Here is a 288358-nt window from a genome sequence, read left to right as displayed (position 1 = left end):
ACAGATTCACTCTGTGCTGGATCAAGAACTGGCTGGATGGCAGAGCTCAGAGAGTGGTGGTGAATGGAGCCACATCCAGTTGGCAGCCAGTCATTAGTGGTGTTCCCCAGGGATCAATGCTGGGCCCAGTCCTGTTCAATATCTTTATTGATGATCTGGACGAGGGGATTGAGTCCAGCATCAGTAAGTTTGCAGATGACACCAAGCTAGGAGCAGGTGTTGATCTGTTGGAAGGTAGGAGAGCCCTGTAGAGGGACCTGGACAGGCTGGATGGGTGGGCAGAGGCCAATGGGATGAGACTGAACAAGGCCAAGTGCAGGGTTCTGCACTTTGGCCACAACAACCCCAAGCAGCGCTATAGGCTGGGGACTGAGTGGCTGGAGAGCAGCCAGGAGGAAAGGGACCTGGGGGCACTGGTAGATAGTAAGCTGAAGATGAGCCAGCAGTGTGCCCAGGTGGCCAAGAGAGCCAATGGCATCCTGGCCTGCATCAGGAACAGTGTGGCCAGTAGGACAAGGGAAGTTATGCTTCCCCTGTACTCAGCACTGGTCAGACCACACCTTGAGTACTGTGTCCAGTTCTGGGCCCCTCAATTCAAGAAAGATGTTGAGGTGCTGGAAGGTGTCCAGAGAAGGGCAACAAAGCTGGTGAGGGGCCTGGAACACAAAGCCTATGAGGAGAGGTTGAGTGAGCTGGGCCTGTTTAGCCTGGAGAAGAGGAGGCTCAGGGGTGATCTTATTACTGTCTACAACCACCTGAAGGGGCATTGTAGCCAGGTGGGGGTGGCCTCTTCTCCCAGGTAACCAGCAATAGAACAAGGGGACACAGTCTCAAGTTGTGCCAGGGTAGGAATAGGCTGGATATTAGGAAGAAGTTCTTCACAGAGAGAGTGATTTCCCATTGGAATGGGCTGCCCAGGGAGGTGGTGGAGGCACCGTCCCTGGGGGTCTTCAAGAAAAGACTGGATGAGGCACTTAGTGCCATGGTCTAGTTGATTGGTTATGGCTGGGTGCTAGGTTGGACTGGATGATCTTGGAGGTCTCTTCCAACCTGGTTGATTCTATGATTCTAAGACTGTACAAGGGAACAAAATATAAATAATGTGCCATGTAGGAGACCAATACTATAAGAGAAAATATATCATGAAATTAAGTCAGATAGGGAAAACCAAGTTAGCCGTTGTCTAGATTTGGTGTCCAGTAAGGTGATTAAGAATTGGATTTCAGATTTGTTGTCAGTAACCTAAATATTATGTTAATTAATTCTGTTAGGTTTTTTTTCCTAGCATTGATTATATGCATGCTGTGAATTAAAACTAGAGTATTAAAAACACGTGAACACTGGCTATATATCACAGAATGTTAGAGATTGGAAGGGACCTTGAAAGATCCATCTAGATCAAACCCCTGCCATAGCAGGATCACCTATACCAGATCACACAGGAACGCATCCAGGCAGGTCTTGAATATCTCCAAAGAGGGAGACTTCACAACCCTCCTGGTCAGTCTGTTCCTGTGCTCTGTCACCCTCAGAGCAAAAATGTTTTTTTCTCATGTTTCCACAGAACTTCCTATGCCTCAGCTTCCACCCATTGCCCCTTGTCCTGTCACTGAAAAGAGCCTGGCTCCATCCTCCTAGCATTCATCCTTTACATATTTATCAACATTAATGAGGTCACTCCTCAGTCTCCTCTTCTCCAAACTGAAGAGCCCCAGCTCCCTCAGTCTATCCTTGTAAGGAAGATGTTCCACTCCCTTAATGATCTTTGTGGCTCTGCACTGGACTCTCTCAAGCAGTTCCCAGTCCTTCTTGAACTGAGTGGCCCAGAACTGGACACAGTATTCCAGATGTGGCCTCACCACAGCAGAGTGGAGGGGCAGGAGAACTGCTCTCAACCTACTAACCACAGCCCTTCCAATACACCCCAGAATGACACTGGCCTTCATCACTGCTCTCCAGTGGGTCATTCCCTAAACTACACTGATCCATGGGGCTGTTCTTTCCCAGGTGCCAGACTCTACACTTGCCCTTGTTGAATTTCATCCAATTTCTCCCTGCTCAGCTCTCCAGCCTAAGTCTCACTGAAAGGCAGCACAACCCTCCAGTGTGGCAGCCACTCCGCCCAGCTTTGTGTCATCAGCAGACTTGCTGACAGTGCACTCTGTGCCCTCATCCAGGTCCTTGAAGAATATAGTGAATGGTAATGGTCCCAGCAATGACCCCCTCAGGGACTCCACTAGATGCAGGCCTCTGACTAAACTCCATCCCAATGTCTACAACTCTCTGATTTCTTTCCTTCAACCAGTTCTCAATCCACCTCACTACCTGATCATCCAGACCACACTGCCTCAGATTAGCTGCAAGGATGATATGGAAGACAGTGTAAAATGCTTTACTGAAATCAAGATAAACCATATCCACTGCTCTACCATCATCTATCCACCTGGTTATGTCCTCATAAAAGACTCTCAGGTTGGTCAAACATGACTTCCCCTTGGTAAAACCATGTTGACTGCTCCTAATGACCGTCTTGTCCTTCATATGCCTAAGGCCAGCACTGAGGATAAATTGCTCCATCACTTTCCCAGGGATGTAGCTTTCTCAGGGATAAGGCTGACTCATTTTTAAAGAGTGGAGTGATGTTTGCCTTCCTTGAGTCCTCAGGCACCAATCTTGTCTACCATGACTTACCAAAGACTGTGGAGAGTGGTCTGGCAATGACCTGTGCCAGCTCCCTCAGCATTTGCAGGTCCATCTCATCAGGACCCATGGATTTACAGACGTCCAGACTATTTAACTATTTGTGATGGTTTGGGTGTTACCTCCCCCAACCCCACTTTGGAAATCACTCAGACTAGACTCAGTGGCTCTGTAAATTGAATGAAGCTTTCTATTTACAGCTTAGCACAATATACAAGCAGATATTTACAATATAATACAGAAACATACAAGTTAAAAGGTAATACAGAAACACAACTCCCCTCCCAGAAACCTGAGTCCCCAGGAGGGGCTCACAACTATCCTTCCACCTTCCTTACCCTCTCCCTTACCCCACATCTTGCCTTATATTCAAGGAAAGTTTGGAGGGTCAGCCAGGGGGCTTAGAAAGCAGATGGATTAGTCACACAGATGGCAGGTTAGATAAGAGAGAAGTTTATGCAGCCCCAGACAGAGAGCGACTCCCTTATCTATATTTTTGTGCTTATTCTTATACATCTCAGCAAGCCTATGAGTAAAGTAGACATCACCATTGTTTCCTTTTCACAGCCTGTGATCTAATTCTTCTCACCAGAACGTTCTAGCTAGCTTCAAACTAGCACACTGTTCCCTCACCCAGTTCTCATCAACCTCTGTCATGTCTTTCTCTGGGGCCTCAGGGCTCTGAGGCTCCTGAGAGTAGTCTCCAGCAGTATAGATGGAGACAAAGAAGACATTTAGTAACAGACCCTGTCACCAAGGCATCCATCTTATTCAGCACTGGGCCTGTATTGCCTCTAGTGTTAGTTATCCCTGCAATATATTTGAGGAAGATCTTTCTGTTGTCCTTGACCTCCCATGCAAGGTTGAACTCCAAGGAGGCCTGAGCCTTCCCAGTTTCCCCCCCTACATCCTCTGACAACAGTTTTATACTCCTCCCAAGTGGCCAGCCTCTCCTTCTGTGATCTGTAGACTCTCCTCTTCCACTTGAGTTTGCTCAGTAGTTCTCTACTTAACCAACAGGTCTCCTGACTCCCTTTCTTGATTTCCTGCTTGTTGGAATGCTCTGCTCTTGAGCTTGGAAGAAGTGGTCCTTGAATATTAACCAATTATCATGGGTCCCTTTACACTTGAGTACCCTGATGAGGTAGTGTCTTTCTTGTAATGGACAGTTCATAATAGAGCAGTGTTAAGAGGTAAGAAAGTCACTAGCCATAATTCTTAAAGTGGTAATTAGATTTTTACTTACAGATTCATAAATAAATAGAATGGTTTGGGTTGGAAGGGACCTCAGAGATCACTTAGTTCCAAACCCCCCCTGCCATGAGCAAGGACATCTATTCCACTAGATCAGGTTGCTTAAGGCCCCGTTCAACCTAGCTTTGAACACCTCCAGGGAGTGAGCATCCATGACCTCCCTGGGAAACCTGTTCCAGTTTCTCACCACCCTTACTGTAAATAATTTCTTTCTAATAGCCAATCTAAATCTGCTCTCATCAAGCTTCAATCCATTCCCTCTCATCCTGTCAAAACAAGCCTCTGTAAAAAGTTTCTTCCCATCTTTCCTGCGGGCTGCCTTCAGGTACTGGAAGGCTGCTATAAAGTCTCCTCAGAGCTTTCTTTTCCCAGGCTAAATAGCTTCAAATCTCACAGCCTATTCCTATAGGAGAGGTGCTCCAGACCTCTGGTTGTCTTCATGGCCCTCCTCTGGACCTGGTCCAGATGTCCCTCTTATGCTGGGGGCACCATAACTGGGCACAGCATTCCAAGTAGGCTCTCACGAGAGGAGAGCAGAGCAGACAGGGAGAATCACCTCCTTCATCCTGCTGGTCCCACTTCTTTTAATGCAGCCCAGAGGCACAAAGCTGTCTGTCTGGAAGAGCCTCAAATGCTAAATCTCATCCCCTACAAATGTGTGCTTATGCTAATAGATGGTGGTAATTCACTGAGAGGAGTTAGTAGTATTGTGTTTCAGGGTGATGATGTCTTTCCTGAAAAGCCTATGTCCTGGAATTAGCCATGCCCAAGGCCAGAGCCTTGCAAACATGAATGCTGACCTACATGCTGAGGAGCAGCAACTCTGGAGGAGCCAGAAACTCTGTGGGGGGGAGCACCACCAGTCTCTGCCCTGCTCACTCTGACTGACCAGCACTCCCCTGTATCTGCCTTGAACAAATGTACTCACAGGGCAGAGATGCCTGTGCTGAGGCATACCTGGAGAGATGAAGACTGATTGTTCAAAGTTAGGCTGACCTTGCTTATCTTAGGATAAGATGGTCTCAGAAAGAGGACCTGATAAACTTATGCTAATACTGTCTGCATTAAGATAAGAGTATATTGAGATAACTGGTTGCAGGGGACCTTTATCAAGGATGAAAGGTCAGAGAGTCCCAAAACACCAGACATACATCCCTGAGGATTAGAATTGTTTGGTGAAGTCAGCAAAGTCCTCCAAAGTGGTGGGACAGGGGTGAGAAAGAGGAGCAGACATGCCAGGATGGGATGAGAGAAGGGAAGAAAATGGCTGCACCCAGCAAAGACTTACAGAGGTGATGAAGTCTCAAGGGCCATTACTGACAGTCTCCAGTGGATAGGTTATCTTTGAGGTGTGCTGTACATTGATGGCTGATAATCATATTGCTGTGAGCAACTGGATTAACACCATGCTCTTAAACCTTTGGAAAAGCTATCAGTATCCTAGGGAAGCATCTGGCTGAAAACAGAGAGGAAAAGCAATGAATGCAAGAGTGTGATGGAGCCCACTGTGCTCCTGTGCACCTGGAAGCAGAGGTGGGACTGCATCTGAGGGCCATGCTTGTGCTAGAAACAAATGTCATGTTGAGAAGCAGGCAGAAAGAGGAAGAAAGCTACCCAGTGGGAAACATCTGGTATTCTGCATTAGAATCAAGGCTTAGATGAAACCTTTATTTTTGGCCAGCAGCTCTGCAGCCTCTCTGCAGCCTCCACTGCCTAACTGGGAGGGACAATCAGAGATGTAACTCAGCAATCAGATTCTGAAGAAGAAGCCCCTTCACACAGCAGTGACCAAGGGTGGTAGGCAGGAAGCTCAGCTCAGACTTTTTTTGAGACCAAGCTGTCTTTTCTAGGAAGCTGCTAAGCCCTGTGTGAGACCTCAGGTGTCAGGTACCAGCCCAGTGCCATGGCCTTGTACAAAACCAGTGGCCCGAGGGAAGGCATCCTGGGGCTTACCACCACCACTACAGGATGCAAGAGAAACAGCACTGATGGTTTCTGTTACAGAGCTGTGTAGAGCTGATGGATGGTCTCCACAGGTCAGTGGCAAACTGCGAAGGGAGAAGAGAGTAGCTGAGGTTGCTAGGTGATGTCAAGACTCTCCGGGAAGGGATGAAGACCCAAGGCAAGGCCTTGCTGTGTGTACAACAAATGACGACCTGGCTGACTGCTTTCATTCCCCAGAGAAGCTCTGTAGCATGGGAGAAGGGAGAAATGTTGCCAGGTGTTTGGCCAGGGCTCCACTGAGGGTCCCAAAAGTAAGACTGGAGTGAGCCACAGATATAGTCTTGGGATCTGTGATTTCATGTCACCTGCCTACACTTTAGAGAATGGAGTTTACAGTGCAGCCTTCCTTTGGGAGTGCCAAGCATAAGCCCAGCATCAGAAGCCTTGCCTGTCTGTGTCCATCTGACCCTTTGTCTTTCAAAGTTCAGACAGATGCCCGCACAATTGCAGACACTGCATTTCTCACTTGCAGCACCTCCTGGGAAAGCTGAAATTGAATATGGGAAATGACTATATCTGTCCTGTACAGGAGGAGTGGCTTTATAGTGGAGAAGATCAGTCATCAGCCCTTGGCAAGGGATAGGTGTGTAAGCTGAGCAGGAGAGGCTCACCAAACGGTTCAGGAAGAGACTTATGTGGAGCCCCGGCCATGCCAGCCTTCTTTCCCAAAGTGTAGGATCACCTAAATAGTGCCAATCTCTGCAGCCAGCTGCACCACCTCATCCCTCAGCTGTTGCATCTAATGGAGCTATTCCCCTAACACAATGAACATGTTCCTGCAGATACTGGGAAAGCACATCTGCCTATCCCAGAGACTACGGGATCAGGAGAGGCAGACAAAAGTGGTCACTATCCCTTCTCTTCACCCAGTTAGGAAGTCCTTCCTTTCCAAGTTTAGCAAAAGGCCCATTCAGGAGCGAAAGGTATGGGCTCTGGGCATGGTGCAAGTGAGTGCAAACAGCATTGGCTTTTCTGCCAATACCCCTCCAAACATGCTGCAGCTCAGGAGAGACAAAAAGGCTTTTACTGCAGGGATCTCAGGCAGGTTACAGGCTAGCCCAGCAGCACCCAAAAGGCAAAGTCTCTCCCTTACAATTCCAGAGGTGCTGGGGCTTTTCGGAGCCTGTATCCTTAGGATGACAATGTAGAAGCTGCTGCTGAGTTTCTGAGTCACAGCCTGGAATTGGAGGACAGGGTGATTCTTGTGGTTTTAGGCCTAGCTGGCCACAAAGCACCACCTGTCTGCTTGATCACTCCATCCTTCCACCATGGAATGGGGAGGAAAATCAGAGGAAAAAAATCAAACATCATGGACTTAAAAAAGAAGTGTTTAACAGGAGAACACCAAGAGAGAAGAATCATCAGTAATAGCAATACTACTAATGAATTAATACATGAAGCGAGTGATGTACAATGCAACTGCTCCCCACCAGGAACTCACAGCCTGCCTGCCCAAAGCTCCATGGTTTCCTCTGACCAGCTTCCCCCTTAGATATTGAACCTAATGTCAGTATGTTATCAAATATCCCACTGATGGGTTTGGTTGGGCTATCCTGGTTGTGTCACCTTCCAGCATCTGTTGAAAAATTAACCTTGTCCCAGTCAAACCCAGAACAGCAATTTAACCATCCACCACCCTGGTCCCTGGCTCTTGGCTCATACAAGGCTTTATCACTTATCTAACCATGAAGTTAAGTATTTGAATCATCTTTTATTGCCAGTCATGTACTGCAAGATCTTCGGTTATATATGAAGATTGCTAGTACCTCAGGCTCCTGAGTTTTTTGAGATACTATATTTCCAGTTCTTACTTCAGTAAATCTTCTCTGGCTTCTGACCTTGATCATCTTCTTTAAGTACTTCACACTGCTCTCAAATTAGAACAAATATCTCCATCCTTAACCATTACATTTGAGGATCAACATAGTCATATGATAACAATTGTTCATAACTGAGCATGTCACTGAAACAGGGGACAGGGACATCTTCTTTTGGTGGCAGCAATGTATATGGCTGAACCTCTGTGCTGCAATGTTCAAGTGCCTTGTAAAAACACTCTTCATAGCAAGAGGTGCACAACCTCATCAGAAGCTGCTTTCCAAGAGGGATGATATCAGTCTAAAGCCTCCCAAGGCAGAGGTTTGCAAAGACTGCAGCTTACTGAGATGAATGTGACTGCATATCATTGAAGTATGAATATTTGAATTCCTGGCATTCTAACTTTGTTCTGTATGCCTATTGTAGTTGCTTTAAATTTGGTGAATCAGTGCTGGAGACAGGGTTCTGTTAATAACTGTCTAGGATCTATTTTCTCTGTTTTTGCATGAGAACAAAGACAAATGGAGATGTCAGCCACTATAATGACTGTGATGATGACTCTTCATATCCAGCAGCTCTGTAGGTGAAAAAAATGGGTAGTTATAAGGTAAGGGCTGTTATTTAAACTTAGTAGATTCATTTCATGAAATTCACTCCCATTTGAGAGAAAGATGAGGAAGAATGAAATTGTAAAGGGATTGACTGCTACTCTACAACCTTGTATTTTCATTATCTCTTCATTTTACTAACACAATACAAATGTAAAAAACTGCCAGATTAGAGAAATAATGTGTTAAACACAATGTAAATTACTTAAAGGGCAAGATGCCAAGCAGTGCCTCCAAACACAGCACAGGCTGCTTTAAGAAAACAATCAACCAAAACTCAATCTACCAACAAAAAAACCAAACCCAAAACTACCAAAACTGCAAACAAACCCAGACAAAACTGTAAAGAAAAGGAAGTCTTTCCCACTATGAAATGACTTAGGAAATCGTAACTGATCTTAGAATCTTGCACATAACCAATGGTTAAGAAATTCATTCACTGAGAAAGTGCACCATTTTCAGGAAGAATACTGCCTACTCAAAGAATTGCTACATCAATATTTAATCTTAAAGCCTCCCCCCCTTTTTTTTTATTAATTATAAAAGGTTAAAAATGAAACCAAAAAGTAGGTTTAGATGTAAGCAACAGCTGTAAACTAAATTCTCATTTGAACCAAGCAAAGAAAATATCATGCATGTAAAGTGGAGATACCAAATGTTACTGACTCACATAAATCTTACGTAACAATGAACAAGAGGGCTGCTTAGAATGCATTACATAATGTTTCTCCACTCCTCAGCCTGCTTTCTGTACACAAATCTGTGTTTCTCTCACAAAACAAAAATCAAAAACCCCAAACAAACCCCTAAAATGTAGGGAGGTGAACATAATAGACTAACTCAAGGTTGAGAGAAACAGCTCAACTCGAATTTGAAGAACCCAAAAGAAAAGAAGCTGGTATATGCATCCTGGCCTGCATCAGGAACAGTGTGGCCAGTAGGACGAGGGAGGTTATTCTTCCCCTGTACTCGGCACTGGTCAGGCCACAGCTTGAGTCCTGTGTCCAGTTCTGGGCCCCTCAATTCAAGAGAGATGTTGAGGTGCTGGAATGTGCCCAGAGAAGGGCAACAAAGCTGGTGAGGGGCCTGGAACAAAAACCCTATGAGGAGAGGCTGAGGGAGCTGGGGTTATTTAGCCTGGAGAAGAGGAGCCTCAGGGGTGACCTCATTGCTGTCTACAACTACTTGAAAGGAGATTGTAGCCAGGTGGGGGGTGGCCTCTTCTCCCAGACAACCAGCAATAGAACAAGGGGACACAGTCTCAAGTTGTGATGGAGGAGGTCTAGGCTGGATGTTAGGAGGAAGTTGTTGCCAGAGAGAGTGATTGGCGTTGGAATGGGCTGCCCAGGGAGGTGGTGGAGTCACCATCCCTTGAGATCTTCAAGAAAAGACTGGATGAGGCACTTAGTGCCATGGTCTAGTTGACTGGCTAGAGCTGGGTGCTAGGTTGGACTGGATGATCTTGGAGGTCTCTTCCAACCTGGTTGATTCTATGATTCTATTATTCAGAGATTCTCTTACATCAGAGGGGAAGTCAACTTCGTAACAGTCATGCTATATCACTTTGTCTGTAACACAGCAATGCTTAATGTCAGTCTGGTACCAACACAACATCTTTTGTCTTGGCAGTAGAGTTGTTGAGAAAATAGCTATGCATATCCCCAAACCTTTTAACTTTCAATGAATAAATTAATGGTGCTCAGCAAACGTGCTCACAAAGATCTCTTTGTAGGCATTCTCCCATCAAAGTAGTAGTGCTGAGCAAGTATTCTCACAGTTTTGCTAGCTGAGATCAGGCTACCTATCTAGAAGTGCTGAGGCAGTGAATTTACAAGACTTCCTGATTTGACCATGCTCTAGCTACCCATAATGCTAAGAAAAGAACTCCACTACAATGACATGGATGAGGCATGTTAGATAAATCCATCATCTTTAAAATCCAACAAATCAGCAATGGTGTGCTCTTAGAAATTTCAAAATTAATACTCAGTGATTCTTGGCATTGATTCGAAACAATTGAATGGCTTCTTTCTCTCTAAGAAGCAGCAAAATTTCTCACTCTGTCCTTTATACATTCTCAACTTTTGAGTAACTGGATTTCACATCTTCTTCCTTCAGAAATATCAGAGACACCACTGCAAAACTTGTGCTTTCAACAAATAATGGCTGGTAGCTTTCTTTTAGTTATAGCTGATAAGAAATGCCACAGTATCTGCAACTCCTACTTTCTTCTTTTAGATTTGCTCTACAAAGTATGGATGGAATTTTCTTTCTTTTTTTTCCTTTTTTTTTCCCTTTTCATGAGTCAGTGTTGTACTCAGGTATTGAATTTCTTGGTATCTTGGCCTTGTATTTCAGTTATTTACTTCTGTGTCCTTGTCTCACTGCAGATGACACTGCATTAGTATTTTACCTTCTGAGGTCAGAAGCTAGAAGAAAGATCTGGCATGGAAGGAGACTAAGTCTATGCTATTGAGAACGTGTTTTCATTATCAAGTCTCTATTTGGCAGCTCCACCATGTGAATGAACATGTAGGAACAAGTCTCTGAATCCTCACATTTAGCTTCATCCTAAACAAGCAGCACAGAACTTTGAATATTGCTGTTTAATACCTTAGTAAACACTGGTGACAGAATAAATGCAGAAACCAGTACACAAATAAAAAGGAAGAGACCTCGCTTGTGTCAATACTGTTCGATTATATAACAATTTTATCTGCAGAAAAGGGAGAATATTTCTGCCTATGTGTGTTTATCTAAGCAGTATGTAGTTTGTTCTAAGAAGATGAGTTTGTAAGAAGACTCCCTCTTTCTTTTAAGTAAACAGAAAAGACACACAGAGAGATTGGTGAGTGCTTAAGCCAAGAATTGCTTTAGGTAATAGAATGAAGACTGGATCTGAGTTTTGCATTCTTCTCTGCATCTGTCACTAATGTCAGCAAAAGCTCTCTTTACACTGTTATTTCACATTTTCCAAACTGGAGATTTTTATCAGTATTATCAGTATTATCAGGGTTGGAAGAGACCTCACAGATCATCAAGTCCAACCCTTTACCACAGAGCTCAAGGCTAGACCATGGCACCAAGTGCCACGTTCAATCCTGCCTTGAACAGCCCCAGGGACGGCGACTCCACCACCTCCCCAGGCAGCCCATTCCAGTGTCCAATGACTCTCTCAGTGAAGAACTTTCTCCTCACCTCCAGCCTAAATTTCCCCTGGTGCAGCCTGAGGCTGTGTCCTCTCGTTCTGGTGCTGGCCACCTGAGAGAAGAGAGCAACCTCCTCCTGGCCACAACCACCCCTCAGGTAGTTGTAGACAGCAATAAGGTCACCCCTGAGCCTCCTCTTCTCCAGGCTAAACAATCCCAGCTCCCTCAGCCTCTCCTCCTAGGGCTGTGCTCAAGGCCTCTCACCAGCCTCGTCGCCCTTCTCTGGACACGCTCAAGCATCTCAATGTCCCTCCTAAACTGGGGGGCCCAGAACTGAACACAGTCCTCAAGGTGTGGTCTAACCAGTGCAGAGTACAGAGGCAGAATGACCTCCCTGCTCCTGCTGACCACACCATTGCTGATGCAGGCCAGGATGCCACTGGCTCTCTTGGCCACCTGGGCACACTGCTGGCTCATGTTCAGGTGGGTATCAATCAGCACCCCCAGATCCCTCTCTGTCTGGCTGCTCTCCAGCCACTCCGACCCCAGCCTGTATCTCTGCATGGGGTTGTTGTGGCCAAAGTGCAGCACCCTGCTGCTTCATAATGTATGTGGTAGCACTGGTGAGCAGCTTGTGCTTTGTGTTATCATATGCACAACAAGAGGATGAAGTAAATAAAAAACTGAGGCAGATTAATTACAACAGAACATATACTGCTCCATTGTGCATCCATTCTACACTACCCAGGTATTTTGTCATTACTGCCTAGTTAAGCAGTGCAGAGATGAATGCTTAAGATTAGACATTACAAATGTTGCTCATACTTTCACTCCACTAATTATCCAAATGCAATAATTTCAGTATTGCTAATATTTATAGTGCATTACAGCCCTCTATGACAACTGCAGTTACTAAACATGATTTCTGAATAGCTCCTTAGTAGATAACAAGGGAAGAAACAGATCTAATCCCAGATCCTTTGGAAAGAATGATGTTGCAGTAATTAGGACATTAACAGAAGGGCAAGAGAACCAGACTTTCATTGAACTGGTACAGAGAAGTAGCAACAGTAGAGTGCACTCTGAGCAATTTAGCTGTAACTTGAGCATCTGGAAAAGACATTTTAGAGAAAACTCCAAACCAGTTCATAGGACAAAGAAAGACAAATGTCAGATAAAAGAGACATCTCTGCAGTTCTCCACACAAGTTCATGACACTTGCATGTTCAGCCCTGCTGGTTTGCAAAAAAATAGAGAGACTGGTTGTCTGAGAGGCAATACTTGATTACTGATGCCTCGCTGTAAGATGCAGGCTTGCAACATAGTGACCATGTTGAACATCTCAGAATTAGGACAGATGTGCCACTGCTGTGCAACACTGTGATTTCCAAATAAACATGAGCAATACTGAAAGCAGTGTTTACCAGCAAACACACCAAGAGAACAGCAGTTGCTTTGTTTTGAATGAGTACTGCGGATAGTCAGTGGTTACCATAATTAGATGTGCAAAAATGCACTGCTGAAAAAATGTCTAAAAATTGCTCAGAGAGCACACACTGCCCTCTTGAAAATTAATGAATTTCACACCACTGTTGAGGTAAGTTTTCAAAGGCATAAACTGCAGTTACGAGAAAAATTCTACTTAAAATCAGAGGCAGATGGCAATCTGTTCCTTATCTTAGTTTACAAAGACCTCTCACATGCCTGAAATCTTTAAACTTCTATTTTCAGAGGTTTTCTCATTATTCTGGTGTTATGCTCAGTAGCATTATTGAGACAATGTGCATATACCCAGCAAGAGGTATAATTAGCAAACACCATATTTATAATAACTTTGGCCTAGCAAATAAGTAACAGTGGGAGATGAGGTTTTAGGAAAGTCGTTCTGTGATGTACTACCAGACAATTGCATGCATTATAAAAGTTATTTCTTTAAGAGGCTCAGTTTTCACATCAGTGATACTTTTTTATAAGGGACTTTTATCAGGGAATTAACTGGATTCTTTATCAGATAATACGCTAATGAGAGGTAACAGTTTCAAACTCAAAGGAAGTCGATTGAGGTAGATATTAGAAAGAAATTATTTACTTGAGGGTGGTGAGGCAATGGAACAGGTTGCGCAGAGAAGCTGACCCCTCAGTGAGAGTGTGCAAAGCCAGGATGGATAGGGCTTTGAGCAACCTGATCTACCGCATCATGTCAGGGGGGTTGAAAGTAGGTGATCCCCACTCTATGATTCTATGATTTTGACAGGATATGTATTTTGTAAGGCAGCTTTCCAAATAGTTCTTGAAAAAAATACGCCCATGTGCTTGTAGAGCTATCTAATACTTGACACTGGTGACATCTTGTGGTAGTTTGACTCATGGCACCTGTTGCTTTAACTGACCCTGCGCTCGCAGGGACACGCTTACTGCTGTGCGAGGGAGTTCTTCAGCTGGTAAAAGTGCAGCTTTGTAACTTGATGCTGATGTAATACTTAGTATGTTAACAAACTTGTATTATAGTAAAATTGGCTTATGTCACTGGCAAGAAAAAAAGGTCCAGCTAAGTATCTCAGTATGCCTTTATAGTTGTTGCATATGTCATGTGTCAGCTCTTTTTATTGTCTGTGAACTCTCACAGCCAATTTCTAACATCTATATTAGCAGGCACCCTATAGTGCTTTCCAATTAAAAAAAAAAAAAAAGTTTATTATCATTCCAAAATAAGTATCAAGATAATGCCTGCGTTTAGTGGAAAGTAAACACAAGTGGGAGCACAGATTTGTCCACAATTTGGGGTTTATTCAGCTGGATTGTCTAGATGTAACACATAAAGCTGCTTCAAGGGAGAAGTACTTGTAATGTGAACACTGGTCAGAAAGGCTGTTGTCATTTAGTATAACTATATTAACATAGTAATGTGGGCCAGGTGATTGCTGTCAGCCTTGTGTAGATCTCTACATTTTGGTTAGAAGATAACTAAAATGTTATCTTTGGTTACCAGCTGAGCACTGATGGCATCACCTCATTACTACCTTTGTTCAGCTCCTGTTTAAGTCAACAGGAAGTGCATCTGGTTTGAAAGGCAGCTGACTCAGCAATCTGGCATTTCAAATGCTACATTCCCATTTTTTTTTCAGATTGCTAGGAAATTCTAACAAAATAACTTCAAGGGACAGGTAATTTGATGACAGGGATAATTAAATGAGTTCTATATCTTTGTGTCATCAGTATATGCAGATCTTCTCATCCTTCTTGCAGATAGTTAATTACTAAATAGAGAGCTGTTACTGGTGTCAAGGGTTAGGGCTGGGCTGGCCACTAGATGAATGATAGATGCTCTCTATTAACATCTCTCCCCAAAGCAGTAGAGAAAGAGAGAGAGAGGGTAAAAGAGTGAAAAGCAAGGCTAAAACAGCTTTAATGAAAATAACCACAATAAATGAAACATATACAAATATATATGCATATAAACAATATCAAACCAAATCCCTCTGATGGTAATTGAGTCACCACCACCACTGATGCTGTGGGCAGGCGCTGAAGAAGTCTCAGACTGAGCAGCAGATAGGAACCAGATTCAGGAACACACAGAACTGGGACCAAGAGCAGAATGAACAGAATTCTCCTCAGGTGCTGGCCATTGAAGAAGAGAGCTTGACCCTCATCATTCCTCAGCTTTATACTGAATATGATATATGTGGAATGGAATACTTTTGTGGGTCAGTTTAGGGCCACCTGTCTAGCCCACTCCTCCTTGCTTGTACTTTCTGTTCACCCAACATGGTACACAAGATTTGGCTGTGACCTTTATTTCTGTAGAAGTGTTTATAAGCCAGAACCTTTCTGCATACCAGTTCTTAGTAGTAACTACAAACATCGAGCATTATCAGTTCTAGAAGCAGGCAGTGTCTGTGGAAACATGCTGTTAACTTCAGAGAGTGAAGTTACTTAGGAGAGACTGAGCTGAAATACAATTCTTCTTTAACTCAAACCAGGACAACTAAGATTTTTTTTTTTCTTCCTGCTATGCTACTAAATTTCATTTGTCTTGTTACAGCTTTGTCTAATTTGTATGTCAAAAGAAATCTCATACTCTAGCCACAGAAGACAAAGAGAAAAGTCAAAAAGGTTAGGTTGATCAGTCTTCAGGACCCTGAGTCCTTATTTCTGCCCTTCTTGAATGAAGGAGTGACATTTGCTTTCCTCCAGTCTTTGGATGAGTTTCTCAATCCCTCTAGTCTATCAAAGATTATTGACAATGGCCTCACAATGACATCTGCCAGCTACACCAGAACTCAGTAGTGCATCCCATCGTCTCATGAACTTATGTCCAGGCCGCTTAAGTATTCCCTGACCTGATCCTCTCGCACCAAGGGTGCATGTTCTCTGCTCCATATTTCCCACCCTGGTCTCTGAAATTCCTGAAGGATGGTCTTGCTCGTAAAGACTGAGGTAAAGAAGGTGTTCAGTACCTCAGCCTCTTTCATGCCCTGTGTAATCAGGTCCACCACCTCATTCAGAACTGAGGTCACATTTTCCCTTGCCCTCTTTGTCTCCCTTTTATATGCTTACACCCTTTTTGTCTCTTTCACATCCAGACAGATTAAATTTCACTGGGCTTTAGCCTTCAAAACTTCATCCCCACGTGTTCAGAAAATGTACCTGTCCTTTTTACCCCCTGTGTATGCTTACTTTTTTTTTTTTGGTGCTTCTGTTTTATCAGGAGCTTTTTCTTCAACCACAGAGGCCTCCTGGCGTTTTTAACTGAATGCCTATTCACTGGGCAAACCGATTTTGAGCTTGGAGGAAATGATACTCAAATATTATCCAGCTTTCCTGGACAACTCCTCCCTACAGGATTTTATCACATGGTGTCCTGGTGTCCCAGTGTCATGGAGGGTGGCAAAAGCCTCTGAAAGGTCCTCATGTCATGTAAGTTACAGTGTCTCACATTGTAAGCCAAAAGCACCGTAAAACCAAAACAATCTTCTGGTCCCATGAGAAGTTTCCTCCCTAGGGAAGATAAAAGGTAAACATTGGCCTTGTTTTCCAGCTTTCGACCTTGGTTCTCATGCACACTGACCACCTGCTGATGGGCCGAGCTTTGGGTGGAGCTACAGGTTGTTTTGGTAAGAATTACCCAATTATACAGGTTGATTATAACTTTGTACCAATCTGTAAAAATCTCGTAAAAGTTGTCAGAACTGGCGAGCACTCCTCTTTGGAACACTATAAAATGGTGTGTCTGCCTGGATCGGCGTACGCTGCCGCTACTGTACCCTGCTGCTGCCAACCTACCAGCTACCCAGCCAGCTACCTGCCTCCCTGGTGCCCAGGTAAGGGACACTGTAGGTAAAATTCCCAACCTCCTGAGTCCTTCAGACCACTACCCACTTCTGGTCTTTCAAGTGAGTAGTGTCAATGCAACAATGAGAGGCTCACCATCAATGAAAAGATACTTCAGGACCTTAGGACAACTGCTGAAGGGATCAGGAGTTCAAGTTGTGTTCTCGTCTATCCCTCTAACATCAGTGAAGGATGAGGGCACATTTAGGAAGAGCCAACAGCTCAATTCATGGCTCCAGGGATGCTGTCATCAACAGGGGTTTGGATTCTACAATCATGGCTCAGTTTACAAGGCACCAGAGCTGCAAACAACTAATGGGATGCACTTGTCCCAGAAGGGTAAAAGGATCCTGTTGTGGAGGCAGGAAATTAATGTGGCCGAGTCAGGAATTTTATAGAAAAATAGTTATTTTATTTTTCTGAAAACCTGCCCAAAACTATATGCAGAAATTAATTTAGTTTTAGTTACCAGATTCAGTTTGTTTGAGAAAATCTACAGGATACCATAGATAATTTGGCTATTTTGGAAGTCAGAAGTTGGAAAAGGCTTTAGCTATTAATGAATAGCGTTTCTCACTTAATAATAAAGCTGAGCCAGAATAACTCACGGTCAGGCTGACTTGGTCCAGCGGCCTGTGCTCTCCCTCTCTCTTCTGATGCCGTCCTTAAGAGGGTTGTTAAGAGATATTCAGGTGCACAAAGGACGTTAATGGGTGAAGCAGTCCTTTGGAGCACTGGGGTCTTTCTGTAGAATCGATCCAGTTCAGGTGAGTGGGGGGGAGAACTCTCAGGCAGGCACGAACGCTCAGGCAGGCACAATCTCTAAGGCAGGAACCCCAAGAGCGGGAAGTCTCCCAATATTTATACCCTCCCTAGACAAAGAGCAGAGTTTCCACTTCCTAGGCGTGAAGACCGCAGCCAATCCCAGCCCTATCCCAGCCTGGGCACTGCATGGGGCACCCCGCGTGCTGGAAGGGCCCCTTGCTCTACCCCCTTCACTCCTGCAGGGTAGGGGGGGGAAAAAAGGTCTTTTTGTGCCTTTTTCCTCTCCCATTCAAACCACAGAGGGAGAGGATTTTAGGGGTACACAGGACTCCAGGACAGATCCCAGGACAGGATTTGGCAAGCCTCTTTGATAGGGCTTTAAACCAGATTTGAAGGGGGAAGGGATTAATAGTCTCCTGCTGGCTGGTGACAAACAGTGCGGCAGCTCACCAGAGGTAGAGGGATGGAGAGCTAATGAGGGCCCTCAACTTGCTGCCCTGAAGAAAGCCAGGACAATCTGAGGAAATCAAGGGGAATTGGCACAAGAGGAGGACAGGGCCAGCCCAGCTGAAGTGCCTCTACGCAAATGCATGGAACTTGGGCAACAAACAGGATGAATTAAGGGCCACTGTGCTGCTGGGATGCCATGACATAGTGGCTATTGCTGAAACTTGGTGGGATGATTCCCATGACGGACATGCAAGCTCCATGACAGATGGGCACAAGCTCTTTAGGAAGGTGTATAGGGTTAACCCTCCTGGGGGAGTGGTCTTGACCCTGACCCCAGGTGGTCTTGACCCCTCCCCAGGGGTGAGTCTAAATACTACCAGGTGTGGCGGTTAGCCCACTCCCACTTCCTATCTAAGAGCCATATAAGCAGGGGGACTTCCTGTTGCTCTTATCTCTCCTTGCCTCCCTGCTCCCCAGCAACCACTGTCCTGTTCCTGGTTCTCTTTGTTTTACCATGTGGCCATCACACATGAGGTGGACAAACCATTGCCATCAAATCTGGTTGTATTTACATATTTTGTATCTTGTTTTCCCTTCCCTATACCTTTGTAACTTCCCTGCCTCATATACCTTTTATTTATTGTTAAACTTTTCTTCAAAGTTCCAAATTGCAGTGAGATTATTTATTTGGGTGTGCTTAACTTTCCTCTCTCTACATCTAATTCCTTTTCTTCAGAAAAGTAGGAGGAGGAGGGAAGGGCATCCTATAAATTGTTATTGGTTCCATCAACTATATTTGCGTCTCTGAGACAATTAAATTGGAACCGAGACACACGGGTAGGCAGGGAAGGAGAGGAGGAGGAGAAGGAGAAGGCATTGCCCTCTATATCAGTGATCAGCCAGAATCAGTGCAGCTCCACCTAGGGAAGGATGATGAGCTGGTTGAGAGTGTATGGATTAAAATCAAAGGGAAGACAGGGGAGGGTTACCATAGGGGTCTGCTACACACCACCTGATCAGCAGAACTAAGCAGATGAGGCCCTTCAGGAGTCAAATTTACTCAGAGTCAATGGCCAGTACAGAGAATCACTCATAATTTGACATATGGTAGCACAATTCTTATTGACAGAATTTAGTCTCTTCTCCCAGGCAACCAGCAGCAGAACAAGGGGACATAGTCTCAGGTTGTGCCGGGGGAGGCATAGGCTTGATATTAGGAGAAAGTTCTTCCCAGAGAGAGTGATTTGCCATTGGAATGGGCTGCCCAGGGAGGTGGTGGAGTCACTGTCCCTGGAGGTGTTCAAGAAAAGCCTGGATGAGGCACTTAGTGCCATGATCTAGTTGATTGGCTAGGGCTGGGTGCTAGGTTGGACCGGATGATCTTGGAGGTCTCTTCCAACCTGGTTGATTCTATGATTCATAGGCAAATAGAAGCAGCTTCCAGGTCACAAGCCCTGGTCCTCACGGGGCATCTCAGCCACCGTGACATCTGCTGGAGGGACAACACAGCAAGGCATCTGCAATCCAGGATGTTCCTGGATTGCATAGAGGGCAATTGCGTAGAGGAACCAACAAGAAAGGGTGCTATGCTGGACCTCATTCTCGCCAACAGGGGAAGGCTGGTGACCAGTGTGAGGCTCAGGGACAGCCTTGGCTGCAATGACCATGAAGCAGTTGAATTTAAGATCCTCAGGGCAACCAGGAAGACATATTCTAAGCTTACAACCCTAGACTTTAGGTGTGCAGACTTTGATCACTTCAGGGATCTGCAGGCGGAAGTATCATGGGATGAAGCCCTAGAGGGAAGAGGGTCCCAAGACAGCTGGTTAGTATTCATGGATTGCCTCTTCTGTGTCCAGGAGCAATGTATACCAACAAAGAGGAAAGCAGGGAAGAATGCTAAGAGACCTGCCTGGCTGAGCAAGGAGCTCCTGGACACGCTGTCACACAAAAAGAAACTCTGCAAGGAGTGGAAGAGAGAAGAGCTAGAAAGGGGAGTATACAAGGAAGCTGCCTCAGCAGCCAGAGATCTGGTTAGGAAAGCCAAGGCAGAGTTTGAATTGAATCTAGCCAGGGATGTCAATGGGAACACCAAGATTTTCTACAGGTATATTAATGATAAAAAGAAGCCTAGGGAAGGTGTGGGGCCCCTCAGAAAGGAATCAGGTGAAATGGTCACAGGTAACGTGGACAAAGATGAGGTTCTCAATGACTTATTTACCTCAGTCTTCATTGAAAAGGCCTCCAGCCACTCTCCTGGAGTCATGGAAGATGACTGTCCATCATAAGTGAAGATCAGGTTGATGATCACCTGAAGAACCTGAAAGTGTTCAAGTCCATGGGACCCAATGGGATACAGCTGAGAGAGCTGGCATATGAGGTTGCTAAACCCTATTCTAAAATATTATCTTTTCTCTTCTCTTTTCTCTTCTCTTCTCTTCTCTTCTCTTCTCTTCTCTTCTCTTCTCTTCTCTTCTCTTCTCTTCTCTTCTCTTCTCTTCTCTTCTCTTCTCTTCTCTTCTCTCTTCTCTTCTCTTCTCTTCTCTTCTCTTCTCTTCTCTTCTCTTCTCTTCTCTTCTCTTCTCTTCTCTTCTCTTCTCTTCTCTTCTCTTCTCTTCTCTTCTCTTCTCTTCTCTTCTCTTCTCTTCCAAAAGTCATGGCAGTCTAGTGAGGTCCCCACTGACTGGAAAAGGGGAAACATAACTCTCATTCCTTCACAAAGGAAGGAGGATCTGGGAAATTACAGGCCAGTCAGTTTCACCTCTCTGCCGGGTAAGATCATGGAGCAGATCCTCCTGGAGGCACTATTGAGACAGGAGAATAGTGAAGAGGTAATTTGGTATGGTCATCGTGGCTTCACTAAGGGCAAATCCTGCCTGACAAACCTGGTGGCCAAAACCACAGAATCATAGGAGCAAAATCACACAATCATAGAATGTTAGGGGTTGGAAGAGACCTCCAGAGATCATTGAGTCCATCCCCCTTGCAAAACAGACCACCTAGGGCAGGCTGCACAGGAATGCATCCAGTCAGGTTTTGGAAGTCTTCAGAGGACTTGGGCAGCCCGTTACAGTGCTCCATCAACCTCACCATAAAGAAGTGTATCTTTGTGTTGAGGTGGAACCTCCTGTGTTCTAGCCTGTACACACTGTTCCTTGTCCTATCACTTGGCACCACCAAAAAGAGACCCACGCATCAGATATTTCATAGTATCACAGTATCACACAGTATCACAGTATCACAGTATTATCAGAGTTGGAAGAGACCTTGCAGATCATCAAGTCCAACCCTTCACCACAGAGCTCAAGGCTAGACCATGGCACCAAGTGCCACGTCCAATCTTGCCTTGAACTGCCCCAGGGACGGTGACTCCACCACCTCCCCAGGCAGCCCATTCCAGTGTCCAATGACTCTCTCAGTGAAGAACTTTCTCCTCACCTCCAGCCTAAATCTCCCCTGGCGCAGCCTGAGGCTGTGTCCTCTCGTTCTGGCGCTGGCCACCTGAGAGAAGAGAGCAACCTCCTTCTGGTCACAACCACCCCTCAGGTAGTTGTAGACAGCAATAAGGTCACCCCTGAGCCTCCTCTTCTCCAGCTATTTATAGCTATTGGCAAGATTCCTTCTCAATCTTCAATTCTCAAGACTAAGCAGCCCCAGATCTCTCAGTCTTTCTTTGTAAGAGAAATGTTCAAGTCTCACAATCATCTTTGTAGCTCTCAGTTGGACTCTCCCCAGCAGATCTCTGTTTCTCTTGAACTGGGGAGCCCCAAACTGGACACAGTATTCCAGGTCTGGTCTCACCAGGGTGGAGTAGAAGGAGAGGAGAACTTCCCTAGACCTGCCAGACACATTTTTCTTAATGCATCTTAGGATGCCTTTGGCCCTGTTGGCCACAAGGGTAGTTGCTGTTCCATGGATAACTTGCTGTCCACTAGGACTCCAAGGTCTTTCTCCATGGAGCTGCTTTCCAGCAGCATGATCCCTAGTCTGTATTCACGCCTGGTGTCATTCTTTTCCAGATGCAGGACTCTGCATTTGTCCTTATTGAACCTCACGAGGTTTGCCTTTGTCCAGTTCTCCATCCTGCCCAGATCTCATTAGATGGCAGCATAGCCTTCTGTGTGTTCACATAACTGTCCCCACCCTGCCCCCTTCTCTCATTAAGTTTCATATCATCAGTGAACTTGATGAGGGTACACTCGTAAGCAACTCTAATTATGTAGAAGAAGACATGCAAGCAGACTGTGCTCAGTGGATGTCATTCTAGGCTTCCTCCTTCCTGGCTGATGAGGAGATTAGAGATATTTGATGACATAAGTCTTTGGGCTATGTTGGTAATGCTCAACTGGGACTCTGGGCAGAAGGGGAAACATGGTAGGCTGTGAAATCCAGTTTCTTGTGTGGATAACACTGGTGTCGGTGTGGTTGTTTATGGAGATGGTGGAACATGGTTTCATGCAAGAATAGGTCCTCTCTAATAAGATTCAGGCACTAGTTTCCTGTGTGGTCCAGGAGGCTCTTCCTGACATGCTCCCTGTTCCTGTTTTGGCAAAGTCATCACCCACTTTCCTGTGGGAATGACAATGTATTTTGTGAAGCCTGATGATACAAACTTGTGAGATAAGGACTGATGCCAGAAAACTTTTTTTTTTTTTTTTTTTTTTTTTTTTTTCTGTTCCTGCTAACCTTCCAGGTGGTGTTTAAGCCCTGGCCATTGGTAGCTCTCAATGAAAAGACTACAGTATTGAATTTAGGGTTGGGGAGAGGCTGTAAATGCAGCCAGGCTCAGCCAGCCTCTTCATTTGTAGGTAGAGATTATTCTTTCACCACCTGTAGCGCCACTAACTCGTGATCTCGACATAAAAACCACTTAAACATACCTGATAACTGTGGGCTTTTGTCAGCACCAACTTGACTTATCTTTTCAAGATAAACACTGTTTGAATGAGACTAGAGCATGAAGGAGCCCTGCCTCGGGTCTGTCCTACAGAGGTCACTGCAAACCCACTTCTGAGACGACTGGGATGCTGTTTCGAAATAACCACCATGCCAACGCCGAGTGCAGGTTGAAGGCTAAAAACAGAACTCGTGTCTCGTGCCTCTTTGCACAACGACAAAAGAAAATGTCATGTATTTTTTCCTAGGCAGATGCCATGTTACTACGAGAGCAAGTCACTAGTAAATACTGTGTTTTGGCCTAACTTCTCTGAGACAGGGTTAAAAAAGGACCCCAGATCATTCTGCTTTTTAAAGGTGGACCCAGAACTCCAACTGGAATAAAACTTACACAGTCTTAGCTTCTGGTTTTATGTTACCTTAAGCTGATCTGCAGTTTCAAAAGTGTCTGTGACTGACATTGTCTCTTTGAGTTATAGTGAAAGATATTGTGTGGTAATACTTTAGAGGAACGAAATAATTTTCTTCAGATTAGAAGTAGTGCCTTTGAAAACCCAGGTCTAACATTTGGATTAACCCCGAGGTTGCACTTTAGCAAAAATTTCTGTGGAATGTTAGCCCTCACTTAACAGTAATGTGACTATATTTGATGATACCAAGCTGGGAGGCTTGGCTGACACAGCTGAAGGCTGTGCAGCCATCCAGCGGGACTTGGACAGATTAGAGAGCTGGGCACAGAGGAACCAGATGAGGTTCCACAAGGACAAGTGCAGAGTCCTGCACCTGGGGAGGAATAATGAACTGCAGCAGTACAGGCTGGGAGGTGATCTGCTGGAGAACAGCCCTGTGGAGAAGGACCTGGGAGTCCTGGTGGACAACAAGCTATCCATGGGATAGCAATGTGCCCTTGTGGCCAAGAGGGCAAATTGGATCTTGGGGTGCATTAAGAGGAGCATGGCCAGCAGATTGAAGGAGTTTCTCCTCCTCCTCTCTGCCCTGGTGAGACCTCACCTGGAGTACTGCATTCAGTTATGGGGTCCTCAGTTCAAGAGGGGCAGAGATCGACTTGAAAGGGTCCAACAGATGGCTACAAAGATGATTAAGGGCTGCAGCACCCGCCCTGTGAGGAGAAGCTGAGGGACCTGAGGCTTTTGGTGTGGTGAAGAGAAGACTAGAGGGAATCATATGTTTGTGAGTATCTGAGGGCTGGGTGTCAAGGGGGAGAGGACAAACACTTCTCAATTGTGCCCTGTGATAGGACAAGGGGCAGTAGATGTAAACTACAGCACAGGAAGTTTCACCTCAACATGAGGAAGAACTTCTTTACTGTAAGGGTCATGGAGCACTGGAACAGGCTCCCGGAGAGGTTGTGGAGTCTCCTTCTCTGGAGACTTTCAAGACCTGTCTGGACACAATCCTGTGTGACCTGCAGTAGATTATGGTCCTGCTCTGACAGGAGGGCTGGACTCGATGATCTCCAGAAGTCCCTTCCAACAGCTAACACCCTGTGATATATTTAATAATGAGTTTAATTTTTGGGTTAGTGTTTAAGTGTTTATCTGCAGTGTAGTAATGCAGGAAGTGAAGGGACATACGGTGCTTCTTTGCCCACGATACTGTTTTAGGAGCAGTGTTTCTAAACCACTTTGGAAATACCTTAAAGATACATTTCAATAACTGAAGGGGACCTACTGAAAGGCCAGGGGAGGACTGTTTAGAAAGGTTTGCAGTGACAGGGTGAGGGGCAATGGTTTGAAAGTGGAGCAGAGCAGATCTAGGCTAGACATAAGGAGGAAGTTCTTCACAACGAGAGTGGTAAAACACTGGAACAGGTTGCCCAGGGATGTGATTGAGGTCCTGTCCCTGGAGACATTCAAGATCAGAACTGATTTGGCCCTGGGCTGCCTGATCTATTTGGAGGTGTCCCAGCTCACTGCAGGGTGGTTGGACAAGATGGCTTTTGATGGTCCCTCCCAACCCAGTGCACTTTGCAAATCTGTCAGATAAGCTTTAGGGACAAAGGCCAAATTAATGTTTCTGTCTACATCCTACATTATTCTTCTAAAGGTCTAAACATTAAGGCCTCATAGTGTCTGGTTTAACATATTTTTGATTCTTGAGCTGATGAAGCCCCAGCTTTAGCTCTGGCAGGTCTCTGCAGCTAGTGTTTGGAGACATCATAGAATTCAGTTTTCCCATGCACAGGTCCTGTGATTAAAGCTTCACCATCTCTCTAAGTGATCCTGGTCAAACTCTAGCCATGTGATAAGATGTATTCCTGCCTTAAGGAGCCTATAGTCTAGATAGACAAATTGAGTCATAGCAATTTCCTTGTGGGGATGTGAAGCACATACATTTCAGAGGTCTGCTCAGGAACAGCTGGCAACATTTGTGCTTCCTTCTAGATGTGGGTGGGGTTTGTGTGGTTAGTTTACTTGCTTTTAGTTTACTGTTCATTTGTTTGTTTTATTCTGTCTCTTTAGAACTGCTGCAGACCTCAGTTTGGGATGAAATTCGTACTTTCTGTGATGCAAGGTAAAATAAAGTCAAGGAGCTGTTGTGGGAGGCCTGAACATGTACTGGCTTGCCCAGACATGTTTTTCTGCTCTCCCTCTTTCTGTTTTGGGGAGAAGCAGCTGTGAGAAAGAGGACAAAGAAGCTGGAGCCACTGAGTCTAAGGATTCTGGCTTGCCCAGATGTGTTTTTCTCCTGTTTACACCCTGTGGTAAACAAGGTACATACACCTGGCTTGTGCCTGCCTTGCCCAAGGCCTGTGTTTCCCCCAGATTTAGGTAAAGTAAGACTATGGTTTCACCTAATATGGTTAAGTTTGGCTAACTGCCATTCTGATTGGCTATTCTCTGTCCAAAGGCCCATTAGTCTCAGGCTGTATTGATAAAAAGAGATAAGCAATTAGCACAATGTGCTCTGCCATTGTGTTCGTGCTTGCTTGCTTGCTGTAGATGCTGCATGCTGCCATTGCTCTCTGCTTTTGGCAGTGATTCTGCCATTGCCTTTTACAGCATTATTCTATGATAAACTGTAAGCTATCCCTGACACAAAGTAACAAACCCTGATATTCGGGGTTTATCTTCTTCAAAACTTCTTCCAGTTTACCAGGAGCAGGCACAAAATACCTCCATGTGATAGGCCTGCATAGCCAGTGTGACATCCATGCCAAGAGTGCACTGTTCAAGACATCCTGCCTACACCTGCCAAGATGAGGAGCCCTGGAAGGGACATGCAGATCGTCCAGAGAAATCAGGATAAGGCCAGAGATTGTTTGCCTCCTTTCCCCAACATCCTGTGAAGTTTAGGAAGAATCAGAAGCCTCAGCAGCTAGCAAGACATGGACAGAATTCCCTGAAAGCATTTGGATACTGTCTGTAGCTGTAGCTAGCCCTGCAAGTTGGGAAATAATATTTGTGAGTAAGTACTCAAAGCCTCTTTAGCAAAACTCTGTAACTGAATCTAATTGAATCCTAACCTCCTGCCTTAAAGCAGAAAGAAGCTCCTTGAGTGCATCTAGTGGACAAGTGGCATAATTAACTGCAAGAACCTTCTCTTCCAGTTCAATTGAGCTACCGTGTCCAGCTCTGGAATCCTCAGCGCAATAAAGATATGGACATGATCAGAAGGATAGAACATCAGTCCAACGTGGAAAAGCTGGGTGAGTTGGATTTGTTCCAGCTGTCCAGACTTTATTGTGGCCATTCAATACATAAAGGAGAAAACTGTAAATAGACATTTTACCTAGGACAACAGGCAATGCTTTTAAACTGAAAGAGAAAACATTTAAACTGTATATGAAGAAGATATTTATTACAGTGAGGGTGGTGAGACTCTGCAACTGGTCGTCTGGGGAAGCTGTGGATGCCATGCCATTGTCTAAGGTCAAGCTTTACAATATGATCTGGTTAAAGATGTCTGCCCATGTCACAGGCATAGGACCTTTCTAATCCTAACTGTAACCCAAACCATCCTATGAGTCTAATAAACCTCACTCCATTGCTGATTTGCGTTGGAGGCTTTGAAGTATAGGAAAAACATGCATGTATAGTGAAATGCAGATTTTTGGATAAAAGATACTCGAGTACAGACACTTTGTAATAGCAAAAAAGTGACCCCTGAGTCTGTTATGCTTGAATATCAAGGAAAAAAAAATAAATCCATTGTTTTTTCACCTTTCAGCTATCGACATCTTCTGTTGTCCTTACAGTAAAGGGTGTAAAATAAGAAACAGGCTGATCTCAGAGTGAAGCAGTTACAACAGTTGTTCTGTCTGGACCTGAGTAATCAGAAGTAACCTAAGAAACCACCTAATGATTTTATTATGCCAAGTAATAGAAATGATCTTAGGAACTGTGACTACACTATGGCAACTGAAGATGGAGGTTGCTGGGTGGTTTTTTTTTTACTCTGTGTTGTTTATATTACTAATTTATTAGTTTACTCATAATATTAAAAAGATTCACCATTGAACTGTAATATTGATTGATTTCCAAAACACTTCAACTGAAGCAGGAAGAGAGTAAAATTTCATTCCATTAAGCTCAAATGAGACCTGAGTTAAAAAATGTGACATAAAACTCTCAGCAAAAAGAGACCCAGTGTCTCATTCTTATGTTTGGATGCCTTTTTTAAACTTACTTTCCTTCCCAATGAGATCATGGCCTGTAGGACAGTTCTGACTGGACAAGTGTATTCCATGGAGTTAGGAACCCAAAAACAGCACAAATATGCTTGACAAAGGAGAGAGGCTTACTGAAGAAACAAACATCAATTTTGCTTCTCCCAGCCACTGAAACATCAAAATGAGAAGCACCTATGAATATATTTATGGCACATCTATGAAAGTTAATGAGCATCTGCTTGAAAGGTCAGATTTTGATTTTTGCCAGTACAAAAATTGTGTGGTCTGAGAAATCATTAGCTTCAGGAAAGCCCTTCAGATCATGCTTTGTAGATTTACTGCATTTCTTCTTGCATTTTCTTCTTTTCTATCATCTATACCTTGTGAGGCACAAGAAATCATGGCTGCAATCCAGCTGAACATTTAAAACTTCCTTATTTCCAAATATGTTTCGAATTTTCTATTGAAATTTGAACCCATTACATTACTTCTTCAGGTCTTGGAAACATTTCCCTGTAAGAGTAGCAAGCAGCTGAAGAAATTCCAGAAAAAAAGAGAGCATGTCAGCAATGCAATGCAACAAAAATGGTTGTAATTATTGCTAGTTGTTACTGGTATGGAATGTTGCTTTATTTAAAGGCATTAGATGTTAATATGACTACTTTTAATTTGATTCTTGAGAGCATAAGTGTGTGTACATGTGGTCTCTCTCTAGAACCTTTTTGGTGCTGTCAGATTTGTCAGAAAGTAGCACTTTGCATCTGACCCAGCTACAGCAGGCAGTCCAAATTCATCAGCGTGGAGAAGCTGTGGAGTCCCTTTCTCTGGATGCTTTCCATGCCCATGTGGATGTGTGCCTCTGTGATCTGTGCTAGTGTTGGGAAATTATTTGATGTGAGATGATATTTTCCAAAATTAATATTGTTTATTAGTTTTGCTATTCAGAACTCTCGCCACCCCTGACCACTGATTTTAATATTTCAGTTCTTACACGGTTATGGAAACGTTCTATGGATAATATCTAGATCTAGTAATAGCCAGCAAAATACATAAACATTAATTGAACTGGAAGAGATGGTTCCCACAGTCAATTGCCACTTGTGGCCAATATGCCACTTGCCCAGCAGATGGGCTCCAGCTCTTTCTTCTCTGTGGCAGAAGGCAACAGAGAATTACAAAGAGGCATTTAAGCATTTACTCACAAATTATTATTACCCACTTGTGGGGGCTAGCCACAGTCCAGACAGTGCCCACTTTCAGGGGACTCTGTCTTGTTGGATGTTGAGGCTTGAATCTTCCTGGCTTCTGGAGACAGGACACAGACAATCTCTGACCTTGTTCTCCTGGCTTCCTCTGGATGATCTCTGTATATGTCCAGGGATTCCAGGCAGGACCTTCAGGTGCAGAGGCAGATGTTGTGCAGTCTCAGCACGATGTCATGCTGGCCACACAGGCCGATCATGTGCAGGCATCCAGGGTCTGCTCCTGGTAACTCAGGGCAGTGGAGTTCACCAGGCAGGCAGCAAGGCAGTGTGCAATAGCAGCAGGGCTGGGCACAGCAGAGAGAACACAGCAAAGAGCAGGGAATCAAAAGCAGGTTGTTCACCTGTGTATCTCCTTTTATCAATGTGGGCTGAGATTAACTGCCCCTTGGACACAGAATAGCCAATCAGGATGGCAGTTAGCCAAACCTTACCATATTAGGCACAGCCACAGGCTTGCTATTCCCTAATTTGGGAACAGCACAGGCCTTGCACTGGGCAGGCACAAGCTAAGTGTGTGTACCTTACAGCACAGGACCCTTGGCAGGCCAGACTCAGTGACTCCAGGTTCTTTTGTGTCTGTTTCTTGTGCTTGCCTCTCTGGTGGAGCAGAAGAACATGCCTAGGCAAGGCAGGACATGTATAAGCCTATTTAGGGCCTACCACAACAGCTAGATTGTGTGGTCCTGCTCTGGCAGGAGGGTTGGCCTCAATGATCTCCTTGGTCCCTTCCATCCCTTAACATCCTGTGATCCTGTGAAATTATTAGAAACATATCTAAATCAGGCTTATTGGTTTGTCAGAAGTTAGTGAAGTGCACAGGGATATCATAGAGTGGAATTTTGTGTAATCTAAGTAGTGATAAGTAGAAATGCAGCGAGAGAGAATTCAGAAGATGGAGTGATTAGGGTATATTTTCTGCTTCATTCCCTGAGCACGTGGTTTCATGCTGTTGCATAGAATTCTCGGGAAGTATTTTTCACCGTGGCCTCGCAGGACTATAGCCTGAACATAGGTGTAGAAAACTTGGAAAGAAAAACTAGAATAGTGGGATCTAACCTGAAGTATTTGCTGCAATGCAAATGGATTTCTAAACACTTCTCATACTTTTCAAAATTATCATGAAAGAAGATGGTTGTCAACATTTTCACAGAACCTGTGTTTCTGCAGTTCTGCAGTGCAGAATGCTACAGTATTAATTACAAATTCACTGAATGTATGAAGCCACACTTGGTAACCCATGGTTTATTAATACACTTAGGTGCATCTGTGGGTAATTTGATCACTTCTGAGACACATCATGTCCTCAGCAGTAGTGGGGCTCATGACCCACAAAATCACAGAATTGTGAGGATGACCTCAAAGATCACCCCTGTCCAACCCTCTGCCATTGGCAGGGACACCTCACACTAGATCAGGTTGTTCAGGGCTACATCCAGCCTAATCTTAAAAACTTCCAGGAATGGGGCTTCCACCACCTACCTGGGCCACCACTTCCAGTGTCTCACCACCCTTATGGTGAAGAACTTTTTTCTAACATCCAATCTGAATCTACTCACTTCTGGTTTTGCTCCATTTGCCCTAATCCTATCACTACTCAACACTCTAAAAAGTCCCTCACCATTTTTTTTTTTTTTTTTTGTAGGCCACTTTAAGGTACTGGAAGGCCACAATAAGGTCTTCTTGGAGCCTTATCTTCTCCAGACTGAACAACCCCATCTCTATCAATCTGTCTCCATAGGAGAGCTGCTCCAGCTCTCTGATCATCCTTGTAGCCCTTCTCTGGACACAGTCCAGCAGGTCCATATTTTTCCTGTAATGGGGGCTCCAGAATGGATGCAGTACTACAGGTGGGGCCTCACTAGGGTGGAGCAGAGGGGGAAAATCACCTCCCTTGACCTGCTGGCCACACTTCTCTTGGTGCAGCCCAGGCTTTCTGGGCTGCAAGTGCACACTGATGGCTCACACTGAGCTTCTTGTCCGCCAGTACCCTTAATTCCTTTTCTTCAGGGCTGCTCTCACTTTTATTATTTTCTGTTTAGAGTTCTTTTAACAAGAACAAAGTAGTATAATAGGGAATTAGCAATAACTGCACGTTATTTCTGCAGTGTACACTACTGCAACTTGAAATACAAACCCGAAATCTAACTAAGATGGTAATATTAGATCATCAAGGCTGATTTTATACCCATTAAAAAAAAAATAGATAAAAAGAGAGTCATTAATGTTACTTTACACAAAATCAAGGCAAGACTTGGGATCTGAAATCTAATCCTCTATATACCTTAAGATCTGGAGAGAATTAAATGTGAATATATGTGTATGCAGTTACATGAACAGGGCTGGGAATGTGAATGTGTAGTACTGCAAAAACAGAGTCAGGAAAGCCTGCCCTTTGACACTTGACTAGCATACAGACATCTTATTTCCAGCACAGTCTAGACACAAGCTTCAGACAAAGTGCTATGTGACCAGCCTTATATCTGGGCTTTAACTTCAGTAAAGACTAGTTTCTCTGTCTGACCCTAAGTAGAGAAATACTCTTTTGGGAGGTGTATTCAACCGCACAAATGCCAAAGACACAAGAGAAATTCTGATAGTGAAATACATGATTCTAGTAAAAAAGTTAAGCTGCATGTACAGTGGAACCAAAAGAGGGTACAACCAAATTATTCACATGGCTTTTAAAAATTGCATGTCTCCCTCTGATGAATACATCCTGAACAACAACAACAAAAAATGGAGCCTGTGTGATTTTCCTAAAGACAAGCTAGAAAGTACAAAGTCAAGACAACTTTTACTTGGCTTTTAGCACTAATTGGACAAAACTGTGACAGAATATTCAATTACAATGAAGATAATCTCTCCTTGCCCATAAACCAACAACAACAAAAAAGCACAACTTGAAAATTTTTCATCTAACAGGACGATGACAGCATTAGTTATTGGAGTGACCTACATGGTGCACACATCTTCCTCTTTATTAAATGCCAGTGGAGCACCTGGGTAAAATGACTCTTTGTTCACCAATGTGGTTAGATGATCATAATCCGCTTTATTTCCGTGATGCAGAAACTTATATGCATTTCTGCAAGAGGCGTGCTCCAGCAAGATTGGTTACATATAGAGGGTACAGGGTTACATGTAAGGCATGGATAGGGTAATATACCATAACAATCTGAGGGTCAGCCTCTGGGGCTGGCTAACTCTGCCCACCTGCATCTGGCACTCCACCCCCTGCATGTGGGGGGAACTGCCCAGCACCTGGTATCTTAACTCCCAAGATGGATTCAAGGACGCTCCCAGCACGGGTTGCTCATGTTTATCATTTTGTGTCCTCTGCTAGCAAGAATTTCTCCAACACCTCTTCTGCTGTATTTAAACACAGGAAAGGTGACCATTCATCTCCAATCAGTTTACCAAAGTGATAGTCCACTCTTGTTCACCCATCTATAGCTTGGGACAAAACTTAGGCTAAATGGGCACAGCCAGACTGAACATAATGTAAAATGAGCAAGCAAAATTCTGAGATCTGAGGCTATCCCCAGCAAACAGCGTGCCTCTTTCCAAAGACGAACATGGAATTTATTAAAGGGTTTGGAGGAGTCACATTCATGAAGCTTCTACTGCTGCATGCGTAGTACTGTCATGGAACACACATTACATGTAAAGAAGCACCATTCCCTCCATGAGTAGCCATCTGTGTGGGCGCTGGAGGTTTGGGATAAAGCATTCAACATCTGATTAAGGATTTGATTCTTAATGTACTTTGCACCAGTATTTTCTGAAGTACATTAACAGCTCCTTGGGTGGAAAACCTAAGGTACTATAGTGATGACAGCTAACTACATACATGTAGGTATCTGTTACAGGGGATGAAATATAATTCAACATTAAAAATCAGTGTTGAAGCGAGTAGGTAGGGAAACAAGATTAAGATAAAAATTGCAGTGGAATGTGCAAACAAGAAAAGTGAGTTTCAACATTGCAGTTATCAGCTTTGCAATCTTAAACTGCTGAGGCCTATAAATGATACCATTATTAATATCAGTAGATCTTGCTGCAGCACAAACAGTAGTTCCACTTTATTGCAGCATTTTCTTCTAAGGTTTCTGGATGTACTGTGGGAAATGTCCTTCTTTGCTTCTTACTTCACCCTCAATTAGTGTCCTACTTGTATGGCTATTTCTAGCAGTGTCAGTCATCACCAGGTACTAGGGAATGGAATGGATGTCATGACGGCTCTTGGTACCGAAATACCTTACGCTCTCTGAATGGAAATTAGGCGTGTCTGGTTTCCTATGGTTTGGTCCACATCAGACTCAATCTGCCTTACAAAACCTGTTCAGGCATGAAGACTGAATTTCCCAGGCATCTGTGGTCCCTCTGTTCTCTTCATCTCTTTGTTGATACTCATACTGGAACCCCAGGGTATGACATACCTAGTGAAAAGAGTCAGTTAACTATAGATATCTGACTATGCTAACTGAACTGGATTGCTGCTATTTGTTCTTCCTGATGAAATTTTTAGGGGTTGGAAAATTTATTCTACTCATCAGTTTCAGCAGTGTGGTTTACTGGTGAACTTTAGATAGAGTAGGGTTGATGGATGGGCCTGATGATCTCAAGGGTCTTTTCCAACCTGATTCCATGATTCTGTGTTTCCTCATTGTAGGAACCCAGAACTTCCCTGCAATTAGAATCCTTCTAGTAACTTTAGTTTCTGATTTTAAGCAGTTACATGGTATCATCACATAGTGTTACATAAAGTCACAGGATCACAGGATGTTAGGGGTTGGCAGGGACCCAAGCAGACCATCTTGTCCTCCCCGCCTGCCAGAGCAGGACAATACTATCTAACGCAGATCACAGAGGAACACATCCAGACAGGCCTTGAAAGTCTCCAGAGGAGACTCCACAACCTCTCTGGGGACCCTGTTCCAGTGCTCTATGACCCTTAGAATAAAGAAGTTTCCCCTTGTGTTGAGGCAGAACTTCTTTTGCTGCAACTTACACCCATTGCTCCTTGTCCTATCACAGGGAGTAAGTAAGCAGAGCCTGTCCCCCGTCCTCCCGCCCCCCCCCCCCCCCCCCCCCCCCGCCTTCAGATAAACATTTATCAAATCCCCTCTCAGTCTTCTCCAGACTAAACAGCCCCAGGTCCCTCAGCCTCTCCTCATAAGCCATGCCCTCCAGTCCCCTAATCATCCTCCTAGCCCTCTGCTGGACCCTCTCCAGCAGATCCCTGTTCCTCTTAAACTGGGGAGCCCGAAACTAAACACACTCTTCAAGATGAGGTCTCACCAGGGCAGAGTAGAGGGAGAGGAGAACCTCCACTGATCTACTTGACACACTCTTCCTCTTAATGCACCTCAGGATCCCATTGGCCTTCTTGGCCACAGGGGCACATTGCTGTGCCATGGTTAATTTGTTATCCACCAGGACCCGCAGGTCCCTCTCCACAGGGCTGCTTTCCAGCAGATCTCCTCCCAGCCTGTACTGGTGGAGTTTGTTATTCTTCCTCAAGTGCAGGACTCTGCACTTGTCCCTCATGAGGTTCCTCTGTGCCCAGCTCTCTAATCTGTCCAGGTCTCTCTGGATGGCTGCAGAGCCTTCAGCTGTATCAGCCAAGCCTCCCAGCTTGGTGTCATCAGCAAACTTGCTGAGCAGACACTCTGTGCCCTCATCAATGTCATTGATGAAGATGCTGAACAGGATTGGACCCAGCACTAATCCCTGGGGGACACCAGTAGTCACAGCTCTCCAGCTGGACCTGGCACCATTGATCACCACCCTCCGAACTCTGTCTTGCAACCAGTTCCACTCTGTGCTCTTCCATCCCACACCTCCTCAGCTTGCTCACTAAAATGTCATGGGAGACGGTGTCAAAGGCCTTGCTAAGGTCAAGGCAGGCTACATTCACAGGTTTATCTGAATCTGCCCATTCAGTTATGGCATCATAGAACGTTATCAGGTTAGTTAAGCATGACTTCCCCTTGGTAAATCCATGTTGACTACTGCTGATAACCTTCTCTTCCAAGTGCCTTGAGATGCCCTCCAGAAGGAGCCACTCCATCATTTTTCCAGGGATGGAGGTGAGGCTGACTGATCTATAGTTTCCTAGAGACTCTTTCTTGCCCTTTCTGAAGACTGGAGTGGCATTCCCTCCCCCAGGCTTCCTCTCCTTCATCCAGGGTCTGGAGTACACAGGGGAGTTCTGCCTTAGGTGTAAAGATTGAAGCAAAGAAGGCATTCAGCAGCTCTGCCTTCTCTGCATCCTCAGTTATCAGGGCTGCCTCCTCGTTCAGCAGTGGCCCCACACCTGCCCTGTTCTTCCTTTTTCTACTGATGTATTTAAAGAAGCCCTTCATGTTCTCTTTTACTTCCTTTGCCAGCTTCAGATCCAAGAGGGCTTTGACCTTCCTTATTGCTTTCCTACAAGCCCTGACTACTTCTCTATAGTTCTCCCAAGTGACCAATCCCTTCTTCCATGAATTGTAAGTTTCTTTCTTCCCCGAGATTTCCTTCAGGAGCTCCTTATTCAACCATGCAGGTCTCCTAACATGTCTACCCAATTTTTTACTCAAGGGAACACACCTAGCTTGGGCTTGTCACTGCATTCTTTCAAAAGTTAGCACCATATATAATTTAGTCTACCTTTTAGTTAAATGAGTCCAGTTCAGTGGCACCAGTTTGTTCTGTATAAGAACACTAGAGAAATGAAACTCTGTTTTTTTGAGAAGTTACGTAGAATGCATATATTCTAAAGTATTTATTTCATGGACAGCTTTCTCTTCACTTGCTAGCTTACATTTAAAAATTGAATGGAACAGTCTTTGTGCATTCCTTCAGATCACAGCGCTGGAGCTGTGAGAAACCAATTTGTTGCACTGATCTCTAAATAGTGGTAAAAGCTTTGGAAATCTTAGAACTGCAGTCTTCATAGTGTTAGTATGTTGTAAAGCAGGGGAGAAGTGTGTTGCCTTGTGTCTGGTGCAGCAAGTAAAACCCACTACTAAAGCATTATTTAGGAAAACCAAATATAGAAATAGGAAATAGAATACAGAAAACAAATCTCTGTGACTCTGCTGCATCAGAGAACCCTCTTTTGTCTCAGTAGCAGGTAAATCCATCCTCTGACTTGTGAAGAAAAAGGACCTGACCCTAGAACTCACACCCACAACATCTAATTTGTTTCTCCAGACCTCTGATCTCCAGATCCCACCTACTTTGCTGCACCTTCATAATGAACAAAACCAGTTATAAGCCCTGAGAGACTGAACCGTGGATGATGTGAAACAGAGCACACTGTCAGAGCTTCTTCTCACCAGAGAGTCGGTCTCAGCTGAGACGGTGGAGGAGCAAGACTTGCTTTTGCAGCTAAACCAGGAAAGCCCATTCTATGATATTCTAAAATATTAGTATTGGTACCAGATGCCTAATTGATGTGGTATTATTCAAGATGAAATTCAGTGATTGCTATTTTTCATCATGTCATCTTAACTGCTGAAAATGTTGTTCTCAGTTACAAAGTAACTGAACATAGAATAAATATGACATGGAAGAACTGAGGGGAAGATAAATAATGAAATAAAAACACTTAGCAAGGTTTTTCTAGTGGTTGTCACAAAAACATCTTGACAAAGCTTCTGCATATCTGTGTCTGAGAAGGGAATGTTCAGAGTTTGGCTTATTACAATCAGTGTGTATGAGCCATCAAGAGGCACACTTTTCTAGTCAGCTTTCTCTAACCAAGTACCATTGTATTCTAGCTACTCTCTTGGATTTGCTTTTATTTTTCAAGGTGGCCCTGTCCTCCAGTTAATCTGACTGCCACTGTTTCCAAGATATTTGGGTAAAACACTTTTTTTTTTTTTCAGTCATATAGAGCACTCAGTGCTTCTGGTACTCATTGACAGGGCTTTAAACTAGAATGGAAGGGGGAAAGAGGAAGGACCAAACTTTCTGGAGACAAATCTGGGGGCTACATGTGGGATGGTGTGATGGCTCCACTACTTCTTCAGGTAGGGGATAATGGGCAATGAGATAAGGAAGATGCAAGGTCTGTTGATGATGTAGGGTTCACATCAGCGCCTGGAAGGAATCAAGCAGGAATCAGCACCCTATCCCACTCCATCTATGCCAATGCATGGAGCATGAGAAACAAGGAAGAAGAGCTTGAAGCTATCATGCAGCAGGAAAGTTACTATATTATTGTGCTGACAGAAACATGGTGGGATGAATCCCATAGCTGGAGCGTTGTGTTGGATGGCTGTAGATTATTCAAAAGGGATAGGCCCAAAAGGAGACGTGGTGGGGTGACACTGTATGTCAGGGAAGGCCTTGACTGTCTTGAGCATGGTGATGAAAGTGATGATAGGGTTGAATGCTTGTGGGTAAGAATCAGGGAAAAGGCCAGCAAGGCAGATGTCATGATGGGAAGTCTGCTAGAGATCACCCAACCAGGATGAAAAGGTTGACAGAGTGTTTTATAGGTGCCTGGGGAAGGTCTCAGAATTGCCAGGAGACTTCAACTTAACAGATATCTGCTGGAAATACAATACAGCAGACAAGAAACAGTCCTGGAGATTCTTGGAGTGGATAACTTCTTAACACAGCTGGTGAATGAGCCAACAAGGGTTGGCTCACTACTAGATCTCCTGTAAACTACTACTACACTGCTTGTAAACAGGGAAGGACTAATAGGAGATGTAAGGGCTGGTGGACATCTTGGATAAAGTTCCCACGAGATGGTGGAGTTTACAATTCATAGTGAAGTTAAGAGAGGAGACAGTAGAACTACCTCTCTGGACTTCCAAAGGGCAGACTTCGACTTGCTTAGGAGACTGGTTGATGACATCCCTGGGGAGGCAGTCCTGAAGGACAAAGCAGTCCAGGAATGCTGGACATTCCTCAAGAGAGAAATCATTAAGGCACAAGAACAAGTTGTCCCTGTGCTTTGGAAGATGAGTCAACAGGGCAGGCAACCAGCTTGGCTAAGCAGAAAGCTTTGGCTAGAACTCAGAAAGAAAAGGGAAGTCTACTGGCTATAGAAAGAGGGGCAGGCAACTCAAGGCCCTTGCAAGGATACGTAGGGAGAAAATTAGAAAAGCCAAAGTTCAACAGGAACTCAATCTGGCCAGTGCCGTTAAAGATAATAAAAGGAGCTTTTTTATGTATGTTAACAATAAAAGAAGAGTTAGAGAGAACCTCCACCCACTCCTAGATGAAGGAGGGAACCCGGCAACCAAAGACATGGAAAATGCTGAGCTGCTGAACCTGTACTTTGCCTCAGTATTTGTCAATGACACCAGGTCCTCCACGAGGGTTCAGACCCTGGAAAACAGGGATGCAGAGTAGCAAGGAGCCCCCACAATCCAAGAAGAAATGATCAATGACCTATTGTGCCACTTAGATGTGCACAAGTACATGGGACCAGATGGCATCCACTCAAGGATGCTTAAGGAGCTGGCAAATGTGCTCACCAAGCCACACACCATTATTTGTCAGCAGAGCTGGCTAACTGGGAAGGTCCCAACTGATTCGAGGGTGGAAAATGTGACATCTAACTACAAGAAGGGCCAAAAGGATGATCCAGGGAGCTAAAGGCCTGTCAGTCTGACCTTGGTGCCAGGAAAGGTTGTGAAGTAGGTCATGCTGAGTGCCATCACATGGCATATGCAAGATACCAGGTGATCAGGCCCAGTAAGCATGGGTTTATGAAAGGCAGGTCCTGTCTTGGTTAATCTGATCTGCTTCTACAACAAGGTGACCTGCCCAGTGGATGAATGAAGTGCCATGGGCTTTGTCTACCTGGACTTTAATAAAGCCTCCAACACTTTTTCCCACAGCAGTCTGTCTGGCACCCAGTTACTAGGTTCAGTACTGGGGCCTGTCTTCTTCAATGTCTTTATCAGTGATCTGTATGAGAGGCCTGAATGCACTATTAGCAAATTTGCAGATGACATCAAACTGTGTGGCTGTGTTGGCCTGCTAGAGGGAGGTTTTGCAGTGGCACCTGCATCAAGACTAACTGTATGAAGTCTTCCAAGGCCAAGTGTCAGGTCCTGCAGTTGGTCACAACAACCCCATGATAAATTATAGACTTGAGGATGTGTGGTTGCAAAGCTGTGACTTGGAGAGGCACCTGGGGGTATTGGTTGACAGTTAATTAAATGTGAGTCAGCAGTGTGCCCAGGCAGTGAAGAAAGCCAATGACATCCTGGCTTGTATTAGAAACACAGTGGCTAGCAGGAGCAGGGAGATGATCACTCCCTGTGCTCACACTGGTGAGGCCATACCTTGAGTATTGTGTTCAGTTCTGGGTCACTCACTACAAGAAGGACATTGAAGTGCTGAAGAGTGTCCAGAGAAGGGCAGCAAGGCTGCTGAAGGGCCTGGAGCATGTGGCCTACAAGGACCATCTCAAAGAGCTGGGGTTGTTCAGTCTAGAGAAAAGGAGGCTGAAGGAAGACCTTAACTCTCTCTACAACTACCTGAAGGGAGTTTGGAGCAAGGAGGGGGCCAACCTCTTCTCCTTGGTGTTAAATGACAGGACTAGAGAAAATGTTTTCAAGCTGCATCAGAGGAGGTTCAGGCTGGATACTAGGAAATATTTCTTCACAGAGAAGGTTATCAAACACTGGAATGGTCTGTCCAGGGCAGTGGTGAAGTCGCCATCCCTGGAGGTGTTTAAGAAGCATGTGGACCTGGCGCTTACAGACATGGCTTAGGATTGACCCTAAACTGGGTTGAAGGTTGGACTGGATGATCTTTGAGGTCTCTTCCAAACAGATGTTCTCTGTTTCCTCTGCTACAATGAGTCCTTTCCTCTGGCCCCGGAAGGAAATAACTTGATTTTCCACAGATTATGCCTCACTGCCCAGAGAGTCATTCCCTTATTTAAAAAGCCCTCCAAAACCATCAGTAAATGAAATAACCTCTTTATGCATTTTTTCTGTTCCCATTATATGATCTCTTTTATTTAGTCACTGACTATCTACTTTCAAGGCTCACTCAGAAAGATGGTCATTCTCTAGGACAAGAGACAAGGGTTTATAGAAGCAGGTGTCTTTTCCCATATGCCTAGTAGTGACACTCTTCTAGACAAAACACCCAAATGGCATAAATGCAGTCAAAGTCAGGCTAGAAGGAGACAGGAGTGGAAGTGATGGAGACTGTTATTTCAATGCCCCATGATGCGTAGTGGTGGAAACACAGAAAAAGAAGAGTAAATTTTTTCTCAAAGAAAAAAAGTTTGGAAAAATGCTTCTGTGTTTGAGAGTTTGTAAACTGAAGGTTTAATTTGAAGGCTTAAGGACCACATAAATATACATTTCCTCAAGAAGTAACTAAAATATTTTACTGACCTAAGAAAAATTTAACTGGCACTGAAGTGTGTGGTGGAGGGGCAGCAGCCCCAAAACTGAGGCTTCTCTATGCCCCTACATGCCTGGACATGTTTTCCTGCCAGGACCCATGGCAGTAAACAGGTTGTGTATCACACACACCCCCCGTCCGTGTACCCCTGGGATCCGCCCAGGTGATCCCCTATTGGGAGGGTCCAGGCAAACATCTACTGGCTATTGGGGTAAGGTTTGGCTTACTGCCAGCCTGATTGGTCAATTTAGGTGTCCAAATGAGCCACGAATCTCGGCCCAGAGTCTATAAAGGGGGGTGCATAGCAGACCATTCAAACTGTTCAGAAGTTCAGAGCATTTAGAGCATTTAGACTCAGCTCTGATCCACAGCAGCACCCTGCTGCCCTGACCTGCTTGCATGGCCTAGACACAGGATCAGGCCTTACTCACTTGCAAGCATTACTGAGGCTCAGCCCTCTTGCACTGATCTCAAGGCGCAGTTAAGCTGTCTGTGAACCCTTTGAGAAGCAGAGCACATGCACGCCTGCACACCATACATATATGGGGAGCCGAGAGCCCCCTGCCTGAGCCTAGAGCAGCCGTACATACTGGCTTGCTATCCTGCATTTATCTATGGAGCTCAAGTCTCCCTGCAGCTCGGCATAGACCCTGCTTGCCAACTGTCTTGTAAGCCTGGAAAGATCCAGGCTCAGTAGACCTTCAGTCTGCAAACCTGCAAACACAGCCTGCTATCTGTGAGACCATGTTAGAAGCTGCATGGACAGATCCTTCTCCTGCACCTGAAAATCCTGCCAGCTGATCATCCCTGGACACACACAGCATCCAGAAGCCGCAGCGCCAAGGCAGAGACCACATCAGGAGAGAAAGTCAGAGAAATCCAATTTACCCCAGAGACTGGGAACACTAATTCCCCTGCAAGCCTGGACAGACTTCAGCTTTACCAAGACCCCAAATACTGGGCACACAGCGTGGTGATCCCGGGAGGGTGATTAATAATTAATACTTGAGAGCAACACATCTAGGCAAGCTTTAATTCCTTTGTAATATAAGTTACCTCTACCTTAAGAGCACACACAGTTTCAGCCCTTGCTGGGCAAACAGTAGAGTTATTAAGAGGCATTAAGCCTAAGGGAATCTTTCTTTCTGTCTGTAGTTGTTGATAATTTGATATTTCCATTTAATAATCAATCCCTGTAAATTTATCCCAAGCTGTTTTCATAAACTTGCAAACGAACCTAAATTTCATAGAGGTTGGGGGTGGTACAAATTTGTAAATATTAATTTTAATAAATAATTTTATAAAAAATTAATACTACCTCAAATTAATTTCTCACCTCCCCCTAACAGAGGAGGAACAGAGAAATCCCCTCCACGACAAAGTGGCAGAACCCAATTCTTACCCTCGGGTCTTGGCTAGGTGACAGAATAAAGGTGTTGCTGTGGATTCTGACACCACGAACTTCAATGTACTATTTTCTGGAATCACTACATCTGTTAGATACAGGCAAAAGGGAGAAAATTTCCAGTAGAGAAAAACAAGTTTAATGTAACAAAGAGTAGTATTTTTCTGAAGGACTAAGGCATACCTTTTCCATCATCAAGATGGACACTTTATACATGGAATGAGTGCAGGCTCATACTGATGGTTACAAATGTGCATGAGAGGTATGTAATCTGTATGACAGGTATGAACAATGTTACTCATTAAGAAAACTTTCAGTGTGCTTGCTTTTAACATACATACTAGTCTTATCTGGTTTATTTTGCATAAATACCAATTCTTCAGCACATCAAGGATTAGGGATGTTCTTTAGATATTAGCTGCAGTCTCTAATGTTACCTTAAGTAACGCGAGGTCTTTATTCATTGTCCTCTCCCTTCTCAAGATACTTCTGTAGTCTTCAACCCACTTCAGTTTTAAATAAGTTATATATAGTATTTTTATTTAGAAGTTACTTAACTGCCTCAGAAACACTTAGAAACAGAAAGACTGGACAGCAGTATAACCTTACATAGGAATCCTGAAGACTCAACATCTCCACAATGGTATCTACTTAACAACTGCACAGCAGCATTAGCCTGATGTAGCATGAGCGAATGACAAAGAAGTTTTAGCTCAGAAGAGCTTATTCAGATAAGGAGCAAGGAGTTCAAGGCTGGCTTTGAGGAGCCTGGTGATCTGGGCACACTATGACATATCCCCCATCTCCTTCTCATGTCCACTTAATGGCCCTTAACAGAGCAGCAGGGATATGGGCTCCCCATTTTCTTGGAAGAAGCGAACAGGATAGTCACAGTGCCGCTCTCTCTCCTGTGGAACTGAGATTAACGTATCTCCTAAGCACTGCATTGATCTTGCTTTGCATGGAGGGCCTGAGCCTGCTGCACTCTTTCAGTACCCGTGCATGCAGACAGGCTTCCCTGCTCAGACACCTCTCTGCTGACAGGAAGTCCTGCCATGAGGTCTGTGTGTTCCTGCCCTTTAGAGTAACAGGGCAATTTGCTGCTAAGCATGGCTTTTCAGCTGCTTACCTTCGTTATCGTTCACACTCTCAAGTCTTCATCTGACCCAAACTGAAACAACCAACCTCTTTCAGCTCCTGAGCCATGCTCTCCACGGGTAAGAGACTCCTCCAGAGCAGTGGGTATTCTACATGGCACATACCTCTGGCCTACAACTGTCTGCAAAATGCTGGTCGTGAGCCTTGGGGGTTAAATATTGCCCAGTCTTTCTGGGTGAAGGGATGGAGGTTGCAGATTTGCTTGAATACTTTCCTTCCAACTTTTATATATCCTATTTTTAGTCCTCTGATGCTTGCAAGCGAGATTGCCACCTTATAACAGAGAAGCTCCTGCTTTCACACATTTCTGTGATGCGCACAGCAAAGTGCCACCAGGCATCAAACCCCTTCACTCTCTTCCATGCCTAAGGTACTGTCCTCTTTGTTTACTTCTCTGCCTTAGGTCTAGTTTCCACACACGCCACAGACAGATCATCTGATGGCCCACTTACAAGTCCCCAAGCAGTCAGTCCTTCTCAAGCCCATATGAAGCCCCCAGGCTGTCCTGAAGATAATCTGCAGCCCCCAGCTACCGTCCAAACACGCCCTCCCTTGCATTTGTGCAGCCTTGCAGTTCCTCTTCCTCCATCGTCCGGACAAGGTCCCCCACACAGCCACCTCCATCCTGTGGGCAGTGTCCTCATCCCCTGCAGTGCCACACCCTTCAGCCCTTCTGCAGCACACACATGCACATGCACATACACATGCACACACACATGTGTGCGCGCACACACACACATGCACACATGCACACATATGCACACACACATGAATGCACACACACACACGCACACACACATGCGCGCACACATGCACACACACGCACACACACATGCACACACATATGCACATACACATACGTGCACACATATGCACACACACACACATGCACACACATGTGTGCGCGTGCAGACATATGCATGCACACACATGCACACACACACACGCATGCACACATACACACACACATATATGCACACACACATATGCACATACACATACATGCACACACATGCACACACACATGCACACACATGCACGCACACAAATGCACACACACATGCACACACACACACACGCACACACACACGCGCACACACACGCACACACACACGCACACACACACGCGCACACACATACGCACACACATGCACACACACATGCACACACACATGCACACACACACGTGCACACACACACATGCACACACACATGTACACACACGCACATACACATACATGCACACACATGCACGCACATGCACACACACATGCACACACACGTGTGTGTGCGCACATATGCACACACACACATGCACACACACATGCACACACGCACGCACACACACGGACACGTACGCACACACACATGCACACACACGCGCACACACACATACGCATACACACATGCACACACACATACGCACACACATATGCACACACATACGCACACACATACGCACACACGCACGCACACACACATGCACACACGCACGCACACACACGCACACGTACGCACACACACATGCACACACACACACGCACACACACATACGCATACACACGCGTGCACACACACATACGCACACACATACGCACACACACATGCACACACACATACGCACACACATGCGCACACACACATACGCACACACATGCGCACACACACATACGCGCACACACATACGCACACACACATGCACACACGCACACACACACGCACACGTACGCACACACACATGCGCACACACACATACGCGCACACACATACGCATACACACGCGTGCACACACACATACGCACACACATACGCACACACACATGCACACACACATACGCGCACACACATACGCGCACACACATACGCACACACATACGCACACACACATGCACACACGCACACACACACGCACACGTACGCACACACACATGCACACACACACACACACGCACACACACATACGCATACACACGCGTGCACACACACATACGCACACACATACGCACACACACATGCACACACACATACGCACACACATGCGCACACACACATACGCACACACATGCGCACACACACATACGCGCACACACATACGCACACACATACGCACACACACATGCACACACACACATACGCACATACACATACGCACATACACATGCACACACACGCACACACACATGCACACACACACACATACGCACACACACATACTCTTTTCCGTAACCCATCAATCGACCTCCCCTTCGCCGCTGCGCATCCCCACGGCCCCCAGTCTCCACAGCGCCGCAGGGCGGCGGGGCTTCCCACTTCCCCGGCGTGGCTAAGTGAGCGCCTCTCGGTGGGGAAGGGGCGGCCCGGCTGCAGCAAGAGCCCAGCGCAGCCGCGGAGGCGCCCCCGCTGGCAGCGAGAAGGGTTAACGGCGGGGCCAGCGGGCACATGACAGCCGCGGGGCACAGGCCGGCCCGGCGAAGAGCTGCACGCTGCCGGCGGCTGGGGACGCCGCAGGTGAGAGAAGGGACGTGAAGTGTTTGCGGCGGCTCCGCGCCCGGCCCCGGCTGCCCGCGTGTGTTTGTCGGTGGGGATGACTCGGTCTCTTCGCTCAGTGCCCTCTCCCGCCGGCCCGGGCGGGGAGAGGGTGAGTCGGCCGGTACCGGCCTCTGTGTCAGAGCTGGGAGGCGGGGAGGGAGAATTAAAAGCAAAACAAACCCTCTTGTGGTGAAGTTACTTCGTTGTTACTCACCTCGGCGACGAGCCTGCCATGGGGATGTGGACGGAGCGCTGTCTGGGAGGAAGGGACAGATACCCGCCCGGGAGATTTGTCATCCCGCCGATGAATAAGCGGAGATAGGTACTCGCAGGAGGAGGCTGCGGAGCGAAGAGTCTGCTCGCCGGCCACCCCTCCGGCCGCGGGAGCACGGCGCAGCAGCTCGGAGGGCAGCGGGCAGCGCGGGCGGTGTGAGCAGCACGCAGGGCAGCGAGGGCCGTGTGGGCAGCGCGGAGGGGAGCGCGGGCGGTGTGGGCAGCGCGGGAAGCGCGGAGGACAGCATGGGGGGCAGCGCGGGCAGGAAACGCGGTTTCGGCGTGTCCCGCTGGCCAGCACGTTACGCGGCCCACGGGGCTGCGCAGCGGCCGCCCCTCGCTCCGATGTCGAGTAGTGCCGTGCCCGGGGCTTGCCGTCATCCAGACACTTGTCCCCGTGGGCAAAACCCAGAACTGCTGTGCCCAGTGAGGTGACAGCTCTGCCTCGTCTGCAGATTTGTGTGTTACTAGTAACGCCAGCCTCTTAAACGTAATAGGCTTGAAATTCACGGATTTCAGCAGTCTCCTCTCCTGAGACCTTGGTTGACGTTTGGCACTGGTTGAAGGTGCTAATAATTTAGCTGAGAGGCCTGTGGGATGAACCATAGGTGTAGTACGGGTGGCGGTAGCTGTCTCCTGGGCTGTCCGCCCGGCAGCTTACGGTGATAGCCTGTGCTGTCCCACAAGTGGCAGTCAGAGTGACGGCACCAGGGCAGGGCAGGTCCTGTACCTCTGCCCTGCATTTCCACCAGCTTGCATGGGGACATTGTTGGTAGTTTCCCATGTTGTGCGTGCACTAAAGCTCTCACCACTGCTGACACTGCAATGTTAGCAATTGTACTTGCAGTTCTGAAAAGTCCAAAGTCATTACGGGCAAAGCTGCCAGGGCAGTGATGTGTCGAAGAGGCATACAAGTCAGTTTGCAAGAGCCTGTGGTTACTGGATAAGGATGCGGTGGCTTCTGACGGTGCATCAGAAAGCATGCTTCTGACCTGGTAGTCAGCGCTGCCAGATTTGCGTTGGGTTTCTCATGGATCTGAAGTTTGTTGCTAGCCCTTAGGAGAATAATATTGCTCCTGGAAAGCTCATGCATAGTTCCAGGAACCACTTGCACACTGTAATACTTGCGATACTAGTAAAAAAGCTTTGGAGATCACAATTACCATAATAAAAAACTGAGATTTTTTTTTTTCCGGCGAAAGTGGTAAAAATGCCTTCTCCCAACTACACTAGGATATACATCATCCTGTTCGCTGATAACAGCTACCCTTTTGATGGCAGTTGCAGCACTATCAGTGATTGTGCTCTGCTCTTTGTTTGTACAGCCGCTCACACAAAGACATTCCTTTCTGTGACTAATCTTCCTAGGAATTATAGTGATGCAAGTAATAAGTAATTAGTATATTTCATTACGCTAGCTCTGAGAAACCCAGTCGTGTTTGGGGGCTGGTTGTCTCATAGTGCAGTAGCGGACCTTCTTTAGCTTTTGTTTTCCTTGAAGATTGACACTGTATCAAAAAAGCATTCTGTTCATGTTGAGAACTAGAAACTCTCAGATTGTGTGAACCGTTTTTGCCGTTCTCCTTAGCTGATCACCTTACCCTGAGAAAAATGTAGTATTTGCAGAGTAATACAGTTTGTAACGAATTCCCCTGTGGTAGTCCTAGAGTCCAACAGTCAAGAAATGGATGCAAATGACCAAGAGTGGATGCTAATGCAAGGTATTTATTCATTAGTACCTGATTTCTGAGATGCTGGCTGGCATGAATGCTGGGGAAGAGATTCTCAGTAATTTAAGTGGAAAGCTTATTTTGTGGTTTCAGTTCTGAAGCCACATCATCTTCCTTTATTGCAGCTGTGATTCTTAGCATGTGTATCATTCCACACCTAATTTCAATCTCTCAGCTACTTTTTCTTCTCTCTCTCCCTCTTTTTTTTTTTTTTTTTTTTTTTTTTTTTAAAGGCAAATCTCTGTTTGGTTTTCCTTTCCAAGAATTTACTACCCTGCTTTGGTCTGTGAGCTGTAGGCAGGTAACTGTACATAAGCTGCGTTACCAGCACTTCCATTGTGTATGTGTTTGTGTGCTTTTTAGAAAATGGGTTACGTTGGTGGTTTACGTCTCTTTTAGGGTGTGTCCTTGTCACAAGCAGTTATAAGACACAAAGGACACAAGGAGTGGCTAAGCATTCATTTCTGTAGACGCTGAGTAGTCAGGGAGGATGAGGGTAGGCATCCTTTTAGCTTCTGTTAGCTGTCCTTTCCCTGTCTCCATCTCAATCCTTGAGTCCATTCCGATTGACTCATCAGGAGCGTGATGTCAGGGGAGGCAGTGACTTCTGAGTATTTCACCGTGATGCTCCAAATACCATGGCCACAGAAGCAGGGAAAGGTTGGGAAAGGAGAGAAGAGCTTAAAGTGGAGGTAGTCTGCTTGTGGTAGCTCAGCCCTGTCAGGAAGCAAATATTTTCCTGGACTTATGCCAAGGAGATCATGGAGAGAAATGTGGAGAGAGGGCACTCACACTCTTGGAGTGCAGTCCCAAGGAAAGGGCTTACAGTTAATATTTGCTTTCAGCAGTGCATGGTAGCTGTTGTCGAGGTGAGGTGTCTCCATTGGAAGAATAAAAAGCAGGGGACTCTCTGATGCATTGTCTTTCAGTATTCTTTTTTTGGTCTGGGATAGTGCTTGCTACCCTCTGTGTGAAGTGCTACTGCCTGGTAATAATTTTTGTGATAGTGTGTGAATTCAATTAATTACTCTTGTGACAGTGTGTGTGGAGCCAGTGTGAGATGGATTTATTACAGGTCCTTGAACTGATCTCTGCAGTGGAGTAATTAATCTTTTATTGAAGTTGAAAAGTATCTCACTTCTCACTTCAGCGGATGAAGCAGTAAGCCCATTCTGATTATTTTTCAGAACCACACTGTAAAAGCAGACTATGTGGCATTCTGTGCTGCAGGCACAGATCTGTGAATTCTTCTTTTGTTTTCCTTTCTGAAGGATTAGTGTTTGTATTTTCCAGGGCTTCAGCTTGAATTTAAATGTTACTACATGGCTTTTTGAAAGTGAATTTGTGTATCATAGCTATGGATTTATAGTAATTATATCGTTATGCTGTTATTGATAGATGCAGAGTCATAAAGATATCAACTGAAAAAAAAAAGATTTAAGAAGCAGTGGACATAATTGTATTTCCTTTAATATCTGTGGAAACATGAAAGGTACTACTTGCTGATGGACAGAAATGTTTCATTAAAAGGAGACATGTACTTATTTTTCTTTAGCAGAGTAAAAGAGTTTGTCATCATAGCCATTCAGTTTCAGGGTAGTGTTCTTTTCTGTGTTTTGTGTGGGCTTTAACCTAGCACATTAATTTTCAATCCTATTGAGGATTTCTAAGCTTATTTCTGAATCAGTTGTTGTATTTGGTGCTGCATTCCTACAACTTCCAAGGTTGCTTCAATTAGGAATTTATCATGTCTTTTTACTGTTACAGGTAACTATGACTGGGAACCATTCACTAGATCTGATGTAAAAAAATCAGTCAGTCATTTAGAATATAATTCATGTGCAGTAGGTGTTTGGTTCGTTAATATGTGTGTTACCACACCTCTAGGTAATGAGGTTTGGATCAGTTTGGCCACTCCGATATGAGAATGTCTTGACATTATGATGAAAGTTGATGCTAAACAAATGTAATTAGTGAATAGCCACTATTTAGCAAGTAAATGATATTGAAAATAGCACAAGATAAAAACGTTTTTAAAAAATGGGAAGGGTTGCGCTCTCCAAGGTGCTTTAACATTTTTAAGAAAGAAAGCACTGATTTACATGTTAATGTTACACATGTTCACAGTAGAATCAGGAAGAAGACCACAGGAACAAACTGTAAAGGAATTGCTTATGTATACTTTCAGTAAAGACGTTGGTTTGTTTGTTAATTTCAGGTCATTTGGTTCAAAATACAGCTTTCTAGCACAAAAAGAAATGATGGGCTCAGAGGCCTTTCTTTAAATGTAAGAAAACCTCAGTAGCCTATGATAAAATTGAGATGACTATAGCATAGAACACTGTTACTCACTGTATGTAATAGTAATGGAGAAGAAAGCAACAGAAACCAACCTAGTAACAACACAAATTGTACGTTGACCTGGATTTTTATAGGCCTGTATAAACTGTGCAGAAACACTCTTCTGTTGGTTAAACTGAAGGTGCTTTTGTTGAGTAAAGCTAATGCATTTGCCGTGTATAATCTTTTCATGATTGTTTTAGAACTTTTCTAACGTAGGGGGTTTTATTTATTTATTTGTAGTAACATGTTATATGCTTTGCCAGCAGAGCAACTGCCTTTGTTTCTATGTCCTTTTCTAAGGATCTAGTCATCTGTGTGAAGGCAAGGTACATTCTGCTTTTAAAACAAACTCTGAGAATTTAAGAACATTCAGCTCTCCATGTCTTCAGCTGCACCGGAGAGAGTGATTTATGCTGCAGTCAGGCATGAAAATAAATAATATTGCTTTTAATTGGTGTACTTTAAAAGTTTTATTCCCCTAATATAAAAACACAACAATGAAAAATAGCATGTAGAATAAATCTTTCATGGCCATTTAAGCATGGTTAGGGCATATCTCTTTTAAAATGTCATCAATTTTGCCCTTGCCTTTGAAGGTAGTGAAGGTAGAGTGATTAAGGTTTTCTTTGTTAGTGGTCAGTGGTTTGTGGGGTGGTTTTTTTTTGTTTGTTTGTTTGGTTTGTTTTGTTTTTGGTTTCTACAGTTCACAGAGAAAAAATGAGGCATTGCAGAATTATAGTAAGTGAAGGGTTAACTATGAAGGTTTTACATTAAATTCAGCCATGAATATACTGGTTATAAACTTGCTGGCTTCAATGTTAAAAATCTCATGTAATGAAGGTAGGAGTTACAGTTCAGTGTTTTGCTTCAGCAAGATCAGTGTTAAAACCTCAGTGTGTACATGACTATAATTGAAGCCATACTTTGGCTTTTTTCCTCTCAACTTAATTTGTTTGTCTGAACAGGTTGATTAGGTACTGAGTCTGTGACTGAACAAACTAATTAAACATATGCTTAATGATAAACATATGAACTTAGTGATGAAAGCTGATTATGAACTGTTCAGCTGAGTTAGGGATCTTACCAGTCATTTACACTGACAAGTACAGGTTTTACTTACAAATCTTATTTATTTTTTTTATGTCAGTAAATTTATAGATCTAGTTAGTTCTGCCTTGGAGTAGGTTGTGGCTGAGATGATCTCTCAAACCACTTACCAATCTTGTCTTCTAAGCTGTACATAGCAGGAAAACATAAGTGACAAAAAGTTGGAGTTAAAAAAAAAATTAGTATAATTTGGAAGATGCCCCTGAAAATTTGCTACTGTAGCATTACATTTAGCTATGACATATCTACAGGCTTACAATAAACATCCACTTTTGAAATTATCACACTTATGTTTATGAATACTTCTGTGCTGTGCTTTCTTGCTATGTTTTCCTACTGTGAAGTGCTACAGAGTTTGATGGACCACAGGAGTATTTCTGTGTAGTTGCTGTTCCCTCTTAATTTTGTTGTATTCACATCCTTTTAAACATGAACTGATATCTCTTTCCTGTTTTGTCTGTATCTGCGTAGTGTGTGCTTTTCAGCATCATTTTAATTAACTGACTGAGGAGATGACAGAAAAAGGGGTGGTAGATATTTTCATCCTTGTGACAATTCCCTGTCAGAGTCTTTTCACTCCTGGCTGCTGCCTTGTACTTGATCAGTATTCACTTAATTTCATGGCTGGTTTAGCTAATGTGAAGGCAATTGACCTTACTGCAGACCTCAGCTTCAGAAGAGACAGATTTTTCTTCTGTGTTAGAGCTCCAAAGTTATTGTTTGGCTTTGTTCTTTCTCCCTGACAGACCATATAATGTTTCTTCTTTTTTTTTTCCCTTGTAACAAGGAATCTCACAAAGTTATCAGTCATATGCATTCTTCTTTCAAGTATTATTTACTACAATACCAATTGTTTTTATTATGTGTTTTTTTTTTTTAATCAGGTGTATGATACAGAATGGATTACTATGCCTTTGGATTGATATCAGATACAGCTGTGGGTCTTTAAAAACACACTTTCGTACATTAACTTCTTGAAAATGAATGAGAGATCATGCAGCATGAGCCATTGGACATCAGGTATTCCTCATGGACCTGGAAGGATCAGTGAACAGCAGAACTCACCTATCAAGGTTCATACAGGAGCACTCTGCCCATCTGCAAGTAGCAGCACTCTGAGTCCAGATATTGGAAACTTGTCTGCCATCCTGCACTTAAAGATGCCCCTTGGAGGAGTAGCGCCTGAGAGGAACATCATTCATCTTCCTGCTTTAAGTCCTAAGAAACAATTGTTTACAAATGGGAAGTCTTTATTACAAGTCTCACAGCCCCCTGGACTGTCAGCCCCACAGACTTTAAAGCCAAAACAGCAGGGTTTTGGAAATACTTTCTCCCCATGCACAGATGAAGGTAAGACTCCTCTTTATATTGCTATTAGTAGACCAGCTTAATCTCTGCTATCACATGGCCAAATAGTAGTTGTTTTAGGAGATTGAATCCAGTCTTTTTTGTACCACTCTTTTACTGCTAGATTATTCTCATGGGCTTTGTATTACACAGCACTTGGAATTTGTGAGTTGTCCTAAGTTTCTTTAAAAACAGTGTAGTTTGGCTTTGCCTTTCTAACCTCACATCTTGACTCAATAAATCCAGATAGTCATTTTATGTTCTGTGGCACCAGAATTTTATGAGTACTAGCAGAAGTACTCCTTGGATGCATGAACACAGCTTTCCACTGGTGACTAAAAGCAGCAGCACTGGAGTAATGTTTTTCAGAGTGTTGAGGCTGGATAACCTGTAAAACACTTTGGATCATGTCTTGAGCATAGATTTGCAATCTGAATTTTGGAACAATGATGCAAAGCCCTCACAAAATTTGGAGGCTGGTCTTTTGTGAATAAGTGCTTGTGTATCAGAGATTTACCAGTTTATGAGAAAGTACTTTACTCTTGGGTCTTTGAAGTTAAAAGAGAGCTTCTGAATTTTCAGTAATTCTTCACTGTGGTGTGATGGTTTGGGTGTTCCTTGTTCCCCCCATCCCTCCCCCTCCCTTTGGTAAATTACCCAGACTAGACTTGAATGAAGCTTTGTATTTATAGATTAGCACAATATACAAGCAGATATTTACAATATGTACAGAACTATGCAAGTTAAAAAGTAATACAGAAACACAACAGCCCTCCCAGAAACCTGAGTCCCCAGGAGGGGCTTTCAACCACCCTTCCACCTTCCTCCCACCCCTCTACCTTACCCAAGACTTTGCCTTACGTTCAAGGTAGTTTGGAGGGTCAGCCAGGGGAGTTAGGAAGCAGATGGATTAGTCACACAGATTGGGTTAGTAATACAAGTTAGGTTAGAGAGAGAAGTTCAGCCCCAGAGAGACAGAGAGTAACTCTGTTATTTATGTTTGTGTTCTTGTTCTTATATATCTCAGCAAGCCTATGAGTGGAGTAGACATCACCACTGTTTTCTTTTCACAACCTATAATCTAATTCTTCACACAAAAACATTCTAGCTAGCTTCAAACTAGCACGTCTGGTCATACTGGAGATGGGAATACCTTCTTGATAGAGTTTTGATATCATACTTTCAAAATGGAATGTAAATAGATATGAGAATTTAATGTAGAGGAAAGTATTAAAAGTTCTAAAATACAAAGGAAAGCTTGGGTTGATATATGGGTCAAAGTGCAGAAAGAGGGAAAGGGCTTTCCCATTTTATCCTAAGTGTGTTGCTTCCCTTAATTTTGCTGTTTGTTTCTTCTTTGCTTCCCCTTGAGACTTTAGAAAGTCCATCTCCATCCAGGCTTGCAGGCCTGAAGGCAGTGCCATTTTACAACAAGTTGAAAGTTAATTGCATGCTTAGCTGCTGTGCTGAGTCAGAACAGTGGTAATGCATATGCATTGGGTGACCTCTCAGATCACCCCTCTGGTGCTCACTTTGAAGATGGTGGTAGGTGCAATTGACCGCATACAGCTTCAAGCTTCTGCTATGGCAGAGAGAGGTGAACTTCTAAAATGACGAGCTTGGGAAGATCTCTTTCTTTAACTACAAGTGGTGACTGATTTTCCTGTCTTCAGAATTACATGCCTAAAACCAGACAATACATGCTGAGATCTCTAAAATAGCTCCACATAATAGCTAACTCACCTGCAGTATGAGTTGCTGAGCAGCCTCACAGGGTGAAGACAGCATCACCTAATTTAATGTCCATAGTTTGGAGATTGTGGTCTGCTGTTCTTGCCTACTCCATTCCTAGCCACTGTCATTCCCATATTTCTTTTTTGTCTTGTTTAGTGTAATGGAGGGGTAATTAATTAATGAGAGATATGTGGCACTGTCCCTGGAGGTGTTCAAGAAAAGACTGGATGAGGCACTTACTGCCATGGTTGACTGGCTAGGGCTGGGTGCTAGGTTGGCCTGGATGATCTTGGAGGTCTCTTCCAACCTGGTTGATTCTATGATTCATTCTATGATTTTTAAAAAAATTAATATTGTTTATTAATTTTGATATTCAGGAGTCTTGCTCCCCCTCCACCTTAATTTTAATAATAATTGGTTCTTTGCATAGTCATGGAAAAATTCTACAGAGGAGTAACCAGAGCTAGAAATAACTAGCAAAAACATATAAGCATTAATTGAACTGGAGGAGAAGGTTCCTGAGGTCAATACACCACTTGCGATCAATGTACTGCTTGTCCACTAGATGGACTCACGGAGCGCCTTCTTGCTTATGGCAGAAGGCAGTGGAGAATTACAAGAGGCTTTAAGTATTTACTCCCAAAATATTTCCTGACTCATGGGGCTAGCCACAGCTGCATGCAGCACCCAAGCACATTCAGGGAATTCTGTTGGTCTTATCAGCTGCTGAGGCTTCTAATTCTTCCCAGGCTTCGCAGAGCACTGAGGAAAGGAGAAAGACAGCCTCTGACTTGATCCTCATTTCTTCGGGTGGTCTGCCTGTCTCCAAGTCCTCCCATCTTGGCAGGAGACTTCCAGGTGTAGGCAGGATGCCTTGCAATGTTCAGTCTTAGCAGGATGTCATGCTGGCTGTGTGGGCCAATCACGTGGAGGCATTTAGAACCTGCTCGTGGTAAACTTGAGGCAGGCAATTTCCAGGCAGACAAATCCCATATATCTGGGTTTATTACTTTGTGGCAGAGCTAGCTTATAGCCCAGCATAGCATGGCAGCAGGCAGCAGCAGGCAAGCAAGCACAAAAAAAGCAGCAGAGCACATTGTGTTGCCTGCTCATCTCTTTTTATTGATACAGCCTGAGACCAATGGGCCTTTGGACACAGAATAGCCAATCAGAATGGCAGCCAAGCTTGGCTGTATTAGGTGAAACTGTAGGCTTGCTTTACCCAAATTTGGGAAAAATAGATGTCTTTCACAAGGCAGGCACAAGCTAATTGTGTGTGTACCTTGTTTACCACTGGATGCAAATAAATCTGGGCAAGCCAGAGTCCTTAGACTCAGTGGCTCCATGTTCTTTGTCCTCTTTCCCATAGTTGCTTCTCCCCAGAACAGAAGGAGAGAGAGCAGAAAAACATGTCTGGGCAAGCCAGTACATTTATAAACCTATATTGGCCTATTCAGGCCTACCACAACAGTCTGACTCTCATACATAAAGTAGTCCACTGTTTTGTGTGATGGTAAATAGAGAACTCTGCTGAAGGGTGTGCATTAGGGGAGCTTTATGTATGAACAGTGCCAGGTAGACAAGATAGTGTAGATTTCAGGTGTGATGGACTTCAGATTCTGTGTTTTTTGTGGATATGGAATGGTAACTTCTTGTGCTTTCAATCTATTACTATGAGCAGCACCATTTAGGGAGGTGATGATTATGTGTGCTGGGGACATACCCACTATGGAAGTCTTACTCACTTGAGCACATGCAGATAATTTTGTAAGACTTTGATGTGCTGTATAAATAAGACTGTAAACATTCTGAAATTACTCATGTAGTTTATGCTTGTGCAGCTCTTTCATATGTTGTGCTTTTCTAGTGGTACGTGGAAGGAAATGTCTTTTGGTAGGTACTTGTTTTAGCTAAGCCTTCTGCAGTTTTCCTTTTACAGTTACCTCAGTATCAGTTACAGAGATTTGCATTATACAAAGGATTTTGTTAGGGTGTTTTGTTTGTTTGTTTGTTTGTTTTTTAACAGTAAAACACATGGGATAGTAAAAGGAACAAAACAAACAAAATTACTTGTTCACTGATTTACAAACTGCATCAGTTTGGAAGGGACCCTTGAATGTCATCTTGTCCAACCACTCTGCAGTGAGCTGGGTCATCCAACTAGATCAGGCAGCCCAGGGCCGTGTCAAGTCAGGTCTTGAATTTCCCCAGGCATGAGGCCTCGACCACGTCCCTGGTCAACTTGTTCCAGTATTTTACCAGTCTCATTATAAAGATCTTCCTTTTCATGTCCAACATCAATCTACCCTGCTCCAGTTTAGAACCATTGCTCCTCATCTTATTGCTACAAGTCCTTCCCCAGCCTTCCTGCATATCCATTTCAGGTATTGAAATGTAGCTTTAAAGTGTCCCCTTCTCCTCTCCAGGCTGAACATCTGAAATTAATCAGTCTGTCTTCATAGCTGAGGTCCTGATCAGCTTTGTGGCCCTTCTCTGAATCCACCCCAGCAGGTCAATGTCTCTTTTGCGTTGGGGGCCATAGAGCTGGACACAGTACTCTAGGTGAGATTTCACCAGAGCAAAGCAGCAGAATCACCTCTCTCAACCTGCTGGCCACACTTCTTTTTATATTGCCCAGGATGCAATTGGCCTTCTGGGCTGCAAGTGTGCATTGCTCACTCATGTCCAGCTTCTCAAACACCAGTACTCCCTGTCCTTTTCTGTAGGGCTGCTCTCAATTTCATCATCTCCCAGTCTGTATTGACACCAAGGATTGCCCTGACCTAGGTGTAGGACCTTGCACTTTGCCTTAGCAAGCCTCATGAGATTCTCCTCAGCCCATCTCTTTCCAGCCTGTCCAGGTCTCTCTGGATGGCATCCCATCCTTCAGAATTAGCAACCACTCAGCTTGGTATCACCTGCAAATTTTCTGAGGTTGCACTTGGTCTCAATGTCTATATCACAGTATCACAGTATCATCAAGGTTGGAAGAGACCTCACAGATCATCAAGTCCAACCCTTTACCACAGAGCTCAAGGCTAGACCATGGCACCAAATGCCACATCCAATCTTGCCTTGAACAGCCCCAGGGACGGCGACTCCACCACCTCCCTGGGCAGCCCATTCCAGTGTCCAATGACTCTCTCAGTGAAGAACTTTCTCCTCACCTCCAGCCTAAATTTCCCCTGGAACAGCCTGAGGCTGTGTCCTCTCGTTCTGGTGCTGGCCACCTGAGAGAAGAGAGCAACCTCCTCCTGGCCACAACCACCCCTCAGATAGTTGTAGACAGCAATGAGGTTCCCCCTGAGCCTCCTCTTCTCCAGGCTAACCAATCCCAGCTCCCTCAGCCTCTCCTCGTAGGGCTGTGCTCAAGGCCTCTCACCAGCCTCGTTGCCCTTCTCTGGACACGCTCAAGCATCTCAGCGTCCCTTTTAAACTGGGGGGCCCAGAACTGAACACAGGACTCAAGGTGTGGTCTAACCAGTGCAGAGTACAGGGGCAGAATGACCTCCCTGCTCCTGCTGACCACACCATTCCTGATGCAGGCCAGGATGCCACTGGCTCTCTTGGCCACCTGGGCACACTGCTGGCTCATGTTCAGGCAGGTATCAATCAGCACCCCCAGATCCCTCTCTGTCTGGCTGCTCTCCAGCCACTCCGACCCCAGCCTGTATCTCTGCATGGGGTTGTTGTGGCCAAAGTGGAGCACCTGGCACCTTATCCGCTGGACAGTCAACCCATCAAATCTTTATCTTTCCAGCTTAGAGAGAAGGATGCCTTGAAGGGACTACGTCAAAGGCTTTACAAAAGTCCAGTCAGATGACATCTGTTGATCTTCCTTTCTCCTCTGATGTAGTTACACCATTGTGGAAGGCCATTAGGTTGGTCAGGTAGAACTTGCCCTTGGTGAATCCATGTCTTCAATCAGCTCTCTGTCCTCCGTGCATTCCAGTATAGCTTCCAGGAGGATCTGTTCTGTGGTTTTCCCAAGCACAGAACTGAGCTGACAGGTTGTAATTTTCCCAGTTCCTTTTTTCACCCTTTTTAAAAATGAGTGCAACGTTTCCCTTCTTGCTATTTCCAGAGACTTTACCTGACTGCCAGGACTGCTGCAGATATTATGGAGAGTGGCTTTGCAAGTATATCAGCCAATTTCTTCAGAACTCTGGGATGTATCTCATCAGGTCCCATGGATTTATGTATGTTGATCTTCCTTAAGTGGCTCTGAACCTGATCTTCCTTTATAGTGTGAGGGATTTTACCTTAGTGGTCCACTGACTCAGAAGGGGACCAGAGCAAGATTGGCAGAGAAGGCTGAGGCAAAAATGTTGAGAGAGTACCTCAGCCTTCTCCTTGTCTGCTGACACCAGCTCTCCATTTGCACTCATCAGAGGGGGAATGCCTTCTTTAATCTTTATTTGATGGTTGATATACCTATAGAAACCTTTCTTGTAATTCTTTGTGTCCCTTCCCAAGTTCAGTGCTACTCATTCTTGGGCCTTCCTGACCTCCTCTCTGCACAATGAGGCAGTGTTCCTATACTCCTCCCAGGTTACTTGTCTCTGCTTCCATTGTCTATGCAGTTCCCTCTTGCTTTTTAGTTTGACCTGCAGGTCTCTATTCAGCCATGCTGGTCTCTTCCCTTCCTTGCTTGATTTTTTGCACACAAGGATTGAGTGGTATTGTGCCTAAAAATAATATCCTTAAAGATCCCCTAACTCTGCTCTGCTGAAGATCCTTTCTCATGTTATCTTACTGACTAAGTCTCTAAGGAGCTGGGAGTTTGCCTTCCTAAAATTCAGAGTTCTTACTCTTCCTTCCTGTGCCATATCCCTGCAAACTCCACCAGCGCATTATCACTGCAGCTCAGGCTGCACCCAGTGTTAACATTAGCAATAAGTTCACTGTTATTTGTGAACATCAGGTCCAAGACTGCATTCCTTTCAGTAGAGCTGTCTGTTACCTGGCTCAGGAAGTTATCATCAGGGTGCTGCAGGAGTCTTTTCCATTGCCTACGGCTTGCTGTGCTATTTTTCCAGCAGATGTCAGGGTAGTTGAAGTCTCCCTGCAGGATAAGGGCCTGTGAGTGACTGGAGTAGCAAGCCTTCATCAGTGGGCTCCCTTTGATTGGGTGGTCTGTGATAGATGCCAACCACAAGGTTCCCTTTTTTTTTTTTTTTTTTTTTTTTTGTCTTTTTCTCTGAGTCTTATCCATAAGCTTTAGACCTGTTTGTGGCAGTCTTTCACACCCCATCCATTTCCTGAGGGTGACACCTCCACTCCTTCTTCCTTGCTTGTCTCTTCTGAACAGTTTTTAGCCATTTATAGCCACACTTGAGTCACAGGATTCATTCCACCAAGTCTCAGAGATGGCTATCAGGTCAGAGTTTTGTAACCACGCAGTAGCTTTGAACTCCTCCTGTTTGTTGTCCATGCTGCATGCATTTATGCAGAGGCATTTCAGCTGTGCAGTTGGCTGCATCACTTTCTTAGCAGAGCTGCCCTGATTCCCTTGAGGTATTGCATGGGAGTTTCCTTGATGGTTTCTACAACAAGAACTCTCTGTGAGTTGACCCTCTATTTGTCACAGGCAAGCCTGATTTCTTCTTCTTCCTTCTTCGAATCCCCATCTACCTTCGAATGTAGTTTAAAGATTTCTCTATCTGCCTTGCTAATTCTTGTTCAAGGATCCTTTTCCCACTTTGAGACAAGTTGACCTGATCTGTTGCTATCAGGCCTGGTGTCGTATAGCCTAATACATGGTCAAAGAACCCCAAATTCTGCTTATGACACCAGGCTTCTGGCCAAGAATCAATCTGATGGTTATTCTTGTCAAAGGCCTTGTCACTATCTGCAGCTGGTGGGACAGAGGGGAAGACTGCTTGCATTCCTGATGCCATAACTAGCTGTCTCAGACCCTGAAGACTTTCTTCATTGCCTGCAGACTTCTTGTTTTCAGTTCACTGCTACTTGAAAAATTATTAAGGGGCAGCAATCTGTGGGCTGAATGAGGGTGAGACATTTTCTTTTTATATCCTTGACCTTTTTCTTGGGGAGGCATCAGACTCCAGAGAAGGGCAACAAGGCTGGTGAGAGTCCTTGAGCACAAGCCCTAGGAGGAGAGGCTGAGAGAGCTGGGATTGTTTAGCCTGGAGAAGAGGAGGCTCAGGGGGAACCTCATTGCTGTCTACAACTACCTGAGGGGTGGTTGTGGCCAGGAGGAGGTTGCTCTCTTCTCTCAGGTGGCCAGCGCCAGAACAAGAGGACACAGCCTCAGGCTGCGCCAGGGGAAATTTAGGCTGGAGGTGAGGAGAAAGTTCTTCACTGAGAGAGTCATTGGACACTGGAATGGGCTGCCCGGGGAGGTGGTGGAGTCGCCGTCCCTGGGGCTGTTCAAGGCAGGATTGGACGTGGCACTTGGTGCCATGGTCTAGCCTTGAGCTCTGTGATAAAGGGTTGGACTTGATTATCTATGAGGTCTCTTCCAACCTTGATGATACTGTGATACTGTGATACTGTGATACTTCCATAAGAAGTGGATCTGGTCTGCAAATAAGGCCATCCATCCCCTTCCAAAGCGAGTGCCCTATGACAAGGGTGTGTCTCTTTTTCTTTGCTGAGGCAGTTTTGATACAAGGCTGAGTCCCACTTAGCACTGGCAACTCCACTAAGTTAAGTGAATCTTCATTGTCCTTGTTATTTGATTCTCCCTGCAGAGCAGTGTATCTATTTTGCAAGGGCAACTGTGGAGGTATGGGAGGTACCAAGGTGACATTTATTCCACTTGGCAGGATCTTGTTGCTGATGTTCCTCCAAGTTCTTAGTTGTCTATGTTCATTGAGGCTGTTTCAAGGAAGGTACAGTCTAGCTTCACCAGTCTATCTCCCTCTCACACTCCCTTACATTCCTCAGCCTTTTGACCTCCTCTTTCAGCTCAGCCACCAGGCTGAGCAGATCATTCACCTGTTCACAGTGAACACAGATGTTGTCTCTGCAGTCCACCACTGCAAGTAAAAGGCTGTAGCACTCCCTGCAGTAAGAGCCCTGGACACACACCTGTCTATGTGGGATCACTGTCTGGGTTGCCAACAATTTTTGTCTGATTTGCAACCACATCTGCCCGTGCCCTTGTGAATAGCTGTGCAAACTGCCGTGACGTGCGGTAGTTGATAGGTGTGGAACAGTTTCTCTGCATTCTCCAAATAATGGATGGAACAGTTAAGAAAAAAAAATCAAACAAGCAAATATAGCAGGAGCTTCTGTTCAGGATGGAGGAAAGTGCAGACTGTTTTGGGGTTGAATGACTGGACTGTGAGATGGATTGAGTACTGGCTAACCAATAAAGCTCAGAGAGTTATGATCAGCAACACAGAGTCCAGTTGGAGGCCTGTGGCTACTGGTGTTCTGCAGAGGTCAGTACTGCGTCCAATCTTTTTCAACACATTCATCAATGACCTGGATAAAGGGACAGAGTGTACCCTCAATAGGTTTGACGATGATACAAAACTGGGAGCAATAGCTGACACACCAGAAGGCTGCGCAGCCATCCAGCGAGGCCCAGACAGGCTGGCGAGTTGGGCAGAGAATCACAGAATCATAGAATAACCAGGTTGGAAGAGATCTCCAAGGTCATCCAGTCCAACCTAGCACCCAGCCCTATCCAGTCAACTAGACCATGGTACTAAGTGCCTCATCCAGGCTTTTCTTGAATGCCTCCAGGGACAGCAGCTCCACCACCTCCCTGGGCAGCCCATTCCAATGCCAATCACTCTTTCTGCCAACAACTTCCTCCTAACATCCAGCCTATACTTTCCCCAGCACAACTTGAGACTGTGTCCCCTTGTTCTGTTGCTGGTTGTCTGGGAAAAGAGACCAACCCCCACCTGTCTACAATGTCCCTTCAGGCAGTTGTAGACAGCAATGAGGTCACCCCTGAGCCTCCTAGAATCAACCAGGTTGGAAGGGACCTCCAAGATCATCCAGTCCAACCTAGCACCCAGCCCTGTGTAGTCATCTAGACCATGGCACAAAATGCCTCATCCAGTCTTTTCTTGAACACCTCCAGCGACAGCGACTCCACCACCTCCCTGGGCAGCAAAACCTAATAAAATGAAAATTCATCAAGTGCAAGTGTGGAGTCCTATAACACCATGCACCAGTACAGGGTAGAGGTTGACCTGCTATAAGGTGGCTTCTTGGAGGGGAACTGTGGAATCCTGGTGGATTGTAAATTGACCATGAGCTAGCAGTGTGCCCTTGTGGCTAAGAGAGCTAATAATGGTATCCTGGTGTTCATTAAGAAGAGTGTGACCAGCAGGTTGAGGGAGGTTCTTCCTCTGCTCTACTCTGCCTAGTGAGGCTGTGCTTGGAATATTTAGTCCATTCCTGGGCTTTCCAGTTCTAGAGGGAATGGGAACTGCTGGAGGGAGTTTAACAGAGGGCTACAAGGAGGACTGGAACATCTCTCTTACAAGGGGAGGCTGGGAGACCTGGGGCTGTTTAACCCAAAAAAGAAAAGATTGAAAGGGGATCTTATCAGTGCTTACAAATATCTGAAGGGTGAGTGTCAAGAAGATGAGGCCAGTCTCTTTGTAAAAGATACAAACTGGAATACAAGAAATTCCACTTCAACATGAGGGAAAACTTCTTTACCGTGAGGGTGACAGTGCATTGGAACAGGCTGCCCAGAGAGATTGTGGAGTCTCCTTCTCTGGAGACTTTCAGACCCATATTGCATGTGTTCCTGTGTGGCCTGTCCTAGGTGATTTCACTTTGGCAGGGGGATTGGACTAGATGATCTCCAGAGGTCCTTTCCAACCCCTACCATTCTGTGATTGTGAATTTCTGATTTCAGCTACATCACCTCCTGTGTGCTATTGATGGTATAATATGTTTTCCACTACTGTGTTATGAATATCAAAAAAGAAAATAGCATAGTGGTGTATTTTTTTTCAGTAAAAGAAAATATGCTCATGAAGGGATTTTTTTTTTCCCTAGGAATGTACATTTTGTGTACCCACATTAAGTATTTTCATATAGAAATTAGGTGCAAAATGCAGGCATAACAGTATATGTGTTTGGCACTGGAAATCTACAGTCTCTCATTTTGTTTGATATGTGTATTTGGCCACTTCTTGTGAGTAATTGGTTTTGCATCATTTAGATTTACTCTGGCTTAGAAACAGATTTTTGTTGACATTATCTACATGAGGTGAAGTTGAGCTGGGGAGACAGATTTCTGCTGAATGTTCTATATTAAGAAGTTTTTTTGGTAAATTTCAAGTAACTCAAATGAGAACTAGGATATAAATAGTAATTATGTCCCAAAGATTCAAGAATGTAATACCAGTGTCTTGAACTTTATGTACATCTGAATAATATTTTGTTTTCTAGAAAACCTACTAGCTGTTCTTACTGTTTCTCTTAGTCCTCTGTGCAATGGGCTTGTGAGTGTAAGTCAACCTATGTTCAGGCATATCCAGCATTTTCAGTCTCATATAATAATAAAAATCTCAACTCTTTCTGAAAACAACACATATTTTGTGAAAGGACAGATATGTTAAACACTTATATTGGTTTCTCATATTCAGTGATTGAAAATATGTATTGCAACTCCATCAACAGAGGTTAAAGTCCTGCTGGTGTAGGCAACCATGGAAAGCAGCATTGGGAGTAGTTTGAGAGGATACCTCGTATTTTTCCCTCACCATTGTTCATAAGCATCAGTCTTGCTGGAGGAGTAGTATCATCTGTCTGAATCATTGTGGTTATACTTAATGTACTTAGAGCAGTTCACTCAAAATTATAGGAGTGTATTTTCTTGTCCTGTAAGACAATATATTATAGCTTTAGAGCAGCTTGAATTTGGCTGATGGAGAATTCTCACTGTGACTGAAATTTTGTGCTGAGGTACTGTTGGTGGAGGTGGTGGTACTGCTGCTGCACCTCCACCCACCGTGGTCATAACCCAGTGGGGATCTCCAATATGGGCATGGTGAAAGGAGAGCAGACCCTCAGCCTTATTCCTTGTTGTGATTGTAGTTCAATCTGGTAAGCAATTGTAATCAGTTCTCAGTCATGAGAGCCAAAGCTATCTATTTGTGTCCCACATTCTCCTTGGCAGCAGGTGACACTGCACACGTGGGAAGTTCAAGCCTGGGAAACCAGTCTGGCCTTTTTTCCACCTGACTGCTCCACTGAAAACAGTGCAGTTGACATGTGGGTGTGTGACTAAGAGTACCTTACAGTAGCAAAGAGTAGACATGAAAATGCTTGAGATAGGACTTGAGGAAGCAAATCTGAGCATTTGTTAGTAATAAATGCAGACACCTGTGTAGATAGGCATGATTCTTTTTGCTCTTCTTTCCAGGGCTAGTGAAAAGACAGCTGTCATCTTCCATTTGTGTGGTTCCTACAGTCTTAAGTTTGTTTATTCACATAAAAAAATCCTTGTGTATTTTGTTTCCTATTTTCTTACAAATGTGCCTTTAAATTTTTTATAGCAGAATGAGTCAATTAGCTAATATTCTTGTGCAAGATGACATTTTTTCTGTTAGAAATCATCGAGGCTCTTCCTTATGCTGCAAACCGTTGACAGGTGTTAAATCTCGGGACTAGGATTTTATGTTTCTTTGGGTTTTTTGTTTGTTTGTTTGTTTATTTTTATTTATTTATTTATTTAGTCTTTTAACCAAAGGCTGTGGAAGAAGCAGCACCTCCAATACTGCTAAGCTGTGTGAGAACTGTGAACTTGGTCAGGGAAGATCATTTGTCTCCAGTTGCCAAGAAAGCCTTGTTTCACTTCTGAACAATAACCCCACTGGTCTGTAAGGGGTGTTATAGGCAGAAGTGTTAATCAGTAACCAGCTTGAGCTACACTTGAAATCTCTTTAACATACTTATTGTACTCTCTAGTGCTGTTGTTTTCTGTGTGTCAGTTGGCACAGTTTGAAAAGAGATGTTCATCAGTATTCTGTTCAGTTTCCTACACAGAGAGTCTGACTCGGGGCTTACTTTCTTTTCTAGTTGTTTTCTTTAATCAATTGTCAAGAGTTTTAAAGCCTCATTATTGACAATATTTAGGTACAGCAAAGTGATTAAGTGCTACTGATCTTAGTTTTGTTCAGCAAGACTTATTTTCCAGCTTTATGTATGCTTCAGTGGCCATTATATGCTTGAAAAACCCACAGGATCCATCAAGGCAAGGAAGTAATTCCTTGTAGCTCTGAAAATTGTTGAGAAAATCCATTTTGAAGACAGTAGAGATGTGTCTTGGTGGATTCTTCTGTCTGGTCCAGGATTTCCCATAATGGCATAACTAGGAACATGAGACTCTCTGGAGCTGGATGTTCAACAATCCTGGTCAGGTCTGAGATGAATCACTGTGGTTGTTGGTACATCTCCCATAGACTGTACAACAAGTTTACTTCATTTTGATATAGAAAGTAGAGCACAGATTCCTGTCGCAAAGCAGTCCTTTGGAAAGCTTATTACGTATTAAACATTTCCACCACCCCACACACCCCTCACACACACAACCCCCCCCACCTCAGTGTGTCATGTGTCAGGGAACTGTGTCTGCATGGTTCAATTCCTGAACACAAATTATGTTCAGATGACAAATGATGTAAGGCAGCAATTTACGTGTACTTTGATTGTGCTTCTAGAGTCTTTATCTTAGGCATTCAGCTTAAGCATTTTGCTTAAGAACAAAATGTTAAGGAAAATAGAAATAGCTGGTGATACCAAAATGTGTGTTGGACTATGTGTTATAAAGGCTCAAGGCAACTTAAAAAAAATTCCCTGAAGAGTATTAGGCTTAATGCCAAAAAGGATCTACTTTACACAGGCACTGCAAAATCCCTGAAGAGTATTAGGCATATTGCCAACACATACCCATTCTGTGTTAAGAATGTAATTTAACTTCTCTTACCCAGCCTTATACCTTTTATCCTCTGCTTTGTGGGCCTGGACAGTGAGCTTGAAAATGAATTGCAACTACCCAAAATACATTACAGCAAAATGGTCATTTAATTAAATCTCATATTCTATGATTTTCTTAGACCAAGTATTACTCTTTCAGCCTTAAGCAAACTGCTTGAAGGTGATGGGGTCTATTTGTTGATAGAGTTATGACACCTGTTTTCACCATGATGATGGCTTGCTGTTGTCAGTAGTATCCAAAGAATATTGCCAGCTGGAAGCCTGCGAAGAAAGCTTGGGCAAGCTGGAAGAGGAGGGGGAGGCTACACCAAGCTCACAATTCTGCAGACAATCTCTGTTGCACCTCTTTGTATGCCTTTTAATGTCTTCCCTTGCAAAATTCCCAAAGGATAAAGTCAAGGCATATGTACTTTTTAAGAGGAATGTAACATTTCCCTTTTACTCTGCTGTCATTGATTAATGGATGTTTAAGGCTCTGCACTTATGTTGTCCTAAAAACAGCTAATGAATTTTGTCCTGTCCTTCAGGCGTGTGGAAAGGAAAATCTGATGCATCAGGTCAAGCCATCATAAACAAGCAAACTGAAACAGGGCACACTGTTGTATTGTAATTTTACTTGGAGAATCTTAAGGCATGGCTTTTCAGTTTTGTTTTATCACCAGGAGGTGGCACCAATAAAATCTATTTCCATACAGAAAGATACAGAATCACAGAATATTAGAAGTTGGAAGGGACATCCAGAGATCACTGAGTCCCATTCCCCCTGCCAAATGCAGGATCTGCCTAGGGTAGTTCACCCAAGAATGCATCCAGGCAGGTTTTGAAAGTCTCCAGAGAAGGAGACTCCACAACTTCTCTGGGGAGTCTGTTCCTGTGCTCTGTCACCCTTACTGTAAAGAAGTTTCTCCTCATGTTGAGGTGAAACCTTCTATGTTCAAGTTTGTATTCATTGTTCCTTGTCTTATTACTGTGCACCAAGAAAAAGAAATTTGCCTCCTCCACTTGACACCCACCCCTCAGATATTTGTATACAATGATAAGATCTCCTCTCAGTCTTCTCTTCTCCAGACTAAACAGCCCCAGATCTCTCAGTCTCCCTTCATAGGGGAGATGCTTAAATCCCCCAGTCATCCTTGTGGCTCTCCACTAGGCTCTTCCCAGCAGGTCCCTGTCTCTCTTGAATTGGGGAGCCCAAAACTGGACACAATATTCCAGATGTGGTCTCACCAGGGCAGAGTGGAGGGGGAGAAGAACCTCCCTGAACCTGCTGGCCACACTCTTCCTGATGTACTCCAGGATGCCATTGGCTCTCTTGATCAGAAGAGTACATTGCTGGCCCATGCAGAACTTGCTGTTCACCAGGACTCCAAGGTCTTTCTCCATGGAGCTGCTTTCCAGCAGGGTAGCCCCTAACCTGTACTGGTGCCTGGTGTTATTCCTCCCCAGATGCAGGACCCTGCACTTGTCCTCATTGAACTTCATGAAGTTTGCCTTCACCCAGCTCTCCAGCCTGTCTGGATCTCACTGGATGGCAGCACAGCCTCATGGGCTGTTTGCCACTCCCCCCCCAGTTTTGTATCATCAGTGAACTTGCTGAGGGTACACTCAATGCCCTCATCCAGATCGTTGATAAAGATATTGAACAAAACTGGACCTAGTACTGATTCCTGGGGAACAACACTTGATACAGGCCTCTAACTTGACTCTGTGCCACTGATCACAACTCTCTGAACTCTGTTGTCAAGCCAGTTTTCAATCCACCCCACAGACCAACTGTCTATGCCACATCTCCTGAGCTTTTCTATGAGGATGTTATGGGAGACAGTATCAAAAGCCTTGCTGAGGTCAAAGTGTATGGCATCCACAGCTCTCTCTTCATCTACCCACTTGGTCATGGTATCATAGAAGGCTACCAGGAAAATCCATGTTGGTTACTCATAGGAACCCTCTTTTCTGCTATGTAATTAGAGATGGCCTGCAGAGTGAGTTGCTCCATCACCTTTCCAGGGATGAAGGTGAGGCTGACTCATCTGTAGTTGTCTGGGTCTTCCTTTTTTGTCCTTTTTGAAGACTGGAGTGATATTGGCTTTCTTCCAGTCATCTGCCACCTTACTGTTCTCCATGACTTTTCAGCAATGATGGAGGGAGGCTCAGCAACATCAGCCAGCTCTCTCAGCACTCATGGATGCAACCCACCAGGGCCTATGGATTTGTGTATTTTAAGTTGGCACAAGTCCTGACTGACTAGTGGAGTGTCCTCATCTCTCCAGTTCAGCTCCCTTACCTCCAGAAACTGAGGTTCCTGAGGGCTGGTCTTAGGAGTAAAGGCTGGGGCAAAGAAGGCATTTAGCAACTTCTTTGTGGGGGAAATTTGCAATACAGATCCAGTTCTGGATGAACGTTCTGGACATATTTATCTGATCCTGAAAGCAGCATTGAGGCCACATCTTTTGCTGAGTGGAGTAAGAGTATTTTGGTGTGAAGATGGTTAAGAACCTTAACATTGCTGTGCTTCTGTTTTCATGGGCAAATTTTGGATAAAGTACTTTTACATTTGTGCAGTGCTTATAGAAATCCACCTGAAGTGCAGCTTTTTGATGTCAAACACAAAATTATTTTCAGGTCTGCATGTGCACACAGCAGGAATGTGTTCTTTGTGCCTTTATGTTAGGAAAGGGCTGAAAAGTAATCTGGTGCACATGTAGAACATAGCAGATGGATTTGCCTTTTACAGATATTACCACTGTGTTCTTCTTGAACTATATTGCCTTTCCCAGCAGTGCTGTAACATTATCTTCACTGCAGTAATGCATTCCTTCATTTGGTCCCCACTACTGCAGAGCTGTTTGATGGTAGTGAACAGGAAGCATACCAACTGCTTCTTTTCTTTTAGCTGCTCTCTCCTACCCCTCACTTCAAGAAGACAAGCTATTTTTATGACCTTTATTATTTTTTGTACATAAAGTGAAAAAATGGTGTTTCATTTACTTTCAGGATTCTCACACAGTTGTAAAAACCTGGAATAACAACATCTTTCTCTCTAAGCTGGAGAGATAGGGATTTGATGGGTTGACTGTCCAGCAGATAAGGAATTGGTTGGATGATTGTATCCAAAGGGTCAATGGCTCAATGTCCAAATGGAGACATGTGACAAGTGGTGCCCTTCATGATCTGTATTGGAACCACTGCTGTTCAGTGTCTTCAACAATGATACAGACATTGAGACCAAGTGCAACCTCAGAAAATTTGCAGGTGATACCAAGCTGAGTGGTTGCTAATTCTGAAGGATGGGATGCCATCCAGAGAGACCTGGACAGGCTGGAAAGAGATGGGCTGAGGAGAATCTCATGAGGCTTGCTAAGGCAAAGTGCAAGGTCCTACACCTAGGTCAGGGCAATCCTTGGTGTCAATACAGACTGGGAGATGATGAAATTGAGAGCAGCCCTACAGAAAAGGACAGGGAGTACTGGTGTTTGAGAAGCTGGACATGAGTGAGCAATGCACACTTGCGGCCCAGAGGCCAATTGCATCCTGGGCAGTATCAAAAGAAGTGTGGCCAGCAGGTTGAGAGAGGTGATTCTGCTGCTTTACTCTGCTCTGGTAAGACCTGGAGTTCATCAGTGGAAGGGCATGGACCTGCTTGATCATGTCCATAGGAGGGCTACAAAATGGTCGGAGGGTTGGAACACCCTTCCTACAAGGACAGACTGTGGGTGCTGGGGTTCTCCATCATTAAGGCCTTGGGAAACACGAACCTGTACCTGAAGGAGGCCTACAAAGAAAGGTGGAGAGGAACTTTTTACGATGACCTTTAGTGATAGGATGTGTCATAATAGTTTTAAATTAGAGAAGAGTAGATTTGGATTGGGTGTTAGGAACAAGTTCTTTACCCATGAAGGTGGTGGAACAGGTTGCCCAGGGAGGTAGTGGAACCCTGGAGATATTCAAGGTCAGTCTCAACAAGGCTCTGGGCAACCTGATCTAGTGGAGAATGTCCCTGCTAACTGCAGAGAGGTTGGGCTAGATGACCTCTGGAGGTCCCTTGTGTCCCAAACCATTCCATGATTCTAAGAGTAGTCCTGCAAGGAGCAGTGAGTTGCACTTAGGGATCTTTATGGGTCCCTTCTAACTTGAGGTATACATTGATTCTGTGATTCTGCAATTCATCTGTAAATAAAAATGGGAATCATCTAAGCCAAAGAAGTTTTTTTGCATTTCTGTTTACTTATGGCTGGTCTTTTTGAAGCTGAATTTGATATTTAGTGTTGTTTCAGAGTTCAAGGAAGCTATGGGAGTGAGCACAGCTTTTTTAAAAGGTCCATGCTTGCATGTTTGAACTGTAACTTAGCTTGGACAATAAACTGTCTTGAAATGCATCTGACATGTTTCTGATTGGTTTGTAAACATCCTTAATGTCTTTGTCTGTGTTTCTGTACTCTTCCAGAGTAAATTACATCATAGACCAGTGAGGTATTTCTAAGGTATTGTGTGTTAACATTATACTTGAATTAGTGGAATATGCCCTTCATTGCTGGTTGTTGGAGTGAAGTACCTTGGGGGTTGGCCTCTTCTCCCAGGCAACCAGCAACAGAACAAGGGGACACAGTCTCAAGTTGTGCTGGGGGAAGTATAGGCTGGATGTTAAGAGGAAGTTCTTCACTGAGAGAGTGATTGGCATTGGAATGGGCTGCCCAGGGAGGTGGTGGAGTTGCTATCCCTGGAGGTGTTCAAGAAAAGCCTGGATGAGGCACTTAGTGCCATGGTCTAGTTGACTCGGTAGGGCTGGGTGCTAGGTTAGAGTGGATGACCTTGGAGGTCTCTTCCAACCTGGTTGATTCTATGATTCTAAGATAATCTTCTCAGGAGATTTTGGATATCAGCTCAATATATGTTGGCAGATGGGGCATTGTGCAGGGAATGCAGAGATGCAGATGTGAAAATGTGGCTCAGTTCATGTTGTTGTCAAAACTCAGTATTCACATCAGTATGACAGAAATTTATGCTGTTCTCTGCTGTAGTACTTGCTGCTGCAGCTTGTTGCACTATTGTGTCCCATTTCAGCTCTGTGTCTTTCTGTTCTCACTCTGACCATTTGTCTCTCTTCTCTGTTTGGATTTGTGGTGAAGAGTCTTATTTTATGTTTGCCCAGTGATGGGCACAACTGCTACTACAGCCTCTGTGCCTTGCTGCCATGCAAGGCACAATGACAGTAATGGAAACATAATACATAGTAATGGGTGGAGTATAAGTGTGTATATCAAATAAATAAGTGGGGATATTATTCTTTCTAGAACAAAGAAACAAAAAATTAAATATAATATTGACTCTTAAGGTACCATAACAAATATACTGCTGTGAAATGCTTAGTGTAGCCTTTTAAACTGTATTAATATGAACTGAAAAGGCAAGTATGTTTCTTAATCTTTTCTCTCTCAGGGTAAACTTGTTGGGTAAACATAATTATTGATTGTTATGACTTTGCCAGTGAAACCTATTCAGTGGCAAAGTGCTACTACTTCTGCATTTCAGCAAAGAAACATTTTTAGTTCTGGTGGCCCCAGGTGTGATTTTGATCTCCTGATTTATCTTTGATACTTGATCTTGTGAAACAATGAAGTATTTTCTGTTCATTGTCTTTAAAAAAGAAAAAAAAAATCTACATTATTCAGAAAGGAGGAGAAATTCTGAGATCATGTAAACAGCTATAGAAGTTTGTTATCTGCATTTCACAATTATATTTGAAGGGCCAAATCAAATAGTGACATGTTTTAACAGTGTGAAATTCAGCTGTTTTGTAGACAGTGATTTTAGAGAGGCTGGGGAGGTAGGAAGTGTAGCAGTGTTTGGATGTCACAGGACTGCGTTTGCTGTTGATGCTGATTATCTGCTGCATTCTTTCTAGAGGTTTGAAGTCAGCTTCATAGATCCTCTCAGAATAAGGGACATATCTTACATAATGAAAGTCAGGGGAGCCTGGAGCAGGATCAGGGAATGAGCTTTTTTCTTCTCTGAGCCCTTTCCCTCAGTCTTGTGATAGAACTGATACGTAAGCCCTTGTGATAAAACTAAACAACCCCAAACCCCAAAAAACACCGCCACAAAAAAGAACAAAAACAACCAACCAGCCAAACACCACCACCACCACCAAAAAAAACCCAAACAACAAAAACCCTCCCTCCCAATCTCCTCTCCCAAGCTACAACACAACAACAACAAAAAAATCCCAAACGTCAACCTGCCCCTAAACCAAACCAAACCAAGCAAAAACCAAACCACATGTCCAGGTAATATTCTCCAGTTGTAGCTCTAAGCAGATGAAATGGTGCTTCTTGTGATAAAAATCTCAGTTCCTTGAGGTTTTCTGTGGTCATTGTTTCAGAGGGGGATTCTCAGTACCTACCCCTATTTGGTGGAGGAGAGAAATTAATTGGGGTGATATAATTTTATATAAAAATATAACTTATTAAATTCAATATTCTGAACTCTCACCACCCCCAACCACTGTATATTAATGTTCAGTACACGGTTATGAAAACAATTTAGGATAAAATATGTACAGGAATTTGTTATTTAACTAGCAAACATTCAAACTATAAACAGAGAGAGTTTTCCCCACGGCTTAATGCCGTTTGGGATCTTATGCTATTTGCCCAGCAGAGCGGGCTGAAACTCTTTCTGCTCTACGGCAGAGGTAACTTATATTACAGAGGTATTGAAGCGTTTACTCACAAGTGTTATTAATTATTAATCACCCTCTGGGGCTGCATCACAGCCTATGCCTAATGTTCAGTTCTCCAGGGTCTCTGCCTGCAGACTCTGAGGCTGGAATCTTCCCGTCTTGAGGGGAGAGGATAAATCTTCCCAGTTTCTGGGGAAATAGGTTTTCTCTAACCTTTGTTCTCCTGGAGAGGAATGTGATCTCTGCCTTGGTGCTGCTGGCTTCTTCTGGATTCTGTGTCCAGGGCTCATCAGCTGGCAGGACTTGAGGAGCAGGAGAAGAATATCGTGCTGTCTCTGGCACGATCTTCATGGCTTCAGGCCATGTGTGCAGACAATCCAGAGTCTGCTTCCTGGTTATCTCAGCGGCAGTGGCTGTTACCAGGCAGTGGTAGGCAGCAGGCATGCAAAGTGTGCGTGGCTGCTGGGAGTCTGAGATCCGTAGGTAAAGGCAGTGCAGGATCTGGTCCTGATAGCACAATGGCATGTAGATGTGCACAGCTGGCTTAGGAGGCTATAGGCTCATTATATATGTATATATGTGCAGGCTTAAATGAGCTCTGCAAGAAAGGTATGCAGGCAGGCGAGCTGCTAATGAGTCAGAGCATGAGGGTCTGAGGCTCTGAGCTATCTGAGTGGCTGAGCTATGCAGGGTCTGTGCCTGTGGGCCTGAGCTGATCTGCGAGTAGGGTCAGAGCAGTGTCTGAGCCGTGCAGGTGAGTCAGAGCTGAGCTGAGTGCTGCAATAGGGTCTGAGCTGAGCTGCGGGTAGGGTCAGAGCATGTGTTTACCTGTGCACCCCTATTTATTGACTGTGGGCCGAGATTAATGGCCTCTTTGGCCACTAGAATGACCAATCAGGCTGGCAGTCAGCCAAACCTTACCATAATAGGCAGAAGCTCTTGCCTGGACTTTCCTAAATACGGGGATCACATGGACTTAGCCTAGGGAGACACGAGCTGGGTGTGTGTGGGCTTATACAACCTATTTACAACCAGGGGTCCTGGCAGAAAAACATGTCCAGGCAAGGCAAGGCAAGGCATAAACAAGCCTGCTTTTGGGCCTACAGGCCCTCCACGACAGTCACTTCTACAGATACCATGCTGTTGATAAAATCATTGGAGTTCTACAGATACCATGCTGTTGATATAATCATTGGTTTAAGTGGTTTTCCCTGGGCTGCGTAGAGAAATTTGTCCCTATTTAGTCTAACCATTTGTCACATTAATAGGCTGAAACAAAATATGGTTCATTTTTACTACTGCTGTCTTCTCCACAAAACATAAAAAGGAAACCAAAACAAAACAGATGATCAGACAGAGGAATTCTTTTCTGAATCAGCTGAACTGTTCAGTGACAGAAGTTGTGCTGTTACAATCCTATAATAATTTTATTGTCTGTCAGCTCACACAAACCCAGTATTTGGTTTGCTAATTAAGTATTTTGAGAGTTGTTTTTTGTTCTGTTGTGGATACATGTCATTCAGATTTCAGTGAATAAATCAATGTGAGCACTGTGGCGCATTTCTTATGACAAGATATTTTAAATGGCATGACTCTGCAACTGATCCTGTTCAGCCTGCTTTAGTGAACCTCCTTTAGTGAGAGGGTTGGTCTAGATGATTTCTGGAGATCTCTTCCAACCTGTACCATTCTGTGATCTGTTGTAACAGGAAATACTGTGTGAACATTCTCTGACTTCAACATGACTTTTTTTCTTTAATCTGGATATTTTTAAGAGCAATCTCTTCTCTTGAGAGAGATAACACAATCCGTGCACCTGGAGAGGCATTTATTTTAGATGGCAGCAGTTTCTCCTTGCGAAAGGGTAAAGTTGAAAGTCAGGATGAAATTGGTGGAACAATTTATTTTCTAGCCTTTGTCAACAGAAGTCATAGAAATTTTATTAGAAAACTCTGTTCTTTTGTGCAATCTAATGGAAAATGTTTGCTGTCGTGGATACTTCTGTAGAACTGTTAGAAAGTGTAGAAAAAAAACCCCTTTCATTGCAATTAAATGCCATAATATGGTATTCTTCTTAGGACATGTTTTATTGAATTAATATGGCAAAATGGTGTTGAAAGAAAGTTAATTGAGTTTGGATTACAAAGTGCCACAGAGAAGTTACTTGCTAGGGAATAATAGCAGCTTTGAAAGAAAAAGAAAATTACTATGTAGGATTTTGTCTAAGTGTCCTCTCTGAACTTCTTAAAAGCCATGGATTGTTGTAGAACAGGAAAATAAACTGTTAAAGAAATAATAAGGTATAGAGGACTGGCAAAGCACCTGATTTTCCAACTGCAAATGTTTTTAGAATATTGTTTTGAATTGTTGAAACAAAAAGCTCATCATCACTTGTTTTAGTCGTTCATACCTAATATTTGCTTGCAAGGGATGCAGACTGAAGCTTAGGTGATAAAATAAGTGAATTGCTGCTCCTAATGCACTATGATAAGTTTTAGTGTTTGTCTCTATGAGTAGACAAGGGAAGGGCAATAGACTTCTGCAAGGCCTTGACATGGTCTCCAGTGACATCCTCCTCACTAAGTTAGAGAGAGGGGGATTTGGTAGGTGGATTGTTCAGTGGGTAAGGAATTGGCTGAATAGTTGCATCCAGAGGATAGTGGTCAATGGCTCAAAGTCCAGATGGAGATGGGTAACACATGGTGCCTCTCTGGTCTCTACAGGGACCAGTGCTGTTCAATCTTTATCAATGATGTAGACAGTGGGATCAAGTGCATCCTTGGCAAGTTTGAAGGTGACACCTAGTTAAATGGTGCTCTTGTTGTACTGGAGGGATGGGATGTCATCCAGAGGGACATGGACAAATTAGGAAAGTTGGCCTGGGTGAACCTCACATGGAGTTCAGTAAGGCCAAGTGCAAGGTCCTGCACCCAGGCCAGGACAATCCTCATTGTCAGTACAGGCTGGGGAGCAGAATGTGATAGAAAGCAGTACTGCAGAAAAGGATTGGAGGTGCTGGTGAACAAAAAGCTCGACATGAGCGAGCAGTGCGCGCTTGCAGCCCAGAAGGCAAATCACATCATGGGCCGCATCAAAGGAGGTGATGCTGCTGCTCTGCTCTGGTAAGACTGTGTCCAGATCTGGGACTCTCAACACAAGAGGGACATGAACCTGCTGGAGAAGGTCTGGAGGAAGACCTCACAGTTGATCAGAGGACAGGAGTACCTCTCCTATGAATTCAGACTGAGAGAGCTAGGGTTGTTCATCCTGGAGAAGAGAAGGCTCCAGGAAGAACTTACAGCAACCTTCCAGAACCTGAAGCTGACCTACAAGAAAGGTGGTGAGGGACCATTTAGAAGGGCATGCAGTAATAGGACAACGGACAATGGTTTTAAACTAGAGAAGGGAAGGATTTATTTACTACAAGGTTGGTGGAACACTGGGACAGGTTGTCCAGGGAGGTGGTGAAGGTTCCATGCCTGGACACATTCAAGCTCAGGTGTGATGGTGCTCTGAGCAACCTGACTTTGGCAAGCCTCTCCTTACTGCAGGAAGATTGGACTGGATGATGTTTAAATGCTCCTTCCAACCCAGCACATTCTGTGATTCTGTGATCCTTAGCAACTATTTTAATCCATTTTTCAGGTGAATAATTATTTACTGTGTTTCTGCTTACTATACTTACATTGCAATATGTGCACTCATACTAGATTTTTATTCTCAGAGCTAATGCAACACAAATTCAGAACACAAGATGCAAACCTTCTTTGTTCATACATACACATGAATTAAATGTTGTAGCTAATTTGTGACCAGAGAATGGCAGCCACTGGTTAGTGCTATGTATTTGTGATAATAGTCTCATCATCAAAGTGCAAAGAAGAAAATGAACACCAAAACCCAAACCCACCAAACAAAAAACAACTGCTTTTTTTGTATTGCAGGAGGACATTATGACAGATTTTCCCCCTTATATTGAAAAAATCCAGCCAAGCAACACCCCTCAACATGGGGTGTATTTATGATTCTATGATTAGTTTTTGTGGGAAATTACAATTTCTTTCCCTGATTTCCAGTTTTGCTGCTTTGTCACTGGCAATTCCTCTTCTAGATACTCTGAGTCATTGCTAATCTTGGATCTGCAGATTATCTGCACATCTCACCGTACAAAAAATGCACAACTGCAAATAATGGAAGTTTCTTAATATTTGCACAGTGCCAGTGGCAATACCTCTCAATTACCTGTCATATGCCTTCAGTATGTCTCTCTTTTTCTTTTTTTGTCTGAAATGAACGGTAAGAAACATTTTCCATATGTTGTTGAGTTTTATTCAAAGTTTTGCAGTGTGATTGTTTGCATTAGGCCTGCACTTGTATGTGGAAGGTGAATTCCTGACAAGTATTGGCACCTCTAAATCTGTGCCCATGGCAGGTGTAACTCAACACAGACACAGGTTGTTGTTTCCCCTAATTGGTAGTACATGTCAGAAGCTTCCTTGGGGAAACAGTCCTTTAAGAAATGCAATGAAATCAAATGAGGTAGAGGGCAATGGCAAGTGTAACCCTTGATTTTCATCCCTTGGTGGTTGTCTTCTTGCTTCTAGTCTGTGCTCTTTTTATTTCCTCATCATTGCTACCTTTTAGTATTTTCAGACTTTTCAAAGCAGTGTTCAAATCCCTCCTTGGTCTCCAGTTTCTTTACAGAGTGATGATGAGCTGCTATGACAGCAGTCACAATAGGGAACAATGTTCTATTAAAAACACATTTTACATACCACCACAGAAAGACAGACACAGAGCAGATATGGTTACACTGTGGAACGCCTGCTGTATGAATAACTGAAGTTGTCTCCTTGCACAAGAAGGTAGTCTGTTTGGCTTTTTTTTTAAGTGAACTTTTTTTTTCTGGGTGTCAGAGCTGAAAGTGTGTGAAGGGATACTTGTGGGAGGAAGAAGGAGAACAAAGTGTACATGCCTGAAATTTGTTTGGGTGTCAGAGCTGAAAGTGTGTGAAGGGATACCTGTGGGAGGAAGAGGGAGAACAAAGTGTACATGCCCCATGTTTACTTAACCACAATGTAATTTGGTCAGTTGGACAAAGGGAATATGCTGCTAATTGTCCTGCTAAAAGCCCAAGGGAACGCCAGGCTTCAAATCTGTGAAAAGGACGTTCAGGTTACTTGAGAGGGTTTGCAGAACTTTACTTCCTGAGGGAGAGACCTGGGAAGCACTGTGTCTCAGAGTTCACAGGTTTCACTAGGAAAATGCAGTTTTGCTTTACTTTCTTTACTTTCTTTTCTCTACTTTCAGTTCCCTGTTGTCTGCCTTCGTGTAGACCAAACACTGCAGTCAGTGTTGTTCACCTGTTTGTTCTCCTGTTGTTGGACACTGAAAAGAGCATACCTGTGTTAGTCTGGTACTGCTTGTCTCATCTTATCTTTGCTTCTCTGAAATAGAATGATTTCCTAATGGCCTCTCACCTGGGAAGAGGGAAACAGACCACTAAACTCAAAATTTCCAGACCCAGATTGCTTTGCTCTGATCTTCCAGAAACAAACAAACAGACAGACAAATAAACAGACACTTTATATGTGGAAAGACAATTTTCTAAAGGAAAAACAATTAAATAGACTGGAATCACTGTGTTCTAAGGGGGAAAATAAACCAACAAGGCAACGCCCAAGCATGCACTTGATTTATTCCCTTTAAACAGCGTAAAATGCAATGCACCCAGCAGAAAGAGATTAATCATACTGCTACCACACATTGTACAATTGTTGCTCTTGGAGTCTGCAGGTTATAAGAGCACATAGAAATTATGTGAATTTTTCTTGTTTCTTTCATTTTCAGACAGGAAAATGAAGTTGTAAGACTGAAAACGTGCAATGATGAACTTGACTTTGCTCTGTCTGCTTGCAGATGTCATTGATAATCTTTTTAAAAACCTTCAGCAGTGGTCTTCCTTTGACTGATCCTGAGGTCTGACTGTAGTGGAGGTGAATTAAAACTTACTGGCACTTTTTGTCAGTCTCAGTTTACAAGCACAGAAGTAGAGGTGGGTGCTGAGTGCAGCGCAGGTGTGAGACAAGTTCACGTTCAGGTTCTGCTGAGAGTGGCTGTATGTAGGGAGCTAGACTAAGCAAACTCCCTGCTGTTGTGGACAACGTGCATCACTGGTGGTCACATTTGGTTGGGTTCTTGGTCTGCAGAGTGCAGCCAGGACACTGTGATCTTGCTTTTCTTACATTACCAGCTGATGAGTGAGCAGCTCTTGGAAAAAAAGGACAAAACAAAATGGTTTGTTTTGCTATTTCTCACACTATGCAAAACTATTCAACAGTGCTGCACAGCCTTCAGGTTTTAAATATGTAATGAACAGTTGATTATGAGTTACCATGGAAAGAAAGTTTTGTGAAAACCAGCTTTTGAGTTTCTGGGTAAAGAAATTAGGAGTAAACTCATCAAAACAAGGTTTGCAGCTGTAGCAGTGTTTTTAGTGGGTTTCAGATTTTTCCAGTGCCTGCAGATGGTTTGACGTATATGTTTTCTCAGTCTAGACAACCAAGGAAAAAGCTCTTTCTTTGTTTAACTCAAGGAGCTTATTTTGTCTACCACTAGCTTGTCTGTGCTGGACACCTGCAGATGTGCAATGTCCTTCAGGGCTGTGTGTCCCTGGTGAGTCCAGACACTGTTCACAGAAGTGCCTCACTGTTCCAAGAATCCTCTTGGTTCTCCTTATATTTTGCCTTCTGATGGCAAGTAGGGAAAGAGGATGAGTAAGCTGGCAATTACCAAGTGGTAATTCAAACTGCATGGGACAGCACGCCTGGTGTTGAGGGCAAGCAGGGTCTTCTCAGTAATCATATCAGTCTCTCTTAGCTTGACTGTGAAGAGAGAATGTACATGAGTACATTTACAGATATCTCTGTGGTTGAAAAATGTTGATAAGTGTCAAGTCAAATGCCATTCGAGGCATGTAATGTCTTCTATCACAACTTCTGTGTAATAAGTGACTCAGCATGGTCATAAAGAAAAAGACATGCAAAGCTGTGTGGGGTTTTAGGCAAAAAATAGGATTTTGACCTGGTATTTTACTATGGTGAACAATGCTTTGAGCCTGATCTTTAATTAAGGAAAAAAGTTTATAAAAATAAATTAATTTGTAAAAAATGACTTTTATTGAAAGGCATTGATTTTTAAATGTAGAATTGGGAGGCTGTAAGAATGCAAGAAAAAATACATTCCCATTCTTGACTAAAAAAAGTGCTCTCTTAGGTGCTACAGCACCTAAACCTAGTTTTGTGCATTAGGACACACATTCCATGTAAACTCCCTAACAAACATCACTGTTAATCTTTATTCTGTGGGTTCTTTTTTTCTTATATTCACTTTTCTGGATTCTGGTTCAAGAAATAAGAAAGCTTACTCAGTTTCTAGAAAGACTTAAGAGACTTCATAGTATATTAAACCAGGAAAACAAACAAACAAACAAACAAACCAAACAATCCATACTGACTGTGTTGGAAAAAAAAAAGAAAAAGGTTCTGTGAAACAACAACAAATAGTCATGAGCAGATTCTTTCCACATGATTGCTCTTGTAATGAATTCCATCACTGTGCACTAACCTATAAGTTCATTAGTAGTCAAACTGAATTACTTGAATAGTTCTTTGCCCACAGATCACTAAAATGGATCTTTTACATTAGATATTGGAATCTTTCACAGTGAGGGGTTTTTTTTTTTTAAACCACACTTGAACATAACGATAATAATCTATTTTTTTTCCTTTGTGACTACCTAATATGTTATAATAAGGTTGATTTTTTTTTTTCAAATCATAGAAAATGAAATAATTTTCTAAGAGTTGCAAACAAGAAAGGGTATGGCCATTGAGATTTTTATGACTTGTATGATACAGTCTTTCAGGTGAACACAGTGTATGGGTTTTCTCTGATTACAGCTATGATCCAGTCCCACAAATACTTAAGAATTAACTGATCTTTACTTACCTGAGATACCCTGTTCTGGAGGATTTACTTTGTTGCCCTGTTGCTCCTCTTCAAGCTGTTCACCCATGTGGCCAATTTTTCAAACTAGTATTACAAACATTGCATAATGGGTTCAGTGAAGTATATTGTTTTAGCCCACTTAATAGCTTTAGAAGTACTTAGATTTTCTTCCTGCCCCTCAGCTGCAACCTTTCAAAAGACATGGTAATGATCTCCTTAAAAATTAGAAAGATTGGGAAAACAGAAAACATGGAGAAAACCAAAATACAACCATGGAAACTTTGGACTTAGATTTAATATCTGTCAAGTTAAAGACATATGGGTAGCTCTACTTTTGCCCTTGGATATGCATAGATTAGGTGGGAGAGCATGTCTTGCATGTTAGGCAGAAGGAATGGGGCAGTCTCAGTTGCTAAGTTTCTTTTCTGATCCTGAGTACAGTTAGTAAGAGCTATAAAAAGGAAGGACACCTAGTTGGCCTCTGCACCTCGTGCTTTCCTGCATTTATGTGGAAGTAAAGCTGGGCCTAATGAGAGGACCTTTGAGGAACTGTTGGAAGTTTTAAGTGAAATTGCTTGCTCGCTTACATTTCCCTGTGAACATTCGTATGATATCGATAGTTGTTATTCTGGGCTGCTTGCCTCATCCCCTAGATTTTACTCCTCTCTGTAAATTGTGTGAGATAGGTTGTCACCTTGCAGCCTGTACCTGTATTTGTGGTACAGAGCTGAATTCCTCCTGGGACAACCAAGAGGATAGACTGTGGCTGGGCTTCTCCTCTAGGTCCTAGAGGAGGAGTAATTTCTTTCGCAGCATTTATCTCACCACTGCTTTTGGTCCATTGACCAGAAGCTCTGCAGAGCTACAGTCCCTCTGCCTCTCTGTTTCAAGACATCTTTGGTAAGTAACTCCTAACTATAATTCCTCCTCCTATACACCCAAGTCATGTCTGCCTGAGAAGAGCAGGAGAAGGAGATGTGGTGCCTTAGGCAAAGTGATTTCTGGAAAGGATGTGCATGAAGAAATGTATGCCTGCAACACTTATCTCAGTTTGCAATTTTGGCTGAGCCTTTAGTATTTCTGGCTGATCCTTCAGCATTTCTCTTTGGGTTTCTCAGGCAGGAACATCTTTTTTTTTTTTTTTTTTTTTTTTTTTTTTTTAAATAAGGCTGCTGGTTAAAAAAGCAATAACCTGAGTGTTCTATGTAATGATAATTTAAAAGCAGAAATTGACTTTCAAAGAATTATTCAGAGTGAATAGAGTGAAAGCAACTCATGTTCAAAGTCTTGCAGTTTGAAACTGGTAAGACATTTCTGGTTAAGAAAGTAATGACTTTCTTTCCTGGGAGTGCAAGCTTTTGAAATCCTACAACTGCATGATTTGAACAAAACCCTGAACATTTCATACCTAGATGATGTTTAATGTTCCTTTTTCTCACGTATTTTTACATCACAATGTGAAAGCATACCTCTTCTCAAAGTGGACTCATGTTTTTAGGAGCAAATTGGAAGCCTGAAATGATTCCTGAGAAGCATTTCACTGGGAAGTGCTTTTCTTTATACCACTGAGCTGGTACCGCAGACATTTGTCTCTCCCAGTGCAGTTTTCCATGACATTTCTTTGCATTTCTTCTGTACCTAGTATACTGCCTCTGGCTGACTGGAGCTGACTTTCATAGCAGCCCGTGTAGTGCTGTGGTTTGCCTTTTTGACTAGACAGTTTTGATAGTGCACCAATAACACAGTGATGATAACACACCAGTGTTTTAGCTCTTGGTGAGCAGTGCTTGCAAAGTTTTAAGGCTTTTCCTCTACTGCCCCACAAAAATGCCAGGACACAAGGTTAGGGGTGGAAAAAGAGATTGATAAGGTACACAGCTCAGACATCTGACACTAAGGACCAAGCAGATACTCCGTAGTATGGTGGTGTGCACAGCAGTTGAAGCTGAGGGAGAGGAGGAGGATGCAGGGGTTAGACACCTGCCTGCTAATGAGAATTAGTGCGTACACTCCTTGTTTTGCTTTACCTCTGCATGGAACTTTTGGTTTTCTTGTTAAACTGGCCTTATATTGACTCAGGAGCATTCCCATCTTACTTTCATCCCTCTGCTGTTGAGGAGGGGAGATTGAGAGACTGGCTGGGTGAGCAGCTCTCAGCTAGCCAAGGTCATTTTAAAACATCGAAGACCCTCCCAAACCCACACAGAAAATCCATACTTTTTCTTCATTCATCTTTCCTGTGCAGACTTGATTTTTGAATCAAAGAATCAACCAGGTTGGAAGAGACCTCCAAGATCATCCAGTCCAACCTAGCACCCAGCCCTATCCAGTCAACTAGACCATGGCACCGAGTGCCTCATCCAGTCTTTTCTTGAACACCCCCGGGGATGGCAACTCCACCACCTCCCTGGGCAGCCCATTCCAATGCCAATCACTCTCTCTGGCAAGAACTTCCTCCTAACATCCAGCCTAGACCTCCGCTGGCACAACTTGAGACTGTGTCTCCTTGTTCTGTTGCTGGTTGCCTGGGAGAAGAGGTCAACCCCCACCTGGCTACAATGCCCCTTCAGGTAGTTGTAGACAGCAATGAGGTCACCCCTGAGCCTCCTCTTCTCCAGGCTAAACAACTCCAGCTCCCTCAGCCTCTCCTCATAGGGTTTGTGTTCCAGGCCCCTCACCAGCTTTGTTGCCCTTCTCTGGACATGTTCCAGCACCTCAACATCTCTCTTGAATTGAGGGGCCCAGAACTGGACACAGTACTTAAGGTGTGGCCTGACCAGTGTTGAGTACAGGGGAAGAATAACCTCCCTTGTCCTACTGGCCACACTGTTCCTGATGCAGGCCAGGATGCCATTGGCTCTCTTGGCCACCTGGGCACACTGGACCCCCAGGCCCCTTTCTTGTCTGCTTTCCAGCCACTCTGTCCTCAGCCTATAGCACTGCTTGGGGTTGTTGTGGCCAAAGTCCAGAATCCCATTGGCCTCTGCCCACCCACCTGTCTAGGTCCCTCTGCAGGGCTCTCCTACCCACCCTCCAACAGATCAACACCTGCTCCTAGCTTGGTGTCATCTGCAAACTTACTGATGCTGGACTCAATCCTCTGGTCCAGATCATCAGTAAAGATGTTGAACAGGACTGGGCCCAGGACTGATCCTTGGGGAACACCAATGTTCCATGAATGTTGCCTGAAGAAGAGGAGCTGGTCATGCAAAAAGAAAATTACTGTAACCATTATTTTGGTTATTGTCTTTTTTTTTTTTAGTTGTAAGCACTTTAAGACTTATCCTTTGGCTTAGCTTAGTCTTTTGGATGTGGAATGGGCTTTGGTTTCTATCTTCAGTGTGCATCAGAAGTACTTCAAAGGAAAACTTGTTTGCTTGTTTTAACATACAGTTCTACAAACTTTAGAACAGAGTGTAGGCTTCAGTAACAGTGAAATACAACCACAGCTGACTGTAAGAGATGTTGCTTTGTATCCTGTTCACATTAACTTAAGGGAACTGTAGCCTCTGAATGTCAAGGAATCAAGTTCCTGCAATGTAATGAAAATCACACCAGAATACTAAAGAAATGCCCAATAAATTATATGAGGAATAGGTAAACAGCTGTGCATGACTGAAATTTCAAAAATCAGCTGAGCAGCTTATAAGACCAAGTTCTGCTTGTAAAAATTACTCATTTTACTTTGGAATTTAACATCACCAAAAGTCCAGAGGATGAAGTCCTCAAAAATCACATAATTAGTTTTAGGCATTTTACTCTTACCTATATAGCATATTCTCCCTGTCAAACTAATGTAAAGATGGATATCACTTGTTTTTTGAGGTATAGAGGAGAGACACCCAGTTAGGATGACCAGATTCTTAAAAATATTTCAGTCTCCATCAGGACATTTGTGGCAGTATCCACCCTTTAAAAGGTGCTTCAGCTCAGCCTTTACCTTTTTTATGCCTTTGTCCATGAACACTTCTTTCCGCCCTTCAGAGAGCCCTTGCAGACACCCCACCTCCTCCCTATTGCGTTGGTATGCCACTGTGGTTTCCTGTGTCTTCACATCAGGTCTTACTCAGTAGCCAGCTTTGGATGTCAAACACTGCCAGCACAGCAGCCTCCTCTTCACCATGTAATAGCTGTGGTTAAGATGTCATTCTCTGTAAATCAATTTTGGCAAGGATGACAACTATGGCAGGAGCTGGAGTTGTCTTTGTGCTTAAGCCATTCAAGTGGCCATAATCCTCTTTCTTATAACGATAGCTTTGTGGAGTAGCTGAACTCACTTTAACAGTATGGAATAAAGTTGTGGCTTTTGGTTTTTTTTTTTTTGTCTTTTCTCTTTGGTTACAACAGCAAAAGACTTGGTAAATTCCTATTAGTTAGTATGCTTTGGGCTACTGAAAGAATAAAATTGGAATAAAAATGTCTAGAGCTTTGAGAGGAGCAGAAACACGTAGTTTCATGGTCTCCTTCTCACTGACTTGAAGAGCTAATGATGTAATAACATTTCATCTTTTAAGGAATCTAAATAGGCTGTAACGTGAAAGCAGCTCACAGTAGCTTCCTCTAAAAGTCACTTTAAGTAACAAGAACCACTCTAATTTTGTTATTGCAGTGCATCTTACTGACCATATATTTCTTTGAACACAATTGTGTATCACAGAATCAAGGAATCACAGACTGTTAGGGGCTGGGACCTTGAAGATCATCTGGTCCAACCCCCCTGCCAGAAAAGAGTCACCTAGTGTTGGTCACGCAGAAACACATCCAGGTGGGTTTTGAATGTCTCCAGAGAAAGAGACTCATTCCATAACCTGTTTTCACAGCCTGTTCTAGTGTTTTGCCACTCTCATAGTGAAAAAGTTTTCCTTATGTTTATGTGGAACCTCCAGTGCTTGTATCTCTTACCCCTCATCCTATCACTGGCCGCTGAAAAGAGACTGGCCTCCTCTTCTTGGTACCCACCCCTCAGAACTCAATACATTCCAGTTGCTCTCTCATGTAAAGAGCAACTCCACCACCTCGCCTTGTTGACCTGCCTTTCCTAAAAAGGACACAGCCATCCATGACCACATTCCAGTCATGTAAGTAGTCCCACAGGGTGTCTGCGTTTGCCACCAAATCATAACCCCTTCCCCTCACACAGATTTCTAACTCCTCCTGTTTATTCCCCATGCTGCTTGTGTTGGTGTTACAGGCGTTTCAGGGACCACGCTTAGCACACTGATCCTACCTGTAAGTGGGGTGGGAGACCTTCTGGTCTTCATTAGTAATAGAGCACTGCTCCAGTGGTGCAAAGGAAGAGAGTAGAAATTTCCAAAGAAGCTGTGGTAATCGTGCAGGTGGACTTTTAAGCAGTAATTTCTCAGTCTGGAAAATGTCCTTCTAAAAATGTTCTGGAAATACTCCTCTAAACGGCTTTGAGGTAATCTTACATCCTGCATTGAGAAAACACATAGTTTGCATAAGTAAGCAAGCATTTACAGTAAAAAAACTGCTCTCTTAACCACAGAAGTTTCTCTTTGAATTTCACTTGGCTTTTGGTCTCTATATCCTTACAGCTATTAGTTCCATTAGTCTTTATGCTTCCTGAAGGAGACGATTGTTTAACTTTATGAACTTAGGGGCTTTTGACAAAACAGTCACAGCTACACCTGTGGCCAGTGCTGTTCCCCAGGGATCAGTACTAGGTCCAGTTTTGTTCAATATCAGTGATCTGGATGAGAGCATTGAGTGTACCCTCAGCAAGTTCACTGATGATACAAAACTGGGGAGGTGGCTGACAGCCTGTCAGGCTATGCTGCCATCCAACAAGGTCTGGAGAAGGTCGAGAGCTGGGTGAAGGCAAATCTCATGAAGCTCTAGAAGTACAAGTGCAGGGTCCTGCCTGTGGAGAGGAGTAGCAATAGGCACCAGTACAGGTTAGGGACTGCCCTGCTGGAAAACAGCTCTGTGGACAAAGGCCTTGGAGTCCTGGTGAACAGCAAGTTCTGCATGGGCCAGCAATGTACTCTTCTGATCAAGAGAGACAATGGCATCCTGGGGTGCATCAGGAAGAGTATGGCCAGCAGGTCCAGGGAAGTTCTTCTCTCCTTCTACTCTGCCCTGGTGAGACCACACCTGGAACACTTTGTCCAGTTTTGGGCTCCCCAGTTCAAGAGAGACAGGGACCTGCTGGAAAAAGTCCAGTGGAGAGCCATGAGGATATCTTGGGCACTTGAGCATCTCCCCTAAGAAGAGAGACTGAGAGATCTGGGGCTGTTTAGTCTGGAGAAGAGAAGACTGAGAAGAGATCTTATCAATGTGTACAGATATCTGGATATTTGTGGTTGGGGCAAATCCCTTTTTGCTGGTCAGCAGCAATAAGACAAGGAACAATGAATACAAACTTGAACATAGAAGACTTAACCTCAACATGAGGAGAAACTTCTTTACAGTGAGGGTGACAGAACACAGGAACAGGCTGCCCAGAGTGGTTGTGGAGTATCCTTCTCTGGAGACTTTCAAAACCTGCCTGGATGCATTCCTGTGCGAACTACCCTAGGGAGATCCTGCCTTGGCAGGGGTAGGTTGGACTTGATGATCTCTAGACATCCCTTTCAACCTCTAAAGTTCTATGATTCTGTGAATTTGAAGTGTATTTGAGGTGGTCGTTGAGAGGGTGGAATAACTGGAGAGCCACATGGGAAGTTTTTAAAGGTGAAAAATAACATGTCAAAAACATTTTCTGGTCTTTGACAAAGTAATTTTTTGTTTCAGGAAGAAAAGAAGTTTCCTTTGTGTGTGGAATGAGATTTACATACTGTTCTGAGATACTGCTTCTGTAGCAATTCAGACTTTGATAGTGCCTGGTAGACATGCCTGAAATGTATATAATAGTTAACAAGATTATTGCTTGAAAAGACAATTGTATTTTTACTGAAAAGTTTTTTTTTTTTTGAGGTGATAAAACATACTGATATTTAATGAAGTGTGGAACTTTCAGCTGAACCATGAAAGCAATAGTTAAACTAATTAACTGAGTATAAAGCTGCTTAGAATACATATGTCATGTGGTCTATATGCTTGTTCTTTCTGCCTGGTTACACTGACAACTGGGATAATGTTATCTTATTATCTTTTAAAAGAACACTAAACAGTATCTTGGTTTTGATGCAAGGAAAAAGAGAAAGTTGTTTGTACTGCTCAGAAATTCTGAGACAAAGCAGTTTTAGAAGTTATCCTTGAACAAGAGACTTTATTTGGGAAACAAAAATGTGCTGAATATGATTACAAGTTACTTATGTTCCTGCTTGCATGCTGCAAGAGCCATTTTCTGCACTTCTTTCCATGTTAAAATTGCCACCTGATATTAATTAATATCATTACTGCCCATTGGTTGCTATTTATTCTTCTTTTCTCCTGCTCTTGATCTCTTAAAGGAGGGAAGCCTCTTTTCTGAGAAGTAGTGGTGGAATATTCTGGGTTATCTGTGAAGATTTAGGCAGTGTTACATGGGATTACAGTGAACAAAGCCTTTATTGCATGGTGTTGGTTTTTTTTATTTAAACAGATGTCTTCTGCAATGCAGTTTGGCATCAGTGTGTTATGGTGCAAAGACTTATATCTGGCCCAGGCTGGAGACAGAATGCAACCTGCTTGCTCCTTGGCCCTCTGATCTGTACTCCTGCACGACTTGGTGGCAGTTTTGCTAGGGGAAAGTTGTCATAGACCATTGGAGTTACAGCATCAAAAACCTGCTAAGAGTCTGTCCACTTGGTTCTTTGTTGGATGGAGCTAGCATCCCTGTGTCTAAATCAGTAAATGACACAGAAAGATCTTCCTTTTTTTTCTGAGATATAGAGGGAGGAAGAGATCTGCTTCTTTTTCCTCAGCATTCCTGTCCACCCATACAACCAGGCTGACAGGAGAAATTAGTGGAAGGTATGCATAAGGCAGGCTGCCTTTGTGTTAGACAGCAGTCCAATGAACACAGCAAGAAATCAGAAGTTACCATGTGCACAGAAGATGGTACATTGCTTTGTTGCCTTGCTTCAGCACATCAAATGATAAAGTCTTTTCAGTGATGGATCTGCACATGCCAGTGGTTACAGGTAGCAAAGCTCCTCTGTGGTATTTTCCAAACCACTAAGAATACAGGAGTAACAGAGATTGTCTGATCTGAATATCTCTTAATTAAATCTGAGGAAAAAGACTTCAGGAATTACTGGAAAATATGCTAAGTATGTATTTCTAACTTGAAGAAAAGCAAAACTGTGTAGTGAAATTTGAACAGTGATAGAAGGTGTCGTGGGAGAAACATTACAGTGTCCAGAAAATTATTTTTCTCAAGTGTTTCCTTATTTCCCCTCCACAGTTGGCTGTTCTGCATTGCAATCCACAAAGAAGTATTCCAACAACACTACTGGAACTGATCCATTCATTTTGCAGTTGAGTGCAACACAGTTTAGCGGGCAGAATGTTTCCCTCTAGATTTCATTTGAGCCCTAACATTTGTAATACGTGAGGAAGTTTTAACAACACTGGGTTTGTTTTTTTTTTGTTTGTTTGTTTTTTTTGTTTGTTTTTTTTTTTTTTGTTAACCCCTCAAGTAAAACAACTTGCAGTGCAATAGAAATAACAGTCTATGCTCTCTTGTGTATACAGGCTCTGTATTCATTTAGGTGAGATGCAGACAGTAATTTCCCAATGGCACTGAAAGTGGAAGGTATTACCTCTAATTCAGATGCAATTCTCTTTGGTTTGTTCTAGTATCTGTAAATTTCCATTTTGATGATAGTAACGATCCCCTCTCTGCCTATAATTGTAGTGGTATTTTAAGGAGCTGGCAAATAGTGAAATTTAGAACAGGAAACTTGTTTTATTTTTCATCTGGAAATTATTCACCATTAGATTAATATATGAGTAATATATTACATCAATAGGTGAGTTTCTGTTGATTCATGCCAGTTGTTTGAGAAGAACATGAGGCTTGAACAAAGTAATAGTTTTTCAAAAATACAGTCTAAATGGTCAGACTATGTTTTGTACACAGGAATTTACCAGGCATACTGTAGAGGAATCATAGAATCATAAAATCAACCAAGTTGGAAGAGACCTCCAAGATCATCCACTCCAACCTAGCACCCAGCCCTAGCCAGTCAACTAGACCATGGCACCGACTGCCTCATCCAGTCTTTTCTTGAAGACCTCAAGGGACGGTGCCTCCACCACCTCCCTGGGCAGCCCATTCCAATGCCAATCACTCTCTCTGTCAAGATCTTCCTCCTAACATCCAGCCTAGACTTCCCCCGGCACAACTTGAGACTGTGTCCCCTTGTTCTGTTGCTGGTTGTCTGGGAGAAGAGGCCACCCCCCACCTGGCTACAATCTCTCTTCAAGTAGTTGTAGACAGCAATGAGGTCCCCCCTGAGCCTCCTCTTCTCCAGGCTAAACAACCCCAGCTCCCTCAGCCTCTCCTCATAGGGTTTGTGTTCCAGGCCTCTCACCAGCTTTGTTGCCCTTCTCTGGACATGTTCCAGCACCTCAACATCTCTCTTGAATTGAGGGGCCCAGAACTGGAGACAATAATCTTAGGCCAAAGATATAAAGCTATATGTTTTCTGCAATAAAAGAGCACATTCTGTGTATGTTCCTTACAAGGAGAAAAGCAGAAGTCATCTCATGATAACAAGTAAGGAGTTACTCATCACAACTGAAGCATTTGTATTCTAGTTCAGTTAAAAATTTACAGATCTGTGCAGTAGTTAATGGATAACATCTTACTTTATATGCAGAATAAGAAAACAAAGTAGCTTTTGAAATAGATCTTTAATAAACATGAGTCCTTCCTGATACAAATAAAACAGATTCAGGATTAACATCAGATACTAGAGGAGTCTGCAGATCTAAGTGAAAATCTTTGGTTTATACTGTGCTTTTTTCCCCTGGAAGTTTCTTGAATCCGATTGCTTCATAATATATTCTTAGTTTAGTCATTACAAGACCACTGTTTTCATTTGTTTAAATTTAGAGGTTAAAGTGTTCTGTGGAAGTAGGTGATCTCATTGCTGTCTGCCTTAAACCAGCTAAGTTAATCACCTGTGAGGTATTGTTTTCACTGGTCAGTTCTGGATAATTTTTAACCTTGGTTCCACTTGAAGAGAGACATTGTTTTTCATTGTGCTCCGTCAGGCTCTTCTGTCTCAAAGTAGAGCTGCTGAAAGTACATGCTTGATTACTTCATACAATGAGTGGCAAATATCACTGAAAATTAGTGCAAGGTAATTTACCAGCTGCGCTCTTGATAGCGACGAAACTGCCTTTCCAAGGCTCAAAGCACGCAGGGCATTTAAAGGGCATAGATAATATTTTCTCATAATACAATGTGGTCCTATAATTCTGTTTTGTCTATTTCCTCCAGATTATTTTTCTTGATTGTAAAGATTAAGCCTCTGCAAACAGTTGAGAGCATGGGAATTACCAATCCTCCATGGATTAATGGTCTGCCTAACTCACTGTTGAGAGTGGACACTGCCAGAGGCCTTGGAGAAAATTTCTTAGGCATTGCTAATGTCAAGTGTTAAAAAAATAATAATCGAATGGTTTACTTCAATCAAGCTACTTAAATGATCTATTTGTCAGTGCAAGTAAGGGTTTTTAAAGACCCCTGCAGACTAAACACATCAGCAGGTATATACATTTTCCCTTGTATTGATGTTTTCATTACAACGTTGTTGGAGGGAGGTATAAAGAAGTCATTGCTGGAAGCTATAACATTAAGATTATGCATTCATATGAAAAAGAGAGGGAACACTGAGAAAAAAAATCAACAGTTCAGAGCATTCTCAGGACAAACCAGACCCATTCTACATAAGTGTATACAGAATATGTGAGTTCTCCACCTTGTCTGCTTTAAACCTTTCAAGTTACATGTCAAGGTACTCCAGTACCTGAAAAGAACCTACATGAAAGCTGGAGAGGGACCTTTTACAAGGGGTTGTTGTAATAGGATATTGGGAAGTGGGTTTAAGATGGAAGAGCATAAGTTTAGCCTGGATATTAGGAAGAAGTTCTTGACAGTGAGGGTGGAACAGGTTGCCCAGGGAGATGCTCAAGGCCAGACTGGATGAGGCTTTGGGCAAGCTGGTTTAGTGGAAAGTGCCCCTGCCCATGGCAGAGTGTTGAAACTAGCTGATTTTTAAGGTCTGCCTTGCAAGCCAAACCCTTGTATGATTCTACAGAAAAATCTTACACTTGATCATTTCCATGTGTTCAAAACCAAGTGGTTTCAGGATCTTTATTTCAGTGTTTCATTTACAGGTAGTGTCTTCATGTTGTAGTGTAGTTGAGAAAATACTCTCTTTCATAGGACTTGACATAAAAGTTGTAATTTGGGAACTTTTGGAGACATAGTTTAGTAATTTACTTGTGCCCTGAGAAAATCCACACTCAATGACAGACAAAAAAATGCTAATATCTAATGTAATTTTGACTCAATTTTTGTGTAGTTTACCTTAAAAGCCTCAGGGTCCCCCCACTCCAAAAGATTTGAGTTTAGAGGGTGATACCAGTGTGAAGAATCCCAGATTCACAAACAGGCAATGATTTTGTCTGATCCTGTGCTAATAGAGGTAAGTGTCAATCTCTCTGCTATTCTATCTTTTCCCTCCCCCCCCCTCCCCCCCAGCTTTTATGATTCTGGTTTAACACACTTAAGGAGAGTTTTCAATCAGTGTCTGACAATAATATCTGACAAAATGTGGTTTTAACAGAAGGAGGCTTCTGCCTCCAAAAATCATGAGAATGATACGAACTGAGAGAGTTTCATCTAAAGTTAATTGTACTTAGAGTAGTGATATTTTTCTCTATTTTTTGAATGTTCTTCAGAAAATTGCAATGAAATGGGTTTTTTTTTGCATGTCAAGGATGAGTGAAGCTTAGCTATTAACAAGCTGTAGAGGATAAACAGGGAAAAAATAGACAAGCTAATGAACGAGGAAGTGAATTAATTAAAATGTTTTCATAAAATATTTTTACTGCTCATACTTAATAATTTTACTGTTAGTTATTGATAAAGACCAGTTTTGATTTGTGTGTAATATACGTTGGGAGGAAGTGCTTCAGAGAGAGTGATTTGCCATTGGAATGGGCTGCCCAGGGAGGTGGTGGAGTCACCATCCCTGGAGATGTTCAAGAAAAGACTGGATGAGACACTTAGTGCCATGGTCTAGTTGATTGGACAGGGCTGGGTGATAGGTTGGACTGGATGATCTTGGAGGTCTCTTCCAACTTGGTTGATTCCATGATTCTAAGTAACTGTATCTCATGAGGCAACTCAGGACTCATTCCACCTCCTTAATTATTATTGCCTTTATTGGACTGTAACTCAATTTGTATCCTTGTGTCTTTATGTATGTGTGTGTATATATATATATATATATATATATATATATATATACACAATTTACTTTCTTTGCTCCTTTAAAGTGTTAGGGCCCTATGTTTTTCTTAGAACCTACAACCTCATTCGAAGTCCACTGATGTCCTCAAAAGTGGTTTCTGGTTGTCTCAGCTGATGTGGATCCAGGGAATTCTCTCCTGAAATTTTCAGGCTTTGAGTTAATGCTACAGCAAACCTGTACTGAGAGCTCCACTTGTGCTGTGTGTATGATTTCACATGCTGATGTGGCACACAATCATTCTTCCAGTCCAGATTCATTCAGCATTTATGAAAATGTTCTCCAAAAGTCTGACTTCTAGCAGCAATTCCATGCCAGGTCAACTATTCATGAGGCACCTGTTTAACTTTACACAATGTCAGATGTGGTCTGTACTCTTGCAGTTGGCTCAAAGTCAGTGTAAAATTGCTATCTTTTGCTCTAGCTTAGCTCAATTGACCTCTGATTGTGTACTTAAGCCATATTCAAATCGAATTAATACTGCTCAGTGACCTGCAGGGCACAGATGAGGTATTGATGATGGTTTCTAGGCACATTTGTACCTGTATGAAACAGGCAAATGCTGTGACTTTGCTTTTCTTACTGTGCAGTCTCTTTTAACAGTGAAAGCTGATAATGAATTATTTCTCGATGATCAGTCTCCTTTGCCTCAGTTTTTTAAATGGAAGAATTGCCATTTTCCCCCATAACAATAAATGTTTATCAGTGATAAAAAGAACAAAACCTTTCCCTTCCACTTCTGCATCAGAAAAAGGCCCAGGGCTGGAGCTCTGCAGCACTTTTGTTTGTCATCTTAGTAATGTAGTATCTCCAAATTACTCCTTTTCTGATTTCTTTCCTTTCACTGATCAGTAAGTTGACCATCTTTGACCCTCATCCTTAACCTTACACAACAAATTTTCTTAGCTGTTCTTGGCATCACCTAGGTGCTCTTTATGCACAGGTAATGAAAGCAGACCCTACAATTGAAAGGGAAACAGGAATGTATTGAGAGTACAACATTCTGTTTTCAGCAGTACTGATTTGACAGTATTCCCTTTTCTGGTTTGGCTTTGTTTGGTTTTGTTATTTTATTTTGTTTGTTGGTTTTTTGGTTTGGTGGGTTTTTTTTGTTTGGTTGGTTGGTTGGTTTGGTTTTGATTGTTTGTGACAAACAAGTTCCAAGCAGCTCAAATTTAGTAACATATAAATAACAATTTCATTATATGGCTGCAGGTTGTTACTTGCAGTGACATATGGTCTGTCCCTAAATGAGAATCTTACAAATGCACAGCCTTTGTTTTCCTGCTTGTGATCCAACAGATGCTGTTGTCACCATTGAAATTTGTTGGATGTGGCATGTGAGTGAAGGATATTTTGGTGTCATCCAGGGAAAAATCAGTATATACTTGGCACACTTTCACACTTTTGGCAGAGCTTTTCTCAGTGCAAAGTAATAGATTTATATTTATGAAAGAGTCTATATGTGTGTGCATATATATATTTATAGGCTCTACAAGCATTACAGCTGTGTTGAGGGTTAAAACTAGTTGAATTTCTGATTACAAAGTGCTTCCCTGTCTTTTATACCTTTTCATGCAGAATGCCTTTGTTTCTACATGCTAAAGACACTTGACTAAAAAAATAACTGACTGAGCATCTGTAATGTACACACACATATAAGCACATTATGTAGTGCTGTGTGTTTTATATGGTCTGACAGTGTCGTGTAATTTCAGGGTAGGTTATTAAATGTTTGCTTATTTCCTCACTCTTAGAGTTATTAGCCAGATGTTATGTTTTGAAGTAGTAGCAATTATAAGTTGGTTTTTTTTTCCTTAAAGAGCTGCCATATATCATCTCAAGGGGCACATTTTCATGACAGATTATGCAGTCAGATTGCAACATCTGTAAAAGAATTTAGTAAGCACTTAGGATTCTAGTGGACTGAGAATCATGTATGTATGATCCCAGTGGATAGATAATTATGTCTGTGCTCCTCACATACAATTGAGATATTACTAAGCAAAGAGAAAAAGAGGAATTTGAAAAAAAAAAAAGTTGCAGAATGCTGAAACAGAAATAAATTTATGTATTTGTTCTCTTAAAAGAAAAAAAAAAGGAAAAAATAGCTATAATTTGAAATTCCTAGGGTGAACTGAAAATCTTTAAGGTTATCCAATTATATCTGGAGGATGTTGAACAACATGAATTTTCTTCCAAATGAGTGCCGTAAATGCTTTAACGTACTTCTTTATGAAGTTCATAACCCATTTATGGTTATAAATGGTTATTTATTAGGGCATGGAGTCAGTCATCAGCAAGTTTGCAGATGACACCAAGCTGGGGGCAGATGTGGCTGGGTTGGAGGGCAGAAGGGCTCTGCAGTGGGACCTTGACCACCTGGACAGATGGGCAGAGTCCAATGGGATGGGGTTCAATAGCTCCAAGTGCAGGGTGCTGCACTTTGGCCACAGCAACCCCATGCAGAGATACAGGCTGGGGTCGGAGTGGCTGGAGAGCAGCCAGACAGAGAGGGATCTGAGGGTACTGATTGATACCTGCCTGAACATGAGCCAGCAGTGTGCCCAGGTGGCCAAGAGAGCCAGTGGCATCCTGGCCTGCATCAGGAATGGTGTGGTCAGCAGGAGCAGGGAGGTCATTCTTCCCCTGTACTCTGCACTGGTTAGACCACACCTTGAGTATTGTGTTCAGTTCTGGGCTCCCCAGTTTAAAAGGGACGCTGAGGTGCTTGAGCGTGTCCAGAGAAGGGCAACGAGGCTGGTGAGAGGCCTTGAGCACAGGCCCTATGAGGAGAGGCTGAGGGAGCTGGGATTGGTTAGCCTGGAGAAGAGGAGGCTCAGGGGTGACTTTATTGCTGTCTACAACTACCTGAGGGGTGGTTGTGGCCAGGAGGAGGTTGCTCTCTTCTCTCAGGTGGCCAGCACCAGAACGAGAGGACACAGCCTCAGGCTGCACCAGGGGAGATTTAGGCTGGAGGTGAGGAGAAAGTTCTTCACTGAGAGAGTCATTGGACACTGGAATGGGTTGCCCGAGGAGGTGGTGGAGTCGCCGTCCCTGGGGCTGTTCAAGGCAAGGTTGGATGTGGCACTTGGTGCCATGGTCTAGCCTTGAGCTCTGTGGTAAAGGGTTGGACTTGATCTGTGAGGTCTCTTCCAACCCTAATGATACTGTGATGCTGTGATACTGTGACAAGGCTGGTGAGAGGCCTTGAGCACAGCCCTACGAGGAGAGGCTGAGGGAGCTGGGATTGTTTAGCCTGGAGAAGAGGAGGCTCAGGGGTGACCTTATTGCTGTCTACAACTACCTGAGGGGTGGTTGTGGCCAGGAGGAGGTTGCTCTCTTCTCTCAGGTGGCCAGCGCCAGAACAAGAGGACACAGCCTCAGGCTACGCCAGGGGAGATTTAGGCTGGAGGTGAGGAGAAAGTTCTTCACTGAGAGAGTCATTGGACACTGGAATGGGCTGCCCGGGGAGGTGGTGGAGTCGCTGTCCCTGGAGCTGTTCAAGGCAGGATTGGACGTGGCACTTGGTGCCATGGTCTAGCCTTGAGCTCTGTGGTAAAGGGTTGGACTTGATGATCTGTGAGGTCTCTTCCAATCCTAATAATACTATGATACTGTGATACGTTTGAGCATCTTTGAGAAACAGTAGTACATGAGTTGTGTAACAAAGTAATCATTTAGAAAGTGATTGAAATTGATGAACATTACACCGTTTGTCTCGATGGTACTGTCCTGCTGTGGGCAGTAGTCAGAACATGGACAAGCAGCTAGAAGGATGACTCATTTAATTACTCATTTCCAACTGTGATGAGATTTTGCTAAGTATCTGGCCACTTCCATATGATAATCTACATTTTGTGTTCTTCATCTCGATGTGTTTTGTTGCTGGGGATCTTGTAAATCACCATCCATGACCTGAAGCAGAGCACACATACACAGAGTATTCTGCAGATAATGTCCCACTCGTCATCTACCTCTGTAATCTTCTCTTGCTACTGTGTAAATGCCATCAGTTTGAGTCACGATATTAGTGATTAAGAGCAGATTACAACCTTTTAAAGGAAGTCCAGAATGCATCTCTGCTTGGTCCAGCCCTGATTTCTCCACCCCAGACCTCGGAGGAACGCTGGCTTCTAGCTGAAACTGCTAGGGAAATTACAAGGCCTTTGCTGTCCACCACACCAGACTTACTGCAGTGGTTGCAGTTTGCATGCAGTTATGCAATCCCTTTACTTTTTGGGCGGATAGTGGTAGGAGCAATGGAAGGGCTCACAGTGACTTGGAGCTGTGGGATTTGGCACGATTCATGCATGGTGGTGTTCCTGCAGCCTCCTTGGATTCTCTCTTTCCACCTTCTTCAGAGAAGTGTGCCCTTTAGGCTTGGCTGTCCCCCAGGAGAGGGCTGCCCCTTTACCCAGACTCTTCTGGTGGTACGTTTTTAACATGTGCCTGTGACAGCTAGTCCTTAAGGTGTGTACTTCATCATATGTTTTAAATGGGCATAATTTAATTGTTCCACTTTAGAATATTGTGGTTTGTGTTTGGAGAATTATTCAGAATCCGTGTTTGGTTCCCCATTTCTTCTACATCTGAGGTCTTCAAGAAAAGCCTGGATGAGGCTCTTAGTGCCATGGTCTGGTTGACTGGATAGGGCTGGGTGATAGGCTGGCCTGGATGACCTTGGAAGTCTCTTCCAACCTGGTTGATTCTATGATTCTATGAAGACATTTTGCCTACTTTGCAGAGTGATGGGAATTTTGTGGCCTTGTTGTGGGTTTGTGTGAGATGATTACTAACCTGCTTTGTTTATTTTTAGGAGGTCTCGGTTATGGACCCCAGTGCAGGTCTGTTGGAAAGGGCAGCTGTGGCAATGTGATAGTCACCAGCAGTCCCATGAGAGTTCAGCAGCTGGAACCTGTACCATCTTCTGCCAATCAGGTTTCAACATCGTTCAACCAGATCAGCCCTAGTTTACAGAGGTGTATGGATGCTTCCAGACTGAGTACTTCTTCTGATACAAGGTTCTGAGTTCACTTTTTATATATATGATAAAAATGGCCTAAATTCTGCTCTATTGTGCCACAGGAAATTTAATTCAATGCTGTTTAGTTCACATCAACTGTAATCATACTGTTTGACTCATGCAAACCACAGGTGAAGTTTTGTCAGACATTTTCTGTGGTTGATAGAGCTTTTTGGTTTATAAAGATGTTTATAAGCACTTAAATATATTTTTCTATTAAGGACAGGACAAAATAGCCTATGTTTTTGTCTTCAGGGGAAGTGACCTGTTCTAGGCTTACTGTACTGCTAGGTGTTAATACTGTCAACCAACAGTGATGTCAGACAAAGTAAACTTAAGTGCTCTGCTAACATTCCACTCTCCTCGTCAAATACCTTTTCTTTCAAGTTGTTTTAATTGTTTACACAAATAAGTTAATCTGAACACTTGCCTGCTGTCTGCACTCAGCTGGCAGTTAACTTAATCTATGTTAGATTTCTGTCTGTGAAAACCTGTCCATTTTCCTAGCTCTGGTGTGTATTTTACTGAGAGGGGCCATAGTTTTAATTAAATGTTGCCTTTTCCTATCACTGAACTAGAGGTAAATACTTGATAATTAATTTGTAAAGGCTTAAATAACTTTTAAGATTGTGGCTATGAGTATTGCTCACAAATATCACAGTATCATTAGGGTTGGAAGAGACCTCACAGATCATCAAGTCCAACCCTTTACCACAGAGCTCAAGGCTAGACCATGGCACCAAGTGCCACGTCCAATCTTGCCTTGAACAGCCCCAGGGACGGCGACTCCACCACCTCCCCGGGCAGCCCATTCCAGTGTCCAATGACTCTCTCAGTGAAGAACTTTCTCCTCACCTCAAGCCTAAATCTCCCCTGGTGCAGCCTGAGGCTGTGTCCTCTCGTTCTGGCTCTGGCCACCTGAGAGAAGAGAGCAACCTCCTCCTGGCCACAACCACCCCTCAGGTAGTTGTAGACAGCAATAAGGTCACCCCTGAGCCTCCTCTTCTCCAGGCTAAACAATCCCAGCTCCCTCAGCCTCTCCTCGTAGGGCTGTGCTCAAGGCCTCTCCCCAGCCTCGTCGCCCTTCTCTGGACACGCTCAAGCATCTCAGTGTCCTTCCTAAACTGGGGGGCCCAGAACTGAACACAATACTCAAGGTGTGGTCTAACCAGTGCAGAGTACAGGGGCAGAATGACCTCCCTGCTCCTGCTGACCACACCATTCCTGATGCAGGCCAGGATGCCACTGGCTCTCTTGGCCACCTGGGCACACTGCTGGCTCATGTTCAGGCGGGTATCAATCAGTACCCTCAGATCCCTCTCTGTCTGGCTGCTCTCCAGCCACTCCGACCCCAGCCTGTATCTCTGCATGGGGTTGTTGTGGCCAAAGTGCAGCACCCTGCACTTGGAGCTATTGAACCCCATCCCATTGGACTCTGCCCATCTGTCCAGGCGGTCAAGGTCCCGCTGCAGAGCCCTTCTGCCCTCCAACCCAGCCACATCTGCCCCCAGCTTGGTGTCATCTGCAAACTTGCTGATGACTGACTCCATGCCCTCATCCAGATCATCTATGAAGATGTTAAAGAGGATGGGGCCCAGCACTGATCCCTGAGGGACACCACTAGTGACTGGCCGCCAGCTGGATGTGGCACCATTCACCACCACTCTCTGGGTCCGGCCCTCCAGCCAGTTCCTAACCTAGCACAGAGTGTTGCCATCCAAGCCATGGGCTGACAGCTTAGCCAGCAGTTTGCTGTGGGGGACAGTGTCAAAGGCCTTGCTGAAGTCCAGATAGACCACATCCACAGGCCTCCCCACATCCACCAAGCGGGTCACCTGATCATAGAAGGAGATCAGGTAATATGGATGAAGGGAAAATAGTTATTTGACATAAAACTTCCATACAAATACATTAATCATGCCCTCAGATAATGTGGTGAGAAAGCATTCTGGAGTGCTATTTAAGAAGCTGCTTCTTCACTTTTTTTACATGTGACTCATGCAAGGCTTGCTTGATGAGTTGAAACTTAGCTGTTCTTATTTACAGTAGGCCAGAAGAGCCTTTATTCTCAAAGCAGTTTACATTTTACTACCTTACATTATTACAAGCCAAGGAATATTCTCAAAATAATTAAAATTGATGCTTTGTAACTGGAAGAAATCCTTGCTTTACTTTGAGAGACTTTGTAATATTTCTGTCATTCCTTTTGTGAAGGCAGAGTCCTTTGAGAGGGTTTACAAAATTAATTATGCTTCCTATGTAAACGTGTCAGGAAAATCCATTTGCTGCTAAGATGATGAGAAGTAAGAAGTTCAGAGACATGCCTCTGAGACAAAAGAAAACTGATGGGATAAAAATTAAGTCATTAAGTAATTATGCTGAAAAAGGTGGGCACAAGCCAAATTCTTGAGGTTCAGCAAGACCAAATGCAAGGTCCTGAAGCTGCGTCGAGATAATCCCAAGCACAAATCCAGGCTGGGCAGTGAGTGGCTGGAGAGCAGCCCTGAGGAGAGGGACTTGGGGGTGCTGGTGGACGAGAATCTCAGCATGAGCCAGCAGTGTGCACTTGCAGCCCAGAGGGCCAACCAGATTTGGGCTGCATCAGGAGAAGTGTGGCCAGCAGGTCGAGGGAGGTGATTCTCATCCTCCACTCTGCTGAGACCCCACCTGGAGTACTGCATCCAGTTCTGGAGCTCCTATTACAAGAGGGATGTGGAGAAGCTGGAGCATGTCCAGAGAAGGGCCATGAGGGTGATCAGAGGGCTGGAGCAACTCTCCTATGAGGACAGACTGAAAGAGTTGGGGCTGTTCAAGTATGGAGAAGAGGAGGCTTTAAGGTGACCTTATTGTGGCCTTCCAGTATCTGAAGGAGGCCTACAAAAAAGCAGGAGGGGGACTTTTTAGGCTATCAGGACTAGGGGGTATGGAGCACAGCTGGAGGTGGGGAGATTCAGACTGGACATGAGGAGAAAGTTCTTTACCATGAGAGTGGTGAGAGCCTGCAATGGGTTGCCCAGGGAGGTTGTTGAGGCTCCATCCTTGGAGGCATTTAAGGCCAGTCTGGATGAGGCTCTGGCCATCCTGATCTAGGGTAGGGTGTCGCTGACCATGGCAGGGGGATTTGAACTAGATGATCCTTCTGGTCCCTTCCAACCCTGACTGATTCTATGATTACTTGCACTGGGCTCTAAGTGTGCCTGTATGGTTCCAAACACTGTCAGTTGTCTCTGAAGGTGTGGATGGATGAACTGTGCCAATGCTGAGTTACACGGTTTTGGTTTTGCTTTAAAGAAATGTTTACCAGGCTAATTTTGAAACTCTGGCAGAATCAAGACTCTGGTATCCCAAGGGTCTCTTTTAATCATTTGCCAAGGAAAATGATATAAAGATTTTTCCTCTAAATCTGACTATTTTATAGGTCAAAACAAATTTGAAGTCAGAAGTGCTTTACTGTTTATCTATTTATTTTTAAATTGCTTCAGCAATGAACTGCATTGCCTGAGCTGTTCGCCTAAGATGTCTCCATAATCCTTTATAGGCTGAGTGCTTTCTTTGGAAGCACTTTGGATTGTATCTCTCGGGCATCATGAATTGTTCTCTGGTAGCTCCATCCGAACTAGATTGTTTGCTGAATTGACTGAAGCAGAAATGACTTGTCTAGATTTTTACTGATGGAAAAAGAAAAAAAAGTTGGCAAAATTGTAAATTTCCCACAGATGTCATCAGACTGTGCGTGATAAAATCTTTCCCATCTTTGTCAAGTGTTCTACACCCCCCCAGGTTTTCAGATTACTCACTTGTTCTGCTTGAAACCAGGTATAATACTGCCAGTTACTTTGATGCAGGTCAGAAACCTACTTAGGAAAGAGCTGGTAAAACAGAAAGGTATGCAAAAAGGTCAGAAAACCTAATTTTCACTCCTCCATGTTTATGTTTAAGATTTTAGTTTCTAACTCACACCATGGCCTCTGTACACAGATGAAGAATTGACAGTAATTGCAGGAATGTCTTGTAAATGTTCCTGAAAGATCTGGTCCAAGCTCAAAGTGGTTTAGATTACAGTGTGCAGTCATGGCAATTAATACCATTTGAGAATCTGGCACAGTAGTGTAGCTGGCCCTTCATTTTCTTATTAAGTATATGTGTTTACCCCCAGGAAACTGCTTAGCCATGGTGTGAGTTCTGTTTTTATGGGCATTTTTTGTGAGGAGAGAGCTGAAATTGTTTTGAATTTAGAAGCTTAAGAAAGAACTGAACTTTTTCAGATGAGCTGGCTAATTATTGTATACTTCTGGGCTAACTTTTTCTTTTCAGTCTTTCATGGAGGCTTTTTAAATGCAGTTTCACTAATGCATAGATCTCTTTGTGTTAGACAGTGGGAGCTTTTTGAGTGACAGTAGTGCTACTATGCATCTGGTTAAAATTCTTGACATAACCTTAATAAATAAAAATAAACTTGTTATGTTGATGCATGATTTTCCCCCCCTTACTTAAAAAAGAGAAAGCAAACATTTAAATAATGAAATTGGCAAAAAAAAAAAAAAATTCCACCAATTACTTGTACTGTGCAGATGGATGGCAGAGCTCAGAGAGTGGTGGTGAATGGTGCCACATCCAGTTGGCAGCTGTCACCAGTGGTGTGCCCCAGGAATCAGTGCTGGGCACAGTCCTGTTCAATATCTTTATTGATGACCTGGATGAGGGGATTGAGTCCAGCATCAGTAAGTTTGCAGATGACACCAAGCTAGGAGCAGGTGTTGATCTGTTGGAAGGTAGGAGAGCCCTGCAGAGGGACCTGGACAGGCTGGATGGGTGGGCAGAGGCCAATGGGATGAGATTGAACAAGGCCAAGTGCAGGGCTCTGCACTTTGGCCACAATAACCCCAAGCAGCGCTACAGGCTGGGGACTGAGTGGCTGAGAGCAGCCAGGAGGAAAGGGACCTGGGCGTACTGGTAGATAGTAGGCTGAAGATGAGCCAGCAGTGTGGCCAGGTGGCCAAGAGAGCCAATGGCATCCTGGCCTGTATCAGGAACAGTGTGGCCAGTAGGATGAGGGAGGTTATTCTTCCCCTGTACTCAGCACTGGTCAGGCCACAGCTTAAGTACTGTGTCCAGTTCTGGGCCCCTCAATTCAAGAGAGATGTTGAGGTGCTGGAACGTGCCCAGAGAAGGGCAACAAAGCTGGTGAAGGTCCTGGAACACAAACCCTATGAGGAGAGGTTGAGGGAGCTGGGGTTGTTTAGCCTGGAGAAGACGCTCAGGGGTGACCTCATTGCTCTCTACAACTACCTGAAGGGGCATTGTAGCCAGGTGGGGTTGGTTCTCTTTTCCCAGGCAACCAGCAACAGAACAAGGAGACACAGTCTCACATTGTGCCAGGGTAGGTCTAGGCTGGATGTTAGGAGGAAGTTGTTGCCAGAGAGAGTGATTGGCATTGGAATGGGCTGCCCAGGGAGGTGGTGGAGGCACCGTCCCTGGAGGTGTTCAAGCAAAGACTGGATGAGGCACTTAGTGCCATGGTCTAGTTGACTGGCTAGGGCTGGGTGCTAGGTTGGACTGGATGATCTTGGAGGTCTCTTCCAACCTGGTTGATTGTATGATAGAAAAATATATATAGTCTAGCATGGAAAAACCAAGTTTGACTTATGTTTCTTGCTCTGTTGAAGACTGAGTTTGGGGTTGCAGCATACTAAACAGTATCTAACTACCCTGTAATGAACTGTGCTTTAACAAAGGCCATTGATAACAGATGGAGCAAACATCTTGAATAATTTTTTTTTCACAAATCATTATCCCTCTAGATCTTAACATTGCACAAGATCGGCCTAATATAGCAATCCCATTTTTCTCATCTCTCTCAATGCAAGCTGTAGTCGGCATGTTAATTGTGCTTTTTTTTCCCCCCAGTGTAGTGTTTTGAAAGTGCCATTTAAACCCTGTTAAGCAGGAACATAACATCCATAACAGTACCTTACGCTGACAGTCTGAATAGAGGTGATTTCTTATTCTGACACAGCAACTATTAAACAATCATTACAAACAAAATATCACAGGCAAGGAAACATTTACCTATCCCATGCTTCACCACAGCAAAGACTGATGGTCTTTAAAGCGACGTTTTCACTGATCAGCAGCTATTTCAGCATGGAGACATTGCATCTGCAAATTGCTTCCTTTCTACCTCAGCTAGTGCCAGTCTTTCTCTCTAGATAAAAAGGGCCTGGAAAAAAAACCATGGTTCCCTGAGCACCAGTTCTCCTCCTCCAGCTCTTATGCAGTGACTGGGCTGTGTTTCTGCTCTTCAGACATAGTCACTGCAAACCAACTCCTCTTCCCTCACATAGGGTGACTCTCAAGTGCTGTAAAATGCTGTAATACTAAGTAGTAGGAAAACCACCTCATCACTCAGAGAATATTAGCACACTGGGGTTTTTTTAGCTTTAGCCTCTGTGGTTGGAACTGAACATGGAAAGCCATATATGTTTTGCTTGCGTGAATGACTTAATTAGTGCTTTCATGTTTTCTTTCAACCTTGCTGACCTAACTGAAAAATAATCCACAGATTGCAGAGGTGAAAAGTTGATTTACCAAGTAAACTCATGGAAATACTCCCATACGCAGAGAGAATATCTAGAGAGCCATCATTTAGGGTCTTGTTTGATTCTCTTGGATTGACTGACATTGTTTTAGATGGGATTCAGGTCCCTAGTTTTAGCCTAGGAACCATCAGTTCCTGAACTGAGTGGTTTCACATATCTCCACTGAAGTTGCTTACACTGGAGGAGGGCTGTGGCCCAGACATATGATGCAACTATGAACCTTAACATATCTGTCCCATGCATACTTGTTTCCTGAAGCATTGTCTATAAGAGAATCTTACTCAGAGCAACTGCAATATTGTTTACTGTGCATAGACATCAAACTTAATTCCTTATTAAAAAGGGAAAAAACTCCACATAATCCAGATAAAAGTGACACCTCAAAGGTGCTTGCTCTAACTGTGTCTGTATCAAGAAAGAGATTTGTACTCAGGGGTGACCTCACTGCTGTCTACAACTACCTGAAGGGAGGCTGTAGCCAGGTGGGGGGTGGCCTCTTCTCCCAGGCAACCAGCAACAGAACAAGGGGACACAGTCTCAAGTTGTGCTGGGGTAGGTATAGGCTGGATGTTAGGAGGAAGTTCTTCCCAGGGAGAGTGATTGGCATTGGAATGGGCTGCCCAGGGAGGTGGTGGAGTCACCATCCCTGGAGGTGTTCAAGAAAAGCCTGGATGAGGCACTCGGTGCCATGGTCTGGTTGACTGGATAGGGCTGGGTGCTAGGTTGGACTGGACAATCTTGGAGGTCTCTTCCAACCTGGTTAATTCTATGATTCTTCCTACTGTTAGAGCCCCTTTGAAATAGAACTAAGAGTACCACCAGCTGGCAGGAAATCCAAGTCTGCTAGGATGTGAACTGGAAACAGAGAGACATAAATACACTTGGCCTCCATTCAGCATTTGCAGTCATGAAACGTGGACTCTAATGTCACTGCATTTCTTTTTCATACCTTTCTGTAGAAAACAATATTGGTGAGAGCTTTTGAGTTCTTTTAAAAAGATACCTGTAGTACATTTTCAGCACAAACAGGTTTTGTAACACTTCTGTGAAAAAAAAACACAAGATCACATTTTAGTGAAAATTTTTGGTTGTTGACTTAAAGGCAGATACATCATCAAATCAAAACTAAATAAGCCTCTTCAGCCAGTTCTACATTATTCATTAATTTTGTTTATTTTTTTAGTAGGGTTAGATGTTATCTGTGTTTACAAACCAGCTGTTTCTGTAGAGAATGCTACTGGTGTGCATTACAGTTGGCAAGGCCGTTCAGGTTAAATATTTATTCTTCATTAGTTGTCTTTCCCCATTAATTGTCTTTCCTCACGTTTTTGCCAGCAAAAATAATGGTTAACTCAAATCAGTTTTAAGTTTCATACAAGGCAGGAGTGTAATGGCTTCAGGTGTCCAAATGGCTTGAGAAGTCCAAATCTATTTATTCTACAGTCAATGGAATGTAGTGATGTATCAAGAATAATTATAGCAACTTTTCTTCAAAATCTGAAAGTTTTAAAGCCGGTTTCTTATATTGCCTATGTCCATCTTACACACGTGATGTCTGTGTATGCCTCTTGATACCTTATCTAGGATTGATACAGATGAGTACCTAAAATTACAGAGAACTTTTCTCACTTGTAACCCATCAAGATAGAAGAACCACTCTTGAATTACCTAGCTGCTTACTTACTGTGTTGTGCTTTTATTCCAGGTTGGTCTCGCCAGATGAGTCTTTGGCCTCTACAACATTAAGCTTGTCAGAAAGTCAGTCTTTGCGTGTTAAACAAGAGTGGTCTCACGGACACAGGACATTTCCTTCTGTTCCTCATAACCAGGGTTTACAAACTGGCAGTGAGCCAGAGGATTTACTGAAGCTTTCACCTGGAAGATCTATATCCAGTATCTGTGTCTCTAACTCATTACCGTCCTATTTATGTGACATGGAAAATAAGCATTCCCCTTACTCTAGTCCTTGCTGGTCTCAATCAGCCCGCTCCAAAAAGAGAGCACTCTCTCTGTCTCCTCTGTCTGATGGCATTGGGATTGACTTCAATACAATCATCCGTACATCCCCAACCTCTCTTGTGGCCTACATCAACAGCTCCAGGACATCACCAACAAATATGTCCCCACAGCCTGAGGTCTATGGACATTTTCTGGGCGTGAGAGGAAGCTGTATACCCCAAAACTGCTCTACTCCAACTACCCAGAAAGGCATTCTCATGGCTAATGGCAACATCACCCTCCCAGGCTATGTTGAGAATGAAGTTACTGAGAGCCAGCAGATTCAGGAGCTGGAGCAAGTCAGCTTGCAGATGACTGCCACAAGTAACATGGTGATCCAGCAAGGTGTGCCACTTGCAGACAATCAGGTGGCAGGCATCCTGAAAAATGAACAGATGGATGACTTCCTAGGGCACACACTTGATATACCTTCTCCACCCTTGTTGCCGCTGACTCCTCCACAAGGGCCACCCCCACCGTATCACGGTCACCAGCACTGTCATCCACACAGCCTCTCAAGTAATTTCCACTCACAGCATGTACCTCCTTCTGCCCCAGGCTCCCTGCTTGATGAAGATGGTGAGCTAGACGATTTCAACGGCAAGCATAGCTGTTACTGGATTGACTGTGGTGCACTGTATGACCAACGAGAGGAACTTGTGCGCCACATAGAGAAGATCCATATAGACCAGAGGAAGGGAGAGGACTTCACTTGCTTCTGGGCAGGGTGCCCACGAAGGTGCAAGCCATTTAACGCCCGTTATAAACTGCTAATTCACATGAGAGTCCACTCAGGAGAGAAGCCAAACAAATGCACAGTAAGTCTGAATTCTGTCTGTCTTATCGATAAACGCCTCTCTATTACTCATGAAAATACAGAGAAATTGTAGTTCTGCCTTTGTTTTTCCCTAGGCAATGGTGTGCTTTTTAACTAGTCTCTCATGAATGAATGACTGCTCCATTTTTCCACCTAGACAGGAAGTAGAGGTGTTCTTCAATTTTATATGTGCTAACAAAGAGAGTTAGACACAATTTTGTTTTCTAGATTTCTGAACTTCCACTGTAGACTGCAGAAGTAACACGGTAGATCCTCATAATGCAAAACTTAAGTACCACCTGTACTTGAGTACCTGCATGAAGGATACATGTGGAAAAGTGAAGATGAGAAGAATTCGGTATTTTTAAAGGCATTTGTTTGCTTCATTACTAACAAAAAGCAAACTCACAGCCTTGCTTCCATGGATACATTAGGGATAAAACATGGAACAATTTATCTATTCACAGATTTTTAGCAGTGACCATTCAATGCCCAAAGTAGTGTTTTTCTTGTTCTTTGTTTTAGGGTCACCACAAGCCAGCCTAACACATGTGTTATCACATGGTGTAATGATCCAGTAAACCTTAGAATCAGTTTATGTTTAGACTCCAGTGAACCACCTACAATCTCTGGGATTAAAATTCTTGGTTAGCCTTACATGCAACCTATATTTTGCATAACAATTGGCTTACTCTTACTAAGTGCTCATGTAGCATCAGCAGAAAGCAGTCTCACCAGTGCTGTTTCCATCCCTGTGCATAACCTGATGAAATAATGAATATATAATTTCTAGGAAAAACTGCTTCTTATTATTCACTTGGAAAAAAAAAAGTTCTGTATATGTTGTGAAATACAAATTGATGCTAGGAGTCATTTCACTGTGTGCCTAGCTGAATAACTTTCTTATATAGATATTTTCTTCTATGGTAGATAGAGGAAAGTTGCTTATTTCACTTTTGTTACTTCGAAGAGCCACTGTCTTTTAGGGAGAGTAGACATTTTCTCAGCTTTCTCATGTGAATTTAAAGCTGCTGGCAGAGATTTTTGTCATGATGCTGGGAACCTTTGTATCCTTCCCTTCTGTCACACCAGAACCTGAACTCAGGCCTCTGTGGTCTATGAACATTTTTCTTCTGTTCTGTAATAATCTCTTTTCTGCCCTCCAGATATATTGGATCAAAGATTACCGTTAACTGCTGTTCCTCCTCAGGGATTTCTTGTCAGCTTTGTGGTGAGACAGGGAAGGAGAAAATTAATTATTAGGAGTCAGGAAAGTACTTTTTCAAGGGAATAGCACATGGGATAAAAGCGACAGAAACAAACATCAGATAAGGACAACATTATGAAGAAAGAGGGCAGGAGCAGTAAAAGAACACTGAAAAAAAGAGTGGTGTAGGTAACCAGAATCTTTCTAGTAGGAGAATTATGATGAGTAATCCGGTAAGACTGAGGAGGACAATGCGTTAGTAGCACTCTGCATTCCCTACCCTGCCTGATTGGAAATTATGTTATTACAGTAACATTCTCATGAGTATGAGGCCTCCTTGAGTAGTCCATAGCTTTGAAATAATCACTATTCACTGATGATGTGTGACAACATTCACTTATGTTCGTGTGATAACATTTCTGAGATTACTGATTTGGTTGGAGATAAATTGGCTGAGGCAGAAATTATAAAAACAGAATTATTTTTGTTTTCCCAAAAAGCCCTGTCCCCCAAACTATATGCAGAACTAGTTAAGGTTTATTTACATGCTCTAATTCAGTCAGGAAATCTTCACAAGGACGCATATGGGCAAGTTCAGTAATCTGGGAAAGTCAGGAAATAGCAAGGCTAAGCTACAAAGCAGCTTTGCCCCACTTATAAATCTCTGCTCCCCTGAGCAGAGACTCTAGGGAGCAGCAGATTTTACTCATGGAGGTGAAGTAGGATTTTAGCAATGATCCCCACTGAATTTCTCTGCAGCAGCCTCTGAGTCTGCAAGCTATATCCAATCGTGGATCCACGCAGCATTAAGTACAATGCAAATAAAACCCACCAAAGTCCAAAGCATCTGTGAATACAGCTTCCACGAGGAGCAGCACTGTCTTAGCAGTGCAGGGAAAAAAGCCAAACTGCTGCCGCCTTCACCAGCTCAGGCTAGTGAGAAGGAAGTCAAGACACAGTGGTCTGAGAGAAGTGTGATGGTTTGGGCATTAACCCGCCCCCTCACACCTTTGAATTTGCCCCAGCTAACTCAAACAGCCTCTGGGAATATAAATGAAGCTATTTACTTTACAGCAGCAAATATACAAGCAGCTATTTACTGTATATACAGAAATATACAAAGGATAAACAATACAGAAGCACAACTCCCCTCCCAGAAACCTGAGTCCCCAGGAGGGGCTCTCAAACCACCCCAACACCTTCCCCAGCCCCTCTCAACCTTACCCCAGTTCCCAGGAAGAAGAGAGGTGCAGCCAAGAGGTTAAGAAGGAAGGTTAGTGGCAGTGGGGTTAAGCAGATGTGGCTAGGTCTGAAGGCAAAGGCAGAATGAAAAAAACAAAATGGAGAATATTATCAAATGTTTTCCTTCTTCTTCCCAGAACTCTCAGTGAGACTGATGAGGGAGGGAGACACAATTGTTTTCCTTTTCACTGCCTATTTTCTAGTTCTTTTCACCAAAACATTCTAGCTTGCTTCAAACTAGCACAGAGAAGCCAGGTCTGGGTGCTGCTGGAAAGTCTCTCTCAAGTGGATCTAAGGACTTGATGAACTTGTAGACTTGTGGGGGAGCACATGAGCTGTGCAAGAGCAGTACTAGAGTGCAACTGCACAGAGTGGTGCAAAAGCAGGAACCACACTCTGTAATCTTCCTAGACGTTGTGTCTGTTGCCATGTATCTGCTGGGCGTGAAGAATCCAGCCAAGCACCATCTGATTCCAGCACAGGCTTTCCCATGAGCCAGTGCACATGTGGAAAACAGCGCCTTTTGCTGTTCCACCTTCAAGCCTGCAAGGTGCAGGGGAGGGAAACAGTTTCACGCAGCCTTCCTCCCCCATTCAAACTCCCAGAGACAGAGTGGGGGGAAGAAGGGATTTGGAGTGCCTTGTGCCAATTACTAAACATAAACTTATGTCTGTGCCAAGTCACGCTGTGTCAACGAACAAAATGAGAGGTGTCTATATGTTAGCTTCTCAAAGAGTGGTTGTTTTCATAAGCATTAGTGTGATTAATTTTGCTGAATTCCAGCAAGTATTGCTGGATAGTGCCAAGAAGTTTGCATATCAGAAGTGGCAGCCACATGCTTATCTTGCTTTCATGTGTAGAGGTGTAATGAAATGTGGAAGTGTTCTGGGTGACATGATGACGCTCACAGAGTGGGTGTCAATCTGGAACATAGGCTCCCTTTCTTAAGTATGCAGAAATGGCATTCTTTAGCAGGGCTTGAGTGAAATCCATTTCAGAAGTTGTGTGAATTGGAAAAAAAAAACCAAAACAAAACATGTTTGGCTTTCTAATGCCAAAGGGTTTGGAAGTCTCTCAGTATGTTTAGGAAATGACATTTCAGACAGACTTCATACCCATCACCAAGCAATGACATTTGCAGTTATGTCAATAAAATTAGAGATTTTAGACTCTTATTTTGAGTAAGGTATTAGGAAGAACACTTTGAGCAAGATGATCATGAAGTATGATTTTTTTTGTAATTAACAAAAAATTATGCAAAAGAAATCTGAAACTTCTTTGGAAACTTGTGTGAATTTATGTATTTAAGTGATAAATCAAAGCAATCCATTCATAATCTTTATTTGCCCACTAAGGGTCTTTCTATAATTTATTTTCTGATTCTAGATGTGAAATGCTTCTTCCTGTAAAATTAGTGTAACTGAAGTTTGCAGACCAGCAAGAAGTACTTTAGTAGACCAAGAAGGGAAGGAAAAATGCCAAATACACATTGTTATATGACATTTACTACCAAGAATATAGAAAAAAAGGGGAGGGGGGGTTGGCAGGTACTGTCTTAATGTATAAGTATCCTATAAACACAGATGGCTAGTTAAACATTCACCTTTGTGACATCACACAGTAACCATTATGTGAGCACGGTATGTGTTGATGGTTCCTGGTGTTTTGCAAGAGACAGTCTTCTAATTGAACATATATTACCATGAGTCTTGAGTGGTGTATTTGTCATGATGTACTTGCTTTAGTGTAGCAAGTGTGGAAAAGTGCATTGTTATATGCTGTGTTGTGTATGGACTGATGTGACAGTCTAGCAAGCTTTGCAAGGTTTTGGTAATACGAAGTCAGGGTTACTTCTAAGTTATATTATTGTAACATATGTAGAGATAGTGTGGAATTAAGTGTGTAACTAATAAGAAGCTGATCTTCAATCAAATATTCTTCTCTATTGTTGCTCTGTGGTGCTGAAATACCTATCTCAGAAGAGATCTGAAGGCATCTAGGACTTAAGTATTTGCTAAAATAAGAGCCAAGCAGAATAGTCCTTTGACCTCACAATCTGTTTTGCCACTTCCAAACTAACTTCCATTTTATCTATACAACAAAAATCTGAAGTGATAAACTGTAGCTACAAGCACTACTCTAGTCACAAGTTCCTTCTTGTTCTGGATGAGCAGTCTTCTTTGATTCTGGAAGATAAGTGTTGTAGGGTGAATATTAATCAGATAGCAGCACATAAAAACATGTCACAATCATGATAATCAGATCCAGGCTTAAAAGTCAAGCATTCTTAAGGTCAAAAACGCAGAACATACTTGTCTCTCTGTACAAAGGTAACTAGGGTGGACTGGAAAATAATTGCATAGTTGTCCTGATAAATTTGTTTTGCATTGTTGTTCTTCTGTGAATATGGCTCCTTTTTTTTCCAGCTTAAACTGAATTTATTTCTGAAGCTGCGTGTTCTGATTAGACCTTGGCAATTCGATCTAATATGCTTTCTCTGTGAACTGAACAATCGTGGTGTGGTTTTCATTCCTGCCTATTTTCATTAGACTGGTGCTTGATATAAAAAAAAATACATTTTAATAATTAAAAAAAAAAAAAGCCTGAATTTCATGGATTTCTGTGTTTTCACAGAATCACAGAAACAACCAGGTTGGAAAAGACCCTCAGGGTCACCAACTCCAACCTATAACCCTACTCAATAAGATTCACCTTAAACCATATCTCTAAGCACCACATCCAAACCACTCTTAAACACCTCTAGGGTTGGTGACCCATCCACCTCCCTGAGCAGCTCATTCCAGTGCCTGACCACTCTCTGTGAAAAACTTTTTCCTAATGTCCAATGTAAACTTACCCAGTCTCAGCTTGAGGCCATTCCCCCTTGTTTTGTCTCCAATTACCTGTGAGAAGCCCAGCACCAGCCTCTCCACAACATCCCTTCAGGTAGTTGTAGATAGCAACGAGGTTTTCTCATTGGGAAAAGAGGCAGATGGTCTCTAACTTGATTCTGGTTCTTCTTGGAGTCCAGATTCGGCACGGAGGTTTGCAGCAGTGCAGGCAGGATGTCTTGCAGATGTGCAGAGAGCATAATGTCAGTGGCACTTCTCGCCATGTCATGAGGCACATAATGCCTTCTCCTGATAAACTTGGACACAGCAAGTTTCCAAATAGCCAAAGCTTGTACATCAAAGCTAGGCTGGTCTGAAGCATGTTGTCAGGGCACAGCATTCTGAGACAGGGCAGAGCATGTTGTCAGAGCAGAGCAGAGTGAACTGCTTGCAATTTAGCTCCATTTATATTATTTGCCCAAGTGCAGTGGCTCCTTTGGCCACGGAGATTCACCAACCAGAACGGCACTTTGCCAAACTGACAACATTAGGTGAAACCAGGGCTTGCTTACCCTTATTTGGGCAACACACTAACAAATGCATGAACACCTGTGGGTATCTGTTTATCACTTTGGGAGGGGACATAATGGCCCAAGCCTTTGTTTTCCTCCCACCCTTGCTTCCCCCATCAGCAGAAGGGTGGGGCAAGCCAGGACATGGTTTGGGCCTATTGGCCTTCCGCAACAGCAAGTAATAAGCTTTATTTATTCTGGTGTAAATAGCAACAGTGTGTTGCTGGAGATACATTTCAAGATGTCTTTGCAGATTCATTCATGTACACTAGGAATACTTCCCCATTTGGAATAGATTTCAGTCTTTTTGCTTTCTGTAAGTTCTGAGGTGTGTTTCAGGATGTTGCCTTTAGTATTTGAAACTATGGGATAATAATAATTAAAATGATACTGTAATAATACACTGTACTTTTTGTCACAGCTGATTGACGTGATATAAACCAATAAAATTTCTACCACTCCTGTCAGATTTGAAACAACATCCGTTTAACATCTGCTAAATATCTGAAAGTATTCCACAACACATCAGTCTACTAAGCATGCAAAATAGAAGGTGCATGGTTTAAAAAAAAAAAAAGAACAGAAAACTTAAAAACCATTATGTACTGCTTTTTTGAATCACAAGTAAACATCTTGTGTGAGTGTATTTAGATACACGTGTGTGTCTGTTCTTTGAAGAACATATACTTGGAAGATGATGTTCAGGAAATTTTGAGTAAAACCAGAAATGCATTATGTCAAGAGATAGAGGATTTCTTTCCATCTTCAAGCTTTTGCAGTGGGCCTTTATATGGTGTCTTGTATATGGCCTGTTCTATGCATTTTGTGTACAGTCCAGATGGAGACTGGTGACAAGTGGTGTCCCTCAGGAGTCTGTACTGGGACCAATATTGTATAGTATTTCTATCAGTGGTGTAGGCAGTAGGATCACACTTGGAGTACTGCATCCAGGTCTGGATCTCTCAACACAAGAAGGACATGGACCTGAGGGAGCAGGTCCAGAGCAGGGCCATGAAAAGGGTCAGAAGGCTGGAACACCTCTGCTACAAAGACAGGCTGAGGGATCTGGAGTCATTCTGCCTGAAGAAGAGGAGGCTCTGAGGACGCCTAATGGTAGCCTTACAGTACTTGAAAGGGTCTACAAGAAGGCTGGAGAAATACTGTTTGCAAAGGCCTGTGGTGATAGCATAAATGGCAATGGCTTCAAAGTAGAGAAGAGCAGGTTTAGGCTGGATGTTAGGAGCAGGTTCTTCACCATGAGGGTAGTGGAACACTGGAACAGATTGCCTAGGTAGGTGGGTGGGGCCCCATCCCTGGAGTTAATCAACGTGAGGCTTGACAGGGCTGTGTGGAACCTGATCTAGTTGAGGATGAACTTCAGAGGTCACTTCCAAACCACTTCATGATTCTATTCCCAGAAGCTAGAGTTCTATTTTAAAAAAGAGGTATAGAGAAGTAGAGGAAACTAGTTAATAGATTATAGTACACATTGCAATGTTGTTTCAGAAAGGAAAATAAATTTAAAGCAGAGATAAACACATTGTTAACTTTTAAGTGATTGACATGGATTTCCTAAGGGTTTAGATATTTAATTAGTGCTTCTGGAGCTCGGTGGAGGACTTTCAAGACATCTAAGGCTGATGGCTTACGTGTGAACATAGTTTTTAAAAATAAATAGTGAGAATTAAGCATCATGGAAGAGCCATTAGATTATTTGTACAGAGCAATTAGGAAATGTTAAAGTCCTGTGTACCTTGTTGTGCACATATGGTTGCACTACTTAAATGTGTTTCAAATCAAAACCCACTGTGTCCTGAAGCCTTTACACATGCTAAGGTGTTTCTTGACATTTTTTCAGCATTCATATTTAGTTTACTAATGTGACACACAACTCAGTGATTCCATTGGTTTCCATGGCGTGTCTTGAGCATAGGTTTGTACACACACTTGCGTAGGCTCTCGGAATTCTTCATGCTGGAAAAGACCTTTAAGATCATCAAGCCAACCCTTTGTTATTGCCAAATTCCACTGCTCAAGCATGTCTACACATCTTTTAAATGCCTCCAGAAATGATGACACAACCATTTCCCGGGGTCCAATGTTTGTTCTGGCCCAATGTTTGATAGTCCTCTTGGTGACTATTTCCCTAATGTCCACTCGAAACTTCCTTTTGGTACAACTTCAGTTGTTCTGTCAGTGGGGGGTTGTTCTCTTCTCCCAGACAACCAGCAACAGAACAAGGGGACACAGTCTCAAGTTGTGCTGGGGGAAGTATAGGCTGGATGTTAGGAGGAAGTTCTTCACAGAGAGAGTGATTGGCATTGGAATGGGCTGCCCAGGGAGGTGGTGGAGTCACCATCCCTGGAGGTGTTGAAGAAAAGCCTGGATGAGGCACTTAGTGCCATGGTCTAGTTGACTGGCTAGGGCTGGGTGCTAGGTTTGACTGGATGATCTTGGAGGTCTCTTCCAACCTGGTTGATTCTATGATTCTATGATTTGTTACTTGGGAAAAAAAAGTATGACACCCTCCTCCCTGCAAACTCCTTTCAAGTAGTTGTAGAAAGAAATAAGGTCTGTGCTGTAGCTCAGGTACAGTAGCCCAAACAAGACAAGAATCATCTTGATTCACAGTGATCCCTAAAATAATTCTGTTCTACAGTGGCAATCAGCAGATGCTAAAGACTTGCATACTTTTGTAGAGAGATACTTGCAGTGTTGGTTTCCAAAATACTTGGACATTATGAAGATTACACACTGTTCAGAACATAGTTATAGTAAGCTTTCCCTATAAATACTTGAAATAGGCTTCTTGGACAAGGATTATTATCAGTACAACCAGTCCAGTGTTGTCCTCTGTTACAGAAATGCAATTGCTGTTGATCTGTGTTAGCAGGAGGACTTGAGAACTAACTCCTGAACAAACTTTTTTGAGCAAGGGTTCATGGAAACAGAGAAGTATTTTTAGAGGTACTCACTGTGAAGGTGCAGTCTTTGTTTGTGTAGAGTGCTGAACTAATTGACAAAAAGGAAATTCAGAAAGAAGAGCCAGTGAGGATGCTGCGACTGATTTGTCTGAAACTGCCCTGAGATTCAGCTCTGTTAATGTATGTGTTTGCTGAATGTTGGCATAGCCACATGGTGATAGTTTTCTGATATCTTTATGTGCTAAGGCTGCTTATTTTTCCTGTATATTAAAGATTGTTTTAAGTTTGATGCTTTCTTACTATTATTTTGAAGGCTATATAGCAACTTTATTCCATGAGCGTTCAGCTCTTGAGAAGTAACACACGCCATTACAAAGTTCCAGATCACAAGTGAATCATTCTAAAGGTGTCACTGTGGTAAGAAATTCTTTCTTTAAGAGCTGTTTCTCCACGAAATGTAATGTTCCTCATCTGTCCATGAAGCAGGGTGCTTTCATACACAAAGAGTTGTTATAAATAATTCCGCTCTCTCTCTTTTCTCCCTCTTTGAAAGCTTTCTATTGATCATCAGCTGGCATAAACTCAAGGAAAAGATTACAGTGTGCCTTTGTGGGTATACTTGGTACATTTCTATAAATGCATTCAAACAAAATTAAATTGCTTTGGCTCTCTACTATGTTATTTACTGCTTAACATTTGCAGAATTACCTGCCTCCAAGGTTAATCAGATATAAACATCAAGTAGTGCCACTGTTCTTCCAGGGCTGTTGTACTGTCAATGGATGTATTTTCCTAGTAACATTCAAATTTCTTTTTAGAAGAAGTTACAGTTATGCAAACAGGCTTATCTGGGCCGCCAACAAAAAATTACTGATCCTAATTAGGAGTCATCACATAACAGAGAAAGACAAGGCTTCCTTTGTTCCACAAAAAGCCTTCTTTGCCTGCTTGCAGAAAATTCATAGATTTCTTTCCAGTGGCTTTATATAATTGGTTTGAGAAAGTTTCAGTCCTGTGATCTTACAGATTCCAAGTGATTCAGACACGCTTGTCGAACCTTGTTGAAGGTAATCTCTTACAGAACTTGGTAGATGACAAGAACATGAGGTCTGCTTTGTTTGTTTAAAGGAGTGGGCTATGCATAAACTGAATCAAGGAATATTTGTGTTGAGGCCACTGAGATTATTGAGAGTCCTTTTTTCAAAATGAGCCACTTGTTGAGAAACAGCCCTGCTCCACTCCGGCTGACTCACAAGCACTGCTGATTTTTAATGCCAGAACAGATGTGGTCTGGATCCATTATGAAAATTAACAATGTGAGCTGCTACGTTGTGACACAGATTTTACGTCTGCACCAGTGAAGCAGGTCTATTATCTCATAACTTGTCAAGGCAAGAGACATGCAGATTGAGCAAATACTGTAAAAATCATTATAATTGATAGCTCTGCAGGCAGAGTGACAGAAAATATGCAATTTATCACCAGTTAAACTCAAGACTGTTAAACTCACTTAGACGAATCTCTGTGAAGCCTGGGTCGGGAACATGGCATTTCAATGAGTCAGTTAAGAGTTTTGTTCCAAGTGAAAAGAAAGCCATCTGCTTTAATTGTGATAAGGTCCTAGAAAGTCTGTCAGGCTGACATTTCCTCTGAAGGCAGAGGCTTGCTGCTTCTGCTTCTGGTTGTCAAGAGTTGCTGAAGGGCCACTGAGTGCAATACTGAATACTAAATCTGAATCATCATGCATCTTGGAAAATGATGATGGCCCCTTTGGAAAGTTATCTTCTCCCCTTATCTTTCCTCCACCCACAGTGGATAGCTTTGGAGTTATTTTTTGCGTAGGAGGCTGAAGATGAGCCAGCAGTGTGCCCAGGTGGCCAAGAGAGCCAATGGCATCCTGGCCTGTATCAGGAACAGTGTGGCCAGTAGGACAAGGGAGATTATTCTTCCCCTGTACTCAGCACTGGTCAGGCCACACCTTGAGTGCTGTGTCCAGTTCTGGGTCCCTCAATTCAAGAAAGATGTTGAGGTGCTGGAACGTGTCTAGAGAAGGGCAACAAGGCTGGTGAGGGGCCTGGAACACAAACCCTATGAGGAGAGGCTGAGGGAGCTGGGGTTGTTTAGCCTGGAGAAGAGGAGGCTCAGGGCTGACCTCATTGCTGTCTACAACTACCTGAAGGGAGGTTGTAGCCAGGTGGGGGGTGGCCTCTTCTCCCAGGCAACCAGCAACAGAACAAGGGGACACAGTCACAAGTTGTGCTGGGGGAGGTATAGGCTGGATGTTAGGAGGAAGTTCTTCACAGAGAGAGTGATTGGCATTGGAATGGGCTGCCCAGAGAGGTGGCGGAGTCACCATCCCTGGGGGTGTTCAAGAAAAACCTGGATGAGGCACTTAGTGCCATGGTCTAGTTGACTGGCTAGGGCTGGGTGATAGGTTTGACTGGATGATCTTGGAGGTCTCCTCCAACCTGGTTGATTCTGTGGTTTATTTTATGCTTAGTGCAAGATGCCCAGTGGTTACATGTTGCAGGTAGTCTTTGCAAGGCTTAGAAGCCAGGAAGAATTAATTAATCATGTTCTATTTACTTATTTGAGTTCTTCCTTCATCATACTAGTATCAGGGTACTTCATTTACTTTTCCATCGAATAAGAGGAGAGGTGGTTGACAGAATTAATTACCATGCATTACCTATGGCAGGGGGGTGGAACTGGATGATCCTTCAGGTCCTTTTCAGCCTAAACCATGCTAGATTCTATGGGCCTTTGTGGATGAATTAAAGGTGAAATGTTAGTGTCTTTGTAATTTGTGTCATATATAACTAGTGTGGTAGATTCTCTGTCATCAAGCAAAAATGGTATCTGGTCAGTGAGGAAACTATGCCTGGCCATCCTCTGAACCTGAGGGCATCAGAGAAAATTGGAGTGAGCTTTCAGGAGAATTCTTGGTAGCTTTATCCAGCAGTTAGAGATTTCTGTGGCTGTAAGATTCTGATACAATTTTAGTTTAAAGACATTAGAAGTTTCTGAAGAGTAACAGAAAATGGGAATGAACTGTGTTAATGGAGTAATAACAGAGGAGTTGTGGTGGTGAAAAGGCAGTCTATATAAATGACAGTGAAGCAAAACTGCTCTTATGTTCCCAGAAATTGAGGCAGACTGGTAGATTACCTGTCTCTGGACTTATCTTGAGATACTGTTTTTTCCTTCAATGAATGAGGCCTTTAGAGCCTCAAAGCACATATGACAGGGTTGCAGCAGGTGCGTGTTCCCTTTCAGATGTAATGGGGAAAACATGTCTCAGGTGTGGATATAAAGAGCATGGCTGGGGGTGGTGAGATGTAGGACATTTTTGTAATAGACTGCTGGTGGCAGAGTCTGGAAACATTCTTTGCTGTAACTTCTTAGCCTGCATGGCATGTTTCTTACTGCTGATACTTGTTTTAGTGAGGGATGGGTAGGAAGGATATGGGTGTGTGGTATGATTCTGGCCTGATGTCACAGGGAAGATAAGAAAATTATGCTAGCAGGCTTTACATCATATGTGATGAAGACAACAGCACCAGTTTTGATTATTCTTTGTTTATGCATACCTACAGTTTTCAGCTGCATTTTTTTCCCATTTCCCAACCTTTGTAGACAGGATTAAGTCAATTTTGTATTAGATGGAAAGATTTCTCTTCAGTCTTTGTGAAATTCAGTCCACAACACTGATGTTGTATATGGTGTATTTGGATCTATTGTGGAACGTCTCCAGAAAACTCAGCATTTAGGGAGAATCAGCTCACTCTGTCTAAGACCCTACAGGTAGTGATCCTGAGAGCCTCCTTTGGTGAACTAGCGACATATGAACAACAAAGTCATCTTTAGAATGTGGCTTACTACTACTGCTTTGGTATGTATAGCCTTTAGTACTACATTTCCCAAAATTTTTCCTTCCCCTCCCCCCCCCCCCCCCTTTTTTTTTTTAGAGACTATTTTAAAATAAATACTTGAAATAATCCCTTTTTATAGTAAGAGCAAATGGAATTAAATAACTTGTACTCTTCCAATTTTTGAATGGTACTTGGGGTTCTTTGCATTAATCCATTTAGTGTTTTGGCTTGGCTGATCTATAGACTTTCCAGGAATTGCATGGTTTTCCTTCTGAAGGTGAAAGTTCAGATAAAATCCAGTTTGTCTTAATGAGCTCTGGACAGAGTGTCTTGGACTGAGTTGAACCTGCTGCTGTTATTCATACCATGCTGCAGTCCTGACAGCTTCAAAAAGTGAAAGTAGTGGCTGGAGCGAAGTATTATGCCATCCATCCACAGTGCAGGAGGTTCCTCTAGTGCATTAATGATAACTTCTTGGTGCAAATGGTGGATGGGCCAACTAGAAGAGGAGCACTACTGGACCTGATACTAACAAGGAGAGTGTGGTTGAAATGGTGAAGGTTGAGGGCGTGCTTTGCTGTAGAGATAGTGGTGAAGTTCATGGTCTTTGGTTCAGAGAAGTCATTCTGCCCCTGTACTTGACACTGGTTAGGCCACACCTTGAGTACCATGTCCACTTCTGGGCCACTTCAGTTTAAGAAGCATGTTGAGGTACATGTCCAGAAAAGAGCAACAAGGCTGGTGAGGGGGCTGGAGCACAGACCTACGAGGAGAGGATGAGGGAGCTGTTCATCCTGGAGAAGAGGAGGCTCAGAGGAAACCTTATTGCTCTCTACTTGTACCTGAAAGGAGATTGTAGCCAGGTGTGGGTTAGTCTCTTCTGCCAGGCACTCAGTGACAAGTACTCTGAACCATAGGTTGAGGAGGGTCCCAAAGTTTTCTCTCACCTGTTGGAGGAATTATACCATCTTGCATATTGATGGCAGAACATTCGGAGAGGTCCCAGGAGACTGGAAAATGGCCAACGTGGTCCCCATCCACAAGAAGGGTCGGATGGAGGAACCTGGGAACTACAGACCTGTCAGCCTGACCTCAGTGCCAGGGAAACTGATGGAGCAGGTTATCTTGGGGGTGATAAGAGCGCACCTGAGGGATGGCAAAGGGCTCAGGTCCAGCCAGCATGGGTTTAGGAAGGGCAGATCCTGCCTCTCCAACCTGATCTCCTTCTATGATCAGGTGACCCGCTTGGTGGCTGTGGGGAGGCCTGTGGACGTGGTCTGTCTGGACTTCAGCAAGGCCTTTGACACTGTCCCCCACAGCAAACTGCTGGCTAAGCTGTCAGCCCATGGCTTGGATGGCAACACTCTGTGCTGGGTTAGGAACTGGCTGGAGGGCCGGACCCAGAGAGCGGTGGTGAATGGTGCCACATCCAGCTGGCGGCCAGTCACTAGTGGTGTCCCTCAGGGATCAGTGCTGGGCCCCATCCTCTTTAACATCTTCATAGATGATCTGGATGAGGGCATGGAGTCAGTCATCAGCAAGTTTGCAGATGACACCAAGCTGGGGGCAGATGTGGCTGGGTTGGAGGGCAGAAGGGCTCTGCAGTAGGACCTTGACCGCCTGGACACATGGGCAGAGTCCAATGGGATGGCATTCAATAGCTCCAAGTGCAGGGTGCTGCACTTTGGCCACAACAACCCCATGCAGAGATACAGGCTGGGGTCAGAGTGGCTGGAGAGCAGCCAAACAGAGAGGGATCTGGGGATACTGATTGATACCCACCTGAACATGAGCCAGCAGTGTGCCCAGGTGGCCAAGAGAGCCAGTGGCATCCTGGCCTGCATCAGGAATGGTGTGGTCAGCAGGAGCAGAGAGGTCATTCTGCCCCTGGACTCTGCACTGGTTAGACCACACCTTGAGTCCTGTGTTCAGTTCTGGGCCCCCCAGTTTAGGAGGGACATTGAGATGCTTGAGCGTGTCCAGAGAAGGGCGACAAGGCTGGTGAGAAGCCTTGAGCACAGCCCTAGGAGGAGAGGCTGAGGGAGCTGGGATTGTTTAGCCTGGAGAAGAGGAGGCTCAGGGGTGACCTTATTGCTGTCTACAACTACCTGAAGGGTGGTTGTGGCCAGGAGGAGGTTGCTGTCTTCTCTCAGGTGGCCAGCACCAGAACAAGAGGACACAGCCTCAGGCTGCACCAGGGGAAATTTAGGCTGGAGGTGAGGAGAAAGTTCTTCACTGAGAGAGTCATTGGACACTGGAATGGGCTGCCCGGGGAGGTGGTGGAGTCGCCATCCCTGGAGCTGTTCAAGGCAAGATTGGACGTGGCACTTGGTGCCATGGTCTAGCCTTGAGCTCTGTGGTAAAGGGTTGGACTTGATGATCTGTGAAGTCTCTTCCAACCCTGATGATACTGTGATACTGTGATATTGAAAGGTGAGACTGGTTTAGACCACTACAAACAGCTAAGATACTGTTTTCTCTTTCACAGAAATGAGAGATCTCTTTTGAGAAACTTGGATGATTCAGGAATATTTGACAGAAATCAGGTCCCAGGTATCACTGTGCCTTCTAAGAATAACTGAATCTGACTGTGTCAGAGCAGAAATCCAGACTCTTACATTGCTAAACTCACACTGAAATTCCAGCTGGCAACTGGATTTGTACATTTTACATAAGCCTAAAGTAAGAGAATGGCATATGCTGTCCTGCCATTTGACTTTTTCTGATAAAAATAGCTGTTATTACTTAACAGTGGCTCTATCTCATTACACTAATTTTGGAATATTTGCCTTTATAACTGCTTGTTTAATTGAGATTTTAAACATGCATTTTCCTTTTGTAGTATATAAACCCATTCTTAATCACAGAGGCTTTTTTCAGTGTCACTGTACAAACTCAACAAATGGCATTTTAAAATGCATTTTTCACATAATTCTAAGTACAAGAAACAACCTCTACTTTTCAAGGGTTGATTATTTCTCCAATACAGGATGAAATTCACTTCTTGCTTTGAACAGGAGGCCAGCAATGGCAACGAGAGCAGCATGGATTAGTGTCTTTTCCTCAGCTTCTAGCGTACAATGCTAGCTGCAACACTCGTCTGACTATGGAGTAGTGAGTGCTGACTTTTTAAATAGGCATGCCTGTGCCTACATTGTGTTTTGTCTGTTGAAAGAAATGCTGTACAGGCATTACTTTGCAGTCAATTAATCTCCTAGAGTAATGTGCTTGCTTGATTCTGTTGCCAGGTGTGCTGTTCAGGTACAAGCCACTTTTTGTGGTGGTAAAGAGACTTAGCTGATAAAGGAGTTTATTATGTTTTGTTGCTTTAAAGTATATTGATGTAGCTCATGGAAAATGTTAGTACTTTCTCCTTTGTTTGAACCGTACCTCTATTTTTCCAGTAACTGTTGTCTGCGACTTAGATCTCATTAGGATTTTGCCAAGGTCACTGAATGGCATGTCAGCTTAATTACAGCAGCTTTCAAGCTGAGCAGTTCTGACTCACAAGTAGGAATTCACAGTTAGGTAAATGAACAATCTAAAGTCTCTGAGCTGCATACTGTATGATGCTTAGCTATTTGTAGTAAGATGCTGAGTGAAGACAGAGTTCCTCAGCTCCAGTGAACTGCAGCTGAAGTTCAAAAGCCCTTGACTTGCAAGAGGACAGAGCCACCACAAGGGTTGCCTGTAAGTTGCAGGTTTTAGCTGTCTAATTTCTAGCAGTTTAGAAACGGGCAGGCCTCTGTTACCCTGCTTGAAACATTGTGTAAAAATGATGGGAAGCGCAGGTGTCTACTACCCTAAGGGCAAGGCACCTGTTAACAGCAGACTGACTTGTTCATTGCAAACAGTGAAGTATTAAATAGTTCTAAACACTGCCCAGCCATCAGGTTAAAAGTCCAGTTCTTAAGGAGATACATAAGCAGCATGCACTCCTTTGCCTCAGGAATTTGTGTTGAAAACAACCTTAATGTAATTATGTCAGGGCATATGTCATTGCATGTGTGGTTGCTTCAAAATCTTAGATCGTTCTGCAGCGGGATGATGTGACCCACATCAGAATTCTGTTTGCAGTGAAAGGCAGCTCCTGTTTTTAGTTGGTATCTCTTTCTTTCTAACCTCTGTGTTTTACCAAACTGACATTCACATACAGAATCACAGAATCAACCAGGTTGGAAGGGACCTCCAAGATCATCCAGTCCAACCTAGCACCCAGCCCTAGCCAGTCATCTAGACCATGGCACTAAATGCCTCATCCAGTGTTTTCTTGAACACCTCCAGGGACAGTGACTCCACCACCTCCCTAGGCAAATCACTCTATTGTGATTCCAATGGCAAATCACTCTCTCTGTGAAGAACTTCCTCCTAACATCCAGCCTATACTCCCCCAGCACAACTTGAGACTGTGTCCCCTTGTTCTATTGCTGCTTGTCTGGGAGAAGAGACCAATGTCCACCTGGCTACAACCTCCCTTGAGGTAACTGTAGACAGCAATGAGGTCCCCCCTGAGCCTCCTCTTCTCCAGGCTAAACAACCCCAGCTCCCTCAGTCTCTCAAACTGCTACGTGCTTCTACAGTACAATTTGCTGTGTTTTGCACTTCAAAGGCCTTTTGCAGCAGTGCTTACCTACACAAACATCATGTGGATTTAATAGAAAATGTCAGAATGAAGAGAAAAGCAGAACACAACAAGAAACAGAATCTTTTTTCATGCATTCCCAAGTAGATACATCAACAACATTAATTGTTTATGCTTAAGTCTCTGTGTTTATTTAAATTTCAGCAGAATTAGCTCAGGTGGTTTTGAGTACAAATAAGACAAGAAAAAATGCAATTTTTTTTCCAGTTAAAATAAAATAAGGCATAATACTGATATTGTCTCTAAAGTTAAAATATAACTGAAGTATCTTGGCAGTCTCTGCTGGCAATAAACATAGTCAGTTCTAGTGGTCAGACCTAGGCAGTGGTGAAAAGCAGAGATGGGTATCATGATCAGGTTAGATCATGGTCCAGAAGCCAATAAATGCACTGTTATTTGATTGGTGCTTTGAGACATGTTTTAGTGACTATGGTGGTGTTAGGTCAATGATTGGACTTGGTGATCATAGAAGTCTTTTCCAACTGAAATAATTCTGTGATTCTATGATTCAAAAACCTTGTCAATCCAGTGGCTGAAACCCGCTGAGGAGACAAAGGCAACAAAGGGAACCTTGTGATCAGCACCTACTACAGGCCATCTGATCAAGGGTTCACAAGCCTGTGATGCAAATTTGGATTTGGGCTAGAATGGAAACATAAGCAGACCATGAACAAATGGTTGCAAATCAATAACTAGAAATAGCAATAAGGAACAGTGATATCTATCCAATATAGATGCAGGTCAAGCAGGGATTTGAACTGAGCTGTGATTGGGAATCTCTGCAGCATCCTAGTGGCTGTATCTTATGAGCCGAGTCCTGATTGTTCCAGGCTAGTCTGTCAGCTTCACAGGCTTGCTCCTCTTCTCCTGGAATATTGATTTATGGGAGCACAGCTGTGGCCATCTGTGTCGTGGTTATTTTATTTAGGTTGGACTGTTCCTAATTAAAAAAGATATGTTGCCCTGTGGCATTGTGTAATTGATTGCCTGACTGGGACAGATAAAGCACTGACAGAGAAAAGAACTTCTTGAAAGGCTCTGTAAGTTTTCTGACAAAACATAGTTGGCCTCAGTTTCTCAGAATGTCTTACACTCGTGCTTTTCTGCAGTGATTTGCAATCTCTTAAGTACCTATTTCCAGGGAGAGAGAAGGAACTCTGTAGACATGTGCTTTACTCATTTCTCAGGATTGTTTGCACAGGCTTGTGTATTCTCACTGTGATGTATACAGTAACAAATTGTTGGTACACGACCAAATGTAATAAAAATGCTGGACCATTTTAGTGGAAGGAGAAAATGGGTGGATTTGTTTGTTTTTTTTCCCCAATACTTCATCTGTTTAATTCATTCTTGGTAATTAAACTCATAGCTGACTATGAGATGGAAAAAAAAGACAATAAAACAGAATTATTGTGTCCTGTAATTTCAAATGCACATGGCTGTTGACTCAGATTTTAAAAATACAGATTTTTTTTTTCCCATCTAGTTTCAGGTGCACGTTCTGAGCTTCTCATATAAACCAGCAGCCACATGAATTACTAACGTGGAAGTCATTACAGTCTCTTTTTCAAGACATTATGGCTTGATTTTGCTTTTTGTGGAATTAGATTGATAGGCAGAAGTTCTCTGCAGTTATTTCAGAGCAAATTAAGTAGCTAACTCCTAGTTAGTGCATCAGATATGAATGGTATTTCTGAGTGTATTTTTCTATGGCTGACTGGACAATTGGCAAAAACAGTGCTTACACATAGCCTGATGATGGTAGACTCTAATCAGCTTCTACAGTTCATAGTGACCTGATGCAGCCTGGGAGGCTGATCAAAGTCCTGTGAATCTTTCTAATGCAAAGAGTTATTCATTATACTCCTCAGCACATTCTTTGAGAGGATTGTCAGAATATTTGAGACTTCTATAGTAAATCTGAAGCCTTTAGTGTAACTCTCAGTCATGATGGTTTTCAGTCTTCCAAAGAGATATGGAACATTGTCTTTACTGTATATAGCAAACTGGGTTTAAAAAAGTCTTTTCAAAACTTGGTATTTCAGGAGTAACTTTCAGAGGAGTTCACTGTGCAAAAGCTTTTAAGAGGCAATAAGAAGATGCCAGCTGTACTTGCATGATAGTAGTTTTTACTTTCCTCTTCAGTATTTCTGATTCAGAGCTATGAAATATTAAAACAGGCATGAATGATGCGTAAGACAAAAATCAGAGTTCTTTGAAATTATCACTACACCATCCAATTGAACATATTTAGCTCTATAATTTTCCATCTGTTTAAAGAAGTTAATAGTTTAGGTTTCATTATGCAAGTGATGTAAAGAACAAGATACATAATTTTAAGAATCTCTTCCAAATTTTTAAAGTACATGGATTTGCTGTACACTGAATGCCAGCAGCAGGCTATGACACCTTAAGATAAAGTTTGCTGTGCACTTCACAGCAGCAGTCAAAAAGTTGGGTTAAAATTGGATGAGTTTCTAACATTTATCTTCTTCTCTGTCACTGCCAGAATTTTATATTCAGAGCGAAAAGAATACAGTCTCTCCTGGGAGGCAGGGGGAAGGAAAATCTCTGTGTATGTTAAGGTTTTGTTCATTTAGGCAAAAGCAATGACATTACAGCTGCATTAACATACATGATAGTTCCTTGCTGTCACAGCTACTCCTTGACAACAGACCATGCCTCTGAAGATTGCAATCTTTATGTGAAAAAGCTCAGAAAAGAACTCCGTGGTCTTCAGTATGCTTGGGAAAGTTTTGCGAGCACAACTGCCTTGAATGAACTATAATCAGCATAAAATTTGCACTTAGCAGTCATAGTGTATCTGTTCCCTGCTGCCTAATTCCCTGGGATGGACTTTGTACCCCAGGCTGTAACAAGAATCTGCTGTCTGTAATTATTTCTTCAATGTACCTCATCACCAAAACAACAAAAAAGGTATGCTTTCTGTAATGCTGAAAACTTGCTCACATGCTTGAAAGAACTTGAAGACTATGTTAATAGTGCCACCTGGTGACATTTCATGTAACCCTATGCGATTTCTCAGGCAATGCTCTCTCTGAGCACAGTATTTTTACATACATACATATATATATATGAGTGCTATCTGTGATATTAGTGGCAGTCTCAGACATCTTTTGTTCTTTAGTCTTATGAAGTGCTTGTGAGGGTGTTTTCTCAACTCGAAGGCAATTCTTTAGACACAGCAATAGGATAAAAGTTCTCCAATGTTGACTTGGCTCAGACTCCACATTCTAGAATGGATCTTGTATGTATGGAGCAAAGCTGGAGATGGGTAGGTTCAGGCTGGACATGAGAAGGAAGTTTTTCACCATGAAAGTGGTGGGACCCTGGAATGGGTTGCCCAGGGAGGTGGTTGAAGCCCCATCCCTGGAAGTGTTTGAGGCCAGGCTGGATGGGGCTCTGGCCATCCTGATCTAGGGTAGGATGTCCCTGCCCATGGCAGGGGGGTTGGAACTAGATGATCCTTGTGGTCCCTTCCAACCCTGACTGATTCTGTGATTCTATGGAAAGCACTGAGAGCTGACAGCCACTTCAGTTTTTTAATTTTTTTTAAATAGAAATTTCTTGTAACTATTTGCTATAGTTTTCTTCACTTCTTGTCAAGTGTTTATAAGTTATGTGAGGAGGAAGCCAAAATACACTTTGCTCTAATGAGATATAACTGTAGGCATGTATATATAATCACATGCTCTCAGCATGGATGCCCTCTCCCTGGAAGTGTTCAGGACCAGGCTGGATGAGGCCTTGAGCAACCTCCCTGCCCATGGTGGGGGATCCCTTCCAATCCAAACTGTTCCATCAGTCTGTGAGTCCATGAGAGAAGACCATACACTGGAGAATCTGCAATGCAAATGAAGTAGCAGCATCAAATTAGAACACATAAACTGGGAATCCAAATGCATTTTGCACATTTTTGCTGATGTGGCTGGTCTGTGTACTTACCTGCTTCTAAAGGTCCCATTTATGGAAGCAGCATTAAAATTCCTGTCTGCAGTTGTGCCTTGGAGAGAAACCAGAAATGCATAAACTCATCAAAAGAGAATATGATTGTTGAATGGCATTCCTTAGTGCCTTTTTTTTCCCCAAAGGAGAACAGACTGAATTACATTTCCAGAATGCTTTGTGTTTAGTATACTCCAATGCCCTAAAAAAAACCTGCTTCAGTATCTGAAGGCATAAGAGCATATCTGAAAGTGTGGAGAGTGGTAGAAACTAAGCTCTGTGTTTACATGTCCCTAGTATTAAAATTCCAATTCTACTTGAGTACATAAGGAAGAGAATAAATCTTTACCATGTCCTGAACTGACCCATTCCTGTTAACATTCAGTGAAACCTGGAAATGGTCCACAAATGACAATTTTTATGGAGATAAAGAGTTCATCTGATGTGCAGTTGATATGTTGAGTAAGTTCTGAGTAAGTACTGTTTCTGTGATATAGTTGTGATTCACGAGAGTGAAGCAATGTAGTGACTCCCAAATGAATGAGTATAAATATTTCAAGACCATGGGACAAAAAGATTGCATCTCTCTTTTAAGTTAGTGGGACAGGATGCTGTAGAAACAGTTTATTACATAGTCTAGCCCAGCCATCTGCTGAGGGCTTCTATATAGTTACACTCTGAACCAATAACTTTTGGATAATTGAAATATCCCTTTAAAGACAGACATTTAGTCTTGAAAGCCTCAGGAAAAAGGAATCATTAGGTGTGCTGGTAAATCATTTCCATGGTTAAACTTACTGTTAAAAATGTGCCCTTTTCCTAGTGTTTCTTTGTGTAGTTTCAGCTTTAGTATATTAGGTTGATGGTTTTCTACAAAATCAATCAAGTTAAGTACTAAATTAAGTGTTCTTTAAATGGGAAGTAAGTACTTCCAAGAACTTGAGAACAAATTGTAAGAACTGTATTTTCTTACTAGTCTCACATGATGTAGCTGGAGAAAATATTCCTCAATCTTGTGCAAATAGATACATAAAACAGGTTTTCCTGAAGAAATTAACCTTTAAAGCTCTTTAAAAGTTTCAGTAAAATAAAATGTGGTTTACAGTCTGTTATTTGAAAGCCTGCTTCAATCTTTCAGGAGCGATGAATTCCTGTCGCTGCAAATACTCTTGTCTGATGAGTAGTATTATTCTGAAAGTATCATAACATCTCTCTAAATGCCTTCTTTTGAAGCATGGTTTAATGGTATTTTATTATTACCTAAGCAGTAAAGCTGCCATCTCATCATTTTTAAATGCTTTGACTTCTGAAACAATGTTTAAAAGACATTTTAAATGTTCAAGAAAAAGCTAACTGATCCCAAGGTGTATTTGTAAAGTGTGTCAAAGGTACCACAGGCTGTGTTACTAAGGGCTACTAGGGGCTTCTTTCTTTCCTTCAGTCATATCACTAACTTTATAGCTTTTTGACTGTTTGATCCAGATGTGCCTTGACTTCAACTACAGTTAGACAAATACAAGTAATGCATGGCTCTAAGGTGACTTTCTTAGTTTGAGTGGTCAAATTTTCATTAAGACTACACAAAAATGTTAGTGAGGCAGCATGTCCAAGGCAAGAATTTGGCCGTGTTTACCATCCAAACAGATTAAAACTGTCTTCTGCTACATTAGGATTTTTTTTACTTACTGTTTATCTTGTAGATTGCATTCAGTTGATCTGATCATGTGGTTTCTGTTAAGGATGCACAATGAAACGTATGCAAATCATCAAATTTTGTCACTTGATAGAATTTTATATAGACACAGTGACTTTACTTACTGACATATTGGACAGAAGATTTGCAGTCTGAGACTGTAGGTGTGAGCACTAGAGTAGATCTCTGTCTAAAACTCTAATACATAATTATACATTATTATTTTGTGCAATTTGACTGCTTCTGTTGTTGCAAAGTTCAGGCATACTGAGTAAATATAATTCATTGAAGGATGTGTTGCCTATTTGTTCTGCTTGTTGGCAGTAAATAAAAAAACTTGTATTGTTGCTGGAAAGGAGTCTTCTCTTAAGAGAGTTATGTGGACTATGTAGTTTACTGAGATTTGTTACTAACTTGGGAATGATAGATTACAAACTCCTGACTTCAGAGGCTAAATATGTTGATTCTTATGGTCCAAATTCTAATATGGTTAGAATAATACCATTATTTTCATAGTACAGTGATGTTTACAATGAGAGGAGATGGTATTTATCTGGAAGAGTCTGAAGAGTCCTATTCTTTCATTTAGCATCCTGGAAGTGATGTTAGTTCAGTTTACATGGAGGTCTTGCTGGAGCAGGGTGCATATGGAATGGCTGGATCTGCACAGGCCTTAATTGTCCAAACTTAGCTTTATGGTTCCTTAGTAGTGCTTCCTTTCAGCAGCTTCTCTGAAACATGCTGTAGTGTTTAATTGTGTTCTCCTCCACTGCCATTTCTCTTCCAACTAATTTATCTACAGCATCTATGACACGCATCTGTAAGCACCACAAAAGTATTTGGCCCAGAAACATGACTGATTGAGTCAGTGTAGATGTAAAGCACTGGCCACTGTTCTTGCTCTGCAATGTCCAGGGCTAGCTGGATGGCTTTTACCTCAGTGAATTGGCTGGATTTGCCTTCTCTGTCTCTTGCCTCTGCAACTCTGCGTGTAGGGTTTCAGACGGCAGCCTTCCATCTCTGCTTGCAGCCTACAAGATGGCAGGATACATCTGTGAACAGAGCATATGCCTTTTCCTTTTCAGGCAGGTCATCGTTTGAGGGGGGCTTCCTCAGCACGGGTCACTGCCTTCTCTTCTGCTGGCTTTCTGAAGCCAGTGCCCTCTGGCCAGTTGGTGATGACTTCCACAATGCATGGGCATTCCAGACTCTCCATCCTAGCCCTCTGAGTTATTAGAGCCATCCACTTACTCCACGTGGCATCTGTGGCATGGTGTGGAGTTGAACCCTTCCCTTTAAACATCCAAGTCAGGACTGGAAGCCTTGGAGCTAAAAGGAGTGGTGACTTCGTCCCAGTCACCTCAGAAGCAGCTCTAACTCCCTCATAGGCAGCTAGGATTTCCTTCTCTGTGGGGGTATAGTTGCTCTCTGAGCCTTTGTATGCCTTGCTCCAGAACCCGAGTGGGCGGCCTTGTGTTTCATCAGGAGCTTTCTGCCATAGGCTCCAGCTAGGATCATTCTCACCGGCTGCTGGGTAGAGAATGTTCTTAATCTCTGGGCCGGTTCGAACTGATCCCAAGGCCATGGCATGGACCACCTCTTGTTTTATTTGGTCAAATGCCACTTGTTGTTCTGGTCCCCATTCAGAGTTATTCCTGTTTCTTGTAATGTCAAAGAGGGGTTTCACAATTTGACTGTACCCAGGAATGTGCATCTTCCAAAAGGCCACAAATCCCAAGAGAAGAATGATTGTGTCTCCTTCTGGTTAGTGGGTTCCACCATAGTGGCTCCCTTATTCACCACATCCATAGGAATACAGCAGTGGCCATCTTGCCATCAAATGGCAGGCCTTTTCACTTTGCTTCTCTTTATGGCACAACCAGCATGCAAAAGGATACTGATGATTTTCTCACCCTTCTCGAAGACCTCCTCTGCTGTCTCACCCATACAATGATGTTAGCGATGAACTGCAGGTGTTCAGGAGCTCCACCCTTCTCCAGTGCTGTCTGGATCTTGCTGTGGCAGATTGTAGGGCTGTGCTTCTACACTTGAGGCAATCTATTCCAATGATACTGGACACCTCTCCAGGTGAAAGCAAACTGAGGCCTACACTCCCCTGCAGTGGGGATGGAGAAGAAAGCATTAGCAATGTCAATTGTGGCAAACCATTTGACGTCCTTTGATTCCAGCTCATACTGGAGCCCCAACATGTCAGGCACAGCTGTGCTGACTGGAGGAGCCACTTCATTCATGCCTCTAAAGTTCACAGTCATTCTCCAGCCTCCATTCTCCTTTTACACTGACCATATTGGGCTGTTGAAGGGTGAGTGGCCCTTGCTGATGACAAGCTGCTGCTCCAGGCGGCGATTTAGCTGCTGTATGGGCAGCAGGGAGTCTCTGTTGGTGCGGTATTGCCTGCGATGTACTATGCGAGAAGCAATGGGTAACTTAACATCCTCCACTTTGTGAGTGCCAACCACAGAATGGTCATCTGACAGACCAGGCATGACAGACAGCTGCTCCTTGGCTGCAGTCTCTACAGCCAGTATCCCAAAAGCCCACCTGTTCCCTTTTGGGTCCTTAAAATACTCTTCCTGCAGAAAGTCAATCCCCAGGATGCAAGGTGCATCAGGACCAGTCACTATGGTGTGCTTCTCCCACACATTCCCAGTGAGGCTCATCTCAGCCTGCAGCACAGTCAACTCTGGTGACCCCCCTGTGACTCCTGAGATTGTAATGGTTTCTGTCCCTCTATGGCTTGAGGGTATCAGACTGCATTGGGCACCAGTGTCTACCAAAACTTGGTACTTCTCAGCTTCAGAAGTGCCAGGCCATCTCACAAACACATCCCAGGATACTCTGTTATCCCTGTCCTCCGCCTGGCTGGAGACAGGGCACCTCCAGTGCTGAACCTGGTTACCACATGAGGCATATGGACCCGAGCTGCTGGCAGGACCACCCCTTGGGCGAGAGGGTTGCCTGTGGGACACTGGAGCAACCCCTCTTCTGGAGGAGTTATTGCCAGTGTTGGCTTCCTGCGGTTGCCTTGCTCTGGCTCATAGAGCCAAGGTGGGCTGGCCATGCTGTCTGTCCTTGTTTTCCCCGTGGTCACATAGGGTTCTCCACAGCGAGCTCCTAGATGTGCCCTGTCTGGTTTGGGCTGGTCTTCTACAAGGAGGAGGAGGAGCACAGTGGCATGTGTTTCTGACAGCTGAAGCATGTACCCGTTGAGGTGAAGGGTAAGCATCCTCTACCTTCTGCAGTTCAGAGACAGAGGCCTTAAGCTCATTCAGGGCCTTTCTGGAGACACTGTCTTCAAACTGCCTCAGATCATTAACAAATTCATGGACAGCTGGAAGATTGTTTAGGTCTCTGCCCAAAAGCAGACCTCCCAGTGTGTGTGTGTGTGTATGTGGAAGGGGTCCAGAGGCAGTTGGCCATTTCCATAGATTATTTCCTGTGCAGCCATTTGCCTCAAGTACATGATCCCCTGTTCCATATTGGCCCACCCAAGAGGGTGGAAGATCATGTCATCCTTGGAGGGGTATCTGTGTCTCACAGCTGTGAGGAGTCTGGCCCAAAGTGTGTGTGTTCCATCCGGCCTCCCCAGCTCTTTATCCACACCTCCATCCCTCGACAAGGACCCCAACTGCTTAGCTTCCCTCTGCTCTAGTTCCGCAGTTTCTGCCCCTCCACGCCAGCAGCTCAAGAGCCAGGCCAATAGTGACTGGCCATTTGCTCTTGCATAATCCTGCCAGCTTTGCCTGGTTTCCTTTCGAAGCGCAGATGCCATTGTTACCACTTTGCTGCCAGATTCATTCCCATCTGGTGCACGTTGCTGGGGGGTGCTGGCTCCAGCAGAGCTGCTTTCCATCGGATCCGTGTCTGGGAGAGGTCTGTCTGCCTTTTGTAACTCTTTCCTGTGGGTGGTGACAGGAGAGAGAGTGATTTGAGGTGGTCATCTGTGGGGGTGCAGCCTGGGGTGCAGCCGCGCTCAGGACCGCGGTCCACCGGGCTGCTCCCACTAGCCGCCATGCCGGCGCCGCCCGCCGGGTCGCTCACCATGGGTGAGGTGTGCGGGGCTGCCGCTGTGCTGCAAAGGCCGGTCTGAGTGCCGCCGGTCTCAGAGCCACCGCAGCGACAGCCACCGCAGCGGCAGGTACGGGGCGGGCCACCCCTCCCCTCCCCTCCCCTCCCCTCCCCTCCCCTCCCCTCCCCTCCCCTCCCCTCCCCTCCCCTCCCCTCCCCTCCCCTCCCCTCCCCTCCCCTCCCCTCCCCTCCCCTCCCCTCCCCTCCCCTCCCCTCCCCTCCCCTCCCCTCCCCCTGCTTAGCTGTTTTCCGAATGCCCCAATCGTGGCAGCTACACTTGGCTGCCGCATGGCCCAGGCTGGGACAGCAGTTTCACCTCCCTGAATCACATTTAAGCACAATGCAAATGCTGCAGGGAAGTACCATTTGCCCCCAGCATACCTGGGCCTTGTATGTCCCAGCACACATTCTCAGAGTGGTTCCATGCACCAGAGGCATTCCCCAAACCCAGTTGTTTCCAATGGAATCCAGTAAATACCCATACACCTGCAGGGGTAAACCCTTAAAATAGTCCCATACCATATCAGTCATTATCCAGACAACATGATGTGTTATGAACTTATAAATACAACTCCAAAACAACCATCCAAATGCTTGAATTATTAACATTCTCAGAACATCCATTTTTTTTACTTCCAAATTTTGTCTAAAATAATTATTTTCTACCTAGTCCCATGTTACCACATCAGATTAATTGTCTTGGTTCTAATTTAAATTCCTCAGAGACTCAAATGTAGTTGATAGAACTAATAACAACTTATAGGATGCCTTTCCCTCTCTTTTATTAAGAAAGGGAATTAGATGTAGAGAGGGAAAGGTAAAGCAAATACCAAATAAATAGTCTCACTTTGATTTGGAAATTAAAAGAGGAAAGTTTTAACAATAAATAAAAGGTATATGAGGTAGGGAAGCTGCAAAGGTATAAGGAAGGGAAAACAAGATAGGAAATGTGTAAATACAACTAGATTTGGTGGCAATGGTTTGTCCACCCCGTGGGTGATGGCCACCTGATAAAACAAAGAGCAGCAGGAAATAAGATGGTAATGCTGACAAGCAGGAGGCAAGGAGAGAGAGTGAGAAAGAGGAAGTCCCTTGCTTTTATGGATCTTAGGCAGGAAGTGGGAGTGGGCTAACCACCACACTCGGTAGTGTGGTAGTGTTCAGACTCACCCCTGGGGAGGGGTCAAGACCACCTGGGGTCAGGGTCAAGACTCCCCCAGGTAAGTTAACCCTTTGCACTGGTATTTGTGTGTTGCAAACACCTTCCATACAGCCGGTATCCTGAAGCAGAGTGTAGATGCATAGCGTAGTTTTGTTCCTTTTTATGTCATTTTGGATTGTGAGAGCTGAACTCAAACGCCACCTTATTTGTGTACCATCTGCAAGGCCAGCAATCATTTTTCATTGTCTACCCACAATGATGGCAAAAGTAACATGAGCAAACCCTCCTGTGGGACACCTAGCTCTGACGCTTTCACACCTTTGCTGTGGCAGGTATCCATGCTATATGTCAGTGTTAGCTAGTGAGTGAATAGTAACAACTATGCCAGGAGGAATTCTACCTTTCCTTAAAGCATACTTTGTGCTTCCACTCCTAAGATGAATGAAAATGGAAATCAAAGGGAGAAATTATTTATTTGTATGATTATTTAGATATGATTTCCAACATCAATACTGACATTGGATGTCTTTCAAAAACTTTTCTTACTTTAACTGTAAGTCAATGGACTATGTAAAACTTACTTATAAAAGTGAGAATTAATAGTTTTGTGTACTGAAGAAATTGCTGGTTCTGTGTTATGGTATCCAAGATGCCAGCCTAGATGTAGGTGGTGGTATCATCATGTTTTAAAAGGCAGAAAGTGTTCAACTTGTATTCAAGTGGTGCTGTTAATTTCTGCAATGTTAGTCTTTGCATGTGTCTCTTCACACATGCATGAAATAAGTTGGCTGTGTTGGGAAGTTAACATTCAGAATACTAATACTTGAAAAGTTCACCCCCATATGTGTTATGCAAATACCCATATAAACCAGATTAAACCTTGACCATGTTTTGGATACTCTAAAATATTACACTGAACACCAAAGTATTTACCAGTTGGACAGTTTCAGTTTGCCTCCTCATATGTGATGGAAAGCACTGGCAGCACAAGAGACAGACAGTTTTAATACTGCATATTAAAGTCTATGGTAAGAACAAGCAGAAAGAGCACTGCTTGGCAATGTATCAACAAACTGGAAAGCAGCATTACAAGAGAATGGACACTCAGTTTTGTGGAGCAGCTCAAACTCCCAAATCAGTTATTTAGCCATTGGCTCCACATAGCTGAGATTTTAGCTTGGACCACTGCTTTGTGTTTCTGCCCTGTGTGATAACAAGCAATAAACTGCCACACACTTAAGCAGTTTTGCTGCCTTAGTTCAGAAATAAGATCATGCTAATAAACCACAGTTCTCAAATTTGAGGATTTCTTCAGCTTTGTACTTCCAAAACCATCCCAGCATTGCTGTCGAGCTTGCTCTGCTGTTGTTTGAACTCTGCCCATCTCTGTACCATCCATGCTGTCCCATCTAAACTGCTTCAGGAAGGTGTGCTGTGTGGCTGCGGACTTCTTTATTGATGTAGATTACTTCTGGTCCCCAGAAGAGAGACCCAAATTCTCAGAGAAAACCAGTTAATTTGGCTCCACGTAGCACCGTCTAACACTGGTAGCTACCTTAACTCCCAGGCATGCTGCTAAAATAGAGAGACTGGGAAACAGAGCCCCAGACTGCTGTCCTATTAGCTTTTTTCCGTTTAGAGAACTTCCCAGTCTCTCCTCAAAAGAAGTTACTATTTAGCTTGTGTGAAACAGCATGCTTCTAACAGTGTTACCTCATTGAATAGGAAAGAATGTTAATAGAACTAATCAATACATGTCAGAGACCTGCTACTATTGCACACACCTCTCAAAAAAACTTAAATTCCAACTCCCCTCCTCCCCCATTATTTATGCTACCCTTCAAGAAAATGCTAACAAGTTTCCAAGCCAGTTTGTCCCTGACTTCCTGAGTGGTGCTTGCTTTTGTATGAGAAGAGCATGGCTACCATGCTCCTTTTCATGTCTCCTCTTTAAGAGGTCAGCACAGCTGTTATCATAGAACAGCAAAGGCCTAGTGAATGCAAAAAAAGAGAACATCTGAAAGGATGGAGCAAAATATCTACTCAATTTCTGCATAAAAATGTGTTGAGAGAACAGGATAGTTTAAGAAACACTTCTCCCTTTGAAGTTTACTAGGTCACATCTGTGTGTTCTTCCTATCCACAGCTGAATCCTATGTGTGTAACACTTCCCAATTTTGGCTGATACAGATGAGTTTTTTCCCAGATATTGTAGGGAAGCAGAATTCACCTGCATATTTGTTGGGTTTCATTTAGGGTTGAGGACATTAAGTCTCATTTGTAGAGTTTCTGAATTATAAGTGGGTATTTGAAAGTGTATCCTGTCATTATACTCTCAGTTATCTGTTTCTGCTAGGACAAGGAAGTGATAATGGCTCAGGCTTAAAAATTACTTTTCATTTAGAAAAGTCATAGAGAAGTTTACCAGTATTACATACAGAAACAGTTACCTTCTTACAATACAGATCATATCTTAACTGTGTGCAATCATAGATAAAAACTGTTTCTCTACTGATTAATTTCCAGACATTCCTGATAACACATTAAGCATTAATCACACACTTACTTTTACTTCTGTTGTGGGACTCGCTTCTTGGCCAGGTCGATGGTATTGCATAAGTCATTGATGCTGTATTTATGCTGAAGACATAATTTATAACCTATGATCTTATTTTCCATGAGGAACATTCTCTTTGAGAAAACACTCATAAAGCTTTCAGGTTTGGTTGCTTGCTTATGTACACATCTGCTGATACACATTTGGGCACTGCCTGTTCTTGTGTTTTACTCTCCTGACAACAGTGTAGGAAGAGCAAGTAATGTGTACTAGTTTGGGCTGCTTTGGCTTTTCAGTATGTAACTAGAACCCCATTTAAGAAGCCTTTTTTCATCATAGGATTGTTCTCTTGCCTCCTGCAAATGAGGGTAATTTGAGATTACTCAAGCAGGACACCAGAAATCAATAATGACTTTAGGCAACATTGCATGATTTTATGCACAGAAATGCCTCTGTTCTGGTAGTGTTAAGGACAATCACTGTGTTAATGTGGCATCTAGCATGTTCTGTAGCCTGTCTGTTTTGTAGGCACTTATTTTATAGTGAGGAATATCTCAGATAACATGAATTTGGTTTTTTACTTCCCACCTCATTCTCGGCTAGCTGAGGCTCAGGAGGCTACACCCTCCTGAGTAGTACATTGCTTTTGCTCCCCAGCAGCAAAAAAAAAAAAGAAAAAGTACAGCTGCAGGTCAGACTAGTCTGTTTTGCACAGCTGATAATAATAAATACCAAGAACGTTCAGCCCTTTAATATGTGTGGGGTGTTTTGTTGGTTTTTTTTTTTTGTTTTTGTTTTTGTTTTTGTTTCTTTGTTTTGTTTAATTAAGAATGGTGTAAATCTTTACTGTTTCAACATTTTCTGCATGAAAGTAGAAGCAGGAGAAGCTGAGAAGGAATGAACTTGATTTAATCAAGACAAGATTTTCTGAAGGTAACTGAACTTTCCTGACTTGAAGCCCTCTAGGAAACCACTTTATTTTTTTGGTTGATCATGAGAAGGAGATTGACAATTAGGGCTGATAGAAATTATTATGCCAGGCAAGACTCTCTTCGCCTTTCCTCCTGAAGGAGACTAATTCAAGAATGAAGAGGTAGTAAAATAAACATGATAACAAATAGCAGAACATAACTAATACTGTGAAAAATAAAACCTTTGTCTCAGTTTCTCATTTTATATAATGATTTTCCCTGTACTCAGCACTGGTCAGACCACACCTTGAGTACTGTGTCCAGTTCTGGGCCCCTCAATGCAAGAAGGATGTTGAGGTGCTGGAACATATCCAGAGAAGGGCAACGAAGCTGGTGAGGGGCCTGGAGCACAAATCCTATGAGGAGAGGTTGAGGGAGCTGGGCCTGTTTAGCCTGGAGAAGAGGATGCTCAGGGGTGATCTTATTACTGTCTACAACTACCTGAAGGGGCACTGTAGCCAGGTGGGGGGTGGCCTCTTCTCCCAGGCAACCAGCAATAGAACAAGGGGACACAGTCTCAAGTTGTGCCAGGGTAGGTATAGGCTGGATGTTAGGAAGAAGTTCTTCACAGAGAGAGTGATTGGCATTGGAATGGGCTGCCCAGGGAGGTGGTGGAGGCACCGTCCCTGGGGGTCTTCAAGAAAAGCCTGGATGAGGCACTTAGTGCCATGGTCTAGTTGATTGGTTAGGGCTGGGTGCTAGGTTGGACTGGATGATCTTGGAGGTCTCTTCCAACCTGGTTGATTCTATGATTCTATGATTCCTATAAGGATATTTTAGCATAAAATAAATGGTTATTTTGTTCCTTGAGTGACGATGATGATCCTGGTGCTTCATGACATAACACTAAACAGTTACCAGTAAGTATTTATTGAGTTATTTCTCCTATTGAAATAACATTTATTTTTCCAAGTAAATACTGTATCTAGTCCTCAAGGCCAAGACTAAAGGTAGAAAAAAAACAGTGATTCAGCATAACCTTCTCCAGGCTTCAATCATCACCTCTTCCAAGCCCAAGATTGGTACATCCCCATGAGTAAGATGTTGAGCAAAGGAGCCAAGAGACCTGCGTGGATGAGCAATGAGCAAAGAACTTCAGGAAAACCTCAGATGGATGAAGGAAGTTCTGAGTATGTGGGAAAAGGGACTGGCCACTTCGGAAGAATGTAGAAACATTGCCAGATTTTGTAGGAATGTTACAAGGAAGTCTAAAGGCCTTTTGGATTTAAATCTGGCCAAGGATGTAGGAAAAATAGGAAGAGTTTCTTGAAGTATCTCAGCAGGCAAAAGAACACCAGGCAGAATGTGGGTCCACTGCCCAGTGGGGTGGATGACCTTATCATAGAGGATACAGAGAAGGCACAGTTAGTGAATGCCTTCTTTGTTTCAGTCTTTACTGCTGTGTCCAGCCCTCAGGAATACCAGTCTTTGGGGGTAAGAAAGTCTGGAAGCAAGACTCCCCCTTAGTCAAGGAGGACTGGCTTATACAGATCATCTAGACATGATGGGCACCCACAAATGTACGAGCCCTCATGGAGTGCATCCGTGAGTGCTGGAGGAGCTGCATAAGATTATTGCTAAGTCATTCTACATCATGTTTGAAAGGTCATGGAGAACAGAGTGTCCAAGGATTGCAGAAAAAAACAGTATTGTTCCTGTCTTCAGAAAGGGCAAGAAGGAGAACTCGAGAAACTACAGGGCAGTCATCCTCAGGTCCATCCCTAGAAAGTGGTGTAATAACTCCATCTGGAGGTCATATCTAAGAGTGTGGAGGAAAAGATTATCAGGAATAACCTGCACACCTTCACAAACGGGAAATGATGCTCAATCAATCTGATAGCCCTCTGTAATGGTGTGACTGGATAGGTAGATGAGGGGAGAGCAGGGGATATTGTCTACATCGATGTCAGCAAGGATTTTGACACTGTCTCCTTAGAGAGTGTGTGTTACATGAGTGAACAGTAAGGTGGATTGAGAACTGGATAGTGACAGAGCTCAGATGGTTCTGATTAGTAGTGGAGGGTCTAGTTGGTGGCCTGTGGCTATTTGTGTTCTCCAGGGGTCAGTAATGGGTCCAGTCTTCTGCTTATAGCCAGGGATCTGAGCACCAGCAATTACAGGCTTCCACTTAGCCAGGCTCCATAAACCATGGTCAGTATCTCTAGAAAGCAGATTGGATTTAGCAGGAAGCTACTAGTTAACTGCTGGTTACAATTGCACTGTAACCAGTCTGCATGAGTGCTGTGCTGGCCCAGGCTCCTGGTAAGTAAACGTTTTGTCTCTCTATGTAAAGTGAACCAGGACATGTTCTGTTCTCAGTCGCTCACAGAAATGTACCAGCTTGCCAGGAGTGACTGAATCATTGTTTCAGTCTGTAAAATCAACTGTCTGCATGGGTAGGAGGGTAAAAGCCCCAAAGCCTTATTTATCTTTCATGTTCTTAGAAGTAAATGAAGGATACCTGCACTAAATTCGGTGAATCAGCAGGGCTACTCAGCTGTTGTAAAAGGAAAGTTAGTCTATATTCATTTGTTCTTGCCTAAAATATATTTGAGGTGATGAATAATAAAATAGGGTCACTTGAGAATTTTCACCAAAGTGTAAGTTACCAAAATAAACATTGAAACGAGTGTTCAGAAGGTGCCCAACATAAGTGGACTGTAGCATTGTAGGCTGTGACATTTGTTTCTTTGTGTGATTTGAAATTAGAACATAAATTCTTCTACCATATTAGACTTTTCCTATTCATTTATTTCAGTTTTAAATACTTTGCAATTTGAAATTGTTTTAATGCATCTGGCAAACTTCAAATGCACTTAAAATAATACTTCTTAAAATGTGTTCTGAACAGCAACATCATGTGCAAGTAGAAACAGTACTGATATTCTTCATAAGCTACAGAAATATGTGCACTTTGGCCTTTTGCAAAGCAAGTCAAAAATTGTGGTGAGTGATACTTGAAAGCTCTTTTGGATCACAGTTAGTAGATGAATCTTTCCTAGGAATAGCCCCAGCAGATTAGCAAACTTTAAAGCCAGTGTACAGTTTTTATTTGCCTGTGTAACTGGAAATCTGTAGTTATTAGCATCCAGAGTTCTTGTATTACACAGATGGTGACAAAAGCTTCTGTGAGGATGTGGGATGTGTCATTGAGCTCTTTTCATTTGTTCTTGTCCTGTTGTAATTTCTGCACACTAATGGTGGGATTCTTCTGTCTTCAGTAAGTTGTCTAGGCTCTCCAAGTTTGGTGCAGGGAGTTACACAGACATGTCTGAAAGGGCAATTCATCAGATCCTGATACAGTTGTTAAGACCTCCTGTGCTTTCTGCAATGTCTCTGCTGACGTTTTCCAGCAAGTGATTAGAGACACTGGCTGTCATAAACTGGTAGCTTTTGGAGATCACCTCTTGCTGTAGTTCTGTGTGAGCGTGAGACAAAAGTAACTATCCACAAGACTCTGCTTGTACGTTGTTCACAGGACAGAGTCTTCTGACTAATCTTTCTACTGATGCTTCAGTGTTTTAGTGGAGAAGTTGAACAGCTAAAGAGAAAGGACTCCTTAATGTGCTTGTCTAAAATGCCAGACCCTTTTACTTAGAAGGTGCAGTGATTTTGAGGCTCAGGTGCCTTTAAGATGACCACAGAGACAAAATCTTCCAAGAGACAGAGTCTTAGTGGGACAGACAAGGTCCCAGGATATAGAATCATAGAATCAACCAGGTTGGAAGAGACCACCAAGATCATCCACTCCAACCTAGCACCCAGCCCTATCCAGTCAACTGGACCATGGCACCAAATGCCTCATCCAGTCTCTTCTTGAACACCTCCAGGGACGGTGCCTCCACCACCTCCCTGGGCAGCCCATTCCAATGCCAATCACTCTCTCTGGCAACAACTTCCTCCTAACATCCAGCCTATACTTCCCCCGTCACAACTTGAGACTGTGTCCCCTTGTTCTATTGCTGGTTGCCTGGGAGAAGAGGCCACCCCCCACCCGGCTACAATCTCCCTTCAGGTAGTTGTAGACAGCAATGAGGTCACCCCCTGAGCCTCCTCTTCTCCAGGCTAAACACCCCCAGCTCCCTTTTCATAGGATTTGTGCTCCAGGCCCCTCACCAGCTTTGTTGCCCTTCTCTGGACACGTTCCAGCACCTCAACATCTTTCTTGAATTGAGGGGCCCAGAACTGGACACAGTACTTAAGCTGTGGCCTGACCAGTGCTGAGTACAGGGGAAGAATAACCTCCCTCGTCCTACTGGCCACACTGTTCCTGATGCAGGCCAGGATGCCATTGGCTCTCTTGGCCACCTGGGCACACTGCTGGCTCATCTTCAGCCTACTATCTACCAGTACCCCCAGGTCCCTTTCCTCCTGGCTGCTCTCCAGCCACTCTGTCCCCAGCCTGTAGCACTGCTTGGGGTTGTTGTGGCCAAAGTGCAGAACATATAGTAACATGTTATTCCCCTCTGATTTCAGGTATCACACTATTTAAAGCACTGCCTAGCTGACACCACTCTCTTCTCCTCCCTTTACTTCTCCTCCCTTAGAGAGGAGTGTGTATCTCTGCTTATCTCATGTTCTCATGGTGTAAGGGATATGACTCCTATCTGTCAGGGAATTTTGAGATGTGTCACAAGGGCTGCTGACGCCTTGTAGGCCTGAGGTGGGAAAAGCAGTTTTGGCCTATTCTCAGGCCTGCTGAGGTTGGATGGAGTGGAGGATTCTGGCAGGTTTTGGTCCAGTAGGCTCGGACTAGTCTGTGAATGTGTTCACTCTGCCTGAATGCCTTCTGTATATATATATATATATATATATATATATATATATATATATGTATATATATATATATATATATATATATATATATATACACACTTGTAAATAGACTCTCCCTTGTAAACTTGCAATCACTGTGCAGCAATTTTATTTTACTTCCCAAAAGGAGAAAATATAATTTCTGCCTCTGGTCTTGAGTGGCTCACAGCTTTAAACCAGGACTCAAGGTTCCCACCCAAACTGGGATCAGGCACAGATTTTCTCTCTATCTTTTCTTCTTCCTTGTCTGCTGCTGGTGTGATGCAGCTGTTACTAATTTGCTCCTGCTGCTTCGAACTTGTGAAACTTGATTCATACTAAGAAGAGCAGTAAGTGTAAGGTACTTGAAGGCTCAGGGTAGCGCTTATGCTTTTCTGAGGGCTGCCATCAGTTGCAACAGGGAATGCTGCAGCATAATGTGAGTCTTTACAGCTGGCCATAAAGTTCATTTCTCTAGTTCCAAATTGCTCTGTAGAGGAGTTCATAAAGGGAACATATGACCCATACTGACCAGCTGGTTTTGTATCTCTTAGTGATAACTGAATGGGAGCTTGCCTCATTAAAAGTCATGGGGTGCTACAAAATAAATCCAACATCGAGATTCCCAAAGTAAGGGTTTGACAGTCCTATGTATGAAGAAGGACCAATAGAATCATGGGATGTTAGGGGCTGGAAGGGACCCAAGGACATCATCGAGTCCAACTCCCCCTGCCAGAGCAGAACAGCACTATCTAACACAGATCACAGAGGAACACATCCAGACAGGCCTTGAAAGTCTCCAGAGAAGGACACACCACAACCTCTCTGGGGAGCCTGCTCCAGTGCTCTGTGACCCTTACAGTAAAGAAGTTCCCCCTTGTGTTGAGGCAGAACCTCTTTTGCTGCAACTTACCCCCATTGCTCCTTATCCTATCACAGGGAGCAAGTGAGTAGAGCCTGTTCCCCCCATCCTGTTCAGCCTTCAGATACTTATAAACATTTATCAAATCCCCTCTAAGTCTTCTTTTCTCCAGACTTGTCATGAAAAGCCCCAGGTCCCTCAGCCTCTCCTCATAAGCCATGCCCTCCAGTCCCCTCATCATCCTTGTAGCTGTCTGCTGGACTCTCTCCAGCAGATCCCTATCCCTGTTAAACTGAGGAGCCCAAAACTGAACACAGTACTCAATATGAGGTCTCAGCAGGGCAAAGAAGAGGGGGAGGAGAACCTCCCTTGATCTGTTGGACACACTCTTCCTAATACACCCCAGGATCCCATTGGCCTTCTTGGCCACAAGGGCACATTGCTGCAGTCAGTCACAAAACACTTCCTTTGGCTTGTTTTACAAGAGTGCTTCTGACTTAAGTTCCATTTCCTGTCTCAGAAATGTGGGAAAAGAAAAATGTATCTCTCTACGTGCTCACTAAGTTAAAATGTGAAATAGAAAGTAAGATAAAATTAAATTTTCACTTGAAAATTTAAATTATCCTACAGTAATGAAACTAAAAGTTAGAAGGTTGAGTTTGGGGTTTCTTTTAATAAATATAATGAAGTTTTTTTGCGCATGAGACAGATCTTTCATAAATAAACAAATGCTGAAACCAAAGCAGTTTCTTACAACATTAAATAATTAAGGGGGAAAAAAAAAGTTAATAATTTCCCATTAGCCAATCAGTGTCTTGTAAATAATCTTACCCTGTTGGAAAATTTCTGACAGGTTGGTTGTAAATTGCCATTTTTCACATGATGTTGTTTAGTGCCTTTTGCAAGTGTCTGTGTGTTTGGGAGGAATTAGGGATTCCAAAAGGTTTAGTTCAACTCTTTTTAGGGCATTTCTCATAAGTTAACTGTAATTAATGGAGTTTCCAATCATTGTTCTTACTTTAGAAGAAAAAGATTTTCTCTATGTGAAAGCATTAAGACTTTTGCTGTAAACTGCGTAAGCTATTTTGTGTAGTTGCTCCTTTCATTTTAAACTGAAGGAGATAATAATTATTTTGAACAGCTTCTGTAGTCTCCATATACTTTTTGGTGTCCACCTGTATTTTTGTTAGCTCTGATGAAAGGATAGATTGGTATGGAAGGACAGATTTGGAAGAGAATTTGTTGCAGAAGCATTTTTAATTCGGGTAGAAATGACTGAGAGTTCTGTTGCTTGTGAGTGCACAAACAATGCAGTTAGGGTATTTTTGGTATCACTTTGTGTAAACATCACAGTATCACAGTATTATTAGGATTGGAAGAGACCTCACAGATCATCAAGTCCAACCCTTTACCACAGAGCTCAAGGCTAGACCATGGCACCAAGTGCCACGTCCAATCCTGCCTTGAACAGCCCCAGGGACGGCGACTCCACCACCTCCCCAGGCAGCCCATTCCAGTGTCCAATGACTCTCTCAGTGAAGAACTTTCTCCTCACCTCCAGCCTAAATCTCCCCTGGCACAGCCTGAGGCTGTGTCCTCTTGTTCTGGTGCTGGCCACCTGAGAGAAGAGAGCAACCTCCTCCTGGCCACAACCACCCCTCAGGTAGTTGTAGACAGCAATAAGGTCACCCCTGAGCCTCCTCTTCTCCAGGCTAAACAATCCCAGCTCCTTCAGCCTCTCCTCGTAGGGCTGTGCTCAAGGCCTCTCACCAGCCTCGTCGCCCTTCTCTGGACACGCTCAAGCATCTCAATGTCCCTCCTAAACTGGGGGGCCCAGAACTGAACACAGGACTCAAGGTGTGGTCTAACCAGTGCAGAGTACAGGGGCAGAATGACCTCCCTGCTCCTGCTGACCACACCATTCCTGATGCAGGCCAGGATGCCACTGGCTCTCTTGGCCACCTGGGCACACTGCTGGCTCATGTTCAGGTGGGTATCAATCAGCACCCCCAGATCCCTCTCTGTCTGGCTGCTCTCCAGCCACTCTGACCCCAGCCTGTATCTCTGCATGGGGTTGTTGTGGCCAAAGTGCAGCACCCTGCACTTGGAGCTATTGAACCCCATCCCCTTGGACTCTGCCCATCTGTCCAGGTGGTCAAGGTCCCGCTGCAGAGCCCTTCTGCCCTCCAACCCAGCCACATCTGCCCCCAGCTTAGTGTCATCTTCAAACTTGCTGATGACTGACTCCATGCCCTCATCCAGATCATCTATGAAGATGTTAAAGAGGATGGGGCCCAGCACAGATCCCTGAGGGACACCACTAGTGACAGCCGCCAGCTGGATGTGGCACCATTCACCACCACTGTCTGGGTCCGGCCCTCCAGCCAGTTCCTAACCCAGCACAGAGTGTTGCCATCCAAGCCATGGGCTGACAGCTTAGCCAGCAGTTTGCTGTGGGGGACAGTGTCAAAGGCCTTGCTGAAGTCCAGACAGACCACATCCACAGGCCTCCCCACATCCACCAAGTGTGTCACCTGATCATAGAAGGAGATCAGGTTGGAGAGGCAGGATCTGCCCTTCCTAAACCCATGCTGGCTGGACCTGAGCCCTTTGCCATCCCTCAGGTGCACTCTTATCACCCCCAAGATAACCTGCTCCATCAGTTTCCCTGGCACTGAGGTCAGGCTGACAGGTCTGTAGTTCCTAGGTTCCTCCATCCGACCCTTCTTGTGGATGGGGACCACGTTGGCCATTTTCCAGTCTCCTGGGACCTCTCCAGTGAGCCAGGACTGCTGGAAAATGATGGAGAGTGGCTTGGCCAGCTCAGCTGCCAGCTCTCTCAGCACCCTGGGATGGATCCCATCTGGTCCCATGGACTTGTGGGTGTCCAGATGGCTCAGCAGGTCCTGAACTAATTCTTCATGAATTTCCAGGGGAACACACTGCTCCCCGACCCCATCCCCCAGTTCAAGAGGCCACTTGCCCTGAACTCCTCCCTCCTTGCTGTTGAAAACTGAGGCAAAGAAGGCATTCAGGACCTCAGCCTTTTCTTCATAATCAGTTATAGTGTTCCCCTCCTGGTCCAGTAAGCAGTGGAGGCTCTTCTTGCCCTTCTTTTTAGCATTGATACATTTATAAAAGTGCTTTTTATTATCTTTCACAGAGGTGGCAGCCTAAGTTCTAGCTGGGCCTTAGCCTCTCTGATTTTTCTCCTGCATAATCTGGCTACCTCCTTAAACACGTCAGGAGAAGCCTTCCCCTCCTTCCAGAGGTGATACACCCTCTTTTTTCCCCCCAATTCCTTCAGGAGCTGTTTACTCATCCAGGCTGGTCGCCTTCCCCGCCGGCTCATCTTTCGGCACATGGGAACTGCCAGCTCCTGTAAAATTTAGTCTTTTACTTTTGTCCATGAAAGCTAACCTACATACTAAAGTCTGGGAGGTTTTACATGCCACTTACCCTTTCTTTATTTGTATAGAAGATGTTTTGTTACGTATGACTTCTTTGATTCTATTCCAGTATATTTAGTACCTTGTTCACAGGCTGAGCTTATCTTCTACCTATCACCATGTTTGTTATTAGATAACTGGAGAGACACCTTCTCAGCCCCACTCCTGAAATGTCAGTTTTAAGCACAGTGGAGGAAAGGCAGAAAGGAAGCTGCTTCTCTTCATAGGGTAGAAATGCTGTGTCGCTTTTCAGGGTAGCTATGAAGCATTTACTGTGGCATGGAATATTATTAGAGTGCGAGTATTTAGCTGTTGCATAGGGAGGGCCAGACACAAAGTGGCCCAGAGCCTTAGAAGAAAAAAAAATCTTCTTGTTGACATTAGAGTAGCCCTGAAAACCCCTCATAAACTACTGCCTGTTTTTTGACCTGGTCTCACTTGTCTTTGAAGTCCCATGAACACCTACTTTTCTTTTTAATGAGAGAAATTAGGTCATTGGTGGTGGAAAGAAAATAATGATGAAGTCTATCTCATTTATTGGTTTGCTGAGAGGGATAAAAAGCCAAAATGTAAATAATCTATCCCTCTGTGGTCTGGGACACTGGATCTATTTGCTTCCTCACTCCGCTCTAGTATCTTTTCTTGGCTAACAGAAACAACATAAGCTTTTGTTGTTTTGTTTCTCTGTCTGGGGAAGTAGAGGGAGAAAGAGGGGGTAGCTTTGAGCTCTTCTGGGCATTTTCCTTTGTCTGGGAGAAAATTTGTATTTCTGTATTATTTCTGTATATAATTGTAAATACTTGTAAATATATTGTATGTATATGCTTGCAAATTTTGCTTTGCTGTAAATAGAGCTTCATCTTACTTCCAAGCTGTCTGATCTAGAGTGGTAAATTTTAATAGTGTGTGTGGGAAGCTCCCAGCCCATGTCAGCTGGTATTCAATATTGATGAAGATGAGAGACTCAGCTCTGGTTCCATTCCTGACTCCTAGTCAAGTCCAGAAAACAGAAAGCTGTCTTGTTCTTCCTAAATGATTCCACTGATCTGGCTGCTGTGGAGAATACAAATCTTATCTGTGTATGACTGTGGTAGAAAATGTGGTGGTAGCTGCTGGTTTGGCTCCCTTATATTGCATTCAACACAAGAAGTGCAAAATTTAGCATCAAAATAGTTATTTATTTATTTGGACTTGGTACTAAGTGACTTGCTCAGTGTCCAATAATATTTTATTTGTGGGGCTAGGATGGATGAGATTTTGACTTCTAATCTGTGCTTTCAATATCTGATCATATTGTCTCTAACTGTTCAGGTTACTCTAATGGGTATTTCTGCCAAAGGAAAAAGTGCTGTAGAAGATTTGAGATCTGATTATTTTTAATGGATTAAATTCATCAGGTCAACTTGCAGTCTGCATGGCAAATGGTCATTTTATGGCAAGTAAAATGTATAAAAAGTAGTAATTCAAAGATAGCATGGCATCTTTATTGCCTAGGCTGATGTATTTCTGTCTGTATAGTATTAATAACAGAGTGTGTGACTTTGAAACACTCAAAGAAACAGATTGAATGGTACAGTATATCCTGAAGAGAAACAAAAAACTGGGGTTTGTATCCCTGTCAGCACTCAATATTAGTTAATATGACTCTACAAGAGGACTCATATATGCTATTTTTTCAACAATAGAAGTGTTGCTTGAAAATTGTAGGTGCAGATGAAGCATCAGGAAATTTCCAGAACTACATTGTCCACTATAGGGACCTCAATCAACCCTTCCAGTGTTGAAGTGTTTCTGTGTGGTGGTGGTAATATTATGTGACCATCTGCCACCATCTTGTAATGGGATTGTAATGGCTTGGAACAATAGTGTAGTAATGAAAAACCTCAAGGAATATGACAAATAGAGTGGCAGTATTCTTCAGTGTTTCAGTTAATAAGGAGAGAGCAATTTAGCACAGCCTTGTGTGGGAGTTTCACAGTATGTGCGTAATTCTCAGGAAGGACAGTGTGTGCTTTAATTGGGGCCTGCAGTATGATGCTGCAAGCCCACATTGTAATCTGCCTGGATTTTGCTGTCTCTTAGCAGAACACATAAATGCTGTTTTGTTTAGAAAGGTGAACTTGGTCATCCGGCTCCCTGGTGTCTAGTCCTTGGGCAATATTCTGTGTTTTATAATGAAGGGTAAAATGACCAGATAAATTGCTTCCCTGAGCCTCAGGGTGAACATTTGCCCACAGACCTGCTGGCAGACTAGCTGCTGCACAGGAGTGCAGATATGCTTCCACATTCTGCTTTGAGGGTGTGGACTGTAAAATAAAAAATTAATCCCACAAGGTGAGCTGGGAGAATCACACACTGCTCGTTCTGCCTCTCCTCATTTCCGTGTTTCTTATTCTCTTGGAATTGTTGCTCTCAGCTGTAGTGAAAAGGTAGACTATCCTTAATAAAGAAATGTGGAGAACAGAAGGTAAGGCTTTTAATTTTTGTCTTGGCCCAGATGCGAATCAGAAGGTGTGTTTTGCTCATAAATAAATGATAAAATCAAGTTGATATCTCATAGCTTTACCGTAAAGCAGTGAAGCTTTTGCCTGGCAAAGCTGTTTCTATATCCCTAATGGCTGGGGAGCTGTCCGCCAGGTGTACATGCAGCCAGTTAGTGCCCCCTGACATCAAAGCAAATGTTCAGCTTTAACCTAAATCACCCTTGTTCTCTCTGCAGTTTGCAGGGATGCTCACAGCTCTCCATGCTACCTCCTCACCTCCTTACTTTCCTGGTCCATTTTTCCTGAAGTCAGCATGGACACCTGCAGATAGAACAGGTTGCTTAGAGCCATGAATGACCTGACATGGAATGATTCCTCTCTGGGCAACCTGTGCCAAGGTGTCACCATCCTCAGTGTCACAGAATCACAGAATCAATCCGGTCAGAAAAGACCCTTAAGATCATCAAGTCCAGCCTATCATCCAACATTATCTAATCAACTAAATCATGGCACCAGATGCCACCTGCAGTCTTTTTTTTTTAAACACTTCCAGGATCAGTGACTCCACCACCTCCCTGGGCAGCTATTTCCAATGGCCAGTCCCTCTTTCTGCAAAGAACTTCTTCCTAACATCAAGACTAAACCTCCTCTGGCACAGCTTGAGACTGTGTCCCTTCATTCTGTCACCAGTTGCCTGAGAGAAGAGACCACCCCCTATCTGGTCACAGCCTTCTTTTAGGTAGTTGTAAACAGTGATAAGGTCTCCCCTGAGCCTCCTCCGGGCTAAGCAATGGCAGCCCCCTCAGCCTCTCCTCAGAGGGCTTGTGCTCCAGCCCCCTCACCAGCCTTGTTGCCCTTCTCTGGACACATTCCAGTACCTCAACATCTCTCTTGAATTGAGGGGCCCAGAAGTGAACACAGGACACACAAGGTGTGGCCTGACCAGTGCTGAGAACAGGGGCAGAATTACTTCCTTGGTCCTGCTGGCCACACTATTCCTGATACAAGCCAAGACACTGTTGACCTTCTTGGCCACCTGGGCACACTGCTGCTGGCTCGTGGTCAGTCAGCTATCAACCAGTACCCCCGAGTCCCTTTCTGCCTCCCTGCTCTCCAGCCACTCTGTCCCCAGCCTGTAGTGCTGCATGGGGTTGTTGTGGCCAAAGTGCAGAACCTGGCACTTGGCTGTGTTGAATCTCATGCCATCGAACTGTTCCCACCTATGCAGCCTGCTCAGGCCCCTCTGCAGAGCCCTCTTACCCTTTAACAGATAGACTCTTTCCCCCACATTGGTGTCATCTGCAAACTTACTGATGGTGCACTCAATTTCCTCATCTAGGTCACTGATAAAACAGGATTGGGATTGGCACTGATGTCTGGGAGACACCACTAGTGACTGACTGGCTGCCATCTGGATATGGCACCATTCACCACCATTCTCTGTGCCCAGCCATCTATCCTGCTCTTGACCCAGTGCAGAGTGCACCTGCCCAAGCTGTGGGCTGCCAGCTTCTCCAGGAGTTTGCTATGTCAAACATTTCTTCCTTTTCTCTAGTCTGAATCTCCCTCTGTAAGTTACAAATCATCACCCCTTGTTGTGTCACAACAAGTCCTGCTCCAAAGTACTCTTACCACTCCATTCCCTGTCCCAGTGGCTGGCAGTGGACTGGCCTCTTGGGCTTTGGTAGTCCTTAGGGCTCACCAGCTCTAATCTGGGGCTCAGTGAAGCTTTGATACCTCTGGGGAGCTATTTGCCGGTGCCTCCCATGCTCTCTCCCCCTCCCACACAGACATGGAATGGTACTAGAGAAACAACTTCTAATTAAAAGAACAAGAGGAAAGGTCCCTACAGAGCTACTCTAAACCACCCTGCCTCCACAAACTTGCCCCTCCACCCCCTCCCCCTATATTTAAGTTCCTACCTTGTTGGGATGTGAAAATCCTGATTGATTTGGGGGTTTGGGAGCCTCTGGGGGTTTGGGAACTGCCATTATGGTCCACTGAAGCCATGGACCATTTGGTCTCCTGGTTACTATGGACTCACTGGGGTCTCCCAGGAGAGAATGTGAAGGATGCCTGTGTTCCACACTGCCCCACGCTGTTGTGATGCCCATGTTGGCAGAGTTATGGAGTCATGTAATTGGGTTAGAGAAAACCTTTAGGTTTGTCAGGTCTGGGTGTTGGTCCAGTATGGTCAGGGTCACTGCTAAATGGTGTCTCTACCAGCACTCCAGGCAACCTGGTCCAGTGTGTGTCCCTCCTTAGTGGACAAAATTTCTTCTGTCTAGTCTGAATTTCCCTGTTTTAGTTCAAACTGTCACTCTTGTCCTGTCTCAAGAGGCCATGCTAAAAAGTCTGTCTCCATCTTTCTGACTGGCACCTTTAAGCACTGAAAGATCACCAAAATGTCTTCATGGAGCTTTCTCTTCTCCAGGCTGAAGAAGCCCAACTCTGTCAACCTGCCCTCACACCAGAGCCAGGGTTCCAGCCCTCCCGTCATTGCTGTGGTCTCATCTGGCACTGCTCCAACAGGTCAATGTCTCTCTTGTGCTGAGGACTCCAGAGCTGGCCCCAGCACTGTAGGTAGGGTCTCAGCAGAGCAGAGCAAACCACAACCTAGGTCACTAGGATGGCCTCTAACCCTCAGTTACCAGGAGGGATTCTAACTCTCAAGGCTCGCTTTAGCCCAGTACCAGAGGAGTCACCTTATATATAAGCAACCAACAAATAACAACCCCAAAACAATGTCTTTATTTCTTACCAGAGGATTTGCTTTGTGCTTTTTGATATGAGGGTCATACATTTTCCCCAAGAATCCCACAATTCTAGCTGGAGGTTCCACAATCACAGGATCTATAGAGGTTCAAAAGCAGAGTCTCACCTGGGTTGCCCAAATCATAAAATCATAGGTTGGAAGAGACCTCCAAGATCATCCAGTCCAACCTAGCACCCAGCCCTGTCCAGTCAACTAGACCATGGCACCAAACAATGCTGAAAATTGAGGTGTAAGAAAACCTGTGACTCTTGTTGGTGTATCAGGAGGCCATCAGTCTTTTTGTTACAAAGCTGCATAAGTTTGGGTACAAGGAGACATATCTCCAGTCTTGCACACCAACAAGACAGAGTAGTCACTTTTTTAGTTCTTAAACGCATTCATACACATGAGGTTTCCTGGAATTATCATGCATATTCATGTTATTTCCTGGAACTAATCAACATATTTACATATTCATTACATGTGCATGGCATATCTCTGTCATGATTTCTGAGGGGTCTCTGGTGGTCTTTAAGGGGTCTTACATTGTGTCCTTTGGTTGAACTTTACTACTGAATGGGTTATTGGCTGGAATATCATAATTGTTTTTTTGGCCTTGACTGTATCTGAGGATGGACTGATTTGGGCTGATTTGCTTCCTTACTGAAGAAGGTTCTTCCCTTCTGTTTTTTGTGATGAGAACATTTATGATTTGGAAATTTCACTTGCACAGTTGCTCTCTTAGCAAGTCTTCATTTGCATTGACCTGATTTTTCTTTGTTACTTGCAGCCTGTCTAGGATTCTGGGAAAATCACTCTTTGTGTTAGGTTCTAGAGGTTGAGTATTTCCTTGCGTCTACTAGAAGCCAAACAAGCCTTCATTTGTCATGAGTATGGTAGGTGTATCTCCAGCCCAGAGAGTAAGCAGAGTAATGGTATTTGCAGGTTCAGACCAGAACTGAAGAGAGCTCTGCTGTAACAGTGACATTCAGTAGTACATTCCTTTTTTATGTGGAATTTGTTTTCTCATTGGGATAGCACTTCCCTAAGACTTTTCTGTCTTTTGGTAGTGTTATTGTCATATAGATGCAGCAGCATAATGCCCACTTAGTGCATACTTACTTTTTCAGTCCATGCTTGCAGTTTGTGTAGCACTTATTACTTAGTCTGTTTTACGATATGCAGTGCTTCCAAGCTTAAGGACCCTGGCATTTGCTTTTCCTTAGCAAACCTTGCACAGGTGGAAAAAATGTTTTAAGTTTGGGCACAGCAGAGCAGCACAACCTCTTCAGTGCACTCCTCCTGGAAACAGGATTGGAAGAAAGAGATCTGTCTTAGGGTGTGGTTCTTACATCCACGTCTTTGCCAAATATAGTCAGTGGTTAAGCTAATATTTTGGTCCACACCTATGCTAGGGTAAGGGCTGGTACTTAAGTCACGGATGGGGTCTGGCTGTCTGCTCTTTGATCTCTCTTGTTGACTTTCGAGGCCAGAACTGGCTTCTTAGTCATGTTCCCTGCCAGACATAACCCACAGCAGCACAGTACCTATGATTAACCTACTCACCATTTGTGGCTGAGATAACAAAGCTTAGACAGTTTACCCAATATTATGTATGACCTGAAAATGTGGCTTAGAAGCTAATAGTATATATTGTCTACAGATACAATTCTGTGCAGAATCCATTATAGTCTATATCAGACCACAGTGGATTAGATGATTTTGCTAAAGAGCTGCATGTAGAGCTTAGGTGGAACATTTAAAATTCAGTAAGTGGAAATGTTTTTAAACTTTTAAACAGTTCCTCTGATATTCTTATTTACATGTAAAATTAATAGCAATAGTTTTAAACTTGGGATGGAAAAAAAATGCTTTATGAAGACATGGAAACTATATATCTACAACTGGAAAAAAAGGATTTTTCACATAAGCAATTAGTCAGACCTTTTTATTCTTGTGAAAAGTTTCTCTTTTGACCAGTTGGCATTGTCTGACTTTTTCTTTCTGTAGTGTTCCTGACCAGCGTAGTTGGAGCATGAGATAAGCAACAATGTTCAAAACTTGCAGCTCAGGCTGAGGTCCAGTGTAAGAGGCTGAAGCACGGAAGAGAGAACATCCTTGCTGAAACAGCTTTTTTCTATTTTGCTGTCAGTGGTTGTTTTAATCACAAATGCAATTGACTATAGTGAGCCCATATTTCAGTCTGCTGCCTGAAAAGGTCACTTATGCACCCACCCACATAGCAGAAGTCTTGCCCAGCCTAGATCTGAAGGCTGTATTTGAGTTCCTGCCTGGAAGCAGGATTCAGGCAGGAGGCTGAGAGAGGCAGCTGTTCTATTGCCTCCCCACCGTGGCCATGGCAAGCTGTGCTGCTTCCCAAAGTGCTCCCAGGGCTTTTCATCGTTTCAGAGGACCCAGGTGTGCCTTTGTCCTTCACAGACTCATTTGAGATTTCATTAAAAAAAAACCAAAACACAAAAAGACCCAAACAACAGAAATAGAAGTCTGGTATTTTGGATGTCTGGTTCACTTCAGGGAACCAGTGCTTGTCTGCATTATTGGAAGTGTTGCTGGAGAGGAAAGTCAAGCCTATAATCACAGGCAAAGGCAGCACCTCAAGGGACCACAGAGCCTGGAGCCCCTCCCGCAGCACCATCACCATATCCCTAGGCCTAAGTGGTAGCACTAGGCACAGCTGATGTGTCCTTCGGGCACAACTAGGCTTCCCGGATGATGCAGAGAGTCAGTCACTGTGGCATGTGTCATACAGCGCCTGCTTGAAAATCTCCACCTTGTGCAGTATGTTAAAACCCATGGGTCAGACTTTTGCAGGGTCGAATATGAGGTAACATTGGTGGGCTAACCTCACAGCACATGTGGTAATGTAATCAATGTATGTATCACAGTATCACAGTATCATTAGGGTTGGAAGAGACCTCACAGATCATCAAGTCCAACCCTTTACCACAGAGCTCAAGGCTAGACCATGGCACCAAGTGCCACGTCCAACCTTGCCTTGAAGTGCCCCAGGGACAGCGACTCCACCAGTATGTAGATCAGAACTTCTTAAAACTGTCAGGGCAGATGAGACAAAATTACAGTGCAGGTTTCAGGAAAGTGACTAGGAAGTTGCAGATCTTTTTTTAAGCAGTATGAAAAAACTCATGTGGTTTAGGTAATGTAGTCAAGAAAACACTGGAGATTGCAAAAGCACAGTTAAACAGCCTACATATTTGTAGTTTGTGGGATTTCCATTCTTTCTTTAAACTGCTCTTCCCATGCTCAGTGTTTATAGGCAATTGTGATGTTAAGCAGCCTGTGCAGTACCTTTGCTGGGCATTATTGTCCATTCCAGAGTCTTTGCTATTTTTTCCCCACTTCAAATGTTCATGTTAATTGTCTTTGGTGTCTCTTTCCCTAGTAAAGGATTGCAGAATTAGAGCTCAGTGACTGATCGGTCTTAAACATTTATTATTTTTGAATGAAATTCCTTCTAGCCCTGTCAGTTTACTAAACTGACATTATTAACATTTGCTAGAAGTTCTTTTTCTTGTATGCTGTTAGACTTGACTATGATAAGATCATCCTGATGATCTGCAGTTGCTGTTCCTAAATCTGTGATCTACTGTGAGCCTCATTACCCCTGGCACTTTTTTAAAACTTCACAAAATCTGTTGTCAGAGCCTGGACTTTCTTCTCAAATTAACATTTGAAGAAATAGAAATAGAAACATTGGAGAAATCATCGAATCATAGAATGGTTTGTGCTGGAAGGGACCTCCAAAGGTCATGTATTCCAACTCCCCAGCATTGTGGAGGGGTATCTTCCACTAGATGATGTTGCTCAGTCTAGTTGAGCCTGATGCTGAGTATCTCCAGGGGTGGGGCCTCAACTGTCTCCCTGTACAACCTGTTCCAGTGTTCCACCACCCAACCTGATAAAAGAATCACTAGAAATTTGCTGCCTCAGAGTAGTTAGAACCTGTGACACTGCTGAAAGGGCACCTCAACTCATGAAGCTTATTGACTACTACCTGTTGTTACTCTTCCATGTGGGCATGAATGACACTGGGAGCAGGAACTTGAGCAAAATAAAGGTAGACTACAAATATCTGGAGGCACAAGTTAAAAATGTTGGCACCCAAGTTGGCTTTTTGTCTGTCTTGCAATTCAAGGAAAAGGGCAGCGAGGTATAGATGAGTAATGAACATTGATTTCTGGTATGTAGCTCGTGCCATTGTGGAGGTTTTGGATTTTATGATAACAGAACATTTTTATAACAGCTGCAACTTACTAGGGAGGAATGGCATGCACTTGTCTCAAAGAAGCAAGATAGTCTTTCGGAGTAAGCTAGCCGGCTTAATCACAGGGGCTTTAGACTGTGGCTCTTAGGGGAGACTGTGTCTAAGACAGCAATGTGTGTGCCGTTGCAGTCAGTGGGCAAACAGACCAGATCAATCACAATATTAGCAGGTATGACCATGGTGGTTCCTCTTACTCTTCTTTAGGGTCACCTTCTTCACAGGATCACAGGATGTCAGGAATTTCTGCAAGCGTGTCTCTGTGGAGTACAAAGTTAGCTCTGCAGAAGTCCAGAGTTCTAATTCTACTTGTTGGTCTGCTTCTACCCTGTATCATATCATATCATAGTGTCATAGTATCATCAGGGTTGGAAGAGACCTCACAGATCATCAAGTCCAACCCTTTTCCATACTAAACTCTACCATGTCATGACCACTGTCCCCAGGGCTGCTCCCGACCTTAATGTCCTCAACTAGTTCCTCTTTATTAGTTAATACAAGGTCCAGCAGTGCACCTCTCCTTGTTGGTTCCTCCACTGCCTGCATCAAGAAGTTATCATTGATACACTGCGAAAGCCCTTTGGACTGTCTCTGCCTGATTGTGTGATCTTCCCAGCAAATATCAGGGTGATTGAAGTCACCCATGAGTACCAAGTATTTAGCACTAGAGGCTACCTCCAGTTGTCTGTAGAAGGCCTCATCAACATCTTCCCCTTGGTGTGGTGGTCTGTAGTAGACACCTACAACAATTTCACTTCCTCACCCGCATTCCTTAATTCTTACCCACAAGCTTTCAACCTGTTCTGCCTTCTCCCTTGGAGAGAACTCAGCACATTTCAGTTTCTCTTGCACATAGAGAGAAACTCCCCCACCTCGTCTTGCTGGTCTATCCTTCCTGAGCAGTACAGAGCCATCCATGACAACATTCCAGTCATGGAAGCTGTCCCATCCTGTTTTGGTGATGGCAGTTATATCATAGTCATTCAGCCTAACGCAGATCTCCAGCTCCTCCTGCTTATTCCCCATGCTCTGTGAGGTGGTATACAAGCATTTCAGGAAGGGAGTTATCTATGGGCTTTCACTCTTGCAGTCTGAGCATTCCCAGCCTCTTCCATGGCCACCAACCTAACAGTAAACTCTGCTTATGCCGATTCCTTATTACTTCATACCCATGATACATCTCTGTAAGACTGTAAGAGTTCTGGTGTGTCCCCAGCATGCTGCAAGATAACAGGCTGAAGGCTTTTATTAGCCTTCCACCCTGGTGTGCTGTCTTTCAGCTCATACTCATTCCTAGCCCTTGCATCTTCTCCAACTCACAACTCATTGTCATCTACCTATCTCCGCTGAGATAGCAGTGGAGCTGACACATCACCCCACAGTTGTCTTAGGCTTGCTTACAGTAAGCCTTGCTTTCTCTCTTCCCCTTTCCAAGCTAGTTTAAAGCACAATTAATAAGTCCAGCCAGCCCCTTCCACTTTGAGAGAGTTGCAGTGCATCCTCTGCCAGCAGACCTGGTGTCATATGGTCAGAAAAGCCAAAGTCCTGCTGGAGGCACCAGTCTGGAAGCCTAGAGTTGAGCAGGTTAGTCCTCTTCATTCTTTCTGGGTTAGTCTCTTCAACACTAGGGAGGATAGAAGAGAACACTACCTATGCTCCCACTCCTTGACCAGTTGACCCAAGGCCCTGAAGTCTCTCTTGATGGCCTTCAATTTTCTTCTTTCAAGGTTGTCATAGTCTGTCTGAAGTTTAATAATGGGTAGTAATCTGTGGGCCGTAGAAGAGAGGGAAGTCTTCTTACCACATCCTTGACCTAGACCCATGGTAGACAGCAGACCTCTCTTTGAAGTGGGTCAGATCTGCATATTGGCCCTTCTGTTCCCTTCAAAATGAAGTCTCCTATAACAATGACTCTTCTTTTTGATATAAGATGTTTGTTTGATGGGCTTAGGCTTCCTTAATTTTGGGAATTCCTCCAAGCCATATAATTCACCTTCCTTACTGGTTGGCTGCACCTGCAGGATATCAGACCTGTTCTGCAAGGGCACCTGTGGGGTGCTGTTAGTAACTGAACAACACTCCCACCATGTCAGGTGGGAAATTGTTGCCACGGCCCCTCATTGAGGGCATGGGGGGAGGTGGACAAGGCAGGACTTTGTTCATTGCCTTGACCATGGACTTGCCTCCACTCCCTCTTTTCCTTTAGGTTACTGGGCTTGGTCTGGCAGGGTGGGCTGCCTGGGAGCAGCATCCCAGTGAGTGTAAGTGGAAGTGCTATAAAAGACTTTCAGTCTGTTGTCTCAGTGGAGGACGGTGGCCTATTTGGTAGCAAAGAAAAGGAAGGGTCGTCATAGCCTGATAACTACAGAAGGGTCTATGCATAGTCAGGTGGGATTTAGGGCTTGTCTCCCCAAAAATATGGCAGGACAACCCAGCTGAAGTGTGTCTACCTGAATGCACACAGCATGGGCAACAAATAGGAGGAGCTGAAGACCGTTGTGCAACAGGACAGCTATGATATAGTTGCTACCACAGAAACATGGTGAGATGCCTCACATGACTGGAGTGCTGCAGTCAGTGGCTACCAACTTTTCAGAAGGAATAGGAGTGGAAGAAGAGGAGGTGGGATGGCCCTCTCTATTAGGAATACATATGAATGCCTACAAGTTAATAGGATTGATGATGAAGTCGAGTCTCTGTGGGTAAGGATCAGGGGAATGGCCAGCAAAGCTGATACTGTCGTGGAAGTCTGTTATTGAACACCCAACCACAATGAAGAGACGGATGAAATGTTTTATAAGCGATTGGGAAAGGTTTCATGATCACTCTCCCTTGTCCTAATAGGGAGCTTTAACTACCCAGATATGTGCTGGAAATACCATACAGCAGAGAGAGAATAGTCCTGAAGGTTCCTGAAGTGTTTAGATGATAGCTTCCTAATGCAACTAAACCAACTAGGGAAGGTGCTCTCCTGAACTTACTCCTTGTGAACAGAGCAGGGCTTGTGGGGAAAATGATGGTTGGAGTCTGTCTTGGGCATAGTGATCATAGGTCTCAATTTAGGGGGAGGTTTAGTACAACTACTAACTTGGACTCCTGGAGGGCAGAGCGATCTGTTCAGGAGTCTGATGGACAGAGCCCCTTAAGAGTCAGAGTAAAGGAGCCCAAGAATGATGGACATACTTCAGGAAGGAAATCTTAAAGGCCCAGGAGCAGATTGTGCCCATATGTGGAAAGGCAACTTGATGGGGAAGAGCACAGGCCTGGCTGAATAGACAGCTCTGGCTGGAGCTCAAGAAGAAAAGAGTTTGTAGCCTTTGAAAAAGGGTGCAGGACTCCCATAAGGACTACAAAGATGTGGTGGGGTTATGCAGGGAGAAAATTAAGAGGACCAAAGCCCAGTTAGAACTCAACCTAGATGTTACTGGTAAAGGCAACAGAATATGTTTCTATAAATACATTAATGATAAAAAGGAGGAGGAGGACCAGGGAGAATCTTCATTCTTTACTAGGTTGCAACACCATAACAAAGGATGAGGAAAAGGCTTAGGTACTTACTGTCACCTTTGCCTTGGTCTTTAAAACTATTTGTTCCCTAGTCATCCAAGCCCCTGAGCTGGAAGACAAGGAGAGGGAGCAGAGTGAGATATGAAAAACTCAAGAGGAGATGGTCAGTGACCTGCTACACCACTTAAACATGCACAGATCTATGTGGCCAGATGGGTTGCACCCAACATACAGAGGGACCTGGTGAAGGTACTCACAAAGCCTCTTTCTATTTTTTACCAGCAGTCTTAGTGGTCTGGGGAGGTCCCAGTGGACTGGAGAGTAGCAGATGTGACTCCCTTCTATAAGAAAGGCTGAAGGGAGAATCCAGGGAATCACAGGCTTGTTGCACTGATCTCAGTGCCAGGGAAGGTCATGGAGAAGAACATCTTGAATGCCATTAGGCACCATATAGAGAACAACCAGATAATCAGCACCAGACAGCATGGGTTTACGAAGGGCATGTCCTGCCTGACAAACCTGATCTCTTTCTATGACAAAATCAGGGCACTGGAATGGGTACAGAGAAGGGCTGCTAAGCTGGTGAAAGGCCTGGAGAAGAAGTCCTGTGAGAAGTGGCTGAGGGAACTGAGGCTGTTCAGTCTACAGAAAAGGAGGCTGAGGGGAGACCTTCTTGCTCTCTACAACTGCCTGAAAGGAGGTTGTAGAGAGGTAGGCACTTGTCACTTCTTACAAATAACTAATGATAGAACAATAGGGAATGGCCTCAAGCTGTGCCAGTGAAGGTTCAGACTGGGCATTAGGAAAAAATTCACAGAAAGGGTTGTCAGGCACTGGAATGAGCTGCCCACGGAGGTGGTTCAATTACCATCCCTGGATGTGTTTAAAAGCCACATAAATCTGGTGCTTGGGGTCACAGTGGAGTGACAGACTTGATGGAGTGGTGAAATGGCTGGACTTGATGATTTCAGAGTTCCTTTCTGGCCTGGATGATTCTGTGATATAGAATAGCACTGGCCTCAGTACAGACCCTTGTGGAACACCATTTGTCATCTGTCTCTATCTGGACATTGGGCTGTTGACCCTACCCGTTGCATGTGATCATCCAGCCAATTCCTTATCCACTGGGCAGTCCACCCACTCATCCAGTCCGTATCTTTACAGCTTAGAGAGAAGGATGTTGTGGTTGACTGTGTCAAAAGTCCAAATAGATGACACCTGTTGGTCTTTCCTTCTTCAATGATGTAGCTACATCATCACAGAAAGCCACTAGGTTGGTCAGGCAGGACTCGTCCTTGGTGAAGTTAAGCTGGCTGTCTTGAATGACCTCCCTGTCCTCTGCATTATAGCTTCCAGGAGGACCTGTTCCATAGTTTTCCCAGGCACAGTAGTGCCCAATTTATTTGTCATCAATATACTCTTATAACATATTTGAGGTTCTATTCTTCCATATATGAGCATGTGAAAGCAACAACTGTTCATTAGAACCTCACATACAGCTATGTATTTTCAGATCTTACCCAGGAGATAAGGAGATAGATATCCAGAAATAAGGAGAAGATCCATTTTGGTTTTGCTGAATATATGGACCTTTACTTCACTTCATCTTGATATAATGATTTCAGCTGTAAATTCTCTGCAATAAATGTAGATGCTGCTCATCAGTAGTCATCTGCAGGTTTGAGTATCTCTTAACTTCTCATCATGTAAATCATAAAATCATAGACTCATAGTGGTTGGAAGTGATCTCTGGATATTATCTCATTCAGCCCCACATACCAGAGCAGAATGTAGAGATGCAAAAAGAAAAGCCAAGGCTGTCTTGGAACTTGCCAGGAAGGTGAAAGAAAACAAGAACTCCTTTTTTTGAGTGCATATATGACAAAGAGGAGAAGGAAAACACTGGGTCTACTACTGAGTGATATGGGAGATATAGGAACAGAGGATGCAGGGATAGCTGAGTTGCTGAATACCTTCTTTGCCTCAGTCTTTACTCCTAAGACTAGCTTGCAGGAACCCCAGCCTGTGGAAGCAAGGGAGCAGAACTGGAGAGAAGAGGACACTCCACCAGTCAGTCAGGATTTGGTTAGGGATCACAGAAATCCATGGGCTCTAATGGGGTGCATCCACACATGCTGAGCGAGCTGGCTGATGTTGCTGAGCCTCTCTCCATCATTTCTGAAAAGTCATGGAGAACAGTAGAGGTGGCAGATGACTGGAAGAAAACCAAAGTCACTCCAGTCTTCAAAAAAGGCAAGAAAGAAGACCTAGGCAACTACAGACCAGTCAGCCTCACCTTCATCCCTGGAAAGGTGATGGACAGCTCATTCTGGAGGCCATCTCTAACCACATGTCAGAAAAGAGGATTATCAGGAGTAGCCAACATGGATTTACCAAGGGGAGGTCTTGCTTGACTGATCTGATAGCCTTCTGCAAAACTATGACCAAGTGAGTACATGAAGGAAAAGCTGTGGTGTAATATACCTTGACCTTAGGAAGGCACAAACAATTGGCCTGTGGGGTGGATTGAAAACTGGCTTGACAACAGAGTTCAGAGAGTTGTGATCAGTGGCACAGGGTCAAGTTGGAGGCCTGTATCCAGTGGTGTTCCCCAGGAATCAGTACTAGGTCCAGTTTTGTTCAATATCTTTATCAACAACCTGGATGAGGGCACTGAGTCTACCCTCAACAAGTTCACTGATAATACAAAATGGTGGAGGCTGGCAAACCTCATGAAGTTCAATAAGGACAAGTGCAGGGTCCTGCATCTGGGAAGGAATAAACAGGCACCAGTACAGATGAATAGTTGCCCTGCTAGAAGGCACTCCATGGAGAAGGACCTTGGAGTCCTGGTGGACAGCAAGTTCTGCATGGGCTAGCAATGTGTCCTTGTGGCCAAGAGGGCCAATGGCATCCTGGGGTGCATGAAGAAAAAGTGTGTCCAGCAGGTCTAGGAAGGTTCTTCTCCCCTTCTATGCTGCCCTGGTGAGACCACACCTGGAATACTTTGTCCAGTTTTGGGCTTCCCAATTCAAGAGAGACAGGAACCTGCTGTAGAGAGTCCAAGGGAGAGCCATGAAGATGATTGGGGAACTTGAGCTTCTCCCCTGTGGAGAGACACTGAGAGACTTGGGGCTGTTTAGTCTGGAAGGAGAAGACTGAGAGGAAATATGATTAATGCCTATAAACATCTGACGGGTGGGTGTCAAGTGGAAGGGGCCAATCTCTTTTTGGTGATGCATGGTAATAAAACAAGGGACAAAGGATACAAATTTGAACATAGAAGGCTTCACCTCGACGTGAGGAGAAACTTCTTTACACTGAGGGTGATGGAGCCCTGGAACAGGCTGTCCAGAGAGGTTGTGGAGTCTCCTTCTCTGGAGACTTTCAAAAGCTGCCTGGATGTGCTCCTGTGTGAACTTCCCTAGTGGATCCTGCATTTGGCAGGGGCGATTTGACTTGATGACCTCTGCAGGTCCCTCCCAACCTCTAACGTTCTGTGATACTGTGATTCATCCACAGTCAGTCTTCACATGAGGCAAAGCTTGTTGGTGGCACCTGTGTTTGACCAGGCAGCACCCAAACTAGGGAAGGTGAAAAACAATTTTGTATTATGTTTGCAGTCCACATGCTTTTGAGGCATGAGTTAAAATTAAAAAAAAATGTGTAAAACCCAAACCAAAACAACACAACCAAAAAACCCCAAAGCCCTTGTACATAAAATGAATGTAGGCATTACATTCACTTGCACTGGAGCATGACCAGGACTTCCAGTCTTGTGTACTATTCCAAGGTCATGTCAGAAGCAATAGACATGGATGCATTTATCACAGATATCTTAGTTGGCCAGTCAAGTGACATTTTGCTGTCCACACTGTTATTTGACTAAGTGTCCTCAGTACATAGTGTTTGATACTTCCAGTGGGCATCAGGCATCTCTTTTTTTTAATTTAAAAAAAATCCTTTTTTGAAAACAACAAGAAATTCATTGAAGGTGTATGGCATCCAGAAAACAAAATCTAGTAATTTGGCACTGGGTGGGTATGCTTTGACACCAAGTGAGAATAGATTTAGAGGATCTGACTCATACACTTGGTCACTCTGTATTTACTCAAGTGTTAGGTGTTGAGGTAGGAAAAAACCCTGGTGGCATGAATAATGTGGTAGGAGACTAGACAGACAAGGGGGCAGTAGAGGTTATCATTACAAATGTGTAAATACTTGGCTGAGACTCAAATTGACTCTTGGTTGATCTGAGATGTCAAGAAAATACAGTGAGTAGTTCTGTGGACGATGCCAAGGCAGGCTGCATGATTCAGTTGATTCCTTCCTTCAAAAATTCCTTTTATCTGTGAGTCAGTGTGTGCAAATAAAGACTGCAGTCAGACAACTGAAGAAATTGGATTCTCTAAACTGAGCAAAGATGTGTGCATGACATCATCCTCCTTTCTCAAATATCTGCTCTATTTTTAAAGGCACAGCTTCGTTCTGAAGAGCAATTGTGCTCGATTTGTTGTTAGTTTCTTTCACAAGCCAAATACCTTTCATGTAAGTCATATTATAAGCATTGGAGAAATGTAATTATGTAACTGTTCAAGAGTGAATGTCAAACAGACTAACTAGTCATGTCATGGATACCCTGTCAGCAGACCCAAATGATTTGTGTCAGAGACAAGGATGGGGTTTATGACACAAATCCTGAGTGGGGTTTCACAGTGATCTGTCACATCTAGTCAGAAGTTTCCTTAGCAATCTGACATGTTTATTCAGTCTGCAGATGAAGCCAGAAGACTATGTGTACCTTGAAGGATTAGGTTCAGAACACAAAACTATCTTGTTTGTTGTTTTGGGGGGTTTGTGGTTTGTTCGGCTTTCTTTATCCCAATTAGTATTAATTAAGTACAAATATAAGGGACTGCAATTAAGCTGGAATAATGAATCTTATTAGGGGTCTGGTAACATTTAGCTGTGCAACAGATTTTCAGGGCAGGGGGAAAAGAATACAATAGTCTTCAAGCTGAATATCATTAAATAATGCTGTTCTGCTGCAAATGAGACTTCTAGGGCCAGGAATTTAGAGGTTAGAAGAACTCTCTGTAAGATACCCGCCTGAACATGAGCCAGCAGTGTGCCCAGGTGGCCAAGAGAGCCAGTGGCATCCTGGCCTACATCAGGAATGATGTGGTCAGCAGGAGCAGGGAGGTCATTCTGCCCCTGTACTCTGCACTGGTTAGACCACACCTTGAGTGCTGTGTTCAGTTCTGGGCCCCCCAGTTTAGGAGGGACATTGAGATGCTTGAGCGTGTCCAGAGAAGGGCGACGAGGCTGGTGAGAGGCCTCGAGCACAGCCCTACGAGGAGAGGCTGAGGGAGCTGGGATTGTTTAGCCTGGAGAAGAGGAGGCTCAGGGGTGACCTTATTGCTGTCTACAACTACCTGAGGGGTGGTTGTGGCCAGGGGGAGGTTACTCTCTTCTCTCAGGTGGCCAGCTCCAGAACAAGAGGACACAGCCTCAGGCTGCGCCAGGGGAGATTTTGGCTGGAGGTAAGGAGAAAGTTCTTCACTGAGAGAGTCATTGGACACTGGAATGGGCTGCCTGGGGAGGTGGTGGAGTCAATGACCATGGGGCAGTTCAAGGCAAGGTTGGATGTGGCACTTGGTGCCATGGTCTAGCCTTGGGCACTGTGGTGAAGGGTTGGACTTGATGATCTGTGAGGTCTCTTCCAACCTTGGTGATACTGTGATACTGTGATACTGTGATATGGAATACCATCCTTAATTCTTGATCCAGTGACAGTTTTCCCAGTTCATCATTGCAATTCTAGTGGAAATGAACCAGTTGAAAAGTGAAAACCAGTGAGAATGATCAGGGATTTAGAAAACATGATATAGACAACATGCAAGGGCTGTGTTAGCTTTAGCTAAGGAATAGAGGATGGGAGGCAAGTAGAAAGCAGGTCTACAGTCTTTGAGTGCTGCATAAGATGCTATTAAAATGGATTGAAAATGGTTTTCTTGTTCTGTTATTCATAGATAGAGAGACATCTTTTCAGAAAGGGAGGCTGTTAGTAAAACATAGTATCATTACAAAGGGCATTGCAGTGATTTTCTAAACTACCAGCAGAAGCTATATCATAGTAGATCTGAAGGCCTTTGATAAAAACAGCTAAATGCCAGTCAGCAAAAGCTGTAAGTTCGTGTTCTCTGGTAGGGACAAGAACTGAATGTTCTCGGTAGGTACCTTCCATACATATTCTGCCACGCATTCTGTTATCCTCAGAAAAGGCTACACTTCTTGAAATAGCTTTTCCAGGCCAGCTATGGCTTAAGAAATGTAGTGTGTGGCTCATTATAATGAGACAGAGCTTGAACATGGCAGTGAAATAAAATGCTTGTGAAGTGCTGTACCACTTTCTGAAAACTCACCTTGTGGTGGAGAGAGTAAGGGAGAACATACAACTTCTTCACAATGAGAACAGAGACTGAAAGAACACCGCTGCTGGAACAGTATCCAAACATTGCAAATTCACATCCTTCAATATTTGAATGAATAAATATTCTGCAAGCAAAATTAAGCTGAGGAAGTAAAAGCTCGTTTGGGTAAGATGAACCTATGGTAGCCAATGTTAAATGAGTCATTAATGTAACTATGTGGATAAAAATTCAATGAAATATTTTACTGATGACCATTATAGTTTTCAAGAAATACAGAAATTACAAATGACAGTTGGATAGTTCCAAAAAGGGAATGATGTCCCAGTGCATAATTGACTGGACTGGATGAAAGTCTATAGACTGCAGGTAACCAAAATGGTTTTAAGATGTATGCAGCCTAAATATAGAGTGGATACATCTGATAAGTATACAAATTGAAGTCACTGATATGCATACAAAGTGAAGTTTCATGAATCAAAGGCTGAACTTCTGATCCTTGCTCTCTCTCAACTTACTATTTTTTCCTTCCACTTACTATTTTTTCCTTCCTCTTCTTCAGTAGAAGAAAATCTTCTCTATTGCAGTGTGCTGGTTTGAGGCTAATTGGAATATTATAATGAGAGAAATTAAATCATTAGTTATGCAAAAAGAAAATAATGTTGAAGTCTATAACATTCATTGGTTTGCTGAAAGGAATAAAAAGCCAAAATGTAAACCATTTGTTCCTCTTTGCTTTGGGATGCCTCTCCCTTCACTACCCCTTCACTCTGCTCTAATTTCTCCGCTAAATTTGGCTAACCATGTAACAAGTAAGCTTTGGTGGTTATTTTGATTTCTGTCTGGGAAGGAGGAAAGAGAAGGTGGTTTGGAGCCCCTTCTGGGCAGTTTCTTTGTACAAGAGGGAGTTTGGATTTCTGTATTATTTCTAATGATTGTAAATACTTGTAAATGTATTGTATATATATGCCTGTAAATTTTGCTCTAAATATAGCTTCATCTTACTTCCAAATCATCTGAGCTGGTCTGGTAAACTTCAGTAGTGTGTGTGTATGTGTGTGTGTGTGTGTGTGTGTGTGTGTGTCTCTGAACCCACCACATGCAGTTTCTGTTAACCCAGAAAAGGACCGGGGTAGGCAAGGTCTGTCCTGAAGCACATCTGGGATTTCTGTAGCTTGGGTGAAAATTTGTGACTGGTTACATTGGAAGCCCAAATTAGTCCTTCTATCAAGAGGATAGGCAGCTTTAATGCACTCATTCAGATTGGTGGCAGCACCCTGTCCAGTCAGTGCACTTTATTCCAATGTGTTCTATCACAGATCACTGTCAGTTCTATGGGTGGTGAAGGGCCTGTCATGATAAGAATCTGGAGCTGTAGGAAGGGCTGAAGAGGTGAGGCAAAGTATGTAGGTGAGGAAGGCATACATGAAGCAATACCTGAAATAATGAGAAGACCTAAGGGGGGGGGGAGAAAAGGTCTGGGTGAAACATCTTGATAAATGAGAACACTTAGGACACTTATTTACAAAACCACTTTACTGGTCATCTGTAAGGGAACTAAATTTTATGCTGTGCTTTTCACTCTATGTCCCATACTCCTGTGCTCCAAGTGGACAGCTTAGCACTACAGCTCTTTTAGTGTCTCCTGCTAAAGTTATTACAAGGCCATGAAGAGTTACTCTCTTTTCCCAAGAAAGAGTTTTCCTCAGATATATAAGTTAGACACAAGCCATAGAATTTGTGATAGCATGATGATAAAATTGTAATTACGGGTCAAGATATGACAGCCAGTATTTAGCACTAAGTTAAACTATAGAAATTTGTGGCCTTATTCACTTCCATTTACAGATGACGCTAGTTGAATCTGTAAGCACAGATTTATTTATCTGTAAGTCTTGCAGTGACAAGAAAAATGATTTTTTTTTTATCCAAAGAGACGAGATCTTCACAATGTCATTTTAGAAATGCTATCTTTATTTTTTTTTAACCTTATCTATTTATTATGATGAATAAAATGTTGAAACAAAATTACACTGAAGAAGGCAATTAGTATTTTTTTTCTTAGTTTATAGACTTTAAAAATATGAAACAGAAGGGCACTCTCACCATAGGAGCTAGGAGGAAGAGCCATGCATTTCAGGTGATGGCACCAAAGCAGGTTAGTGTTTGTACTACAGCATACTTAACTATGCTTTGGGTTGCAACTGGAAAGATTCTTGGGATGCTAACAGTACTGTGAATGCAAACCTGATGCCTACAGTAATTCAGACTTAAGCATATAATGTGCTATCAGCAAAGTGTCCCCAGAATAAAAAAGAGAATTCAATAAACATACTAGTGTTAAAAAAATGTCACCTTCAGAAGGTTAGACATTTCACTGCAAGAACAAATGGCAAATTGAGGTGCTCCTGGAAGTGAGGAGTAATCTACATGTTAGACTTTCTGGTTTTTTTTTTAATGCATCCAGGTACTTATTTTGTGGTTGATGCAGCTACATGAAAATTCAGAGTAATTTTACAACATGCAATTGGAGTGCAGGATAAATCATGGGAAAGAGTGCATTTTGGAATGTCCTGTTCTCTTTTATGCCTCTGCATTAGCAAGTAAATGCAATAATTCTGCAACAAAGCAAAGAAATGGAAGTGTGCGATTCTATAAACTAGTAATGAACTCAGAGAGGACGTTTCAGAATAACTTCATAACTAAATAAATGTAAAAAGTGGTATTGTAGTTGAAATGGAGTTTCAGGTTTTTACACGAGGCCAGTGTCACTGATTTAGAACAGCAGGGTACAGGAACAAAACTCTTACAATGTTTAAAAGCTAGTCCTTCAAGGGTGCCAAATGGAAAGCTGTTCTCACACATGGTATTTTGAGAATGACTAAGTGTGGAGTCTGTTCTTGTAATCAGTCCAAGGCTGATTCTGCTAAATCACAATGTCCAAATGTAGGATGTTTGTACCAAAGTTAGAACTGTATCACTGACTTTTTCCATGCATGAAGACAGTACTTCATTCATGTGGATTGTTTGCACTTGAAGATGAATTTATATTGATCCTTTTTTTCCATGACTGTTTCATAAATATACTGAAAATAAAAATACTGTGTTTCTCTTACACTCTCTTTCAGTAACAATTCTGTTTAAATGAAGAACTATGCATGGTGTAGGAACTTCTTATCCTTTCATAAAAGTGACATAAAAATACACTGCAAGTCTTAGAGTCATAGAATCGTAGAATCAACCAGGTTGGAAGAGACCTCCAAGATCATCCAGTCCAACCTAGCACCCAGACCTATCCAATCAACTAGACCATGGCACTAAGTGCCTCATCCAGGCTTTTCTTGAACACCTCCAGGGACGGTGACTCCCCGATCTCCCTGGGCAGCCCATTCCAATGCCAATCACTCTCTCTGGCAACAACTTCTTCCTAACATCCAGCCTACACTTCCCTTGGCACAACTTGTGACTGTGTCCCCTTGTTCTATTGCTGGTTGCCTGGGAGAAGAGACCAACCCCCACCTGGCAACAATCTCCCTTCAGGTAGTTGTAGACAGCAATGAGGTCACCCCTGAGCCTCCTCTTTTCCAGGCTAAACAGCCCCAGCTCCCTCAGCCTCTCCTCATAGGGTTTGTGTTCCAGGCCCCTCACCAGCTTTGTCACCCTTCTCTGGACACGTTCCAGCACCTCAACATCTCTCTTGAATTGAGGAGACCAGAACTGGACACAGTACTCAAGGTGTGGCCTGACCAGTGTTGAGTACAGGGAGAGAATAACCTCCCTTGTTCTACTGGCCACACTGTTCCTGATACAGGCCAGCAATAGAACAAGGGGACACAGTCTCAAGTTGTGCCAGGGTAGGTATAGGCTGGATGCTAGGAAGAAGTTCTTCACAAAGAGAGTGATTTCCAATTGGAATGGGCTGCCCAGGGAGGTGGTGGAGGCACTGTCCCTGGGGGTCTTCAAGAAAAGCCTGGATGAGGCACTTAGTGCCATGGTCTAGTTGATTGGATAGGGCTGGGTGCTAGGTTGGACTGGATGATCTTGGAGGTCTCTTCCAACCTGGTTGATTCTAGGATTCTAGGATGCCATTGGCTCTCTTGGCCACCTGGGCACACTGCTGGCTCATCTTCAGCCTACTATCTATCAGTACCCCCAGGTCCCTTTCTTCCTGGCTGCTCTCCAGCTAGTCTGTCCTGGGTTGTTGTGGACAGAGTGCAGAACCCTGCCCTTGGCCTTGTTAAATCTTATCCCATTGGCCTCTGCCCACCCATCCAGCCCATAGAAGCCAACCTGGTTGATTCTATGATTCGATGTAGTGAGCCTCTGAAGGAGTATACATATCCAAAAAGTAATGGAATTCTTTTCCTCAACAGAGCTCAGTACTGACATATGATACTGGCATATAACAATAACACTGTGCTGGTGTGGCAGTTTGTGCTACATTCCCAGCTCAGACATAAAAAAATTTGGGAAGTAGAAACCCTGATAGGAGAGGTGAACATTCCAGGAATAAGCCATAAAATGGCAACAATGCATAAGTTAATATAATTGCTTTGGAGCATCAAAAACCTTTATGTCTGGAAGCACTGCTTGCATCAGTCCCTTGCTTCTGCTGCACCTGCTGCCGTCTTTCCCCACCACTGTTTTGGCTGCTGCTTTGCTGCTTTGTTGCCACTTGACCCCTTCCCCGTCTTCCTCAAGGTTATTAAATTTCTGTAGTAGTTGATACTTCCATGCTGTAATATTTAGTTTAAGCTGCACAAAAATACTATTTCATTTTTCTCTGACTTTCCAAAATTCCGAGTTGTAATGAATTTACTTTACTGGGGGAAGGATCTGCTCTAACCCAGCACAGCTGGTTTGAGGCCAACAGAAAACCCAAATGAAAAAACACCACCCAATTGCCCCTATTATCCCAAAATTTCTTCTTTCATTTTGAATACTTACTGATTCTGCTAGAAACAGTCTCTTCTATATTATTGTTGTGCTGGTTTGAGGCTAATTGGAAAATTTTAGTGAGAAAAACTAGATCATTGATTGTAAAAAGAAAATAATGTTGAAGTCTATATCACTCACTGGTTTGCTGAGAGGGATAAAAAGCCAAAATGTCAACAATTTCTCCCACTCTGTCCTAGGAAGTTTCCCTATTCACTTCCTCTGCAGTCCACTCAAATATCTTTCCACTAACAAGCAATAAGTAAGCTTTGTTGACTGTTCTGGCTGGGAAGAGAGGTAGAGAGGGAGAAAGAGAGAGTAGCTCTGAGCCCCTTCTGGGCAGTTTCCTTTGTCTTGGAGGGAGTTTGGATTTCTTTATTATTTCTACTTTGTATATAATTGTAAATTCTTGTAAATATATATATATTGTATATATATATATCTATAAAAATATACATACATATATATATGTATGCAAGTAAATTTTGCCATGCTGTAAATATAGCTTCATCTGTACTCAGTACTGGTCAGGCCACACCTTGAGTGCTTTGTCCAGTTCTGGGCTCCTCAATGCAAGAGAGATGTTGAGGTGCCGGAACGTGTCCAGAGAAGGGTGATGAAGCTGGTGAGGGGCCTGGAACACAAACCCTATGAGGAGAGGCTGAGGGAGCTGGGGTTGTTTAGCCTGGAGAAGAGGAGGCTCAGGGGTGACCTCATTGCTGTCTACAACTACCTGAAGGGAGGTTGTTGCCAGGTGGGGGTTGGTCTCTTCTCTCAGGTAACCAGCAATAGAACAAGGGGACACAGTCTCAAGTTGTGCCGGGGGAAGTCTAGGCTGGATGTTAGGGGGAAGTTGTTGGCAGAGAGAGTGATTGGCATTGGAATGGGCTGCCCAGGGAGGTGGTGGAGGCACCGTCCCTGGAGGTGTTGAAGAAAAGCCTGAATGAGGCACTTAGTGCCATGGTCTAGTTGATTGGATAGGTCTGGGTGCTAGGTTGGACTGGATGATGTTGGAGGTCTCTTCCAACCTGGTTGATTCTATAATTCTATGATTCTGTGATCTTAACTTCCAAGCTGTCTGAGCTAGTCTTGTAAATTCCAATAGTGAGGGTGGGGAAATTCCAAACCCATGTCAAACATTAATCTTTACACCAAGGTTTTACAAAACATCTTAAAATAATTAGTTTGGAGCAGGTAGAGTGAAAACGTTACTGTGAACAGATAAGCTCTGCATGATGAATTGCTTTTACTAGTAGCTGTATACTTTGGACAACACAATGTCAATAAATGTGTTGCTTTCATGTGCAGTGTGTTACACACAAAAAAATCCTGCAACTTAGTAAATTGGCCTTAACGTTATGAGACCCACAATAAGGAACATTGATGAGTGTTTCATGGCAGGAATACCATTAGGAACAGTAATTTTGTCTATTCAGAGACACAGAACCTCTTTTTAAACAGTGATTGCAAAGGTCTTACAAAATCTGCATGATAAAATGCTCATGAGTAGTGCATGAAAAATGATTGTCCTGTCACTCCTCAGGTATTTATGAAGTTGACATTGGGGGGGGGGGGGGGGGGGGGAGGAGGAGGAGAAGAAGAAAGAATTTTAAGGAAAAGTGTCTCATTCGGCTCTGAAATTATTTATATTTAGACCTTATTCAGAAATGTTAAAATTGGTGCCTTGGAAAGGGCAATGTGTACTTACTCATTGGGAGAATTCTTGTTTGTGAAAAGTTGTAGTTATTCCATAGTCACACCTATGTTGCTGGTGATGTCATAGAGAATACCTTTATTCTGCAGGCTTTCATCGTTCAATAAGATGCATGGAACTTTAGCTTTGATTCTGTAGAAGGCCACATATAAGTTTGATAGGAACTTGAGGATAGTTTGTCTTTTGCTATAGTAGGTTTTGTTTGTTTGTTTAAACTTCATAAATGTGCCCAAAAATTTGTAAGCAGGTTGTTTTTCTCATCTTGCTTATCCTATCTCCTTGAATTCTTGGGTTTCTGCTCTTTTAAATATTTATGGAGGTGGTCTCAAACTGTACTGTTGAATAGCAACTCATACCTAAAAACTGTAGGCAGCATTTTTTTGTTGGGGTGTATATGTGATGTCAATGCTTCTCAGGGTTGGGAACTAAGAAATCTGGTACCAGAGGGCTGCAGTGTCTCCAGGTAAATGTGTCTTCCACCTTGTTATTGACATTGGGAATAAACCATGGCTCAGACATGGTTTTGCCTTAGCTTTGTCATCTAAACACAACTCTGGCAGTGAACATTCATCACCCCTTTCGGGACACAAAGTTGGGTTATAGATTTTCTTCTGATCCAGTTTAGAAAACAATTTAAAGAAATGTAGTTCAGGAAAAAGTTGCATTAAAATACTGATTTAGTTCTGGCAGTTAACAAGGCAGGAATTATATTTTATATATAAAATATGTGGTTAATTGTTTATTTCTGCGAAGCCCTGCCCACAACTACATACAAATTAGTTAAATTTGGGTTCTAATCTGGTCAGGAAAATCTTTACAAAGATGCTTATGGGCAGTTCATTCTTTTAGGAGAATCAGGAAATTGGAAAAGTTTAGCCACAAAATGGCTTTGCCCCACTCACAAATAGGTAGCCTGGAGCCCTGGGGAAAGTCTGTTCTACTCACTGCAGTGGAGCAGAAATTTCAAGATAGTCACTGGCTCCTCTGTGGTAGTGTTGGAACTGCTCAGCTATTGAGAGGCTGCTGTATCTTCCCAGGGTGCTGGGAAAGAGGCAGGTGATCTCTGACCTGATCCTGGTTGCTCTTGGCATGGAGGTTTGCAGAGGTGCAGGCAGGATCTCTTGCAGTTGTGCAGAGAGCACTAATGTTGGTGGCATTTCTTGCCATGTTGTGAGGTATTAAAATGCTGCCTTCTGAAAGGCTTGAGGCACTTATATTTCCAGGTAGTTCAAGCCCAAAATCAGGGCTACGCTGGTCTGAAGCACAAGGCAGAGCAGAACATGTTGTTCAAGAGCAATAAGGCAGAGGCAGATCTACAAGGCAGAAACAGCAAGGCAGAAGAAGCTCAGCTGCTTGCAACGTAGCTCATTTTGTGTTACTTGACCCAGTATAATGGCTCCTTTGGCCACAGAGATTCACCATCAAAATGGCATTTGCAAAACTGACGATATTAGGTGAAAGCAGGGCTTGCTCAGCCTTATTTGGGCAAGACACCAACAAGTACCTAAACACCTGTAGGTGTTTATCACTTTGGGAGGAGACAGAAAGGGATCTGGGGGTGCTGATTGATACCCACCTGAACATGAGCCAGCAGTGTGCCCAGGTGGCCAAGAGAGCCAGTGGCATCCTGGCTTGCATCAGGAATGGTGTGGCCAGCAGGAGCAGGGAGGTCATTCTGCCCCTGTACTCTCCACTGGTTAGACCACACCTTGAGTCCTGTGTTCAGTTCTGGGCCCCCCAGTTTAGGAGGGACATTGAAATGCTTGAGCGTGTCCAGAGAAGGGCAACAAGGCTGGTGAGAGGCCTTGAGCACAGCCCTACGAGGAGAGGCTGAGGGAGCTGGGATTGTTTAGCCTGGAGAAGAGGAGGCTCAGGGGTGACCTTATTGCTGTCTACAACTACCTGAGGGGTGGTTGTGGCCAGGGGGAGGTTGCTCTCTTCTCTCAGGTGGCCAGCGCCAGAACGAGAGGACACAGCCTCAGGCTGTGCCAGGGGAGATTTAGGCTTGAGGTGAGGAGAAAGTTCTTCACTGAGAGAGTCATTGGACACTGGAATGGGCTGCCTGGGGAGGTGGTGGAGTCGCCGTCCCTGGGGCTGTTCAAGGCAGGATTGGACGAGGCACTTGGTGCCATGGTCTAGCCTTGATCTCTGTGGTAAAGGGTTGGACTTGATGATCTGTGAGGTCTCTTCCAACCTTATTGATACTGTGATATTGTGGTACTGTGATAATGGCCCAAGCCTTTGTTTTCCTCCCATTCTTGCTTCCCTCATCAGTAGAAGAGTGAGGCAATCCAGGACATCAAATAGGCTTGTTAGCCTTCCAGGACAAATACACAACTCAACAGAAGCTTCTACCCAAATGTTAATGAAAAGAAGCTTTTCACAGAGGATTTTCTCTCCATTTTCTCTGCCCTGCATAAATCAAAAGTCTTCTCCAGCCTTCTCTTATTTACTCACATTGTTGCTACTTTATATCTTCACCTTCTCCCTTCACTTCTCTTTATCTTTAGCTTATCCCCTCACAGGACCACAGATCAGAGGACCACAGGATGTTAGGGATGGGAAGAGACCCAAGGAGGTCATCGAGTCCAACTCCCCCTGCCAGAGCAGAACAGCACTATCTAACACACATCACAGAGGAACACATCCAGACAGGCCTTGAAAGTCTCCAGAGAAGGAGACTCCACAACCTCTCTGGGAAGCCTGTTCCAGTGCTCTGTGACCCTTACAGTAAAGAAGTTTCCTATTGTGTTGAGGCAGAACCTCTTTTGCTGCAACTTACACCCATTGCTCCTTGTCCTATCACAGGGAGCAAGTGAGCAGAGCCTGTCGCCCCCCTTCTGTTCAGCCTTCAGACACTTATAAACATTTACCAAATCCCCTCTCAGTCTTCTTTCCTCCAGACTAAACAGCCCCAGGCCCCTCAGCCTCTCCTGATAAGCCATGCCCTCCAGTCTCCTCATCATCTTCGTAGCCCTCTGCTGGACTCTCTCCAGCAGATTCCTGTCCCTGTTAAACTGAGGAGCCCAAACCCATACTCAATATGAGGTCTCAGCAGGGCAGAGGAGAGGGGGAGGAGAACCTCCCTTGATCTGCTGGACACACTCTTTCCTATACACCCCAGGATCCCATTGGCCTTCTTGGCCACAAGGACACATTGCTGTGCCATGGTTAACTTGTTAGGCACCAGGACCCCCACTGAAGTTTTTTTCATTAAATGAAATTCATGACAGTGACATCTTTGCAAAGGTCAATTTTTCTTCCCAATAGTCTGATATTAAGAGTATTTTAATATTTTTTTTTTCTAATAAACTTATTGATTACTCACTAATGTACATTAATCAGAGTATTTTTGCTAATACACTGTCTCCAAAGTACGGTCTATACCATCTCTGCCTTTTTATGTTTTTCAAAGTAAGACTGGGTCATTTCTTTATTCTGTAAACTGGATCTCTGGAAATTTGCCATTATTTTAGAGAAGAGCAGTTTTTTAAAAAATTAAACAGGGATTACATGCTCTTTTGGGTGCATTGGAAATGATGTCTTTTCCAAAAAATGTCATAAAAGCATTTCCAGAAGTAAAAAGAAAAAAGGGAGATGAGAAGCGAGCGCGGTGGGGATGTGTGGAGGGTGTGTGGAGTGAGGATGTGAAGTTCTTTCAGAAAGGAGAAAAGAAAATTCCCTTGTTTTGCTAATGATAAATGGATAGCCAAAATTACTGTCTTTATAGCTTCTCTTTGCTAACCCATTCATTTCCATTCTCATAACTTTACTTTCTAAGATTGTTAAATATTATGTAATTTCAATTGCTTTAATTTAGTGGCTTATGAAACTTTTCAGAAGCAGAAAAACAAAACTGGAACAAGGAGAAAAAGTGAAGCAGGGAAAAGCCCTTTTCTTTGTTGCTTATTTTCTTTATTGCAAGTACTTGCAGGGAAAATTATGTCCTGCTTGTACAGTACATAGTATAATGCCAACCCATCTTTACTTGGTCAATAGGCAGTATATGCAGAAACACAATAAGCTTCCTTCGTCTGAAAAGTGGAGAACTTGTCTGTGGCTGAGCTAGGAGGCTGGCAAGAGTCCACAGAGTAGTCACATAGTACTCATTGAAATTCACTGTCACCACTGTGGTATTTAATTAGCTGGCTTGCTGGAAGCTGGTTGCAGAAAAATTAGAATAAAATTCTAAAAGCAAGCAAGCAAGAAACAGAAGAGCAGAGCCAGAGAGGCTTCATTGATTCAGACAGAAGACAGGGTCAGTGTTTTTTCCATGAGCACATTTCAGTGGACTAGATTACAGAATGTGAATGGAGAAATAATTCTTCTTGAACTGGTGCACACAACTCCAAGTCTTTTAGGGTATCTTTCTGTTTTCTGATATCGTGTGCAAATCACATTATGATTATGTGTCTAAATAACACGGATACGCTACCCTGTTAAAACAACTGAACCTCGTTTTCACCAATGGCTGGCGCAAGAGTTAAAATGTGTTAGATGAGATACCCCTATTAATTTCTCTAGGCTTAAATGCATAATATATTCTAGAAGTCAAAAATGTGTTATGCTGGAAGCATCTTGATGTAAATACTAAGCATTTAGATTGAAAGTGCCAAGATTATATTCTCTTTAATAACTGGCATCTTAAAGAAACTTTGCATAATGGTGTTCTTGAGGAATAAGTTAGGCTGATTTCAGTTTAATGACACACTTTGAATGATCATAGAGGTTTATTTCACAGACTCATATACCTATGAAACTCTTAGGAGCTTCTAAGAAGGAAGGTTGTGTTATTCCCTGGAGAAGTCTGTGACTTCTTAAGCATTTCCTAAATACTTATCTTTTGCTTTGTTGGGAGAGTGTGCCTCTCAGCTCATTTGTGTGTTTTACACATTACTGAGATGTTTAGATATGCTAGCCCACATTCAGTTAATTTTGCTCTTACTTGTGTCTGATCTAAGTTATTTTCCTGGCTGTGACCTTAACTCTGAATTCTCTAAGTTTTTAGTGTACGTTTTGTGAGTAACACCGCTTAAAAGTTTGAGCCTTCAGTTACTCAAATGTATCATTTACATTTGACTGATGATACTTATTTAGAATTTCATATCTTCAGCCCTGTGATTCAGTATGTGTAATTGTTTGTCAGATACTGTGCCCAGGTATCAAATTCTGGATCATGTAATTTCGATAATTTCAAAAGTAGCAACTATTAGTATGATTTACCAAGATTTCTTTGTCCTTAGGTTTTAATCGGTTTAATTAAAACTGACAAGTAGCCCAACAATTTCTGAGTAAGGCAGGGAAATTTATGCAGTGAAACAGTGAAATAACTGAATACATACTCATAGTAAAGAGCAGGGCTGTTATCACTTCCATTCTACTTGTGTTAGATGCTCTAAAAGCTGAACTGTTTACAAGAGCATCTGCTTGTGTCTAGGCAGTAGCATAGTAACGTGTGCTCTCTTGAGGGTAATTGGAGTATTTTAATGAGATAAAATAGATTATAGGCTGTGAAAAGAAAACAGTGGTCATGTCTACTTTACTCATAGGTTCACTGAGATGCATAAAAGCAAGAACACAAATATAGATGAGACAGTGTGTGTCTCTGTTGGAGTGTGTATTTCCCTTCTGCTTGGCTCTGTTTAATCCTTCTCCTTCTAACTGCCCTTGCTAAACTCATGTTGCACATAAGGCATAATCTGGGATAAGGCAGAGGTGTGGAAAGAAGGTGGAAGGGTGATTGGGAGCCCCTCCTGGGGACTCTGATTTCTGGGAAGTGTGTTGTGTTTCTATATTACTTTTAACTTGTATATTTCTATATACAGTTGTACGTATTTGTAATGTACTGTAAATACCTGCTTGTATATTGTGCTAAGCTGTGAACACAAAGCTTCATTCCTTAGCTTCCAGCTGTCTGACTCTAGTGTGGGTGTTTTCATAAGAGGGGGAGGGCGGGTAACTCCCAAGCCATCACATAATGTGGAACCAATGCGTAAAGGTTAGTCATTGGTATCCTGATGGCATCACTTTTCATTACTGGCTTCAGTGTACCTAAATACACCAACATGCCAAATCTTTAAAAGGTACCAGTCAGTATGCTTAAGACCTCTCATTTGGTTGTGTTAACCTCAGAATCTTGCCTGTTATGTTTGACTTCGTCATTACAATTTAGTGTTTGTAAATCCAAAAGGTATGGACTACAGAGCTGAAGTAATATTTTTTTTCTTTTTTTTGATGAAAGTAGTGGTAAACAATGATAACCAAAAGTTGTTCACTGAGAAAGAATGCCTAGCTATGGTATAATCACTCACTGATGGGGAAAAAAAAGACACAAAAATAAAATTGACACTTAGATTGCTACAGTATTCCATATATAATGGACAGTGACCTTACGTTAAATGAGCCTACTAATACGTTTTTAGAGGCTGCATATGCCCAGATGATTGGTTATTCCCATTGGAATGGGCTGCCCAGGGAGGTGGTGGAGGCACCGTCCCTGGAGGTGTTCAAGAAGAGACTGGATGAGACACTTGGTGCCATGGTCTGGTTGATTGGCTAGGGCTGGGTGCTAGGTTGGACTGGATGATCTTGGAGGTCTCTTCCAACCTGGTTGATTCTGTGATTCTATGATTTATTGTTTTAATAGTGACTAACATGATCAAGATTTATAAGATTGCCACTGCATATTGAAATTCTGTACTTCCAGTTTATTCTTCGCTGTAAGCTGATGAGAGCAGAAGTATGAAATCACAAAAATTCCTTATAAACTTGCAATACTTCCTATTTAATCAGGAAGTTAAAGTCAGCAAATGGAGGAACTAGAAAGGCATGTGCCTTATATTCTATCAAATAACCAATGATAGTGTTTAAACTCTTAATGAAAGGCAAAAATGTTATTTTTTCATGTTACCTTTACAATGTTCTCCATGTATACAGAGTATAAGAAAACCAAAATTCAATGTGACTTTGCTGGTTCCAGAGGACAGCAAGAGAGAGGAGGGCTCGAAACGATGCACAGGATATAAAGTGGAAGTACAGAATTTCAATATGTAGGTGGCAGTCTGATAAATCTTGATTATGTTAATCACTGTAAGACTATTTTGAAGGGGAAAAGGAGAATGAGATGTCGATACTGTAAGACACAACTGGAAGTCACATAAAAATATTGTTAGTGTGTATTTTTTTGTTTATATAGAAATTAGTGTGTTAGTCTACCACATGTACTGTTTAGGAAGGGAGGGTGCTAGAACAGCAGAGGTCAGCAGGCACTGTGATTACTGAGCTGGACAGGAGGACAGGTTGAATCCTAACCATGCAGAAGTCACAGGCAGTGCTCCTTCATTGTGGCCTGGATATCAAGCCTGCCACTTCTTCCAGTTCTGTATGAGGAAATGATGTCCTGTTAGCAGCAATATTCAAAGTACTCCTAAATTTGAGTATGTGACTCTTGTTTGTACTCAACTTCAAAAGTTGAAGACTTGCTTTTTAAAACTCCAGGATGCTTATGACTGAGAGGAAACAAGTCATGAGCCTCTCTGAAAAAAAGTGTTTGGGAGATATTTCAAGTTGTGTAGTCAAAATAACTAATAGCTGTGCTCTGCCGTAGCTCATTTTGCTACCTGTAAAACAAGTGGTAAAGTTTTGTCATGAAGTGCACAAATTTTACAGCTGGCAGCCACCAAGTTGTCCACATGTATTACTTGTATAACTTAATGCAGAGTTGTTCCTTGTGATAGCAGAAGTTTAACTTGGCTTTAACATAAAATGTTTCCAAGTCGTGCAAACACATTCAGCTGAACTATCACAGCTTACACAGCAGAAACAACATACAAACCTGGGATCATCCCTGTTCATGCCTAGATAGTGGAGTTAGAGGAGAGCATCCTTGCAGATGTTTCACTGCATTGCTGATGTCAGGATCCAGCCTTGAGTGAGGTGAAGTTTCTGTGCTGATGTATTTTTTAAAACTCTACTTTGTATTTAGAAAGTGAAGGCTTAGTAATTTGTGTTGGAATCTGTGGAGTAGTTTTACAGTTTCTTTAGAAGCAACATTTGTAGGCTTCTCATCTTCCCTCATTTTTGTTCCTTTTCCATAGAATCACAGAATCACAGAACCATAGAACCATAGAATCATCCAGCCTTTTCTTGAACACCTCCAGGGACAGTGCCTCTACCACCTCCCTGGGCAGCCCATTCCAATGCCAGTCACTCTCTCTGGCAAGAACTTCCTCCTGACATCCAGCCTATACTTTCCCCCGGCACAACTTGAGACTGTGTCCCCTTGTTCTGTTGCTGGTTGTCTAGTAGAAGAGACCAACTCTCCCACCATAGGTAGGGACACCTCCCACTAGAACAGGTCACTCAAGGCCTCATACAGCCTGGCCTTGAACACCTCCAGGGAGGGAGCATCCACAATTTCCCTGGGCAACCTGTGCCAGTGTTTCACCACCGTCACTGTAAAGAATCCTTTCCTAACATCTAGTTTAAATCTCTCCTTTTCCAGTTTAAACCTGTTACCTCTCATCCTGTCACTACAAGACCTTGCAAATAGTTCCTCCCCAGCGTTCCTGTAGACCCCTTCAGATACTGGAAGGCTACTACAAGCCTCCTTGAAGCCTTCTCTTCTCCAGTCTGAAGAGCCCCAACTCTTATAGCCTGTCCTCCTAACAGAGCTGCTGCAGCCCTCTGAGCATCTTTGTGGCCCTTGTCTAGACTCAATGCAACAGTTCAATGTCTTCCTTGTGTTGGGGGGCTCCAGAACTGCACACAGTACTCCAGATGGGGTCTGATGAGAGCAGAGTAAAGGGGGATAATCCCCTCCCTTGCCCTGCTGGCCATGCTTCTCTTGATGCAGCCCAGGACACAGTTGCTGTCTGGGCTGCACATGCACACTGTTGGCTCACATTGTGTTTTTCATCAACCCAGACCCCAAGGTCTTTTTGCTCAGAGCTGCTCTCCACCCATTCACCACCCAGACTGTATCTGTGCTTGGGATTGCACCGACCCAGGTGCAGGACCTTACACTTGGCCTTGTTGAATGTCATGATGTTGGCCTGGGCCCACTTCTCCAGCTGGTCCAGTCCCTCTGGATGGATCCCTGCCCTCTAGCAAGTTGACTGTGCCACACAGCTTGGTGTCATCTGCAAACTCAGTGAGGGTGCACTCGATTCCTCTGTCCATATCACTGACAAAGATGTTAAACAGCAGTGGTGCCAGCACTGACTCCTGAGGAATGCCACTTGTCACTGGTCTCCAGGTGGACATTATGCTATTGATCACAACTTTCTGCACGCCACCATCCATCCAATTCTTTATCCAGTGAGTGCTCCACCCATCAAATCCATGTTTTTCCAGTTTGGTGACCAAGACTTCTTAGGCTATCAGGTAGTGATAGGACTAGGGGGAATGGAGCAAAGCTGGAGGTGGGGAGATTCAGACTGAATGTGAGGAGGAAGTTCTTCACCTTGAGAGTAGTGAGAGCCTGGAATGGGTTCCCCAAGAAGGTTGTTGAGGCCCTAGGAGGGCTTTAAGGCCAGGCTGGACAAGGCTCTGGCCATCCTGATCCAGGGTAAGGTGTCCCTGCCCATGGAAGAGGGGTGGAACTAGATGATCCTTGTGGTCTCTTCCAGCTCTGACTGATTCTATGATCCTGTGTGGGATGGAGTTAGGTCTTAGTCAAATGCCTAACTCAGGTCCAGGTAGATGATGTCAGTTGCCCTTCCCTTATCCACTGTTGCTGTGACTTCATCATAAAAAGCCACTACATTTGTCAGGCATGATTTGCCTTTGGTGAAGCCATTTCTGGTTACCATCAACCACTTCTGCTTTGTCTTCCATTTGCCTTAGCAGAGACTTCAGGAGGGTCTGCTCTGTGATCTTGCCAGGCACAGAGGTGAGACTGACTGCTCTGTAGTTCCTGGGGTCATCTTTTTTTCCCTTCTTGAAGATGGGTGTTATGTTTGCCCTTTTTCAGTCAGCAGTAACTTCACCAGTCTGCCATGACCTTTCAAATATGAGGGACAGTGGTTTAGCAACTTTGTCTGCCAGCTCCCTCGGGACCCATGGGTAGATCTCATCAGGCCCCATGGACTTGTGCGTGTTCAGCTTCCTTAGGTGCTCATGAACATGATCTTCAATTATAGTGGGCAGATCTTCATTGATAGAAACATTAGCTGTCATTTTCAGATACCTGTGGGTGAAAATGTAAATTTACATCCACCAAAAAGTTGATGGATAGGTCTTCTGACCATGTAATTTGCCTGATACAGCTCCGAATGACCAGCTATTGAAAAGCATGCAACTACAAAATACCAAGGAAAGCATTTGTGTTAACTGAGCATACAAGTACGAACAAGTCTCGGGAGGGGGGGGTGGGGGTGTGGGGTGTGGAATATTGCTGCTCAGATATAGTCAGAGATACTGTTTTTCAGACAGTGGAATGGCATAAAACAAAGCCTTACCCAGTAGCTGCTTTTTATCAGGACTTAGTCTTCCTATGTTTTGCTGACTTTGGAAATCATCTAAGAACACAGATTTTTCCCTAATCATGTGCATATGTGATTAGCTATCTCACTTAAATATTAATGATATAAACTAACCTGCCTGACATCGCCTGTAGAGGAAGGAGTTCAGTAACGTCATCACATCTATCAGCAGTTTTGGTGTAGCAAGTCATTAGACATCACTGAGCAGTTACATTTGGAGTCATCTTTGGCTGATGTCAGTGTAGATCTGTTGCGGAGAGCAGGAATTAATATGTGGCCGAGTCAGGAATTTATCAAAAATAGTTATTTTTTATTTTCCCAAAAACTCACCCCCACAACTATATATACAAAGATTAATTTAGTTTAATAGGCAGATTCAGTTGCATGAGAATTAACCTACAAGGATACCATCAATAATCTGACCATATTGGAAGTCAGAAGTTGGAAAAGGCCTCAGCTATTAATTAATAGCGGTTTCTTACTAAATTAAGCTAAGCCAAATAACTCACTCAGGCTGACTGGTGTGGTCTGTCTTCCTCCTCCAGCGGCTGCAGATGAATCGTTAAGGGTCGTTAAGGGTCGTTAGGCACACAAAGGTGTTAATAGGAAAGCGAATCCTTGGTCTCTCTGCAGTCCAGGCACAGGGGAGTGTGTGAGCTCAGGCAGACACATACGTCCAGGCACAGGCAAACTCCAAAGTGGGAACCCCAAAGGTGGGAAGACCCCCAATATTTATAACCTTCGCTAGACAAAGGGCAGAGTTACCGCACCTTAGGCGTGAAAGCGCACGGCCAATCCCAGCCTGGCTCCAGCGCGGGAACTCACGGGGCAGTCCCCGCCCCCTTCACGGAGCAGTCCTCCCCCCCTTCACAGCTGCAGGGCAGGTGAGAGGGGGAAGGGAAACCAGGTGGCTTTTCCCCTTTCCCCCCCGAAGTCCGGGCAGGAGAGGAATTTAGGGGTACAGGACTCCAGGACAAGATCAGACACCTTGTTTCTTGAATTCGGTATGTCAGTCAGCTGAGAGCATTTGAATATGAGCATAAAGAACATTAACTCTGAAGTATACTTTTCATTCAAAGTAATGATCTGCTGTTTTATGCTTGTGTGTTTGAAGGTGACAAAGAAAGACAGTGGCATCCTGGCTTGTGTTAGAAATGCTGTGTCCAGCAGTAGGGAGGTGATGGTCCTCTTGTACGCAGCTCTAGTGATGCTGCATCTTGAGTACTGTGTTCAGTTTTGGGCACTGCAATACAAGAGGGATGTGGAGGTGCTGGAAGAAGTGTAGAGGATGGCAATGAAGCGGGTAAAGGGCCTGGAGAATAAATCTTATGAGTGCCTCGGAGGGAGTTTGTCTGGGTTTGGGGGAATGAAATACGAAGGCGAATTGGAAAGAATTTAAAGATTTAATATTATATATGCTAGGAATCCCCCTTCCCCAAACTTATTTATAACTACCCCACGTAAGTTCTTTGTAAGCGGTTTGCGAGATTATTATTACAGAATGTTTAACAAATTAGGAATTTAGCAAAGGTTTGAAAAGAATTTAGGAAGAGAGTCTGTGGCATGAAAGAGTTCCACTGGAAGGCTTTGAGAGATTATTCTGGTTCAGATCGAGTTTCTCAGTTACTCACTGGCCATAGTCAATTCAAATATCGCGGCTTGGAACAGTTCAGGGATTATTAGAGTGCACTGGCCGAGGCTCCGTGGGTAAGGGCCAAGCTGGGTGCTGGGTCTGGAAGCTGGCCACACGCGGATCGAAGCGCTGATGAGTCAGCTGTGTAACCGTGCCGTGCCAAGCTGTGCGATCAGTACAATGCGAGTGCCGTGTGTGTGTGTGTGTGTGAGTGCGAGAGCGAGAGCAAGAGCAAGTGCAAGAGCAAGTACTTTATTAAGGTAATGCAGCGTCTTTTAGAGTGTTCAGAAGAAGGTGTATCCAGCCAGACTTGGACTGACACAAGTGAACAATACAGATTGGCTCAAAGTTATGTGTAAGGCACAGATAGGCTATTTTTTACCAAAACAACCTGTGGTACCACCCCAGGGGCTGGCAAGGGCCAGCCCCCAGCAGGTGTGCGTAGGGTGCTCACAGTGTCTTCGACTCAAGGTCCTTTTGCCATAACAACGGCTCATGTTTACAGCTTATGCCCCTCTAGGGGAGAAATCTTCCCACAGCTAAGAACAGCAGTTGGGACAGCAGCTGTAGTCATGCAGGCAGATGGGAGCAATGTTTTGACTCCTCGATTGATGGTCTTTGAGCCACAATTCTGTCCAAATAAGAGCTTTGCAGCCCTCCACCACAATGAGGAGCAACTGAAGGAGTTGGAGCTGTTTAGTTTGAAAAAGAGGAGGCTGAGAGGAGATTTCATTGCTCTCTACAGCTACATGAAAGGACAGTGTGAAGAGGTTGGTGCTGGTCTATTCCCGCATAAAATCAGTGATAGAACAAGAGGGAATGGCCTCAAGCTATGACTGGGTAGGTTTAAACTGGACATTAGAAAAAAAAAAATTCACAGAAAGAGTGGTCAAGCATTGGTGTAGACTGCCCAGAGAGAAGGTTGAGTCACCAGCCTTGGATGTGCCTAAGGGTTATTTGCATGTGGTGCTTGGATGTATGTTTTAGGGTGAACCTTGCAGAGTAAGTTATTGGTTGGACTTGGTGAACCTGAGGATCGTTTCCAACCTGAATGTTTCTCTGATTCTGTGATAGTGTCTCTAATTACAAACTTTTCACCGAGGTTTTTAACTGCTTTGCAGTACAAGCCTCCACTAAATGAGCTGATAATCATGGAATCAAAGAATCATAGAATCATAGAATCAACCAGGTTGGAAGAGACCTCCAACATCATCCAGTCCAACCTAGCACCCAGCCCTATCCAGTCAACCAGACCATGGCACTGAGTGCCTCATCCAGGCTTTTCTTGAAGACCCCCAGGGACGGTGCCTCCACCACCTCCCTGGGCAGCCCATTCCAATTGGAAATCACTCTCTCTGTGAAGAACTTCTTCCTAACATCCAGCCTATACCTACCCTGGCACAACTTGAGACTGTGTCCCCTTGTTCTATTGCTGGTTGCCTGGGAGAAAAGGCCACCCCCCACCTGGCTACAATGCCCCTTCAGGTAGTTGTAGACAGTAATAAGATCACCCCTGAGCCTCCGCTTCTCCAGGCTAAACAGGCCCCAGCTCCCTCAACCTCTCCTCATAGGGTTTGTGCTCCAGGCCCCTCACCAGCTTCGTTGCCCTTCTCTGGACACGTTCCAGCACCTCAACATCTCTCTTGAATTGAGGGGCCCAGAACTGGACACAGTACTCAAGGTGTGGCCTGACCAGTGCTGAGTACAGGGGAAGAATAACCTCCCATGTCCTACTGACCACACTGTTCCTGATGCAGGCCAGGATGCCATTGGCTCTCTTGGCCACCTGGGCACACTGCTGGCTCATCTTCAGCTTACTGTCTATCAGTACTCCCAGATACTGATAATAATGCTAAAAGAAAAGCAGATTTGGATACAGTTTTTCTTATGTAGCCAGAACTGACTATACAATGAAAGCTTACTTTGATGCACATACTGAGTAAGCACATCCTTTTATTTTTCATATATATACACTTGCACATTCCTGTAGCACATTGTGTTCTCAGGTGTGTTTGGTTATAATGGAATATTAAGTAATATTTAAGTGTATTTTTTCTTATTTGATTCTCAGTGTTGCTGCACTTGTGCATGTATTTATATTTAATGAAAATAAATGCAAAATGCCACTGCTTTCATATACAACTTTTTATTTTATCCACATAAATATCTCACTGGTGCATAAAAGAGAGCAGCAGGGACTTACTCATGTCTTCATACTGATCCTAAGCTTTTCCTTTGAGCCTTCTTTCTCTGAATCTTTTTGGATTGGATGGATTTGGATTTGTGAATGGATACAGAAGCTGTGTTTTATTACCTAAAATTATTCATATTCTTGTGTGGACAGCACAAATACTTATAAATATCCAGATAAAAGCTTGCTTCCCTGTGTACTCATGCACTGCACTTTGAAATCAGCTTATTACAAATATTTGTGCTAAAACATACTGACTTCCAGAATGTTCAGACTGGACAGAAGTACAATTTATACTTGACTAGAAATAATACTTTTAACCCAGAATCAGAGAATCAGAGAATCAATCAGGGTTGGACGGGACCACAAGGATCATCCAGTTCCAACCCCCCTGCCAATGGGCAGGGACACCCTACCCTAGATCAGGCTGACCACAGCCTCATCCAGCCTGGCCTTAAATATCTTCAGGGACAGGGCCTCAACTACCTCCCTGGGCAGCCCATTCCAGGCTCTCACCACTCTCATGGTGAAGAACTTCCTCCTCACATCCAGTCTGAACCTACCCACCTCCAGCTTTGCTCCATTCCCCCTAGTCCTGTCACTACCTGATATCCTAAAAAGTCCTTCCCCAGCTTTTTTGTAGGCCCCCTTCAGATACTGAAAGGCTGCAAGAAGATCACCTCAGAGCCTCCACCTCTCCAGACTGAACAGCCCCAACTCCTTCAGTCTGTCCTCACAGCAGAGCTGCTCCAGAACTCTGATCACCCTTGTGGGCCTCCTCTGCACATGCTCCACCACATCCACATCCTTCTTGTAATGGAGGCTCCAGAACTGGATGCAGTACTCCAGGTGGGGTCTCACCAGAGCGGAGCAGAGGATGAGAATCACCTCCCTGGACCTGCTGGCCACACTTCTGCTGCAGCCCAGGCTCTGGTTGACCCTCCGCAAAGCAAGTGCACACTGCTGGCTCATGTTGAGCTTCTCATCCACCAGCACCCCTAAGTCCCTCTCCTCAGGGCTGCTCTCCAGCCACTCACTGCCCAGCCTGGATTTGTGCTTGGGTTTGCTTTCGACCCAGATGCAGGACCTTGCCCTTGGTCTTGTTGAACCTCATGAGGTTGGCTTGTGCCCACCTCTGCAGCTTGTCCACATGCCTCCAGATGACCTCCCTGCCCTCCAGCATGTCTGCTGCACCGCACAGCTTGGTGTCATCAGCAGACTTGCTGAGGGTGCACTCAGTGCACTCACCTCACTCCCTATATGTAACTGTACTGCCCTCTCATTCACAACACTGCTGATGTGGTCAGCTTCTGTTCATTCAGAGATTTATAAAGCATCAATTTCTTATAGTGGCCAGATCCACCTACCAAGTAAGGGGATGGATTTATAGAAATTAAGTTTCAAACTGAAGAATTCTTTATCCCCATACAAACAGGGAAAAAAAAAAGAGTGCTTCCATATTGCAGAATGTTAATTAGTTAATGGCAAACTGAACTTGAAACTTAAACTTGGGTAGTCTAGTTTGGAGTTTACTGACTGGTCCACTGTAAGAGGCAGTGTTTTCACTGCTGTTCTTCCTCTCTCCCTGTGCATTCATAAGTCATGGGTCCTAGATTTCTGATTAAAATTATGACAGTTGCCGTTGTAAGGTAAATTATGCTTATTTTGGTAAGAATCTGCATTTAGTGGGTGTAGGTCTTTATTTTACAGAGAATAATCAGAGAATCCTATAATAGATTGGGTTGTGAGAGATCTTAAAGTTATCCAGTACCAGCACCACTGTCATAGGCAGGAGTACTTTCCTCTAGGTCAGGCATCTTTGCAGGAGAGTTTATATGCACTTAGCTGTTTGTGTGCTTTAGGCTACTAGTGGACAATCATTTGAAAGATAAGTTTTAAGCTCCATGGATTTAAACTAGGAATACTGGTTTAGGATATTTACTGGGCCTATCCAAACACATTGACTCTAAAAACTTCATGTGCATCACGTGAGAGCAATGATTTGTCTGTCTGTCTGTAGACACTGATAATTAAGTGAAACAAAAGGAAAAAAAATCAAATTCTTTCACATTTCTCTGCCCATACCAACAACATTTAACGTCAATGCTATTTTGTGGAATAAAAGAGCACTATGTGTTTCTTTCTCTGCTCCTGCTTTCTCTTTCTATTATTGTTTCACCCATGCCTGATTTTAACAACAAATGCTAGCCAAAGAACTTGCACATTTTCAAAAGCCTTTGTTTGTGATGCTTGGCAAGTTGCAATGTTTGGCAGTTCCCCAATGCCACAATGACCATTGCCATTATTTATTTTTCTGCCAATGAATGTACTTGCCTTTTTGTAAAATCCTATCCTAAATATAAATCAAAAAGCAAGCTCCAAATAATTACATGGCTTCTTAAGCATATTGTTTCAGTTGTGGCTGCTCTCTGTGTCCAGGGGGAAGGCTTAGAGAAAGCTAGGAACAGCTTAAGATTCACATGCAATCTTGGCTTCAAATACAGGGCTTTGTTAATGTTGAATTTGTTTTCTTGCTGAAAGGAGAGTAAAAAAAAAATGCTTTCTTGTCACCAGAGATTAAACATTGAATGACATCATTAGGACTTAACAAAATCCTGAGATCTTGTGCAGCACTAATCTCCATTTCTTTGTTCTTTGTTCCTCTTCCTTCTTTTTGCTTTTGTACATGGGAACAGTGGTGTTCAAAGTTGCTGTTCCAGGTCCGGGTCTTTTACCCAGTATGCAATGCCAAATGACACATAATGTTATTTGGTTTATGCCAGTTCTGCATAGAAATGGGTGCTAAGTGCTGGCACCCCAGTTGAAATTCATGACAGGTATTTATACAATGAAATCACAGAACCACAGAATTATTGAGGCTAGAATAGACCTCTGAGATTACCAAGACAGGTTTATGATCCAGCACCACCATATTGACAAGACCATGCCACCAAGTGCCACATTCAGTCTTTCCTTAAACACCTCCAAGGATTGTGACTCCACCTGGGCAGTCCATTCCAGCATCTAATTACCCCTTCCATGAGGAAGTGCTTCCTAACATCCAATCTGAACCTACTCTAGTGCAGCTTCAGGCCATGCCCTCTTGTCACAAGTAGTCTGGGAGAGGAGACTGACCACCACCTTGCTATGACTTCCCTTCAGGTAGTTGCAGAGTGTGATAAGGTCCCCTGTGAGGCTACTCTTCTCCAGGCTAAACAACCCCAGCCTCTCCTCATAAGACTTTCCCTTCCAGTCCCTCCTTCAGACCTGCTCCAGCACCTCGATATCTTGCTTGAAGAGAGAGTCTCCAGAACTGCACACAATCCTAAATGTAAGACCTCACTAGTGCTGAGTACAGGGCAAAACTACATCTCTAGTCCTGCTGGCCACACTGTGCCTGATACAGGCCAAGGTGCCATTTGCTTTCCATGGCACCTGGGCACACTGCTGGCTCATGTCCAGATGGCTGTCAACCAGCACTTCCAGGTCCCTCTCTACTAGGCTGCTCTCCAGCCACTCATAGATCAGTCTGTAGTACTGCATGGGGTTATTGTGGCCAGAGTGTAGGACCCTGCACTTGGCCTTGTTAAACCTCATATTGCTGGCCTCAGCCCATCAACCCAGCCAGTCCAGGTTTCTCTTAAGTGTCTTTCTACCTTCCAGCAGATTGACATTTCTCCCCCCTGAACTTGATGTCATCTGCCAATTTATTGATGGTAGACTCAATTCCTTCGTTGGAGTCATCAATAAAGATATAATTGAATAGAACTGGATCCAGTACAGATCCCTGAGGGACACCACTGGTAACAGAACATTAACTGGGTGCCACACCATTCACAACCACCCTCTGTACCTGATCATCCAGTGAAGGGTGAACCTGTCAAAGCCACAGGTTCCCAGCTTTTCCAGGAGGATGCTGTGGGAGACTGTGTCAAAGGCTTTCCTAAAGTCCAGGTAGACCACATCAACAGTCTTCTCCTTGTCTACCAAGTGAGTCACCATATTAGCTAAGCCTCATGTCAGTGCCCACTAACTAGCCATTGATCAGTTTCTTTATTGCATCATCTTAACGACCTAAAAAGAAGTTGTAGTCAGGTGGGAGATCAGGCTCTTCTCCAAGGCAACTAGTGACAGGACAAGAGGCCGTGGTCTGAAGCTGTGCCAGGGGAGGTTTAGGTTGGATATATTAGAAAGCACTTCCTCATGGAAAGAGTGATTAGGCACTGGAATGCACTGCCCAGGGAGGTGGTGGAGTCACCATCCCCAGAGGCCTTTAAGAAAAGATTGGATGTGGCATTTGGTTTAGCTGATGTCATTTATTTTTGCAAGTTTATTATCCTGTCAAGTACCCTAGAGCCACTGATGGCATGAGGCTAATTCCAAGTTACCCCATTAAACTGAATACAGCTGCAACCAAGAGCAGATCAAAATCAGTTTATTAATTATATGTCATCAAAAGAATGTAGTGATAAGGATAATTGGAAGGGATTAACACTACTATAAGACTTGCATCCTGTGCCTTCAGTAAGTCAAATTCGAGGTGTATGCAAATGTTTCTGGAACAAATTTTGCCAAAGTGTATCAAGCATGGACTGATACTAAATACTTTGTGGGTAGTATTGCATCAGATTAAGAGTTTGCCACTGACCTGAATCAGATGTCACATGTGTGGTCAAGCGTATACTCTGAGGACTGTGCAGTAATGATCTGCTGGATTGCACTCAGAGCGCACCGCTGCCAGCTGCTGTGTCTGAGCAGCCTTCCAAAAAGGTAGTCTGGATCAGCTGTTAACTTCTTTCATAGAATTTTGTTTCATAGTAAGTAACTTGCATAATCTCTTTTTGGCTAACAATAAAAAACAACCCAAAACTTTGTCATCATCACCATTGCGGGTCACGTTTGAGTATTCTTTCACTTCAGCTGTTTGAGGCTTTTTTCACTTACTTTACAAAATGATTAGTAGTGTCATTTAGCTGGTACTCTTTCTACCTCTCACAAGGGCAGAAGGCCAGACTGTGGCATACCGTCAGGACACTTGGTGGGCTCTGATCAGTCGTTTACTTTCTTGTAATGCAAAGGCCTGTTTAGTTTGACACTTGTGTTGCTGTCAGAGGCAATGAGGGTCAGCAGTTGTGGTGACAAATTAGTTTTGACAAGCTTAATGACCCCAGTGGAGAGAAGTCTGCAGCCTTGATAGCAACTTCAGAATAATTGGTTAGCTCAGCCAAACAAGAAACATGTTTAAATCCCAAGTTCTCTCTGGCAGACCAATTATGCCATTCAACAAAGGAGGTGGAAGGTTGCCTTCAGCATCTATAGCCATAATGGGCTGGACTGTATTTCAATCAACTCAGTTTTGTTTGCTGGGACATCAGGACACTGAAGGAAACAAGTGAGCCTTTCAAACAGTGTTTGCACTAGAAATTGAAGCAGAAATCAGAAGGAAATATTTGTAAGAATTCTGTAGAACTTATTGAAAACAGTGGCTTGCACTATTTCAGGTAAGTGTGTGTGTGTGTGTGTGTGTGTAGTGTATGCTGAATTAGCTAAATGCAAAAAAACCTCCACTTTACTCAGATTTTAAATAGGTGTTCAGACTGTGGGAGAAAGCAATCAAAACCAAGTAATAAAGCAATGCAAGCAGCAGAGGAACAGCTGGCATTCACCCAGTGGACAGAGAATGTTTAATGTTTGATCTGTATTTTGTTTTCTTAAAGAGCTTATAATCACTATAGAAGCATAGCCTTAACATCAGGATCTTATAATATATGTTGCTTTTGGAATTACAGTGTATGCTGTTGATAAGCATCAAAGGGTCACTGCTAGCAGGGCTAGCAAAGACAATTAAATGTGGAGTCTTCTTGTGAGCCAACATTAGTGGAGGGGAAGAAAAGTGCGTAGCACCGTCTTCTTACCATTAATACCATCATTGCAGTAATCCTTCCTCATTGCTGGACTCTGATTGCCCTATCATTACCCACGAGAATAAAAATAAATGAATTAAGTGCTCACTTTTTCTTCAAGTGGTCATTTTTTAAGGGAAGAAATAGAAGTTGATGTTGTGGGACACCCAGATCTTCTACTGAACCCTCTTTAAGTCTGAAACTTGAGTGATGTTCAAAGACAAACCACTCCAATTTGAATAGATAGGATGAAAAGGGAAGACCAGCATACAGATGTCACAACTGTTTTATGCAGTGCTGCTGGTGTAGCAGTAAGTGTGCAGTCCATCAGGATCCATTCTAAGATCACCCATTCACTTACTTTTCTCAGCTCTTTCAGATCTCTGAAACCACACCAGTTTTCCTCTCACTCATCATTCCCTCTTCCCACAACTCTAGCAGAGAAGTTCTTATCTGAAGATAATCAGGGCTCTGTGCAAGACTGTCGAATAACAAATGCCTGTCAAATTTACCAAGATGCCTTAAAATATAATGCAAATACCAGATTTGCTCACCCTGCTTTTGGGCATCTGCACAGCTAAATGTTGACCTTTTCAGTGGAGGAAAGTTATTTCAAAGTAGTTTCCGCTGGTTTTGTGGCACACATCAATGTAGACTTCTAGCCCTAAACTTGATTAAGGCCCAAATCCAGGCTCAGAGTTAGTTTTCTGTTTCCGTTAGGTCATGTAATCTTCATCTGTTAATTTTGACTTAGTCTTTGTGTTGTGTGCTTACCTGTGTTTTTGTCATCTGGCTTTGTCTTAATGGTACAGATCATTAAAATTAAGCTTTTAGTGTCAGTTAAAAAAATCATACACAGTAGTTTTGCAAAGACAGCTGTAATTTCTGTTGTAGTTTCTCTAAGACTTCTTTTCACAGAGGGGAAATATTCATTTCAAGGACTATTGAATGCTGTAATGATTCACAGTGAATGAGGTAACTGTTGAGTTGCCAAGGGGAAATGCATACTAAGAAGAAAGCCATGTCCACCCAGGAGAGGAGAACAAAAAAACACCCTTAACTTCCTGCACAAACATGTAGCAGGTGGTGTGTTCTAAGGGTAGTTATTTACTGAGGTTTTGTTTGTTTGTTTGTTTGTTTGTTTGTTTGTTTTTGGTGGGTTTTGTCTGTTTGGGGTTTGGGGGTTTTGGGTTTCTTTTTTGGGTGAAACTCCAAGCTTATTATCCTTGCCCTCAGAAAATTGCTCATCACCTACTTGTGCCTCTGAACCTGCAGATGTTACCTGTGGAGTTTTGTTCTTTATGGCCATTCCCCGCCCATAAACAGCTAGATACAGTCATTAACATATTATAATCTAAAACGTCCTCTAGGTATTCAATAATCAATTGTGATGTCAGGCAGAGAACTTAAATGAAATTGTTGTAATTCACTCACTGAACAAACATTTCAGTTGAGGGAAGGTGTATCATCTTCAGTATACCTTGCTTGCCAGTTTTATTTTCCTTCCTGTCACTGTTTCAGGAATGGCATTCTTCTGCCTTGCATGTTCTAGACTGGCTTCTCTCGTCCGAGCCTTGGTGTGCTAGTTTGAAGCAGGCTAGAATGTTTTGGTGAGAAGGCCTAGATTACAGGCTGTGGAAGGAAAACAATGGTGATGTCTACTTCCCTCATAGGCCTGCTGAGATGTACAGGAACAAGAAATAAAAACATGAGATAATCACTCTCCCTTGGGCTGCTGGCTGAGCTGCATCTTTCTAACCTCACTCTCCATTTTGGACTAATCCACTTTGCTTCCTAACCCCCTGGCCGAACCTCCATTCTTCCTTTGGGACTGGGGTAAGCTTGAGGGGGGTAGGGGGAAGGTGAAGGGGTGGTTGAGAGCCCCTCCTGGGGACTCAGGTTTTGGGGAGGGGAGTTGTGTTTCTGTATTACCTTTTACCTTGTATATAACTGTATATACTGTAAATAGCTGCTTGTATATTGTGCTAGCTGTAAATAAATGGCTTAATTTATATTTCCAGAGACAGCTGAGTCTAGTCTGGGTGATTCTCAAAGGTGATGGGGGGAAGGAACACCCAAACCATCACACTTGGATTTATTGCTAATCTGTTCTGTTTCTGTTAAGTTTGTAAACCCTTCAAGGTTTCCCTTGAAAGTTACATCTGTGGCATGATAACAAAATTATAAGGTTCATCAGGCATTATGATTAACACCCTACATTTATTAATGAATTCCTCCATTTACTCTTTCTTATCCTTGCTTTATAGTGGTCACTTAAGGTTTATCATTGCTTAAATCCCAGTTGCATGGTGAGAACCGTTCATGTATAAAAGGCTCATCCCCTTACATGTTAGGAGAAGGAAATGCATTACTAAATGCATTAGAGGATCTGTGCAATGGAGCAGAAAAAAATATTTTAATCCTAAATTAGTTAGAAATTCTCTTTCTACACCACTGCCACACCACTTTTCCCAGGAGATCGAGGGGTGGAAAAGATTTCAGCACACCTCTAAGCTATGTAGATGTCTTTGCTATTTTAAGCATTGAATGAGGGTTGTAAATGTTGTATGAGCGATTTAACTTGATTAGAAAGATGGGGGATTAAAAAAAAAAAATAATCCATACCACTTTACTTTTATTAACATATTCCTCAATGTTTTGTGTATTAAAGTTTCCATCGAGGAGCCTTTTTTGGTCTCAGCCCTAGGGAACGCTTGTATACGTCCCTCACAGTCCCTTAATCACAGGCCTTTTGTCACAAGGATTTTGTTTGCATAAGGTAGCCACTCAGCAGATAGGTCCAAAAGTCTCTAAATAACTGAAATGAGTTGCAGCTTTTCAAGGGAATTCACATGGGGTTTGCTTTACCTTATTTCCTGGTTTTGGAAATTTGAAGCTTTTTGCACAGTCTGTGGCACAGGAGCAGTAACAACTTTGTGCCCTTCTGCAGAAGCTGTTGCCCACAGAGCTCTTCAGGATAAAAATACTGTCTTCCATCCACAGTTCTGAAAACAGTATGTACCAGCAGCCCTGCTGGGTGTGGTCCAGCTCTATGCCTTTCCTGGTCCCTCAGATCATGTCCTGTGTGCTTAGCCTTTGCTCTAAACCCTGTGTCTTTTTCCTGGTACCCAGACACATTTGTTGATTTAGCTGTGGTCCTTCCTGCTTCCAGAGCAAGTTCATCATATTTGTACTCTGAGATTGTGTTGTTACCTCAGGCATTAGCCTTGATTCTCTGATGACAACTTGAATGGAGCTTGTCCTGACTCCAGCTGTCTAACCTAGGCTCACAGTCCTATTCTGACCAGGGATTGAGTGAAATACGGCCCCGAATGCACTCACAATGTGGTTTCTGCTGGCACCAAATGTTTTCTTCTGCCTGCCATGAGGAATAACTTGAAGAGGCTAGGCTTTCATGAGCACACAGGTTCACAGGTGATGCAGTATGAACTCACTTTCTTGGAACAGAGAGTTCAGCTTTGGTGACATCAGATGTGAGGTCAGAAAGCTGTAAACGCTAACCATTATATGAACACCGTGATACTTCCTTAATATGTCTTTTTTGATGTTGAGGAAGAGGAAGAAGAGCAGCCTTATTTTCTTTTCTTTTGTATGTATTTGTACATATTGGTTCCTTTCACTCGGATACCCTGAACCAAAAGGAGAATAACTTGTGGCTTTCTCTCGCTGCTGTTACTACTGGCGTGGAACCAGCAAAACTCTCTCTTAATCTGACACCAGTCAGGTGATTTTCTATGCCTTTTTCTGCTTTTAGCATGCTGTTTGAACTTACTTATTTTTCATCATTTTTTCTTTATTTTAATTTAAACTTCAAAGCATAATGATTAATTTTCAGTTAATTCCGCTGCAGAACGATAGTAAATGGTCACCAACATGTTAACTTTTTCAGCCTCTGACCTCTTCTGTTTGTTTTCTCATCCTTAGCTAACTCATACCCATTGGTAAAATCTGGTGGTCATTTTGAAAGTGATTATCCTTCTGAGGCCACGCTGCAGTAAAGAGATGTACTGCCAGCACCTAAGCTTGCCACCACCTTCTCACACTGAAGGTGTGCTCGTATTGTATCCATATGGCCTCCTGTCTTGGCCTTTCTCAATCTGGAGAGCTTGCTCACCAGGTGGGTTTCTGTAAGCTTTCCCAGCTCTCTTTTTAACTCAGGGGCTTATAATATGTGGGAGTATTGTCTGACTTGTCATGAATTTTGAGATTTAGTTGCAGATAGTCAAAAGCATGTTTTCAGCTGAATAAATCAAATGAAGCCTAAAAGCTTCTCTCTGCCTTTATTCTTGTTACGCTTCCCAGCAGGGTAGAAGATTAAGGAATACAGACTCTGGGTTCTAAAAGAATTTTTAATTTATATTCTTTTTCCAGAAGATAGAGTGCTTAATCCTTTCTCCAGAGCTTTTTTTTTGTTTTGTTTTGTTGTTGCTGGTTTTTGAACAATCACAACCTAATTGAAAAAAGCTGAGGGTGCTAAGCAGCCAAGAGCAGAAAACATTTACTGAACTGGGAAGTGCCTTTTGAATATTGCTCGAAATTTGCATATGGATTCTTTGTGGGTTAAGAAACAGGATCACAGAATGTTAGGGGTTGGAAGGGACCCAAGGATATCATCGAGTCCAACTCCCCCTGCCAGAGCAGAACAGCACTATCTAACACACATCACAGAGGAACACATCCAGACAGGCCTTGAAAGTCTCCAGAGAAGGAGACTCCACAACCTCTCTGGGAAGCCTGTTCCAGTGCTCTGTGACCCTTACAGTAAAGAAGTTCCCTCTTGTTTTGAGGCAGAACCTCTTTTGCTGCAACTTACCCCCATTGCTCCTTATCCTATCACAGGGAGCAAGTGAGCAGAGCCTGTTCCCCCCATCCTGTTCAGCCCTCAGATACTTATAAACATTTATCAAATCTCATCTAAGTCTTCTTTTCTCCAGACTTGTCATGAAAAGCCCCAGGCCCCTCAGCCTCTCCTCATAAGCTATGCCCTCCAGTCCCCTCATCATCCTTGTAGCTGTCTGCTGGACTCTCCAGCAGATCCCTGTCCCTGTTAAACTGAGGAGCCCAAAACTGAACACAGTACTCAATATGAGGTCTCAGCAGGGCAAAGAAGAGGAGAAGGAGAACCTCCCTTGATCTGCTGGACACACTCTTCCTAATACACCCCAGGATCCCATTCGCCTTGGCCACAGGGGCACATTGCTGTGCCATGGTTAACTTGTTACCCACCAGGTCTTCCAGGTCCCTTTCTGCAGGGCTGCTTTCCAGCAGATCACCTCCCAGCCTGTACTGGTGCAGTTTATTATGCCTTCCCGGGTGCAGGACTCTGCACTTGTCCTTGTTGAACCTCATCTGGTTCCTCTGTGCCCAGCTCTCAGTCTGTCCAGGCCTCTCTGGATGGCTGCACAGCCTTCAGCTGTATCAGCCAAGCCTCCCAGCTTGGTGTCAGCAGCAAACCTGCTGAGCAGACACTCTGTGCCCACATCAGTGTCATTGATGAAGATGTTGAACAGGACTGGCCCCAGCACTGATCCCTGGGGGACACCAGTAGTCACACCTCTCCAGCTGGACCTGGCACCATTGATCACCTCCCTCTGAACTCAGTCTTGCAACCAGTTCCTAATCCACCTCACTGCTCTTCCATCCCACACTTCCTCAGCTTGCTCACTAAAATATCATGGGAGACGGTGTCAAAGGCCTTGCTAAGATCAAGGTAGACTACATCCACTTCTATCCCTTAATCTACCCATTTAGTTAAGGCATCATAAAACGCTATCCGGTTAGTCAAGCATGACTTCCCCTTGGTAAGTCCATGCTGACTACTCCTGATCACCTTCTTGTCTTCCAAGTGCCTTGAGATGCCCTCCAGCAGGAGCCACTCCATCATTTTTCCAGGGATGGAAGTGAGGCTGATTGTTCTATAGTTTCCTGGAACATCTTCCTTGCCCTTTCTGAAGACTGGAGTGACATTGGCTCTCCTCCAGTCCTCAGGCACCTCTCCTGTCTGCCACCATTTGGCAAAGATGATGGAGAGTGGCAGAGCAATAACATCAGGCAGTTCTCTCAGCACCCTTGGGTGCATCTCATCAGGGCCCATGGACTTGTGAATGTTCAATTTGTGTGACTGATCCCTAACCCAGTCTGCACTGACCAGTGGGGAGCATTCCCTCCTCCAGGCTTCCTCTCCTTCATCCAGGGTCTGGAGTACACAAGGGAGTTCAGCCTTAGGTGTAAAGGCTGAAGCACAGAAGGCATTCAGCAGCTCTGCCTTCTCTGCATCCTCAGTTATCAGGGCTGCCTCCTCATTCAGCAGTGGCCCCACGCCTGCCCTGTTCTTCCTTTTTCTGCTGAGGTATTTGAAGAAGCCCTTCGTGTTCTCTTTTATTTCCCTTGCCAGCTTCAGTTCCAAGAGGGCTTTGGCCTTCCTTGTTGCTTTCCTACAAGCCCTGACTACTTCTCTATAGTTCTCCCAAGTGACCAATCCCTTCTTCCATGAATTGTAAGTTTCTTTCTTCCCTGAGATTTCCTTGAGGAGCTCCTTGTTCAACCATGCAGGTTTTCCTAGCTTGTCTACCCGATTTTTTACTCAAGGGAACACACCTAGCTTGGGCTTGTCACTGCATTCTTTAAAAATTAACCAACTTTCATGGGCTCCTTTACCCTCTAGAGCCTTAGCCCATGGGATTTCTACCAGCGTGTCCCTGAAGAGCACAAAGTTAGTTCTGCAGAAGTCCAGGGTTGCAATTCTACTTGTTAGTCTGATTTATCCTTTGGCTGTTTGCTATTGCACTGGACTCCCACTGATTACAGTGCAAGCATTTTTGCTTTGTTTTCCAGAACTGTGCCTTTCTGTACCCTCTTAAACGGTGGAGTGAATGTTCTCTCTGCTTTACCATGAAAGGACAGCTATGGAAGTAGCTTTGTTCAAGACAAAGAAAGTCTAGGATGTGAAATGCTGAGTTGTATTATTGATCTCCCCTTTAACTAGGGACAGATGGGGAAGAAGATATAAGGCTACATTGAAAGAAAGCTCAAAATGTGTTCCACTTTAAACTTTTCCTTAATTTAATTTTACTTATTACAGATAAGAGTGCAGAGGCAAGGTCCTGATATGATTTTTAGGCTAAATCAGCATAATCCTAGTGTTAATACCCGAAAAGGTGCTGCAGAGCTGCTCAGCTAGCAATATTATGAGTTCAGGCACTGTAATTATCGTGGATTATGGCCTAAGGATTAGGAAACTAATTCCACATTCCTTGCATTTCCAGAATTCCTACTCACTTTAGTTGGAAGTGGTGCATATCCAAGGAATGCAGATGGGACATGATTATTAGGACAGAACTGCTGTAGTATGAGCTGGCAGCAATACAGCCATCACAGAATCAAAGAATCTTAGGGCCCAGAAGGGGCCTCCAAAGATCATCTAGTTCAACCCCCCTGCCAGAGCAGGGTCACCAGATTGCACAGGAGCACATCCAGGTGGGTCTTGAATATCTCCAGAGTGGGAGACTCCTCAACCGCCCCTGAGCAGCCTATTCCAGTGCTCTGTCACCTTTACAGTGAAAATATTTTTTCCTTATGATTTCATGGAACTTCCCATGCCTTGACTTCCACCCATTGCCCCTTGTCCTGACGCTGGGTATCACTGAGCCTGGCTCCATCCTCTTGGCTCTCACCCTTTTACATCTTTATAAACATTGATGAGGTCACCCCTCATTCTCCTCCTCTCCGAGCTGAAGAGCCCCAGGTCCCTCTGTCTCTCTGTTCCAATCCCTTCATCATTTTTGTGGCTCTGCACTGCACTTTCAAGCAGTTCTTTGTTGTTCTTGAACCGAGGGGCCCAGAACTGGACACGATATTCCAGACGAGGCCTCACCAGGACAGAGTAGAGGGTGAGGAGAACCTCTCTTGCCCTACTAACCACAGCCCTTCTAATACATCCCAGAATGGCATTGTCCTTCTTGGCCACAAGAGCACATTGCTGGCTCATGCTCAACCTTCCATCAACTAGGACCCCCAGGTCCTTTTCCCCTTCACTGCTCTCCAGTGGGTCATTCCCTAACCTACACTGATCCATGGGGCTGTTCTTTCCCAGGTGCCAGACTCTACACTTGCCCTTGTTGAATTTCATCCAATTTCTCCCTGCCCAGCTCTCCAGCCTAAGTCTCACTGAAAGGCAGCACAACCCTCCAGTGTGGCAGCCACTCCACCCAGCTTTATGTCATCAGCAGACTTGCTGACAGTGCACTCTGTGCCCTCATCCAGGTCCTTGAAGAATATAGTGAATAGTACTGGTCCCAGTAATGACCCCTCAGGGACTCCACTAGATGCAGGCCTCCAACTAAACTCCATCCCACTGACCACAACTCTCTGACTGCTTTTCTTCACCCAGTTCTCAAACCACCTCACCACCTGATCATCCAGACCACACTGCCTTAGTTTAGCTGCAAGGATGCTGTGGGAGACAGTGTCATGCTTTACTGAACTCAAGCCAAACTCACTGCTCTACCATCATCTATCCACCTGGTTGTGTCCTCACAAAAGGCTGTCAGGTTGATCAAACATGATTTACCCTTGGTAAAACCATGTTGACTGTTCCTAATGAAACTCTTGTCCTTGATATGTCTAAGGACAGTGCCAAGGATAAGTTCCTTCATTACTTTTCCAGGGATGGAGGTGAGGCTGACTGCTCTATAGTTGCTTGGGTCCTCCTTCTTACCCCTTTTGAAAAGTGGAGTGATGTTTGCTTTCCTCCAGTCCCCAAGCACCTATACTCTCTGCCAGGACTTACTGAAGATAGTGGGGAGTGGTCTGGCAATGACCTCCACCACCTCCCTCAGCAACCATGGGTGCATGCCATCAGGACCCATGGACTTATGGATGTCCAGATTACTTAACTGTTCCCTAATCCAGTCCTCATCAAACAAGGAAAACCCTTCCTCTGTCATGTCTTTCTCTGGGACCTCAGGGGTCTGGGGCTCCTGAGGGCAGTCTCCAGCAGTATAGATGGAGATAAAGAAGACATTTAGTAACTGCCCCTTCTTTGTACCCTCTGTCACCAAGGTACCCACCTCATTCAGCACTGGGCCTACATTGCCTCTAATGTTAATTTTCCCTGCAGTGTATTTGAAGAAGCCCTTTCTGTTGTCCTTGACCCTCCCTTGCAAGGTTGTATTCCAAGAAGGCCTGAGCCTTCCCAGTGGCCTCCCTACATCCTTATACTCCTCCCAAGTGGCCAGCCCTTCCTTCCATGATCTGTAGACTCTCTTCTTCCACTTGAGTTTGCTTAGCAGTTTCCTACTTAACCATGCAGGTCTCCTGACTCCCTTTCTTGATTTCCTACTTGTTGGAAGGTCTGCTCTTGATCTTGGAAGAAGTGGTCCTTGAATGTTAACCAACTGTTACAGATCCCTTTACAATTGAGTACCCTGATGAGGTTGTGTCATTCTCATAATGGACAGTTCATAATAGAACAGTGCTAAGATGTAAGAAAGTCACTAGCTGTAATTTTTTAAGTGGTGATTAGATTTTTACTGAATATTTACCTTAGAAACTGAAAGCATTTTTCACTGACTGGAGCAATTATTCTGCTTATTGGGACCCATTACCACAGTGACTAGTATGCTCTGACCCAAACCATTCTATGATTCTATGTCACTCCTGGTAGCTGATCAACTAATCTGTACTCTGAGCTTTATGTTCATGTCTTCTGATTTTGAGCTGTGAGTCTTTTCCAATTAAATGATTCTATGATACAGAGAACACTCTGGTCTTGAGATGAAAATAAGTGGTCCTTGAATATTAACCAACTATCATGGGTCCCTTTGCCTCCTAGTATCCTGTCCCATGAGATTTCCCTTAGCGATTGATTGAAAAGGCCAAAGTTGGCCCTGCAGAAGTCCAGGGTCATGATTCCGCTTGCTGTTCTGTTCCTACCACACAAGGTGGCTCTGAGATTGCAGCTGAATTCCTTTTTAAAATTCATAATGAAACCTCTGAGTTAACGTCGAGTTACAAATTATTACTGTTAATATCAATAAGCAGATAGAAATATTAATTGAAATATTAAATCAATTTATTAATATTAAGTCTCAGCAGAAAACTTTCACGGTATGGATGCACAGCTGTGGTTATTCCTGGCCTGCATCAGGAACAGTGTGGCCAGTAGGACAAGGGAGGTTATTCTTCCCCTCTACTCAGCACTGGTCAGGCCACACCTTGAGTGCTGTGTCCAGTTCTGGGCTCCTCAATTCAAGAGAGATGTTGAGGTGCTGGAATGTGTCCAGAGAAGGGCGACAAAGCTGGTGAGAGGCCTGGAACACAAACCCTATGAGGAGAGGTTGAGGGAGCTGGGGTTGTTTAGCCTGGAGCAGAGGAGGCTCAGGGGTGACCTCATTGCTGTCTACAACTACCTGAAGGGAGGCTGTAACCAGGTGGGGGGTGGTCTCTTCTCCCAGCAATAGAACAAGGGGACACAGTCTCAAGTTGTGCCAAGGGAAAGTCTAGGCTGGATGTTAGGAGGAAGTTCTTGCCAGAGAGAATGATTGGCATTGGAATGGGCTGCCCAGGGAGGTGGTGGAGGCACCATCCCTGGAGGTGTTCAAGCAAAGCCTGGATGAGGCACTTAGTGCCATGGTCTAGTTGACTGGCTAGGGCTGGGTGCTAGGTTGGACTGGATGATCTTGGAGGTCTCTTCCAACATGGCTGATTCTATGATTCTATGAATTATAGTACCTGTTTTAACAGTGAAAGATTTTAGATCTCTGTCAACTTTTAGTAGAGAATGAATATATATGGTGACCTCAGTTGCAAGATGATTAAGTATAACTTTTTAGAAAAAAAAAACAAGAAGGAAAAAGAAAGGAGGAAAAAAAAAACCAAACCAATGAAACAAAACTGCCAAACAACAGAAAAAAATCAGGAGTGTTGTCCTCCAAAATGAAGGAATGAAAGTATTCCCAAATTGTTCGTTCTCCCTCTAATGGTTTCTGTACCACATGTTTGTTTTTTCTTTTTAATCAGTAGCAGCTGATGTGTTCAGCAATAGTTTCTTTTGAAGAAACTTGCTGTAATATTTACTTTCTGTACAGCAACAGAAATACTTTCCAAGCAAGGCTTGAATGGCCATAGTTACTAAAATGAATGAAAGCAAAAGACATCTCATAATGAATGAGTCTCCTGACACAATTATTTCAGTGTATAAATATCATTGAAGGTGCCATGCTTCATTTCAGCTAAGACACTTGTGTCTTTAGGCATGGTGTTACCTATAAAATAAGATTACACCCCGTGGTTCAGATCTCTGGAAGATGAGAAGTATAAAGATCCCCAAGTACTGAAATGAAAAGAAGCCTGTTATATTTATCAATGAACCATCTATTAAAAAACCTCTCACAATAAAAGAATATTGTGGGTGGAGGCAGTTAGAATAGAACAACAGAACACAACAGAATAGAATAGAATAGAATAGAATAGAATAGAATAGAATAGAATAGAATAGAATAGAATAGAATAGAATAGAATAGAATAGAATAGAATAGAATCAACCAGGTTGGAAGAGACCTCCAAGATCATCCAGTCCAGCCTAGAACCCAGCCCTAGCCAGTCAACTAGACCATGGCACTAAGTGCCTCAGCCAGGCTTTCCTTGAACACCTCCAGGGGTGGTGACTCCACCACCTCCCTGGGCAGCCCATTCCAATGCCAATCACTCTCTCTGGCAAGAACTTCCTCCTAACATCCAGCCTATACTTCCCCCAGCACAACTTGAGACTGTGTCCCCTTGTTCTGTTGCTGGTTGCCTGGGAGAAGAGACCAACCCCCACCTGGCTACATCCTCCCTTCAGAATGCCATTGGCTCTCTTAGCCACCTGGGCACACTGCTGCCTCATCTTCAGCTACTATCTACCAGTACCCCCAGGTCCTTTTCTTCCTGGCTGCTCTCCAGCCACTCAGTCCCCAGCCTGTAGCACTGCTTGGAGTTGTTGTGGCCAAAGTGCAGAACCCTGCACTTGGCCTTGTTCAGTCTCATCCCATTGGCCTCTGCCCACCCATCCAGCCTGTCCAGGTCCCTCTGCAGGGCTCTCCTACCTTCCAACAGCTCCACAGCTGCTCCCAGCTTGGTGTCATCTGCAAACTTACTGATGCTGGACTCAATGCCCTCGTTCAGATCATCAATAAAGATGTTGAACAGGACTGGGCCCAGCACTGATCCCTGGGGAACACCACTAGTGACAGCTGCCAACTGGATGTGGCACCATTCACCACCACTCTCTGGGCTCTGCCATCCAGCCAGTTCCTGACCCAGCACAGAGTGAATCTGTCCAAGCCATGAGCTGCCAGTTCCTCACCTGTTTTTCTTTTCCAACTTTACTGTAATTTGCTGACATTCTTAATACGCTATTCCTGTATGTCTTGTCAGAACCAATACCAGAGTTTTCTCTGCAAACATTGATCTCCTTGGAAAGAATATTAAATTTTCTTGATTAACTCAAGTAATCAGTCCACATATAGAATTACTTTGCCAAAAGTGTACAGCATGACTGATAAAGTGAAATTCTGTTCAAACAGGATGCAAGAGATTAGCCTCCCCTAGGAGCCTGTCTGAAAAAGTAGCGCAGTTCAATATCCCATGTAGTTACCCAATGTGGAACATTTTTATCTGCAGTAATAACCACTTTTTTTTTTTTAACTGTTTTCATTGTATCTTTCAGTTGTAGGAGCACTATTTAGGTCTTCTTACTTAAAATGCACCCAAAGAGGTGAGTGCATCGAAAAACTGAAATCAGAATAAGATATGGTTTACTAATTTCATTCAATACACACACAGACAAAAAGCTTCCTTGTCAAAAACTCTTAAAATATGACCCATGTAGCCATAAGTAGTGACTAGTCCCATAAATCTTACATCTGACTCATAACATGAACTTTTTTGTACACCTGTTGTGCGTAATTTTAGCTTAAACTAGCAACTACAAAGACGGTAAATAGCACTTTAGGCTTTGTTGTGTTTTGTCATTACCTTTTGTTTCCATTTTGTGATGATTTGGGTGTTTCCCCCCCCATGCTTTGGAAATCACCCAGACTAGACTCAGCCAGCTCTGGAAATTTGAATGAAGCTTATTATTTACAGCTTAGCTCAATATACAAGCAGATATTTACAGTATATACAGTTATATACAGAAATATACAAGGTAACAGGTAATACAGAAACACAACTCCCCTCCCAGAAACCTGAGTCCCCAGGAGGGGCTCTCAACCACCCCTTCACCTTCCCCCTACCCCTTGCAACCTTACTCCAGTCCCAAGAAAGAATGGAGGTTTGGCCAGGGGGTTAGGAAGCAAAAGTGGATTGATTAAAGAAATGGAGGGTGAGGTTAGAAGAGAGATGCAGCTCAGAGCTCGCCAGCAGCAGAAGCGCCGAGTGGCTATCTATGTTTTTAATTCTTCTTCTTATACATCTCAGCAGGCCTATGAGGGAAGTAGACATCACCATTGTTTTCCTTCCACAGCCTGTAATCTAGTTCTTCTCACCAAAACATTCTAGCCTGCTTCAAACTAGCACACATTTATATTTATACATTTTAGAAATGCCTAAAGGAACGTTGTCTGGGCCACTGAGGAAGGTGCTTGTGGGTTGGATGAGGAGATTCCTGCACCTGCCAGAACACGGCCACCATTGCTGCCAGGGTGAGGGACAACAGGAATGTGGATCTCTGCAGAATGAGCTCCAGGAAACTGGCTTCCCTGTCCCTTAGTTTGGAGTTCCATTTTTTAAATTAACCATAATAGCAGAATAAAGTAAAAGAAAGTAAGGGATTGTGGGAAGAGTTAGCCATCATTTGAAAACTAACACTTTGCAGTAATGGGACCTCTTGCAAGGGAGAAAAGCAAATGTTACAGCATGTGTCTTAGAAATTAGAAAAGCTTTTCTCCAAAAGGTGGCATTATGCTAGAGTAGGTTTAAATAGAGCATTAGGAAAAAAAATCTTTACTGAAGGAGTGCTCAAGCATTGGTAGAGGCTGCCCAGGGAGGTGGTTCAAGAAATATAGGTTGGGTAAAATATAAAATATAGGTATAGGCTGGATGTTAGGAGGAAGTTGTTGACAGAGAGAGTGATTTGCCATTGGAATGGGCTGCCCAGGGAGGTGGTGGAGTCACCGTCCCTGGAGGTGTTCAAGAAAAGACTGGATGGGGCACTCGGTGCCATGGTCTGGTTGATTGGCTAGGGCTGGGTGATAGGTTGGACTGGATGATCTTTGAGGTCTCTTCCAACCTGGTTGATTCTATGGTTCTATGATTTAATGAAATGTGTGCACATGGCACTTAGGGACATGATTTAATGGCCATGGTGGTCTTAGGTGGATGGTTGGACTCAGTGGTCTTAGAGGTTTTTCCCAGCCAAAACAATTCCATGATTTGATTGTCTAATTACTTCAATAAGCTTTGGATTAAATTATCACTGATGGTTGAGCCAAGAAAGATTGATAGTCTCATGCAGCGTCTATAAATTGCCATTATATACTACAGCAAAAAATTCCAGGTCATTGTAGGTATTTCAGAAGATTAACTGTAACAGCAGAAAATAAAACACACCCTCTGCATAGATTTGAGGAAAATATAGCCTTATGTAAGTACTGTGTATCCACCAAAGCATTCAGTTACCATGTCACAAGCTGTGACAGAAATGGATGAACTATAATGAATTTCTGCTGTGAATGGTACATTTTCCCCCATTTAAACACTCTAAGGGTTAAAAGCATAGCACATAAAGTGAACCTGAGCTTTTAAACCTCAGCTGTGGCATGCTTTCTCCTCCTTGGTGAGCACCTGATGTCAGCAGTTTGAATGATGTCTGACACTAATTATGTGTTGTTCACAAGATTGCCAGACAGGAGAGTCTGGAATAATAAAAAGCTCTTTGAGAGGTTTTCATACAAGGTCTTACTTCCAATTTTCTGAAAGCCCTTGCACCTCTTGCAGAGCAGCACCCTACTAATGCTGTTGAGGAAGAGAAGTGCTTTTTAAAAGACTATTAATTAATGCTTGAAATACATCATTCTTGTTTGAAAGCCATATAAAGAACAGCTTTTACATCTGTTCATATGATAAATGCAAAGCTGGGGTAAGATACTTTGTCTGTATTACACCAATTGCCCTGATGCTGACACAGAAGAACCTACCTGTTCAGCATATCAACATTCAAAATTAATTGACAGATAGACTTAAAACACTATTAAATAATTAATTTGCACTTTGTCTGCTAATCAATCCTTTAAAAATGCTACAGAACTACCGAAAATGCTACAGAACTACTGAACAATTCAACTCTTTGGTTTATGGCATTGCACATATGCCACTCTGGATTTATTTTTCCCTCTGCTTTTTAGTTTATCCCCCCTCTCCATTCATGTATATGCCTTCACAGCTGGCATCATTCTGTAAAATTCAGAAATGTATTGTCTTCATTCAGATGACTTTCTCCAAAATCTAGGCTTCAGGACGTTTATCTATCTTACTTATGGTCAGCTTATGAGTATTACTAAAGTAAGCTTGTCAAGCACCTTGTGCAAGCAATCTCAGACAGTAACTTACTGTTGTGAATGAGATCAGGTCAGTGTCCTGACAGTGCAGCTCCATGAGGTAGTGGCAACATCTTAAACTGTCTCCAAGCAGAAATACTCACACCAAATTGGATTTTTCATCACCTGTTGTTTCAAGTTCTCCCTCTCTGTTTCCATGAAACATCTTGAAGTCCTCCAATATCCATCAGCTCTTCGAGGGACCCTGTATCATCAAGTTATTATTTCTACAGCCTGGGATGGAGAAAGGAAAAGGAAAATGCTAGCACTGGTTGTGTATTGATATTTTTGCTGAAAAAAATACTACATTGTGAATGGTACACATAGAATATTTAAAACCTGTCTAATACTATTAATTACTAATCTATTAATTAATAGATCTTAAATGTAATTCAGAAGTGGAATCATAGACAGATAATGGTGTTTCCAAACAAGGTCTTGCACTGAATTTTGTCCCAGCGCTGATGGGGATCAGTATGGAGTGGAATATAAAATACTGCTGAAGGAATGCCTGTGGTACTGAAATTTGATTTCTCCAATCATTTGGATGTTTGAACCATGAGACATTTTTAAATCTAAGAGATCATTATAACTACCTGAAAGAAGGTTGTAGAGAGGTGAGAGTTTAGCATTCCTCCCAAGTAACAAGCAGTAGAACAAGAAGAAGTAACCTGAGTTTGTCGTCGTCCCTGGGGCTGTTCAAGGCAAGATTGGACGTGGCACTTGGTGCCATGGTCTAGCCTTGAGCTCTGTGGTAAAGGGTTGGACTTGATGAACTGTGAGGTCTCTTCCAATCCTAATAATACTGTGATACTGTGATACTGTGACATTAGCAAAAATGTCTTCATCAGCAGGGTTATCAGGCATTGAAACAGGCTGTCCAGGGAAGTGGTTCAGTCACCAAACCTGGAGGCATTCAAAGGATGTGTAGACCTGGTGCTTTGGGATGTGGTTTAGTAGTGGTTTATGGTTTTAGCCTGATGATCTCAAAGGTCTAACCTGACTTCCTTTAATGATTTTAAGGTTTTTGCATTAAATTCAAGTGGTAGGGCACATACTAGAAAAAGAGTGCCACCCCCCCACACCCAAAGTAATGGTGCTAAATAGTTAAACTTTGTACAATTAACTTCAACCACAGAGTTACAGGTATTTTGATTGGCATGGATTAATTACTGCATTATAAAAATATGCACTATAAAGCATCCAAATGGAAAACAATACAAGCAAGAATTAAGACATTCAGCTTATATTTACAAGATGAGAAATTCTGCCTAGCAAGAAGTGACTCTGAGTGTGAATTTAGTGTACCAGCTGAAATGAAAACTCTTTCTAAGATGCTACGACTTACACAAGGCTAATATGATCTTTGGATGAGTGAATAAAAGGGGCTTGATCTGCCTGAATGCTTAGCAGTGGTAAGACTTATACTGAAATAATTGATCTTGTATTTTGTATCCAGTGTGAATGTAGAAGTAGTTGGAAAGGGACCACAGCAATTGTCAATGGAAGATGAAAACATACTATGTGAAGTTTTTAGAGAATGCCTCTATATGGTCATATTCAATTAGTGATGGATTAGCATGAGTTAGCCAGCAAGGGAACAACTACATCTGCACATCTGTGTAAATCCTGATTTGGACAAGTCTTCACTGCCAAACTTCTGTTTAAAGTCTACGTCACGGCTAAATCGCTGAGGTCACTTGGATGTATCAAATCCAATCATTTCTTCCTATCACATTCTTTTGGGAGCCTCTCAGTCTCTTCTGCTTCTTGTCTGAGACACATGTTCTGTTTTAGTGAAGAATAAAATCTATTCTGTCACAAAATACCTGGATTTGTTACTGAGACTTTGTGCAGTCACTGGCCAGGTCTTGATACACAGAAAGCGAACTGCTGCAGCTTAATGGTTAAGAAAGTTGACGTCAAAAGTCAACTTTCAGCAAAGTCGAATTTAAAAAGGAAAATCTCTCCCCACAACCGTAGAAGAGAGACCAGACTAGGAACACATAATCAAATGTGTTTCTTACAATTTGCCTTAAATATTTCCCCCACACATGGCAGCTGACTAGGGAAATGCTTATCTTTCACGCTTGAAAAACAGAAGATGATCCTCACCTAAATGCCATCGTGCATAAATATACTTGAAGATCATTGTGTATAACTGATTCAATTAATAAGAAGATACTAAAAGCATAAACATGAGAGAGTCAGGGTTGTATATTGCACTATGTTGTATATTGAGTGAAACATTACTGTAAAATCAAACAGTGCTCAAATATAAATATCTCGTAATAGTACTTATACATTGGGTTTAGGTCCAAGAAAGCACAGTATAAAGTGAGAAGGAAAAGAATTTACATATGTATATGTATCATATATATGATGCATACAAAAATATTTGGGAGAAATAGATATAGTATATACTATATTTTATGGGTTTTTTATATTTATTTATATATAAAATAGCTCAGAGAAAGTAGAGTGATTTGAAAACACAGTGGAAGGTTCCCTTTTACATTACTTACCATGTTAATGTAGCAGAAAAAAGTAAAAAAAAGAAAATACAATTTTTTTATGATGATGCAAAAAATATTTATCTCCTTTTATGATCAGGTTTCCTGCCTGGTCAATGTGGGGCAGGCTGTGGATGTAGTCTACTTGGACTTCAGCAAAGCCTTTGACACTGTCTGCCACAAGAAGCTCCTGGCCAAGCTGGCAGCTCATGGTTTGGACAGATTCACTCTGTGCTGGATCAAGAACTGGCTGGATGGCAGAGCCCAGAGAGTGGTGGTGAATGGTGTCACATCCAGTTGGCAGCTGTCACTAGTGGTGTTCCCCAGGGATCAGTGCTGGGCCCAGTCCTGTTCAATGTCTTTATTGATGATCTGAACGAGGGGATTGAGTCCTGCATCAGTAAGTTTGCAGATGACTCCAAGGAATATATTATTAAAAGGGCTCCCGAGTTTGGAAAGCACAGAGAGGAGTTTTGGTTTGTTTATTTGTTGGGGTTTTTTTTTTTTTGTTTGTTTGTTTGTTTTTAGCTATTTAATTATTTCAATTTGTATGCAAGAGTAAAAAAAGAAAAAGAAAAGCAAGAGAGAAAGAGAAAGGTATGTAACTATGATTTTTGTATGGCAGGTGTGATGGTTTGGGTATTATCCGCCCCCCCCCCCCCCCCTTATGAAATCACCCAGGCTAGACTCAGCTGAGCTGGAAGTTAAAGAATGAAGCTATATTTACAACTTATCACAATATACAAGCAGATATACACAAATATTTACAGTTATATACAGAAATATACAAGTTAAAAGTAATACAGAAACACAACACCCCTCCCAGAAACCAGAGTCCCCAGGAGGGGCTCCCAACCACTGGATCACCTTTCTTTCCACCCCTCGACCTTATCCCAGACTTTGCCTTACATTCAAGAAAAGTTTGGAGGGTCAGCCAGAGAGTTAGAAAGCAGAAGGACTAGTTACACAGACAACAGGTTAGGGAGAAAAGTACAGGTGCCCAGAGACACACACCAACTGTTATCTATGTTTATGTTCTTATTTTTATACATCTCAGCAAGCCTAAGAGTGAAGTAGACATCACCGTTGTTTCCTTTTCACAGCCTATAATCTAATTGCTCTCTCTAAAATATTCCAGTTAGTCTCAAACTAGCACAGCAGGTTAGGAGATAATTACACAATCAATTCTATGTAATATTTTTTTAAAAATCTGGTTTAATCAAGAGTACATTTAAGAGTGTTAAGCAGCTTCAGAATGCCAAATGCATGCCCTGTACTTAGTGAATAATTGCAATAGAAGTGCTACATTATGGAGGATAATTTAGAAACTGCAAAGAGCTCTAATTCAAAATACAACTACCATTTACCTGACTTTTTTCGCCCACAGATAATCATGTGTTCTTCAGAATACTTTCAGTGAAATGTGGTTATGAGGAAAGAATGCATGAACTGTGCTGTTGGAAAGAGTATTTTCTTACTCCTTTTAAGCATCAGAGAATCCTAAATCTTCAAAAACCTTGGGGTCTAGAGTAAACATTCACTAAGTATAGTGTAAAGGTGTTTTTTCCTAATAATACAGGCTTGATTTTTTGTGTTTTGCTAGGAAAACCTTCCATAGCTATATATACCCTTGATGTGTACGAACAAGTAATTTAGGGCTGTGGAGGGGAAAGAAAACTTCAGCTTCTCTTTTCTCCTTCTAAATTATGATCAGCAATGCAGAAGTCTTCAGGAAAAAAAGAAACAACTTGTAAATTTCTAAGACAATACCAATTCTGCTCATTAAACATTTTTGCACAGTTAAATTCAATGTTTATTTTACATTCACATGAACACTTATTTACACTTTCTCTCTCTCTCTTTCTTTCTCTCTTTCTTTCTTTCTTTCTTTCTTTCTTTCTTTCTTTCTTTCTTTCTTTCTTTCTTTCTTTCTTTCTTTCTTTCTTTCTTTCTTTCTTTCTTCCTTTCTTCCTTTCTTCCTTTCTTCCTCTCTTTCTCTCTTTCTTTCTTTCTCTCTTTCTCTCTCTCTTTCTTTCTCTCTTCTCTCTTTCTCTCTTCTCTCTTTCTCTCTCTCTTTCTCTCTTCTCTCTTTCTCTCTCTCTTTTTTCCTTTCTCTTTCTCTTTCTTGCTTTCTTGCTTTCTCTCTTGCTTTTTTTAAATTCATTTTCTTTCTTTCTTTCTTTCTTTCTTTCTTTCTTTCTTTCTTTCTTTCTTTCTTTCTTTCTTTCTTTCTTTCTGTCTTGTCTTTTCTTTCCTTTCCTTTTCTTTTCCTTTCTTTTCTTTTCTTTCCTTTTCTTTTCTTTTCTTTTCTTTTCTTTTCTTTTCTTTTCTTTTCTTTTCTTTTCTTTTCTTTTCTTTTCTTTTCTTTTCTTTTCTTTTCTTTTCTTTTCTTTTCTTTTCTTTTCTTTTCTTTTCTTTTCTTTTCCATTCTTTTCTTTCCTTTATTCCCCCCCCTCTTTGTTTGTTTGTTTGTTTGCTAGGTTAGTCTTTTGTGATTCAAAGTTTAGTTATAGAATAAATAAAACAGAGGGTCTACTTTGAGGACATTTGCATAAGGCTGGATTTTGCCCTATAAAATTGAACTTTGCTTGAGATACTGCCATTTGTTTCATAATTACATACAGATTAGTTACTGTCATTGGAATAGATGCTTTTCTTTTTATGAATTTAATGAGAAATAATATATTGTTTACCTAAGATGGGGTCATTATAATATTTCTTTGATAATTTAAAATAGCTACTTCTGAATTGTTTTGTTTTCCAGAGGCCATTTGCTGTAGTAGCCTTACAGCTCTAATGTTTTTTACACTTTGTTTATTCTTTACTTTCAAAAAGAAAAGTGGTATTATTATACAGACAGCTGTAGCAGATACATGACTAAATTAGTTTCTTTTATTCTGAAGTATTTTCTGATAGTAGTTCACTAAAAGTAAATACAGTGTTTTTCTTGCATACTGAACCTTCATAAGCATAAAGCAACACGATGTGCACAAGCACAAACTGATATCAAAACTGGTTAATATGAAAAGCACTGTAGGTTTGCTTAAGATAAAAGGGTGAGATATAAATAGAAACTTAATGAGATTGGGATTTTTTCTGGAATTAACGTGTGTGAAAGATAAAACTGCACTTATGCTATCCTGGGCTACAGGGTAATCTCCTTTCTCAAGATTTAATGTCTTAAATATAGTTTTATTATTGCTATTTTACAGGTAATGTGTATTCTCTCCTATACACTGTGTTTTCCTGGGCAACATTCAGTCTGTATTTCCTTCTGTTGCTAGAACTGAATAAAAACTTAACTGTTAAGAGTGCTGGCACAGAAGTTCAGCCTCCGCCTGTTTGGCTGGGGATGCTGAAACTCCTTTTTCTCCTCTGTATTTTCTTCCTATACTTTGTTTTTTTGAACTTGAAACTCTCTCTTGCATTATCTGAAAAACTGAAGTGCTTAAAATTAAGTTATGAAAATTGTTTACCCTGGGTTTTTTTTCTTTGAGCATCTTACAGAATTGTAAGGGAGGCATGCTAACTATGGTCAGAACTACGTCAATGTTTTCCTACTTGTGCTTTTGCAAACATATATGTGCTGAATAATACATTTAGAGAATCTGTGTTATTCTAACATCAGTGGAAAATGGCCTGTTTCTTTTCAAGGGATGAGTTTTTCAGTTTTGTGTTAGCAGTAGAAATGTTTGACATTACTGTTGCTCCATTTTTATGTTTGCAAGTGTAAAAGTGCAAGCTAAGTACAGCAGGTGCTTTAGATGTTGCACAGTGGAACAGGCAGTGCTTGAAAGTAATGAAAGTAACTGGCAAATAGAATTTTTACGTCCATTAATTCTAACTAATATTAATAAATATTCAAATTAAGTCAATATTTGTTGAAATCAAATGTAGTTAAAAATGCTGCTGTCAAATAGAACTGAAGGGTTTTGGTTTCCCTTACTACAAAGTACACTATGTGAACCTGATAGGTACCTTTCTGCTTGTATAGAGGTTTCTCTGCAGATGCAGTTCTTAATTAGGTGTACTATACCCATAGGGATTAAATCCTATTTCAATGAGCTCCCATTTTTTTAAGCACCTCATACATTTACTTATGCCAGAAACATAAAGAAATATTTCAAGAATCATTTTATTTCTTGCATTACCATCAGGAAGACAAAGTAGATTGGCATTTCCCTGCATGGTTTTCTGTTGCTCTGTAGCTTGGGTTGGTACTAAGAGATGCCTGTGTTCTGCTCAGCTGCTAATATCCCGACAAGCCCAGACCTGAGATAAGGGCAGTGAACATGGGACAGTGACCATTTCACTTACTGTGTGTGTTATGGGTATGCTGTTGCAAAAATTACTTGGAGTTGTGTTTCCCAGACAGGGTGTTTGGTTCTGCACTCTGAGCTGACCAATCTCCTTGGGTCTCAATATCCTATCTGTAAAATGGAAGTGGAATAGAGTTTGCTAATTCAGCCACATACAGGGAGAATAAATACATACTTTTGGTCCAAATGGTTCAAACTCTGAGGCAAAACCCACGTCGAGAAGCCAAGCTTCCATCACCACTAGAAAGGCATCCAGCCATAGCAGGCTGGAGGGATGGAGGTCTCTGCAAGCTCTTTCACCCTCCTATTTAGTGTTTGCTGTTACAATTTACTGTGTGTACTTTCCTTCTGAATAATTTCTTTCTCTTTTCTAGTTTGAGGGTTGCAAGAAAGCCTTTTCCAGACTAGAAAACCTCAAGATTCACTTAAGGAGCCATACAGGTGAAAAGCCCTACCTTTGTCAGCACCCAGGCTGCCAGAAAGCATTCAGCAACTCCAGCGACCGTGCCAAGCATCAGAGGACACACTTGGACACTGTAAGGAAGCAGAAGTCCCATTGCAGTCTCCTGTGCACCACACATACACTCCTTTCTTCCAGCTTGGTGGCAGCAGCTAGACCATAACCTTAGAGATAGAAGGGAGAAGTGTCTGATGAGGCTATTTAAGCTGTTTCCAAAGTGATGCAGTAATGTAACCATGGATGCAGATGGGCCAAACTAATTGATAAAAAGGTCACAGCTGCAGGGACTTTGCTGCATATGGAGGCAGTAAGTCTCTCCCATTTTGGTGATCTTCAGAGAATGCAAGTCACTGTGCAGAGACAGAAACCATCTGATAATAACTGCTATCCTCTGGAAAAAAAAACTTAGTTAGACTTAAGTCTGGGACATGTACCAGATAGTTAAGAGGATAAGACTAATTTTGTAAATCTAAAAGTTTTCACATTGACAAATTGTTACTTGTGAATTCAGGTGGCAGCTGGGGTTTGCTTAAACCCTTTTGTTATCAGAGTAGAAGCAGTTTCAAAAGGGCAGAAGTCCTAACAGAAACGAGAACCGTGTGAGTTTAATCAAACAGCTGCTCTGAAACATGAACTGTACCTTCCAAAGAGTCAGTAGACTCTTTGAAGAGTCTTTCAAGACTCTTCCAAAGAGTCAGTATGGATGGCAAGTTAATAATTTCTACAAGGTGGTTTTGGAATTGCTTTGTGAGACAAAAATGGCTAAAGGGGAAAATAGGTAATTTCAGCAAATGATTGGACCTAATGATCATTTAATACTCTGTATTGTGGCCCTACAAGTCTTCAGGTAAGACAAAGGGGCTAGAACAGGCAGAAGGAGATATCTACAGAGATTTTTATTTAGTTTGTGAATTAGACTTGCTGGAATCTCTTCTAAGAAAACTGTAAACTATTGTAGGAGTGGCATCTTTCTAAAACAATGTGTTACTAGGAAGTGTCAGCTGGAGGAGTTTGTCTTGTACATCGCATTAAAGTGTGCATTTTTGTGTGTAATAGTTTTTAAACATCAGTCTTCAATGCTTGCTTTGGTTTTTGATTGCTCTCTTTGTAATGTAGTAGACTAACACATTTTCTTGTTTTCTTTTTCTGAAGCAGATTCTTCTATAATCCTAACCCGTCTATTTGGGCCTTAACTGCAGTTTCTTTACCTGATTCACTAAAGAATGTAATTTCTGATTAAGTCAAAGATTGCTCTGAGGGTGGAAGAAGTGTGAGTATAACTAGCAATATTCATTGTACTGGTTAGAAAACAAAACAAAACAAAAAAGTGCCAATGAAAGATGCCATAATGAAAGCATTCATTTGGTTTGTCTTCCTTGCAGACCTTACTTTCCTTCTTTCCCTTTCTAGTAAATTATCAAGCATTCTACCTGTAATAATGTACAACATCTGTGCTTTGTAGTAATGTGGTTTGCAGCATCTCAAGGCTGATCAAGGTTTCTCTTGAGTTAAAATAACCTGTGGTGTAACAATGGCTTTAACCTTTTTCTTTTTGACTTAGAAACCTTATGCATGTCAGATTCCTGGATGTACTAAACGGTACACAGATCCAAGTTCCCTGAGAAAGCACGTGAAAGCCCATTCTTCCAGAGATCAACAAGTCAGGAAGAAGGTAAATTTTCTACTCTATTGACTGATGTAAAGCTTATGTGGAGAAATCAGCGTTATAATATTAGAAGTTCAAATACATCTTCAAATGCCTGTCCTGATTTCAGGCTGTTAATTAAAAAAAACAAAAACAAACAAACCAAAACCAAAAACATTGATCAGAAAGAATAGATACAGGCCTTGTACAGATGGTAATTTGACCTTTGACTTAATGAGTCTGTCTGAAAAGCATGCTTTTTATTTTCTGGTATGATGTTTAATCGCTAAACGAACATCATAATGAGGCAAATCCAGGATCGTTTTTGAATACAGATGTTTTTCATTTCGACGTTCTGACACACGGTAGATCACAGGAACATTCTGGTTGGAAAAGACCCTCAGGACCAGGTCTAACCATTAGCCCTACTCCACAAAGTTCACTCTTAAACCATATCCTCACACACTACATCCTTTAAACATGACTTTTAAACATGGGTTCATGACTGAACCATCTCCCTGGGCAGCCCATTCCAAAGCCTGACCACTCTTTCTGTGAAAAAATGTTTCCTAATGTCCAGTCTAAACCTACCCAATTGTAGCTTGAGGCCATTCCCTCCTGTTCTATCACTGTTTACCTGTGAGACGAGACCAGCAGCAGCCACTCCACAACGTCCTTTCAGGTAGCTGTAGACAGCAACAAGGTCTCACCTCAGCCTCCTCTTCTTCAAACTAATCAGCCCCATCTCCCTTTGACGCTCTTCATAAGATTTATTCTCCAGGCCCCTCACCGGATTTGTTGCCCTCTACCCTCCTCTGCATTTGCTCCAGCGCCTTCACATCCTTCTTCTAATGAGGTGCCCAAAACTGAACACAGTGCTCAAGGTGTCGCCTCACCAGAGCCAAGTACAAGGGGACAGTCACTTCCCTGCTCCTGCTGGACATGGCATTTCTAACCCGAGCCAGGGTACCATTTGCTTGCTTTGCCACCTGGGCACACCACTTGCTCATGTTGAGTTGTTTGTCTGTTACAACCCCCAGATCCCTTTCTGCCAGACAAATACATAGTAATACAGAATCGGATTTTCATGGCCAGTCTCAAATGAAGGGTATATTTCATCATATATCTGTTCATTCGTAGCACTATTTTATGACATTGTTTATATCATTAAGGATAAAAACCTGAGCTTTCGTTTTAAAGGAAACTGATCCTGATAAGAGGGTCATAAGGGTGGATAAACCTTTGAGATGTTAAACCTTTTATAGATTAGAAGTTTTAAAGTTAAACACATTGGCATTTGTAAGAGGTAGCAAAAAAAATGTTTCATACTTGCACAATAAGAAAGTGACAGCCTCTAAAGCCACAGTATTTAGCCCAATGGGTCAAGGCTGATTGTATGAAGTTCAAGAAGGCCAAGTGCCAGGTGCTCCATGCAGGTCACAACAACCTCATGGTAAGCTACAGACTTGAGTATGTGTGGTTGCAAAGCTACAACTCAGAGAGGGACCTGTGGGTGTTGGTTGATAGTTGACTGAATGTGAGTCAGCAGTGTGCCCAGGTGACCAAGGAAGCCAATGGCATCCTGGCTTGTATTAGAAACACTGTGGCCAGCAGGAACAGGGAGGTGATCATCCCCCTGTGCTCAGCACTGATGAGGCCATACCTTGAGTGTTGTGTTCAATTCTGGGCCCCTCACTACAGGAAGGATATTGAGATGCTGGAGTGTGTCCAGAGAAGGGCAATGAGGCTGGTGGAGGGCCTGAGGCACATGTTCTACAAGGAGTGCCTGAGGGAACTGGGGTTGTCCAGTCTGGAGAAGAAGAGGCTGAAGGGAGACCTCATAACTCTCTACAGCTACCTGGAGGGAGATCAGAGTGAGGAGTGGGCCAACCTCCTCCTTGGTGTCAAGTGATAGAACTAAAGGAAATGGTTTGAAGCTGTGCTAGTGGAGGATCTGACTGGGTGTTAGGAAATATTTTTTCACAGAGAGGGTTATCAGACACTGGAATGGACTGCCCAGGGTGGTGCTGGAGTCACTGTTTCTGTATTTAAGTAGCATGTGAACTTGGTGCTTAGGGACATGGTTTAGTGTCAACCCTTCAGTGCTGGGTTGAGGGTTGGACTGGATGGTCTTTGAGATTTCTTCTAATCAGATGTTTTCTGTGATTCTGTGCACAGATTCAAAGAGTAAGTTTTGATTCAGTAGTCCATTGAAGCAGGACATGACAAGAGGGATCTGCATGTCAGGCTCTGAGGAGCTGACCTATAGCATTCCTGAGGAGTTTCCTTTAGACGTGTGAGTGCCCTGTCCTGTATCAGAGACAGAGTAACCGAGCATCCGTTGTCAGCTTAGCAAGCAGTGCTTTGGCTCCCCAGCTCCTGTGCGTGCTGCCCGTGAGCAGGGCTGCTGGAGGAGCTTTGTGAGCCCTGTTCTGCCTGTCCCAGGAGAGCAAGTCAGCCACCCAGACACTGTTTTTCAAGCATGCAAAGTAAGTGCGGGTTAGGGCATTGCATTCTGAGAAATTTGTGTGTGATGCCTCAACTAAAACTGGCACAGTGGACATAAATGGAACATTGTAACATTACTGTCCTTGAAAGTGAAATAATGTAGTATCTCCTCCAGCATTTTGTCAGGTTGCAACACTGTATGGAACTTTCCTTCCTTGGTTTCATTCACTGTTAGATTTTGCTCCTTTTCCATTCCTTCTGTGAGCCAACTGGTTTAAACTTGGCTCCTTTTGCTCCTCACTTGACCCTCTCTGGGCACATTCCGGACTTAAAGTTGCTTATTTATTCATCCCTGTTTGCTCATTGGTCACCTGAGAAAAATGGATATATGGATGGGAAAATAAGCTAAACATCTGCAAAGAGGGAAGAAAAACTATGGCATCTATCCAGGCAGACACTTAAACCATGGATTGAGTTTGCAGTGTGCAATGTTTACAAGGTGTAGCAAAGTTACTGGACCCCTGAGAACCTGGAACTGCTAGCTAACGTCATGCTTTGGTATCTTAAATCTTTTCTGGTGGTAATAATAATAAAAGTAAGAAGCAATAAACCTTTTAATGCAGAATTAAGGTTACTTATGGCTTTAATTAAAAGTGAAAATTGGTTTAATGTCAAAAAAAGAGTCCTTACAAAAATGTGAATTCATGGAAAATAACCATAAAATTTCTGAGATGATAAAGGCACAGTGGAGTAATACTCCCAGCCCTAGGGATCTATTCTGTTGAAAAGAATGAAACCCTTTGCTGTCACACCTTATTAGTCATGGATTCGTTTAATATATTGTGCCTGACTGCTTTTAATCCTGCTTTTAACCTTCCCCTACACGCCAAGTGACAATATTGTGGTGTCTTAAGTTGTTGGCTCTCTGAGGCTGTACCTGAAAATGTACCTTTGACATTGCATAAATTTGAAATAGCAGGATGAAAAAACATAACAGCAGAATCCACTATTTGAGGTGCTTTACAGTATGTAGAGTCTTCAGCCTGGGCTTTCTAGATTTTTCTTCAAAGCTTTGTCCCTCTAAGACAGGGCCAGATTATGCAATCACTGTCCCTGGAGGTGTTCAAGAAAAGACTGGGTGAGGCATTTAGTGCCATGGTCTAGTTGACTGGCTAGGGCCAAATGCTAGGTTGGACTGGATGATCTTGGTAGTCTCTTCCAACCTGGCTGATTCTATGATTCTATCTGACACAGGTAAATTCCCATCTCTGGATTATTTTAAGAAACTTTTGCTGATGACTTTTTTTTTTTTCTTACCATGTTAATCAAAAATATCTTTTCTGCAAACTTTGTAAGGCAGCCACTGTTCTCTTTCTCCTCCCACACCTAGTCTTGTGCCATCCACCAAATGCATATAACTGGAATTCTCTCCAGGTAATGGGACGAAATCCTGTAGAGCAAGAAGATACCAATACGAATACATTTAATGCAAGCAATTTAGTAGATAGTGCTTTAAACTTTCATTTACTCTAAGAAGGAAAGCAAAAGAATGAAGAGAGCCATGCCTGCTTCAATACCTATTTTGCAGTTTGAGAAAACATTCATAAACTTGAGGGCAAATCTGTACAGAAATACTGTGCAAATGCCTGGGAGCAAATGCTGCAAATGACTAGGAAAAGATTTTAGGCATAATCTCTCTGCATCAGAATATTCAGTCTGTACTTTTAAAATATTTTGGTGGGATAAAAATAAGTCCTTACTGACGCATTTTATAAAGAAAATGTCACTGACCACTCCTGGATTTTATCTCTGTGGGGAAGACAGTTGGAGGTCCTTCTAAGCTGGCAAGTAAGTGAGAGAAAGCTGCAGAGCACCCCAAATGGGAAAGCGATTCTGAGAGAAATGCTAGTGTGCAGCATGCTCCTGAACTACAATTACTTTTAAATTCTGCCCATTTACCGTGTGGTTTAATTTGCTTTTAAGTATTAGAGTGCAAGTCCTGCTGTGAATGGAATGGGCCCATCAGTGGCTTTGTATAGACCTTTAATGAACTTGCTCATTTTCAAATGGTGTTTTTAAAGTTTTCTCTTTTATATGAAAATGCAGTTTCAAATGGGTAAGAGAGAATTTTGAATAAGGACAAAAGATTGAATTGATTTCCTGCAGCTGTTTGGCGAGGGCAAGGTCAGTGTGCCAGTTCGACATCTACACATCTACTTTATCATCTGAGCAGTGCGGTGACTACACTTTCAGATGCCATTTAAATTGTATCCGTAATTACATCAGCGAACAACTGTGGTAATGTGTCATAGTCCTGTAAGCAAGAACATCCTGATTAAAAAGGGAAAAAAAATTAGAAATATTGCTTCCACTTAAGTAAAGGAAAATGTACTAGATGAGGATACAACTGATTTGCTCCATCTCTGTGGAGAAGGGGAAATGGTAATTTGAGCAGTTCAGATAAACAAGACTGGCTAAATGGAAATGTAAAAGCCTTCCTCTGGGCCGTGGACTGAAAGAAAATTTAAGTCAGTTTTTGATTCTTTAGCCATTTCAACAGTGCCTAGACTGTATCTTCCATCTTGTCATGGAAATTAATTATGGATCAGATACAATATACAGTTGTCATAAATAACAGGCACAAACTGGTGTTCATGCAAGTTAAGGCTTTAATAAAGTTGCAGGAATCAAGCAATGTACAGGCCTGGGTGCGAGGAGAGACTCTGCTCTACCCCAACACACACCCTTTGCCTTCAGCTTTCTCTTTTTATACCCTATTCTATTACATATTTACTAAGTTCTAAGAAAAGGTTGGGTTTTCTTTATCAGTTCTTAGGAATGTGAGATGTCTCTTCCACACAGGTCTCCTTTTATCCGGTGGTCCCTCTGGTAATCTTTGATGAAGTAAGGGGTCTTGCTTAAGTGTCTTCTTCATGAACTTCAAAGTCCTGGTTCTTCTATTTGCTCATACAGGAAAGGTGGCACCAGGAGGAATGCATTTCCATTTAAATATGCAAAAGACTATCTCTTCCACATGCCTCCCTCCTTTGCCAATCTAATTACTCTTATCTTTAAGATTATTGAGATGGTGGTGCAAGCAGGAATGCAGTTTCATTCAAACCCCCCCCCCCCTTCCTCCTTGTCTGTGACCTCTTGTCACAAATTGATCGGATCAAACATATGATTCTATGTATTTCTCACACAGTCAACATTTGAAATAGTGACCGCTTACCGGACAGTTGTCCCTGAAAACTGTCTGTCTCCTGGAAACCTGTGTCATCTTAGCTCAGTCATATGGCTCTTGAGGAAACTATGTGTGGATTCAGCTGATAGCATATGTATAGGGTTAACACTCAGGGGGAGTAACCCTGAACCTGATCCTAGGGGTCTTGACCCCTCCCCAGGGATGGGTCTGAACACCACCAGGTGATGGTTAGCCCACTCCCCTCCTTCCTGTCCCGTAAAAGCAGGGTACTTCCTGTTCCTTTCTCACTCCATCACTCTCTGCATCTCTCTCTCCATCTCTCCGCATCACTCCGCTCCCTGCATACCACCATACCACGTGGCCATCACCCACGAGGCAGACAAAGCCACCATCACAACCTCGGGTCGTATTTACACTTTCTGTATTTTTGCTATTTTCCCCTTCCCTGTACCTTTTGTAAACTTCCCTACCTCAGATACCTTTTTAAGTTATTGCTAAACTCTTTCTTTTTAACTTCCAAATCGAGTGAGATTGATTTATTCAAGTGTGCTTACCTTTCCTCTCTACTTCTAACTCTTTTCTTTTGGGAAATGAGGGAGGAGAGGTAAGGGCACTCTACAAATTGTTATTGGTTCTATCAAATTTATTAGAGTCTCTGGGAATTTAAATTAGAATCATAGAATCAACCAGGTTGGAAGAAACCTCCAAGATCATCCAGTCCAACCTATCCCCCAGCCCTAGCCAGTCAACTAGACCATGGCACTAAGTGCCTCAGCCAGGCTTTTCTTCAACACCTCCAGGGACAGCAACTCCACCACCTCCCTGGGCAGCCCATTCCAATGCCAATCACTCTCTCTGGCAAGAACTTCCTCCTAACATCCAGCCTGTACTTTCCCTTGGCACAACTTGAGACTGTGTCCCCTTGTTCTGTTGCTGGTTGCCTGGGAGAAGAGACCAACCCCCACCTGGCTACAGCCTCCTTTCAGGTGATTGTAGACAGCAATGAGGTCCCCCCTGAGCATCCTTTTCTCCAGGCTAAACAACCCCAGCTCCCTCAACCTCTCCTCATAGGGTTTGTGTTCCAGGCCCCTCACCAGCTTTGTCGCCCTTCTCTGGACACATTCCAGCACCTCAACATCTCTCTTGAATTGAGGGGCTCAGAACTGGACACAGCACTCAAGATGTGGCCTGACCAGTGCTGAGTACAGGGGCAGAATAACCTCCCTTGTCCTACTGGCCACACTGTTCCTGATTAGAACTGAGACAGCATAACACCTCAACAGATGCATGCCATAGTAAGTGATGATCTTAGGTCTCTACTAGATTTTTCAATACTAAAGTGTGGAGTGCTTAGTCTTAACGGTATTTTTCTTCCTTATCTATTTATTTGATTTTTTTTTTACTTGGTTTTATTCTAACACAGCAGTTGTGCTGCATCTATTTACCAGAAAGCAGGTATCTTAGAGGCACAGCTTTGGGGAAGGGGTTATAAAGGACATTCCTGAAAGTTGTCTACACTTGATGAAGGTTTCTTAGAATTGTAGTGTCCTTGGTGTACCTACCAAATCACTAAGGGGTGAAGGAGGCAGTGAGACCTCAGGACACGGATATGTGGACAGACTTCCAGCTTGCTTCATTTCTCCTTAATAATCTTCCTTTTTGACTCAGATTGGTCAGTTGCAAAACAATGATTGAGCAACGACATCTGGAGAGCTGTCAAAACATTCTCCCAGGGAAAATGGACTCTTCCAAAATTTGTTTCTGTGATATATGGATAAAAGATCTTTTCAGATACTGACATGCTGAGGAGAAAAAAAGAGACAGGCAATCAGAGTCTCTGTAATCCTGCCACTGTTTGTGTGTGATTTCCCCTGCGTTGCATTTCTTGCTCTTTCAGAAATCAGTCAGCTGTTAATGCCTGGATTTTCCAGAATACTTTTTCTGATTACAGTGAGGAATAAGGATGCTGCAGTGCCCTGCTGAGATGAAGCAGGCTATATGACAACTCAGCCGTATCCACTCCTGCTTTGGACTGTGGTAGAGCAGAGCAGCCCGCACTAGGTGTGGAGCACTTTGGAAGTAACAAAAGGCAGTTGTAGATCATCAGAGCAGAGTGATTCCTGGAATTGTCTTGTAGGGCAGCCTGTGCTGATCTGGAGCAGGGTTTCCATCGGAAATGAGGGGCCTTTACAGAAGCCATCTCACAGCTAGTAACAGTTGTGCAGATACTGCTTTCCTCTCACTGCTGTAGTAGCCAAAAGAGGATATTAAATCTCCACCTTTAGAGATTTTGTCTCACCTGTACAGGGCCCCACACTTCTTGGTTTTTCATTGTTTAAACTGTTTTACAGTGGAAGCAGGCTTTTTAATTGTGATTGCATATTGATTTTACTACACAATAAATGAAGCTACCCGTTTGTTTAAACAAAATGTAATGCCAGCATTTAGGTGTAGTGGAGAACATGAGCACAAAACAATGTCTGGTGATTTTCTTGAGCCTCATGGGTTTGGTTTATTTAATTCTGCAATACTTATTTCTATTTTCTCTTTTAATTTCCTTTCATTTCTCAGAATTTGAGCTAGGCTTTCTTGTTAGTTGAGGAGCACAATGCTTAATGTGTTTCTTACAGGAAATAAATTCACTTTCCCCCCTCCTTCTAATTCAGAATGCTTGACTGATGAGGAAAGAAGGAGCCAAGTAGGGTTAGTGCATTACATCACTGGCATTTCAGCAGGATATTCAGGCACTAAACTACTTACCAGTGACATTGTTCTTTATGTGACTCCTACTAATCTTGAGAAACTGCTGTTTGTGAACACCTGCGTTGTTGGGAGCAAGAAGACAGATCTTGCAGTATGAGTCCAGTTTGCCTTTGAGTCTTTCAGCTTTCACTTTCTCTTATTCAAATTCTTACTTCATATTTCACTGTTAAAACTGCAATAGGTGGAGAATGGATTTTAAGGGAAGCAAATCTGTTTTCTTCCATTGAGAGCAGTTAAAATGTGGATGTTTTTGCTCATTTATTTTCTGTGGCAGTGCCTTTAAAAGATGGCACTAGTGCAAAAAGAAGTGCATTCAGGGGCTAGGGGTCAGTAAGCAGTGACCATGGTAACTAAGAAACTATTCTGCAAAAAAATGCAGTGAGGAGTAAGTGTTTTAATCCCCAACATTAATCCCTTTCCTTCCTGTTTTCAAAATTAAATATAAATCAGGCACCATGGGGTGCAGCAATTTTTCCTGAAAGGAATGTTGACAAAAAGGGATTAGCAATTGGCAGCAGTGTTCAAGGAATTTAATCATAGAATTTGTTGGAAAACTTCACAGACTACAAATGGCCAGTGCATTTGAGAGTGGTCAGGGAGAAACAGGAAAACAGTGCCTTGAAGTAATGGGGGAATGACTGTGCTGACCCCACCAACCCCCACCTCAGCCGAGCTGCTGCAGCAGCAGCTGCAATGTACACTCGGTGGAATGCAGAAGGAAGCTCCAGCACAGGGAATATGCTTTCCTAGTGGTGCATATGAAGCTCAGTGCTCCAGCAAGGAGGAAACATCAAAACCTAAGTTTTTTTGTGGTGCTCTGGCAGCTGTGGCAGTTGTTAGAAATAGGAGACTGTTGGTTCACTCTGATGTTAACTATTTCATAGAATCATAGAATGGCTTAAGCTGGAAGAGATCCTGGAGATCATCTAATCCAACCTCCCTGCAATGGGCAGGGACATCTCTCAACTAGACCAGGTTACTCAAGGCCCCTTTCAACCTGGCCTTGAACATCTGCAGGAAGGGGTCATGCACAGCCTCTCTGGACAATCCATTCCAGAGTCTTGCCACATTCATAGTGAAGAATTTCTTCCTATGAAACAATCTAAACCTGTTCTCCTTCAATTTAAATCCATTTCCCCTTGTCCTGTAGGAGGAATCTCTTGTAAAAGGTCCCTCTGCAGCCATTCTGTAGGTTCCCTTCAGGTATTGGAAGGCAGTTATAGGTCCCCCCAGAGTCTTTTTCTTCTCCAGGCTGAACAATCCCAGTTGTCTTAGCCTATGCTCATAGCAGAGGTGCTCCAGACCCTGGATCATCTCTGTGGCCCTTCTCTGAACTTCACATCATGGTTCTTTCCTGCACTTGTTTTTTACCCTGAGCTTTCGCTTCAGCAGTGTGATAGCTGGCCAATGTGATTCCCATACACAAGAAGGGTCGTAAGGAGGAGCCAGAAAACTACAGACCTGTGAGCCTGACCTCAGTGCCAGGCAAGGTCATGGAACAGGTCATCTTGGGTGCCATCACAAAGCACCTACAGGATAGCCAAGGGATCAGGCCCAGCCAGCATGGGTTTAGGAAGGGCAGGTCCTGCCTCACCAACCTGATCTCCTTTTATGATCAGGTTACCTGCCTGGTGAATGTGGGGCAGGCTGTGGATGTAGTCTACTTGGACTTCAGCAAGGGCTTTGACACTGTCTGCCACAAGAAGCTCCTAGCCAAGCTGGCAGCTCATGGTTTGGACAGATTCACTCTGTGCTGGATCAAGAACTGGCTGGATGGCAGAGCTCAGAGAGTGGTGGTGAATGGTGCCACATCCAGTTGGCATCCAGTCACAAGTGGTGTTCCCCAAGGATCAGTGCTGGGCCCAGTCCTGTTCAATATCTTTATTGATGATCTGGACGAGGGCATTGAGTCCAGCATCAGTAAGTTTGCAGATGACACCAAGCTAGGAGCAGGTGTTGATCTGTTGGAAGGTAGGAGAGCCCTGCAGAGGGACCTGGACAGGCTGGATGGGTGGGCAGAGGCCAACGGGATGAGATTTAACAAGGCCAAGTGCAGGGTTCTGCACTTTGGCCACAGCAACCCCAAGCAGTGCTACAGGCTGGGGACAGAGTGGCTGGAGAGCAGCCAGGAGGAAAGGGACCTGGAGGTACTGGTAGAGAGTAACTGAAGATGAGCCAGCAGTGTGCCCAGGTGGCCAGGAGAGCCAATGGCATCCTGGCCTGCATCAGGAACAGTGTGGCCAGTAGGACAAGGGAGGTTATTCTGCCCCTGTACTCAGCACTGGTCAGGCCACACCTTGAGTACTGTGTCCAGTTCTGGGCCCCTCAATTCAAGAGAGATGTTGAGGTGCTGGAACATGTCCAGAGAAGGGCAACGAAGCTGGTGAGGGGCCTGGAGCACAAATCCTATGAGGAGAGGTTGAGGGAACTGGGCCTGTTTAGCCTGGAGAAGAGGAGGCTCAGGGGTGATCTTATTACTGTCTACAACTACCTGAAGGGGCATTGTAGCCAGGTGGGGGTTGGCCTCTTCTCCCAGGTAACCAGCAATAAAACAAGGGGACATAGTCTCAAGTTGTGCCAGGGTAGGTATAGGCTGGATGTTAGGAAGAAGTTCTTGCCAGAGAGAGTGATTTCCCATTGGAATGGGCTGCCCAGGGAGGTGGTGGAGGCACCGTCCCTGGGGGTCTTCAAGAAAAGCCTGGATGAGGCACTCAGTGCCATGGTCTAGTTGACTGGCTAGGGCTGGGTGATAGGTTGGACTGGATGATCTTGGAGGTCTCTTCCAACCTGGTTGATTCTATGAAAAAAAAAAAGATATTGAAAAGTGCACCAGAAGGAATAAGTTACTCCCATCACATCTACATGTGACAAAAAAACACAGATTGTTTTGAAACTCCATAAACAGCTGTCAGTGCATGCTCATGGCACTTTGTATTCTTCAGATTAATTTTTGGAAGCAAACAGTATCCTGTTCTCAATTTGCATGTCTTTATTCCCCCGACATTGCTTAGACACATAAATGGCTTGAGAAGGCAGGAACCCTTCTTTCTTTAGGGGCCTGACTGAGCTCATTGGAAGGGTTCTAGGAAGGCTGGACATTATTCAAGAGGGAAATCTTAAAGGTGCAGGAGCAGGCCATCCACACATGCCAAAAGATAAGCCAGCAGGCCAGATTGCTGTCCTGGTTGAACAGAAAGATCACCTGGAACTCGGGGGATAAAGCAGAACTTAGGGCCTTGCAGTGGGTTAACACAAGGGTTAACCTGCCTGCTTCCCTAGCACAGAAATGGGGGAAAGGTAACACATGAAAATGAGGGGTGAGATAAAGAGATCTGGAAAAGTGCTTAATGAATAAATGAGATATGAAAAAGTAAGAGTTTACTGAATAAATGAGATAAAATAAAACACACAATTACCCTAGCTAATAGTCTAATTAATCTAGTAATACAATGCATGATTAGCTTAGCTGAGCCTATTTGCAGAGGAAACACATTGACATGTGGGAAAAAAAACATCATGAAAGAAAATCAGCATGCTGCCTCGCTCCCATTTGTCTCTCCACCATCCCCCCCATAAAAACCTCAGAACCCAAAAGCAGCTAACAGAACAGAAAGCCTCTAAACTTCAAGCCCCATAATACTTTGCTCAAGACAGCACTTTCATTTTGAAGCTGACGTGAGACAGGATGGAATGAACAGCAGCACACTAAAGTTCAACCCATGACAGGCCTTTGGAAGAAGTGACAGGTAATTCCAGAGGATTACCATTAACTTTTGCAGGGAGAAAATTAGTCCAAAGACAGCTAGAACTTGATCTGGCTGCTGCCATAAAAGACAGTAGAAACAACAAAAGGAGGACTAAGGAAAATCTCCATCCTGTATTGGATCCGGGGGGGAACCATGTTGACAAAGAATGAGAAAAAGGATGAGGTACTGAACACCTTCTTTGCCCTATTTTTAAACAGTAAGACCAGATGTTTGCTGGATAGCCAGCCCCCTGAGCTGGAAGATAAATACAGAGAGAATCATTGAATCAACCAGGTTGGAAGAGACTTCCAAGATCATCCAGTCCAACTCACCACCTATCCCTCTCCAGCCAACTAGACCATGGCACTAAGTGCCTCATCCAGGCTTTTCTTGAACACCTCCAGGAACGGTGCCTCCACCACCTCCCTGGGCAGCCCATTGCAATGCCAATCACTCTCTCTGGGAAGAACTTCCTCCTAACATCCAGCCTAGACCTCCCCCCGCACAACTTGAGACTGTGTCCCCCTGTGTTCTGTTGCTGGTTGCCTGGGAGAAGAGACCAACCCTCACCTGCCTACAACCTCCCTTCAGGTAGTTGTAGACAGCAATGAGGTCATCCCTGAGCCTCCTCTTCACCAGAGCAGAATGAAGCCATCATAATCCAAAGGCAAATTATTAGTAAACAGCAACACTTGCTTAAACACACACAAGTTTGTGGGGCTGCATAACATCCACTCAGGTTACTGAGAGAGCTGGCAGAAGTGCTCACCAAGCCACTTTCCATCATTTATCAATAATCTGAGCTAACCAGGGAAGTCCCAGTTAAATGAAGGTCAGCAAACATGATGCCCATCTACAGGAATGGCTGGAAGGAGGATACAGCCTGTCGGTCTGACCTCAGTGCCAAGGAAGTTTATGAAGCAGAGCATCTTGATGAGTGACATCACGCAGCATATACAGGACAACCAGGTCATCAGGCCCAGTCAGCGTGGGTTTATGAAAGGCAGATCCTGCTTGATGGATCTGATGTCCTTCTATGCTAAGGTGACCCATTGTGTAGACAAGAAAAAGGCTGTGGATGTTGTTTACCTGGACTTTACTGAAGAGTTTGACGCTGTTTCCTACAGTATTCTCCTGGAGAAACTGACTGTGCATGGCTTCAATGGATGTGTGCTTTACAAGATAGGGGAAAAAAAGCTGAATAGCCACTCCCAAAGAGTGTTGAAGAATGGAATTAAATCTGGTTGACAGCCAGGCATGAGTGGTGGTCCCCTGGGCTCAGTGTTGGGGTCTTTAATATCTGGGTGAGGGGATTGAGTGTATTCTCAGTTTGCAGAAGACACCATGTTGTAGAGACTGTTGTTCTGCATGAGGGTAGGAGGGCTCTACAAGGGGATTTGGACAGGCTGGATCCATGGGTCAAAAACAGTTGTATGAGATTCATCAGAGAAAAGTGCTTGGGTCACAACAACCCCATGTCAGACCACAGGCCTGAGGAAGAGTGTCTGGAAGTTGCCCAGTGGAAAAGGACTTGGAGATGCTGGTCAGCAGCCTTCTGAACATGAACTAGCAGTGTGCACAGGAGGCCAGGAAGGCCAACAGCATCCTGTCCTGCATATGGAATAGTGTGGCCAGTAGGTCCATGAAAGTAATTGTCTTCTCTACTCAGCACTGCTGAGGTCACAGCTTGAGTACTGTGTTTAGTTTTGGGCCCCTCATTACAAGAAAGACACGAACATGCTGGAGCAGGTCCAAAGAAGGGCAACGAACCTGGTGAAGGGTCTTGAGAGAAGGCCTTAGAGGAGCAGCTGAGGGAACTGGTGGTGTTTAGTTTGGAGAAAAGGAACCAGACACCTCATTTCTCTCTATAGCTAGCTGAAAGGTTGCAGTGAGTGGCTGTTAGTCCCTTCTCACTCGTGACAGAAAAAGAAGTTGTAACAGGGGAGATTTGGATTAGATATTAGAAAACATTTCTCCATGAAAAAGCACTGAAACAGGCCACTGACCAAAATGGTGGAGTCACTGTCCTTGAAGGTGTTTTTAAAATGTGTAGACGTGACATTTAGGGACATGATTTGGTGATAAGTGAAGCATCAGATGAATGAGTGCTTGTTTATTTTCCATGTTTTCCCACTCATTATGTAAAAATTGGCCAAACAGATGTATTTTAAGAAAAGGAAGCTAAGTAATTTGCAGTACAAGTGGTTTCTTTATCAGGCTGGAAAAGCTGATGTTCAGCAATATCTTAATATATCCCCAAATAAGTCTGGCACAAAATGGTGATATTTTCCTGTCATTTGAAGGTGTAGCTTAGCACGTGGATTGCTGTTCACATGAAAACCAGCCACAGGCCATTTAGAACTGCAAGAAACATTAGGATGAAATAGGGAGGTTCCTGGTTATTATGTAGATAGCATTTTTTGTAATGCGTGTTTTCAGGTTTGATACAACCTGGTGCAAGTCAGAGAAACTCTGTGTGTGTATACTCAGCACTGGTCAGGCCACACCTTGAGTCCTGTGTCCCGTTCTGGGCCCCTCAGTTCGAGAGAGATGTTGAGGTGCTGGAACATGTCCAGAGAAGGGTGACAAAGCTGGGGAAGGGCCTGGAACACAAACCCTATGAGGAGAGGCTGAGGGAGCTGGGGTTGTTTAGCCTGGAGAAGAGGGGGCTCAGGGGGGACCTCATTGCTGTCTACAACTACCTGAAGGGAGGCTGTAGCCAGGTGGGGGTTGGTCTCTTCTCCCAGGTAACCAGCAACAGAACAAGGGGACACAGTCTCAAGTTGTGCCAGGGGAAGTCTAGGCTGGATGTTAGGAGGAAGTTCCTGACAGAGAGAGTGATTGGCATTGGAATGGGCTGCCCAGGGAGGTGGTGGAGTCACCATCCCTGGAGGTGTTGAAGCAAAGCCTGGGTGAGGCACTTAGTGCCATGGGCTAGTTGACTGGCTAGGGCTGGGTGCTAGGTTGGACTCGATGATCTTGGAAGTCTCTTCCAACCTGGTTGATTCTATGATTCTATGATTCTATGAACATGTGTGCACTCCTCTGTATAGATGCCTTCCAGTTCTGCCTACACTGATAAGGAATGAAAACAGGATTTGTGAAAATGCAAACATCTCCAAGACAGTAGATGTCATAAGGAGCACCCTTAGGAGCCTTGTGTTAAAACACTGAGCTTCTAAATATAGAGACCAAAAAGCATCTACTCATCTTTCAGCAGAACTGTGATCAAACAGGCCTTTTTTGTTTATTTCAGAAAATGCCCACTTATGAGGCAGTTCACTCAAACTGCACTTCTCTTCTTTAAAGCAGGATTCTACTTGATTTACTTTGTTCAAAGTTTACTTTCAGATTTGTCCAAACTGCAATTTTGTCCTGTAAAATGGTGTTCTTGGCATTCTACCAAACTATTGATGGGGACAGAGTGGCTGGAGAGCAGCCAGGAAGAAGGGGATCTGGGGGTACTGGTAGATAGTAGGCTGAAGATGAGGCAGCAGTGTGCCCAGGTGGCCAAGAGAGCCAATGGCATCCTGGCCTGCATCAGGAACAGTGTGGCAAGTAGGACAAGGGAGGTTATTCTCCCCCTGTACTCAACACCTTGAGTGCTGTGTCCAGTTCTGGGCCCCTCAGTTCGAGAGAGATGTTGAGGTGCTGGAATGTGTCCAGGGAAGGGCGACAAAGCTGGTGAGGGGCCTGGAACAAAAACCCTATGAGGAGAGGCTGAGGGAGCTGGGGTTGTTTAGCCTGGAGCAGAGGAGGCTCAGGGGGGACCTCATTGCTGTCTACAACTACCTGAAGGGAGGTTGTAGCCAGATGGGGGTTGGTCTCTTCTCCCAGGCAACCAGCAATAGAACAAGGGGTCACAGTCTTAAGTTGTGCCGGGGGAGGTATAGGCTGGATGTTAGGAGGAAGTTCTTCACAGAGAGAGTGATTGGCATTGGAATGGGCTGCCCAGGGAGGTGGTGGAGTCTCCATTCCTGCAGGTGTTTTTTTCTTGCTTTGAAATTTTTGAAAGTTAGCTGATTGCATAGGTTTCACCTGTTTGAATGTTGATGCAAGAAGCTGAGAAACATTTGGGATTATTTTCCCAATTTACACAATTCATCTCAAAGATGGATGACATTTTTATATTTGAAAACACATATTTGTAGTAAAACTTTGAGAGGAGCAGAAGTAGCTATTTCTCGATTAGAGCCTAGCATCCATACTGTGTAGATAGGCTATCTAAGCTTGGTTTTTACTGTTTTCTGGCCAAACATTCAGTTGAAACAAAATGTAGGAGCAGGAGAAAGTAGCATTCACACATATCTGAAAACTGTGGTTGACAGCAAAGTTATGAATGCTGTGGCTGTGAAGAAATCACAGTATCACAGTATCATCAGGGTTGGAAGAGACCTCACAGATCATCAAGTCCAACCCTTTACCACAGAGCTCAAGGCTAGACCATGGCACCAAGTGCCACGTCCAACCTTGCCTTGAACAGCTCCAGGGACGGCGACTCCACCACCTCCCCGGGCAGCCCATTCCAGTGTCCAATGACTCTCTCAGTGAAGAACTTTCTCCTCACCTCGAGCCTAAATCTCCCCTGGCACAGCCTGAGTCTGTGTCCTCTCGTTCTGGTGCTGGCCACCTGAGAGAAGAGAGCAACCTCCTCCTGGCCACAACCACCCCTCAGGTAGTTGTAGACAGCAATAAGGTCACCCCTGAGCCTCCTCTTCTCCAGGCTAAACAATCCCAGCTCCCTCAGCCTCTCCTTGTAGGGCTGTGCTCAAGGCCTCTCACCAGCCTCGTTGCCCTTCTCTGGACACACTCAAGCATCTCAATATCCCTCCTGAACTGGGGGGCCCAGAACTGAACACAGGACTCAAGGTGTGGTCTAACCAGTGCAGAGTACAGGGACAGAATCACCTCCCTGCTCCTGCTGACCACACCATTCCTGATGCAGGCCAGGATGCCACTGGCTCTCCTGGCCACCTGGGCACACTGCTGGCTCATGTTCATGCGGGTATCAATCAGCACCCCCAGATCCCTCTCTGTCTGGCTGCTCTCCAGCCACTCTGACCCCAGCCTGTATCTCTGCATGGGGTTGTTGTGGCCAAAGTGCAGCACCCTGCACTTGGAGCTATTGAACCCCATCCCCTTGGACTCTGCCCATCTGTCCAGGTGGTCAAGGTCCCGCTGCAGAGCCCTTCTGCCCTCCAACTCAGTCACATCTGCCCCCAGCTTGGTGTCCTAATCCTACCCAGATTACTCCCTCGAATCAAAGGCTACTGAGGAATCCTTTCTGCCTGCGTTGCTTCTCTTCCCCAGTATGTCTGTAGCCTCCAGAGGCAAGAATTAGGACACCTAGCAGACATAAACTTTTATTGTCTGTTGTCGAAGAAGTTCAGTATTGTGCAAGGTAGCACTGAGGCTCGTCCATGTGAGCGTAGGGATGATCTGGCAAGCAAACCTGTCATAGGAGTAAATACTGTCATATAGGATGGCTCCATATTGAACTTGTAGTTTTCTGGTGGTCCCATCAGGGTACTGTCAATGTCATTATCCTAACAGGACAAAGTTTTATGCCAACTGTACAAGCAAATATTAAATTCTGGGTACTCCTTTAGAAAAAATAGCACAACATACAGCTCTCTGTAACAAGGTCGTGTCTCTCTCTCAGTGCCAGTTTAATGTGCAGACAGTAAAAACCAGGAGACTATTGCCTTGTTCTGTACTTGACAAATAGCACGTAGTAAATGATGCATGGGACACGTGAATAGCAATGCTCCTTGCTTAGCTGTTACAGTTAGTGTGAAACAGTTATTCTCAATGGAGCCGTGGCTGTTTCAGCTAGATTTCTAGCTCAGATATAACAATATTCAGAACAGACAAACTTAGAAGTAGAAGCTCTGAGTGGAGAGGGGACCATTCTAGGGATAGGCCATGAAATGGCAAAAATGGAGAAGTTAATATAATTTCACAGGAGCATCAAGAGCTTTCTGTCTGGAAGCACAGCTTGTAGCACAGGATCACAGGGTGTTAGTGGTTGGAAGGGACCCAAGGAGACCATTGAGTCCACCCCCCCTGCCAGAGCAGGACAATACTATCTAACACAGACCACAGAGGAACACATCCAGACAGGCCTTGAAAGTCTCCAGAGAAGGAGACTCCACAACCTCTCTGGGGAGACTGTTCCAGTGCTCTGTGACCCTTACAGTAAAGAAGTTCCTCCTTGTGTTGAGATGGAACCTCTGTTGCTGCAACTTACACCCATTGCTCCTTGTCCTATCACAGGGAGCAAGTGAGCAGAGCCTGTCCCCCCTCTCCTGGCCAGCCCTCAGATACTGATAAACATTTATCAAATCCCCTCTCAGTCTTCTTTCCTCCAGACTAAAAGCCCCAGGTCCCTCAGCCTCTCTGCTGCTTTTGCTGCACCTGCTGCTATCTCCTCTCTGCTGCTTGACCCCTTCCCCATCTTCATTAAGGTTATTATATATCTGTAGTAGTTTATTCTCCTTATACTGTTATATTTAAACTATAAGAAATACAATTTTATTTTTCCCTGAGTTTCCAAAAATCTGTGTTGTAGTGAGTTTATTCTACCAGGGGAGGAATCCACCCTAACCTAGGACAGGAACCTATCAGTATTTAGCCTTTTTTGCCTGGTTTTGGACATTGCAGACACATTGAGTTAAAGGACTTGTGAGTACCAGTGGATGAGAGCTGCACATGAACCAACAATGGAAACTTGCAGCCCAGAAGGGAAATTGCATTCTGGGGTGCATCAAATAAAGCATGGCCAGCAGGTCAAGAGAGGTGATTCCACCCTCCTACTCTGCTCTGGTGAGACCTCACCTGGAGTGCTATGTCCAGCTATGGGACCCCCAACACAAGAGTGACATCGACCTGCTGGAGCAGGTCCAGAGGAGGACCACAAAGATGATCAGAAAGTTGGAGCACCTCCTCTATGGAGACAGACTGAAAGAATTGGGCTTGTTCAGCCTGAAGAAAACAAGCTCTGGGGAGACCTTATAGCTACATTCCAGTATCTGAGGGGGACCTACAGAAAGGCTGAGGAACATAGGGGTAATGGTTAGGTTAGGTTAGGTTATGGTTAGGTAATGATAGGACAATGGGTAATGGTTTTAAACTGGAGCAGGGTTGGACATAAGGAGGACATAAAGACATAAGGAAGTTCTTTACAATGAGGATGGTATAACACTGGAGCAGGTTGCCCAGGGATGTGGTTGAGGTCCCATTTCTTGTGACATTCAAGATCAGACTTGATGTGTCCCTGGGCAGCCTGATCTAGTTGGAGGTGCCCCAGCTCCCTGCAGGAGAACTGGACAAGATGACCAACCCAATGCAATCTGTGAATCTGTATGAATAACCAACATCTCCCTCACTTATGGAAATACTCTACTAGGGGAACAGTATACATGGAGTCCAATGAGCCTATATTCACGAAAGCAAGATTTTAAATGATGTGATTTGATGATGTTACTGGCATATTTGAATGACTTGAGGAGCCTGGACATTGCTGAAGAATTGCTAGTGTTAATCTGAGTGCTAATAGGCAGATTTCAAAGTTACTGAGATGTTATTTTGTGTGGTTTGGAAACAATGCCTGAGAAATCTTAAACTACTTCTTTTCTAAATGTATTCATAAATATACCTTTACATTTTCCCATCAGCCATTGGCTTATTTGCTTATTTTTAAGATAATCTGTCTTTTCACTGTCTATTCTGTGTTTCTTTACACACCAAAGAATAACTACATCTCAGATTTCCCTGACCCTGACAAAATGCAAAACACTGGTTGCAGTTAAACTGTTTTATTAAAAGCTTTCTATGAAATAGACAAAAATATTTGACTGACACAGAGCAGTATTTGACTCTGAGTGTCTTTGCAGGGAAAAAACAATGTCTTGAACAGACACATTTGAACCTGAGTCTGTTTTTTTGCAGTCTGTTTTGTTCCAAAAAGGCCATAGCTTATGCCAGCCTTGCTAATGGTGCAGAGTAAAGATCTGGGAAAGCGTTGCACAGAGGATGATCTTAAGATGGCAGAGGAGGAGGGACCCAGCAACCAAAGCATGGTTACTTTCTCTTTCAAGTATTAGCTTGGAATGGAGTTTTGCAGAATTTGTGTCTAGTTAGGGAAGCAGGTGTGATTTAATGGCTGCTAAAAGAAACTTACCCATTTCTGATTCGGCTCTGCCAAGCAGTGAAGGAGAGGTCCTCTACACCTTGCTTCCTACCCCTTCCAATGGTGCAATGGTAATTGATCTTACAGAGAAACCTGGGTACACATCCAAAAGTAAAAGACAGTAAATTTACCCCCAGCACCTGTTATCTGGTGGGGGCGTTATGGAAGGCTGATGGTACTATTCTGAGTGGCAATTTGGGCTGGCAGAAAATGTGTGTCAGCACAGGCTTGTCATGATGATTTTCTGTTGTTGTAGTACTTTTAAACTGTATTGTATTGGAGCCCCAGGATGAGATTGTTCATCCAGTTTCATTCAAGGGAAAACTCCACTTTCTTGTAGTTTAGAGTTTAGAGATTGCAAAGTGAATTTTATGTTGTTCCATGTAAAGTGGTACTACTTCCATCTTCACCATCGTGTATGATGCCATACCTGACCACTTGCTTCCAGTCTCTTATTTCCACTTCCACAAGCATCTTTGCCTTTATAGCTCTACAGTTCGGGGCACTAAACAATCAGGGAAAAAAGTAATATTTTATATAGTGGCCCTTTGTTGATGTAAGAGATAGCAGACATCTGATAAATCTCTGTTATTCATGAATCAGTACACTCTTCTCTTTTGCTGTGCATGACAAGAAGATACATGTTAGTCCATCTGTCCAACGTTCTGTTTGTACAAGTAGCCCTTGTCCTGGATACACTATTGCTAAAAATCTGGAAGAGTTTCTTTCGTCTGATTGAAAAAAAAAAAAAACAAGCAACAAAAACCTGTGTTAATGGAAGATATCAACCAGGATTTAAAACAGAAGAATCCTGCTTGTGCACTCTGACTCCTCAGTATTTATTCATTATAATTTTTTTGTGTCTTCAGAATTTTTGTGATTTATTTCCTTTACTTTTTTCTCCATGTTACAACAATGTATCCTTTTTTTATCTCACGTTTTAGTTGAGATCCTGCTCAGAGCCTGGCCAGGACATCCTGAATGACTGCCTGGCAGTTCAGCCCCTCCAGCCAGTCTCATCTCCGCATGATGCTGCAGACAACACCATGGAACACTCCCCAGGGCCTGCTCATGATATTTACCCAGGTATAGAAAAAAACAGCCTGTGATATTATTGCTCACTTAAGACTGTGGATAGTTTTGCAAAGTAAGATGTACACTGATATCCATTATCTGTTTTAGGAGATGGATAGAAACTGCAAAGTAATATTTTGTGGAAAGGAGGCAGAACAAATGTATTTTATCCGTGAGCAGACCTACTGCAACAAAACACAGTATTTTCCTTCTATGAGCTTTTGACTTCTGCTAGTAACTCACTTTTGCCATTCCTTGTAGACATCTTCAATTCATTAAGCTTCATTTTGAATCAAAATAGTATTTTTCCTCTTCCATATTCATGAGTCACATGTCAGTTTTCTAACAGATCCGCATTAATTAACTTAAATATTGCATTATGAGCTCTCATGTTATGACTGTAAATATGCCAGTAAACACATCCATGGTATGAATGTGATAATCCCATTTTATTGTTCCAGTTAAGTAACTGAGATTTTCAACCATGTCATACCCAGCTAAGTATGCAATTGTTATTCACATTTCAGCTGAATTGGAAAGAGTTGATAAGTTATGGGTGATAATGTATCTCAATGCTCGAGACCATGATAGACAAGAGGTGAACATTTTTTATGCAGTACTTTAGTAGTTGTAAAGACATCTGCTTTTAATGTTAGAACAGAATGCATTACATTTCCTAGCAAGTCAACTTTTTATAGAGAACCAGATGTAGGAAGTGAGGGATTTGGCTGAAAGTTAAGTGCAGTGCTGAAAATTCTATATGAAGTGGTCACTTCAATAAGTGGTTGTATTTTAGTGAGAGGCTTATTAAACCTGTCAATTCTGTGACATGTTTTTGTTAAGGCTGTTGTGAGTTACACAGTAGATTATGATGATGTAGGTTTGTATGTCAAAAATCAGGAAATAGAAATCTGTGATTGAATGCATCCTGATTTTGTTAATACTTGGCATTACTTGTTTGTTGCCAACTTTTAAATGCCTTAGCCTGAGTTTGGTTTCTCATGTTTGAAACCTAAAGGAAATTTTGGATTTCAAATCTGATCTTGGCCAGGGAGCCTCTAGTAACATGGCATTGGTTACAGTTCTTTATTTTATATTAGACTTTAAGAAGGAGTTAGTGAGAAATAATGTTTACTGGCATTATCCAGTGTAAACTGAGACACAGCTTTTGGTTTTCCTTTCAAGTCCCTAGACAGGACAGAATCTTGGTGGGTCTGCATGTTGGATGAGCAGCAACCAGGCTTTCAGAAACTGAGGGCATTCTCACAGATTTCTGCTGGAATCTGTTGAACATTCAGCTCTTTTACCAGCCCAATTTCCAGACTATGATTAAATGTTGAACTCCAGCTGCTGGATCAATCCAGACCTAGTCTGATAGTGGCTTGAACAAACTGCTGCCCCATGTTTTGTCAGGATCCTAAGATGAGTACAGCTGTTACCTCTAGTCTTTACCTGGCAACTGTCTGCAGTCATGATGTGCCATAGACAGCTTCTAAGATGGCAGTTACTTTTTTGTAATATCATTCATGCCTTATTTTTCAGTATTTGGGGTTTAGAGCACTATTACCTATGGACATGCTTTGATATTATTTATTTGGCGAGAGTTTTGTGGGGTTTTGTTTGTTTGTTTGCTTTTTTCCTGCTTGGCATGTCTTCCTATAGTGCAGCAATATTTATAGTATTAATTAACATACTCTCATCAGCATTAATTTCTCTGTAAGCATAAACTGCTTTCCCTTATGTGTGTCCAGAGGTATCTATAACTTCGTAAATTATGCATAGTTTTATTCTCTTGTATAGTTTCACATCAATTAACTGAAGGTATTATGTCAGGAATAGATTAATCCATGTTACTTCATTTTGACAACCACCCAATCTGGTGGAAATTAATTATTCCATTAGCTACCATGTGAATGACTGAGAATTCCAGAAGGGAGAGAATTACTGAAATGGCAACATGAAAATTATTCATGACCCAGGGAGATAAAATCAAAATGTATGGAACTTAAGTGTCTTGCTTTAGAGAAGCTACCCTTAAAACTTCTCAGAAAGGACCTTTTTTTTTATTTTATTTTTTCTTTTTATTCTAAATACAAATAAAAAACATTGAGCCATTTCTGAGAAATAATATGTGTAGCTTTTACAGGGAACTGTTAGAACATATTAGCTGGAAAGTGTGTTACTTAGTAGAAACAGTGAGAGGTTTCATTATTCCAGTGTCATCAAGTCATAGAACTGTAGAATCATTTAGGCTGGGAAAGACTTTGAAGATCATCGGGTCAAACAATTATCTAACTCTATACAAAGTCTGCTGTTAATCATGTCCCTTAGTATCACATCTATGCATCTTTTAAACACCTCCAGGGATGGAGACTCAGCCACCTCCCTGAGGTTATATTTGATAACCCTTTCAGTGAAGAAGTTTCTTCTAATATCCAATCTAAACTTCACCGGTGCAACTTGAGGAAATTTCCTCTCATCTGGTGAATAGTTACATGGGAGAAGAGACCAACATCCACCTCACTACAACCTCCTTTCAGGCAGTTGTCGAGAACAATAAGGTCTCCCCTCATCTTCATCTTCTCCAGACTACACACCACCGGTTACCTTGGTTGCTCTTCATAAGACCTCTTCTTCATGTTCTTCATCAGCTTCATTGTCCTCCTTTGGATCCACTGCAGCACCTCAATGTCTTTCCTATAGTAAGGGCGTCAAAACTGAATACAGTATTCAAGTGAAGTACAACAGTCATCTTTTTTTGTTATATATATACAGATCATTTAAAGTTGACTGCATGAATGCTTTTTTTTTTTCCTTATCTTGTGGCATTTATGACTTCATAAAAGAAATCTGAACTGAGTATAATCTTAGGCTAATGTAACATGACAGACCCTTTGTCAAAAATAATACAAAATTATGTTTGCAAGTCTAAAGTTAAGCAAGCACACATACTTTTCTAGAGCTAAGTGCAGTGATATTTCATAAAACAGAAATTCAAAGTCTGATTCTACTTACCTGTGAAATTTAAGGTAGCATCCAGATTTTAATCTTCAAAAATGTGTAGGATTTTGGGTTTATTTGGTTCATAGAATGAAGATGTGAGCAATTTATTCATATAAGAACATCAGAATTATGTTGGTTTAGTGTTTTTGGTTGGTTTTTTTTTCCTGCTGGGAAATCACATCCACTTCATATGCTGCAATATAGAAAGAGTTGTAAATAATGCAATACAACCCCCCCCCAAAAACTAAAACCAAAAAACCCCACAACTGCTTGGTTAACACTTTATCATTTAATTTCAAAGAATAAGCCAGAATGTGTCATTCATTTATAAATAGGTACTGGATATCACACTCTGTTCTGCTCCAGAGCAAGCAAATGATAGTGTTAAAGCTTGCTGAGTGCATGATTTTTCTTTGCAATTTGGAACATGAAAACCACATCAGGAAAGCTGCAAAAGGTTTTGTATCTCAGATGCATTTTAAACAACTTCTCGTGCTCCAGTGCTGTGAAATTCTGACCTAAGCTACTTTTACATGTATGACTTAAGATATTCTTTATTAAGTAGCACTTTTCCTTTTGTGTTTTCCTTTGTTGCTTTTTTTCTGACTAAATACCACTGAGCTACGTTCCCTGTGCACATAATAAAAAGGAATTAATTCTCAAAGCAATTGTCCCATTAGGCACAACGAGAGACAGGCTCATTGCCTTCATAATGCGATTTTGACTTCTACTCCTTCATGCCTGATGGCTTCGTAGGTTCCGCACACACTTGTCCTCAGATTTACAGAGGAGCTGTGCAGGGCCAAGGCAAGACAGGCAGCATATTTTACATTTCCTGGCTTTACCACTTATGGCTCAACATAACAGGCCCATATATTCCTAGCCACAAAATCTTGTAGAGAAGCATGGGCTTCTTCAGCAAGGTGAGAGGGAAGAATATGTGGAGATGAACTCCCAAGTGATAAAAGCATTTCAGATTTTTCCTTCATGCCTCACTCATTTGTAAGGACTGCATATTCCTTATAGAATGTATTCCTTATAGAATATATTCCTTATAGAAATTGGAGTTTAAATACAGTAGCTGAAAAATCCCAAATTTTCAGATATATGTTTGTGATTTCAACTGGCTGAACTACAATGTGAAGTCTTCACACCGTCTTACTCTATACAGAAAGCATTATCAGCCATAGTCCAAATTTATGATGACAGTGTTATGAGGAGAGGTATTTGAGTGGCATAAACAGAATTACTGAGTGCTGATTTGACACTAACAAATCCAAGGCAGTAAATTATACAATTGCTGGTAATTTGCAGAGGGGAGAGTGATTCTTCTGCATTTAAAACATATTCCATGAAATTACACCTTCCTCCCTCCCTTCCTTTTTTTTTTTTTTAATATATCTTATTCAAAATAAGTTTTCCCCTTACAACCACCTAATTTGCTAATTTGTTCCTATGCATGAGGAGACTGCATATAAATATAGCCTCTGATAGAGAAGCCTTCAAAGAGGTATTCACATGGAGGGTTCTTACGTGTTGATAAACTGATTTGTGATGAGACTCCAGTAATAAAAACACCGCTTCTCCCTCTCCGTGGCTGAAACTTTGTGGGTTCAACCACATCTGATGTTCACACTCAGGACTAACAGGTTAATATCTGTCTGTAAATCCTGGCATAGCTTGGTCTTTTCAGGGGACAGGGAGCAGCATCAACAAATCTGTGGTTTGTTGGTTTGTTTGCGGTTTTTGGTTTGGTTTGGTTGTTTTGTTGTTGTTTTTTTTTCAGATTATCTAAGTCTTTAAATCTGTTTTAAGTGTGTTAATTTCTCTTGTATTGATAGAGGGGAAAGCCATAGTGTAAGAAGGCTTTTTGTTAAGTAATGCTTACAGGCAAACCTGCATTTCTGCGTGGACTGGCCCGCCGGTGGTACATTGAAGTCAGTGAGCATGTTGGTTGCCGTGAGCATTTATTCACTTTCATACCACTCAAATCAGATGGTTCATGGGATGAGACACTGAAAAGACATTTCCTTTGTGTGGGTATTTCCTGCCAGCACTTTGAGCAAACAACTCACGTTTAACAGCTGAACTGCTGTAACAGCTTATGGCACACGAGACACAGTGGTCATGTTACCTAGCAGCTTCTTAAACAACAGCCAACATTTTCTGCCAGTCTTTGGAGACTAGCTCTACCAGGAATATCACCTGTCACCAACAATATTTGTCTGTAGACTACAGATGGCTGGCAGTGTTTCCCTTCAACTGGTATCTATGGGATTCTGGTAGTATCTTGGACCAAGTGCATATTATAGAATCATAGAATCATAGAATCAACTAGGTTGGAAGAGACCTCCAACATCATCCAGTCCGACCTAGCACCCAGCCCTAGCCAGTCAACTAGACCATGGCACTAAGTGCCTCATCCAGGCTTTTCTTCAACACCTCCAGGGACGGTGCCTCCACCACCTCCCTGGGCAGCCCATTCCAATGCCAATCACTCTCTCTGGCAACAACTTCTTCCTAACATCCAGCCTATACCTACCCTGGCACAACTTGAGACTGTGTCCCCTTGTTCTATTGCTGGTTGCCTGGGAGAAGAGGCCACCCCCCACCTGGCTACAACCTCCCTTCAGGTAGTTGTAGACAGTAATAAGATCACCCCTGAGCCTCACAGTATCACAGTATCACAGTATCACCAAGGTTGGAAGAGACCTCACAGATCATCAAGTCCAACCCTTTACCACAGTGCCCAAGGCTAGACCATGGCACCAAGTGCCACATCCAACCTTGCCTTGAACTGCCCCAGGGACGACGACTCCACCACCTCCCCAGGCAGCCCATTCCAGTGCCCAATGACTCTCTCAGTGAAGAACTTTCTCCTCACCTCCAGCCTAAATCTCCCCTGGCACAGCCTGAGGCTGTGTCCTCTTGTTCTGGAGGTGGCCACCTGAGAGAAGAGAGCAACCTCCTCCTGGCCACAACCACCCCTCAGGTAGTTGTAGACAGCAATAAGGTCACCCCTGAGCCTCCTCTTCTCCAGGCTAAACAACCCCAGCTCCCTAAGCCTCTCCTCGTAGGGCTGTGCTCGAGGCCTCTCACCAGCCTCGTCGCCCTTCTCTGGACACGCTCAAGCATCTCAGTGTCCTTCCTAAACTGGGGGGCCCAGAACTGAACGCAGTACTCGAGGTGTGGTCTGACCAGTGCAGAGTACAGGGGCAGAATGACCTCCCTGCTCCTGCTGACCACACCATTCCTGATGCAGGCCAGGATGCCACTGGCTCTCTTGGCCACCTGGGCACACTGCTGGCTCATGTTCAGGCGGGTATCAATCAGTACCCCCAGATGCCTCTCTGTCTGGCTGCTCTCCAGCCACTCCGACCCCAGCCTGTATCTCTCCATGGGGTTGTTGTTAGCCTCCTCTTCTCCAGGCTAAACAGGCCCAGCTCCCTCAACCTCTCCTCATAGGGTTTGTGCTCCAGGCCCCTCACCAGCTTTGTTGCCCTTCTCTGGACTCCTTCCAGCACCTCAACATCTCTCTTGAATTGAGGAGCCCAGAACTGGACACAGCACTCAAGGTGTGGCCTGACCAGTGCTGAGTACAGGGGCAGAATAACCTCCCTTGTCCTACTGGCCACACTGTTCCTGATGCAGGCCAGGATGCCATTGGCTCTCTTGGCCACCTGGGCACACTGCTGCCTCATCTTCAGCTTACTATCTATCAGTACCCCCAGGTCCCTTTCCTCCTGGCTGCTCTCAGCCACTCAGTCCCCAGCCTATAGCGCTGCTTGGGGTTGCTGTGGCCAAAGTGCAGAACCCTGCACTTGGCCTTGTTAAATCTCGTCCCATTGGCCTCTGCCCACCCATCCAGCCTGTCCAGGTCCCTCTGCAGGGCTCTCCTACCTTCCAACAGATCAACACCTGCTCCTAGCTTGGTGTCATCTGCAAACTTACTGATGCTGGACTCAATCCCCTCGTCCAGGTTATCAATAAAGATATCTACAGTAGAAAGTTCTCATGATAGCATTTTCACTGGGAAGCAGCAGCCAGCCTTGTAATTTTACTTCACTGGGTACTTTTGTCCATTCAGTACTTCTAAGCAGCAAGAAGCTGCACTGACAAGAGATGTGTTGCTCTGTCTGCAGGCGCTATATAGTCTCCCACACCCTCATTTGTGATGTTGCTCATCAAGACTTCATTACAAAGTAATGTGGAACCCTAAAAATGCTCTTCTGTCATGCTGTGATCATTTAACATCCCCCTGTACAAGAATACATTTTTGTGACTAGCATGTATGCATTTTTTTTAATATCCTATCTGCCTCTTTAGTCCATATTTAGCCTTACTTTACAATAAGTACCATCTCTTCACTAGAAACTTTACAATAAGTACCATCTCTTCATTAGAATCAGACTAGCCAAAGAGTACCACAGTAGCTATACTGGTAAACGTTGCAGTGGACTGTAGATTGATCTAGTTCAGGGAAGGGACTGGCGACTGCCCATGCCAAGCTGCATATAACATTTTCCCAGGCACAGTCAGCAGGTCTTGGCCAGTACTGTGGGAACCTGTGCTGCTGCTGTCACCTGGACCACATGGAAACGTGCAAGCATTTGCCTGAAATCCTTATCATGGTTGTGGCAGAGAACAGCTATGACAAGGAAGAACCCTTGCTAACTTATGCCTGAAACAGAGCCATAGTCCAGCTTTTCCACATCTGGTCAACCACAACCTTGAAGATATTTTTTTTAGAACTCAAAGATCACACTACTACAGAACTAAGTCATTGTGTTTTCTAACATATTTTGATGTTTTTATCACAGAAAATGCAAATTAATCTATTTATGCAAGGCATCATTTAAATCATCTCTGTTTATTTAGATAATCAATGGGTTTCCTCTGCAATGTACCATTTTATCTATTCTGCCAAAATATCCACTTGCTTTTGATTATTTTCTTCTGTGCCGCATCTAAGCAAAAAAGAATACATTCAAAAGATCATTCCTTTACTTCCCTAATGAAATTGTCTTGATGTTACTCTGAAAGATGGGTGTGAGGAGAGTGACTTTTGGGATTCACAAACAAAATTGAAAAAAAAAAAAAAAACGAACACAAAAAATACTGAATAAACAACTCAAAAGCTACCTTCCTCTCTGTAAGAGGAAAGTAATTCTCCTGGGCCCAGTCCTGTTCAATATCTTTATTGATGATCTGGACCAGGGGATTGAGTCCTGCATCAGTAAGTTTGCAGATGACCCCAAGCTAGGAGCAGGTGTTGATCTGTTGGAAGGTAGGAGAGCCCTGCAGAGGGACCTGGACAGGCTGGATGGGTGGGCAGAGGCCAATGGGATGAGATTTAACAAGGCCAAGTGCAGGGTTCTGCACTTTGGCCACAACAACCCCAAGCAGTGCTACAGGCTGGGGACTGAGTGGCTGGAGAGCAGCCAGGAGGAAAGGGACCTGGGGGTACTGATAGATAGTAGGCTGAAGATGAGCCAGCAGTGTGCCCAGGTGGCCAAGAGAGCCAATGGCATCCTGGCCTGCATCAGGAACAGTGTGGCCAGTAGGACAAGGGAGGTTATTCTTCCCCTGTACTCAGCACTGGTCAGGCCACACCTTGAGTCCTGTGTCCAGTTCTGGGCCCCTCAATTCAAGTGAGATGCTGAGGAGCTGGAATGTGTCCAGAGAAGGGCAACAAGGCTGGTGAGGGGCCTGGAACACAAACCCTATGAGGAGAGGCTGAGGGAGCTGGGGGTGTTTAGCCTGGAGCAGAGGAGGCTCAGGGGGAACCTCATTGCTGTCTACAACTACCTGAAGGGAGGTGGTAGCCAGGTGAGGGTTGGTCTCTTCTCCCAGGCAACCAGCAATAGAACAAGGGGACACAGTCTCAAGTTGTGCCGGGGTAGATATAGGCTGGATATTAGGAGGAAATTCTTGCCAGAGAGAGTGATTGGCATTGGAATGGGCTGCCCAGGGAGGTGGTGGAGTTGCTGTCCCTGGAGGTGTTGAAGAAAAGCCTGGATGAGGCACTTAGTGCCATTGTCTAGTTGACTGGCTAGGGCTGGGTGCTAGGTTGGACTGGATGATCTTGGAGGTCTCTTCCAACCTGATTGATTCTATGATTCTATTCCTCAGCCTTTTCTTAGTGAGTTGTTCTGCTGCCTCATCCCCCTGTGCAAATTGAGTTGTGCTAGTTTGAGACTAATTGGAATATTTTAATGAGAGAAATAAGATCATTGACTGTTAAAATAAAATTATGATGAAGTCTTATATCATTCATTGATTTGTCCAAAGGGATAAAAAGCCAAAATGTAAACAATTTGTCCCTCTTTTTCCTTCTTCACTCTTAAGCACTGGATCTATTTGCTTCCCCTTCACTCTGCTCTCATATCTTCCACTAACGGATAGCAAGTAAATCTTGCTGATTGTTTTGATTTCTGTCAGGGAAGGAAGAGTGAGAAAGAGAGAGGCTTTGAGCCCCTTCTGAGCAGCTTCATGTGTCCAGGAGGGAGTTTGGATTTCTGTATTAATTCTAATTTGTATATAAGTGTAAATACTTGTAAATATATTGTGTGAATATATGCTTGTAAATTTAGCTTTGCTGTAAATATAACTTTATCTTATTTCCAAGCCATCCAAACTAGTCTGGTAAATTTCAAATAGAGGTGGTGGGGAAAGTGCCTAACCCACCACAGATCCACATCCTCTGCACTTCCCTTGAGGTTTGGGATGCCTTCTGCTTTTACTTGTTTTGTAACTAGGAAGCTCTGGTCTGTGTAAGAATTAGCTAATAACTGAGACTAGCATTGAGGGCAGCTGCAGGTGTTTTTGTTGGTCCTTTTGGCCATGTGGTAGGACATTCTCACCTTCTTCAGCTTTGCCCACCAGCATGGCTCATGCCACCTTCCACTAAATGGTGACATAACCTCCACAGCACCTGTATCAGATGTTTTTATTCAGAAGGTGATTTCCTGTCTGTCACCTTGCATGATCTGTCACCTTCAGCAGCTGAAAGATGTCCAGGACTGCTCTTTAATGAGGCTACAGCATAATTAAACTCCTGACCCTTTCCTGAGCTCTAGCTTAGCCTGGAGAATATCTAAATGTATCATGAAGTTTAGCTTGTGAGGGTGAATAGTGGCTGTCCAGAAATAGGCTGAGGCCTTGGAAATAAGGTAGTCTTTTCATCCTTTTAATCTTGGGTAGTAGCATTCAAAATTGTGACCTGTGAAATCATTTTCTTCAAAACAGATCGGTGGTGGAGTTGCTCCTAGTTTTTGTTCAGGTAGGGCTGCAGCATCCATGGAGGTATTTTAGCCTAGGAAGATCTTTTACTGGCGACAATGATCTTTGGGTAGCTGGTTTAAATTCTAGGATTTTATAAAAAATACATAATCCATCTTATTCACTACTGTGACATGATTTTTTAGAGGCAGAATTGCATTCTGCAATCTAGGCATAAACAATACTACTTTGTTTTTTTTTCCTTGGAAGGAAATTGGAAGATGTTACAACCAACTAGTGACTGATCATTTTAGTGTTGAACACAGCCTATCTAATTCATTCTCTGGGTTCATCAAATATTTAAGATCATGTATTTGGCTGACATGCAACATCAGCACAAGCTACCTGACACAGATGTCAGCGAAAATAATTCAGTAACTGGATTTTTAGAGGGGTTTGGTTATCAGTGTCCTACCTTCTGACTGCCTGACTTAAAGATATTCTGAAAATTGTATTACAGGATTTAAGATAATCTAATTAAAACATTTAGTGACTCCTGTGTTGCTTTTTGTCTAAAAAAAAAAAAGTACAAATCAGAACCTTTCTTTCTTTGGAATATATATGAGAGCAATCTCATTGAAAATAATTAAATTGTCAATGCTGATTTAATTTTTTATGGTGAGTCTGGGGGCAGTAATATCAATATTTGAGTCTGTCTTGACCTATTCAAGAAATTTGGTGTTTTTGCAGGTGGCATTTTTTGCTCCAAGCTAGGAGCAGGTGTTGATCTGTTGGAAGGTAGGAGAGCCCTGCAGAGGGACCTGGACAGGCTGGATGGGTGGGCAGAGGCCAATGGGATGAGATTTAACAAGGCCAAGTGCAGGGGTCTACACTTTGGCCACAGCAACCCCAAGCAGCGCTATAGGCTGGGGACTGAGTGGCTGGAGAGCAGCCAGGAGGAAAGGGACCTGGGGGTACTGGTAGATAGTAGGCTGAAGATGAGCCAGCAGTGTGCCCAGGTGGCCAAGAGAGCCAATGGCATCCTGGCCTGCATCAGGAACAGTGTGGCCAGTAGGACAAGGGAGGTTATTCTTCCCCTGTACTCAGCACTGGTCAGGCCACACCTTGAGTCCTGTGTCCAGTTCTGGGCTCCTCAATTCAAGAGAGATGTTGAGGTGCTGGAACATGTCCAGAGAAGTGCAACAAAGCTGGTGAGGGGCCTGGAGCACAAATCCTATGAGGAGAGGCTGAGGGAGCTGGGCCTGTTTAGCCTGGAGAAGAAGAGGAGGCTCAGGGGTGACCTCATTGCTGTCTACAACTATCTGAAGGGAGGCTGCATCCTAGTGGAGGTTGATCTCTTCTCCCAGGCAACCAGCAATAGAACAAGGGGACACAGTCTCAAGTTGCGCCAGGGGAAGTATAGGCTGGATGTTAGGAGGAAGTTCTTGCCAGAGAGAGTGATTGGCATTGGAATGGGCTGCCCAGGGAGGTGGTGGAGTCACTATCCCTGGAGGTGTTCAAGAAAAGCCTGGATGAGGCACTTAGTGCCGTGGTGTAGTTGACTGGCTAGGGCTGGGTGCTAGGTTGGACTGGATGATGTTGGAGGTCTCTTCCAACCTGGTTGATTCTATGATTCTATGAATGAAAAGTGAAGAAAGCAACTATTTACAAAACTGTGCTTTCTGTTCACTAAGCCTAAGTGAATATATATATATATATATATATATATATATATATATATATATATATATATATATATCAGAAGGTATTTGAGACAGAAACCTAGAGAAGATTTGCAGCCTTATTCAGACAAAGTTCCCCAGACAAGAGGCACATCTAAAACGTTCCTGGTTTTATGAAAGTGTCATTTGATAGCATTAAAGATTATTTAGATGACTTTTTGTTCCCTTCAAACAGAAAACAACACTTGAGTTAAAACCAGACAGTTGTCAAGAATTGTCACTATAGCTTCAGGGGAGATGTTACCCATTAGTGTTTTGTCAGTTATCAATGATATCACCTGCCTGATGAGGGTCATTTCTCTCCTTCTGCTTTCAGTGGCCGTGTTCCCAAGCACACAGACAAGTCGAAGTGGAACAGCAGCTGGGGCAGTGTCCTTGTCCGACCCCAGCAGCCACCCCTCCCCAGGACATAACATACAGGGTAGTCCTCTCCATCCTCCCCCTCAGTTACCTCTTCTCTCAGCTGTGGACTCAGAGAGGTAAGACCAGCCCCTGCATTTCTCATGCTGAGCCTGGGGCAGGACTGCCTTCAGGTGTTATAGGATGGGTGGAAACTGAATTGTTAGTCGCTGATGGCAGCCCTCAGATAACAGCTGTGCTGGGTGGGAGTTTACCAGTGGAAATGAGAGTTGAAAGGGACTCCACTATTATAGCCTGGGCAAAGAGGTTTGCTATCTGTCTCCATTTCAGAGACTTCCTCCAGTCTTCTTTTGATCTCTACCAATGGCCTGAGCAAGGGAAGTCATACTGGCTGGGACACTAAACTTCAGAGGATCCCAGCCATACCTTACAGAACAAGAACCTTGAGATTCATGTTTCTGTTTGCTTGTAGTAGAAGAGTCATATTCTGTCACCATTCTCTCAATATTAAGCACATCTGCAGGAATTTGGCTTTTTTTTCCCCTTTGTCCTTTTATCAAAACCAGTAGAAAATTTTAAAAAAAATTATTATTTGGAGATCTCTATAGTGAGGATTTATTTTATCCTAGCTAGGTACAAAGCCCATCACCTATGCTATTTCCATTCTCTTAGATATTTCAGTGACATCAAGGCAGATTGCTTGGAAATGGTTTAATTGTCATGTTTAGACACTCCCTAAAGTATGTTCATCAATCTTAGCAATTATTTATATAATGCACAGGAGTATGGATTTCCACTTAGTTTACTGATCCAGAGATCTACCAAGCCACAAGACTGGAGAGGCCTAAGCAAATAAATTCTTAGTGGAAAAGTCAGGAAAATAAACCATCACAATACTGAATTCTTACTGCGTGCATAGATGGATATCTGAAATTTTTTTTTTTTTAATCTGTTTTTCAGAGCTCTAAATGATAAATTTCTGTATCTCATTGATATATTTCATTTCCTTGAGTGACAGAGTGGCCAATAATTTGGAGAAGACAAAGCATCCGATTATAAACCTGACAAGAGCATTCACTACATTTCAGTTACTGATAGATGAGCATAATTTCTTTGGAGGAAAGCAGAACTTCGACTTGTAACAGGAAGATGGAAAAATGTGATGGCTTCAGGACTTGACAGTGAAAATACATTTGATTTTAAACTGCACTTTTGGGTTTAGCCAGTTCTGGAGCCACTGAAAGTTGTTGAAACAAAACTTATCTTTTCGTGATGGTTTGAGCTCATATTCAGTCCTTCCTTCTCACCTCTGGCCACGTAGTCCTGACCTTTATCTCTGGCTCTGGCCCTCTGTGCAATCTCTGGGGCTTCCCATGCTTTTGGCAAGATGTAGAGGCTTTTCCTGCCTAGTGTAGTTGTCTTTCCAGTGTGTGAACTATCCAACATCCATATCATAGAATCATACAATCATAGAGTCATAGAATGGTTTAGGTTGGAAGGGACTCCAAAGATCATCCAGTGCCAACCCCCCACCATAGGCAGGGACACCTCCCACTAGAACAGGTTGCTCAAGGCCTCATCCAGCCTGGCCTTGAACACCTCCAGGGAGGGAGCATCCACAGCCTCCCTGGGCAGCCTATGCCAGTGTTTCATCACCCTCACTGTAAAGACCTTCTTTCTAACATCTAGATTGAATATCTCCTCTTCCAGTTTAAACCCATTACCTCTCATCCTGTCATTACAAGACCTCGTAAATAGTCCCTCCCCAGCCCTCCCCTGCCCCAGCCTTCCTGTAGGCCCCCTTCAGATACTGGAAGGCCACTGCAAGGTCTCCTCGAAGCCTTCTCTTCTCCAGACTGAAGAGCCCCAACTCTTGTAGCCTGTCCTCATAGCAGAGTTGCTGCAGCCCTCTGATCATCTTCATGGCCCTCCTCTGGACTCACTCCAACAGTTCAATGACCTTGTGTTGGGGGCTCCAGAACTACACACAGTATTTCAGGTGGAGTCTCATGAGAGCAGAGAAAAGGCCACAAGGTGACAGGCAGGAGCAGATCAAAGGTTATTATAGGTACAGATTTCATGGTGAAACCCAGAGATCTTCTCGTTAGTCCATTACTGAGTCAGTTCCTGGGGTAAGACCATAGCAGACATTTAGAGCATGACTTCATTTGTTACAATCTTGAATGTGTTACAGACCTCAGGTACAATGTCCTACACCTGGGTCAGGGTTAATCCTCACTGTCAATACAGGCTGGGACATGATGTGATAGAGAGCAGCCCAAACAGAAAAGGACTTGGGGGTACTGGTGAGTGAAAAGCTGGACATGAGCCAACAGTGTATACTAGCAGGCCAGAGGGAAAAATCACATCAGAAGATGTGGCCAGCAGGTTGAGACAGGTCTCTGTGCTCTGTTGAGATGCCTGTAGTACTGTGTCCAGCCCTGGGGCCTTCTAACATAAGAAGGACCTTTACCTGGTGGAGTGCATCCAGAGGAAGGCTACAGAAAATGATCAGAGGAATGGAGCACTTCTCCCATGAAGACAGGCTTAGAGAGCTGGTGGTGTTCAGCCTGGAGAAGAGAAGGCTTCAAGGAGACCTTGTAGCAGCTTTCCAATATGTGAAGGGGGCATACAAGAAAGCTCAGAAGGGTCTATTTACAAGGGCACGTAGCAATAGGATGAGAAGAAATGGTTTTAAACCAGAGAAGGGTGGATTTAGATTAGAGCTTACAAAGAATTTCTCCTACTATGAGGGTGGTGGGACAGTGGAACAGGCTGCCCAGGAAGATGGTGGAGGCCCCATCCCCAGAGGCATTCAAGGTCAGACTCAGTGAGGCTCTGAGCAGCCTGATCTGGTTGAGAATGTTTCTGTTTACTGCAAGCGGATTGAGCTAGACCTTTAAACGTCCCTTCCAACCTAGCACACCTTACTGCGTGTGATTCTATGATACTACTGTAGCAATAACAATAATAAAAAACAAATGTGATACACTCCTTTCTTGAACATTAACCATGTCCCCTCCCTCTAAAAAGGCTTTAAGTGCTAATTCTCCTATGTGGAGCTACTTTGGATTAAGCAAAAGGGTTCTGTTATCTTCGTTTAAGTGGCAGTGTAAATTCAGAAACTAAACCAAAAAATAATTCCATCAGTCTTGGTTTGAGCACACAACATACAATATAAATCAAAGGAAACATTTATAAGAAAAACAAATGCAGAGCTTGCATTTTGAATGTAATCTAGTCCACTCACCTAGTGCCCCGAGAGTAGGCTGTCAGTTACATCACATCATTGATGTCCTGGTAGCTGTGAAAATGTGGACTAAATAAAGCAACTCTTCAGTATACAAAGTGCCAGAGATGGTGCCTTTGAAAAGCATGAATTACCCTATTTATCCCAATCTAGTCATTAGGAGGACTGCACGATTTAAGGGTGCAAGCAGGTAATTTGTTTTCCTCCTGATGTGTGGTCTCTGATATGCTTCAGCATGCCTCGGGTCATTCCACAGGCAGGACTTGCTGACAAGCACTCTCCTCTGCAGTAGCCTCCATTGGTTGAACTGAAGCTGACCCAAGCTGGTCTGGCTGCTTTGGTGAACCAAGAGTGGGTCATGTATTACTCTGGACAGGAGACTTAGCTTTTTGAGTGGCAGAAGCAGAAGGAAATAAACACTTTCCCTACATCTACAGGTACTATGGGCTAGAGAAATAATTGGAGAGCTTCTTGTGCATTTTTCTCCACATGACCGTCTCTGGGGGTCTTCAAGAAAAGACTGGATGAGGCACTTAGTGCCATGGTCTAGTTGACTGGATAGGGCTGGGTGATAGGTTGGACTGGATGATCTTGGAGGTCTCTTCCAACCTGGTTGATTCTATGATTCTATAAGTGATGGAAGGGAAAGTGTGGTCGTGACCGTGCCTTTCTTTATAATGTGAGAAATGACCAAACATGAGACACATCTTAACACTAAATTCATCTGCATACAAAACTAAATGTACACAGAGTGGGAGCCAGATAAGAGAGTTTGGATCCAAGAAGCAACTTAAATTATCAAAGGAAAAAACATGCATTATAAAAATGCAGATTTACTTTCTGGTTGTTCCAGCTCTTTAATACTAACTTTCAGTGCTCCCATCATAAGAAGTACTGCAGGTATACAATGAAGGTACCTGATAGTAGTACCCAAATACATAGGTATTAAAGGGGATATTTACATGCAGTTATTTCTGTAATAAAAGAATATATGGGCATTCAAGAAAGCTGGAAAAAAAAATCCAGTTAAAAAAAAAAAGTGTCTTTATCATGGCATAATTAATGTGTGCAACTCAATGTCTCACAATTGTTAGTGTCAAATATCTGGAATTATTTTGGAGTGGTGGTGATGTTGTTTGGGTTTTTTTTTAATTATATATTGAATTACCAAACATATACATTTTGCTCTTTATGGCTTGGTGAACCTTTAGGTGAACTTGACATTCCAGATTTTTTTTTCACTCTTCTGTGAACCACAGCTAGCAATTTGTCCAAGAAGTTTGATGCATCCTGGTTTGACAGGAGTTCCTAGAGGCTGCATAAAGCTGGAAAGGACTTAGGGCTGAACTGTTTGGTTTAGCTTTACTCTAGTGCTACAATAATTCTTGCAACAGTGCTTCTTTTTGCTTTTTTTGAGTGTGTGGTTATATTCTTTTTAAGCTTTTGCTGTAAAGTAACAAGTAGGTCTAAACCAGTCATCCAGAAGCAAACACCTCTGAATAGCTCTAACCAAGGAGTTGAGATGTCCAATTTTCACATATTACAGAGCTCTTTGTATGTGGCATAGAAGGGAATGGCTAGGAGAAAGCCTTTAGTTAGAAACCTTAGTATTCTGGTTTTGAAATCAGTACAGTAATTTCTTTCCAGGTGTGGGACACATTAAAGAATTGTCAGCTAATACATCACCACATTCTTACTTAGTGAGAAAATAACACATATGAATAACAGACACTAAAGAATGGAGGTGGCAGTAGGGCTAACTCTGAACATAAGCCATGGAATCATAGAATCGTTTAAGTCAGAAAGAACCTTTAAGATCACTAAGCCCAATCATTAACCTAACTGCCAAGTCCACCTCTAACCTACGTTCCTGAGCACCAGGCCTATAGGTGCATGTAAATATCTCTAGGGATGGTAACTCTACCTCTCCTTGGGCAGCCTGTTCCAATCCTTGACAACCTTGTCAGTGAAGAAATTTTTCATGCTATCAGATCTAAACCTCCCCTAGTATAACCTGCGGCTATTTTCGCTTGTCCTACTGTTTGGTACTTGGGAGAAGAGACCAATATCCTCCTCGCTAAAATCTCCTTTCAGAGCCAACCTAGCAAAGCTTGGGATTTTTCTCCAGCCTGTTTCCATACCTTTTTTGTTTGTTGTTGTTAACAAAGGATTCTTTCCCTTTTCTTCACATTTGCAAGAAACTCAATTCTCCAATACAACACAGCCACGGGAAATGTTGAGAGAGATTTTGAAGCTGTATTTTTCTCTCCAGGAAATCTGTGTATTGAGGTGTCTGCTCACAGCTTCCTCTCTTAAATTCCACTTCAGTTCTCCATTCTTCTCACCAAAGAGCATGTGGTGCCAGCCTGAGAGACTGTTCTTTCTTCCTGCCATTCTTTCTTGGAGCTATATGGACCACTGGTTTGATATGAAATGGCAGTTCCTGTGTTCCTAAAGCCTGAGCATGAAAGGACTTTTAAGCGCTTATTAATGACTGAAATAGAAGGATATAGAATTAAAGTCTACTGGCACATGCAGTCTACTCCCCTGAAACACCATGGAGATAGAAACCTGCTGTGGGATCATGGCTGTGCAGAGCTTGACAAGTGCAAATTTGATGTCTGAATGAAAGCATGGACAAAAATTTTGGTTTGTGTTAGCCAGAATATTCCTGTTAGAGAAGAAGATTTCATTCCTTTAAAAGAAAAAAAAAGGCAAATAAATTGAACATAAAAACTCATTGGTGAGAAATATACTGCATTGTAGGTGGCTAAAAAATTAGGAGGTTGCTATTTTTGGTCAAATGACTGTTGAGGAAAACATTCCATTTTTCAAAATTATGCTTGGCAAATGCTTTGCTTTCCTGACAAGTGTCCTTAAACCATATTTATGTGATTATCATTGATAGCTAGCTGGACTTGACTTCCAGCTATGGCAATGTGGTGGGTTACAGAATGCTGTAGTGCAAAAGGATGACACATCCCCAGCCAAGGACAGTGGACTGGGAAGCTGCAAAGTAACTAGCACACAGCATAAAGTGTGGAGCAGAGAAGGAAGGGAACACCCTAAGTCTTCTGGATTTGCCTAGAAGTATAAAGGCATTCAAGAGGAAGTGAGCATAGATTGTTCCTCAAAATTGTCAGAAGTGGCAGCACCGTGCAGCACACTGTGGGAGACAGCAGCCTGTTTGGTATAGTAATGTTAAATGTAGTGATTCTATAGAATGGTCTGACTGTGGTACAGCTATTGGAAATTGAAATACCATGGACAGGAGACAGCGCATGAGCTCAGTAAGTGATGAATAGAGACAAAGTGGAAGGTTGGAATGACCTTAGAGAATGGTGTAACAGATATAAACAACTGAAAGGCTGGCGTCTGTGGGTTTCTTTTATCTCTGCTGACAGACTGCTTAGACACAATGTACGTGCTGCTGAGAGAATGTGATGAATGTCTACGCTAATTAGTATGTAATTTCTGACACAAGTACATGTAACCAGTTGCAGTTCAATACAATTTGTAGGCTTCTGATGAAAGGTATAAAAACACATGTTTGGAATGCAATACATGGATTTGGATTTGGATTGGCTTATATCAAGCTTTCTCCCGGACTCTACCCTATTGCCCGTGGTAATTGGTCTGTGGCAGCAGCCTAGTACAGGAAGCTTATGCGGCCAAAGCTGCCCCTGCTGACTGCAGAAGGGGTTAGACTAGATGACATTCAGAGGTGCCTTCCAACCATTCTATGATACTGAAAGCAACAATAAAGATTCATGTTGTATAAACAACGACACAAGCTTTACTTTTTTGATGTAGAACTGAAGAAAAGCAGAAAATTAAGACACAGCCATGTCCAGCATGGTTACATAGTTCCTGGCTCAGACAATTTTGATGGTAGCATTGTCTGCCACAAGGTAGCCTGTCTTCTCTTCTTCCCTCACTTATTTGCAGTTTCAGTTTCCATTCTTTTCAGCATTCCATTCTATTCAGCATGCTTTTAAAATTCATTTAGTTGCAGTGAAAATACTTTCTTTGCACAGAAAATATTCATATTGCTGTTATTACTACTGTAGTTTAACATGATGGGTGAGGTTGAGTTTTGTGTTTTTGTTGTTGTTGTTGTTTTTCTGTTTGTTTGTTTTGTTTTTGCCATGCTTCTAGTCCACTGCAGAATTTATTTGAAACTGTAGAATAACTGAAAATCAATCTTTTCCCCAACAAACTGCTAGTTGGGAAAAATGAAACACAGAATGTGATTTAATTGTGTCCAGTTCTGTGTCCCTCAATTTAAGAAACATGTTGAGGTGCTCAGATATGTCCAGAGAAGGGCAACAAGTCTGGTGAAAGAGCTGGGGTTGTTCAGCCTGGAGAAGAGGAGGCTCAGGGGAGACCTTATTGCTCTCTACAACTACCTGAAAGGAGGTTGTATCCAGGAAGGGGTTGGTCTCTTCTACCAGGCACCCAGTGACAGAATAAGAGGACACAGTCTCAGACTGTGCCAGAGCAGGTTTAGGCTGGATGTTAGGAAGAAGTTCTTTGTAGAAAGAGTGACTGGCTGTTGCAATGAGCTGCCTGGGGAGGTGGTGGAGTCACCATCCCTGGAGGTGCTTAAAAGGAGACTGAGTGAAGCACATAGTGCCATGATTTAGTTAATTAGAAGGTGTTAGGTGATAGGATGGACTTGATGATTTTGAAGGTCTTTTCCAACCTGGTTAATTCTGTGATTCAGTGGTTCTGTAATGTGAAATAAGAATATTTTGATAGATTCAGCAAAAATCTAGGTTTTTTTCTACAACTCTGAAACAGTACAAACAGAAAAAGCAGAAACATACTAAAGCTTCAGGATATGTTTCTTCACCATGAGGGTGGTGAGACACTTTAACAGGTTGCCCAGGGAGGCAGTGGAAGCCTGGAGGTCTTTAAAGCCAGGCTGGACAGGGCTCTGAGCACCCTGATCTAGTGTAAGGTGCCCCTGCCCGTGCAAGGTGGGTTGGAACTAGATGACCCTTGAGGTCCCTTCCAGCCCTGACAATTCTATGATTCTGTGACTCTGTATGAAATTGTCAGAGCTGTTGTCCTGCAGCACAAGTAGTTATTTAGTATTTAGATTCCTGACATGATTTTTTTCCTCTTAAAAAGAAAAATTACAGCTTGTGAAGATTTGTCAAAATTGACTGTCTTTGAGAACAAAATAAGGTCAGAGTAAGTTTACCTTCACACTTTTTGGTGAGTTTTTGGTTTGGTTTTTTTTTTTTTGTTTGTTTGTTTGTTTGTTTATGTGTAAAACTTTGCCCTTACATCTCTGGTGATTGAAGGTAATCTTTATACCCGTACGTGAAATGTGCTTTTTGATATCTTATGCATATGGCCACATAGGAAGGAGAATTTGAGAGACACACACAACAGAAGCTTGAGGGGGAATTCGTGGTATCATTAGTGCTAAAAGCAATAGTTCAGAAGTTATATCTCAGATGCCAAATCAATGTAGTTTGCTGCCAAATTACAGATTTCTTTTGCATCTGTAGACAGTTCTTATCTGCATTTTGACATTTGAACTTTTGGTATTACCTTATCTTTCTACTGCATGTCCTTATTTAGCAGAGAGATTAGCCACTTCTTCCAGCTCTGTTCTTCGCAAAGAAGATATGAAACTCTGCTTTCCTTTGCTCTGCTGGCTCTCCTGTCTGTTTTCAATCATTCCCCAGTTCTGCCCCCAAAATGCCAGTCTGCCATCCTTCCTGTGCTACTCACCTCTTTAGGGTGAGGTTTCAAGAAATAGGAGAAGAGGACAGAAGAGAATGAAGATTTGAGTCTCTTTCTTATGTCCTTTCTGCTGTCCTTTTCCTAGTCTCTTGAAAAAGAGGGAAGGAAAATTGAGCCTCTTCTTGCAGCTCATACTTGCTGTTCTCTTTCAGAAGTTAGGGAAGTGAGGCAGCCATTGAGACAAATGGGTCACTGATGAGACTGATATGCACGAGAGACATGGAATTGTCTCCAGTCTTTGGCAAATTTTCCTCTCTCTCTCTTCTCCACTTAAGAAGAGGAGCTGACTGCTTCACTCTACTTAGCTACAGAGAGCTCTGTGAAGTGGATGCAGGTGACAAGTCTTGAAGGCTTGAAGCAGTGAAAGTGGGAGAAGCCCACTGAGAGATTCCTGAGTGTTTGAGCACAAAGTCCAGTATTGCTGGGCCAGTCATGTACTTCCATGAGCTTGAGTCTGGGAGTGTGAGATCAATGGAAAGACCATGAGCCTAATAGAATAGCAGCCAAGATGGGTTCTGAGGTGATGAGTCTTTCACAGTTCCGTGGGAAAAAGGGAGCACCATAAAAAAGCCTCAGGTTGGGCAGAGCTTGAGTGGTAATTCTCTTGCTTACCATCTTTCCAATCAGCTTGAAGAGCGACCACTTGATATCACAATTATAATACCTATCTCAATGGCCTTGAATTGCAGTGGCAGTGCTGCTTGGTGGGAATTCTAACCAAAACAAAAAAATCTGTACCACTCCATTTTCAGTATTTTCTGCACCTACAAATTAACCCATTCAGCCCTTTGATGCCCACACAATTCAGCACAGCCAGATCCTTAATCAAGGAGTCTCAAAACACTTGAAATTCTATATAAGAAACACCTTGTAGAAGAAACAAATGCTAGAGTAAAATCTTCTTTCCACACAGCTCTGACCAGTTCTGGTGATTATAAACCTACTATATATGTGCTGTATTAATTAATTTTATCAATGTCTGTCTTGCTTACGACCAGATCTAGTCATTGCCCAGCACGACATTCCCTAGCTACTATTGCAAAAGAGTAAGCTACCTGATAGCTCCAGAAACATTTCCTGCTCTGATTTTGTGTCCAGCAGGTGTAGGAGAGGGCAGCTTTCTGTAAACCTGGCTGATTCCGGGTTGCATCAGTTTCAGGGCTTCGCTGTAGTCCTTGGTGGCATTTTCTGAGGGGTTGCAAGCTGGTCCTGGTTGTTTCAGAAGCAAAATTAAGTATGCAGTTTCCCCAGTAACTTGTTATGATTTATTCAGTGACAAATTTGGACTGAGACAAGTCACACTTTGTCTTTTGTTAGGCAGAAGGGAATTAGAAGTAGATAACTACAGTTGCCTGTATGAATGAGACAGAAATTCATGAAGTAGCTCATAAATCATTATGAACACTACTAAAGTCTACTAAAAAGGGTTCCTGGCTAGCCATACAAAGTAGTGCATGATTACTGGGAGGGTTGGTTTTTTTTTTATGTTAAATCAGGTGTGAAATCTGCAAAACTGCATTTTTCACTTCTCAAAAAAAAATCCTCTTTTTGAAAAAAAGGGCTTTTTATCCCTGTTGTGGCTGGTTAAAACTGGTTTCAGGAACCGCTCATCACAAATTAATTTTCAGAACCCAGAAGATAACAATCCATGATTTTTAAAACAAGAGCAATAATAGAACACCTTTGCATTGAATTTAGTTTGTGACAGCAAATAACAGGCTCTCTCTGCCAGTGCTGTGGAAAACATTCCTCCATTTTATACCCAGGGGACATAGAACCAGGCAGGTGCAGCCTGTTTAAAAAATATATACCATTTTTGTCACAAAATGCTATTGATTTTTATTATTATTATTATTATTATTCCCTAATGTTATTGTGAAACAGATACATGGCTTTATTCTCATTCCTCTCAGTATATCTTTAAGTCTACACTGCATCAGTTACCTGGAACAATGAAATATCTGACACCTTAAAGAGGCAGTGACTTATCGGTGATGTCTTTATTCCCTCTATTTATATGGCATATCTGAAGCAGCAGGTGTGTTTATGAAGTTAAATCACCACAAAACCCACAACTCTCAAAGAAACCTGAATAGAAAGTAAATCATCCCAAGTTCATCTTGACACTTTTATATACTTCAATTGTAATTCGTGCATGTTCCAGAAGGATGGTAAGTGAAAAAATCACACAGATACTGTGTGGCAGGTACTGATTCTGAACTGCAGAGTAAAAGTCCTCAGGTGTCTTGGATTTAAGTGCAGTTACAACCTGTATGATGATCTCGTCCAGACACATTCTGTGTCCAGTTCTTGGCCCCTCAATTCAAAACAGATGTTGTGTTGCTGGAATGTGTCCAGAGAAGGGCAACAAAGCTGGTGAGAGGCCTGGAACACAAACCCTGTGAGGAGAGGCTGAGGGAGCTGGGGTTGTTTAGCCTGGAGAAGAGGAGGCTCAAGGGGGACCTCATTGCTGTCTACAACTACCTGAAGGGAGACTGTAGCCAGGTGGAGGTTGGTCTCTTCTCCCAGGCAACCAGCAACAGAACAAGGCAAGTTGTAACATGGGAAGTATAGGCTGGATGTTAGGAGGAAGTTCCTGACAGAGAGAGTGATTGGCATTGGAATGGGCTGCCCAGGGAGGTGGTGGAGGCACCGTCCCTGGAGGTGTTCAAGAAAACACTGGATGAGGCACTTAGTGCCAATGTCTAGTTAATTGGACAGGGCTGGGTGCTAGGTTGGACTGGATGATCTTGGAGGTCTCTTCCAACCTGTTTGATTCTATGATTCTATGTTCTGTAGTGCCACTACCACAGTTGCACCATCTGCTGTACTCAAGGTGAGATTACAGCTTCCTTGCCTTTCTGTAGGGAAAACTTTATTTATTGCTACATTAAAAAAACTTCATCTAATATAGTGAGGTCCAATCTCAGGAGAACAGGAGACCTCTTCTTATGACTAGGTGTCCCACCTGGTGGATGTGGGGAAGGCTATGGATATCGTCTACCTTGACTTTATTGCTCTCTACAACTACCTGAAAGGAGGTTGTATCCAGGAAGGGGTTGGTCTCTTCTACCAGGTACCCAGTGACAGAATAAGAGGACACAGTCTCAGACTGTGCCAGAGCAGGTTTAGGCTGGATGTTAGGAAGAAGTTCTTTGTAGAAAGAGTGATTTGCCATTGGTATGAACTGCCTGGGGTGGTGGTGGATTCACTATCCCTAGAGGTGCTTAAAAGGAGACTGGGTGAGGCATATAGTGCCATGATTTAGTTAATTAGCAGGGTTAGGCTTAGTTTGGACTTGATGATCTTGAAGATCTTTTCTAACTTGGTTAATTCTGTGATTCTGTAACAAGGGACCAAACCCACACTTTAGGCTCCTGTCAGACTATGTTAAGTGCAAGCACTGTTCCCTTCTAGCAGCAGCTACTGAGCACATTTACCACAGAGAAGGGTAGGTGGGTGCTCTTCCTTCACACAGACTTACAGCTTGCTTTTAGGAATGGAAAGAGAGGCTGATCTGTATGTGAAAACTACCTGAGTTTTCACTCATCCTCTTGCAGAAATATCCTGACTCTCTGGTTGGTCTTAGCAGTTCTCCTCTGATGGATGAGACAGTGGCCTTGAGCAATTCCTGAGCCCAGGTTGATCTTTCATTTATTAATTAGATACTTCTTTAAAAAGTAGCATCAATTTGAAGTGTACCTTGGGGTATGCAACTTTATGCAAATTTAGAAAAATGTTGACTTACAAAGTCTGTAAAACCTTCACATAAAATCCTCAGAGTAGTGTGTATCCTTGTAATAGTGGCAGACTTGGAGCAGTGACAGATTTGTGACAGTAGTGAGAGACTTGTGCGATACACAGCATTGAAGTGATGAACCTATGTGTCAGCTGCACTACCAACTTCAGTCTGGGTGGCTGTCTTCCTCTGCTAGGCTTGTAGGTTTATACTTTGAGTCCAGACTAACGTTTCAGTGTGGTCAGACTCTGCCCAATTGGAAGCTATTTGACAGTTTCCTTTATACAATATTATATTGACTTCAGATTGTTTATTTCCCAGGAATTCTGTGTCTAGAAATCTTCAGATTTCTGGAACCTGAACTCTTAATTCCTCAGTGTCAAGTGACCAGAAAGGACCACTCACTTCCAGTGAGGAAGGGCAGCAATTGGTTGGCAGACACAGCTTATATAAAGCCTTACCATGAGACAGCTGGCAATACCTCAGAAATCAGGCCACAACAACCCCATGCAGAGATGCAGGCTAGGGTCAGAGTGGCTGGAGAGCAGCCAAACAGAAAGGGATCTGGGGATGCTGATTGATACCTGCCTGAACATGAGCCAGCAGTGTGCCCAGGTGGCCAAGAGAGCCAGTGGCATCCTGGCCTGCATCAGGAGTGGTGTGGTCAGCAGGAGCAGGGAGGTCATTCTGCCCCTGTACTCTGCACTGGTTAGATCACACCTTGAGTACTGTGTCCAGTTCTGGGCCCCCCAGTTTAGGAGGGACATTGAGATGCTTGAGCGTGTCCAGAGAAGGGCAACGAGGCTGGTGAGAGGCCTTGAGCACAAGCCCTACGAGGAGAGGATGAGGGAGCTGGGATTGTTTAGCCTGGAGAAGAGGAGGCTCAGGGGTGACCTTATTGCTGTCTACAACTACCTGAGGGGAGGTTGTGGCCAGGAGGAGGTTGCTCTCTTAGGTGGCCAGCACCAGAACAAGAGGACACAGCCTCAGGCTGTGCCAGGGGAGATTTAGGCTGGAGGTGAGGAGAAAGTTCTTCACTGAGAGAGTCATTGGACACTGGAATGGGCTGCCTGGGGAGGTGGTGGAGTCACCGTCCCTGGGGCTGTTCAAGGCAAGGTTGGACGTGGCACTTGGTGCCATGGTCTAGCCTTGATCTCTGTGGTAAAGGGTTGGACTTGATGATCTGTGAGGTCTCTTCCAATCCTAATAATACTGTGAATACTGTGAATCTCCTCCCATTAAAACTTAAAACCTCCCACAGAAATGCAAAGGAGTGTTCTATGATAAGTGGGAAATCCAGCCTTTTGATTTTCCAGTTGTGTAACCTAATGATATGTCACCATTTGAAAACATATTGTCTGTGTTTCTGGGCTGCACACTGGTATTTTGGAAGTCTGTATCTATGCAAATGGCTAAAGATTACAGGTCTCTGAGTAAAGTAGAAACAATATTTAACTCTTGTCTATTGAGGATTTGGAAGTTTCTCAAATTTTCTGTTTCCAAACTTCTAGATTTGCTGCTCTGGCTCCTTCTCCTCACCACATCAACCCCCAGAAAATTTCAGTTCCACATCACATGACACAAAGACGAACTCCACAACCTCTCCACCTTCAGCAGCCTGCAGAAATGCCTCTAAAGACATACCAGCCATCAGAAAACCCTTCTTTTCAGCCAAATAACCTCCACATCCAAGGTAAGAAGAAGAATCTTCATCAATAAAGTTGCTTGACACTGCTCTTTGTCTTCTACTTAAGTGATTCAAGGGCTGGGGCTGGTATTTTTAAGGCACTTTTCCTTTTGAAAGACTCTGGGAAGTAGCCTTCAGGACCCTGCCGTCAGACTTCCTTGGAGATCTTAGCTGATTGTTAATCATCTTACTGTGTAGTTACAGGTTCTCCTCAGACTGATATTCAGAGCTGTTGTTGAAACAGACCTGCAAATAATAATTCTTTGATGGCCTCTGCTTTTGATTTTCTAATGTTATACTATGTTCCCTCCTGACTTCAGAGGCATGTTTTATTTTCTTCTACTGATGGAAGCAGTCTGTGCAGACAGAGGGTTGAGATGGGACACTGAGGCATCTCCCAAAGTTCAAGAATGTGATGGGCAGAAAGGAAGGAGTCAGTACTATTATGTTCTTCTTATTGTTCTAGACCACATGTGAGCAGGATCTGATCTAGGTGCTTTTCTTGCAGGAGCTGGGGATTTTGTACTATAGCGTGACATTTACCAATGGATGTAAACAGTTATTGTTGGCTTTCTCTGTTCTCTGATCAAAATTTCACAAATAATCTAGGATGAAATCTGTTAATATACTGTTCATTATCATATGACCAATGTGAAGACATGCCAGAGCAGGTTCAGTTAATTCATAGAGTCATAGAATGGTAGGGGTTGAAAAGGACTCTTGGAGGCCAGGTTGCACAGGAATGCATCTAGATGGATTTTGAAAGTATTCAGAGAAAGACTCTACAACCTCTCTGGGCATTGCTCTGTCACCCTCACAGTAAAGATGTTTCTCTTTAATTCAAGTGAAACTTCCTGTGTTCTAGTGTCTATGCATTGCCCCTTGTCCTTTCACTGTCCACCTCGGAAAAGAGCTCAGCTCAGTCCTCATGACATCTGCCTTTTAGATATTTATATGCATTTATAAGGTCTCCTCTCAGTCTTCTCTTCTCAAAGCCTGAAGAGCCCCAGGTCTCACAGGTTCTCCTTAGAAAAGAGATGCTCCAGTCCTTAATTATCTCTGTAGTCCTCCCTTGGACTCTTTCCAGTAGTTTACTGTCGCTGGGAAGCCCAGAAGTGGACACAATATTCCAGGTATGGGCTCACCAGGGCAGAGTAAAGGGGGATGAGAATCTCCCTTGACCTGCTGGCCCCACTCTTCCTAATGCACTGTTGGTCTTCTTGGCCACAAGGGCACATTGCTGACTCATACTCCTACCAGCACTCCTAGCTCCCATTCCCTACTATATGGGACATGAAGGGATCACGTAAGCCTTTGTATTTCCACTGTTCAGTACACTTTACTCAATTCCTGGTTTCTTTCTGAACATTTTGGCCTCATCTTCCAGAAATGTGTGAAGATACTAAGGTCTGTCTGCCTGCCTGGAACAAAAAATTACCTTTAGGTTAGAAAATGGCTTTATCATCCTCTTCCTCTCATGGTCAAGGGAGCTTCAGTAAGTGTAGAAGCTGGAATCACAGCCAGTTGCTCAAAAGTTGAGCAGTTTTCAAAGAATCCTGCCTCCCACAAGCTCACAGATCATTTCAGGTTAGTTACTGCTCTACACTGAACTTGCACTGGCTGGAGCAGCTCCCTGTCTGTTTGGGCATCTTCTCTTTAGGGCAAGTCAGATCAAAGCTACTGTGTGCCCATCTCGCCCTCCTACAGTCCAGTGAGGACTTAAAAGGACAAAAGACAAATGTAATTCAAACCATTATAAAAAGAAGGCCAAACAGAAACCTTCATCTGGGCAATTGTCACATTTGGACTGAAGCTTCATTCCACATCCAAGTTTAAGAGAGGGCTTAATGCTGTCTTCTGAGAGGGCCAAAAATTGGGTAACTTCAGGGGCTTGAATCTTAAAGCCTTACCTTACTTAGTCTTATGTTATCATTACTGTGTTTGCTGCACTGTCTTAGGAGAACTACGTTGAAAACATATGTTGCTGACAGCAACTATATAGAATCATAGAATCATAGCATCAACCAGGTTGGAAGAGACCTCCAAGATCATCCAGTCCAACCTAGCACCCAACCCTGTCCAATCAACTAGACCATGTCACTAAGTGCCTCATCCAGGCTTTTCTTGAACACCTCCACGGACGGTGCCTCCACCACCTCCCTGGGCAGCCCATTCCAATGCCAATCACTTTCTCTGTCAGGAACTTCCTCCTAACATCCAGCCTATACTTTCCCTTGGCACAATTTGAGACTGTGTCCCCTTGTTCTGTTATTGGTTGCCTGGGAGAAGAGGCCAACCCCCACCTGGCTACAATGTCCCTTCAGGTAGTTGTAGACATCAATGAGGTCACCCCTGAGCATCCTCTTCTCCAGGCTAAACAACCCCATGTAGAGTGCAACTTAAAGTTGCAGTTGCAAAGACTTCTGCACTTAAAACTAGAAGAAAGACAATGTGAGATGAATTATAGTTTATGATTTGGGGTGAGGTTTTTGTTGTTGTTGTTGAAAGCTATAATGCATTGCAATACAATAGTCACAGTGAGGTACTATATGTTCTTTCAGAGACTGATTAACCTATTCTTGTTGTGAGAGATATTCTGTCAAAATGTACTTCTTCCAACTTGAGCACAGTTACCTCACTCCTGTGTGCTGCACTGAAAGGTTTTTTTTGTCCTTTGTGCCTGAAAGGCTTGCCTGAACTCTCCCTCTCAAAAGCAAAAATTTCAAGAGTTCATGGTCATGCTTCCCCAGCAGCAATAGGAAGATTGCTGTCTTCCTTGGTCACATCATTATAACGTAGAAAAACACCATGGAGTTACCTCACCAGCCTGGACTATCTGATAGAGAAAGTGTCTGTGGGAAGCTCTGTTGGTTTCTGTCTCCTGCAGTTCATAACCTGTCTTTTCAAAATTTAAAGTACCGCAGGTATAACCACTTCAGCTCAGCCTGCTACTGAACAATGGTGACATTTTTGTCTCCATGTGTAGCCTGAAACTTGTCAACTCCATTTAAATTTGCTGTACTGACAAAGAAAGGGTTTCATTGCCCAAAAGCTTTTGGAAGAAAACAAATTCTAATCAGAGTCCCTTACTGAAATCCTGAGCATCTTAAAAGCTCATGGAGATCTCAAGAGATTTTTTTTAGAAAGAAGTGGTGTAGGAGATGCAAGACTGACAAGCCTTTTATATCTAATAGTTACTTGTATTGTGAAAATGCTTTTTCTTGGAAGAACATTGTCTGCAGTTCAGATGTCATTATTTGTTCTGAGTGATTTTCAGCATCAGATACACAGTCTTTTTATTGTCTTGGTTAATATTATATAATAGGACTAAATATTCCCTTTCCTTCCTCTTGTCAACTTCGAAATTTCCTTTGCTGTATGAAACGTTTGGTTAGATAACTGACTGAGCTGCAGAAAGGAAGCTCTTCTTTTCTTTTCATTAGAATGTAATATCTTTTATTGAATTACCAGAGGTAGAAAATCTGAAACTGTTTTGAACCAGAGATTGGAGTGACAAGTTCCCAGCTGGATGCTCTTGTACACCATTGTACTACATGTTTGTAGACAGAATAGAAGGTAATACTGGTCCTGGAAATTGTCAACAATTGGCCCAGGACCTGGTGAGTCTTTTCATCTAAGAAAAAATACAGGGATCTCAGTCAGAAGTAGTGGAATACACAAGCATCCACAGCATATAGGCAGTTGCATAAATAAGTCATTATTCTTTGACCAGTCAGAAGAGATGCATAAGATAGGAAAGAACAGCAACAGAAATTTCTTTGCAGTGAGCGAGCTTCTTGTGCTTGTAGTATAAAGTGAGGTAAAGCTCCTTTGTACATGGACATAGCCATCTTGATTTTAGATGCTTCTGGTACTGTGACCATTTTTTGCACTAGAAATTTGACTGTCCTTTAAGAATTGTGCCAGCTTAGCTCCTTAGATAAGCTGGTGACCAGTGCTGAGTGAGTAATGGAAAAAGGAAAAAAAACACCATGCGAAACGTTGTTAGCTGATATGAGTTAGCTATACTAGTGTATCTATACAGATAGCTCTGGTAGTAGCAGTTCTCTCTTATTGAAAAATAATCAGATTTAAATAAATAGAAACATTTATAGTTTTTCACATTTCTGAGTCAGTGGCAGAACAGTACGTGGCTTGTATTTCTGTCTTACTCTTTCATTTCCTTTTGTTCTTCATGCTCAGACAGTGCCAAGTGATTACTTGATGTTTGTATAATTCACTTATTGGGGCACTGTGGAAATATAGGGCATATGAACACTATTTTTACATACCTGAGATGTATATATTTTTAGTGGCAATTCTCATGATTTTATTGAGAAAAGAATATCTTCTTTTTAGTGTCAGTCAGGGAGCTCCCTGAAGAGAAAATAAGTGCCCATCAGAAACTTCTTGCTCTGTGAACATGATAACTGCCACAGTCATTCTTTATGTATCTGTAACAAAATCTTCATCCACTTCAGTTGAAAGAGATCAGTACTCTGTTACTAACTTATCTGGACTGTTATTTGAGTTGTGAATTTCAGATGATCTGTGTACCTGGGATTTTCGCATGCACAGTATCTCTCACAGCAAGGCTCTGTATGTGACGAAGAAGAAGAGCTTCTTGCACATAGAAGAGATTCTTGCACTATACAGCTGTTTATCATATTTTAAGATGCTTCACAATGAAACAATCATGTTAACTCCTTATTCTGTCTTGACATCATGGATGTTGGCTGTTGTCTACTGACTCAAAGAAATGTAGCTGACATAACTCTCTGTATGTGCACCTTTTAAATAGTTTTATAAGAGAACAATTTAATGCAATCGAGAGTGTAGCCCTGAGCAGAAAGTTTCAGCTCCTGGAATTTCATTAGCCAACCTGTTTTCCTTTTTTGTTGATGAAAACACAGACAACTGATGCTGCAGCTGGTTCTCTAACAGGTAATCTCAAACAATCTGTGTAGGGCATGGATTGCATATAGTTGTTATCCTACATTCAGCAGTAGTGTAGATTATGTTGGCCATGGCACCAGGTGAATAAAGGGAAGAACTCCTGGTACCAGTTAGGAGAGCTGGCTGCATCATGTGTGGGCATCAGTTCAACAACCTCTGCACTGTGACCTGGTGCAGTGCAGATGTGGACAAAGGCTTTTAGAATAGTGCCAAATAACTGAAAAGGAGAAAACAATCTCTGCTCTTTCCTGTTTATAGCTCTCCATTTTATAAGATGGGTATTTGCAACAATCCCAAAAGGAATACAAATCTAGAAAATATGAATTTTTTTTCTGTCCTCTCTTTGCATCTTAAAAAAAAGTTTTGAAAGTTTATCATGATAGTTAATGAAAAGGCTTTGTGCACTTTTGTGGGTACTTTTCCTACCAAATAGTGGTTATTGTATCAGTGGGTCATAGAGCAGTTTCAGTTGCAAGAGACCTCTAAGATCATCAGGTCCAACTGCTATCACGTCTGGTGCTAAACCATGTCACTTAGCACGACATCTATGTCTTTTAAACACCTCCAGGGGTGGAGATTCAATCACCTCCCTAGGGAGCCTAGGTAGTAGTCTTCAGCTGATGTGAGGAGTGAGCAGACACAGAGGATGTGACTCACAATAGCTCATCCTCAAGTTAAGTAGTTTTTCTGCCAGACTTCAGTTAGCAATAGTCAGTTACTGCCAGATTGTTCTGCATCAGGAACAGGATGCTGTGAGAAAGGCACAAACAGAGAATGACTGCAGAGCTATGGGATAGGATATTTCAGTGTCTGCCTTCAAGGGTCTTGCCAGCTGGCTCATTCTACTGTAGACTGGAGTAGTTGTTTTGGTAACTGGGCAGCCTGATCTAGTTGAAGATGTCCCTCTCACTGCAGGGACTTTTGGACAAGGTGACCTTTGAGGTGCCTTCCAACCCAATGCAATATGTGTACCTGTGAATCCATAAACTAACAGTCAGCTCACCAGTGTGTCCTATGGCTGGTTGAGAGGAACTTTGATTTTTAAAGCATTAATAAAGGAGGTAAAACCAGTCAATAGCTGTGTAGCATCTACATCAAGTTTTGGATGGTGATTTTCTTTCCTTTTATTTTATTCTTCCGCAGCTGATTATTAAATGTCAGGACTGAACAATTAAGGATTGGTGGGTCATGAATTTTCTAACATGCTTTGCAGTCTTGTTTGCAGTTTTGTTGCAGTTAATCCTTAAAAGAAAAAAAAAAAAATTGAAAACAATTTCCAGACAGAACCACAAAGTGCCCCTAACTCCTGCAAAAGACAATGAAATGTGTCAGCTCCTAGAATATGCAAAGAGCCTGCAAATTCTGCCTGTTGTGGGGAAAAAAATGCTTCTAATTTGTTTTTCCTTATGTGAAGCCAAAATACTCTTTTCTTGCAAGTTTTCAGACACAACACCAACTTTTTTTTTTTTTGGACTTCTTTCCTATGTGCCTGATCTAACCTAGTTATGTGTGTGCAAATTAGGCATTTATCTCATTGTGTGTACACAGAAGTGTACTGCAAGACTATTAAATAAAACACAAAGACTATGTTTCCCACACCATTGTTACCCAGACCACCCCACAGGATCTGAATTCCGAGGTGCAGGTTCAGGCTGAATTTTCTGGTCTGTACCTGGCCTACTCTGATGCTTTTAAACACTGAGTTTTCTGTTTCAATCCAAGCACGTCTTAGACATGTCAACATTTGCATGTTTCCTCATGGAGACCACAAAAAGGGAAAATAATTAACCTCATGAAACTCCTAAACCCTGCCTTCTTCCTCCCACTTGGCAGAAATTAGTTATATCATACAAAGTGATAGTGCATGTTTTCCACTGCACCCTTCTCCTCTCTCCATTCTGATTATTTGTGAATTGCATTATCCATACATGAACCCTCAGAGTTGCTTTAGCAAGCAGAGGTCCCATGTGCACACTTCCATAGGAATGTTAATGAGAATGGCTCATAGCTGCAATGCAGAAAAAGGTAGTCCCTGTGCCTTTTGTACGTGACACATTTCTAAGCATAGAAACCTGTAGAAGGATTTGAGATGGTAAAGTTTCTTCAGGTTGGTGTGTGTAACTGTAACAATATTTTTTTTAATACTTTTAAAATTAATTATTTAAAACTAGATGCCCCATGTGAACACTTCTGATTATTCTGATTACTAGTAATGAATTAACATGCAAATTGTTATGTTCAGCTGTCAGTCTGCGTGGGTTCATGAAGGGCAGACCCTGCTTGACTGGACTGATCTGATCTGAACAAGGTGACCCACTTAGTGGATGAAAGAAAGACTGTGGATATTGTTTATCTGGAGTTCAGTGGAACCTTTGACACTGTTTCCTACAGCATCCTCCTGGAGAGACTGGTTAGCCATGGCTCGGGTGCATGGATGCTTCTTCACTGGGTTAAAAACTGGCTAGTTGGCCAGACCCATAAGAGTGGTGGTGAATGGAATTAAATTCATTTGGTGGCCAGTGGTGATCCCTAAGTAAGAGTATTGGAGCCAGTTGTCTTTCATGTCTTTATTAATGATCTGGGTGAGGGAACTGAGTGCACTCTCAGTAAGTCTGCAGATGGCACTAAATTAGGGTGTCAATCTGCTTTATGCTAGCAAGGCTTTGCAGAGAGATCCGGACAAGCTGAAGCAATGGGCTGAGGTCAATTGTATGAGGTTTAAGAAGGCCAAGTTCTGGATCCTGCACTTGGATCACACCAACCCTATGCAATACCACAGGCGTGGAGCAGAGTGGCTGGAAAGTGCATGGCAGAGAAGGAACTGGGAGTGCTGGTTCACAGATAACCAAACATGGGCTAGCAGTGTGCTCGGGTGGTTAAGGAGGCCAGAAGCATCCCGGCTTATGTCAGGAATAGCATGGCTAGCAGCAATTGGTAAGTGATCATGCCCTTGAACCCAGATCTAGTAAGACCAAAGCTCAAATATTGTGTTCAGTTTTGGGACCCTCACTACAGGAAGGACAATGAATTGTTGAAGCATGTCCAGAGAAGGGCAAAAAAGCTGGTGAAGGGTCTAAAGAACAAATCTTATGAGGAGAGGCTGAAGGAGCTGCGTTGCTCAGTCTGGAGAAGAGGAGCAACTGAAAGTAAACTGCCTGAAAGGAGTTTATAGTGAGGTGAAGGTTGGTATCTCCTCCCTGCTGCCAGTTGATAGAACAAGAGGAAATGGCCTGAAATAGTGCCTGGGGAGGTTTAGATTGGATATTAGGAAAAATTCCATTACTGAAAGAGTGGTTAGGTGTTGGAATAGGTTGCCCAGGGAAATGGTGAAGTCACCATCCCTGGAAGAGCTCAAGAAACTTGTGGACATAGCACTTCAGGACACTGCCTAAGGACCATGATGGTCTTGTGCTAATGGTTGCACTCAAGGACCTTAGAGGTTTTTATCGACCAAAACCATTCTATGATTCTGCATAATACAGCAAATATTTAGACATGCCCCTCTCAAATATTGATAGGCTGCAATTCCATGTTTCATGTTTCCCATAAAAGGATCTTCTCTTCTTTTAATCTTCTATTCTCCTTTCTGAACCGTTACATGGTACCTGGAGGCCCTTTGTCATATGCTGCTGATCTGAGCATCCCATTATCTTTAAGGAGGGAGATGGAGTTTCGATCCTGTCAGCTAGTTTGCTTGCTACACATGCTTCTTTACTGCTCCTGGACACTGGTAAATGCCTTGCATGAGAGCTGAGTGTATGGTATAAATATGCTTTCCTAACTAAACAGTACAGAAAGTGCTAAGACTAATTCTTGAACACGTGCAAGGATGAATTTGAGCTGACTATCCTTGTAACTCTCTAGATTAGATTTCCTAATTATCTTCTAATACTAAATGCTCTTAAAAGTCAGATCTGTGAACATTTGTAATCACTGAAAAGTAACAAGGTTTCATAGAATCACAGAACGTCAGGGAATGGAAGTGACCTTGAAAGATCATCTAGTCCAGTCCCCCTGCCAGAGCAGGATCTCCTATACCAGACCACACAGGATTCTCCTTTTTTATAACATCTAAAGGCGAATAAAAGGATGCTTAAGGAGAAGAGAGTCATTTAAAGTCATTATTGGAATCCAGTATCTGACGTAAGAGTTGCATACTCCTCTCCTCTCTCCTCTCCGCTCTTCTCTTCTTCCTGATGTTGATATTTTAAGGGTTTAGGAAAGGGTTTGTTGTTATTTCTTGACATTGTTTTTTCAATACTGAAGGGAAATTCAGCTGAAAAGACTGTCATGTGAGTATTGGTTACCTAGACTGGAAGGAGGAGACAGCCCTGCAAGTCAGTTTTTTCTGTGTATTGTAATGTCTCTGTATTAAACTGAAGACAGATAAATCCTTCAGATGCTTTCTGAGGTAAGGGGTCCGTTTTTTGACTGTGGCTTTTTTGTATGACTTATCACAACACATTCTTCATCAAGAAAATAACACACCAGCTGTTAGGCAATGAGCTGTTTATCAATAAAATCTTCAAAGACTGTCATGCTTGGGCCTATTTTTGGGCAATCAAGGACCACAATTTCTGTGTAACACCTTAGAGGTAATGCAGTCTCTTTTCCCCTTTTTGCTAAATGCAACTGAAAGGCATGGTTTGGGTTATTTACTCTATGCTTTTATGTCTCTCTCAAATACTACCTAAGGAATTAAAAAAACACCAACTTAAGAACAAAACCCCCAGTGAGAACACAGTGATTTCAGTTCAATCATAAAATCAATCATAGAATCAACCAGGATGGAAGAGACCTGCAAGATCATCCAGTCCAACCTAGCACCCAGCACTGTCCAATCAACTAGACCATGGCACTAAGTGCCTCATCCAGGCTTTTCTTCAACACCTCCAGGGACAGCGACTCCACCACCTCTCTGGGCAGCCCATTCCAATGCCAGTCACTCTCTCTGTGAAGAACTTCCTCCTAACATCCAGCCTATACCTCTCCAATCACAACTTGAGACTGTGTCCCCTTGTTCTGTTGCTGGTTGCCTGGGAGAAGAGACCAACCCCCACCTGGCTACAACCTCCCTTCAGGTAGTTGTAGACAGCAATGAGGTCGCCCCTGAGCCTCCTCTGCTCCAGGCTAAACAGGCCCAGCTCCCTCAACCTCTCCTCATAGGATTTGTGCTCCAGGCCCCTCACCAGCTTTGTTGCCCTTCTCTGGACTCCTTCCAGCACCTCAACATCTCTCTTGAACTGAGGGGCCCAGAACTGGACACAGTACCAGTGCTGAGTACAGGGGAAGAATAACCTCCCATGTCCTACTGGCCACACTGTTCCTGATGCAGGCCAGGATGCCATTGGCTCTCTTGGCCACCTGGGCACACTGCTGCCTCATCTTCAGCTTACTATCTATCAGTACCCCCAGGTCCCTTTCCTCCTGGCTGCTCTCCAGCCACTCTGTCCCCAGCCTGTAGCACTGCTTGGGGTTGTTGTGGCCAAAGTGCAGAACCCTGCACTTGGCCTTGTTAAATCTCATCCCATTGGCCTCTGCCCTCCCATCCAGCCTGTCCAGGCCCCTCCACAGGGCCTCCTACTTTCCAACACATCAACATGTGCTCCTAGCTAGGTGTCATCTGCAAAGTTGCTGATGATGGACTCAATCCCCTCATCCAGATCAGCTATAAAGATATTGAACAGGACTGGACCCAGCACTGATCTTTGGGGAACACCACTAGTGAGAGCTGCCAACTGGATGTGGCACCATTCACCACCACTCTCTGGGCTCTGTCATCCAGCCAGTTCTTGATCCATCACAAAGTGAATCTGTCTAAGCCATGAGCTGCCAGCTTGGCCAGAAGTTTGTTGTGGCAGACAGCGTCAAAGGCTTTGCTGAAGTCCAGGGAGACTACATCCACAGCCTGCCCCACATTCACCAGGCAGGGAACCTGAGCATAAAAGGAGATCAGGTTGGTGAGACAGGACCTGCCCTTCCTAAACCCATGCTGGATGGGCCTGATCCCTTGGCCATCCTGTAGGTGCTTTGCAATGGCACTCAAGATGACCTGTTCCATGCCCTGCCTGGCACTGAAGTCAGGCTGACAGCTCTGTAGTTTTCCAGTTCCTCCTTCTGGCCCTTCTTGTGGATGGGTATCACATTTGCAGCTTCCAGTCTTTGGAGACCTCTCCAGTGAGCCAGGGATGTTGATAAATAATGGAGAGTGGCTTGGACAGCTCAGCTGCCAGCTCTCTCAGCACCCTAGGGTGAATCCTATCCTGTTCCATGGACTTGCGAGGATCCAAGTGTCTCAGCAGGTTCCTTACTTCTTCCTCGTGCATTACAGGGGGACTATACTGGTCCCTGCCTCCATCTGCCAATTCAGGAGTCCACTTGTCCTGGAGACAACCTGTCCCACTATTGAAGACTGAGGCAAAGAAGGTGTTAAGCACCTCTGCCTTTTCCCCATCCTGGCAGAGGCCAGCCTAAGTTCTAAATTGGCTTTTGCCTCTCTAATTTTTTTCCTACAAGACTTAGCAACATCCCTGAGCTCTTCCTGGGACACCTCCCCTCTTTTCCAAAGACAATACACTCTCTTTTTTATCTTTAATTCCTTCAGCAGCTCCCTGCCCATCCAGTCTGGCTGCCTCCCTCGTCAGCTCCTGTGCCTTCAGGAGTTCTTTCTTGAAGTAGGTCCAATCTTCCTGGACCCCTTTGTTTCTAAGGGCTCTTTCCCAAGGAACTTTCTGAGTTAGTTCCTTAAATAAGCCAAAGTCTGCCCTTCGGATATCCAGGGTGGAGGTTCTGTTGATGCCCCTCCTGGTTTCTCCATGGATTGAAAACTCTATAATTTCATGGTCACTGGACCCCAGGCAGCCTCCAACCACCACATCCCCTACCAGCCCCTCTCTATTTGTGAGCAGCAGGTCAAGCAGCGCTGCACCCTTGGTAGGCTCACGTAACAGCTGGGATAGGAAGTTGTCCTCCATACACTCTAGGAACCTTCTAGACTGCCTCTTCTCTGCAGTGTTGAAGTCCCAGCAGATGTCTGGCAGCCTCCAGTTGCTTAAAGAGTAATAAATCAACCTCTTCTTCCTGGTTGGGTGGTCTATAACAGACTCCTACCAGGATGTCAGCCCTTTTGGCCTTCCCCTTAATTCTCACCCATAGGGACTCAACTTGATTATCCTTAATCTCTGCCTCCACAACATCCAGAGCATCTCTAATATACAGAGCCACTCCTCCACCCCTTCTCCCTTGCCTGTCTCTCCTGAAGAGTCTGTAGCCATTGATTACAGCACTCCAGTTGTGTGAGTCATCCCACCACGTTTCTGTGATGGCAGCAACATCGTTACCCATACTGTGTGCATCAGTATACATACACTTCAGCTGGGCTGCTGGTTCTACTTCTCTCTCTGGCCTACCACCCTCAGCCTCCTTCTATTTGTCTCTATTACTGTCTCGTTTAACCCCTTTAAACTGTCTAGTTTAAAGCCCTCTCAACAAGCCCAGCCAGCTCATGTGCCAGGGTCCTTCTCCCCCTCTGAGTCAGTTGTACTCCATCTGTTGCTTGCAGAACCAGAGCCATATAAAGTTCCCCAAGATCAAAGAATCCCAAATGCTGCTGGTGGCACCAGCCTCTGAGCCACCTGTTAATCAGGTACGATTTCCTATTCCTCTCTGCATTCCAACCTGTGACTAAGGGTATAGATGAAAGCACTACCTGTGCCCCTGCTCCCTCAACTGCTTTCCCCAGTGCCTTGAAGTCCCTTTTGATAGCTTTTAGCCCTCTGTTATCAACCTCATCATTCCCTGCCTGTATAACTAACAAGGGACAGTAATCAGAGGGCTGCACTGCTGTAGGCAGCCTCCTGGTAACATCCCTGACCCGGGCCCCAGGGAGGCAGCAGGGAGGGGTCTGGCCGGTATATGGAGCCCTCTGTTCCCTTCAGAAGGGAGTCACCAATAACAATTACCCTCCTCTTTTTCTTTTGGGTACTGGCTCTGATGCAAGGGGGAAACTCATTTACTTCAGTCACCTCCCCAGACGGTGATGCTTCTGCCTCCTCCAAAACCACCTCACCCTCAACCTCTAGTGCCCTGCATCTGTTGTGCAAGGGCAACTGAGGAGGTGAGGATGGCTGGAAGGGTTTTCCCCTGTCCCTTCTGGCAGGCACCTGCCTCCCTTCTCGTTTCTTGGTTCATCTCCCTCTGGTGAGGGGGACTGCAGAGCATGGTGCTGTAGGTCCGGCTCTCTTCCACATTCCCTTTCAGCATTTCCACTTCGCCCTTCAGTTCAGCCACTAGGTTAAGCAGACTATTAATCTGCTCACACCTAATGCAGCCACTGCTTCTGCCACCCTCGACTTCGAGTGCCAGGCTCCAACACTCCTCACAGCCTGTTGCCTGGACGTCTGCATGCCTTCGGGTGAGCTCTGTTTGGGTGCCCTCCGTTTTACAAGTATTGTGAGCCTTTGACCGAGTTTGCACCAAGTCTCCCTTCCTTCGAGGTACCGATGGTAGCTGGTTCGGGTGTGGCGCTGTCTTTTCTCCCCGTCTCGCTGCGGCTGTGCTCAGAAGAGCAGACTGGCCCCGACACTGCTCTCCTACCGAGCGAAGCTTCGGCGCCGCTGCCGCTCCCCGTTCCAGTCGCCCGCTCGCCAGGCGCCGCCCCTCTGCCTCCCCCTCCAGCGCGCCCGCTGCGGCACGGCACCCCGCTCCTCGCACCTGCCGCTCCCTGGGCCCTGCTGGGTTTCTCCGGTCGAGAGAGCCGCAAAGTGGAGAAAAAAACTTCACGAGGGCTTCGGAAAAGAGCGCGTTTCGGCGGAGCTAGCCTCGGTACTGCTCCCTTCCCGAGCCAGGCTCAGTTCTCCTCTGAGTCTGCTCCCTTCCCGAGTCAGGCTCAGTTCTCCTCTGTGTCTGCTCCCTTCCCGAGTCAGGCTCAGTTCTCCTCTGTGTCTGCTCCCTTCCCGAGTCAGGCTCAGCTCTCCTCTGTGTCTGCTCCCTTCCCGAGTCAGGCTCAGTTCTCCTCTGTGTCTGCTCCCTTCCCGAGCCAGGCTCAGTTCTCTGTGTCTGCTCCCTTCCCGAGCCAGGCTCAGTTCTCCTCTGAGTCTGCTCCCTTCCCGAGCCAGGCTCAGTTCTCCTCTGAGTGTGCTCCCTTCCCGAGTCAGGCTCAGCTCTCCTCTGAGTCTGCTCCCTTCCCGAGTCAGGCTCAGCTCTCCTCTGTGTCTGCTCCCTTCCCGAGTCAGGCTCAGTTCTCCTCTGAGTGTGCTCCCCTCCCGAGTCAGGCTCAGCTCTCCTCTGAGTCTGCTCCCTTCCCGAGCCAGGCTCAGTTCTCCTCTGAGTGTGCTCCCTTCCCGAGTCAGGCTCAGCTCTCCTCTGAGTCTGCTCCCTTCCCGAGTCAGGCTCAGCTCTCCTCTGTGTCTGCTCCCTTCCCGAGTCAGGCTCAGTTCTCCTCTGTGTCTGCTCCCTTCCCGAGTCAGGCTCAGTTCTCCTCTGTGTCTGCTCCCTTCCCGAGTCAGGCTCAGTTCTCCTCTGAGTCTGCTCCCTTCCCGAGTCAGGCTCAGTTCTCCTCTGCGTGTGCACTGCTACTGCTGCGTGGGTTAGACACTCAGCCTCTACTTAGGATCTGCAGGCCATGTAGATCATCATCAGCCCGTCTGAGTCTTATGTGCCTGTCCCCACTATCAGCCAGCTGTCTTGGCATCAGTGACAGCCCTAAGGATTTTATGCAGATCTTACTTGGGTAGTCTTAGTTTGTTTTGAATCAAGCATTTTCTTAGATTTCTCAGGCAACAGCCCAGTGTGAAATCTGGAAAGTGCCAGCTCAGGCAGCAGGACTACGGAGCAGAGAGAGAGACTTCTGGCAGTTTTCAGGTTCTGCCTCTCAGTCAGTGCCTCTCAGAAGCTGGAACCATGATATCCATTAAGCGGATGGTTAGAACTAGTAGCAACTGGAGTAAGTCTTAGCTTAATATCAAAGCTGCTTTGTTGGTAGAAAATAATTGAAGTCCTGGTGCTATTGCAGGCAAGGTTTTATCATTCTCACAACCATGTTTCCACATTCTATCCCGTGTATCTCAGTCAAGGACTTTTCACTAACCACTTTCTCGACCTTATTGCAGGTGTTTATGGGCAGCTTCAGTCCTTCTGCCCTCCACATCATGCTGACACTCAGAAGAACCTACAACATGGTGTTCCTTGCAGTATGGTTCCTCCTTTTGAAGACTGCTTAATTCCCACATCAGCAGGTCAAGCAGGACTGGGTATTTTCCACCGAACATTTTCAGCTCATTCTGGTGTTACAGGTAAGTGACAGAAGGGGACTTTGTGGATGGCTGTGTACGTTTTGTGAACTCTGACAGATCTGCTTGGTCTGTGTGACTGGGACCTCCCTGGGACCTCCCATGATGGACTTTTCACTGAAAGGTGAAGATTTTCAGGTTGTTCTGGATTTTTTGGCATTGGAAGCCAGTCACTGTGGGTCACAGTGACGTTTGGTCTGTATGCAGACTGCACTAGGGGTCATACGGTCACTACGTTTGCTTTGAAATACCATTAATTGAGCCCTGTGTAATATTTGCACAGTCACTCTGCTCTAAGTACTGTGACAGGGACCTAAGATCATTCAGACCACTGATTTTGCTGTATTCATTTTTTATTTCTCTCAGTCTTGAATGTGATTTATTCACATTTCCACAACAAGAACACCTGACTTAGTCTCTGCTAAAAAGTGCATAAGAGTCTTGCATGTTGCTCTGGAAGGATGAAAGATATCTCTGTGGAGGATCAGCACAAGACAGGAGGCCTAATCTTATAACCTAAGCACAATTAGTGCTCAAGCTTTTATTGTACATCCACATAGAATTATTTCAATCAGCCTTCATTGTGCTTTGAAATTTCTTTTCCCCTTGGTCTTTCATGCACTAAAAAGTGCATGCAACCCTGGCCTGGGTCAGGAACAGTGTGGCCAGTAGGACATGGGAGGTTATTCTTCCCCTGTACTCCACACTGGTCAGGCCACATCTTGAGTGCTGTGTCCAGTTCTGGGCCCCTCAATTCCAGAGAGATGTTGAGGTGCTGGAACATGTCCAGAGAAGTGTAACAAAGCTGGTGAGGGGCCTGGAACACAAACCCTATGAGGAGAGGCTGAGGGAGCTGGGCCTGTTTAGCCTGGAGCAGAGGAGGCTCAGGGGGGACCTCATTGCTGTCTACAACTACCTGAAGGGAGGTTGTAGCCAAGTGGGGGTTGGTCTCTTCTGCCAGGCAACCAGCAACAGAACAAGGGGACACAGTCTCAAGTTGTGCCGGGGTAGGTCTAGGCTGGATGTTAGGAGGAAGTTTTTCATAGAGAGAGTGATTGGCATTGGAATGGGCTGCCCAGAGAGGTGGTGGAGTCGCTGTCCCTGGAGGTGTTGAAGAAAAGCCTGGATGAGGCACTTAGTGCCATGGTCTAGTTGATTGGACAGTGCTGGGTGCTAGGTTGGACTGGATGATCTTGCAGGTGTCTTCCAACATGATTGATTTTATGATTCTATGAAAATACCATTCACCTGTAATTTGAAAGAGTTATCTCACAGCATGTGAAGATGGCATCTAAAAGACAGGAGGTTTTCTGTACACAGTAACTGTTGTGATTGCTATGACCATGTGCCAGTGTCTGCCTTACAGCAAATTAGTTTTACAGTATTTTATAGCCTTTTATTATATCTTTGGTATGATGAAATTTGATAGGGAAGCATTAAGTTGTTGTTATGTTTTTTGTTTAATTATCACACTTTTATTACCCATTAAATGGGCACAACTAGCAAGTGGCAGTTGTGATGAAATCTGCTGTTCTTCAGTCTCAACTCTGGCAGAACTGAAATTCTTTCCTTTATAAGCAGTAAATTACATAATTATTAAATAATTTCATAGATACGTCTGCATGTTTGTTTTGTTTGTCCATTTGGTTTAACATCATTTCAAGTTCTTTGTGTAAGTATTAGGAGATGATGCAGTTATCCTGATTAATTTTTTTTTCCCCCCTCAGTTTATGACTTTCCAGCAGGGTCTACAGGTATCTTTGGTGATTCAGCTCACGCCATGCCAGAGGACAGCAGTTTTCTGCAAGTGAATGCAGTGGATTGTTGTTCTAGCCAGCTCCCTTCTGTCTACACTGAAGGCTAAAGTAATATATATCTTGTTACAAGTACTAATTACAAGAACTAGTTACATTTCATCTTGATCTTCTGATATTTCTCTACAAAAGTTGCTCTCTCCATAAAACTGCTATGTATGTATGGGGATATGAGTTAATATACATGCATAATGGAGAGGAAAAAAACAGTCACTGAACATTCATCCTGTAATCAAGCAGTCAACTGAGAAGCAGAATGTTTGGAGAGAAAGCAAAGCGTTGCCAAAACCTTAGCAATTGTTTCCTTTCACCAGTGGCACTGCAGCTCTACTTTTTTGTTTGTTCTTCTCTTTAATTTCTCAAAGGGAATTCACAGGCTGAATAAAACCGCTTGTTGGCTATAATCTTTTCAAGCTGAATGGGTGGACTTACTGAAGAACACAGCTTTAAAAAAAAAATCCTTCTTTTGAAAAAAAAAAAACCACCAACAAAAGGAGAAGAAGTAAAACCAGAGTGTACTACAAACACAGCTTTTTGCACAACCCATTCGCATGTGATGCTTCCACAGTTAAGCACACACCATCATCAAAAAGGGAGAGAAATCAGACATACATCCAGCTACTACCCACTGGAGGCATTAAGTGTGGCTTCTTTTTGGAGCCAGGGTTCACTGGTACTGGATTTTCTCGCAGGTTTCAGTTTAAATGTCTTGTCCTTCTTTCTATATTTTAAGCCATACAATACAGCTATTGCTATTTTTCCAATATTCCTTCTGACCTTTATCCTTCTCACTTTTTGAGAAGAAAAAGGAGCATTAAATGCACTACATGCAAAGGTACATGAACTTTATCTGTATTAAGCACAGTGCCTAGATAAGAATAAGTAGATTTTAACTTTCTGTTGATTTTTAATTATATTTTAGAGCTTTCTTGCTGTATGAGTTATGCTACTCTGTGGGAAGTTTAAATAATCTATAGAAAAGATTCTCCTTAAATTCTACATTTTTTTTAAAAAAGTGGTCTGTACTGATTCAGTTAAGTGTTTGTTGCTCTAAATTTTTTCATTTCCATAACACATTTGCTGTCTGCTCTTTGGTTACTTGGAGGCATAAACTGAACTAGTTTGGCAGGTTTGACTTTTATAGTCAATGTCAGGCTTTGGTCCTTGAATGTGGTCCGTGGTGCAAGCAAATAAGGTTACTCTTCATGAAAGGTACAAGTGTGTGAGTTAAAACACTGTTTTGCAGTGGAGATGTGTCATCACTGTGATCCTATATACCTTGAAAGCAGCTCTTACGTTATGTAAGACCGAGACTTTTAAGTTATTCATCCTTATTCATCCATTTTGTGGACTTCTTGCTGTGCAATGTGCATCTTAATATTCTCACAATCTGTTTTAATAAGGACAAAAATCCAAAATTCGTTCTTACAGACTAGACCATGACTAGCTCCTGAAATCGTTCATCCTTGAAGATGTTTATACAAAAAAAAAAAAAAAAAAAAGTTGGTTCAGTTTTAATTTTTTTTTTGATCCTGAGAAGTTTTTGAGAGTTGCTGAATGCAGTTTGGGTCCCGTTCATAATGTAATTTGACATTATACTTCAGGGATTAATTTATGTCCTGATGTTTATAAATACTGTCAGTTTTTAGGGGTTCACATTCATGAAGTACATTCTTATTTACAGGCAAATGTGCTTTTATATTCAGAAGAGAGATTTTTTCATCCAGTAAATGCAAAGAACATATGAATAAGCTGTGCACATAAGTGATGCGTAAGAATAAGTAGTATGACTGAAATACAGATAACTCTGTAATAAAGTCTTCTTCCTTTTACTCGGTTCTTCACATCACAAGTGAATGTGTCCCTCTGCTTCAGTTTACTATAGAAGGTCTAGTTTGCATTGGCTTAAGTGACATCAGGCCTCTCTACACAACTATACATGAAACAGGCACAAAGACAGTCCTTTTGCACTAGCGTGTGCTCTGGCCCAGTGCACTGTCAGCAGGTTTTGATTTTTCATAAAGCTGTCAATTTTTGCTATCTTAAAGCCCATTCTGTAGTCACTGCACATGCATGACTCAGTTTAAGTTGTTGGGTAACGCTGAACACTTCAGTTTCAAAAGTGTAGGACTGTGTTTTGTCCCACTAAAGTCACATCAGGCCCAGTGCATACATGTGTATATACATACATACTTCTGTATATGTAAGTTAATCATGTGAGGTTCTTCCAGCTACCTGGTTACCCAGGATTTGTCAGCTACTGTGTGAAAAACTGAAATACTGCTGCTGACTTCGGGTCTGTACCACCTTCAGTTTTAAGTCATTTGAAATATGGTTTCTATAACCTGAATGCACAAGCTGTTTGGTAGAGAAGGAGCTTGTGCATCCTGGAAAATCCTGACCAAAGACAAATTCAGAAAAAAGAGTGTTTGTGACTTGGTGGTTCATTGGTTAACATTTGGAAAAGGAAACTTTTGCAAGTCATTCATTCTTTCATACAGATATAGATATAATATATATTTACAGCTTTCTGTGAACCTTCATCTTAACAAGGAGGAGCTAGAGTACAATTGAATTAAGCACGTAAGAATGGGGCATTGGTCAATAAAAAGATATGCCTTTGTTTACTTCTTTATCAAAGACAAAGAGGATTCTCCTTTTCATTATTCTCTTTGGAGTCTGAATTTTGGGGATTAACTTGTATCACTGAGGGCAGTTGTATCAAGAAGAACAGTTTCATCTCCTTTTACCTTATGATATTTAAACAGGGAATTGTATTTGTCATACATTAAGATGAAAAGTGGTGCTTGTGCAAATACATCTCGTCATGCCAGTTCCTCTGACTCATATGCGAACACTTGTGCCTCAGTGATTTTTGCGTTGTTGTTCTACTTCATGGATTGTTAACTTTCTAAAGGGATTCATAGCTGAGAGGTGAGGCAATTTTAGACTATGGATATTAAGCAATACTCTAATGAAATTATTTATAATTGTTCTTTCATAGAATTATCATGTCTTCAGTCTAAAATGGCCTATGTATATCTGCATTAGAAGTGAGTCTACACTGGAGTTTAAGGTACAGTTTGAAAGCCCATGTGTACACACACAAGCGTATGTGAGTGCATGTGTGCATTGAGAGCTCTCTTTCAGCGTGTACGTACACGCACACACGTAGGCACTATGGTTTACTGATACTGGATGCTGAAGTATTGCAGCACTAGGGTCATCTGTTATATTGCATTTTGTTTTCAGCTCTCTGAAGAGGTGTGAATGAGTATCAGAATTACATTTTAACTGTTTATTCCCTAATTTCCCTGTGTAATTTTACAGCACTTTCTAGTTGTTTGTGTAATTTTTTCTTTCTTTTTTTTTTTAAACTGTATTTCTTTCTCTTTTTTTTTTGTTTGTTTGGGTTTGGTTTTTTTTTTTTTTTTACTGCTTGTTTTGTTTCCTAGGGACAGATAAAGAAAAAGACCACAAATTAAAATTAGCTGAGTGTGGGCTTATTTAAGAAAAAAAAATTTGAAAGTCCCTTTATTCTGTACGGGAAGCAGCATCTTGTGTAATATTTTTTACACAAAGCACTTTGGTGAGGAGAGAAAGTGGGAATATGGTATTCCTAACCCTTACAGAGTATTCCACATATTTATACTTGCTTATATATACACACATATGAACTCCCTTTGCCATTCTGTACATCTGGCTGATAATGTGCTCTAAAGACATAGCTGTTGCATACTACGAAAAATAACTTTTCAGAAGAATTAGTTACACTTTTTTTTTTCCTCTACCACTTGTATAATTTTGTGATTTATTGCCATTATTTTTCATATAATCATAAGTTATTTTTCCTGCTTCATAAAATTCTTTTTTTGTTTGTTTGTTTGCTTTAATGTAAAAGGTAAAATTGAAAGGTGTATGTGCATGGTACAAAATAAAACTGGAAAATTACGACTCAAATACATGACCAGTAAAATGTCTTATTTTGAGTTGTCTTTAAAGAGGACTGCTCCAGCTGTTG

The 288358-nt window shown here is 43.3% G+C and overlaps 1 protein-coding gene across 1 annotated transcript; it reads left to right on the top strand.

The window, feature by feature from the left end:
* Positions 1 to 45582: 45582 nt before the first annotated feature.
* Positions 45583 to 284657, top strand: GLIS3 (GLIS family zinc finger 3). Its single transcript, XM_064176613.1, has 11 exons — positions 45583 to 45666; positions 51682 to 52147; positions 97764 to 97968; positions 106275 to 107385; positions 217359 to 217520; positions 219006 to 219116; positions 240387 to 240528; positions 252799 to 252961; positions 267103 to 267284; positions 282344 to 282526; positions 284251 to 284657. Exons 2-11 carry the CDS (start codon positions 51778 to 51780, stop codon positions 284385 to 284387), a joined length of 2766 nt encoding a protein of 921 aa, XP_064032683.1. The 5' UTR covers positions 45583 to 45666; positions 51682 to 51777; the 3' UTR covers positions 284388 to 284657.
* The last annotated feature ends 3701 nt before the right edge of the window (positions 284658 to 288358 follow it).

The sequence above is a fragment of the Pogoniulus pusillus genome, chromosome Z (genome assembly GCF_015220805.1).
Source record: "Pogoniulus pusillus isolate bPogPus1 chromosome Z, bPogPus1.pri, whole genome shotgun sequence".
Lineage (NCBI taxonomy): Eukaryota > Metazoa > Chordata > Aves > Piciformes > Lybiidae > Pogoniulus > Pogoniulus pusillus.
This window is presented reverse-complemented; position numbering and strand designations above follow the sequence as displayed.

Coding starts and splice junctions, on each gene's coding strand:
- GLIS3 (XM_064176613.1), top strand. CDS start 51,778: ATGAATGAGAGATCATGCAGCATGAGCCATTGGACATCAGGTATTCCT. Junction 219,117..240,386: donor ATCAACAAGTCAGGAAGAAG/GTAAATTTTCTA, acceptor CTCACGTTTTAG/TTGAGATCCTGCTCAGAGCC. Junction 240,529..252,798: donor TGCTCATGATATTTACCCAG/GTATAGAAAAAA, acceptor TTCTGCTTTCAG/TGGCCGTGTTCCCAAGCACA.